We start from the raw sequence: 245,065 nt of genomic DNA, 5'->3' as shown, positions 1-245,065 counted from the left end.
GACTTCAATACCACCTGGAGACCTGAGAGACAGAAAAACGATGAGGGGAGGGAGGAGAGTGTTAGCAGGGCTTGGTCTAATTTTTGCAAATGCCTGCTTCAAAGGATCATAGGATTTATTGCACCTTGGGTCTTACTTGTGTTGTTTCTATCAGTTATGATAACACTGAACGCACATAAATTATTGCTTGGATCTAGTAACACAACAGCATCACTACAATGAAGTTGAAGTTGGTCTGCAAACAGCGATGGATCTCTACTATCTGATTAACTGATTGTTTATGTTTTTCTCTCAATGTTACATCTTTTTTGAAAATTAAAGAAAAGCCTAATCTGTTATAAACCGTGTCTTCCTGAGTAACAAATATATTCTTTCTTATGTGGCTGCAGTATTCTCCATATATCACTTAGGCCAAATTCTGTGCATGCTTTCCTAAGGAGATATACATTTTTCTGCTCTATGTATTTTGGCATTAGATGAGTCTAGTTTTGGGTTCAATACTAAATCTAGGTCTCCCCTCTGCTATCATGACTCCTTTGCTTTTAGTTGTTATCAAATCAATCAGCTGTGACATACGTTCTGGACCCGTGTCTGGTGGTTAGTATACATTTATAAAGCAGATCTCTGTACAATCTATATTTCTCCTCTTTCCAGCTACCATGACATATCTTCATTCTTTATCGATACTGCAGGTTTCCTTTATAAAGTCAACACGTGATTTAAAAATCATAGCCACCCCAAGTTGAGCTGAGCTACACGAACTGTAACATACCTGGCCTTTGGTTATTTTCTTTACTTTCTCATGTTCTTGTCTTTTTAAATGAGTTTCCTGCAGAAATATTACATCCCCTTTATCTCTTTTCATCTGAAGCGAAATCTTTTTCTTTTTAACCTTGTTATTTAGCCCATTAGCATTCAATGATATAATAATTAGGTCAACCATGAGACAGTTGAAAAGTCCATGGTCCTGCTGTCAAAGTTTATATTTCCAAGTTGGCACGCTTTGTTCTTGAATTTATCCATTGTAGACAGGTATAGTAAAAGAAAAATAGTATAATAGTAAAAAAAAAAAAAGTTTTTCTCCCCATCTAACTTATAGTAATAGATGTCTGCCTTACTTAAAGGTGCTGTATGAAAGAATGTGGCCAAAACGGTTACTGCACTCAACTTCAAACTAGTGCCACGAGTCGTGTCCGCCCCCCCTCCCCTACAGATTTGAGGTTGCTGGACAGCGGCACGCTGGAGACCGATTTGTTTGCCCACGGGCGGCTGCCGTGGCAGGGCCGCGTCGCCGCGTCCTTGATCTTCGGTTTTCCACCGGACCGTTCAAGCAAGTCCGGCTTCTCTGCTGCTAACGCTGCTGCTAACACTGCTGCCGGGATACAGCTGAGGACGAGCCGGCAGCTAATGCTATGTACTAGGACACTGCTAATGCTGCTTGCCGTGCTGCTGTAGCTCAGTCGTAACTGTAACTGATGCTGAGACTCTACTGACTGCGTGACTGGTAGACGGCGGTGGGTGGCGCAACAGGCCAAAACACAAATTCAAAACATAAACATGATTTGCGGACTGTAAAAATGTTTTTTAAATGCGAATATTCTGGCTGTACTATTGTTGTCAGTGAGATCAGTATGTTATATGAACATTATTCCTTAGTCTCTGTGACATATTAGGAGGATTTTACGACTACTTGGTTTAGATTTCTTACATATAGCTCCTTTAAATATAATGGAACTAGATGGCACTCAGCTTGTAGTACTCGAAGTACCTGACAAATAAATTTGACAAAGTCTCTTTTCAGTAAACACTACTCAGTTACTCGAGATAATCCACAGACCTTGTTGTGATCAGTTTCACGTAGGAACTATTTTCTTTCTACTGAACAACACCCACTACTTGTATCATGATGCAGAAGAAACGTGCATCTACTCATGGATAAGATGCTCGTGCTTGAGACAGCACGAGATGTAAACATTGATGGCATCCTCCGTGGCTGAGCTGTAACATTAGCTAGCTCAGTGTTGCTATGTGAGCTAGCAGTAGTTCAGTAAGGAGAAAACAGTTCCTACATGAAACCACTCACAACAAGGTCTGTGGATTATATTGAGCAACCAGGTCATGATTTCTGGAAAGAGAGATTACAGACATCTCTATGGTTGATATCTCCGACACTCGACACTGTAGCACTACAGGTAAGAAAAAAAAGTATGTATTTTTGATTTTGGGGTAACTGTCTCTTTAATCTCTCCCAGATCTCAGCAAATAAACTGGTGAGTACAATGTCATTATAACCCATGGAAATGATGGTCCGTTTCAAGTTGTAATAAACACAAATCATCCTTTTACCATGGAATTCAAGCCTTAAATGAAAGTGATCCGTGCATCAATAAAAGTTAGTCTTTCATATTTTAAAGGTAAAATGAGAACTTAAGACAGTCAAAGGCCAGTTTACTACATTTACATGTGTACTTGTAGGACAGAGAAGTAAAAAATATAAGAACATATCATAGCAAAAGACAAAAACAAAAGGATGGAAAAATTATTCTGATGTAATCCTTCCCTTTTATCTCAATGTTCAGATCACAGCGATACCATTTCCTGAAGTTTGTACTGAGTCATTTTGTCCATCTTGAAATTATAATATCTTCAAATGTTGAGTGACTTACTTGGGATTCCTGACACGAGTTTTAGGGGTCTCAGCACTCTCACCGCTCGCAGTGTTCGCAGGTCAAAGTCCGAACCCACCGTGGCCAAGATTCTGTATATACACACACAGACACAAACAGAACGGACGGTTGAAATCTCTGCAGTGTGGCACTGTATTTCATTATAGCATTAATACACACATCATAGAGATGCAGCTTACAATTTTATGTTTAATTTGTTTTTGTTTTTCTCCAATAAACAAACTTGTTGTGATATCTATTAAATGTCAGAGAATAATGAAAAAATGCAAATTACAGCGAAGTCTTCAAATTTTGTCTGCAATCCAAATATATTGAATTTACAAAGATATGAAACAGAGAAAAGCATTTCAAGATGTATACAAATAATATCTCTGCCTTCTACCACACACCAAAACACATTCACAAACACACACACAGCCTATAGCTTGATCACGTGTGTGTCTGATTACATCATGTGCTCTTTATGTCTGCTTTTACCTACAAGCAGAGGAACGGCATACTGTGGCAGGTCCTGTGTGTGTGTGTGCGTGTGTGTGTGTGTGTGTGTGTGTGTGTGTGTGTGCGTGTGTGTGCATGCATTTGCCACTGAGCCACAGCTGGCAGCCCTCATTACAGGCTATACACAGAGGGGGAGACTTAAGTGCTCCACTGAAACACACAGAAAAAAAAATATGCTCTGGGCAAAGGAGAGAGACAGAAAGAGAGGGGGGGGTGGGGTTAACAAGTAAAGAGAGGAGGAGGAGGAGGAACATAAAATTAAGAATGACTGTAAAGAGATAAAGGGTAAGTGAACTGCAGCCTGGAATAATAATAATAATTTGATCTGGAATCTAGGAGGAGGGAAACATTCCCACATATTCCTTACTTTGGGGACCTTGTTTCATAGGTGTACAATTACATAGGGATGACATGGAGTCACATAGCAGCTTTCAAGGAAGCTAAAATGTCCTCACTCACATTTTGACTTTAAAACCAAGATAACTGACAGAATAAATGTTGGAATTGTATGTTTCTGCATGTAGCAGATATGTTGAATTTATGTATAACTTTTCTTTACAATGTATCAATGTTGTGGTTAGCGTATGGTTATGTTCAGGCACAAAAGCCTGAAAATACAAGTCCAATATCTGTGCATTATTTTATTTTATTTTATTTTTTCTGTGCATTATTTTATCTGTGCATTGTCTATTTATCTATGGTGGTCATCTATTTATTACCTTAACCTATTTATGCCCTTTTTATGCTGACTTTTGGTGCTGCAAACGAAATTTCGTTGTGTTTTTTATATGCAATGGCAATAAATATCTATCTAAAAAACAGTTGGTTGTGGTCAGGAAAAAAAATCACGTTTTAGGACCCACAGTCACCGCTGGAAATGCAGATGTCATGTTAATAAACAACTGGATTTGGTGGCCCAGTTGCTGCTGAAAATGAAGCTGATGTATTGATAAAAAACAGCCAATTTTGGTGGACAATCACTGCTGAAAATGTCTTGCTAATAACAAAGAAGATATACTTTATTAATCCCCAAGGGGGAATTAAAATTTTTCACTTGTTGTCATATACACACAGTCCTGAAATACACACACACGTGTAACAGGACCTATACATGCATTAAACGAAGGAGATGTCAGAATGAAGGGGTTGCGTTATGGGCACCACGCCAGTGCCCAGGAGGTGAGCTGACACCTTTCCAGTTACCAGCCCACACTCCATGCTTAGTCCAGACAGGGACTTAAACCGACGACCCTCTGGTTCCCAACCTTAGTCCCTATAGACTGACCCACTGCCACCCCAAAACCAAACAAACCGCCCGAAACAGCTGGTTTTGGTGGCACAATCACAACTGGAAATGTCGCCTATGTCTCACTTAAAGACATTCAGTTTTAGTGGTGCAGTTGCTGCTAGACATATTGAAGATGTCTCACTAAAAAATTGCCGGCTTGATGGCACAAATGCTGCTGAAAAGCCATTGATGTCTCACTAAAAAACAGATGGTTTTGTTGCTGGTTTCCAACAGCGTTTTGCAGCTTGGCAGTCATCTTGCCTAGGTGTCACGCTATCTGCCATCACCTTAACGTCTCAATGAGCAGCTCAAATACATGTGATCGGAACTAGGTCACTTTAGAAATATTGATATGATACGTATGAAAAGTACAAATGCAAACATACAATGCCAACATTTTCTTCTTGACTGGGCTGTTGAAACACAAGGGTGAAACAGATTTTCATTTTGTTTCAGTCCAGTCCGCACTGTTGTGTGGCTGCAGACACACTCCATGGTGCAAGGTCATTATGCGTAGACAGAGTTACTCAATATGACTTTGTCTGTAATATCACTTTCTATTCTGTGTCACTTCCTTGTTAGCAAATCTGACCAACAATGGTGGAGACAGAATGATGAGTTGAGAAAAGTCTGCCTCAGTTTGCTGAGAGAAATGATAATCAGACTGAACTGCTGCGAAGCTTCCCCTCTACTGAAAAACACAGAGATGATTCATGAAGCATTTTTTTAAACACATTTGAGAATAAATGATATTATTTATAACATCCCAAATGGCTTTGTTTTTTAAACCTCTCAGTTAAGTACCGTCGGGAGCCCCAAAGCAGGCAGAAAATCCTCAAGGGTACAATAGCTTTTATACGGAGGGTAGAATACACTCATGACTGACTGAAAGGAATTCTCACACACACACACAGAGAAAAAAGTAGAAAACAAGAAAGGTCGCTTATCGCTCCCTGGTTACCAGTTGGCATGGTAACCGATAAAGCACATCTGTGCTTTATGGGAATTATCATGATGGGTGAAATCAGTCTGCTGGGATGAAAGTGCCTGCTTGCTGTGTAATATAGAATATATTATATTATACATATTTCACGCAGAGTCTTTGCAGTTCATCAAATTCTCAGACAGTGATGGATTTCCAAATGCTCTTTTATAATTTTTTCATTACCTCGCCACATGCAAATTGTGGTTTTTATTTACTGTTTTATGATTTTCAGCTTCACATGGGAGGCTAGGTTTAGATATAAGCAGTGGGGGGGGGGGGGGGGGGAGAGAGTTGTCTCTCTCCGAGGTGCTGAACATCTAAACCCACTCTATCTGTGTCTCTCTCTGTTGTACTAAAACAGTCACACACAGCTGCTCAGTTCAGGGCTGTCCAAAAGCTACATATTAGTCATAATGGATCTATATGAAAGGCTCCTCCAGATGCAGCTGAGCAACACCAGCCCTGTTGCCAGAAGTAAATGTTGGCATTGTATGTTTCTGCAAAGACTCTGTCATCGGAAGGTGAGGAGGTGGAGACACCAGTTGTTTTTTCGCTGCATTTCCAGCATCTTTTGTGCCACCAAACGCGGTGGTTTCAAGCCAAAACACAATCTTTTCCTCACTATAACCAAGTGGTTTTTGTGTCTAAACATAACCACATATCATCCACAGCATTGTTAGAACATATCCACTACATAATAAAGTACAAAAGTAACATATATGGTTTGAAACGTACAGTACAATGCTAACATTTATTCTGGTGGTTGGGTTGGACATACAGCCTTCCTTTGCCTCGAATTAAAGAGCAAAACTTGTGTCTTCTGCAGCACTCATTCAGTCGGCCCTTATCACCACTGAAGTCCAGATGTCAGGATGATATGGGCGTTCCGGTTAGGAGCAAATACAATTAACAGAAACAGCAAAGCCGTGTAGGTTGTTGTGCCAACACACAAACATGACACACAGCGTATTAAGACGGAGATGAGCTTCTAATGACCAGAACTGGAAACATGTTTACAGGTTGGTTTTGTTTCCAGTTCTAGTTAAAATCTGTACTTTTTCTCTGTCACTTGGAAAAAAAACTATGTGGAAGATCAGGGTGAAAATGTGGGGACGCTTAATGTCATAGTCAACAGTACCCTGACTGCTGTTAGGTACCGGGATGAAACCCTCAAAGCGGCGGTCAGACCTTACGCTGGGCCCAGGTGCAGGACAATGCCCGGCCTCATGTGGCCAGAGTGTGTAGGCAGCTCCTGGATGACGAAGACATTGATGTCATTGACTGGCCCTCTCGTTCCCCTGACCTAAATCCAGCTGAGCACCTATGGGTCATTATGTATCAGTGCATCCGACACCGCCAAGTACCACCACAGACTGTCCAGGAGCTCACTGATGCCCTGATCCAGGTCTGGGAGGAGATCCCCCAGGACGCCATCCACTGACTCATCAGGAGCATGCCAAGATGTTGTTAGGAGTGCATACACCACACTACACATGAATCCATGAATTTTGAATCCAGCCCTCATTTTGGTTTCCACTGACTGTTGTTACGTCATTTTGTGCTCAACATATTACACAACGTACATCAGTAACGATTTTCAATTTGAAAAATTTGTTCATCAAGATCTGATGTAGGATTTAATTTTTTGAGCAGTGTGTTATGCACTAATTCAGTTGGCATAGTTAGAGTTCAAATAATTTGCACATTGCCCTGGAAAACTTCAAATTTAAGTCAAACCTCAAATGTCCGTGTCCTGCTTATGTCGTTGATGGCCAAATGAGAAGCAAGCAAGAATAGTCTTTTCAAAGCCGCAGCGACCCAAGAAACAGAATGAAAAGAGGATATAAAAACATGAATCATCCCTCTGTGCTGTTTTTATATCCTCCACAATCAGTAACTCACTTTGTTCTGCTAAGTGTGCACATGTATGTGTGTCTGCGCGTGTGCACATTTGCCTGTGAAGGGATGATTTGATGACTGTGTAGACAGACAGTCGGGCAGGGAGCAGGCTGAAGAAGGAGCTATGAGTTTTAATATCCCTTTATCATCACCACAATATATCCATGTGGGCGCCAGACACTGGCACAGGAAATATGAGGGTGATGCTATCGTCTGTCACTCGCTCATGCACACACACACACACACACACACACACACGTGGAGCCACATGGCACTTTCCTCCATATCATCACACACAGGTACAAACAGTAAAGCATGTTTGAGCAGGTAGATGTTTGCTCATCTGCAGGGTCGGACCACTCGCATAAAAACAAAACAAACTGACATTTACAAAGACACATATTCATACAAAAGCAAAAAATAAAAAATAAATCTGTGTGGTTCATCAAATATATATCTAGATTCTGTGATTCAGCCTTTCTTGCTGGAGTAAATATAGAACCTGAACTAACTGAACCTTGAAGAAACAATGGAAGAACAAAACAGAGAGATAGAAGAGTGATTCATGCTGCCCATCAAAATCTGTAGGAAGGAACATTCACTTCACTTCACTTGGTTGTCTATTAATTTTAGTTCTTCATGCAAAAATAAAACAAAGCAACAAAAACAAAAGAGAAAGGCAAAAATGTTGATGTTCACCTCCTCCCTCAGTTTGTTAGATGAGCTTTCGCAAACATGACTGGAAGTGAGTGCTGACATGCTCACGAGGAGAAAATATTTGACCACTGCAAGGCAAGTTTATTTATATATCATATTTAGCAACAAGGCAATTCACATTGCTCCACTTGAAACGTCACAAACATCAAGGATGTATGGAGTAGTCAATTAAACATTGCCAACCTTGCTAGGTAATAGCTGGCTAAATTTTCATTCCTACTTACTTGAAAGGCAAAACATTTTTAGCGTAAATCAACATGTCAACATGTTCGGGTGAAAGGTGCGACCTCAGATGATCAACAATAAGCCCAGCAGCTGAAAAAACGCTTTCAGCTGGCACACAGAGATAGCAACTTGCAAGCCAGTATAGTTTTGGAAAGCGTCAGCTCTTCTCCTATCAACTTTGTGAGTGAGTTTTTGTCATGTATTGCAGGATGATATGCAACATTTATAATGCATGATGCAAAGTGCCACACATTTCAGCTGCACTTAAAATACAATTTGTTTACTAAAAAATGTAATTAACGATTTCAAATGGCTCTTACCAGAAACAAAATATGTTTTTCTGACAATATTTAAATTAGATTGTGCTCAGTTTTGACTGTTTTCTTACTTTTGGACAAGTCGACTAGGCTAAGTTTAAACTCTTGTTTTAAAGTCAGGATAATTTGTTATTAGGAACATCCCTAATCGAGACAAAGTGAAAAAGAAACAAAATATAAACCAACATTTATGGAAAATTTAAAACAGTCCTTAAAGTGCAAAAGAACAGAAAACACAAACAAGCTAAATTAGAATAAGACAGGTATAAAATACAAGAATAAAAGTTACAGGTAGTATAATAAACAAATAATTGTTTGATTTAATAAAAGGCAGTGACTACCTGTCTGTGGACTTACAGAATTGGATGTGTAAATACGGTAGGCAACTGTCTGCAAACAAGTTAGCTACACCAATTTTTAAAAGCAAAGACATGGCTGTTTGTTTGGCAGCTTGCTTTGGGGCTTTAAAAAAATATTAACTAAACTTTGAAAGAATAGTTTGATATTTTGGGAAATGCTCTCCAAGTTGAGTAGATTTATACCACTCTCACAACACACCTGTACGATAGCCTGAGGTCCCAACCAAAGTGTTTTTTTCCCTAGCTGAAAACACCAGGCACCCCTCTGGAAACGTACAACCTGGAGCACTTTGAGGAGCTTTGGAGGCACAGCGTTTTTTAAGCTGAGGTGCTTTGGTTGTGTTTGGTTGCTATAAAATGGAATAATCGCAGGAATACAAAGGAGGACGGACCCGCTGGTCTATGTAGGATCATAAGTGGAAACATATTTTAATCTATATATTGTGATGTCATGAGAGGTAGTGTCACTGAGGGGAGATAGATTCCCCCCCGGTGGATGCAGCAAGGACTACAAACCATCATGGCATCCAGGAAAGGACTACAAAACCTGTTTAGCAAGCAAGCAAGGCAGTCAGAACAAAGGTTGCTGCCCAGCTGAAACAGATAAGCTGATAGCTCTAGTAATGGAACTGAAAGGGAGGGGAAACAGTGCATGTAGGGGAGACACTGAGAAGAACAGAGCTTTAGTTGTATTATCAACAAGACAGTAAATTGGATGTTTGATATAAATATCTGTTTTTGTTTTGTTTACTGTCTGTCTGCAAGAATTAAGTTGAGCTGTTGAAGTAGACTGAATTTAAGTTGGAAAGCAACACTTTACTGTCGTCATCTCCTGCACCCACACCTTCAAAGCTCCAAGAGAAAAGCTCCCGACCTCTCAAGACATCACAATATACAGTATATTAACACATTTCTCCTTTTATGTCGTCCAGCACTTGTACGTGTGAGATGTGACGGTTGGTCTTTGTGGTAAAAAAAGCTACAGTCAGCAGCCAGTTAGTTTAGCTTAGCATAAAGAGTGCAAGCAGCAAGCAGCAAACAGCAAACAGCGTGCCTAGCTCTGTCCGATGGTTAAAAAAAATCTGCCTGCCAACAGGTCAATAAGCTATATCTCTTTTCTTTAATCTGTATAAAAACTGAAGTGCAAAAACAACATGATGTAGATTTGTGTGAGACTAAGAGGTGGTGATGGGTGGTTGTTGTTTTTCTAACTTAAGAAAGAGCCAATCATACCCCAAATGTTTAACTATTCCTTTAAGGGAAGCGAGAGGAAACAGTCAAAAGGAAAAAAGAAACACAGAGGTGGAAAGATGTATCTGAGAAACAGAGAGGCAAATGGAGAAACACACCCTTCTCGTGAGGCTGAGTGATGTAGTTTAATTACTGCGACCCTGCCCAGCTGGGGGCTGGGGGCTGTGATTGAGTTCTTCACACGTCCCGGTAAGAGGAGACGGAGGCTCCCAGAGGACACACAAGAGAATATGATGCTGAAAACCTGACAGAAGAACTGCCTGCCTGTCTGTCTGAACATTAGCAGCTGCTCACAGACTGTCTGTCTCTCTGATTGCTCTCTGCCTCACATTTGAACAGAGCCAGCTAGTGAATATTTTAATTCAATACCTGTTTGTTGAGCTGGTGCTGCCTGTCTGCCATTTCAGCTCAGGGGTGAGAGTTATCCCTGAACCAGTCACAATCTATGCCAGGGGTCTACTTACTGTAAGCAATAAGCCACGAGAGGCTGTGGGTTACAGTGATTTTAGAACAGCTAAGAGGCGTTTTTCAGGCACGACGCAGAGCAGAGTGGGAGGGAAAGCCACTAGAGGGGGATTTTTAACTGAGGAAAAAAGACACAATTCAGATGCACATATCAAGATATTATGTCAGGACCCATCACCAGTCTAGGCAGTAGGCAGCACATTAGGGCCAGGGATGGATTACTGAAGGGGACTAGCAGGAACACGCCCAGGGGTCCAGAGTATCAGGTGACCCGTGGCCTCCACCTGCAAAATCTCACTCAAGTTAACAAGTACTTATCGGGAAAAGACTCAAAATGACCACAAAGAGATGCAACGGGACTGTGAGGAGACATAAAATAACTGTAAATAGAGGCAAAATATCACGAAGAGACACAAAACGACTGTGCCCAGGGTCCCATTGTCTCATAATCCGCTCGTAATTAGGGCAATCACTGTATAATATATGATTTGTATGATGAGTTTCCTGCTGCTCTGGAAAGGTAGTATAGGCAAGACAAAAATATCTGTCTGCCTAATGACTTGTCAAACTGCATATGTTTTTTGTCTGTACAAATATCTGTCTGTGTCTATTGGATTACTATCAACATTATGTCAAATGTTATTGATCCGCTGTAAACCTCAGACCAAAAGAACTCAATTGTTTTGCACTTCAGTTGGCGGGCTTGTCCATCTCTTATTGACAACTTCCACCCAAAATCCTATTGATTTTGGTGTGGGCATCTATGTTTCCCAGAGGATAACTCCTAATGATTCTGGTAAAAGTCAGACCTTATTGTCAAACACCACAACCAATCAATATTCCCTCTCATTTCTATGTCATTTCCATGACACATATTTCACGAGTGACCTGTCAATGATTTTATTTCACAATCTATACCATGGTATCCATCTCTTTGACATCTCTGCTAGGTTTAGGCCATTGCTGGCTAAGTTGCAATTCAGTGAGAAGGTCCATCCATCCATCCATCCTTTTTCAACCCCTTATCCGAAGCCGGGTTGCAGGGACAGCAGGCCCCAGCAACACTTTCCAGCTCCTCCTGGGGGACCCTGTGGTGTTCCCAGTCCAGATGAGATATGTAATCCCTCCAGCATGTTCTGGGTCTGCCCCGGGGCCTCCTACCAGTTAGACATGCCCGGACACCTCCAACGGAAGGCGCCCAGGAGGCATCCTGATCAGATGCCCGAATCACCTCAACCGACCCCTTCTGGCGCCAAGGAGCAGTGGCTCTACTCCGAGCTCTTTCAGATGTCCGAGCTCCTCACACTATCTCTAAGGCTGAGCCCAGCCACCCTTCTGAGAAACTCATTTCGGCCGCTTGTATCTGAGAGCTCGCTCTTTTGGTCATGACCCAGAGCTCATGACCATAGGTGAGGGTTGGGACGTAGATGGACCAGTAAATTGAAAGCTTTGCCTTCCAGCTCAGCTCCCTCTTCACCACGACGGAGCGGGGCACCACCCGCATCATTGCCAGTCCATCTCACTCTCCATTCTACCCTCACTCTTGAACAAGACCCCGAGGTACTTAACTCCTCACTTGGGGCAGTAACCCACTCCCCAACTTGAGGGGCAATCCACTGTTTTCCGGCAGAGAACCATGGCCTCAGACTTGGAGGTGCTGACTTTCATCCGACTGCTTCACACTCGGCTGCAAACCACCCCAGTGCATGCTGGAGGTCATGGTGTGATGAAACAGAACCACATCATCTGCAAAAGCAGAGATGAGATTCTAAGCGGGATCGCTTTATTGCAATACTCAAATCACAGCATTTTTTTTTTTACTGAATGGTAAATGGTAATGGGAAGGGATTTAGCTCACTGGATTGGCAAAAACATCTGGTACAAACTATGCCTCAAATTATCTCCAAAGACAACACTACATCACAGTATATATATGTAAATGGTGATATAAAATTACAGGGACAAGATAGGTGACTGTATCTGCACTGCCAAAACCTAAAATCCATTCAGTGTGACCTACTTGTCTGTATTTTTTATCTCTCAGTTTATGTCTCAGAACTTTGGTGTCACAGCTTTGCATCCTATAAACACAATCATGTCTAAAATGTCTCTTCTATTTCAGTTACAGGGGAGCATGAATGAGCAGGCAGACGCACACCAACAACACACAATGTAGGAAACAGACCTCATCATTAGACACAGACCATTTCTTGCCAATTAGACCTCGTTTCTACCGTCTCATCTAATAGGAAACGAGCCAACCAATCATGAGACGGGCCTCAGTATGTCATATCCAGTTTGTGAACAAAAGTGGAAAGTGTGTGCGCATGTGTGTGAATGGTGGTGGGCTGTATCGCCGTGACGTTATATGATATGAGTGGACAGCTGTGACAGAGTCAGGAGAGCAAGCATTTCCCACAATGCACATGAGGACAGAAGGGGGTACTCATGAAGTCATCGTGGCTGCCAGAGCCGCTCGCCATCAAATATGGCTGCTGTTGTAGTGCTGTGGTTCTAAATTAACACTGCATGCATGCGCATACGTGCATGCACACAAACACACATTCACTTCCTCCTTATTAGACTCATAAACAACTCGGAGGCAACAGACTAAAACAAGCTTGCTCACATCCTCAGGCGGGGATGTAACTTAGCTCTGATTTTCCTGATCACGCTCGATCAGCTCTGGCCTGACAACCTCCTATTTCCTTTACATCCAACATAAATGGAAAAAGAAAGACAATGGACATATTTTTAACAGTAAATTGTGTCAGATCTTGGGGAAGTTGTTGGTCTTGTCCTAGAGGTGGAATCAAACCTTTTACAATTTTAATCCAAAGCATAAATAGTGGGCCACGTACTGGAAGTTAGCAGAATAAACTAACATGACTTAAGTAATTACATGAAAGGAGCAGTAATGAGTGACATTACATCATATACCACCAAAGGGAAAAAGCTATCTGACATAAAACAAACAATTAACACTGACATATGATTGATATAATGGATGCTGGGTCCATCCATCCGTCCATTTTCAACCACTTATCTGAAGCCGGGTCACGGGGCAGCAAGCCGAGCAAAGTATTCCATACATTCCTCTCCCCGGCAGCTCTTTCCAGCTCTTCCTGGGGACCCTGGGGCGTACCCAGGAGAGACGAGATATGTAATTCCGCCATGTTATGGATGTTGGGTGTTTTGCAATAAAAAGCTTTTCTCATAATGCGCTCTGCATCTTTGCCAATGATGAATTCAATCTACTTTTCTTGCTAGCTGACGTAACAGCAATAGTGGTAACCCTGTATGCTTTCTTATAGCTTACATAATAAATACAAAAGCAGGTTTAATGAACACCATGCAGGATAGTCTAAAAAATCATATATAGACTTGTACAAAAGCAGTCCTTCAAAATCATCACTCACGACTCACTAGAAGTATTTTATTATTTTGTTATTCATTTTCACTGCGGCTGCTTCTCTGTCCTGCCATGCTATTGTGAGGAAGGTGGCTATAATTCCCACATATGGCCTACACCTTGCTCCGTGTGAGTCTTTCCACCACAGTCCCCACTGAATCCATGCTCCTGCGAAGCACTGATCCAGCCTTCTTAATCAGCTTGTCCAGCTGTTTCTTGTTCTTGTCTGGGGTTGTTCATCATGGTTTTCCTTTCCTGTATCAACAAGACAATACCGTCCTGTGCACAACAGCCTAGTTTCACTAGGTCTTCAAAAAAACAGCACTACAAATGCACAATGCACCCTTTAAGGTATTTTTCAAATGCTGAAGGCTTTCAACAAACTCCAATGTAAACTCATGGACGTCATAATTGCAGTCAGAGCAATGGACGTAGTATAAATAGTAAGAAAATCTGCTTAGCACAGGTGGGAGGACAGGTGGACGGGTGCAACAAGCACAGGACTTTGACCTGGGAGACCGGTGTTCATGTCCTGTGTGAAACTAAATATCACCCTTTAATTATTTTCTCAAATCAAACGTTAATCACATGAGTCGACTAACGTGGCAAACGTCAACCACAATCTTTTTCTTACCCTAATTAAGTGGGTTTGTTGCCTTAACCTAACCAACAAACACTGCGCCACGATACAACGCATCAAGCGTCAAAATATGACAAGTAGGGATGAGATCACGCTGTAGTCTGGTGTTGTTTGTCACGGTTTTTCTTTCCTTTTTTCAACATGAATACATCGCCCTGTGCACAACAGCCCGGTTTCAATCCAAGGTTTTAAAAAACAACACTACAAATGCACAACACACCCTTTACCGTCTGTTTGAGATGCTGAGGGCTTTCAACAAACTCCAGTGTAAACCCATCAACATCATTATTAGACAGTCAGAGCAATGGACGTAGTATATAGAGTAAGACAGTCTGCTTGGCTCAGGTGATAGGGGTGGTGGATGGGTGCAACAAGCATAGGACTTTGACCCAGGAAACCAGTGTTCGTGTCCTGTGTGAGACTAAATATCATCATTGAATCATTTTGACAAATAGTCATAGTCATGACTGATGTGACTAATGGCAACCACAATCTTTTCCTTACCCTGACTATGTAGTTTTGTTGCCTTAACCCAATCGCCAAACCCCTGTGTCAGGATACGATGCATTAAGCATCAAAATATGGCAAGTAGGGATGAGATCACGCTGTGCACAAAGACACTTCCATAAGAAATTATTTTCTCACGTTGATGTGGAAGAACTTGTCTGGTTTGCGACAGAGCTCTGACCTCAACCCTATCAAACACCTTTGGGATGAGCTGGAAAACCAACTGAGAGCCTTATTGCTCATCGCCTTATAAGATTGGGCATGAAGTACACTATAGACTGTATATCAGTGGCAAGGTTAGATGATGTTACAATAAGTATAAAAATATATAAAGCGGTTGCACTCAGTGTGTCAGTATTTATGTTGTAAGTATATCTCTGGACAAATGCCAACCAAACACATTACTGTGGGTGATTCAAAGCTAGTAAATAGAGCTTAAAAGACTCAAAAGAAAAACGCTACATCACATTCTGCAGGTGTGTTCACTTTTGTATCAGATCAGTTTGTGCACGGCTCAGGTGGAGGTCTGAGATGTGTTATTGAGCTCCTCACTCACTCCTGCCTCAGTAAACAAAAACAACACAGCCAAAGAGCCGGTGTTCACCCCTTTACCCTCCCCTCTCTACTTCCTCTCCTCATTCTCCCTCCGTCTCCTGCTACATCTGACTGTTAATTAACCCCAGTAATGAATCCCAAGTTGTCAAAACATAACACACAGGTTGCTCCTCAGCGCCACGGCCAGATTGGTTACCCATGGTCGTTTTTCTCACACATAGCAGCCTGAAGTAAGTGATGACAGAAACAGGAAGAGAAAGAGGGAGGGAGGAAAATAAAGAAAGGCTGCTGCAGCGGTGTGCACAGAGGGAGTGACGGGGTCCCTCCGGATCAGCCATGTGTATCTGGACGTCCCGTTTTTAATTTTCGTCAGTGCCCCTTAGAGAGTGTGTGCATGCCACTAGGTAACCTTACCTGAGTCTCACCCAGTGATTAATGACCACAGGAAACACATTTGCAAAGCTTCCCTCTATCACCGCAACATTATTATCACACTCAAAACAAACATGAGCTGTGTCCCAACATGATGCTGCATGCTAATTCTTCGTATCTTAAAATGACACATAATTAGCATAGTGAGTACACAAAGACGTGATCTGAAAGGGACACCAGGACAGTCACACCCGGTCTGAATAAACCTGTGCACAGTTACTCCAAATCCAAAATGTGGTGGATCCAAACTGACCCAAATAGACAGAGAACACTGACACTAGCAGCAGCTCAATGTCCGCCAATTAATGAGCATCTGTGAGCAGCAATACTTCCCATTTTTCAGTTTCAGTTCTCTCTGCCTCAAAAAGAATATTTTCTTCAGTGATGATGGACTGAATATAATTCAAGTTACTAACTGAGTAGACCCATGAAGAGTTCATTAAGTGGCTCTGTAACTGTGAGAGCCCTCGTTAGAATTGGCATGGATGTGGTAAGGAAGTTTTCCTAAAATCATGAAACTTTTAAAGGGCTAACCTGAATCTTTCACTACAGACGGGATCTTATAAATTATTTAGTCAGTGTTGGAATGAAAGTATTTCATGTTTTTCATCGAGGGTACAATTTTCTTTCCTCCATCAATGTGGTCAGTGTACTGCATACTAATTCTAGGTGGGACTTTAATATAAGCGTCTAACACGTGTAAGTGTTTACGCAGGAAAAATGACAAAATGAAAGGTAGCTTATTTGTGGCCACTAGCAGCACTGGAAAGCAATACTTTTATGATGGGGTCAGCATAAGTTTGCAGAGGACATGGGTGACATGATGCATGCTAGGCGATAGGACAAATATATCATGACTGGCTGAGGACATTTACAGTTATTTTTGGGTGACGGCGGGGGAAAAAAGTGTGTGTAAAGCCAGCATGTTTTCACATGTAACTCAGCGAATTAGGGGTTTATTTCAATCCAATCTCACTCCGAAGCTTTCGAAATCCAGCATTTGGGCAATGACTTGCGGCGTCAAACACCGACGAAAAAAGCTGTCCTTTAACGTCGGCATGATACACGGCTGGTCGCTGTTATAGTTTAACGGTGCCTGGCGGATTCTGGGGGAAACACAGCAGGACAAGAGCAGCAGGCAGACGGGAGGGGTGGTGGATGGGTCCAGTAGACACCGACCTTCACCCAGGAGAGCGGTGTTCACGTCCCCTAAGATTAGACAGCCAAAACCTGTTTTTATTGCCTAAACCAAACCACATGCATTTGTTGATGAAGGATTAAAAAATGTCAATTGGTGGTGTTGTACCAATGTAGTGCATTTATTTTGAAAGAGACTGCATGTAAACAGAAGTGTATTTTGAAGGAAGACAATGCATGTCACAGGCAGAGCTTCACACAGCGTCCCAGAACGTCAACAACCAATGCACTTACTAGACTAAGAAAGCGAAGGACTGAAACTTCTTGACAGTACACACCTGCACAAATACGATTGTTGGGCTGACAGTGGCGGGCTTGAAAAATTTAACATATTGCCCAACCTTAATGCAGATTCCTGACCATAGTTTCACACTATTCCACTAACATACAGGTGGTTAAAAGCAGCTATGAGCCAGCAAAGGCAGGGAAGAAGAAGACTGCTACCATGTAAACATGAATATAAACAATGCAGGTTTCAAACTTTAACAAATGCTTCATGAAGAGGGAAATGCATTCAACATATTTTTAGACCTCAAGGATACACACAATGTATTTTGGTGAGTAATGAATGTAGAGAGACACTTTGTTTACGAGAAAACCTAACTTGGTACCTTAAAAGCTGGAATAACTGATTTGTTGGACACTAGAGAGCTGCGGAAACAAGTTTTTAACACAATACAAACAGTGCTATGAGACAGTAAAGTTGCGTGCCTGACAGCTAAATAAGAGAATGAGGAGTTGCTTAAAGCAAAGAAACAAATTGTGGAGGATGCTGTGACAGAAGATCTAAGAAAACAGAGAATGAAGTATTTACCAGTATTACCAGTAATAGTATTTTACAGTTTGATGTTTGTCATCAGAAGTTTTGAATCTTGTCTTTTTAAGCCAAACTAAATCACTTCTTTGTATGCTGATTCCAAAAACAGGACACTGTGAACTTTTGCATACAGTCCATTCTGCATGGTATTACATGCAGAATGGGACTGGGACAAAGCTTTAGTCCTGCTTGGTGTCCCAGGTGATTGGATTGTGTTTGGAAAATTGGAAGGTCCAGTGTGTAGGATTTAGGGGGATATATATATTTTTAATATATGTTAACCTGAAATTAAGAATCTTTGTGTTTTTGTTACCTTAGAATGACCAGTTTATATCTACACAGGGAGCGGGTCCCCGTCTATGGTGAATGCCATGTTACACAGCCATGTTTTTACAGTAGCCCAGAACTGACAAACCAAATACTGGCTCTAGAAAGGGCCATTCATGTTTTTGGGTTTGCGTTTTCGCGTTGGTTACTGTAGTTAGCAGCCCCTCCAGACAAGAGCATCAGAAAAATATGGATTTTTTTCACCAGGTTCGTTTGAATTTGAGAGGAACAGACCTCTGTAGATACTTCAGCTCCCGATAAAATCCTTCTGAACGATGAACACTGAAGGAATTTTAACCAGAAGTTTCAGCTGGTTGCAATCTGCAATCCTCACCACTAGATGCCACTAAATCCCCCTAAATCTTACACACTGGACATTTAATAAGTCCAATAAAAGCTCAGCAGATCAGATAAAACATCATCACACATGGATTTATGGTATTGATATAAGTGGTAGTTGAGGCATAACAGGAGTACCGCATGTACATACAGTAACCCAGGCATTGAGTAACACTGAGGACCATATTTTCACTGTATGAGCGTTATTGTTAAAGAACCCCCCCAAGGAGTCATCCTGACAAGATGTGCAGTGATTTATGTGTGGGAATGCACTCAGCATCAGCCTCCACAGTTGAATCCTTTCTGGAAAGCTGCACAGACGTGACATTATGGCACACATTCACAGAAAGGGTAGACACTCATTGTATAGGCCATGAGGTACATCACTGAGATTGTAGCCTCATGGGATTTGATGTATCTGAGCCTTCATATAAAACAATGTTTCCTGCGTGACTCCCCTCTGTCTGTATGTTATATAAGTATAGTATATTTCAGATAGGAAAAGCTTTACCAGGGTGCTTACCAAAGAAGCTAATAAAGAACAACAGTGAAAGAAAGAAGAGCAGACACAAACACACACAGAAACTTTAATAAAAAGTTAGATTAATATAAAGCCAGGCAATAAAGCTATTGTTTGAAATATTTGACAGAATGTGTTTGTCGCAGACAGAGAAAGGACTGTAACTGATGAAATATAAATTTAATGGGCCAGTTCACCCCCAAATTAAAAATACATTAGATGCACTTATGTAGCTCAAATTACATGCAACATTCGCCGATTCAACATATTCTCATCCCCAACTCATCAAATACGGATGCTTGGTCAGTGTCTACACGTCATAATATAATGCTCCTGGTACGTCTCCACTGTCAGTTTTGACCACTGAGGGACAGCATTTCAGTTTACGCTTGTTATGTGCAGTGTGTCTTGTCAAAATAAACTTAGAACATTGGTAAAAATCTTCAGTCAGGACCACTTTTGTCAAAGAAAAACTTTATTTCCATTTGCAGTATCATATTTGGCAGTGTGGCTGTGTTCTGCGCCTCTCTGCCTTTCCTCAGGCCTACGCAGAAAGCCTAAGGTGAAAAGAGCACACCTCTCCACCCTTTCATACGCCTACGTGGAAAGCCTAATGTGGAGAGAGCAAACCTCCCTGCCCTTCCATGCGCCTACATGGAAAGCCTAAGGCAGGAAGAACAGCAGCAAAGACCCCACAGGAACAGAACAGGGCAGCATCAGTGACAAACAGAAATGACATTGATAAGTCAGACACAACATGAAAAGAAGGAGCTGGGGTGGAGGCGGGTTGCAAAGCAGCTTGCAGAGGAAGCAGCAACAGTAGGCAGGCCAGAGCAGTTTAAATAGGGTGCCCTGAATGGAATTCACCAACTGGTTGCATAGAAAGGAATCATGTGATCTATCAGCTGAGTCCCTTTCATCAATCAGCTGCTCCATCAGTTGACTGGCTGTTTGAGATCAGCTGATGTAGCTGGGATGTGAGCTGAGCTTGACATTGTGTCATGTCTGAACTAACGCTATGCTCAATTTTTTAAATAATGTCACCTCATGATACGTTACTAGAGTTTGATGGTATGTATTATAGCATACTACGTTGTTATTAAAATAACTCGATGGACACAAACAGTGGTTTCCCGGGTGAAAGTTTGTTTCTCGCTCTTTATACCACAGCAACTGCTCGAATTGCCAAAACATGCTGCCGCCCTGTGTGTCTCATACTGCTGCTAAAGGGTGCCTCTGTGCATTGGTTTCTGATGAAGAGGACTAATGACCAAGTGCCGGTATTTAATGAGTTGGGAGTGAGACCGGGTTGTTCACATACACATTCAAACCCTGGGGGCCAAGGCTATACTACCATACTACTACTAACCATCAGCATAAATCTTCACACACAGTAACACAGAGATGGTACAGCACTTTAGAGTTCAGTATTTTGCCCAAGAATACCTTGACATATGGACTGGAGGAGCCAGGGATTGAATATTCGATTTCTGGACGAGCCACAGCCACCCATATTTCATCAAATTTGTCTTGTGCATCATCAAAGTTCTGTGGTTTCCAAAAATGGTCTGCAGCACAGCATGAGTTTGTCATGGCTGACTCACTGGTGAGTTTGTGGGGATTAAGAGGTTAATTAAACTTGAGTCCTTGTCTTGATTAACAGTAATAAACCCGGATTTCATTCAGTCACTTACAACAACTTTATCATATATGTACTTTTTTAATGTGAGACCAACTGTATGAATTGTGGAACTAAAATACCAGAAATTATGTAGACCAATCTATGTACATTTAACAATAATTCAACTGAAAGCCAGTATTTGCTGTAGGATTTGTATCCCGCTGTAAGTGGATTCAGTTATGAATGCACAGAAATTATAAAACAATGATAGAGTAAGACAAAATATATTTTGCATGATTCTAAAATTGACCCTATTAATTGAAATATTGCCTAATACAGAATGACTAACTCATTTTGATTGAGGTCTCTGCTGTGATACAGATGAAACTTGAGATTCTTATTTTATTTCTGAAAGTTACGTTTGCTATATTGATATATCTGGACTCAATTTTTTCAACTTAATTTCTTCTTGGACTTGATTTGTTTTTCCTCACTCGCTGGCCCCTGTGGTTACTTCCTGCCACAAGTTTCATCACATCAGTTATCATCATCTGTCTCAGCAAAATAACTGGCCAAGACATTAAAACTTCATGCTGCACCCTCAGATTATAGCAGCATCAGCTCAAATGCTTACAGTCCAAATGTTTTAATCACCATCTTTAATTTTCAGCGTGAACAAATCGCCCTTAATTCTTATGTCTTTGTCACAGATTTAGATGCCTTTGGTGGTGAAAAGAAATTCCGGGCGAGCCATCATGCTAACAGCCAGGCTGTCACTCACAGAAGTGTAATCAGTGGGGAAATCTGAGGTTTTTTTTTTTTTTTTTTTGGGAAGACAAGCTCCCTAATGTGCAGCCACTTCTGGCTGAATTTGGATCACTGTCAGACTCTGTCAAAAAACAGATTCCCAGACTCTCTTTCTTTAAAAATTTATACTAAACAACAGCAGTTTGACAAGACAGCACCAGTACTGTACTTTATACTTCAAAACTATGTCCCATCATAATATCAGCTATTCAAAATTTATATCTTACTCATAACAAATGCTGATCATTAAAGGGATCAGTTTGGAGGTAACAGGATTAAAGCTCATCAAAAACCGAGACCGATAATTGTAAATATTTAGGTTCTTTAGTCACACAGCTGGCAAGGTGAGCAACAAATTAGACACAGACAAATAAATAGTGGCTGCCACTGAGCATGACAACATAAATTAGAACAATTATGCCATACATTATTAATGTTTTTAGCACAACAGCTGGGTGCATTAAAAACAAATGATTGATTTTATAATGAAAGCAAGCAAAATATATTAATAGTAAATATGAAAAATGTCCAAGATGAGAAAGGATAGTTCTTTATTAATGTGGTTGGTGCAGATGTTGTGTAGGGACCTTGAAGTAGAGACGGAATAGTGGATATCTGAGGGATTGCTTAAAACATTCGGTTATGTAAAGACATGTTTAACTAAATGAAGGTGAGGTGTAGACAAATCCAATCCACAGCTCAGATACTTAACACGGCACCTACTAACTCTTTATTTTAACTGGTGTTAAAATAAAGTGCTTGCAGAGAAGAAAACAGATGTTGATAATATAAATGCAGGAGTTTAAAAAGGGGCCACAACCTTCAGCAGGATGGGCCCTGAACTAAAAGAGGAAGCATGACTCAGAGATAACAGACTTTATTTTTCCTCGGCTAACAGAGATATGGTGTATGTACACTGTTGTGTTTGCGTGTTTGGGTTGTACAGTACAGCTGTGGTTCAACTACCCGGCCTCTCTGCGCATGTAATCATGTTCACTTTGAGTTGAACTAAGAGAAACACGTTTATGACAGATGAAAATCTATTCACAAACACCATGGCTTAAAAGTTGGAAGCTTAGAAATGAAGTTAGAAATGAAGAACATATCCTTTCTTTTGCATCCTGTCTTTAGGGCATATAAGCAGGACAGGAGTTGTGCAAATTTGCAGGAAAGCCCGATCAGCCTTTTATTAGCATTGGCAGTATAAAAACAAAATCGGGGAGTGTGGCAAAATGCCACCTGCCTACTTTTGTTGATACAGAATGTGCCTTTTTCGGGGCAGTGGGGGGCGTGAGCAAGTAACAAAACGTGTAGCTCAGCGTGTGACGTAAACAGTGACGTGGGAGGGAAGCCGCGGCTGCACAGTCCTTCGGCAATTCTCTCGTAAATCGGCCCATTCTTCACCGTCCCCGTCATCTGACGGTTAATGGCCTCTTCATTTGCGAGGGCAAGGAGGGCGCGCAATTCCTTGTTTACCCAGTTGCTCATCTTTACAGTGTCTGTCAGGTTTGCGTTTCCCTCTTGCTACTAGCTGCTCACTAATTCCTGCTATCAGCTGTTTCCTGTTTATAAATCGCCAGCTCTTCCCACAAGTCATCAACAGCCCCTCCCATTGCGGAAGGCCGCCTCGGTCTTTTTAAACTAAAAGGGTTGCGCCAATAGGTCTACCCTACAAGGCGGAAAACTGGGCACCTCGGATCAGCTCGCAGCTTGCTGGCAAAACGGCCCAACATTCGCGGAAAATCTGGCAGTGTAAAAGGGGCTATCCCACACCTTTGTAACTCTCTCCCACAAGACATTTGCAATTCTAATCTAAGGATGAATCTCCATCCACCTTCAAACCCCTCTAAAAATACACCTTTTCAAGATAGCAAATTTGGTCTGATCTTGATACAGATCGTTTCACCTACATTAAGATTTGCACTGATGATGACAGTTTTATACTTTGTGTTTATAATTGTGATTTTTGCCTACTTATTTCATGAACGTATTACTGTATAGTACTGCTTTGCTTGGCTTTATGATGCATTGATACATTGCTGCTTGTTTTTTAATTGTGTCTTGTAAGGTGCCCTTGGGTGCTTTGAAATGTGCCTTAAATAAAATGATTTACTATAAACATTATTATTAAATATTGTGGGAATATCGCATTAAAAACATAGCATGAACACAAGTAATCTGGGCTACAACATGCTGTCACCAAAACATATTTTGCCAATACAAAACAGAGACAAGGTAATCACTCTGATAAAGAATCCTTTCAAACACAGGTCTATGGCGTCATGGTCCCAGCTGTCATTCTAGTTTTTCCTTTATGTTTCCATGTGTGTTCCTGTCTGTCTCTGTGTCTGTGTGTATTCAGGCCATGCCCGGTGTTGTGCATGAATGCGCTAAAGAAGCACCTTCACTGAATGACGTTTGTTTTAAGCAGGGTTTCAGGATTTCTGTAATGTTTATTTGTTCACTTTTACGAGTAGGCTACTGACCCCCTATAGACTTCAATTGTATTTGCTAAGCTAAGCCGCAATGCTAACTGCTGAGACCCAGCCACTGGACGAACAGACACAAAAAAAGATATTGATCATGTTGTCTCAATATGAAAATGATAGAGAAAGGGCATAACTCCCAAATCATCGGCGTATTCCTTTAAGGCCAGTGAAGGCCAGTTTTCATACGGGATCTCATCTTTGAACATAAACAGCTGCGAGGTTCAGTAACTGATCATCTCTGTTTACACAGTCACCAGGGGGCCTCAGAAATTCATGTTTCCTGGTAACCAGACGTTAGACGAACTCAGTCTCAATGGGATCTGACTGAGAAAAGAGAATTAAGTGGAGCGAAGCTAAATGAAATCTGCTGTGCTGCAGGCGCCCCGGGGTTTTTATGGGTGACAGAGGATCTAATCTATGCTAATCAATTTACTCTCTGTTGACAATTAAATTTTTAAGCAAACATAACAATCAGAGCATCACGGCAAAGCACAGAAGATATAAAAGTAATAAAAGCTGTCCGCAAGTAAGATAATATTAAATACTTTGCAAAACCATTATACTGTTTATATTACAAAAGAATATTGTGTTACACAAACAACCAATAACTGATATATAACTTTTTCAGAAGCAGATTTTTACTTGTAAATGCAGGAAAAGCACATGTGAAGGTCTCACCTTCAATTTATAAAAATGGAACTCATGTAGTGCTATTTATCAATCAAAAGTGTTCTGGTGTGAGTTGCTGAGTGTTGAAGATATGGATGTCTGCCTTCTCTGGATATAATGGAACTTGATGGCACTCAGCTTGTGGTGCTAAAAGCGCCAAAGAAAAACATTTGAAAACTGAATGGCAATGTCTCTTTGCACAAATTATGACCTGGTCTCACTCCCAACTCGTCAAGTACAGACACTTAATTTTTTAAACCAAATCATGTACTTTTGTTGCCTGCACCTGATAAAGAGCTGAAACTGTACATTTTCTCTGAGAACATAAGTTGATTTTGAAAAGACACAATGCATGTAACAAGTGTAAATTGACACGCCATCCCTGTGCATCCAAAAAGAAGGGGTACCTCGCGCGTCATATTTTGACGTGTAGGGCCGCTTACCAAGCAGTATTTAAGCTGTTGGGAGAATCCAAGACAAATTTCTCTCTGGGGACAAAAAAGTATCTAATATCATATCGTACCGTATCGACCGTACCGTACTGTATTGTACCGTATCATATCATATCGTATCGTATCGTATCAAATGTGCTGACTCAAGATAATGTGCAGACCTTGAACAGTTTCATGTACGAACTATTTTCTGAACTATACTCGCCAACAGTATCACTGTGCAGAGGCGCGCATCTACTCATGGACGAGAGGCTTTTGATTGTGACAGCATGAGATGTAAACATAAAGGGCATCCTCCTTGGCTGAGCTGTGAAGTTAGCTAGCTTGGTGGTGCTAGGTAAGCTAGGAATAGATGCACGCTTCCTTCTGCACAGTGACACGGTTGGTGGGTGTAGCTTGGTAGACAGAAAATAGCTCTTACATGATATGTAGGATATTGTATGATATTGAGTAACTGGGTCATAATTTCTGACATCTCTACAGCAAATATTTGCAACACTCAGCAACTCTAAACAATCTAGACAACTAACACCACAGGTAAGAGGTAACATATGCACCTTTGATTTTGGGGTGAACTGTCCCTTTAATGGTTTGTTTAGAAGAGAAAACACCATTAAGTCAGATCATCTGCGCACATAAATCCAGGCCCAGCTTACTTCCGTCTTCTTTCACTTTCACTCATCACTTTTCTGACATTAACTAAATCACTTGCATCTATTTGTGTCGCTGTTAACAGCTGATCTGTTAACTTCATCACTCACTCACAGTAACATCACCCAGAACAAATAATGAGTCCTCTTTTTATTTGCAGGAAATGAGTTGCACACAAAGAGCCAACTAAACACATCATGTCAGTGCTTTACTAATCAGCTGACATGCTTTGGGCTGCTGAATTCATGTCTGACCTCCTTCAGGGTGTTTATTATAACAAACATCTATTATCTAAGAAAACTGACAACTAATGTGTCGTGTAAAGTAAGAGTCAGTAAAAGATTAAAAAATCATCTCCTCATTAAAACATGCAGTTGTGGAGTGTCTGTGGTCTGCATGCCTGAGCTCTGCCGTACATGTGCAGCCCTTTATTGCTCCTATTAAACCTCTCTCACAAGACAAAGGAAGATTAAAATCATTGAATTATTGACTTCATGAAAGGCCAGTTCACTGTTCAGGGTCTGCTGCATATTACCCATTAACAATCACATCTGGATGAGGTAGATTATCAATTTTGCCATCCAGTGTTGGATGAGAGAGGTGAGAATAAGGATTCTTAAAATCCAATTTCTGTCTCTTAATGAAAGATAAAGATGGTTAATGTTATTTTAAAAGGATAATTTGACCCAGTTTCAAGGGGATGTTTCATTCTCATCATACCATCTGATTTTGGCCAGTGTTATTTACTTGTATGTCCTCCATGGTGCCATGTAATACCTGTGGACAGTCAAAAGTAAATGCACACTTTCTACCACAAATGCCACTTGTTGGTAAAATTATGTAACTGCTGATCTGCGCACTGTCTTGCCTGGTGCTAAAGATATGGGGAGAGTTTTCAGGACAAACTGGAAAAACAGATTTTACTTGCTAATTTCAGCAGCTTGTCATATTTTGACACTTGGCAAGAAGCTTCCAGCATCATTATATTGATGCTGAGTGCAGATTTTTGCGTTGTATCATGATGCCAGGGGCCAGTGGTTAAGTTGAGGCAACAAAACTACCTGATTAGGGTTAGGAAAAGGTTGTGGTTGATGGTTGACATGTCAGTCGACTCATGTGACTAAATGACTTAAGCCTGATTTATCGTAGAGCATTTAACACTTTTGATGATGTATTTTCCATGGCAAAAAGTGTCACTCAACACTTTCCTTTCATGTCCCCTAACTGGAGAATTTTGTTATGTTGCAGACACCATGTACTGGAGTTTTGTGTGTCCCAGAGTGGGCAACACAGGGCCAGCTGGATTGGGTTAACCAAATCATCAACACAGTTGGAAGATAACCAAAAATACAGAAAGTGCATCTCCTTGTCCATGTCCCACATTGGTTGGACCTAAAATATATTCACCCTGTAGCTCCCTGTTTGGTTCAAAGGACACACTGACCACCTCCTTTTCTTGCGCTTCTGTTGACGTCTCAGTAAAAGTAAGTTGAAAATCGATTCCTTTTCAATTAACTCACTGATTTCATCAAATTGCTTTACTGCCAAAAGGACACAAAGTAGCACAAATATAGATACAAAACAAACTGAACAAGCCAGCTTGAGTACAGCGTCTGGTTACCATAGAGACGACTAAACCATGGAGATGGCTTAACCTTTCACCATTGAAGTGGTAAATGTAAATTGGACTGCACTTGTATAGCACTTTTCTGGTCTTCCAACCACTCACAGCGCCTTTACACTACATGTCACATTCACCCATTCACACACTGGTGGCCGAGGCTACCATACATGGTGCCACCTGCTACTCAGTAACCATTCACACGCACTGACACACCGATGAAACAGCCATTGGGAGCAATTTGGGAATCATTATCTTGCTCAAGGATACCTCAACATGTGGATTGGAGGAGCCAGGGATCCAATTAGTGGACGACCCGCTCTCCCTCCTGACTAACAAATAATGTGAGAAAATAACTCAACGTTGACTTTTACTTTTACACGGGGCATAAATACTGGTCTCCTGGGTCAAAGTCCTGTGCATATTGGATATTTGTTGTGAACACTGAACGTTCATTGTTCACATCATAATATTAGTTATTATTAGTATCTTCTTATATTCATGTTCTTATAGTTATATTACAGCTGCAGGAAAGATGGTGGCCAGCAAATAATGAAAAACTCAGGACAGGATACACAACATTTAACCAAAACTGTAATCTTTCACCATACCTAACCAAAGTGTTTTAGTAGCCTAAACCTAATAACATATTGGATGCAGGATGTGAACCCCAGAATCCCTACAGGAGACAAAGTCCTGATCTTGGTTTACTCAAGTGTCGACCCCTACCTCCACCCTACCACTTCTCTGCAGTTTAAGAACAACACACTTCCTGGGTTGGACCTTGTGGAAATTACATACAATACTACTGTATACATATACTGTGTACACACACACACACAAACACACACAACGAGAGGGCAAAATAAAGTTATGCTTGCAGGCTATAGCTAATCAATATTGAAAACGAACCTGTGCGGCCAGTCCTGTTCTGAACGCCATCACTCATAAATCACATTGTCTATACAAGGCCATTACTGAGAGCTATTAACTACACAATAATCAGCCTTCAACTCATTAGCAACAAGAAGATAAATCAACACAGCGGCTGTTGCATAATGGAGGCCTTATCACAGGAACTCCAGTCAGTGACAGAGGCAGGGGAAGGCGTTACAGAGCTAACAATGACACAAACAATAGTAACGGAAATAAATTCAGAAAATTATCTCAAGCAGTTTTCGACCAACTGAATATTATAATATAATATATAATTATAATACATGTGAATGTCAAAAAAATTTCACTAAAACAAAACAAAATTTTAAATGGATTCAGAGAGGGGTTCTTAAATCTATATAGCATCAGGCACAGCTGTACTGATACATTTTATTTAAGACCAAACAATAACGGATATATACTGTGTACTGTAATGACTGAAAATACATGTTTCATATCTTTATCTCATACTTTTGTGCACTGCAACAGCACATCCCTGAAGTCAGGGGGTTGAGTAGAACATTACAGTTTAACCATATGAAGTTGCAGCTTTTAGTAACAGGTTATGGTAATATTGATATGATGTTTCTACTGTGAAAAGTTGTGGATGGTACCAATGGAACCGTTCTGTACCGTCCCCATTTTTGGTCCCCCCTCTTTTGGGATACCTAGCATACAGATCTGGTACTAAAGGTGGAGCTGTGAACGACAACACTAAACCCCTGAGCCTGCCTTGGAAGGACTAAATGCACAAACCCATGGTTTAAATATTCCAAGGAGAGAGACTCTCACTGCCACCTGTTATATTTTGTTCTGAAAATGTTGGCATGCAGCCTCATTCTGTGGACGATAAAGGAGGTGCAGACTTCCATCTTTGTCACCGGTGATGAGGAAATACAGCGAGTGCTGGACAGAGCAGCGAGCCCACATTTAAGAGTACTGTTTGCAGTGGAAACACTAGGGTCTAGGTCCCATGTCTGAAGGGTTACTGTTGGTTCCAAAGGTACCATAAAGAATGTGTGATGGCTTAAGACATCAGATGCACATGTAATATTACATGTGAAAAATTCTCATTCAGAAATGTGAAAAGATTTGAATTTAGGCTTCTCAAAATTAACCAACAATGGTCCTATAACCAAAACATTCACTGACAAATTTCACACTGTTTGTCATGCAATAAAGTCATTCCAAGACAAATGTGGGTTTTGGATATTTCCCATATGAAATTTAATAATTAAAGTTTACTTGTAGCTCAGTGATACATGATATGATATATGATTTATAGTTGGATATGTGCTGAGAAATAAAAACAAGCTAAGCCTCAGAGATGCAACTTTTTCTTTTTTTTTCTCACCGTAAAGCAACACTGCAAAACTGAAAAAAGACCCCTACTTTCTTTACTTTGAATCTTTTTTTTAAAAAAAAAAGGAGAGAAAAAATGGATTAAAAAAAAACACTTTTGCATTCTCTCGAGAAGCTTTAGTGTCTCCTGAGAAATATCCTGAGTGTTGCTTTGCACCTCCTGCAGTAGAGAAACACGCAAAGAGCGTGTGGTGATTATTAATGCTCTCTATCAATCTATCTATTTTTTTTTTCTTTCAGGACGTTCGCTTTACTCAGAGGCATAATACACAACTTGAGATTTCCAGCTGACTTGATCACTCGGTGGTTTGTAGTTCTGTGCCGCAGTAATATTTCTCAGGAGAAAGTAAAAGGTTTGTGAGAGAACACAAACATTTCTCAGGAGAACGCAAAAGTATTTATCTTTTTTTTCACCCATTATTTTTTTTTCTCCCCCATGTCCCATTAGGGGCTCCGTACTATGTGTTTATGCCTCTGCTGCCTTGAAAACACTATTTATTTCTTCTTCTTTTTTTTTTGCATCTACATCAACAGTCAAAATAAAAATCCCTGTTGCAGTTTAACTATAATGTTATATGTGAGGTAATGAAAAGAGAGAAGTAGGTCCAGGCAGCATCAGGAGAGTTCTGGATTGAGGTTGTGATAAATGAGTTGGAAAATGAGCAGGTTATGTTTGGAGGAGTCCTGGGAATTTACCACCTGTGCCTCATCTGTGCTCAACCTACAGGTCCATACAGATGGTGCCAAGCCAGGGGCCTGGGGACCAGCCACAGGAGCCACACACACACAGTGACTGCTGCATGTCATAATGTTTCCTGTACAATCTTACTGAGGTCCCTTCATGATTAATTATAGTCAATATCTCTCTATTATTTACACACCAGCGGCAGTGCTGTAGCAATACATCATCCATCTTCAGATAGCCCTGAGCGCTTCGAGTCATAAAACAGTGAAGGAGGCGCCCCAGAGGACAACATGCATACATGAGCATATGATGTAAAAACATTACCCACACGTGCACAAAAACAACTTGTCAGTAACTGCATCTTGTCTCCTTTTGCAAACCAACCCTCCCCCTCTTACACTCTTCATGTCTCGCTATTATGTCGGTGAATTGGAGCTGAAGAGAAAGCAGGAAGCCTTGACACAGAGCTACTAATGCAGAGCAGCTACACTAACACGTCGTGTGCACAGTCGGGGGCACATCTGAAGTACAGGAGAGTGAGAGATAGACGGCACTGACACTGCATTCAACACCTACTTTAATCCCCCCGAGTGGCCTCACCAACACAACAGTATGATGCAAACTCAAACACAACACTATGCAGCATCTGGGGTCTATTTACTAGTGACATTTATGAAGAATATCTAATGAAAACCAAAGTGTTTAAGCCACATTAATTATGAAATATGAAAACTTTGATTATGCTCCTCTCAACAATATTTTTTGTGTGGTGGAGACCAAATCAGAGTTACAAAGAGAGACAATCTTGCACTTATAAGCTATTCAATGCTGCTGTATGTTGTTCTGTTGTACAAAAATAATGGCCTTAGTGACCGTGATGTCACCCAATGATTTGTTGATATCGTTTTCATAACCCTACCAATACCTGCTAGCTTGGTTAGCATGGTGCATGCATTTACAGTCATGGTTAATTGTGATAACGCTAACGCTATTTTTCAATCGCGAAAAGTAGGCTTAAATCTATTAAAACAAAATTTTGGCAACTCAAATCATAACCTTAATCTGTAGTCATGAGCTCTGTGTAGTGACCGAAAGAATGAAATCACGCATACAAGCAGCCAAAATGAGTTTCCTCCGTGGGACGCCTTAGAGATAGGGTAAGGAGCTCAGACATCCAGAAAGAGCTCAGAGTAGAGCTGCTGCTCCTTCGTGTCAAAAGGGGTCAGCTGAGGTGGTTCGGGCATCTGATCAGGATGCCTCCTGGGCGCCTCCCGCTGGAGGTGTTTCTGGCACATACACTGGTAGGAGGCCCCGGGGCAGACCCAGAACACACTGGAGGGATTACATGACTCATCTGGCCTGGGAACGTCTTGGGGTCCCCCAGGAGGAGCTGGAAAGCGTTGCTGGGGAGAGGGACGTCTGGGGTGTTTTGCCTGGCCTGCTGCCACCACAACCCAGCTTTGGATAAGTGGTTGAAAATGGATGGATGGATTGGGAAAAATATGAACGTACCACTCCTTAGAGGGTCTTTTAGTGCAACCAAATGCCAAACTTTTTGAAGACTTTTTTAGGCAACCAAAAATGTAACAGTTAACCAAACTTTCGTGAACTGAAAACACACTGAAATAGTGACAGCTATGGCTACGTCTAGACTTTGTGAATCTAGGGTTACGTCACAGTTACGTTACCAGCCAGCGCCTGCCTAACTCACCTCTCACTCACAGCAGCCACGCCCTTGACTATGCACAACTTTAACCCTAAATAACACTGGTGAGTTATCTAAATATTCACCCCCTGTATAGTAGTCATGAATGAAAAAATTTGCCATGGAGACTAAAACCAATTCTTGTACTAGGCTGTAAACATGTTTACTGCAGTAAAGTTGGGCATTTTACCATAGGGTGAGGATTGAACTGCAGTTTTTGCTACTTCCACATTGGCTTCATTTTTTTGTAGCCTCAGGGGTTGCTGCTCGGAAATAGGCAGCTGTTTGCTAACATATCAAATCAATACTATGTCAGGTGTCATAGTCGCAGGTTGTCATTTATTATTTTAATTGGTTGTCAAACTTTAAGTCATCTAATAGAAGCCAAGGGCAGCTTTAAATTAGTATCGCAGATAAATATTGCATTCACATTCTACATTGCTAGAAAATCAAACCATGGAGACAATCAAACTTTTCTTGGTACTTGGGCATATTTGGCTGGTGGCTAAATGTTTGTCCACTTTATACACACTACAGGGATAGAGCAGCAGTCTAGGTCATGTGAAGGTCATGTGAGTTCTGATGTCTGTGTATTACCAGGTGAACGATCCAACAAGGTGCAGGTAAGAATAAGGGCATGGTATAGCTTTATAGCCATATATTTATGGAGCCTGTAGCTACAATCCGCTCACATGTACTTTCATGTCATCATACTGCTCTCTGGATACATTATTTTAAGTGCCATAGTTGAAGTTCTGAGGCCACTCAGCCCACTTACTTTTGGCTCATGTTCCATTTACTGTAAATAAGTCCAACTTTCTCATTACTTTAACAAGTACAGTCATGAGTTACGGGGCAGGGAAACATCCAAGGAGGCTTCATTTGAAGTGTTGTTGATTACAAAATGTTATTTCATCAAAGATACATTCCAGACCAGACCACTCTTTGTTGGTATAGTGAAAGTGCTGTCAGTAGGTGAATTGTTAATTTTTAAAAGGAAGGGCAATCAGTTAAAGGTCTGGGTCTGGATAAGATGGCATCTGGGTCTGCACTCGGACCGTGGTCCCTCTTATTGGGGGGGACTGAGAGGGATGCTGCCCCTTGTCCTCCCTCAAATCGTCTACTGAGTGCCAAACAGCACTTTGGCTCTAGCACTATAAACTTCTACAGCATACATTACATCTGACATCAAGCCAGACAATTTACCAAATTAAAATATATAATCTTATTCAATTTTGTTTCCATTTAAATTCTTATTTCATTTGTTCCTGTCTAAAATGATTTGGAACCACTAACTGGAGTCTACTGTGATCAAAGGAGGGTGAGAGATATATGAAGAGGGAGGCGAGAAGAGGTAGACATGATGAGAAGGTAACAGACAGAGTCAGAGACAAAGGTGAAGGAAGAACAATATTTTAAACACAGAAAGAAACAGAGACAGGACATGAGTTCACTGAAATGAATCAAATCAATCAGCTGGACCTGTTTACCGGCTGGCACTGAGCCTAGAGCCGATGTGAGTGCTTGTTTCAGTCTGTTTGCCAGGCAGTGTTGCGTCACGCTGTTTGATAACACAAAATGTATCGTCCATAATCTATACTTTTACAAACCTGAAACCTGATCCAGACTTCTCAACAATGAATATTGATTAAAAAAAAACAACAAACTTTTAATTACTTGGAAGTAAACTCCTTATATCTGCAGTGATATGTATTGTATTGTTGTAAAAATACTATCTCTGAGCATATTTCTTATACCAGATATCCTTTTCTCATTTCCATATGAGCATTTTGCCCGACACCTGATTTCCCTGTGGAGTTGTAAAGCAAACAGACGGCTGTGGTGTGGCATCAAAAAGGCTTTTTGTGGGAAAAGCACTCGCCACCTTCATGGTCACATCGAGTCGTGATCTACAACACTATGCTATAAATCAGATTAAGTGTGTTTTTCAGAGTGAATCACAAGAGTTACAGGAAGACACATTCAATTTTAAAAAACACCATTGTCCTCCACTTGTGTACGCACACTGTTTTGTGATTGTGAAAAAATCTGATGTGTTTACATCACAAAACTAAAATGTGATTAAGGTGAGAGTAGCCAGAAACAAAAGAGTTGGTGTGACGCACATGTTGTCTGAACATGTCTGAGGGCAAAAGCGTTTTCAGCCGTTCCGAACGGCCACACTTGCAGGCTGACTAAAAAGCTTGTCGTCAGAGTGAGGGGCAAGCCATGATGAATCATATAAATATGGGTAACAGCACACGTTTTCAGACACTCTCTGCTCAGAGGCATTCAGGTGTTGCACTTGGTTGTGCACATGAAAAGTGACATGTGAATGTTGAAGAAGGGGTTTTATATATATGTGTTTGACAATGCAACAAGCACTTCATTTAAAACATACTGACCCTTTTACAGGTAAAAGAAAGACTTACTGTTTATCCATACGCATAAATATATCTAGTTTTGGGTGGGTGTTCTGCAGGTGCATTGGACTGTATGTAATGGGTGTAGACCATGACTAATGAAGCTCTAGTGAAAGTTCAGTCAGGAAGACAATACTAATCATGCTCAGGCTGTAAGTTTCTTTCTCAACCTGCCATTCACTCCTTGCACACATGCTCACTCACTATCTCTAGGTGTCATTGTCTGGGTCTGTCAATTGAGTCATCAGCTGAGTTACAACTAACCAATAACACAGCGATACACCCTTCACCACCAGCCTATCATCTTACTGCTCCTCATTTTAAACATGGTTCTTTCTTGCTGTAGTCATGCGTGCTCTCCACCTCCCAATCACCACCTAGTCTTTACGAATCATCAGCCTCATATGCCTCAGCAGTCATCAGCCTCAGAGTCATCAGCCACCACCACCAGTGTCTGGACTCTATGGGGGGATTTATCTTGCTGCCGCTCAGATGTCCCTCAATCACGAAATATCTCCCAAATATCTATTAAATCTTAATCAGTATAAATCATTTGTTAATATGTACACTCATATTCCGTATTAAATATTACCATACCTCATTCTTCTGTCTCTCCTGATTGAAATAAAGTATTTTTAGAATTTAGAGTTTTAGTTAAGGTGTATTGATGAAAAAGCATTGTAAGACTGTTAGTAAAACAGCCTGATGACCAAATGTGACACACTTCAACAAGTCATTTTCACTACTTTCTTGTGAAGTACTACACTTATTTGAATGAAAAGGAACAGGCTGCATTTGTCCTTCAATCATCTATCACCATGTGTACCATGTACTCAATACTGTAGGCCTACTTAAGTAAAATTTTGAGGTACTTTCCATACTATACACTACGTATACATACTATTTTTACTCCACTACATTTATTTGACCACATTACATTAGTTATTTTGCAGATTCAGACAATTCATACAAAATATAAATCAACTAGTGGCTATCTATCTATCTATCTATCTTCTGAACGTTGCAGAATGGCACGTTGCAAGTAGTTGCATATTTCAACTCATCTCATTGCGAATCTTTGGTCTGAACTGGGCGTTTAGAGTATTTTTTTATACTTCTTCCACCATTGGTATTCTGATTGTGGCCTTTTTAAGACTCACTCAGATAGAAGGAGCATCACAGCTTACCACCACCTCTCTTGCCAACTATTTTCCCTTGGATGTGTCCAATTAAAACAACTGCAACAAAAGCAGAAGAAATGGTGTGTACTCACAAAACTAGGCCAATGGTCACATTTTTATTAGAACTGAATTCAGCACAAACATTTCTTCTAGGGATAGACCGATATGGATTTTTTAGGGCCGATGCCGATAACAATTTTTTTCCATTACCCTTAGCCGATGACCGATTATGGACTGCCGATTTTCTTGAGCCGATATTTGGGGCCGATACTGCTTTTGCGCCCTCAATTTACATCAAAAAAATGACACAATGATAAAAAATATTACAGGTCTCAAGTTTAAAATAAGAAACATTTATTGAACAGTAAAAAATACTAAAACAAGATGGAAAGTTGAGGTAGAACAGGTAGAATATTATTATTATTATTATTATTATTATTATTATTATTATTATACATTCAAATAAAAAAAACAGTTCAGTGCTCTTAAATCTTCCAGTAATGTCTTTATAAAATAAACAAATATTTAAGCTGAAGCATAAATAAAACAACAACTACTGTACACAGTAGGATTCGCTGCATGTGTGCTGCAGGGTCTTCCGGCAACACAGAGCTGCCCGTGGATGCCTGTCTGTAAATCATGCCAGGGAAAAATAAATCCGCGAACCCACATGCGTATCAGCCGATGCCGATACAAGTAAAAAACTCAAATATAGGCCTGATATATCGGCCGGCCGATGTATCGGTCTATCCTTAATTTCTTCAGTGTGCCATGTACTGAAGACAGATTCATTCTAATGTAGTACACTGAACAAGGTTAGAGTCTCTAATGTGGACCAGTTTTATCAGCACGACTTTTATTAAAATGGCACATTTAGAGGTTTGGTGGAGGCATGTGCTCTCTGACTGCTCTCTGGTTTGCATAAACTCCTGTGCCTTCACAGAACTCATGTTATATTTATGATTCGCTGTAAGTAACATTCATATCCTCCCATCTACAAACACATCTGTTCTTTGGTAGATCAAGTGGATGATGCATCAGTGTACTAGCCGTGTCTGTGATGACTAAAGAGTGCATGCCTAAGCACATGTAATTTATCATGGTGTGCTGCGTCGACAGGCTCTGTCGGAGGCTTTGTGGATGTGTTTGTGTTTACACGCTTGCATGGTGGTATATACACATGTGCAAAGTGTGTGCTGGTGCCAATCATGTCCACTCGCAGCTGCCTGAGGTTCAGTACCAGCTGCAGGAGTGACAGCTTCACATGCTCCAAAGTCATTTCACAGCTTTCTGTCTGGGCGGGAGAGCAGGTGTGTGTTCGGCTCTTACCTCCAGCTAAAGAGACGCTTGTTTGGATGTGACATCCTATATGGCATGTTTGTAATGGGCAGAGAGAGAGGGAAAGAGAGACCCCAGATATGAGGGAAATAAGATCTGAAATCCTGCAGACTTGAATTTCAAAATTTTGAGCTCCCAGAAAAACAGCACACATTAAGGCAACTTCAACGTTTAAATAGGATCCAAAAAGACCAATGGAATTCTATAAACACATAAAGCCAGAGACCCTGGCTCCTACTGTTACAGCTCTTTACTGAAAACGAGATAAGATGGAGAGAGTTGCAGTCAGTTGGTCCTGAGGTACAGCCCTCACACAAACTGAACCAACCAAATTAAAGCCGGAGAAAAGGGATAAGTACATTAACTACAGGACATCTACAAAAAAACAAAAAAATGGATGCTTCACACACATCTTCCCTTCAACAGCACAGAAGATCTAAACAATCAGTACTTTAGTCCAAGTGGACGTTTGTGTCCAATTTGAAGATATTCCCTTTAGCTGTTTTGGAGATATCTCATTCACGAGAATGAGACCAATGCAAGGTCACAGTGACCTTGACCTTTGACCATCAAAATCTAAACAGTTCATTGTTGAGTCCAGGGGAATGTCTCTGCCAAATTTGAAGAAATGTCCTCAAGGTGTTCTCGAGATATTGTGTTCACAGTAATAAGACAGACAAAGTCACAGTGACCTTGACCTTTGACTACTGAAATCTAATCAGTGCATCCTTGAGTCTAAGAGGAAGTTTGTGCCAAATTTGAAGAAATTCATTCTTGAGAAAGAAGACAAGCAACCTGAAAACCTAATGCCCCCAGCTACAACCACTGCCGGAATGAAAGCATTAAAAAACACCAAGTGGCAGGTTATCTGGACACGGTGAATGACCAGAGACTCTGGCTGTGTATAGTTTGAAAAATTATGCTACCAGTGGTAACACCAGAACCCTTAGAGTAATATCAATACCAATAGAGGACTTTATTCTATACCTACAATGTGAATGGAGCAGCTTGTAGTATAGCCACACTTTCAAACATTTTGGTGGCATCTCGGCAAGTTGAACTAGGAACTGATAACAGTCAAATTCACTGTATGGGTTTCATTGTGTGGGTTGTGGCTGCTGCTGCAGGAGTGCAAGCTCCACACTAGAGAACGCTGTGACAGCGCTCACTGTTAGCATCACATGGTTAATACTACCCAACAGTTATTAATGGGTTTACCAACAGAGTCGAGCTGTTTCGGTGCCTCTGAGTTTGTCTGGACCTTTTCACGGCTCAGTGTTGAATGTTAGCCACTGCTGCTGCGCTAGCTTGTACTAACTGGCTGCAAAAAGGATTGTACTCAGGTAACGTTTGACTGGCTACGTTTTGATTCTACTTGAAACTGTGTTATTTCGGTCCATACCTTAAAGGTATCAAGTAGCAATACCCAGCCCTATCAGAAACTGAGGGTGCTTTCACACATAAGTTGTTTGGCTTGGTTAAAAGGCTGGTGTCAAAGCTATTTCCCATGGACCAGACCAAAGGAACCGAACTAAAGGTGTGAACACACCCTGAGAAAGACTAGATACAGAGAGGCTGACTATTGAACCCAGAGAAAACAGACTGTCTCAGTTATGCCACCATGAAGAGGTAGAGAAAAAGCAACACATCCTGCTACACTGTAAAATATCACAACATGTCAAAGCCTGAAGAAAAACAAGCAGAAACACTTGAAACTGAGCACATTCAAGGTCTGACTTCGCTTTTTGATTTTAATTTGATCTCTTTTCTTCTATGGTTCCCAAAGTCACCATTATATTTCATTGTTAACTGTATCTCATCTCCTTGCAGTATACAAGATCTGGCCAAAGCTGGCCCGCAACACAATTTCATGAAGCCTGGCAAGTCTGCAAAATCAGAGGTTAAAAACTGAACTAATATTCAAAGTGCTGCACCTAAGTGCACATCTGCACAACTAGGATTTAACATGTCATGATTTAAAGCTGAAAGAGAAGGTGACCTGCAGGACAAAGGGTGTGTTCTGAGAAGCAGATTTTAGAGGCAGCACAAGCAATTACACTGTCAATAAAAAAAATACAAATTGACAAATTTGCCCAGGGCTTCACAAATTGATTGCGAGTTGTTTCAACGTGGAGGAAAATTTGCGAAAATCCTGGGGCTTCATGAATTTAATTTAATAAACGTACAGAAAGGAGAGGAAAAAGGAAAGAGACTGGAGGGAAATAACAGAGAGTTTCTGGTGAGTTCAGTCAGAGTGAAGCTGAACACAGAGGAACATTCCCACAGATACAGTTGGCGTGTTACTGTCTCAGCTGCAGGTATAAACCTGCCATTCTCCAGGAATACAATCTCAAGCAGTCTAACTTCAGTAAGACATGGAAAAGACATGCTTGTATAGAGTTTACTGTTGCTGTGCATTCACCCCCTCAAACCTGGCCAGTTGCCCCCGGGTAATTTGAATTTGTCTTTCTGTCGTGTAATTTATGTGGTGTAGTGATGTGCAAAATGTTACCCTCTTAACGCTGTGGTAAGCAGTTTTATTTTGGCATCACTGGGCAAAAACACCCATAATAACCTTTGAGCATATTGGAATTCAAGTGGACTGAGATAACCCTAGACTTCTGCACCTCCTCTTGGCTCCGCATTCACGCTTTAGAAAAAGGGCATTCCAGTTGGCTGTTCTACAAATGCAGATGCGTGTGCACATCCCATTGATGAAAGCCTGATTCAATGGTGGAGAATCCTGCAGAGAAAGTTGCTATTCCAGCATTGGCAACAACTAGCTACACTGCAAAGAAACCCCAAAAAAGGCGGATTCGTCAAAAAGAGAGTCTAAACAAGAGTCTGACAATAAATTAAAGAAAACACATGTCAATATCAGCAAATCATTTCCGAGATGGGGAGAAAATATTGCTCACAGTTTAGCCTTCTGCTTAACGAAGCAATCAGCGGTCTTAGCAACCTGAATCCAACCAGCGCAAACTTCCTTCAGCTTCAAACCTGACAGCCCTGACTTCCTGCCAGATCAGCAAACTTTCTGTTGCTGCTGTTACGCTGGTTAGATCCAGCACTGCTACTGGCCACCGGCACACAGTGACATCCGGCACTAGGGTCTGCACTGGCCAAATTCAAGACGTTACAACCCCTGACGAAAGATCCATATCCTGAGCAGCGGGGCGGAGGAATCATGGGGTGGCTAGCTAGCTAGTTCTTGTCTTATTGGTGGTCTGATAGAGTGGACTGAGAGAGTGTGGGTGGATCAAGGAGGGGCTGAGCAAATGCACATTTGGCAACTGTACACAGAAATAAGATTAAATAAATCAATGTTTGGAAAACACTGGGTTACAGTATGAAGCGTGTGCATATGCCCATGGTCATCTGGTGGGAGGGGCTTATGACAGAAAGGGGAGAGCTGTGGGATGACGGTGAATTTTCAAATTCTGCTTCTTCTTTTTTTTTTCCAGATTTCCGCCACCTTTGACCCTCTTTATAGACCATTAATATTACTTAAATCATAAACCTTGTACAATCTGAACTGACATTACTGTACTTAATTATGGTATGTGTATATGTGTGTGTGTGTGTGTGTGTGTGTGTGAGAGAGAGAGAGGGATAGAGAGAGAGAGAGAGAGAGAGAAAGAGAGGGAGAGACAGAGACAGACAGAGAGGGGCATGGGGGGGTCAGCGCGCATACTGGATCCAAATGTCATTTATGAGAAAGTGGACATGCTTGAAAGTCACTGGGGCAAGTGAGGAGCGCTGAGGCGAGAGACTCGCTGGCGACAGATCGCACCTCGTCACCATAGAAACAGGAAGGCGACATGACAATGGCTCTATTGGGCTCGTGGAAGATACACAGCAGCAGTGGGGAGGGAGTACGAGAGTCAGAGTCAGAAAGTGATGTGGGTGGGAGGGAGAGAAAGGAGGCGGGGAGTCGGAGGAATGAATCACACAGTATCTCTGTTTGTTTTGCTAATTCGACTCCCTGCATATGGATTCATTTAATGACTCCAGTATGAGACATGTAAAAATAAATGACACTCCAGGGTGCTGTTTACATTTAGGCAGTCTCTGTCCAGATGCTGATTATAAAATTATAAGTGGGAGGGTTACATTATTTCAAATACAGAAAAGGGTTCAGTAATAAATTCTTCCTCATGTCTGCTGAAAGATCCACAGTGATACTAATAATAACATAAATGGGCAAAGAAACAGTGGAACATAAAGCACAGTGGACAATCACTGTACCCTGACCATGCTCGGACCTCAGTTTCTGGTCATTTTGAAGAGAACAAAAATAAAATAGAAAGTTTACTTTTAAGGTCTTTTCCCATAATATTACTGCAAATGTGCCTTGTATATTCTTTGAGCGACGTTTATCTATCAAAGTGGGGACCTCCATATACTGCAGTGAACTGTTCTACTGTCACTATCCCTAACCCCAAAGCCCAGTTTAGACCAAAGATTTATGACGAGATGAGTTGAAACAGGCAACTACTTGCAATTCACAGTTCTGCAACGTTCTGCTGGTTCACACCAATGCAACTACATGAGACTGTGTATCATCTCTATGCAACAACTGTCTGCACTTCTGTTCTGATTTCCAGCTTTTCACCTTATTTTGTGGCTTAATATTATTTGTAGCTTCTTAAAATATGAATGAGGATAGTGACAGTGACATACTGGCTACAGTTGCATTTGTAGTAGTGATGAAATGGTGAAAAACAGAAACAAAACGAGCATCAGATGGACTGTATTCATAATAAATACGCCATAATAATAAATAACCAACGCAAATTAATCAGTCAAGGACAGTGTGTGTGTGCGAGGGGGCATAAGCACCTACAGCGAGCAGCAGCAGTGACCCAGTGACCGACACTGTCACACCCTGAATATGGACACAGGAGATTCAGCGGGGACGGAGCACCTGCCGCAGCAAGCCAACACACCATCTGCGGCCATTTTGACTTAACCGATGGACTTTACTACAAGCTGATTGGCTGTTGAAACAGGTGGCATGCTTAACATTATAAAACCAGCTGCCAGTGATCTGACCAGCTGAGTTGCAGGTGACACCATCAGCAGGCTTGAGTCGAGCTCAGACAGCCAGTTCACACCGCTGCAACTTTCGTCTTGTCTTGAATCTTTGGTCTGAGCGGGGTTTAACTCTAACACGCACACGCACACGCACGCACACACACACACACACACACACACACACACACAGAAACTGAGGGGCCATTTTGCATCATGCTGAATGCAATCACAAACAAACCAGACTGACACCATGTTTTCTCCAATCAGACAAACTGTTCCGAATCAGCTGGTTTATATCCAGCATTTATCCCTCATTGTGATATAACTCAGAAACACACATACTCTCACTTTCTCTCAAAACCAACCACTGACGCTGCCATGGTTCCCGGTAATAGTGCGTGTTTACAGTGATGGAGCAGAAAAAGATAATCCTCTAATGAAAAGGGGAAAGGCAGAGAGAGACAGAAAGATGGAGAGAAACCAAGGACAAGAGTAGTTGGTGAAAAAAAAGCATGTCAGGTGGGGATGAGGCAATATATTATGTATAGAGAGTGGGATTTATATTTCATTTCATTTTATTCCTTTTTATTTAATGTAAAGGGATTCCCAGTAGCTCACATCACAGTGGCTGTATCCTGGGTTGACATCAAAAAGTCAGACATCTGAAATTTAAACTGTCTGCCTCATTTAAGATTTTATGATTTTATAGGTACAATGTGTTTAGTTAACTTAACTCATACATAAACTGAAATGTAAGAACAGCAATTTTAGGGAGAGTTATTGCTTGACAAACTAAAACAAAACTCTCTTCTCACCTACTGATGCAACAGGAAGCAGAAACACGTATAAATATCAGTAGCCTATATGAACACACAGAGACCATGACATAGGCCACAGAGGACAAGGTGGGAGGTGACATGGTGCATTGTGGGGGTTTGGGGAGATCTGAAGCGGCGTTAACATTTAAATGTCATTTGCAGGGACGGCAGGACTTGTTGGCAGACACATGACCTCGGGGTGATCGTCAAAGGAAAGAAATGAGGGAGAGAACAGATGAAAAGATAAAGAGAGCGACTGATGGAAATAACCAGAGATAAAGGAGAGCAGGCCGGAGAGAACGTCTTCAAGACAAACAACAGAGAGAAACTGATTTCATAACTTTCACTGATGGCAATGCTTTGTTGTTGTGTAGACGCTAATACAGTGACTCCCAAAGTCACACCAAAGAGTTTCATTACAACCATTGGCAGCCTACAGCCATGTTAGTGACTTTGTGGCTCTACCACGGCACAGTGGTGTTTTGAGCTAAATACTAACATCAGCAAGCTCATATACTCATACTAAACATAGGCTTTTAATGGCCTCCATCTTAGTTTAGCACGCTAACATCTGCTGACTAGCAATAAAGTCAAGCCTACTTTTGCAGGTAATCAGTTGCAAAGATGAACTATTTCAGTCTGGACCAAGGTGGGGAACCTTCCGACCAACACAGTCATCCCTACAGCTTGGGAAAAAATCGTTGGTATGTCAGTGTAACACATTCTCATTACCAACTCATTATCAACATCAAATATATATGTAGTATGTGTTTGTGTCTACCCTATGTGGTACAATATTTTATCCCATTGTTGTTCTTTTTAAAGGTTGCCTTGTACAAACTGGCAAAGGGACAATCGATGAAAACTAGCTTTTTAAGCTAATTCGAGTGCATTTACATGTGTGTTTTTTTGGTACACAATGTTTATTAATGTGCATTGTCCCTTTCAAATAAACTAAACTAAACTAAATACAGAAGTGGCCTTGGAAATGGCCCTACACATCAAACTATGAAGCTCTAGGTAGCCCTTTAGTGTCAGTTTTGGACCCTCAAGGATGGCATGTCAATTTATGGTTGTTGAATACAGTGTCTTTTCAAAATGAACTTCTGTTTTCCAAGTAAATCTTCATAATCTGCTCATTAAACACATACATTCATATTTTGGACACTGTGTGGATGTGTGTTCATAAGCTGTTGGTGGTGGGCCTCGACAACTGCCTTTATCCGTCTTTAATATCCCCATAACCTTGAGTAACAAACAAGAAAAAAAGAGACATTAAGTCATCTTTTGTATGGCAAGCTGTAATTTTTGGAAGACAAAATTAAGTAAAACTACACTTCAGACCTCACATCACTTGCACGCTGGATGCTTGTCGGGAATAATGGCCACTAGGCAAGAAGAAGCAGACACATCCCTCTGTGAACTTTTGGAGGCTATCCAGGAAACCAAAAACGCACACATTCTACTTTTAGAATAAACTTTGAATGTAGGTTTACTTAATTTTTAGGTTTATTTTCTAAGGTTTAGGCAACAAAAGTTGGTTTGGTTTAAAAAAACATCACTGCTTTGCTTAAAGTAAGAACTTTGTTACAAATGTACCGTAATGACATATGACATGACATACAAGCGTACTATGCTACGTTGTTATTAAAATAACTCGGTCGACTTTTGGTGTCAGACAGGAAATAGGCAGCAGTCTGCCAGGTGAAAGTCCAGAGTTTGTTTGACCCATTCACATTCCCTCCCTGCCGCCACACGCTGACTTTCTCACTTTTTATACTACAGTAGCTGCTCAGAGCATCAAAACATGATGCTGCCTGATGCGTCTCATACTGACTCTAAAGGGTGCCTAAGTGTGTCGGTATCTAACACCAAAGGCCACTGCCTAAGCATTGATATATGATGAGTCTGGAGTGAGATTGAGCTGGTAAGTAATTTGGCTGACACATCTGAAATCTGATTTAAACACCCCAATATGTCATTTGATAACGTTTGACCTGCCATATCTTGTTCCCACACCACCTCAGTGTTCAGGTAAATCCCAGCATGAAGAAAAGATCTGCAAAATAACAACCTCACTGATATTTTTAACATAAAATATGGCAACCTGTGGTAGTTTTTCAGTAAACACAAGCCAATGGTGTAGCTGCATACACCCCCCAAAAAAACATAGAAATTCTTAAATGTCATCGTCAAAACAAGTATAGTGAGACCTTCTTTCTTTGTATCAGTAAACAAGGCCAGGTAAAGGTACAAAGTTTTACTACTTTCTTGGAAATTCAAACATGATTGACTGAACCAATGAACAGAAATGTCATCATCACCTTCTCTTATTAACTATATTTTCAAAGTCAATCTGATTCAATATGGCTGCATGAGCAGCACAGAGTTTCTGCTGGTGAAAGGAATACAGACAGAAGCTGATGAGAGGAGAGAGTGAGAGGGTGTACTGTATGCAATCCAGCCGTTGAGTAAAATGGAAGACAATAACTTCAACGTAACAGAGCAATAAGGACTGATTCCCCACAGGAGCCATTCTGACAACATGTGCTGTGATTTATGGCCGAGAATGTAATCATGTTGGGCCAATAACGTCCTCAGCAGAAACATTTCTGCAAAGCTACATGGACATCACATTACAGCATTTATATATGATTTATATATGACACCTACTGTACTTGCAGCCTGCAAGAGTAATGGATGTAGACATCATGTTTCTGTTGTCATAAACATATCCATTAGGATGAAAAGAAATATTGCTGTTCATCTGTGTTGTGCTTATGCTTATAAACCTGCTTTGTTTTGTTAAGATTTTTACTTCTCTGCTATTTATCAAACAGCACACTCTTTCCTGCATAATTGTAGCTTTTTATATCGGGCTGTCAGTCTGCAAGAGTAGATGTCAGGTGGAGACGAAGTGCAATCAACTCTCGTCAATAAAGTGAAAGTGAATTTGATGCATGTCAAACTTAATTTGCAAGGCACACTCTTTGTTGTCAGCTGCCAGCTGTGAACTGGCAGCTTATCACTTCACCTTGACACAATTTGACTTTTTCTGAAGGTATTATAATATTTTCACATCGGTCTGATCACAGATTCTAATTTATGATGTAACACTGTTGTATGAATGTGTACATTATGTTTGTGATCGTGGTGCTCTGGGGTAAAAAGGTAAGATAAGGTAAAATTCTACCTCTAAACATATGGGTATGTCATGTTGCTTATGGACGGACTGGTATTCACAATCTAAAGAATTGTCAGTTTTTAAAAAGATGAATTTACTTCTAATATCTTACACTGATTTACTTTTTCCAACATAAATAAAAACACCGTCTCGCAACAGTTATTGAGAAATGTTTCCAGATACAACAGTGGACTAAAATTAAATAAAGAAATGTTAAAACAAATTAGCTTCCTTCCACACTGAGAGGTTCAGTTCACTTAAGAAGTAAAGGGAGACATTTTCTGATTCTTTATGCAAGTAAAAGTAGAAAAGATGAAGAATATTATCAGCAAAATAAGGTTTGCACAAGGTTAATGAGGTTTATACTTGTATTCAGGGTTTCAACCAGAGCATGACGTCATGCTTTAATAATCAAAAACACCTGTATTCACCCTCTGTCTGAGGAAGTCTGTTTTTGCACCTGTCTCTTTAAGCCCCTCTCCCAGAAAAGCCCAATCTGCTCAGAGTGGTCAACGTTTAAAGGTTTTTCGCATCTCAGCATCTCTGCACCGTCATTGCAGCTGAGTAATGACTGTAACAGAGCGGCACTACCATGAAAAATAACCAATTAAAGCTCTTAGAAAAACACCAGCAACCAAGATTATGTTACCCTGATGTTAGCATGTAGCTACATACAGCAGTACTTGCAGTTCGAGAATTACCGCGTAAAGTGGCACTTTCTCCCATTAAAAATCACCATTAAAAGATTCTAACATAACCAGACATGTTCCTGCAGAAATATGATGCAAAATCAGGGAAATTAACAACATCATCAACCAAGATTACATGTTTCCCTGACCACAGCATTTAAATACATGTAAGAATGTACTTGCAGCTGGGTAATAAAAGTCCGTTCCCATTCCAAAGTCATCAAATACTGCAGATTTGTCAGTGATTTTGACGCCAGACACCTGACACCAAAAGCCGCCTTTCGAGGCAGTACAGTATGACATGCAGCCCGGCGCCATTAGTTTGTAACGAGGCTGGACGAAACCTTTGCCAGTGTTATGATATACTGCTGGTTGACTGAATGGCACCTGCCACAAAAGTATGATACATGGACAGGCAGTGTCAGCTCATAATGTGGCAGACAGCACCTGTTGCAGTGGTATGATAAGTGACTGGATGGCCTCAGGTTGAAATGCTGCCGCTAACAACGCAACTTAAGGAGCAGGAAAGAGGGGCAGTGGATAGGTCCAACAAACACAGGACCTTCACCCGGGAGGTCAGTGTTTGTTTGCTTGCTGAATAAATGTAGAGCCAGACCATGATGTTTTTTCTAAACCTGACCACGTCTGTGTTGCCTAAACCTAACCATGTGCTTTTGTTGACAATCCCGGCATTGGTAGCCACATCCCGGAAAGTCAGCAGCAGATGCAGAAGGATACATAGCGCGTGATATGTAGACGTGAAAGGCCACTGACAAAGCCGCAACATGTGACAACTTGGGATGAGAATGCATTGGAAATGACTGTATTTGAGTATAGCAGCACTTTCTACCATGAAAAAATCTCCAATCAAAGCTTTTAAACATGATCCAACATGATGTTTCCCTGATGTTAGCAAGTAGCTTCATGTAGCAGGGTAATTTAAATGCTAGTAGCAGTAGCATGAAATCATGCAGTAGCTGTCCGGAGCAGATGACCATATAAAGAAGTCCACCTCAAGCTGATGTCATCTTGTGGCCAAAGTAGAAAAATGCCAAAAACAGAGTATTCAGGATGGTCTGAAGCCTGGAGCTTTTATTCACAGAGATTATTTTACATACATTTACCTCATTATTTCAAACTTTGACCATGTTTAATACGAACAGCTAACATTATAACACTATATATCAAAAAATAAGGAAAGGCATTAAAGGTCTTCTTTAAGTATCAACAGAAAAATTACTCATCGGGCAGAATCGACCTCATTTAGACCTGAGTAAAAAACTGCTCCTCAGTTACTACACCACTGTCTGATACAGTGTCAAAGAAATCACGATGCTGTGAACATAAACATCTTTATACAGACACCTCTATGTACACAATCAGTATTACAGCAGAGATTCACTGCGTGGATGTAAAAGCCCATCAGTAAGAATGAGTCTGTACTAAACCACACATCCTTTATACACGGAGTTCCGGTCTAGGCTATATCTGGCAGACCAGTCAGACTCATCTCCAGATCATTAGTGACCATTCTCCTCCCTCTATCTGCTGCTGATCACTGCCATAAGTGAAAATGATGCAAGGCTCTATTTGATTCACCCCTTCAGCTCCTCTCACACAGTGTCTGGATGTCTCCCTCATTACTGCCTTCCCCTTCTCCCATCTGTCTCTTTACGGCCTTTTCTAATGTAGCATGGGTACACAGCAGTAAATCAGTTGCGGTGGCTTAAAAGGCACCCCTATCTCTCAAATCTCAAATGGTATTCCTAAATATCCACATTCACACCGTAAGAGGCAGATACTGTGGTGAAGGAGTGGGAAGGGGAGGCAGTGGAGATAGATATTGATTAAAAGGCACACACAGTGTGGTCAGCAGCACGCTGTGTGTGCTCCTTTGTCTTCCAGGAAGCACTGCTTTAAAAAACAACAACACATTACTCAGGAGGTAAATAAAACATTATATTCACAGTTGTTGGCATGGAGATAAGGTAAATGCATCTCAATCATCATCATGCCCACAGCAGTCTGTCTGTCTGTCTGTCTCACTGTTTTGAGGGTGTTGTGCTCATCTATCCCAATTATAGCTGTACACTTCTGATATCACACTGGCTGTGGCGTGTAGAGGTTTTCATCTTTCTTTCACTTTATTCAAAAACTGCTATTTTAATGCTTGTTTTTCACAAGATCTAAGGATAAACACACTGAGAGAAAAAAGCCTCCTAGTCTTCAAAGTATGAGGAAGGCTTTCCCTCATTTACGATATTGAAAACATTCTTAGGTCTCGACCTTCTGCCTTAAGATTGCTGCACATGTCTACATGACTGATGGTGATGCTGACCTGGCTGCTTGTTTGAGACATCAGCCACAGAGATGTCTGCCTTCTCTCGGATATAATGGAACTAGATGGCACTCGGCTTGTGGTGCTCAAAGCAGAAAAAAAAAGAAGAAAAAAAAAAACATTTGAAAAACTCAACAGCAAACTCCATAAATCATGACCCAGTTACTCAAGACCTTGTTATGAGCAGTTTCATGTAGGAACTATTTTCTTTCTACCAAACTACACCTGCCAACCGTATCACTGCACAGAAGGAAGCGTGTGTCTACTCACGGACAAGAGGCTCGTGCTCATGACAGCGTGAAATGTAAATGTTAATAGCATCTTCCTCAGCTAAAATGTAATGTAGCAGTGGTTGCATGTGACCTTCTGTGCAGTGATACAGTTGGCAGGTGTAGCTGGGTAGAAAGAAAATAGTTGCTGCATGAAACTGCTCACAACTGCTGCATTGCTGTTGACTTTTTGATATTTTTTTTTTTACCTTTGAGCACCACGAACAGAGTGACATCAAGTTCCATTATATTGGAGAGAAGGCAGACATCTCTACGACTGATATTTCCAACAATGGCAACTCAAGGGATCACTTCTAATTATCAATCAGACCAATTCCTATTGTCTTTATCCCCATTTCCACCAACCAGTCTGGTACGGTTCAGTTCAGTTCGGTATGCCTTTTTTCTGTTTCCACTGTGAAAAGTTGTGGATGGTACCAATGGAACCGTTCCGTACCGTCCCCATTTTTGGTCCCCCCTCTGTTGGGGTACCTAGCATACAGATCTGGTACTAAAAGGTGGAGCTGTGAACACTGCAGTCTGTTGATTGGTCAATAGAGGACAGTCATTCTGCTCAGGGCTGAGTTGTGGCTGGTTTTGAGGCTCATGTAACCACTGTTCATACCGAGGAGAGTTTTATTAGTAAACTGTAACTATAAAATGAAAGGATGTTTTGCTGCCTCTCGCAGCAGCTGGAGTCAGAGAAAATACTTTAATACATTGGGCCGACTGCCGGCAATGCTTAAGGTGGAAATTTTACTTGTAATGTTACTCAGTGTATGAGTTGACGCCGTGAATCCATAGTACACCTTAAATTTCACTGTGACAACTTTGACCATTACTTTAGTTTTTATTGTATCTCCTGGATGACATACACTTTTGGTAATGAGTGGATCTTCAAGCGTTAAAAAAATATATATTAATTTTAACCAGATTAAGTGAACTGCATATATTCTAATCCTTGTATGGAGAGAAAAAAGTGTCACAAAGCATTGGTCCTGTGTGCTTCTGCAATGCTAAACTCCTGCTCTTGCCTGAGACGGACAAAATGCACAAACCTGCAATTTTTAAATATCCCATCGAGAGACTCTCACTGCAGCCTGTTCTATTTTGTTCTGAAAATGTTGGTCTGCCATCACGTTCTGTGGACGATAAATGAGGTGCAGACTTCCATCTGTGTCACCGGTAATGAGGAAATACAGTGAGTACTGGACAGAACAGTGAAACACAATGGAAACGCTAAGCGTACCTAGGGTCTAAGTATCATGTCTGAAGGGTTACTTTTGGTTCCAAAGGTACCATACCGAAAGTGTTTGGTTCCCTTTAATTTGTTTTGGTATATCAGGTTAGGACAAAACAGTCACTTAAAAGTAGAATCACCTTCAGTCCTGCAGACAGTTGTGCTGCTGGTTCTTCAGTGATGAGATTGAAAGACCTTGACTGAACATCATGAAGGACAAACATCCAGCTTGTCTTTGTAGGGGGAGGATGGGTTTCCTTTTCCATTCACACTCCAGTATTCGTGGGGCTCTCCAGAGATTGGCTGGGAGTCACGCAACACACAGCTCACCTACTTCTCTTGGGACATGCAGTCTCAAGACAAGACTCTCAACTAGTTTTCTTCTCCTATTCAACAGTCTATCTTTGGAACAAAGGGAGCACAGGTCAGGGATGGTGGGGATTGGGATAGAAAGGTGTGGGGATGGAAATATAACAGTTATCATCTTCTATGTGCCACTGTGTTAGCTTTTCTATTTTTTGACTGACCTATAGAATCAGTATATTTGTCCTGCTATCAGCAGGCTGTATCTAATCATATATGTGTGAGGATTCTTAATATGTTCTGACCAGACGTAGTCAAAGCCATGAGATGACCTTTGGACCTTTATGCAGTGCCAACATCAGTTTAAAAACTCCCTTTGACCAGTACTTTGTTCCATGATGGGGTATTATCACGGTCAGTTTATTATCTTGATTAGTTGCCAGTCTTCAAGAGAAGGGGGTCTTACCTTAGCATATTAGAGGGCAGAGACATTTGAGAGTAGAGGAGGGAGAGAGGAGAGTGTTGCTGATGGCGTGACCCTTTATTGAGACTGTGATGGACATTGAACAATAACCTCCATCACTATTATTTTCCCTGGTAATATCGTTTATGAGCTGAAACCAACAGAAACCGCATATAAAATATGTCAACTGCCTTTTTTGTCTTTGCTCATTAAAATAACATACAGCAACTCAAAACTATGTCGAACTGAAACAGGTGCTCAATGTAACAGTGTAAACCACCACAGCCAATAGCATAGAGTTATTGTGTGTGTGTGTTCGTTTGTGTGGACGGAGCCAGAGATACACATGCTCACAAACAATGTCATTCTGCTCGACTGCGTGCACCACCGCGTTGCTATGATGTCTGTTGTGTTTATGTTGGTGAACTTTGGTCGTCTTTCATGACGTGCATGATGCCATCAAATTATTCTTGTCCTATTTTTATTATTATTATTATTATTACTATTATTTCAGTCAATATAGCTGCTCATGTGTCAGCCGAAATGTTATTGTAGTAACATAAAAAGTGCCACCATATGGCAGGAGCTACATCTGAAGTGCTGCATGCAAACTACGCAAGTCACTGAGGCCTCCACAACAAGTTCCTGCAAATGTTTCACAATAAAAGCCTGTTTAGAAAATGAAGGGATTCTCTAAACCGAAGGTATAAGTGGTTTTTAACTTTATACAGATACAGGAAGTGTTGAGTTTGAAATGACGGCGCGATGCATTAACTTTAACAAGGCAAACGGGGGTGGATAAAAAGTATAAATATAAAAATACAAAGGGAATATTAAAACGCGGCCCGTTTATAATGTAGTCTGTTTCAAATGAAGCTGGTAGCCTCTGCAGTTGTGTAAGTAAAAGTCTTGTCACTATTTTTAAATTCATTACTTTCTATCCTCCATTATGAAGACATAACATTGTTTGTTAGCCCTATGCTAATGGCAGTACTGACCGGGTTGCTTAAGTGCCTCTTCTGTTTCACGCCATTTTCTGTTTTTACTCTGTTGTGGTAACATCCCTGGAGGAGATATATTAAAGGCTGGGGTGTTGTTGCCATACACTTAGCACAGCAAGAGATCACTCTGTGTTTCTACTGGTCAAGTGTTGAACGACAAAAAGGAAAGAAAATATGCTAGACTTTCTGTTGGGACGTCATGAGGCGTCCCAGACGTGGCGTTGGTTGTCATCTACTGTGACACACTATACGACATGAAACAATAGTTTATTGTATACTACACTCATTGTCATTCACAATCTGAGCCAACACCATAGGACGCTGTGTAGGGCTATAATCTGGCTGATATCATGTAGCGTGTGCCCGCCATTAGTGCAGAATAGACACTCACCTACTGCACCTAAGCTGCTGGTGTTTGAACCAAAGTGTAAATACATAGCCCTCCTGTGTCCTGTTGCAATGCTGACCTCAGAAGAGATGCTTTGATCTACACACCACACTACCAGGTAGAGCGCACTAAATACATTGTGGTTGATTTAGTTAATCTAAATAAAATGTGCAGCTCCCCCCAACCAATCAGTTGGTTGAGGAGTAGGAAGAATTTCAATCCACCAGGATATTCTTTGGTTGACTCCAGCCTGACGGTTTGTGTCGGGTTTGTTTTGTTAATGCAGCTAATTTGCTTTAGATGAGCATATTAACTGTGTGCGACAGGGAGAGGCACCCCTCAGTTGTATTCTGCTCATTAAAAAGGGCTCAGTGCAAAGTTTGGTTATTTATAAATGAACGCATTTAATGAAATTTCCATCACAACTTTGCCTCTGGGAATTCACAATCTTGGGATCCCAATTCTACCAGTCCTTTCATTATTTTCTTAAAACCATTCCAAACTGTAAGAGTGGTTGACGATGCCTGCCAAAGTCGAGTACAGATGGGAAGACTTCATCTTCAAAGGCAGGGGCTATCCTTTAATTGTGAACTGCCCCAAACAAGCTACTCCAGTCCTCTACTTTGATCACACAAAGAAGTAATGATGGTGATGGTTAGCAGTAAGTTCATAGAAAATCTGACAACTATTGCATAACAACATAGAAATGGTTGCAAATAGTGGTGTTGCGATATACCAGTGCTGACAATATCATATTTTAAAGGTGAAATACTGATATCATGTTTATAATACACATATAATAATACTGTGTAATTAATCTAGTGCCTCTGAATTAATTTCCAAGACACTCTGCCATAAGCCAAAAAAAGTTAATTGCCAGTGTGGGAGTTTTTTTGATTCCGTAAAAAAGGACAAGGTGTTGGTAGACACCCCAGTCTGCAGGAAGTGCTGAACAACAGTAACCGCAAAAGGGGGTGATACCATCAACATGTTCACACACCTTTGCCTCTATCATCCTGCAGATATTGCCAAGGTTGAGAGAGTAAGTTGCCCTGAGTTTGCTAGCCCTGATTCGAGAAATGTTGCATTAAGGTCTTAGTTGTGAGTTGTTAAACCTAAGTTATCATGGTGATGGACTTAACAGTATTTTCTGTCTCCTGGCTGTTTGTTAGGCAGCGTCAAAGTGAACGACAGCCAGGGGTTCAGATCAGTTAACGCTGTTTGAGTCAATGGAGAAAAAAGAAAAGCTGATATGGCTCGTGCATGTCAGGATAAGGCCATCACTAAATCACTGGCCTACTTGTGTAATTCATTTGCCAAAATAGAAACAAAACATACAATAAACAAAGTTAAAGATGAATTTGACTACTAGCATTATTTATTTATTTCAAATTTTCTATGGATATTGTAATGATTTTCCATCCATCCATCCATTTTCATCCGCTTATCCAGGGGCAGCAGGCAAAGCAAAGCACCCCAGACATCCCTCTCCCCAGCAACACTTTCCAGCTCGTCCTGGGGGACTCCAAGGCGTTCCCAGGCCAGATGAGTCATGTAATCCCTCCAGTGTGTTCTGGGTCTGCCCCGGGGCCTCCTACCAGTGTATGTGCCACAAACACCTCCAGCGCGAGGCACTCAGGAGGCATCCTGATCAGATGCCAAAACCATCTCAACTGACCCCTTTCAACACGAAGGAGCAGTGGCTCTACTCCGAGTTCCCTCTGGATGTCAATGCTCCTTCACCTATCTCTAAGGCCGAGCCCAGCCACCCTTTGGAGGAAACTCATATGGGCCGCTTGTATCCACGATCTCATTCTTTCGCTCATTACCCAGAGCTCATGACACAGGTGAGGGTTGGGATGTAGATGGACCAGTAAAATAAAAACTTTGCCTTCTGGCTCACGCTCTCACGCTCCATTCTATCCTCACTCAGGAACAAGATCAGGGTCTTTCTTCCTGAGTGAGGATAGAATGGAGCGTGAGAGCGTGAGCCGGAAGGCAAAGTTTTTTTAGCAGGAACAAGATCAGGGTCTTGTTCCTGAGTGAGGATAGAATGGAGCGATACTTGAACTTGAGGCAATCACTCCCAACCTGGAGGGGGCAATCCACCATTTTCCGGCAGAGAACCATGGCTTCAGACTTGGAAGGTGCTGACCCTCATGCCAACTTCTTCAAATGATAATCATGAAGTAAAAATCTAATATTATGCCAAAAAAAAGCCAGTCATTCAGGCAACACAATACAAAAAACATGAGTTAGATCTTAAAAAAGCCAGTTTTGGTGACCGACTGATTTGTCCTCCACACTTACATAAAATTAAACCTTTCTATTGTAAGATTTCCTCAGGCCAGAATATCAACTTTGTACACAGGTTATCATAATCTAAAGAGCAGACTTCCCATGAAACTTGCTGAGCATACTCAAAGGAATGAACCCTTTCAACTTTATTGACTCCATAGCCTTTCCTACAACACCACCCTCAAAGCAAACTGAATATTTTTAATCCAGTTTTTGGAAAGGCTCTTAAAATAGCAAAATCTTTGTGCTTGAGAATTTAAAAAGATTCATATTCTAAGATATACACATCATCCTAACAGCCATTCTTGGTGAAGAGCACAGTATTCTAGTGGTTCCAGCTCTGCGAGGCCTTGAACTGTGAAGGACAAACGAGGTCCGGGACCTGATCGATCCTTAACATCGCCGCTCTCAGAGTGTTAACAGACTTGTTCAGTCGCCCACACTGCTGAGTAGACATTTACCCCTAAGGCCCACCCAATCATATGGACCAATAAAGAGAAAGAGATGCTCACCCAGCAGATTACTCAAGAGATATCACCGATTCTGCACTCCCACCGGCTTTAACCCGGCCTCCTCATTCCTCTGGAGTCAATATTGACTAAATGTAAATTGGTCAGCTGTCAGATAACCACCCATGTTGTCAATGGGGCTGGGCTGCAGCGCCAAAAGGTTGTGTTTTGTGAAAAAAATACTAGCTTTCCTTGTTTGCTTAATTTGCTTGGATAAGAGATGGGATAATTATGGTGTTACAGAACATCGAATTAGCAGCAGGAAAACATTAGCACTCAAACTGCAATAATGGCTGTGCAAAGCTGAAAACGCCCACTGAATTAATGAGTCTGAGGAAGACATACTTGAGAAGATAATTTACAACGGTACCATCTGAAACAACATCTCTGCTTGTTAATGGAAACACTGCATAGAGGTTAGATTTTAATTATTTGAACAAAAAAAAGTGATGAAGCAAAAAATAGGAAAATCAAGCAAACTGGGCTACATGCAATATTTAAAAAAGTAATGTCCTATCCTCTGCCTGGTGGGTTAACAAACACACCTATGACGGTACATTTCTATGCTCATACAGCCGACAAAGCCAAAAGAAACTGAATATTTACACACACACCAAGCATCCCCAGAGTCAGTCATGTCCCTGAAGTATGGATAACAAGGATTCTTCAGAGGAACCACAAGCTGGTCATCATATCAATAGACTCCACTGCCACGATCAATAGCTCAAGAGCATAACAAGCCAATAGAGAAAGAGGGAGCAGAGGGCAGCAGACTCTCTCCACACACACTACACCTGTAACAGGTGCACAGACACAGACGCACAAACAGCCTGCACTCTAGAGGAAAGAGAGAGTTTGCAGCACTTCACAAAGAGACCAACTGTTGCAAGCTTCTTGGTGATATGCACCTCTGGGTGGTTATTAGTGTGGTAGTTAGGGCAGACTTTTCAGCAGGGAGGTTTGGTACCTCTGTGCCTGTACAGACTTCAGACCTCGACTAAAACCTGCACTCACCGACTGTCAGGCAGTCGGCACTGATCGATGAACTGCTGTTAATCAAGAAAAAGCTCACAAAGCCATGGTTTTGTTTGTGTGCAGATTAAACAAGTATAGGGATGGGACAATATAGGATTTTATCATGGATTGCAGTCAATAAATAAACACAGGCCGGTCGCTGTTATACTTAAACGGTGCTCGGTGCGTCCAAGAAACACCAACTTTCACCTGGGAAAGTGGTGTTCATATCTTGTAAGATTATATAACCAAACCCTGTTTTTTTCCCCTAAACCTAAACACGTGTTTTTGCTGCCTAAACCCAACCACATGCGTTAGTTGTTGGAGGAAAGAAAACGTCACTTTGTGTTGTTGTACTGACATAGTGCATTTATTTTGAAAGAGACTGTATGTAAAGGTTAAATTTCCTTTGAAAACACAAGTGTATTTTGAAAGAACACAATGCATGTAACAGGCAGAACGTGACACAGCGTCCCAGAACGTCAACAACCAACGCACCCAGGGTACCTTTAACACTGCATCTGGACATGGAAAGTCCATGACCAAACATCGATATGTGTGTCTGTACATGCTTCCAGTTTTTATGCTAAGCTAAGCTAACAATGTCCTGACTCCAGCTCCTTACTTAACGCACAAAATGTGTCCAAAGACAGTACATACAGTACAAACTTGCGACACATAGAGGGTACAGTACATTCTGTTCCCTGCCTGGACAGTAGACAAGAACAGTGTACAATGACGCTGTCGCTGTCGAGAGCTGTGTACTGAGTGACTTTTCAGTCCACTTTACTGTTTGATGGTTACACAGAGACACAGGAAATGGAAAATAAAAATGTAGAAACGATGCACACTGAGGCTCTAATGTAATACTGCCAGCAAAGAATGAAGTGCATGGGGTTATGTATACTGTTTATTGTGGTGTCTAATACTTAAGCACTTTGATCTCATCCTCTCTTATCTCCTTCATTTTGCCTCCTCTCTGTTGTGCCCTGTGCCTCTCTGTGTGTGACTCCGTCAGTTATTCCATAGCGACAGAGCTTACATGGGGGCCAGGAGAGGGTGAGCAAACAGAGCACCTCTCCACTGAGGCGAGACGGAGAGAAAGAAGAGGTGGCGAGGAGGCGGCGGCAGCGGCGAGCACTTCAGCAGTACCCTACTGGTAGATCTAATGAGACGGAGGGGAAGGAAAAACCGGAGGAGGAATGCTGTTTCTCTCACTGCACAGTGCAAACAAAACTCCCCACGCCCTCTGCTCGGTCCACAGCCGGAGGCAGCAGGTAGCGAGGAGGAGATGCTCTCTGTGCCAGAATTCGCTCCATTACGCAGATGTTTGGGAACAGGAGGGGAAACCGCAAAAAGCCACTTTCCAGCCCTTTTAGGTGGTGGCGATACAGCTCCGAAGAAAACAAGAGGAGCCAATGCATCCATTACATCGGCAATATGAGCAAGTGGGGCCCACTTTGTGGTGCAGCTGCTGCCCTCACAGGTGAACTCGCGGGAAATGAGGAGAGGGATGCCGAGCGCTGACTGGAGTGAGACTCAGTTAGATAATGCAATATTCACACTGGTTCAGTTTCATGTCATTTGGATATGAGCACCTGGGGGGTCAACACTGCAAAAGATACCAATAAAACTGCAACAGAAGGGCAGAAATCATATGGTCAAAGTAAAGAGAGAAAAAGCTCTGCCTGCCTGCCTGCTCTGCGGAAAGGAAAATTCTTTTGTGACTCAAGATGGAAAGCAGTGTAGTCTGGTAAAATGGAATATAACATCGGTGGAATGCACATGAACTCAACCCTAGTGTGTTAGTCTATTGCAGTGGTCTTTAGTTTAGTGTAGTCAACTTTTGGTGACTATAACTGATTCAAAACACTGGTGCCAGAGCAATGTTAGAGTACTCAAATTGCCTTTTTGAAGGTCTCAGTTTTGTCTCTGAATCAACCACATTTGTATTTGGTCTTGTTTTGGTCTCAGACAAAGAAGACTCTGGATTTTTTTTTTCCAAGACTGGTCAGGACCACAACTACATGGATGTCACTTAATTGCCTGTGCAATCTCTGATTTTCTTATTAACTGTGACTGGACATAAAACTGCTTAAAATGCAACCAACAAACAGAGTCCAAAAGACAACACACAGCAGTATGTAAATTCTGCAATGCAATGTTGACTGAGACGGCTGGGACCAAGTCAACTTTAAGATCATTTTGTCAAGTGAGGTTTGCATCTTTTATCATAAATGTGTTATGCAGTGTGGGAATCATTTGGTCTGGTCTTTGTCTTGACTTGGTCCCTCCCTGCCTTGGTCATGACTAGGTCTCAACCCTTCAAAGTCTTGCCCTCAGTCTCAAAACACCTTGGTCTTGGTCATGACATGGACTTGGTTTAGGTGGTCTTGACTACAACACTGCAGCAGAGTCAAATATTGTGACATCCCGTCCATTCTTAGATCGGGATATTAGTCTCTGGTGTAAGAATTTCAACATTTGGGGCGTCGGTGGCTTAGTGGATAGAGCAGGTGCTCCATGTACAAGGCCCGGGTTCAAGTCCAGCCTGTGGCCCTTTGCTGCATGTCACCCCCCCTCTCTCTCTCTCTCTCCCCCTTTCACACTTGGCTGTCCTATCCATTAGAGGCAAAATGCCCAAAAACATATCTTTAAAAAAAAAAAAAAAAGAAAAAGAATTTCAACATTTTATGTCTTGCCTATAAAATGTCACATAATCTTTTGGTCTCTGTGGTCCTAATTCATTTTCTCCTGCTCATTATCATAGTCTTTGTGTATTTTGCGTTGTTTCATTAACTGTTACTGTGTGTGTATATCTTTAATGGTCTTTTTTCTGTGAAACACATTCGGTATGTTTACATCATATTAGAGAAAACTGATCTATTGTGTTAGTCCGGCTAAAACCGCACTTTTAAAATACATGTCAACACTTTAGTCCAACTGAAATTCTGCTAAATTGAATTTCTCAAAGTTGGACAAACACACACAAATAATACCACTGAGAGTCAAATTCCTCCTGCATACAGTCAGTTGGACCCCAACTGGCCTAGGCATTCTGTGCATGCTCCATAGTATCTGCTCCGGGCTTTGACCCAGAAGTCGAACAGCATTAAATGCCTAACAGAAGAGAGGAAAAAGAAAAAGTAACCTGTGCAGCACTTATGCAATGCACAGAGCTGTAAAGTTGTCCACCATGGTACCAGTTTGCCGCAAGCCAACCATAGCTAACTTCTTTGTCGACTGTTTGGTCTGTGATGTAAGTGGTCAACCTGAAAAAGGTCCAATACTAACAAGCTGAAAGGGGGCACATCGCCACCTATCGTAGCGGAGTGGGACATATATTGGTCAATAAAACATTCCCCTCCTGTGCTTGTATACTAGGACAAGGACAGTTGTCCAATTAGATGGCCTAGTTGAGCTACAACCACAGCTCAGCCTTGTATCTCCCCTATCTTGACTGATCATAAACTCTAACTCTAGCCTGTCATAATTCAAAGAAATGGGCAAAGATACATACATCAGCAGCATCAGTTGTAGAACCTTCCTAACACACCACCTCGCTACAAGATGACCATCAAAATTGATGTTTCACCTCCTACAGAGACCAGAAGAACCTGTGGGGTTGGAGGAGGAAGTGCAGGAAGTGTTGGTGGAAACTTTTAAATATCACTCCAAAAGTGTTTTCCGCCCTGCTGAACATTCCTGAATTCAACACATTGATGCAGAAATAATTTAAATATAAAACAGTCATGGTTACTGATTGGCAACATTCCCCACAAAAGCCCTTACACACCCAGAAACATAAAAGATATATACCAATTTATATAAAAGTCTCATTCTCTGATGGAGTTAGAGTAGATATGCTTCTTCTAGTGTACCATGTTTTGTTTTTTTCTGATTCAGCATGACTAAAACTTGGTGAAATTGGTCTTTGATGTTACTAGCAAGTAAATAAAAACAGTATTACAACATACTGAATTAAACAAGATATACACAGTATCTATAAATGCCTAATTGTCTAAAGGTTGCAATACAAGACTGCAAGAAGACAGGCAAACATTTTTACCTCATCACAGAGGGGAAAAACAGGTCAAGCAGGATCCCTCATCACAATGAATAAGTGATGTAAACACTCACTTTACAGTGCTGACATTTAAAGCTTAATGATTTTATTCAAGGTTGTAGTTTCCCTGTAAATATTTTTCTTTCCTTCCTGAACCTGAGAATTCTGGCTGCAAAGCAGGGCAGCTTCTCCACTGAGTGATATTGCACTTAAGAAATATTCAGGATATGAAAGTAAGCTGTGAGTAGGTCTGTGTCACAGGTGCCAGTCAAGTAAACATCCCGCAGGCTGACTTTTCATTCTTGCTTCTTTGAGAACCGACAAGTTCAACATGATAACTGCTGACATTCTCCCTGGTGCTGCTGACAGCAAGCTTGATGATTCAAAGGTCTCTGTTATTTACCATGAGCTACGTGAGCCTTACTAACCCAGCGTTTAAAGCTTGGTATGGTTCTGCTCCTTGCACACATCTTGTTACCATTTATGAGATGTGACTTTTCTAACTTTTTCTTAAAGTTTTTCTACTTAAATAAAAGTCAAACTTTTTTCAAAGCCAGACTCCACTGAAAGAAACAATAATTTTACCTTGCTGAACACGGGAGCTGCTGGTCTGAATCCGAACTAACCCTTCAGAACACCAAGGTCACACAATAACACCAACAAACTAACTGATCAAGGCAGCAGTGGACCAGCAGCTCCCGTGTTCAGTGAGGTAAAATTATTGTTTTCATCACTGGAGTTTGGCTCTCAAGAAAGCAAATATAAGTTTTGCTTTTAGTTCAGTTACCTCATTGAAAAGGGCTGTCTGTTTGGGAAGTACGAAGCATTGGGTTCTTCATTCATCTGAGGCATGCGAGAAAAACTGTTTTCTATATGAATTCAATGCAACACTGGATGAGTAATTTGGGAGGTGACGTGTTCATTTAATGGTCCAGTGTTAGACTGTTCTCATGTACTGTATACATACGTATACCAACAAAAAGTAATGCACCAGAATTCACATATAAACCACATAATAATGAGCCAGTAATTCATGTATAACCTGTGTAATCCAGAAGGCTGGGATCATGTGACCAATGTGCTGATGGGAGTAAATAAGGAAACAGCGGTCCACAAGCTTAGCAACAGCACACTCGTATTCACACCACAACAGAACAGATGCATCACGCAGCGGCCGCTGCTGTCCCATCAAATACAAACTACACCCGAACAGTTGGTGATGGTAGTGCACCGTGTTTGCAAATCTCCAATAAGCCCCAAAGAAGAAGAAGAAGTGGAGTGACAGGTTTGCGCACCAGTGATTATTCCAATGCTTGGAGAATTAATATTTAGCACTACAAATGGGTAAGTTCACGAAACATGTGCCTGTCAGGTCTCGCCTGGTCAAGGCGGAGATGTCTGTGGTGGCTGAGAGAGGTCACAACACACGCAAACTTGTATTTTTTGGTGAATACCGCGACCATTCGCCCGCGACTCGCGCAACAAAATGGCGTCTCCTCTATTTTCGAGCTTGCTCGCGAAAGCAGCGCGATTCGAGCAGCGTGCAGAATGGATGCGGTGTGAATGCTCTAACCTGAACTGAAATTTCTTCTGGTTGTCAAGCATGTAGGAGAACTACGGTGGCTCAGTTGTCCATTCTGGGCCACTGTAGAAAAAACATGGTGAACTAAGTGGAGGAGGACCCGCTCTGTATCTAGATATAAATGGCTCATTCTAAGCTAACAAAAAGACAATTCTCATTTTCAGGTGATGATAAAACAAAAGTGTAGTTATTAAAATGAAATTCCATTTCTGCTGACAGATGACCCTAAATCTTACACACTGGACCTTCAAGCAGGTACTTTACAATGTTTACCATGTTCACCCTTTGTGCAATGTGAATGTTTGTACAAAATGTCAATGGCAATGTATTTAGTAACATCAAAATGGTGACCACTGCCATGACACCAACACCAGAGTTCACCTGCTTACCCTGATTTTAGCCAGTGAAATGTGACAATTTACCACTTTATTTTCTATCTTTTCGACTTTGAAAATGTTTGGTAAACAAAACGGGCAAACAGAATATGTCAATTTAGACATTTCTAAATTAAACAAATTAAAGATTAATCAAAAAAAGATTAATTCAGAATAAAAACAGCCATTAGTTGCAGCTTTAAAGATGCCTCTCATTTGTATTTACACAGTACGCTGTGTGACTGTGGGATTAAAAAAAATAAATAAATCCCATGACTGTCACTCTCTCTTTTTCTTTCTTTCCTGTAAAACGCAGCAGGATTACCTGTAAAATGACTGATGTTTGCCAGGAAACAACACATTGTTCGTAATTAGCTCTGAACTGAATCATGTGTAAAGAGGGAAACCTGTCAGTCTGCCACATCAGCTGCGGTGTAGTGCACTTCCTCTGCCTACAGGAAATGACAAGCATCACTTTCAGCCACGCTTGACTGGAACCTTGGCAGCCAAGCCAACAGAGACACAAAGTATGTGTATATGAATGTGTGTATATGTGAGTGTGTGTGTGTGTGTGTGTGTGTGTTTGTAAGAGAAAGAGTAAGTGAGCAATTACTTGCGGTTGTTTATTGTTTGTTTTTTGCATCTAGACATGTATAAGTGCGTGTGTGCTCCACTTACACACGTGTTTGCACATCAATTAGTCTGACAAATCAGTGATTAGTGTGTTCTCTGGTGTGTCTCTGCCAAGCTTCCACTCAGCAAAATGAAGTCACGTTATTCTTCGAAAGCTTCTATATCATGAGCCATGCCCTCCTACCAGGGGCTGTCTAACACAACTGAAGCAGATGATACAAAAATGTAACTGTCTCGCCAAGAACCTGCCATACACTATACATGTCATGATGATAATTGGTTGAGCCGCTGCATGTGAAGCCATCTAGCTAGCAGCCATTTCAGTCAACAGACACAAATAGGCACGATGGCAAAGGGACAGATGCAAGCTGGATTTGTTACATCCACGGTGTTACTCTGAGTCACCTTGGCTTACTGCTCTCATAAATATGCATGAACTGGGGCTTGCCTGCTGGTTGGCGTGAGCTGTGATTAGTCAGTTTGTCAAGTCAGTCATCATGTCTAAACATTCTCATGCTAATGTGACAAGTGTCACATCCACGTCAAAATAAAGGTTAGATTTAACAATGAGCCCTGGTGCTTTGGCATGGGCGCCGAGTTATGGTTAAAAGTGGGGGTGCAAGTGAAAGGCAAGGGTGTAGGTTTGATACCAACTTTGGGGATACACATATGGAGTGGGGGGTCTGTCGGCACACGGTCACGGACTTTCCACGTCCAGATACGACATGAAAGGTACCCTAGGTGCGTTGGTGGTGATGATCTAGGACACCATGTCAAGTTCTGCCTGTTACATGCATTGTTTCATCATTCACTCATTTTCAAAATACACTTTTTTCCACAGGAAATATATAATTTACATACAGTCTCTTTCAAAATAAACCCACTACATTGGTACAACGCCGCAAATTGACTTTTTTTTCCTTCAACAACAAATGCACCTGGTTGGGTTTAGGGAAAAAAACAGGATTTGGCTTTATAAGCTTTATAATCTTACAGGACCAACCCAACCTACTTGGACTTTTGCCGCCATAAATTTCATTCTTTTCCAGCTGCGTTTACCCCTGACGCTAACAGCCGCCGTTAAACTATAACGGTGACCGACCACTTGTACACTTGACACAACTTGCACGCAGTTGCTCTGCAGTTGCTATGTGTCTATCATAGTTCTGTGTCCTGTTGGTCTATGTCGCTAAGCAATTCCCCGCCAAAGCACTTAGGGTCGCAGTGTTCTTTTATATACCTACCTAGACTCTGTGACGTCTATGGTCGTTGCTCGTTCATTGTTTGTTTATTTTCCGGCTTTGCTCTAGTCACAGTGAAGATGGCGACTAAGAGAGAAAGACTGTTGCTGGAGCTCTAGATGATCAACACTGAACAACAAATGCTCTTATTACAAATGTTATGACGACGATGAAGAGAGAGGCGACTGCGCTGATGGTCTGTACGCCCATTGAATGTCTCGAGGCGGCGTTGTGGTACTGCAGCAGGAAGTGAAAACTTGCAAAATGCCGGCAATGATGTAGTTTGAAGGACCAATCATAGCTCTTGCGGTCTGCGTGGGGTCTGCTTTGCCTCGACCCATGGTTACAATTTTTTGGAGGTACGCGTCGCATCTCTGTGTCGGTCACAGAGGGACGCAACGCCTCCACAAAGCCCTTTGTGTCATAGGTATGCAGAAGCATAAACCTTGCTTTACACTGGATTGCAGACTTCATTTCCTGTATTCTGATGACATTTTTAGCACCAATCTATGGTGCTGTGTCTTCAATTATGCAAAATAAAACAAAAGTCTGGCGGCAGGTGACAATTCGAAATATAAAAATATAATGGAATAAAATGCAATAAGGCTCTTGGGCATTCTGTATTGCTTTCAAATATCTATCATCAACTTTTCTCATTTAAATTCATCCCTGCTAAGTCAACAGATATAAAGACATGATTTACGCTTCCTTCCTCTTCTGTGTCTCTTGTTTCAGGAAGCTCCCACTGTAAATTTACATGTGCCACCTGTTCATGTCAATGACACGTAAATTCTTTTGAATTCATTTATAAACCCCTTGAGCTTCAGCTCATGTGTGTTTTAGCAAGATGTCCATTTGAAACATATCCCACATCTCTAAGGTATAATTTTTGACAAACACATTTTAGTATTATGAGAATGAGGTCATAATCTGATGAGAAATATATCAAGAAAAAATCCACCTGCCCTATACTGTGCACTGGGTTATATCTTTGGTTTGGTTTGACCGCAGTATTGTTTTGACTGAGCCTGGATGCTCTGCAGTGAAGCTAGCACTAATGGGACAGAGGACTTCCTGTGATTTCTTATTAAATAAAAAGCTGTTTTAGTTCTGATGAACAGATTAAAAACGCACAATTTAAAGCACAACATGCTTTGTGCGTCATGTCCTGCCTCCTGCACGCCTCGCCTAAACCACAGGAAGTATTCCCAGTAAGTAAGAATGTGTCTGACATAGAAAATCTCCTGTTGTGTGCTACATGTGTGAAAGGGCATCTCAGCATGTCCTGACCTGATTCTTTGGACATTGTGCGGACTTCATTTGAGAAAATGGTCTTTGTTAGGACTGGAAATGTATTTTTAATACAAATACTACATGTGAAATTTCCTGATATAACTATTTTTGAAGAAAACTAGCTTTAATGTTTTTTAATAGTTGTATAATCAAAGAGTGGGGATGCAAAAACACGTTTGCTCCCTCAAACTAACAGTGGGGGTGCAGCTGCTTTGCTTGCTTCATTGCTTAGGCGCCTATGTGCCCTGGAGTTGTGGGGGTTAAGGTGCCAACACTGGGCCACAGCATTCACTGCCTGCTGTCATTCTTTATTGCATGTCATTCAGGACCTTTCTCCCCTATCATTTCCTGTCTCCTCGCTAATGTAAGCTACGTAATGTGTGCTAATTCCCTAACTTTGACTGCTGCTGGAGCAGGTAGGTAATAAATGAGACAAACATGATGTGATGGGTTTGATGGTCATGACTGGCAACTAATAAGCTAACAGGTTAGATTTGGTATAGGTTTGGTGTTGAACTGACTGACAGATGTCTTCTGGAGCTCTGTTGGAGGATTAAGAGCAGGGACGTCATCTCTCTGTGCCAGAGCCAAAAGAAGGCAACAGAAAATTGCCAGAAATCAAATGTTAATAAGATGGAGGCAGCTCAGTGCACAGGTTGTTTAAAGTCGACTAACAGGAATAACATACTGATCCGAATGGAAAGCCTTAACTGCTCCTAGAAACAGCTATTGCAGGTTCTGTTATCAGCATATTAAATGGCCGTTATCTGTGGTTATAGCCTCATGGATATGGGTTTTTGGCAGGTTCAGAAGGCTGTTATCAGCCCATTCAATGTCTGGTACCAATTTTATCTTTCACTTTCACTTTCTTTAGGGTTTAGGCACCGAAACAACTTGGCTGGGCTTAGAAAAACTAACATGATTTGGCGTAAATGTTGGTGTCATATAGGAATCATTTCATGGCCTGATAATGACCTTCTGGTAGGTGTGGCAGGCCCCTGCTAACCTATATCTATTACACCTATTACCACTGATAATTTAATGCCCTGATAACAGCCAAATCTGCTGCTACATAAAATGATGTCAATAGTGGGGTTTCAATCAATAGTTGAGTGTGTTGTTGTTTACAGTGGGCATAAGACGCTCTTTTGATGTCATCTCATGGCGCACTCTTCTTTTACGGGGGTGTTTTTATTTTGCTCATTTTTCACGAGAAGCGCCACCTACTGCTCTTCCTGTTGACTGCCAATAATCGCAAAACAATAACGAATGGAAACGGGCATAAATTTGCATTTTCTTGTGCACAATTTCACAAAATTCGCTCAAAAATTTCGATACATTTGGATGGAAACCCCACTAATGAGTTTACTAACACAGTGATGAAAGCCTGTTAATATGCTTTGCTTTCGCTTATATTTTATTCTCTTAAAACTGTCTTTACCTTTGCTGTAACTATAATCTTTCTATCTACTCATGATATATCTCATCCTTGTGTTTCGTCTGTCAAGTCCAAAGCTTTTATTCTGTAGTTAGGTGAATATTCAGTGTGCAGAAAGTTAATTCACAATTTTGATAATTGGTTATGTCATTATTGAAGCTAAAATGTAGTGTATGGTTCTCTGATTTGCTGGTTTTTCTTTTTATTACTTGACTTTGTGGACAAAAGAAGTTATTTAAAGTCACCTTGAGCTCTGAGATATTATGCAATAATAAATCCCAAAAACTGGCAACAGTTTGGTTAAAAATCTCAAATAATTGCTGGTTGCGGCTTCACTTCTGTGTTGTATTCCTGACCACATCAATGTGTGGGCGTGAGCAGGAAGAGAATAAGCTGACTGGGCTCCCTCCCCGCTGCTGGAGCTGTTGCACAGCCACCGACAGACAGAGCAGAGCTGGTATCAGTCTGCTTTAATGCGGACGACATGGCATCGGCATCAGCAACACTCAGCGGGCCTCACAGAGCACACTGTGTTCGCTGACTGAGGGGATCGCTAACTGGCTAGAAGACGTGAAGCAGAACAGCCTGTACCAAGAACACAAGCACTACACACACACACAAAAACCACTGACCACATCTGACAGTAGAGCAGATACTGAGCAAAGGATCAATAACATCAGTGAGAGGAAAGCTCTGTTGGTGATAATAACATTGTGTTACCAAGTTAATTAGTGAGATCTAGGTATGCAGCACATACTGTTTCTCAGTATTATAATTTTTGGCAGGTGCTCCAACCCTGCTGAGGTCAAATTTGGAACAGGAGGGTTCTGCCCTGTATCCTCACTCAGCTGCGTCCTGAGTGCAGGGTGTTAAGTAGTAACGAACAGACAATGACTATTCACATACACGCCCAGATTTCTCTCCTTTTCCTTAAGTAACTTTGAATCCAGAGGATAGTTTTCTCTGTTTAATCACCAACAGAATTTATGCCCATTTGCAAAAATATGACCAAATTTGTAATTACCCTGATAAATTCTAAGTCCAACAAATGTCTTTCTTTCTTTTTTATTAGCAAAGACCAATATACAAAATATTTAGGTAGTGATTTTGTAAAATAGAATTCCCTAAGCTCCTTTGTCTCATACTGTACCGTCTGTAACTGGTGACATTAAACAGCTGTGTGGAAACTCAAACTGAGATCCAGATGTTTACTGACTGACTGAACATGGCAGAGTGCTTATGCTGTTCCAGAGTGTGGGTACGCTCCACACAAGTAGATGAAAAGACTGCAAAATGCATCATCAAAGATTCCTTGCTCACAACATTTATCCAACACAAAAAGTCAAATAAAAGCAAAAGTGGTGTGGAGAAACATCACAGAGAACTAAAACAGGACTGACAGTATATAGCCATGATAGTGGCTCTGTGAGGTTGTACTTTTTCTCAATATGCCCATGATACTAAAGGTGGATTTATACTTGTGCGTCAGCTCTATGCAGAGCCTACACGTGGCCTACGCCATTATGAGCATTTATATTTGTGCAGTGGTGTGTCTGTGTCACTCTGCAGTTACACCTCCAAAACACTAGTCAGTGATGGGGTTTCTGTGAAGTGCTGTAAAGTTTGGTTGATTCAAAACACACCTAAAACACACATTAAACATGGCTTACTAGCAACAATTTCAAACACAAGTACACAAATCAGCTTCACTATAACTCGCAGCATTCACAGGTAAAGCATTTGTCTTTTGCTGGACACATTTTCCCCACAAATACAACATGCTAATGTTTTTAGCAGAAGTCTACGGCATTTTACATTGTATAAATTAGCCTAGTGGCTAGCAAACTTTTCCTCTACTCATATAAAACCAGGAACAACAGCAACATTTAACAAAGGTAACGTTACATAATTCAGCTCCATTACAACTCACAAAGTTCACCACCAAAACAACTGTCTTATACTAAACACATTTTCCAAACATATCTAACATGCTAACGTTATTAGCACAAGCCTATGGCATTTCTTCTCTTCATTTGAAGCCAGGGACAACAGCAACATTTAACAAAGGTAACATTACAAAATTCAGCTTCATTACAGCTCACAACATTCACCAACATAACAACTGGCTTATACTAAACACGTTTTCCAAACAAATACAACATGCTAATGTTTTTAGCACAAGCCTATGGCATTTTACATTGTATAAATTAGCCTAGTGACTAGCAGACTTTTCCTCTACTCATATGAAGCCAGGATAAATCACACACAAGACTTAAATGCTATTTTTGTGGAGACTTTATTGTCTTCACAATTTATTGTTTCTTATTTGTGAAATAAGGTAAATAAAAGCTTCGTTTCCACTTAGTTAAATGGTTTCAGCTTACAAAAATAGCAACATGTGTTTCTAAGGAGGTGCACGTCAGGCTACGACATGAGTTATGGCGAAGGCTCTGCGTCAATGCAGTAGCATAAATCCCGCTTAAGGCAATGTGATTGTCTGAGCTAAATGCTAACACTGGCATGCTAACATGTTCACAACAATGAATGTATATTAAGATGCACAACGCATCTCCACTGTACAAAAATTAAGCCAAATTATCCTGTATAGGGCTTCTGCCATCTTGCACTGGTGATGTCATTTGAAGACAGAAAAAAAAATCTGGGATCACCAGAGTCATTAGAATTCATTAGGACAGTGAATGCCTGTGCAAAATTCCATGGCAATCCATCCAGTAGTTGCTGAGATACTTCAGTTTGTGCTAATATTGTAGACTGACAGACTGTCACTGCCGTCCATAGAGCCATGCACAGCTTAAAATATTCAGAAACAGATTTGATACGGGATTCAAGACAAATGCAGCTTTTACAAGAGCAGATCTGCAGTGTAGTAATATATAACACACACAGTGTATAGTCACAGACACAAAGCCAGTCCATATCAAGCACACCTGTAACTTCAGCAAGGCCCGGACTGTCAGACCGAGCTGATGATCAGACAGCAGCATTTTGGCAGACCTTCAAAGGGAACATTTATTCATGCAACCGGGCGCAGGCATAAGCTAAAGTGACCCAACCTCTGTAGTGTCTGCGACTACACTTTGAGGTCTCCCATTGTGGTAGCCCCCGTCGCCCGAGAGGCACATGAAAGGAAATCAAAACTTTGAAGTCGACACAAGCGCCGACTCTTGCCCTGGCCACTTAGGGCTCGTAAATCAAACATACAGATAAATAAATAAAAACAACTGCCCTGGCTTTTGTTTCCCTGGAGATGACAGTGGGATTATTGTTCTTTGTGACTTCAGCCGGGAGTCGTAGATTGCGGTTGCCATAGTGTCTGCACGGGCAGTAAAAGGCCATTTGAGGCTTCGGTCAATAACAGCAATCAAAGGCCAGGAGGCAGAGGAGGTTAAAAGGACTGAGCCATTCAGATGTTACTCACAGACATTAACAACAAAACATTTAGACGTATATAAAGTGCACATATTACATTAGTAGCAGTACATTTATTCCAAACATTAAACACATCAATTCTGTATTGAGCTTGATGTAAATCCGGCTGTGTACCGTGCCTTTGGCCTCTTTTAATATCCTACCCAAATGACTGAGAATCTCTAAATGTCCTCTTTGTAAAAGCATATATGTACAGTAAGTGCATAAATGGCCTTGCTCCTGAGCGAATCTCTAAACTGATCATAGTGTTTAATGACAAAGGAGCAGCAGCCAGGCGAGCAATAAATGTAGCGTTCCACTGCACAATGCAAACACACGTCGCATCTGCCACTGCATACAGTTAAAACAAATAGAGACATGAATATACATATGCACACAGTGTGCTTTACCCTTAAAAGCCTTTAATACATTATATTACATCTGCTGCATTTCTCTTCCTCATGTAGCAGTGTGTACCTGCACTGCCCTTGTTAAATAATTACACATATAGAACAAATAAATAAAATGCAAATTGTTATTCCTTCACATGTGAGAAGCTTGGTAATAGCCAATTAGTAACACTACAGATGTGGATGTATCTACTGAGATTACTACAGCCATTTAGCATTGCATTTCAATGTCACAGTTTCAAAAATGTTCTTGTACATCATAAAGTCTAAGGGTCCTATTTATCTATAGCACATGGTCGAAAGCAGTGGTTCCCAACTGGTGGGTCTCGGTCCAAAAGTGGGTTACTGGTCCAACCTTAATGGACCAAAAGGGACTCACAAATGTGTCAAGTTTGTAAAAAATACTATTTATTTTTAAGTACAGTGAATTTCCAGCACAAAGCTTTTATTTTGAAGTGCCGTTTCCTGCTGTAGAGTGAGTGACTAACAGACAGCTACTTGACAGAGAAAAGCACGATGCTGAATATATTAAACTGTGTGGACCTTGAACTAATGACTAAGAAAAAATCTGGATGCCGTGGCTGGACCCGTTGGGAACCACTGATCTAAAGTGTATGGCATAAGTAAATTAAGGGCGTGTCCAACTCCATTTTGCTAGTTAAACAGTGCATAAAGTGAGGCACAAGGGGCAAATGGTCGTACTTAGTCCTTTAATTAATCATAGGTGTGTTTTGGGTGCAATATTATTTCAACCAATCAGAGTCTCATCTCCTTTTCCCTTTAAAACTCAGATACTTTTGCAAGGGGTGCACTGGAGAAGCTGAGAGTAATGCAGTGACAGCCCTAATGTCACTGCAACAAATAGCGTTAGGTATTTAAGAAGCAAAACTAATGGCTGTAGTTTTAAACTTGACAGAGGAAAGAGAACTAAACTTTTAGCTTCTGAAATAAAAAATGAAGTTAAGCTGCGTCTCGTGCGTAAATGGGCACATCGTCCCTCCTAATGGGGATGCATTGATGAAAAAATAAGCTGTAATTCTTATAGGCGTACTGAGATGTCAGAACAGCAGATGCTTTATTCAGTGAAACAAACAACAAAATGTCTCATCAATGTGATTGCTGCATATTCCTCCAACAGAACAAACAAAGGGCCGCCCTTTAAATGGCAAACAAATACTGCACCACTGACTTCAGACCAGGTTTTTGTTGGTCAATGGTGCAATTACCTTCTGTTGCGTCAAAAAAACAATACCTCAAAATATCCAACACGCCCATGGGCGCACAGATGGGCGCAAGATACTTAGACAACATAGAAGCTGGCTGTGACAATGACAACTATGTCAGTCTGAAACTTGCGGTGACAGTTGCGCTACGCCGTGCACCACTTTGCACCGGGTGTAAGACAGGGCTCTTAGTGTGATCAAAAACTCTGTATGTCACTTTGTTTATGACGTTTCATTCATCAAATCTTCATAAGGCAACTTCATCAGGACCAAAACATTGACGGACAATGTGCAGGATTCTTTGTTTCTTTGGGATTTGTGCGTCCATGACACTGGGGGTCAAGACACTTCCCACAATTCACCATGATAGTCCTTTCCTTAGACCCTGCCTCCTGTCTCTCTGGTTTGCACCTATCCTTCGTCCAACTCCATCCCCAACACTGTCACACAAGTTTCCTTATTTTGTTGTCTCCGAGCCCAAACTGAAATACCCAGGTGATGCCGCTTCAGTAGACTCCACAAAGCTTCTCCAGAGCCACAGACGATATTAAAATCTGCCAATCCCGATTGATTACTCTCCATGGCCATGGAAAGAAAGTGTTATTTATCACTTCCTTGGCTTTCTGAATATTAGCAACATTTCAAAATGTAAGAAACCACTTTTCTACACTCTCTAAAAAGTGTTAGCTGACGTGGTTCTCCCAGCTCCTGGCTGAGAAAACTTAAATTGACTCCTTTTGCATTTGCCCTCTGAAATTAGAACAAATGTGAGCATCATTGAATCCCTTTCTTCTTTAGACTTTTTAATTTAATTCTTAGCCACTGAGTCATGATTCATACCGGCAAACCTTAATGCTCCAGAAGAGAAAATGGTTTTCAAAGTATCACAGGCTTCTCAACCAGTCTCTTCATGTCACAGACGCTGTCGAGCTCAGCGGGTGATTGGACGTGTCTGGCTTCTCATCAGGGCGCAGTGTTCCTGGGCTGGCCCGCTCGGCGTTCTATTGATTAGGCCTTTGGCAACCCGAGCAGATTTATTCTGTTATTAGGGGCTCCTAATGTCTGATCAGGACAGATTAAAGGTCTGCCTCTGCCTCCAGCTACACTATCATTTAGATCCTTTCATTAGGATTGGATGGCTGTATCGACATAATTATCTTGAGGACTGAGCACTGGAATTATGCAACAGGCAAAGAACTAATACTGATTCTTAGCAAATTGGAAAAGAGGTAAGTTATGTTATTGACCTGAGTGATATAATAAAGCAGAACTGAATATGTTTTAATTTCAAACAAAGCAGCGTTATTTATTTCCCCTCTTGTAGCAGCCACAATCACATCTTCTCACAGTGTTTCCTAAATTAGATTTCTGACTGGCGGGATCAATAAAAACCCTCACCAGTCACTTTTGATTGATCACCCAGCATTTATAAAATAATTTTTTATCAATCATTCATGCATCAATCGATAACATCCAGCTGTCGTCGTGCTAACGTTCGCCTGTGGGTTTCTCGCCTCTTATTCTCTTGCTGCTCAAAGTATTTCCTCTGAGTTATCATTTCATCTTTTATACTTTACTTAACTCTAATCACGATCACTAACTCCTGCCTGCAGGCTGCTCGGTCTCTCTGTGGATGACACAGGACAGAGCAGACACAGATTTTAACACCCAGGTGTGCAGTAAAGTTTAATCCTCTTAACTTCACTAAGGGAGGCTGGAAATCTGAGGACATGCTTAAATGTTTCCTCCGTCTTTTATCACTTGTCATCAGGACGATTTCTCTAAGGATCAGATTTTGCCGCGACCCAGTGAGCCGGCCAGTACACCTTACGCCCCCTCCCACCCCTTCCAAATCCCGCAGGAGCATGTCGAGCACAAAGCAAACAGAGCGTCACACATACACACAGAAACCCCCGATCACGCGGAGGCACATTATCTGCTGCGGTTGCCTGGCAACCAAATGGAGACACACGTACACAACATAATGGTTAATTTGTATCCAGCTGTGTCAGCAATGGGTAGCCAAAACTGAAGAGCTATTTCTCCGGCTTCAGCTTCTGAAGAGAAGAAAAACTCAAACAAAAAGTGGATTTTAGATCCATGTCAGCCTGTAAATGATCAGATACAGCCTTTGGAATTCATCATCTGCTTAGATTATCTTAAATAAATACCTCAGTATGAATCAGAACATACTAACGATTAAAAAAATGAGCCAAAGTGCACAGCAAAATGCTAAGCAACAGTCTTGTATTGCAACTCGCGTGGCACTGAAAGCAGCTGGTGCGCCTCTCTGCATGAACATAGAGGAATTTGAGTGTTTGGCTCCGAGCAACGTGCCTCTGTGTGATCTCAGCCTTACATTTACAGAACGCCTTCTTTCATCTTCCACACATGAATTCTACCGCTGTGTAAGTATTGCAGGGGAACATTAAATCCAGTCACAGCTCCAAACACTAGTGTGAAAGAAGAAGAGAAAAGGCATCTGGCTGTGGCTCAAAACAGAAGAAGAAATGTTTTAAATGTGAACAGCAGCTTTCTGAGTGATGCATGAAGAGTAATATCAAGTTCTAATCTTTATTTACAAAGTAATTCAAAGGAACTGTGGTGATTTATCCCCATCTACCCTCTCCCCTCTCTTCATCTTGATCTGTCTGCTTTTCTCATCACATCAAACACTTGTGGTCACCACCTCTCTGCCATCTTTGTTCTGCTCCTCACTCAATATCCCTCTTGACTCATTTGTTTATTGACTTACTGAAACAGTCATTATTTACAGCACAAACCCAATCTGGATATCACACAGCACCAAGGCGGGACAATATCTCTCTGCTCATGAAGGTAGCAAAAGCAAGAGGGACAGTTATCAGCATCAAGTTAACATGGATGACACAGACACATTTCTCACGTGATATGAGTGACTCGCAAATTTTACAAGTGCAAGGCGCTCCACAAGGACATGCAGTGGGAAAAAGTAGCCAGCTAGGGGAAGTAGTCTGGAGGTATGTCCCCACCTAGTCTGAGTGGGCGGAAGTTCGCTGCATAGATCAGCCTCTCATTGGGCGGAACGAGCCACCACTGAAATCCCGCCCTACCACCTCCGGTTGTGTAGCAGTTTTCAACCGTTTTCAACACGTCCTTTACTAACTTTTGCGGTGTTTGATCTTGCAGGATGTAGCCATTTTTCTGCCATGGTTCGCGTCCTGTAGGCGATATTTTTGTGGGCGTGTTACACCAAAACCTGTTTCCCCCCGGCAATATTTTTGCAAGCGCACCATTGCTGTGGCACCGCCCAGAACGATTATGATTGATTGAAAGAAATACAAGCAGCCGGGGCGTTTTTTTTCTCCAATCTAAAAGTGAGAGTCGGCCCAGCCAGACCTTTCTTTTCTTGAGAAAGGTCTGGTGAGCAAGACTAGTCCCCACCCAAAGAAAAATGTTTGGCCATAAAATCTCAAATCTGTTGTCTCTGCTACACTCTAATACCACCTTTCCTTCATTCATCATTCATCATATACAGTGATTCTAATTATTGCAGAACTTAATGAGTTTGCCTACCTGATTGTAAACATGTTGTAAATTATTGTAAATGGGAATTTTAGCCCACACAGTCTGTAAATGCTATTAATATTTAAAACCACTCCTATTCCTGACTAAATCATTAGACCATATTGATTTTTTTTATTTCTTTATTTACGCCTTCACTGTAAGTTTTATCAGGACATGCAACAATGATGGTTAATGTATTGTTTGTATTGACTGTAGAAACATAAATGTACTTACAGCTGCACTATGTATTGTTTTTTATCATCATCACAATGTCAACTTGCTAAATAAACACATTGCATCGTAAAAGACTGTGATGTTGCACTCAGGGATTTTCTGAGTTAGTTGACAGAGAGTGTGAGTGTTCTTTTTATTGGTGCCTTTTGTGTCCACTTCAGTGTTCAATTTGTTTTATTAAAGAATATTGGAAAAAAAGTCCTGTCATTTTCTAAATTCAACAAGCAATCTATTGTATTTTAGCAGGATATTGAAAGCAACAGAAAGGCACAACTGAGTACACTTTAATGTTTGTTAATTTATCACAGATAATATTCTTATTGAGATATTTAACAATGTTATTGCATATTTTTCTCATATAATGCAGCCATAAAGACACTCTTATTCAGCGAAAATAAATACTTTTTAGGAGGAAACATGTTTTTAACCCATGTCTTATCTAGCCTGTGTGTGTTCTAAGGAATTTTAAACTGTAAAATGACAGTATGAGGCCGAGGCATAGCAAACATTTTCCTCATAAATCACATAGGTCTGTTACTTTGACAACAGTGCCTGTTTTAGTGTGTGTTTGTGATGCCTCTTGATGGCTCTGCAGTAAAAAGGAGAAATGTAAATAAAGAGAAATTCATTCAGTCATTTGTTCATTAATTCAGCCCATAAACATTTCTGTAGTGTATATGGAAAATGCAGTGGACTTTTTAATGCTTATTCATCAATACTCGTCAAGTTGCTGCCGCCAGTGTTTTCCGAAGTAGCAATTATTCTGCTAATATTTGTTGAACACTGGAGACGACTGTCCACTCTCTACGCAGCAGGACACAACCTCTCAGCTGACCTCACACACACATTCATAAGCCCCATTTCCACCAAACACTTTCGGTATGGTACCTTTGGAACCAAAAGTAACCCTTCAGACATGGTACCTAGACCCTAGGGTTTCCACCGCAAATGTGGGTGGGGCTGTTTCACTCAGTGCTCTGTCTAGCACTCACTGGCTACGGTTACATGATGGCTTCTCATTCAGAATGAAATAAATCTGAAAGAAATCATTCGGAATTAAAGTCTTTCCATGTAGTTTACATGGGACATATTCATTCCGAATGAGGGTTTACACGGGAGATCAGTTTAATCGCCTTTATTCAGGTCTGCGCAAGGTTTGGGGCAGGGAAGGTTTCTGATTGGATAGAGGGCGGGGCAGATGTTACATGTTTACGTTTACCGGAAGAAAACACTGTAGTCCTCGCTCCAGATAACAAGATGCTTGACGACGCCGTTCTTAGTGCCTTTATCGGGCTTGTTTTGCTTATATTCTTGAAGCAGCAGTACGACAACAACCTTGTTCTTCTAATGCTTCGTCTGTTGAGGAGGAGAAGATAGGTAGAAGGTCGAAGAAGGGAGACAGAAGACCGTGCTTTGGCGTATGGAAACCGGTGAGTGCAACGAGTCCGACTGCTCTATCTCAGCCTGTTGCTATGCGAGCTACATACGTCATCGCGTCAGAAGTGCAAGGAAACGAGCATGCGCAGAAAGACCGGAATGAACATAAAGAGGAATGAGCATATACATGCACACAAAATTCTTTCATTCGGAATGACAAACGGAATAAACCACCCCCTTTAATCGGATTTAATTTTCAATCGGAATGACCGTTTACATGACCAATTTTAATCGGAATGGCCTTTCATTCCAATTAAAAGTGGAATTAAACTGTCCATGTAAACGTCCTGACTGTATACCCTCATTACGGGTGACACAGATGGAATTCTGCACCTTCCCACTGGACTGCTCGGTGCACTAAAATGTACAGGCATGACGAATCACAACAGTTTGGATTAAACTTAACACAACACTCACATAAAACAAACTTAGCAAAACATCTGCGACAGGAAACTCATGATGACACACACACACGCACACACACGGATTCACAAGATGAAAACAATGTCAGCCCAGCTTTCACCGCTGGTAATACTGATGTAGCTGGCTGGATTTACAGGAGCAGTCAGCTGTTTGGCCAGCAGCCAGCCCTTAAAGAAAGCTCTACAAGTGGATTAATGGATTGCTTCTGCACTGTTGTACTTTTATCAAAGTAAAAATCAAACGTTTTATTAAGCAGTGGGAGTAAGTATTGAGTTGCTCAACACTTTCCAAGCTTCAGTGAGGAACCTTCTTAAGGTGTTGACTCTGGAAGAAGCCCTTCTTTGTACTGTTGCCCTCATTTACTTAAATGGGGCAATACACATTGGGTCTCATTCATGAAAAGTGAATAAATCTGTGTGTAGATTTGCACATAAAAGCCTACTCTACTAAAAACCTACTCCAGATTCAGGAACGCTGCGGGAAACTCAGATTTGATCGTAAACACGTGTGTATGATCATGAATGCCAATCCATCGTAAAGTGACAGCACGCTCCCGGTAATCAGCAATTAGCATAAATCCCCGCCCATGAATATCCAATGACCACCATATAAGGAGGTGTAGGTGCATCCGGTCGACCTTTCAGTCATGGCGCAAAAAAAGAAAGAGAGAGAAAGAAAAAAGAATTTTTCCGAAGCGGAGATCGAAATAATTTTGGGTGAAGTGGACTCAAGAAAAAACATTTTATTTTCTTCAGTTAGTAGTGGTGTGACAGGGACAGGCAAAGAGAAGGCCTGGAGGGAGGTAACACATGCTGTTAATGTTGTCTCCGTGGTACAAAGAACCATGTCAGAGGTGAAGCTAAGTGGTTTGATATGAAACTGGAGGCAAAGAAATGCATAAGCACACACAAAAAATACAGCGGTCACCAAACAAACAGAAGATTCATTTGTGGGGTTTTGAATGAAGTGGGAACGGGAACCCAGAGATGTTTTGTGCGTAATGGATAAACTCTAAATCAGTGAAGGCTGTTGGAATGTAGAGCTATTTAACATTTATTTTAACAAATGATATGGATAACATATAACCTACAGCAGTTTGTATGCATCGTCTTCAAATTACTTGAATCTTAATAGCCTAAAGCTCTGTTTAATACAACGTAAATTAAACATTTTTCAAATCAGATTTTTTCATTGGCGTGTGCTCCTTCGTGGCTCCACCACCTGCTGCTCCTGCTGAACCCAGGCACCGAGGCCGAAGAGGCTGTGATCCGGCTGTCCTTACGGATATTTTTATTATCATCATTCAACATGTAGAAAGAACATGTAATCTATTGAGTCGATTTACATAGATAAGTCACAATCATGAACCTAATCTGGATCTTAAAGCTGCTAATTACCAACTAATTTAACTAAATGTGTTATATTTTTAATATTTTTGTCATGTTTAGATTACGTGTTTCAAAGGCAACTGTGTATTGTGTACATAACAGAGTGCAATACGAATTAAAACTGTCATTTCCAATAGTGACAAGCAATATTTATGTGCTTTACTAAATTTACACAAGCACTACGAGTGGTCAGGAGCAGGAGTAGATTTTGTTAGTAGCTACGAAAAGATCAGAGTTACTAAAATATTGATGAATGCGGACATGCACGTAAATTTCCGTCTGTGAACAGTTTACACACAAATTCCTTCTGCTCACGTTTCATGAATGAGACCCATTGAGCTGTGAATCTACCAAGTGTCCCTATCGTGGGAAAAATACATTTCTAGAGACAACAGGGCAAAAATTAAGCAAGTGTCCCATCAGGATGCACCTTCAGATGAGGCAAGGGCACCGTGCTATTCAGCTGCCAACATGATGTGTCCTATTTGGACAGAAGCAATTTGTGTTGATTTATTGCTAAAAGGGCACTTTGGCACTGAAAATGAGATAAATTATCATCAAGTAGGACAGGGTCAACATGACAAGCCAATCAACATTTCACAATTGTCTGATAATCTCCGACCACGATGAATGTGCCAGCTTGTGTATTTTACACGACTCCACCGCACAGGTGGGTATGTTAATGATAATGGATGCCAGCTATAAGTAGCTCCACAGGACAACATGATTGCTGTCTCTTTAAGGAAAGAGGAAGGGAAAAAAGGATTCTTATGCTGAAGCCAGGAGCAGGAAACACATAAAATCTACAGTTAGAAGGAATTGAAACTGAAATAAAAACACACGAAACCTCTTGAAACACTCACTTGAAATAACTCTCCTTCTCCAACTTTCTGCTTACAACTTTCTGCTCTCCATCAACAGTTAAAAGCAGTGAAGTCACATCTCACTGCCTCCCAGACAAAGATTCAAGGCTGCCTAAATTGAAATCCCAGCGGTAATCCCGCGGAACAATCGGCCTGACCGTTGTTCTGTCATTGACTTTTCATGACTCCTTTCTGATAATAAGAAACACAGGCCATTACAAGTCTCTAAAGCCCCAGAGCCTGACAGCCTCCCTGCAGGGCAGCCACTCTTCTCTGAGCACCACTAACAGCTGCTCAAGAAGAACTATAAAAGCATCTGTCACACAACTCTGGGGTCCACTTAGCTAATAACTTGCACTGCCAACATGTACTTATTTCTGAGACACGTATATCAAATACAACACTTTATTGAAGTGTCCATTAGCTTTGCAGGAGCTTTTGAGTCGGTCTGGGCAATGTGACGCAAAAGTTTCTGTATTTCTTAAATTGTAAATTATCATCAACTGAATGCGGTCTTGCAATGTAAGGCCAAAAGCATGTGGACACCCTAACACCTAAACATGGTTTTAGAACATTCAAAAACTACAGTGTCTGTGCAGAATAGTCAAGTTTAACCACATCAAGCTGGAAAAACACTTCTTAAAAGGACCAAGGAACAGTTGCACAAAACACCTCAAGTTTTCCACTCAAGTATGACACTTAATGCCTAATTTCTGCTTAGCTTGGGGAACTACTTAAGGGTGTTGCACAAAATCCCTTAAAAGGTTTACTTAGTTAAGGAAAAACAGGCATTTACTGAACTGAAAGAGATTTTACAGTGGTAAATTTCTTCAGTTTCCATGGAGACTCTCAAGCTTGTGATACCTGTTATCACCTCACAAAGTTGGCCTATATATAATTTTGAAAAATGGCAAAAAGAAAAGAAGAAGACAAGAAAACCATATGGGTCAGAGGAGGAAAAGATTATACTTCTGGAGAACTACAATAAAAGGAGGCACATACCAAAAGGTATATTTGATGGCCAACAGCAAAAAGAAAACAACACATGTGGAAGGAAATTGCAACAGAAATTAATTTAAGTTAAATCTATAGTGTAAAAACAATTGCTCACCATTGAGCATATCTATTTGGTTCTCCCAGCTGCCATAAAGGCGGCCATGTTGCGACTAAGATAGGGTCAAAGGTACCTTATGTTTTTTTTCCCCTCACTTTGTTTGCTATGGTCTTTTGCACAGCAGTTAAGTGGGATTTATACTTGTGCATCAGCTCTATGCAGACCCTAGCCTGTGCACGTTGCCTACGCCATTGTGAGCATTTATACTCATGCGGTGGTGTGTCTGTTTCACTCTGCAGTTACACCTCCACAGCGCTAGTCGGCGGTGGGGTTTCTGTGAAGGCTGTAAAGTTTAGTTGATTCAAAACACACATTAAACATGGCTTAATAGCAACAATTTCAAACATAAGTACACAAATCAGCTTCACTATAACTCGCAGCATTCACAGACAAAGCGCTTGTCTTTATCTGGACACATTTTCACCACAAATACAACATGCTAATGTTTTTAGCACAAGCCTATGGCACTTTACATTGTATAAATTAGCATAGTGGCTAGCAAACTTTTCCTCTACTCATATGAAGCCAGGGACAACAGTAACATTTAACAAAGGTAACATTACATAATTTGGCTCCATTACAGCTCACAAAGTTCACCACCAAAACAACTGTCCTATACTAAACATGTTTCCAAACATAACACATGAACACATGTGGAGTTATGTACTTAACAAAAAAAGGTGAAATAACTGAAAACATGTTTTATATTCTAGTTTCTTCAAAATAGCCACCCTTTGCTCTGATTACTGCTTTGCACACTCTTGGCATTCTCTCCATGAGCTTCAAGAGGTAGTCACCTGAAATGGTTTTCCAACAGTCTTGAAGGAGTTCCCAGAGGCGTTTAGCACTTGTTGGCCCCTTTGCCTTCACTCTGCGGTCCAGCTCACCCCAAACCATCTCGATTGGGTTCAGGTCCGGTGACTGTGGAGGCCAGGTCATCTGCCGCAGCACTCCATCACTCTCCTTCTTGGTCAAATAGCCCTTACACAGCCTGGAGGTGTGTTTGGGGTCATTGTCCTGTTGAAAAATAAATGATCGTCCAACTAAACGCAAACCGGATGGGATGGCATGTCGCTGCAGGATGCTGCGGTAGCCATGCTGGTTCAGTGTGCCTTCAATTTTGAATAAATCCCCAACAGTGTCACCAGCAAAACACCCCCACACCATCACACCTCCTCCTCCATGCTTCACAGTGGGAACCAGGCATGTGGAATCCATCCGTTCACCTTTTCTGCGTCTCACAAAGACACGGCGGTTGGAACCAAAGATCTCAAATTTGGACTCATCAGACCAAAGCACAGATTTCCACTGGTCTAATGTCCATTCCTTGTGTTTCTTGGCCCAAACAAATCTCTTCTGCTTGTTGCCTCTCCTTAGCAGTGGTTTCCTAGCAGCTATTTGACCATGAAGGCCTGATTGGCGCAGTCTCCTCTTAACAGTTGTTCTAGAGATGGGTCTGCTGCTAGAACTCTGTGTGGCATTCATCTGGTCTCTGATCTGAGCTGCTGTTAACTTGCGATTTCTGAGGCTGGTGACTCGGATGAACTTATCCTCAGAAGCAGAGGTGACTCTTGGTCTTCCTTTCCTGGGTTGGTCCTCATGTGTGCCAGTTTCGTTGTAGCGCTTGATGGTTTTTGCGACTCCACTTGGGGACACATTTAAAGTTTTTGCAATTTTCCGGACTGACTGACCTTCATTTCTTAAAGTAATGATGGCCACTCGTTTGTCTTTAGTTAGCTGATTGGTTCTTGCCATAATATGAATTTTAACAGTTGTCCAATAGGGCTGTCGGCTGTGTATTAACCTGACTTCTGCACAACACAACTGATGGTCCCAACCCCATTGATAAAGCAAGAAATTCCACTAATTAACCCTGATAAGGCACACCTGTGAAGTGGAAACCATTTCAGGTGACTACCTCTTGAAGCTCATCGAGAGAATGCCAAGAGTGTGCAAAGCAGTAATCAGAGCAAAGGGTGGCTATTTTGAAGAAACTAGAATATAAAACATGTTTTCAGTTATTTCACCTTTTTTTGTTAAGTACATAACTCCACATGTGTTCATTCATAGTTCTGATGCCTTCAGTGAGAATCTACAATGTAAATAGTCATGAAAATAAAGAAAATGCATTGAATGAGAAGGTGTGTCCAAACTTTTGGCCTGTACTGTATATAACATGCTAACGTTATTAGCACAAGCCTATGGCATTTTACATTGTATACACCAGCCTAGCAACTAGCAGAGATTTCCTCTACTCATATGAAGCCAGGATAAATCACACACAAGACTTAAAATGCTATTTTGGAGGGGCTATACTGTCTTCACAATTTATTGTTTCTCATCTGTGAAATAAAAGTAAATAAAAGCTTCATTTCGTTGACGGAAATGGTTTCAGCCTCCAAAAACAGGCAGGAGGTCTGCATCGCCGTGAGGTGTAGTTACATTTTTAGGGAGGTGCATGTCAGGCTACGATGTAGGGTACGGGCACTTAAGTATGAGACTAAGATAAGGAGAAAACCTTAGAAAGTTAACATTTTATGGAAACCCTGAGGCAGAGACTTAAGGGTGTTTTGTGCAACTAATTTTCTTTTAAGGAAACCCTAACTTTGACTTTATGGTAAATCTTAACTTAAGTCATTTTGTGCATCCAGCCCCGGGCTGTGTGCACTGAGGCACAGAAAGGGCCTCCCTTAAACTGTCACCACAAAGTTGGAAGCCACAAAGTATGTGGATAGCATGTCCATGTAGTGTAGTCCAGTGACAGTGTTGAAACTAAGGACAAGTGGAAAGGCCAAAACAACAAATGTTCACTGTGACACTCTTTCACATCTTGTACAGGCTTGTGTTACTTGTTGAATAATGACAAATGCTCGTAGGCAGACGCTCTAACTGCAAGAAGGTGATTCCACTACACTCCCTCTCAAGGCGCTCACAGATACACACAAAAGAAACCACTCTCTCACTGATGACTTCCATCTGCAGCTGACACCCAGCGGGCGAGGGACTCACCCGGTGAGGACGACCACGAAGTCCATTACATTCCAGCCGTTGCGGAGGTAGGAGCCTTTGTGAAATGCGAAGCCCAGGGCGATGATCTTAATGGCAGCCTCGAAACAGAATATTCCAATAAAGTAGGGCTCTGTGTCGTCCTACGGAGAGACAGAGAGAATCACAGTGGGGATGAGAGTGACAGAGGAAGCTCTTTTTGTTGGAGGTCAGAGAGTGGTTAATGAAGCGTTCAGTGAAAGAGAGAGAGGGGGTAAGTAAAAGAAAGAAAGAAAGAAAGATGGCTCCTTTCACTTCTTGCAGGAACATGAACAGAAGTGCGGGGAGTGGAGCCCTCTTCTTTAGATGAAAAGAGAGTAAATACAGTGAAAACAAATATTCACACACACAGCATGATCTTAAGGGCAATGGTGGAGCCTCAGGCCTCAAACATCTAAAATAAACCAACTTCAATTTATGGTAGCACATTTTAGGCAGGGGTTAGGGTTTATTTGTGCGTCATTGTTACACCAGAGAAGTTGATACAAGTGGGACTAGGGCTTCGCAAAAGCAGAGGGGCTCTCTGGCTAAATACTGGGGCAACTAAGCCAACCAGAGGGGCGCTTGGATATTTGGGCCAAATAGTGGGGTACCTGGGTCAAACAAAGTTACCACTGGGCCAAGGAGAGGTGTACTTGAGCTAACCTGAGGGGAACTGGGTCAAAAGAACAGGAGTGCTTGAGCTGATATGTGGGGTATTTGTGACAGCAACAAAGGCACTTGCACTTCTCTTGCATGACGTCAGGGTACAATGAAGCATGGAAGTGGAAGGGACTTGGAGCAAAAAGAAGGTCATGTGGGGGCTTTTGGGGCCAACCAGAAGTGCATGGGCACTGGCTGGCCACTTGGGCACAAGAGGGGAATTGGGCCTCCTAGGTTAGAATTTGGGCCAACCAAGAGGGAACTTGAGCAAATATAAAGCATGGAAGTGGGAGGTACTTAGGGACAACAGGGGCCAATCAGAAGGAAAACTGGGCCAACTTAAATGGGTACTTTGGCCTCTTTTTTGCTCCGTGGCTAATTTCTTTGACCCAGGTACCCCACTGGTTGGCCCAAACAGTGTGATCTCATTCCCAGGTTGTCAGATACTTACGCTTTGTCACGCCCCTTGGCTGTGATACCAGCGCCCTTTGGTATGTCTATGAGACACACCAGACTTTGAACTAAATCCAATGTAAACCCATCTGGGGGAATATTTGGTGCCCATATGAAACCATGTGAAACCATGGCTGTAGCCTATCCCAGCTGACATTGGGTGAGAGGCGGGGTACACCCTGGAATAGACTGCCAGACTATTACAGGGCTGACATATAGAGACAAACAACCATTCATGCTCACATTTACACATTTACATTTGCTCCTATGGGCAATTTAGAACCACCAATTAACCTAACCAGCATGTCTTTGGACTGTGGAGGGAAGCTGGAGTACCTGGAGAGGGTCCACTCTGACAAGGGACGAGCATGCCAACTCTGCGCACCCTGGGGTTCAAGCCTCCCACCCTGGATTCGAACCAGGAACCGTCTTGCTCAGAGGGAACAATGCTCGCCAAGTACCACCATGCCATCGGTATCAGGACATGTTGGCCCAAATATCCAAGCACTTGTTGACTCAAGTATCCCACTGGTTGGCTTGGTTCCCCCGTGCTCTGGCAGAGAACACCTCTGCTCTCTTCTGCAAGGTTCTAGCCAACCTCTCTGAACCCTAACCCTACCTAAAATTTACTCTAATCAATTGAAGTTAATTACTTTATTTGATATTTTTGAATGAATTAAATGAGCAGGCTTGAGACTCCACTGAACCAGATATTAACCATGCCAGAAATACAGCATGGAATCGGCGGACACTTGAAGCAACCATAAGGGCACTTGGGGGCCTCTTGGTCCAACAATAGGGGTAAAAATAATAGCAGTTAAGGTAACAGGAAGGGCATGTGTACAGAACAAAGGGGCACCTGAGCCATTCAAGTGCCCCTCTGGTGTGACATTAGGGCAAACATGAAGCATTGATGGTGGAATTGGGCGGTACCTGGTGTAAAAGTGCTGCTCAAGTGTGAAATTAGGGCAAATCAAACGCACAACATTATCCCAGTAGGACAAAGACATTCCTGTTTGAAAGAGCACTTTGGCACTGAGAGCATACGCACAACACACATGACTGCACATGATTGATTTCAACGCTCTGCATCATTCCCTAAAAGTGTCAAACAATCAACAGTGTGTCATAGTTTGATCATTTGCACTGTGAGGGCAGCTTAACCCTGGGCCTCATTGTGAGTAAGGGAGCTGAATCAGGCGTGTATGACATGACACTTTTTCCTTTGCCTCCATTAGTATCTGCAAGAGCTTGGGGCAATGTACGGGGCATGAGCAGAAGATATCTCACGCCTACTCTAACCTCTCTCCCCCTTGATTTTTTTCTCCCTCGCTCCCAGCATACTACAACCTGACAGACAGTGTCCCCAACCCCCACCATCACCCAGCCTACAACATAAATAATCACATAAAAGCAGTGTGACAGGCCTGAGCACTATCAGAAATGTGACCTTTTCTATAACACTGGCTGACTACAGTGAACATCCAGAGATAATGTATGTTGGACAAGAGTCGGTGTATCAAGCGCGGAGGCTGCAGTGGGAAAATAATGACAGTTTTTTTTGTTGTTGTTGAGAAGCAGATAAGCTGTTCCAAGAAGAGAAGCCGTAGGAGCCTGCAACATTTCAACGACAGGCATTCAATGTGTCATACAGTATATTCATTTTGGCATGCAATACAAAGATTCAACAAAAAGAAAACAATTGAATGTGTTACATAATGATGGAGCCAGAGGACTGCCTGGATAAATGTCTGTACTAGTATTGTGTTAACATCTATTATACATACATCTAAAATACTCCTGAATTATAAATACACTTTCGGAAAACAGCTAGAGAAATCCCCAAGGATCATCGCACTAAAGACCAGCGATGGATCTGAAATATTCTTACTAAACAGCTTCTATCATCGCCTCCACTTACAGCACGCCTCCTACTCTGTTGACAGAGCTTCATAAATAATAGCTGATCCCTTGTTCTAATTAAAAGGCTTCTTGTTGTATTACATCCTCGAGGTGGAGGAGAGGATGCTTGTTTTCTCCTTTGTGTAGCCACTCTAATCACTTTCTCAGGTGCTACCTTTTTGTTTCCCTAGCTGTAACATCTTCGCCGATGAATTTGCATCGTGGCCGCCGAGATCATTCAAAACAGGAGCAGGTGGCTGAATATGAGAGGAATTCATTGACTGTTTCCACATCAAGCTGTTGCTCTTTGTAACACTCTCTGGCTCTCTATTTAAAGGCAAACTCCCCTGAGCTACAACACCCTCCAGAAGAAGAAGAGCAAAGTGCTGAACCATGAAGCTACATGCTACTGAGTTTGTTTTTTTTTCTCCCTGGTACACAGGGCGGGAAGTGCCACCTGACCTCCCCATGCAGCAGTCTCTTTGGCTTTTCTCTGATACTGTTTAGCTATGCGACATGACTGTCGCAGTTCAAATGTTGGTTTAAACTGAGAAGCTGGGGGAGCAGCATGGCTCAATGAGAGTTTCTGCTTACTTACAAGATACAAGATGGAGGAAAAGAAAACAAAGGCAAACACTATTAAAGGGACAGTTCACCCCACACATCAAAAATACATATTTTTCCTCTTATCTGTAGTGCTGTATATCAGTCTACATTGTTTTAGTGTGAGTTGCCAAGTGTTGGAGATATCAGCTGTAGAGATGTCTGCCTTCTCTCCAATATAATGCAACTAGATGGCACTTGGTTTGTGGTGCTCAAAGCGCCAAAAAAATCAGGCTGTTCTCATGCACTGTTCGTCTATTTATCTATGAAAAGTAATACACAATAATTTGTATATACCTCACACAATGATGGGGCAGTACTGCACTTATAGGTTAACCCATGTAATTAGGAAGACTGCCATTACATATTAAATGTACTGATGGGAAAAGTAGTATTAAGATCAAAAGTCCATGTAAGGAGGTAAGTTAAGGTGGTGGATTGGTCAAACAAGACAGGACTTTCCCCCAGGAAACCGGTGTTGGAAACCAAGTGAACTCTTGAGTTATTTTAAGGTAACTACGTCCTCACCATGTTTCTTTTCCTAAACCTACTCTTAGTAACTTTACTTGCCTAAATCTAACCTATGTGACTTTACATTAAGAGTAACATAATTTTTTTCTCCTAGGAAATGTCAAAGATTTGAAACTAAATCACAACTCTACGAAATTTATCGATATACATGGACATACATGGACATCAGAAATTATTATTTGTATGCCCCTAGAGATCACGTACGTCCTGAAAAACAGATATGATGCCTTTTTAAAGATTTGGCAACCTTTCATTAGATATATATAGAAACACTGCTTTTATCAACCGTGGACTCACTGTAAATTCTGTACTGGCTCCATTGTAAACTAAAAGTAACGTCCAGATACAATGGTTGAGATATCTTAGTGACAAGAGAGTCACAAAATAGATAGATTCTTTTTGTTTTTTTGTTTGTTTTTTGGTTGGTTTTTAGAAGGGAATAGGTTGTGATGTTCATGCTAAATTGAAAAACTTAAAATATAAAGAATAAGGTAATTCATGGGGCACTGATTCAGTAGATATCATATAAACCATTGTATGATAAGTTAAAAAAACAGCAACGTCTCTTTTCAGAAATCATGACCCAGTTACTCAAGATAACCCACAGACCTTGTTGTGAGCAGTTTCATGTAGGAACTATCTTCTTTCTACCGAACCACACCCACCAACTGTATCACTTAGCAGAAAAAAGCGTGCATCTACTGCTAGCTCATCTAGCGCCAATGAGCTAGCTACTAGCTACACCTCAGCCAAAGAGGACGCCATTAATGTTTACATCTCACGCACAAGCACAAGCCTCTCATCCATGAGTAGATGCACACTTCTACAGGTTGAAAAGGTTGGCAGGTGTAGTTTGGTAGAGAGAAAATAGTTCCTACATGAAACTGCTCACAACAAGGTCTGTGGATTATCTTGAGTAACCAGGTCATGACTTCTGGAAACAGACATCGCTGTTGGGTTTTCCAAATGTATTTTTTTGCCGTTTTGAGCACCACAATCTGAGTGCTATCTAGTTCCATTATACTGGAGAGAAGGCAGACATCTTTACAGCTGATATCTCAACACTAAGCAATTCACACCAAAACAATCTAGACTGATAAACAGCTCCACAGGTGAGAGGAAAAATAAGCATATTTGATTTTAAGGTCAACTGTCCCTTTAACTTGAGGGGGAGGGCACCTTTGATTACTCCCCTATCTGTCTGACAGGCTGTTAAAAGCTCTGTGTCTACAAGAAGTGACGTCAAAGAAAGATAGATGCACGTTGAAGCACTTACCAGGCGTTCTGACATGGGCGTCTTGTCGCTGGCAGGCAGATGCTGCTCCAGGGCCAAAACGATGCAGTTGGCGATAATTGTAGCTAGGATCATGTACTCAAATGGAGTGTGAGGGTTAAGGAGCCGTTGGAAAAGAGACAGTAGCATTCATTTCATTTCACAGCTAAATCATAGATTATATGTCCTTATGGGATGTTTAAAGACCTACTCTTCAATCAGTATGAATGTATTTGTGACTAATCACAGCAGACAACATTAAATTGTACAGAAAACAAATTATCCTGCAGGTTGCTGTATGAAAAATGCCCCTAAACATAAATTTGGACGTCTTCTATCCACTAAAGCATGAAACTTCCATCAGGCTGTGGTTGAAGGCTTTCCAGAAAGAAAGCATCCTATACATGCGCTCATGATCCTTCCAGATGGTTGACCATTTCCAACCATTTTCAATGGTTGGCTCATTCTGCAATCCATTTTCACTGGGTCATTGCCCGTGGGTCAGTGCCTATTGAAGGCCTATGAATCGCGAGGGAGTAGGGACCTTATGACCATTAAGGCAAAGATGTAGAATCATTACCCATAAGACACCCTGATTATGCAACCGGAACGCTGTTTTCATAGCAGTGCATTTTAAAAGGAAACGGGCGTAACGGCTACTTTTACTGCTCCAGCTGTGATTTGCAGTGTTCAGCGTGTTTGCGTGTTTTCATTTGGTCCTGTGGAGTGGCAAGTTCAGCTTGGATCAGCTCATAGGCGGCCGCTGTTATTCGATTAGAGCTAATGTTGTTCTCACGGTCATTCATGGTGCGGATCAAGCGTTCTCCCCTGGGTTTGTCACATGATCACAGGCTTTCAAGCCTTAGCTATTTCACTGCTAAAAGATATTTATTTTAACGTGTCATTTAAGCTTGTTTCTCATTAAAATTTTACCTGTTTCAAGACTTAAACTGCAGGACCAGCTTTTAAGCTTTTGTGATTCCACTGCAAAAACATGCACTGACTGGATTTTAAGATTATATACAGGGCTTTTAGAGATGAGATAATTACTGGAGTGACTCGGAGGAATTGTCTTTTTTAATGCACAAATGAGTCTCAAAAACATGCTTCCATTTTTAGATTATTTACTAGTTTTCAGAGTCATCACAGGGTTCAAGATTTTTCTTTTAGGCTCTTAAACGTCACAATAATGTTGATTTAACCTCACTTCAAGATTGTGACACTTTCCCCATCTTGCAACAGATGAAACCTGCTCAATAATGTCCCCCTTTCAATTATCTTACGAGAGAAAACACCAACATTTGAAGGGTGACCATGACTTGCTGAAGTGGGCATTTTTTTGCAGCGTTGAAAGAGTTGCGTGGAGCGGTGCGCGTGGGCGACTTCAGCACCATGGAGAGGGCTCCTAACTAAGACAACGAGGCGGTGCTGCTGCTGCTGCTGCTGCAACCCTGGACTAGTCTCTTCTCTTTTTCTTTAAACCAGAACAAACTGCCTTTCCTTGAGAATTACATGACTAGAAAAAGATGGGGAGTGGAGGTCAGTGAGTCTGTTTACGTAGCCACATCACTGCCCTTTTACGCACGCAGTTTTTTTATTGACTTCCAGTTGCGTCAATCGATGGCGATGTTTGATTGTTATTAACTAACGCTGGGATCGCCCGGTGGACAGTTTACAGCTGGCATTTTGACAAAAGAACTTATCAGTCGAAGCGCCTGAAGGCTCTAAACTGAGCCGGCAGTAGGAAAAGGCAACACAATAGGTGGGTGTGAAGTCTTTTCACTGCCCGCACCTACTGAGGAAACATCTTTGTGTCGTGTTAAAACCAGATAAGGAGCGGGAGCGACAGGTGCAGCCAGCGTTGCGCGGAGAGGAATAAAGACAGTGTAGTACTCCACGGTGTGAAAATAACCGCTCATTCAACAAGCGAGCTAAACTGAAAGCGCAGGATATTATCAACATCAGCACGCAACAGCTTGACAAATAGGCCCTACAGGCGGTGGTGTGTTTCTGCTTTTTCTACCATCTGTGTGTGGTTGCCAAGCGAGGACGGGCATGCACCTGCTCTGTGCGCGGTGCTGCCGGTTATAAGAAGGATATGGCCACTCTGTTATCCGCTTTGCGTACTTCCTGATGAGGTTGTCCTCGCGGAAGATGAAGAGGGAGCGGTTGACAGTGAGGCAGTTTTGTTTGACGGGGTTGGGGTTGTAAATGGCCATTGTCCGGGCTCTCTGGGCCATCGACTGCTTGTACACCCTCTGGCCGCCCGGAGCGCCACCACCCCGGGCTCCCCCTCTCCCGGCGCCCGGTCCACCTCTCCCTCCGCCGCCTGCGCCTCCTCCTCCATAGCGGGTGGGTAGATCTTCTGCGAAGCGAGCCATTCTGGAAACGCACAGATCCAAAAGGGTAAATCCAAACTGGTGTCAGTGGAAATGGAGGGGAGACGCATCACAACAAACACACTTCATCCAAACCACAGCTTAGCGTGAGGAGTGCACAGGGAAGCGCTGCGTTTGGGAAATTAAAAAACAAGGTGGCCTCATAGAAAACCATGCCGTCTTGATCCTCCCCATTCATTCATCCTCAGAGAAATTTAAAAAGTTTAAAAGCAAAACAAAAAAAAAGCACTTCAGCTACGAAATGATTCACTTGGCTGAGACTGTTGCATCCATACCAGCCGGGTCTGAGTGGGAGAAAAAAAATCACGCTTAAACAAAACCAGTTGAGCCTGTCTCTGTCCAAAATCCCGACAGCATTGTGTCAGCATCCAAACACCAGTTGAAACGGTCAGGATGTCAGTCAAAATGCGCAGGAGCGTCAGGAAACACTGAAATCCCTCTGTTTTCTCTCCCCCGGCTGAAAGCAACAAGAAGACAATCCAGCCCGAGCAGTTGTCCTGTGCTTTCTGTTTGATCGCTCCCTGTATGGGGGCTGAGGGCTATATAGCGAGTCCTCGGTGGAATAAGGAAGAGCGCATGTGACCAGGATGAGCCTATCGGAGAGCGGAGCGCACAGACGCGCACACTGTCTGTTGGCTGCTTACAAGAGACTGTCAAACTAATGAAGTTCACTGAAGCCCTGCGGGTCAGAGCACGAGCGGTGATCAATCTTTGTTTCAGCGGCAACAAGAGAAAACACATTTCCTTCAGACAAGATAAGAGCTCATAAAGAGCGCCTTGTTTTCTCTGGTTTTATTTACCTTATTCATCATCGAGCATCGAGAGCTGCAAACTGAAGCTACTGTTATTAAGATATTCTATTCTACTCTATTCTACCCTATATTATTCTATTCTACTCTACACTGCTCTATCCTATTCTACTCTATCTTGCACTTTTCTATTCTGCTCTATTCTCTTATTCTAATCTATGCTATTTTATTCTATCTTACTCTATTCTGTTCTACTCTATTTTATTCTATATACTCTATTTTATTCTTACTCTACTTTGTTCTATCTTACAGCTCTACTGTCTTACTCTATTCTATTCTACTCAGCTCTACTCTCTTACTCTACTTTATTCTATCTTAATCTATTCTATTCTACTCTACTCTATTTTATTCTATATACTCTATTCTATTATCTTACTCTACTTTATTCTATCTTACTCTATTGTATTCTACTTGGCTCTACTCTATCTTACTCTACTTTATTCTATCTTAGTCTATTCTGTTCTACTCTATTTTATTCTCTATACTCTATTCTATTATCTTACTCTATTCTATTCTACTCTACTCAGCTCTACTCTATCTTACTCTACTTTATTCTATCTTACTCTATTCTGTTCTACTTGGCTCTACTCCATCTTACTCTACTTTATTTTATTCTGTTACCTTATTCTAATCTATGCTATGCTAGATACTTTATTCTACTCTACCCCAGTATATATCTTACCCTATTCTGTTCTACCCTACTGTACTCTATTTTATTCTATCCTACTCTATTCAATTCTTATTCAAATCTATGCTATTTTACTCTTTTCTACTCTACTCTGCTCTTCTCTATCTTACTTTACTTTATTCTAACTTACACTTTTATGTTCTACTCTATTCTATTCTTATTCTAATCTATGCTATTTTACTTTATTCTACTCTCTTACTCTGCTCTATCCTACGTCTATTCTCTTATTCTAATCCATGCTATCTTATTTTATTCCACTCTACTCTCTTACTCTGCTCTATCCTACGTCTATTCTCTTATTCTAATCTATGCTATTTTACATATATTTTTAAAATGACAGTTCAACCCAAAATCAAAAATACATATATTTCCTCTTACCTGTAGAGCTGTTTATCAGTCAAGACTGTTTTGGTGTGAGTTGCTGAGTGTTGGAGATATTGGTCGTAGAGAGTCTGCCTTCCCTCTGACATAAATATGGATCTAGATCACACTCGGTCTGTGGTGCTCAAAGTGTCAAAAAAGCAGCACATTGTCACTCCAACCTCATCACATATCAACATTTGGTCATGGACTTTCCACGTCCAGATACGATGTGAAAGGTACCCTGGGTGCATAGTATTGGACACCCTGGGACATCATGTCAAGTGCTGCCCGTTACATGCATTGTCTTCTTTCAAAATACACTTCTGTTTTCACAGGAAATTTACTTTTACATACAGTCTCTTTCAAAATAAATGCACTACATCAGTACAACAACACAAATTGATGTTTTTTTTTCCTTCAACAACAAATTGACGTTATAATCTCATGGGACACAAGCACAACTCTCCCGGGTGAAAGTCGTTTTTTATTGGACCTATCCATCACCCCTTCCACCAACCTGGGACTTTCACTGCCTTATTTTCGTTCTTGTCTCGCCACGTTTCTCTGTGACGCCGGCAGGCACCGTTAAACTATAACAGCGACCGGCTGCTATCATGCAGACATTAAAGGACGGCTCTTTTCGTGGGTGTCTGACGCCGCAAGTCATTGCCCAAGCGCCAGATTTCGGAGTGAGACCAGGTTGCAAAAAATACATTTCTAAAACTCAACAGATCTATGATTCATGACCCAGTTACTCAAGATAATCTACAGCCCTTGTTGTCAAGAGTTTTATGTAGGAACTATTTTCTTTCTACACCCGCCATATGTATCACCGTGCAGAAGGAAGAGTGCATCTACTCATGGACAAGAGACTCGTGGTTGTAACAGTGTGTCATGTAAACATTAATGGCGTCCTTCTCAACTGTGTTTTTTTTTTTTTTTTTTTTTACCTATTTTTTATTTTCAAAACTCAGGACCACATATTAAAACATACGTACACTGTCATACACACTATCGTACTGTGCTCTCCAGTGCTACCACGGGATCCCTGGGCAAGTCAGTACCAAAAACATCCCGGAGCATTACATATATGTTGTCCCAATAAGTCTTAAGCTTTTGACATGCCCAGAATGTATGAACATAGTTAGCCGACATATCGCCGCATGCCCTCCAGCAAGCACCAGATGCATAAGTATCAAATTTACATATTATATGAGGTGTTCTTAAGAGGCGTCTCAGCTGAGCTTTAACTGAGTTAGCTCAGTGGTGCTAGGTGAGCTGGCAGTAGATGCACGCTTCAGTTGGCAGGTGTCATTCGGCTGAAAGAAAATAGTTCCATTACAATAGAGAGAAGCCAGACATCCCTAAGGCCCATATTTCCAACACTTGGCAACTCACACCTAAACAATTTAGACTGATAAATAACACTACAGGTAAAAAGAGAAATATGTATCTTGGATTTGGAGGTGAACTGTGTCTTTAACTCTGTGAGGATTTTTTTTTTTAAATCAGCTTTACTTCCTTATTGTTTGGTGTCCTACAGAGTCCACTGCTGAATGTGCAGCAAAATAGATGTAAAATTTATGAAAAGTCAGCCAAATTTTTCTCATCACTTTGTTAAAACCCAACATGTAGAAAAGGTGACAAAATATGGAAATGACCGTAAAGCACTGTAATTCTACCAAATAATAATATTACGTATTTTATGTTTTATATGTGCAATAGGGGTGTAAATCACCAGCTTCATCACGATACGATATTATATCGATTTGTTTGGATGACGATATGATGTTTGCCGATATCACAAAGTCTGTCACGATACGATTTTGATTCGATTCAATTCAGGAGCCTGCAATCGATATGACGCAATATCATATGCACATCTAATACAATCAGTTACATCAACTCACAAAAACAACTAGAATATGCTCAGAAATGGTGACACAGACATGCTATGTGAATTTCAAAATAAATGTGTATCTTTAAGATGACGATATGGATCAATGTTTTCATTTTGCATCGATATAATCGGATCGTTAATCAATGAATTGATGTATTGATGTGGATCGATGTATTGTTACACCCCTAATGTGCAATGCATGAATACATTCATTTGTTAGCCACAGGTCATTCACAGACTAATGTGCGTATTTATCCTACATGATGACATTATGTTTAATCAGTTAAATTTCAGAGAGGTCCGACTTCCTGTTCAGTCAAATACCTCAGTGTCCATATTGCTACAGTATAGTAGTGCTGTGCTCACAAAATATTTACTGAATGAGATTTTTGACTTGATTATCATCAGTAATGTGGATGTAATGACTAAGTGGGTAAAGGCAAACAATAGAACAGCTAGAACAGTCTGGTGAGTTTCGAAAATTACGTCACTTTACTGTAATGCAGCCTTTAAAACCAGGAAAAGACAACACTTACGATATAACGATATCCAGAATATCCAGAGGATATGGTCTCATATTGTAATATCAATATAGTATTGATATACTGCCCAGCTCTACTCCCCGTTAGACTCCTTATTAACCAACTGTACAGAAATCCAGATACACATTTTAGAGGGACAGTGCTGTATCCTTCCATTGTGCAGACTCCATTGTATTTAACCATGTTAAATAAGATTCAAAATCATGTTCATAACCTGACAAATCAGGAAATGTCAAGAAGTTTCAAGGTGATCGAAACATTTTTAGTCCGTTTTTTGAGTCGTTATAGATGGCCAGGCTCTCCAGGACCTCAGACAGCACACTGGGGTTGTTATTGACTTTCCAACAGCAGCTCTGCACAGAACAGTGTGTTTCTGAGAAACTCCTAATTAAGCACAGAGCTCCTCAGAGTTGTTTCACCTCCTCTGTAAGTTTCTGTAAGTCTACTGAGGTAACGACACCAGACAAAGCTATGGTTCATACACATATGCAGATGCTGCAGATGCTTTTGATGGCCTGGACCATTTGACCGCTCTCAAGACTTGATGTAGGCAAAGGGAAGAAACACTATGCGACATAATTATCATCCTATGTTTTCCACATTTTAGAGGCTAAACATGGCTTTTGGCAGCAATGAAAACACATACAGTAGTTGTTCCATTGCTGGCTCAATTTCAATTTGTTTGTCTACTTAATTCTGTATTTTATTACTCAGACTATTCATTCTGTCATTGTTGCTGTCATGTGCTCCCTGTGTATGTTTTATTAAACTATTCCATTCTGTATATGTTAGTCATTTATCATAGGGAGGAAATAAACAAGCCATGTTTATGGTGGCTACAGGGATTCACAGACCGCTATAAATTTAGCTAATAGCCTGCTGAGAAGAACGTTAATTACCGTTGGGAACATTTTGTGTGTGGCGTTTACCGGAGATGATGGTTATGCTTTTGAAATTAGATTTAGAAAATGAATTAAAATGTGACATCAAAACTTTTTTCACTTGGTCACTTAGATTTAAGGCTTGTATTGGTTTTCACTCAGCAGTTTCCATTTCCTGTCCGAGAGATATAAAAATAGTCTGAAAGCGGTGTGCTTACTGCAACTTGAGCTTGAGATGATTTATAGATCAACAATTATCAGATAATGGTCTGCTTTTATCCTCTTTTTATGTTTTGTTTTTAGTCATTCAATTCATATAAAGTGTATGCTCAGTGGTGGATGTACAAACACTACACCTTAAGTAAACAAAGGTGCACAAAGGTATGTGAGCTGGTGTCTACACACTTTTGGCCAGACAGTGTAAGCTCTGATGCTCTTTCAGACTGATCATGTTTCAATTTGGGGAAACCACATGCCATTTATTCAAGAACCTATCTAATGTGTGTGTGACTACCTACAGCACAACATCTGACCAACCTTTACAACATCAGACTTTGGTTATGCCTTTATTTTAATGCATTTGTTGTTTGGTCTGTGTTCAATCCATTTAACCAGCAGCACACCAGACCAGTCTAGTTTTGAACTTATCCACATTCAGAGCCCGTTTATAAATGGGCTCAGTCGTTTCCTGTATTGCTCATTATTAATTTAGCATTTAAACATCAAATTCATCTCTCTGTTAACATCATCTGCAGCCCAATCATTGACACAAAGACTCTATGCACGGCTGAGGAGCCCTCTAGTGGCTGAGCTAGTGTACTGCAAACAGAATACAGAAGACTCACTGTATTATCTGTCAAATCTCAACACAATAATGTTCCCTTCGTAATAAATTAATTTATCCAGAGAACTGGAGTTGGTTATGTGATACTTTTGTAACCAGTATAAACGAATTTACCAAAAAAATTCTTATCTAAGAGGCTTAATTACGAGCTGGACAACTTCCCCAGGGCCCCCCAAGAGAACTCCTTGGGCCCCTAGAAGCTGTGAAAGCTTACTTTGCCACTGTCGACTGGTTTGTGTTAATTTAATTGAAAGTATGTTTGATAATATACACCACTAAAGCACATTACATAATGACTGTGGTTTCTGACTGGCTTTATTTTCCTAACAGTGACAGAACATGGGCCTTTAGGGAGTTCCTGCTTTGTTAACTTATTTTGAGGTCCTGTCGTAAGGAGGCTACCTGTGTCAAAATCTAGTTTAATTGCTTTCCTTGTTTCCATTTTTGCGTATATATTAAGTATTCCTAAATTACTGTGTCGATTCAGATTACTACACAGCAAATATGTGGCCATGTAGGGGAGACTGGGGACAGTTGTATCATTTTTGGCCATTTTCCCAATAAATCAAAAACCATTTAACTGGAAAAGCTAATTTGCTATATTATAAACTTCACTGTTTTAACTACTGAAACTATTGCTGTATCTGCAGTTTCTTTTTTTTTCTTTTTTCTTCCCTCAGGGGGACGTTTAGTGTGGCAGCAGCATTCATAGTAAACATTTTGATTGGGAAATACACATGTGGACCATCGCAAACCCTAAATTGGAGTACGAATTGAACCACATAAACATCAGCACGACCGGTACAAGTCTGCGGACATGGACCACGGAAATATCCAAGTCTTTACAGGACCAGCTGGAGCCAGACCTCCTTTGACCTGGAATAGCTTTGCAAGAACACAATGCAGAATTAGTCTTCATCAAAGGAGTCTGGAATTTTCTGATCCTTGATAAGTTTCAGGGGGGTTCTCGTTGCTTAAATTTATTTCTCTCTTAGCTTTAGAACTTCTTTTCCAATTAAAGTGTGCAAAAGTGTGCAAATGATTATCATTAGCATGTAGTTTAGTTTATGTAGGGCTTTAGGGGGCATACACCAAACTGACAGTCAGCTGTCGGTTGTTGTTGGGCCGTCGCTGAGTGTCTGTTGCTCTAGGTTTTGCTGTGTGTCCCGCAATGTGGGCACTTGTCAGCTTTTTCTCCGGTTGCTAAGCCCATTGGTGAATGAAATCACTCTGACTTGCAGTTCAGCTTAGTGCGCAAGAAGCGAAACAGTAGTAAGGAAAGTGAACAAACAGCTCGAATTGTCTCGAATCTGTGCTGTCTGTCTTCAGGTTTCCCTTTGTAAATGACGAATACAGACTACTGTCCCCTCCTGGTGTGGAGGAGCATGCAGGTGCAGAATGTACGTGCTAGTTGACCACTGGCTATAGTCTTTGTGGTGTGTGCACAAGTGCAACTTTTTGACCGAGACACGGGCGACACGAGCCAGTCGGCCTTCATGACGGTCCTTTGATGTCAGTTTAGTATGTCCTGGCCTTTAAAATATAAATAAAAAGCACTTGGTTCAGGGATGGTTGTAAACAGGTGTTACAATTGTTTCTGTATTACCTGCCACTTTTCACCTCACGCCAAACCAATGACTGCTTGTTCGACACGTTAGTAATTTCTGTTTTTAGCCTACAATACAGTGGTTTTGATAATACCTGTTTGGATTCCTAGACATTTGATTTCAGGAGGGTGTCAAAAATCTCACAGAGAAGTTTATGATTTTACCTTCAAAATAAAAAAAACACTTTTGTTGCTAATTTTCTCTGGGGGGTTTCAAATGTGGCTCATTTTTTGTAAGCAAGAAGACAATCTGAGCATGCTACAACTGTCCCTGGTCTCCCCTATTACTCTATCACTGCACATTGTAGAGACAGAAGAAGGAAATGGGCTAATATGGGCCTTGCAGTCTTTGCAGTTTGGTACATATAATCAAGTGATATTGATTTTAATCTTACCAAGATTTTCAGCATCTACACTCACAGACAACTTTATTAGGTACACCTAGCTAGTACCAGGTTGGACACACTTTTGCCTTCAGAACTGCCTTTATTCTTGGTGGCACAGATTCAACAAGGTGCTGGAAACATTCTTCAGAGATTTTGATCCATATTGACATGATAGCATCACACAGTTGCTGCAGATTTGTTGGCTGCACATCCATGATGTGAATCTCCCGTTCCACCACATCCCAAAGGTGCTCTATTGGATTGAGATCTGGTGACTGTGGAGGCCATTGGAGTACAGTGAACTCATTGTCATGTTCAAGAAACCAGTTTGAGATGATCTGAGCTTTGTGACATGGTGTGTTATCCTGCTGGAAGTAGCCATCAGAAGATGGGTACACTGTGGTCATAAAGGGATGGACACGGTCAGCAACAATACTCAGGTAGGCTGTGGTGTTTAAACCATGCTCAGTTGGTACTAAGGGGCCCAAAGTGTGCCAAGAAAATATCCCCCACACCATTACACCACCACCAGCAGCCTGAACCGTTGATACAAGGCAGGATGGATCCATGCTTTCATGTTGTTCACACCAAATTCTGACCCTACCATCTGAATGTGGCAGCAGAAATCCAGACTCATCAGACCAGGCAACGTTTTTCCAGTCTTCTATTGTCCAGTTTTGGTGAGCCTGTGTGAACTGTAACCTCAGTTTCCTGTTGTTAGCTGACAGGAGTGGCACCTGGTGTGGTCTTCTGCTGCTTTAGCCCATCTGCTTCAAATTTGGACAAGGTGTTGTTGGTTCAGAGATGGTCTTCTGCAGACCTTGGTTGTAACCAGTGGTTATTTGAGTTACTGTTGCCTTTCTATCATCTTGAACCAGTCTGGCCATTCTCCTCTGACCTCTGGCATCAACAAGGCATTTTCACCCAGAGAACTGCTGCAGTGCTGACTGGATATTTTCTGTTTTCCGTCCTCTGTAAACCCTAGAGATGGTTGTGCTTTAGAAGTTTCCGAAATACTCAGACCAGCCCGTCTGTCACCAACAACCATGCCACGTTCAAACTCCTTTAAATCACCTTTCTTCCCCATTCTGATGCTCAGTTTGAACTTCAGCAGGTCGTCTTGACCATGTCTACATGCCTATATGTATTGAGTTGCTGCCACGTGATTGGCTTATTAGCTATTTGCTTAGGAGCAGTTGAACAGGTGTACCTAATAAAGTGGCCGGTGAGTGTATATGGAAATGCTTCAGCCTACATGTTATTTCTCCTAAAGAGGATTTAAATGCAGGAGTTTTACTTGTTAACATTTAGTTTGAAGCTTTGTGTGTCTCACCCGCGAGGCCATTTCACGCTGTTCAGGGTCTCGTGCTTCCGGATGACGTGACGCACACCGTCTCTCCTTCCCGCCCTGCTCAACCCGTCCAGATGTAAAACTGCGTCATACTCGTGCTCGGTGTCGGTGTGGGAACTTCTCCATGGCGACTCCTCCGGGTCTTCAGTGCAGGTGTCGTCCCCCTCCACAGGCTCCGGCTCCGCCTCTGACCGCTGACCGGCACGGCCCTTCCTGTCAGGTGACGGAGCCCAGGTGTCCTCGTACTCTGCCCCCAGGGTGAGCATCCTCCAGGAGCCCAGCGTGGCTGCGCGGACCGCTGGTAGGGGGGAAGTGATTAAGGGGAAAGTTTAAGGCATGGTTCCATTTCTGGTTTGTTCACACGTTTATATGTCGTGTAATGAAATTAGGTCAATGCCAAACTTTCTTAAATTGATTGATTGAAACAGATCATTTTTAAAAAATAACAGACATTTTTAGGGGAAAAAGACATCATTACACTTAATACAGTTACACACACAGCTGTTGGGCACTTTTCTTGCCACAAATATTTCATCTTGCTGTATTTTTATCTGGCACAAACATATATACATACACATAGGCTACTGAAACTGTTTGGAAATGATGCAGCCACACGCTTTTTATTAATATAACTTCACCACTGATGATTTTTTTATGACTTGCAATTTTTATTTTACAATATTCAAATCAGTCACATCATATTTTCTGCTAATACAGTCCATCACAACAACAAAACGTGCCCCTACACCCATCCCACCCATTACCACGAGGGGTCAAGGTGTAGGTAAGCTAGAAAGAATATCCGGAGAAAAAATAATTAAATAAAAGAAAAGACAGTAAGTAATAAAGTCACATGCCCATCATATCTCAAACCTGTTCATCACAAACAGTGCTCCTCCACTTGTTCTTCACACTGCTACATATATAGTGTCCAGATACATGTCCCAGTTCAGGAGCAGTGATGGACTCAGGATGTTTGAAGGGCAGGGGCGAAAAGGAAAAAAGGGCACCTACTGCATGGCATGGGGACAAGAGGGCAGCCAAAAGGACACATCGTCTTGTTTGAATCACTCAAGAGGGCAGCCTCTATCTTCTATACAATATCCTTTCATATACTGCTACTTTGCCTAATTCAGTCACCCATCCCTGAAAAGGAGGTTCTAGCAACAATATAACATTAGCTGACATATAGATGGACTTTTTTCTGTTAAATTGAGTTGTAATCTACTGTAATGCTAATGCCAACTAATGCCAGTTACCTGCCATCAAGCCACCGAGGCCCTCAGCAATTGGTGTTTGCTGCTCAACACACTGGTGAGGCTACATTTAAACATGATTCGTATGTCAGGTGGAGACAAACGGGGTCATTCCTATGTTCCCAGGGTCCTGTGTTTTCCAGATTTATATAAGTTATGGGAACAAGACAAAGGGTCCTATGTTCCCAGAGTCCAGTGTTTCCCAGATTTATATAAGTTATGGGAACAAGACAAAGGGTCCTATGTTCCCAGGGTTCTACTTGATATGGCACATACTGGGAACATGACCAGGGTCCTATATTCCTCAGATTTATATTCTTAATGGGAACATGGAAAGGGGTCCTGTGTTGCCAAGGTTCTATGTTCCCAGGGTTCTATGCTCCAAGGGTCTGATGTTCCCAGGGTCCGATGTTCCCAGGTTTCTATTTCCCCCAGTTTTATATGGCACATACTGGGAACATGACCAGGGTCCTATATTCCTCAGATTTATATTCATAATGGGAACATGGAAAGGGGTCCTATGTTCCCAGGGTTCTATGTTCCTAGGGTCCGATGTTCCCAGGGTCAGATATTCCCAGAGTCTTATGTTCCCCAAATGTATATACATAATGGGAATATGACAAGGGGTCCCGTGTTCCCAGGGTCCTATGCTGCGAGAGTCATATATTTCTCAGATTTATATGCATGATGGAAACTTGGGAACGGGTCCGTTGTTCCCAGGGTCTTATGTTCCCTAGATTTTTATATATAATGGGAACATGACAAAGGGTCCTATGTTCCCAGGGTTCCATTTTCCCCAGATTTATATGGCATATACTGGGAACATGACCAGGGTCCTATATTCCTCAGATTTATCTTCATAACGGGAACTTGACAAGGGGTCCTTTGTTCCCAGGGTCAGATGTTCCCAGAGTCTTATGTTCCCCAAATGTGTATACATAATGGGAATATGACAAAGGGTCCTATCTTCCCAGGGTCCTATGCTGCCAGAGTCCTATGTTTCTCAGATTTATATGCATGATGGGAACTTGACAAGGGGTCTGTTGTTCCCAGGGTCTTATGTTCCCCAGATTTTTATATATAATGGGAACATGACAAATGGTCCTATGTTCCCAGGGTCAGCTGTTCCCAGAGTCCTATGTTCCTCAGATATACATAATGGGAACATGACAAAGTGTACTATGTTCTGAGGGTCCTTTATTCCTTGGATCTATATACATAATGGGAACATGACAAAGGGTCCTATGCTCCGAGGGTCTGATGTTCCCCAGATTTATATGGCACAAAATGGGAACCCAGCAAAGACGTTCATCAGCTCTGGTTCCACTTAATATGACATGGGTTAGGTTAGGGGACTAAGTTCATGACTCAGAGTAATGAAATTGTACTGGAAAAGGTCTGTCAGGAGAACAGTCCCCAAATTAATTGCAGCTCAATATATTAAAAAACTGTTGTAAGAAGTAAAAAAAATAACACCCAACCAATTACGAAAGGGAAAAAAGAGGTCTATGGCCAAGTCTAATTCCCATTTTTAAACAGGTTACGGGTAGTAAAGACGTCAAAGGTCACGTTAGGGCGAGATGTACAACACCTAACTATTCCTATCTCAGAACAGGTTATGGTTAGGAAAGGGGGGTCCACAACTGCAGTCTTACTTGTCAATTTTAATCTTACATTTTAATCTATTTATGGCTCTTGGTCTGATGTATTGATATGCAGAGTCAACCAAAGCTTCAAGTACAATATGCATTCGTCTTCTTCACTTTAGGCAAAGAGCACAATAGGCTTTTATTCATAGACATCTTCTCATGTCACAGCAGGAAAAGCACAAGTGGAATTAATCAAATTAATGATGGCCGAATTCCATTTGGTTTCAGTCTCCTGGTATTGTGCATGCTGGCTCACTGTCACACTGTCATGACTTATTGGAACACTTGAACAGGACAGAACCATCGCTGATGTTATTAGTAACACCTGTGCTTCTCCTGCTGGGACAAGTCAAGATGTCTGCTGTGAAACGGGCTTTGCGGTCCTTTATACCCAGAGTAAACTATCCACATCAAGTAAAGACCAGTGCAAAGTGCATTTGTGAACTTTGAACTAATAGTGACTCTGATGTGAAGGCATTGCATTAAAAAACAAGAACTAAGAAGTCAACACAAACCTTCAAACTAATAGAACGACTTGAATCTTTGGTTTATAGTTTCCACCTCTGTGATTCACATGAAAAGAGCTCAAGATAGAATAAATTTTGTATCGCAGAAATGTATGTCTTCTGCTTTTCTATCCTGTTAATCATCTCGAAACCTCTGAGGAGAGGCCCTGCCAGTCACCCAGGAGCCTTCACTCAGGATTTACTACCCCGATGGTTGTTATTATGATAAAGAAAGTTAATTAATGCATTTAAATAAAAGGTAGGAACCAGAATGAACATACCATAAACCACAGTGGATCGTCTCTCTGCCCATCTGGAGTTGTAAGGAAGTGTCCTCCTCATAACTGCTCTCCAGGGTTACTGAAATAAATCCAACTCACTAGTGGACTGTTGAGCAGCTATTTGACCCTCACGCAGTTCATGTGTGTCTGCCTTGCAGGAGGCACCGAGGCAGGGGCACCAGAGACAACAAAAAGTTTCTCCCACCTTGGAATGCGGAAAGGCTGCTTCCTGTCCTGCCAGTTAAGAACCTTGTTATCAGGCCGACCGTCTTCAATGCTCAAGGAGAAATATCTCTGATTCAATTATCGGCTCTGTTTTTCGCCGTCCGCCCTGGTAACCAGGAAGGGAGCAATCATCGGCCAGTTTATGAGACCTAAAAGGCCTGCAGATGTTTCGCTTCCTGCTGATTCGTTTTCACATCAGTGCTACAGGGGGACATTTTGAATCAAGATCCAGCGGGTGTTTGTTGCTCCAACAGCTGATTAGATTTATGTTTTTACAGGTTTCTCCATTGACTGAGTTTAGTTGCAGGAGTGGGAAGGAACTAAGTGTATTTACTCAGGTACTGTACTTACAATGTTACGTACCTAAGATTTTAAGACTGTGATACATCAGTTTTCAGGCACTCTAAGTAACTGCATTTAAACTCCACTTACAGCATGGTTCTAGAGATGGTATTGTCAGGACGACTTTGGTCTACACAGAAAAATCAAACAAAAACTGGACGGATTGCAGTGAGATTTTGGTACAGGGATTCAATTCATGACCAACTATCTGAAAAACAAATGGCATGCCCATCTGTCTCAGCTGTACTCTGTAATTAGTGCTAAGTAGCAAATGGTACCATGCAATAAACAAGACATTACTTGCAGCATGTTAAAGGGACAGTTCATCCCAAAATCAAAAATACATATTTGTCCTCTTACCTGTAGTGCTATTTATCAATCTAGATTGTTTTGGTGTGAGTAGCAGAGTGTTGGAGATATCGGCCATAGAGATGTCTGCCTTCTCTTCAGTGTTATGGAACTAGATGGCACTCGGCTTGTGGTGCTCAAAGCTCCAAATAATACATTTGAAAAACTCAACAGCAATGTCTCTTTCCAGAAATCATGACCTGGTTACTCAAGATAATCCACAGACCTTGTTGTGAGCAGTTTCATGCAGGAACTATTTTCTTTCTACTGAACTACACCCACCAACTGTATAACAACACAAAAGGAAGTGTGCATCTACTCATGGACAAGCGACTTGATTTTAGGTTCCTGCATGGTTGCTCACTATCACCCTCACTGATAACTTAAGCAGAACAGAATCATTGTTACTGTCATCAGCAACACCTGCGATTTTCCTGCTTTGACAAAACAAAATGTCTGCTGTGAAAAGGGCTTTGCGGTTCTTTCTACCCACAGTAAAGAGGCTTGGATACAGGATTATCAAGGCACATCCTTTCTTATAGACCCCAAAGAAAGGAGGATATTATCTTAAACCAGTGTAGACTTTTCCAGCTAATCTCTCTTGATAATCACAATAAATTTTTCCCGCCACTTACCCTACATAAAATAAATAATAGGCTATGCTCAGCCTAGACACAATCTTACGTGTGACAAGTCAAAATGTCTACTGCGAAAATGTCCTATTATAAGTTATCCCTCCTTAAAGGGAAATTTCGGTTTATTTCAACCTGTCTCCTATCGTCCTAAATTTGTTTCAAGTGACTAGTGACATAAAAATAATAGTTAGCATGTTAGCCGTTAGCCTAGATACAGCCGGGGTGCATAGTAGCGTCAGACCTGTTAAAACGAAAGTGAACGGGCAACCTTCAAGTGCAAAGTTAGTCAGCTAAACAAGCTTTTTTTCCACAAAGACCGCCTCATATCGTTAGGATAAATGTCAGAGAACATATAGAAAACGACATGTAAAAGTGTTGTCTTACTTTACAGGTGTGCTGCCATGTTTGTTTATCATCTAGCTCTGCTTTCCAAAGCGCGACCGAAATATATTTCGAAAGCTCTAGATAAAGCCCAGCTGGATACTACTCCAGGTGGAGGTGTCTCGTCCTCGGTCACATCCAGACCTTGAAAATAAGGCTGCAACCGGTCCCATTCTTTGCAACAGAGGCATTCCTCTTCTGTGGGCACTGGGGTACAGCATTCACAGGTACACCACCAATCTCCAGAGCTACGCAGCCTTGCAGCAGCCATTCCTCCTCTCTCATCCTCTACCTGTTGCCTCTCTCTCTCTCTCCTCCTCCGTTCTTCAATTTCACGAAGCTCTTCGTCAGTGTATTCTGGCTCAAATAAATAAGGTTGGCCATCAAACTCTGCAAAATCAAATTCCTCCTCCACAAAGTCAAAGTCTGGCAAAAAGTCAGCCATTATTCTATAAATCTTTCATAAAATAAATGAATGAACGTTTCAGGCTACTGTCCGGTTCTGCCTTCCAGCTGTTGCTGCTTGTCCTCGCGAGATTTCAGGAACGGTATGAGATCGCTGTTTGTTCTCGCGATATTTTGGCCGCGCTTTGGAAAGCAGAGCTAAATGGTAAACAAACATGGCAGCACACCGGTAAGGTAAGACAACACGTTTACATGTCGTTTTCTATATGTTCTCTGACATTTATCCTAACGATATGATTTTTTTTTTCCCCACGGTCTTCGTGGGGAAAAAAAAGCTTGTTTAGTGGACTAACTTTGCACTTGAAGGTTGCCTGTTCACTTACGTTTTAACAGGTCTGACGCTACTATGCGCCCCGGCTGTATCTAGGCTAACGGCTAACATGCTAACTATTATTTTTATGTCACTAGTCACTTGAAACAAATTTAGGACAATAGGAGACAGGTTGAAATAAACCGAAATTTCCCTTTAACAGGTGCAGATGTCCTTCAAGCATGTTTTGTACATGTCTTCACAGTCCTGAAATAAGGTTGAATCAGGCAAATAAGTGAGAACAAATGTGTGGGAGGACCATAGTAGTGCAGTTGGGCTACACGTTGTTTTTTTTAAATCGTCACCGTGATGTCAACTTGTCTGATAAATACATTGTGAAAGACGGCAATATCACACTCTGGGAGATTTTGAGAATGTTGAAAGACACTATCAGTACAAGACTGGACTTAAAAGAAAAACTTTGCCCACCCCAAATGACCATTTGTATAACAGTTACTTAACCCATATTTTATGTTGAATTTTTGAGGAAATTTTGTTTTTCTCGCATGCTCCCATGGTGAACGAAGAATCTAAAAACTGGGAAAAATCTTCATGAATTAAAGTCATAAGCAACTGCGTTTCACAACAGCAAAACTGTATCAAAACAAATGTTTCCAAACTCTCACACACAACTCGTGCAGTATAATCCAAGTCTCACTGATCCAGTCGTATGCTCAGTACTTCCTGAACAGACAGGTCTTTCCAATGGGGAACTGAACTAAAGATCAGACTTACCCATGCTCTTTTTAAAGCCAGACTCCATTTACAAAAACAGTAATTTTACCTCACTGAACACAGGAGCTGCTGGTCTAAAATTACTGTTTATTGCCTATGGTGTCATTCCATCAAGAAATTTCTCCATATTTTGGATTCTCCCTCCACTGGAAGCATGCGAGGAAAACATTTTTTTGTCAACAATTTAACAGCACTGGGCGAGAAATTGAAATACAAGTGGTCATTTGAGTCCAAAACATTCCTTTAAAATGTATCTACCATCTTTAGTCCATCAATAGTAATATCATCGCAATATTCAACTTTGTCACATCTTTCCTCATCCTGCAGTCCCTGTGTGTCGGACCTTTAACATGGACTACCTTTATTTGTGTTTCTCATTATCTTTAAGAGCTCTCTAGATGAAATGTGGTTTGTAAATAAACTTGCTTTGGCATTTTATACTTTCTCCTGTAATGGAGTCGTTCTGTTGTGCCATTACTACTATCTCCACCACTGGTAAGCTGAAGCTTCTAACAGTTTGAAATGAGCTCTTCAGCAGCACGGCACAATCTGAAGGCTTTGAAAATCAAAACTCATTAAAGCAAACAGAGTGTGGGAAGTGTCAGCAGCTCCGATGCCACAGCTGCTCCAATATTTCAGCGCCGGGCCCTGGGCCCGTCTGTCAAAACTGAGCTGCTGCTCGGTTCGTGCTGGGTCAAACTGACTGCAGGCTTCAGTTTGAAGATCTTTCAGTAACGTGTTTGTGGTTGACAAGATAAGGAGCTAAAAAGCAAACTCTCCCTGGACCTGAAGGGAAAGTGACAGAGCTGCAAAGTGACAGAGCTGCAGAAAGAGGCAGTGTGGTGGCAACATTTTCAGGTAGCGCTGCAGCAAACAGGCTCGCCTTCCAAGAGAAAGTAACAAGTAGAGCGTCTCAGAATAAATGCATTAGTAGTAAATTTATTGAAAAAGATACAACCAATTAGATGGATGGTTCACGGTCCAGAAATATGTAACAGAACGTTATGGAAGTGCATTTTTATAACCTTTTTTTTTTTTTTTTTTCATTTATGCCTTTCAAGACTTTGCACAACAGTCACTGCTTTACTAACAACATTTAAAAAGACGGGTTGGCTCTGTCGGCAAAATCATGAAACAAAATTAAAAATAGCTACAGTAACTACAATTAGAAAACTTGAGTTAAAATTAAACATAAAAAACTTAAAACGTTCTCTTATTTTACAAACTATGTTCACTGGGGTAATAAAAATGAAAACAAAAGTAAAAACTTTTGTCAGCACCATTTTCTTGTTTTTCAAACTCTGTTTCAATTTAATCAATTCTTCCACAGCTGTGGCAAAATGTCCGACACACTAAGATCACCTTAAACATGACAATAAAAAGGTCAGCCAATTTATTCAAACTAGAAACACCTCATTTTTGAGGAATGGTACAGCGTCTTTCTTTCAATCTAGATGCGCTGTAGTAGCAAATTAAAAAACAGTCCACTTTCTGCACCATGTCCGTGTCTGTCCCATCATTACAGTTAATCCAGCAATTCATAATCAACTATGGTGGCAAATGTTGGACATGTCTCTTCAAACACCGCAACAAAGATGGAGTGACACAAAGAGGTGGCAACATGGTTCAATATTTATCAGCTAATTTTGCTGGAATGGTTTATGATAAATGACCACAAAGGTCAAACGAGTTAAACCCAGCTGTACGCTGAGGTTGTCTTTCCAAAAGACAACGATACCCTCACCCCCGACCCTAAAGTTCCTTGATCATGACTCTATAAGAAAAGCCATTTAACAATTTCAACCAATCATCTTAAAAAAAAGGACAAAAAAGACTAAATGCACAGTTCTCCTTCCCAGTAAAGTTATGTATGAAATGTAAAGACTTTTTTTATTGTCCCTGTGACATTTGATTGCTGTGCGTGATGTCGCTGCCCCCTGCTGTTCAAGTTACACAAGGTGGAATAAAGGAGCAGTGGGTTGTTCCAGGATTTGATTGTGCATCTGGGTTTGTGTGACAACGTTTTTACGGCTTCTCGCGAAGGTCGATGGTCCATGGTTTTAATCAGAAGTGGAGATACAGTAAAAGTTCTCTGATAAAAGTTCAAGGAGGATGGAGGCAGGCATCCTTGAGTGTCCGTCAGTCACATGTACATGTAGCTGGAGCTTAGTGTGAGGAGGGTTTTAGGAAGGGCTGGAGGGAGTGTTGGAAGAGCTGGTGTCAGGTGACGCACTGGGCTGCTGCTGGTCCTCCGGTGTGCTGTCCGCCTGCAGCGACGCCATGGCCGCCGACGAGTACTTGCACTTTGAAGAGCCGCATTCGCAGCTGAACAGCTTGCTTTTGACTTCCCAGAAGTGGTCGCCGTAGTTAAATCTGAGAGGGGAGGATGACAAAGCAGATGGTTTTAGAAAAGTATTGCCTTTTAGGGTTGAAATAACAACTTTTATTGCACGGTCACAGGTCTAATAAAATCTTGGTTACAATCAGGCTGTGTTTGGACGGCAAGGCTCTGATTTGGCCATCAGTGGACGTGGCTCACAGTGTTGAATTGGTGGCCAAAGATTTCACCAAGACTCTGTCACAATTTGCGCCTGAGAGAGCCCTAAATCACACTGTACCAGGGTCTTTACTCAACACCACAAAAGCAAAGTGGTTTATGTTTTGTTTTTAAAGCAACATTGGCCATTGTCTTTATAGTGTCAGGACTGTGAGTCCTTTAGCTCTGGTTATTTCTCACCCTCAACAATTAGAGGAGTCGAGCTGCCACAGGAGCAGAGAAGAGGAGCTGCTGCAGGAGCTGGTATATGCAAGCAGAGAGCCAGTGAGGGAAAAATGCATTTAGTCCCGGGGGTGGTGAGGCTGGAAATGGGACAGTGGCTTAAAGTGCTGTGGGGCGGAGCATCCAGGAGCACTGACACACTGTCACAATCTTTCCTAAATAACATTAGCAGGGATGTACACTCTGCCGTTGGATTGGCGTCGTTTTCACTACAGCTTGTGTCAGGCCAGTATAAACAGTCTGCAACCGTGTATTTGTCTGTTAGTTCACTCTTGTCCGGCCTCATGCTCGGTCACTCTCTTTTTCTGTTATTGCTTTGTCAATGTCCTCTTCGGTCTCTTTGCCTCTGTTATGATGTCCAGACTGAGAATACCACAAGTCCCACAAATAACTAAAAATAATAGATTTAGAAAATATATATTTAAAAAAAAAAAAAAAAAAAAAAAAAAAAAAAAAAAAAAAAACTCGGGGAAAAAAGAAAAAAGCTAGGGAAAAACTACATTTGTAATTATTATTATTACATATTTAAAATTATGGTACATAATTATTATAATTAATTATTATAATTTTATTTTAAGTATTTTTTTCGCAGGTAATTTCCTAATTTATTTTTACTAATTTTCTTGTTTTGAATTTTCTCTTTTTACTAATTTCTTGCAATAATTTTGTGTCATTTCTTCTTTTGTTGCTCATAATCTTCTTCCCATGTCTTCAAAAGAAATCAAGCCATTTTGCTCAGGTTTCAAAGGTTTAAATGAAAACATTGGAATCACGTTTACAGTTGAAGAATAGAGAAGTCAAAATTAAAAGCAGTGCCAAACAGCCGAGCTAGCTGGTGCTGTAAAGCGTTACACTTTAGCGACCCAACGGTGACCCTCACCAAAGCCACATAGTGTAAGAACAAGCATTCAGGGTGCTGAGTGGGAATGAAAGAGACATCATTCGTCTTATTACAAGTCAGTGTACCAGACTGTTATTTTAAGCTACAAAAAAGTTGCATAAAGTTGCTTTAAATACTAATTAGGCCTCCAACTGTGTCAGCTCTCAAACTTAACAGAGCCTTGGCCACTAAACTACATCATTTTGCCATCATCACTGGAATCAAATATTTGTCTGGCGCCAACTCAAAAATTCAGTGTCTGTGTCTAAAAGACATCATGTCTTAAACTGGTTAAAAAAAAAAAGTTACCCAAGCTCCTCTCCAGCCTTGATGTTTTCACTGGCAAAGAAGGCAATGTGTGGGAAACGAAGGTCCTGGTGCGTCGTGAACACTCGACAGGCAAACAAGTTGGGCTCGCACATGTGATTGAGGAAGCGGCTGATGTTTCCATAGAAACGGGCATCGATGCAGTATAGATCCTCGGGCTGTGAGGGAAGGTAAATCAAAGACTCAAACCAAAAGACAAGCTGCAAGCTGAAAGAAGTATTCTGCATTGAGGAAATCTCAAAGTAAGAAGTTAAAGAGAACATTGTGTTTAAGGGATAGTTCAGGTATTTTGGGGTTGTATGGGGTTCTTAGTCATAGTCAGTGTATTACAACATCATCATCTACATCACTTCAAAAAGATCCAAACTATTCCTCCAAAGTAGAAACTACGAAATTATGGTTTTCATTATTTTCTTTCCATTGACACCTTCATCCATTTCAGAACATGTTCTCAGTGTATTAATGAGTCGGTTCTTTACCTTATCATCCAGGCTGAACAGGTAAGTGTCATTCTGCCTCATCTCTGCTTCTGCTTCGGAGATGATCTCACCCACGTACCTGTTCAAAAGCAGGCGGCGCGTCAGTAGCTGCAGAAATCACTGATGCTGTTTACAACATATCAAGATTTTTATGAACGTGGAATTAGAAGGTTTTATTCAGGAAGACTGCAGTTCTGAGATACTGAGCTTCAAGATTTTACATCTGTGCTGGTAAACCTGTGATGTGTTTTCAAATATCAAAATATTCAACTCAAAGATTATTTTTAATCAAATAAATAACATCAAATAGACACTATTCAGCACTAAAAGATCATGAGTAAGTGGATGACTCAAACTCAAAGTTATCAACTTCATCACATTCTGTTTAATCAAGTCATAAATCAACCTTAATAATTTAGTTTTCCCCTGAGTCCTTATAATGAGCAGTGAAAAAGTTAGCCTGTGTATGTTGTCACCGCTGTTGTTCCTTATACACACACAGCACAAAATAAAATGTCTTTATTTCTATGTAACTGGTTCTGCTTCAAAACTTGACTTATATCCATTCGGCACTGACCAGCTATGCAACCAACCAAACAAAAAAGTTAAGAAAACAAAATGGCACACAAACCAACAGTGTAGTAAACATCAGGGACCGTAAACGCACATTTTCAACATGACCTTACAGCTAAATGCAGTCTGGAGTGTGCCAACAGCATAGCTGTAGCTTTTTAAGTAATCATCATTAAAAAGATATTTTAAAAGTGTGTTTAAATGGTGCATTGAAAAACAGCTCTGTTGGTTGCTCTTGATTCAATTTCAATTTCAATTCAATGACAGGACAGCCCGAAGCGTGAAAGGGAGAAAGACAGGACCCAGCAAGCATTTTTTGGTTTAAAAAACATCTAATAACCGTCTACATGAAGACCTGACGTTTAGGCTAAATCACAGCTAAATTTGGGCTGTCAGTGAAAATTTGGTAGACGTCTAACCATAGCAAAAGTGTAGATGTCATCAATTATACGGCTATGTAGAGACCATGTCCAAAAAATGCAGATAAACATATTTTAATTACTGTTGACTCTCCATACGTGATTGAATATCATACCGCACGCCATCTGCAATGGCGAAAATTACATTTAATCAATTTCACAATTAAATCGGCTAGATTTGGGTTACATGTAGTTAGACTAAATCGGAGCTAAATGTAGCCAATACATTTAAATCACGACTATTGCTTGCTGGGGGGACAACATGCAGCAAAGGGCCACAAGCCGGAACCAAACCCTTGCCACTGCCATAGTTTACTCAAAGTTCGTAAAAGAGGTTTTGATATAGTTTTGCTGTTATTACAAGCAGTCGCCTATGATTTCAAATCATCAAGAATTTTCTCCGTTGTTGGATTCTCTGGTCTTTGTTCTCTTTGTCTGTTGGTTTGGTAATCTCAGCCCTAAAAACAAGACCAAGTTGGAAAAAGTGGTCAAGTTGTGCTGTAAAATCACTGGTGTTACTTTTAATAACCTGCAGCATCTGTATGAGGCGAGGGTCACCTCTAAAGCTCTGTCTATTGTCTCAGACTCCCAACATCCCCTCCATGTTGAGTTTCAGATGGTTCCATAAGGGCGGAGGTTTTGCCTCCCTAAATGTAGCACTACAGATCGTCCTTTATTCTGTCTGCTATCGCTTATCTTAACCAGCAGTGACTAATTGTCAATGATTCATCCCTGACAGTGTGTGATTCTGGATTCTGTGCATTCGGTATTGTACTGTCTGTTTTGTTTTAATTATTTAATTGTTTAACTACTCTCTGTATCCCACATTGCCCCCAGGAACATAAACGTTTTACCTTACCTACATGTAGAGGCATGCAAGAAAAACATTTCCTTCACAAATCAACATAACATGGGGTAAGTAATTAATATACAGATGGTAATTCGGGGGCTGAAGAATTGCTGTAAGTGACACTTCTTACATGTCACTTGATCACAGATGCGAATTGAAAATATTACAGCGGAGATAAAGAAATATTGTTTGTCATATTATCATTGGTGTTAAATAAGTGCCTGCAGCATTAAGAAATAGAATTAGTAATTGTCAAATTTAATTTATCTATCTATTCTATGTATTCAATGCAAACCAACTTTAAACAATTAGAATTTTATTGTGTCTGTGTATCCAAAGCCTGATGTATCTGACTGCTCTGTGCCACAGAGCCACACTGTCGCACTGGGTGACATGTTCCTGATTACCATGATCACATATGCTGTAGTTTATTTTGAGTCAGTCCCACGTACACCATCCTGCCGCCAGAACAGAACTCACGAAAGCATCAGATGTGTATTAATCCGCTACTGAAAATAGTCCCCAACATATTTCCTCCTGTTTGAGTCACGTTAATTAAAACTGCAGTGACCAGGTGTTTCAGGAAATGACTGAACCTTCTGTAAAAATGACACTATTTATTTTTGGGAGGTTTTAAAGATTTACGTGGTATAACTGGGACTGAAAGCCACAGACAGAGTGGTGTACAGAATGTAAATCCCCTTGAGGCAATTAGTGGTTGTGATTTGGGCTTTATAAATACTGTTTACTTGACTTATCTTTAAGGTCACTCTACTTTCATTAACAACAAAAGTTCATATAATAGAGGTCCACTGTGTCGCCATTTTATTAAACCAACAACATTTAGATCAGCAACGTGTTTCTTAAAATAACTGCCAAAGAAAATTGAGGGTTTTTGTGTTTTTCTGATATGGCACACAGAGTTGTGATTAGAAAAAACACTAGCAGTCAAAAATAGTTACAATACATTAGCAGGATAGTGACTGGCACATCAGCACAACACCTCAGTGACACTGACAGCACTTGTGAGTGTGAAAAAGCAGAACGCTTAACTATATCTGAGCTGCTACCGTCTGGCAGGAGGTGCAGAAACTGCATGTGTGAGAGTAGCAGGTTTTGCCTGATCTGCTCAGATTACTAAATACATGAATAATCACTCACAGATCGGCAAGGACACAAGCTGAGGCTGCACTGTACTATGGGCTTAGTGGCTCCAGAATGAAAGGTGAAGTGCAAATATAAAGAATGCTTTATTTGTAAATGGGACTTACTCGCATACAAAGGTCCCCTGTGGTATGTCTTGTACTGCACGGACACCCCAGCCCTTCTTAGCGGTCCTGAAGAGCTGAAGCCTGGTCCTGGAAGATACACAGCATCTTTAGGTTTACCTTTACACACCTCACTGTCTTAATGATGTTAGCCTGTTACAATTAGATGTTTAACAGTGCTCCCTCACACAGCTACAGAAGTTGTAAAGTTGCAAAACCTTCAGAGACAAAAACAGGGATCACTTGACAGAAGATGAGAATTATCTAAGTACCTGAGTCCATTTTGCACGACACGATTCTTGCAGGTCCTCCAACAGGAGCACGCATGGTTACACTCAAAGATGAGAGGAGGTTCTTCACGGCAGAATTCAGGTAGAAGACAACCTCTCTGAACACAACAAAAAATTAGAATTACCACCTTGCAGTTGTACGTCTTCATGCACCAGTCAGGTTGCAGCGACAGTTTAAATACACATCTGAGAAATAGGGCTGCAGAGATATACCAGTTTCAAGGTATACTGTCATATAAAAGTTGACGGTTATACAGTGTATGTTTGCTTATCTAAAATACTTAATAAAAATGCAACAGGATGGATAATCTCCCCTTTACTTCAGTTAAAAAAATGCTTCTTGATTGAAAATGATAGTGAATGGATCTGCAAGGTGCTGAAATAAAAACTTCCCAACTGAAATGTCCACAGAAAGAAACCCTGATTGCAAACGATTAACTTAAATGGTGTAATGATACTTTATTTCAAACTTTAATATTTTTAATTGGTGACTAACTAACTTTCTGAATCATCTTGTTAAAAGACGACAGTGCGGTCTGTCCGTGCAGACATTTATTCTTACCTTATCGTACCAGCAGCGCAGACTGAGCTGTCCACACATGCAGATGCTCGCTGAACAATCTTCCTTACAAACACAGTACTGGATACACAGAGAAAATAATACTGGTCATTTCACAATGTCAATCGCAGTTTAAAATATATATGATGAAGAGGTTTCTAACTCACCTGTAGGTGTGTTATGTTCCTATCGATGTTCATGGGGGAGGTGACACAGTTTTCAGAGATGTATTTGTAGTCGTCTGGGTAAGGTTCACTGTCGACAGCGTTGACACAGGGCAGGGGGACACTCTCCTGCCCCAGAGATATGTCACTGTGAACAGAGCAGATGCTGGTTAGAGGCAAAGTTTTCAAAGTCAGGGAGAACTGGTGCAGAGGTCGTGACTAAAAAATGCTGGGGTCCAAGCTGCAGTGTTTCACAATCTGATACGCTGTTAAAGGGCAAACTGTTTTTTAATTAATCTGGATTCTTTCTCTTTTTCATGTTTTTGTTTTAAAGTGACTAATGGAGACTACATTAGGTCCAGTAATGAGCGAGAATGCTGCAGCTGCCAGCTGCAAAACAGGCCGCAATGTAACCACTCGGGGCATTTGGGCACCGTCACTTTACATCCACTAAGGCCCCGATCACACAGAAAGCGTTTGGCAGGATGCAAAAGGACACTGCCTTTTTTTTTAAAATTGAATGCCACTAGTAAAATTATTGCCAGGTTTTTGATTTGAGAGGCGGGCCTTCTGTGGTGGTCATGACAAGTTTACAGCTGGTAAACAATGGAGGAGAAACTGGTGGTAGCAGTCGATGGATACCCAGAGCTATACGGCCTGGCAACCACCCCATCATGTCGCTGCGCTAACCTTTGCCTGTAATCAATCAACTGTTTACTGTTTATTTTTCCCTAGTAATTAGTATCTAGTTCCTAAAATGTTGAGGCAGAGGGTACTTGCTGTAGCTCTGGTTGAGGGTGAGAGGCTGTCAGGAAATACTTTGTTGGTCACAGGGAAACAGAGATCTATGTGGGTACATGAGACCCTAAAAAAGAGGGTGGGTCACAGGGAGTACCACCAGTTGGTCCAGGAGCTTCGCCTCCACGATGGCTGTTTCCAGGCATATTTTAAGATGACTCGGGGGCAGTTTGACAACCTGCTGTCTATCGTCAGCTACCACCAGTTTCTCCTCCATTGTTTATCAACTGTAAACTTGTTGTCGTGACCACCACAGAAGACCCGCCTCTCAAATTATCCAAATGGACAATGGGAAGAAAGGTGACGTTTTTCTGCTCTAAATTTTTTCAGCTCGAGGAGTTCAGAGCGCTCCGGCAAAAATGCCAGGCACCTAGAGTGCAGAAACACAAGGTGCGTCGCAACACAAAAACTGCAAGCAAAAAGCTTCATTCTCATTAAAAACAATTACAAAAAGCTGCCGCCAGCTGCTACAATGCTTTCTGTGTGATCAGGGCCTAAAAGTGCTGTTTTTTTGCCACTGACAGGCTCAGATTATTATTCTAAGTGTCTGGCAACATTATGGAAAGGATCCTACCGAGATAGACCTTTTTATTTAGGAGCAAGATCATTTTTGTTTAAACAAAAACAGCCACAAAATCACCACCAGACTCCATTAAGATAAACAGTAACTTAAGCATGAAAAGAGCCAGCATATTTCACATCTAACTGGGCGAGTTGTGGGTTTATTTCAACTAAACCAGAGTTGGTGATTGTCAGACGAGTAGAAAGATGAACCAACACAGATTTTGTGATTTTGTTTAATTTATGTTGACTTTGAATTAAGTGTCTTTTACACAATGATAAAATTACTGATTATTTAAATGGAGTCTGGTGGGTTTGGTAATAGCAATTTTCGGCTGTTTCTGGTTAAACAAAAAGGATCTTACTCTTTAACAAAAAGATCTATCTCTTTAGGGATCCTTTTCATAACGTTATCAGACACATAAAATGATATTGTGATCATGTCAGTGTTAAAAAAAGGCCTTTCAATAGACATAAACTGACGCTGAACGATTTCCCATTAATTATTATAACCTATTTTGTGGCTGCAGGCTGCAGCAGTCTTGCTCAATACTGGACCAGTTTCAAAAACTGTTGTTCCCATTAATCACTCAAAACATTCAAAAACATGGGACAATTGGGTCCAGGCTGAAAATTACCAAGTTTACCCTTTCACTCATAGATCTATTACTCAACCTGACCTTTCTAAAAATATTTCCTCCTGTATCTGTGGCCACATGTCCACCCCAACTAATCCCTCCCAGTGAGAGGCAAAGCACGGTATCACTCCAACCTGTGGAGGACTTTCTCCTCTGTCCGTGCATGCCTGCTGTTCCTGGCGTCCCTTTCCCTCCTGTTGGCCTGCAGGGCCGCCCAGGCCTTTGAGTTGTGGCTGCAGCAGTCTGGGGGAGTCTCTCCCTCGCGGTTCTTCAGGAACACATCTGCTCCTCGACTCAGGAAAAGCCTGAGGAGACCACATTGTGATGATGAACAGCAGACCATTCCTGAACAACTTCTGAGTCAAAGCTCTTGTTTTTAACTGCAGTTTAAAAAAGCAGGTTATTTGTTTTTCTCCCTGATGGAAATAACTCACGTGACACAATCCAGACGATTCTCCCGAGCAGCAATGTGAAGAGGGGAGTCTCCGTGGATGTTGACAGCCTGCAGGTCGCAGTGGGCGTTCAGGAGCAGCTCAGCGATCTCCACACTGCCCGAGAACGCTGCCCAGTGAAGGCAGATGTTCTCTTCCTGGAGAACCGAACAACACAAACCAACAATCACATCATATTTGATCCCTCTGTGACGTTTATGAAACACCAAGTGGACAGACTCCTCAGCCAACCTTGTCCCTGATGCTGATGTCAGCGCCTTTGCACAGGAGCAGCTTCACCTGGTCCGCATGCTTGTACTCTGTCGCCCAGATCATGGCTGTCCAACCTCCATCATCCTGAGGGAACAAAACAAGACACTGACGATTTTCAGAAACACAAACACATCATCTACTTGGTGCAAAAGTTCATCCAAGGAGAGACTGTGTCATTACATCACAGCTGCCCTAATGGCTACCTTCTTGCAGCAAGGACAGACATTTCAAACAACAGCACATCAGACGCAGTGCAGTCCTCTCTCTGAGCTCTGCATGAGTCCTACAGCCATCTATTTCTAATTTACTGGCATCAAAGTGCATTTGAAAAAAGCATACAGTCCATATTTAACACTTACTCATACAGCTTTAAAAAACACAAAAAAGGTGCTTCACTCTGCTATCAAATTAAAAGGATCTGATTGAAGTCCATCTTGTTACTGTACTTTGGACCGTTTGCTTTAACTTCAAATATTGCAGGACTGTCCATACACACAGGCTATACTCCCTAATATATACTCTATGCAGGCATCATACCCTTGCTGAGGCACTACTGACTATCAGCTGTACGTTTTCAGCTACCGAATCAGACATGTGCTTCTGTGTATGGTCAGACAGTTAGAGAAGAAAGTGATTGGACAGCAGCATCAAATGCAACTGAATAATGACGACTGGTAACGAAGACATCCCTGAGAAAAAACACACACACAATACATAATTTTAAAGCCCTAAAGTGAACCTGAAATCAGAGATGATAAAAGCGACTGAAAAGAAATGTGCAGCTGCACCGACCTGACAGTTGATGTTGATGAGTCCTGTTGTCAGAAGGTGCTCAACAATGTTGTAATGGCCAGACTTGGCCGCTAGGTGGAGACACGTGAACCCTTCAACATCCTGAAAGCAGCAAAGAATCCAATCACTGACAGATGTCAAGTCTCAAGACAAACTCAAAAAACATATTTAGGCAGGTGATTAAATAACGAACCTGTTTGACAAGAAACCACTTTAAAGGGATAATTCAGATTTTTTGAAGTGAGGTTGTATGCAGTATAGTTAGTGTGATACATACAGGAGATGTTGATCAGCACACCCCCAGTTTGGAGAAGCAGGCAGGAGTACAGACATGGAAGCTAAACAATGTACTGCTGTGGACAGTGGCTGCAACAAAACGCATTTTAGCCACCTTCAAAAAAAAGTCCCACCTGAAAACATCAGTAACAGTTTAAGTGTACGCTACATTTAGAATATTTTCACTGCTTTACCTGAAGTAGCTCTGTTGCTGTCGACAAAGCCAGACTCCATTGAGAAAAACAGTAATTTAATATCGTTAAACACAGGAGCTGCTGGTCTACCGCTGCCTCGATCAGATGGTTTGTTGTGGTATGGTGTGACTTAAGTGTTTAACAGGCTTAGTTCAGATTCACCGAAGTCATCCAATAACTCAAACAAACCAACTGATCTATGGAGAGGTAGACCAGCAGCTCCTGTGTTCAGTGAGCTAAAATGACTGTTTTTCTCAATGGAGTCTGGTTGCTTTGATGAGAGCATAGAGGAGGTGGGAACTAAAGCCTTAACGGCTTCCTCGTCAGCAAGGGCTGTCTGCATCAAGGTAAAGCGCTGAAAATATTCTCAATATAGCGTACACTTAGACTGTTACTGATTTCTGTGAGTGGGATTTTTTTTTTAGGTGGCTTAAATACATTTTGTTGCTGACCCCTCCACAGCAGTATATTGTCTACCTTCCATAGCAGTACACCTGAGTGACATTTACTAAATGCTATAAACTGACTATGCATAAGCACCTCATACAACCAACTTCAAAGATCCAAACTAGATCCTTTTACATCAAAGATCCTTTAACATCTTGAATCAAAAAGTCATCTTTGGTTTCTCTTTTATTTGGATAAAAACAACACAACTCGAGCACCAGTATCACAGCTGCTGAAAAATTGAAAGGTCAAATTATGTTCTGATCATCACTGTAGCTGGCTGATGAAAAGCTCTGATATCCCAGAGAAACTAGCTGCAGGTTTACCTTGTGCGTGGCGCTGGCTCCAGCTTGCAGCAGGTACTGGACCGTCTCCATATAGTTGTTCTCACAGGCCTCCATCAGTGGCGTCCGCTGATCTTCGTCACACATGTCCAAGTTTGCTCCAGCCTGAAGTGGCACACAACAGACAGCCAATGCAAAATTCTGTCATTAAAGAACTACGAGAAACAGTCGGTTTTTCACTCTAAAACACAAGATTAAGGATCTTAACCAACTTTATTCATCACCACAGGAGTGAGCACAGGGCAGGACTGAAAGATATCAGTATAAGAGTCTAACCTGTACGAGCATGTGGCAGATGTCTGTGTATCCTCCCTCAGCTGCAGCGTGGAGCGGAGTACGCTTGTTATGAGATTCCATCTTAAAGTTTGGGTCAATCCCGTCCACTGGAGGGTAAATGAGAAGGAAACAATTTCATTACATTACAAAAGCATTTTAATAGAAGCAAACATGAGATAAACGGCACAGGAGGGGTTAACATACCCAACATGAGCAAGACCTTCTTGAGCTCTCCCTGTTTGGCCGAGAGGTAAAGTTGTTTGGGGTGAAATCGCAGCTTCTTGGGCCTGATCAAATCACAGACAAAGGAAAAAAGAAATGTGAGTGGTTGTCTCAGATTGTCTCAAGGGTCCAGGCTTTCGGTCGTACAGATAAATCAATCTGATTACTTCTCTGTGTCGAGAGCAACCAGGATGCTCTCTAGAGTCTCTCTGGATGGTCCTTGAGAAACTGACGGTGCTGACGTTGTTCCAGCCAGCAGTGCTGCCGTCCTTGATGACCCAGGAACAGCAGAGGCGTCGAGTCCGTGAGCAGAGCGCATGGACAGCGAGCTGTCTGCCCTGCCGCTGACCTCACCCCCAATAGCCAGACGAGAAGAGCTGGGAAACAAAAGGGGGATCGTATATTAGCTGTGTAGTGCATGGATTACTTTTGATTGGGGCTATAAAGAGGACATTTGTCTAAAAATCTTATGTAAAGGAAACTACAAAAAAACGGGAGGCCACTGAGAGTGACCTTCTCTTGACATGAACATCATACACCCTTCAATAATCACAACTTCCCGCCTATCCTGACACCACAGTTGGTGCTTTACCTGCCAGTGGTGGTGTCTGCTCGGCCCTCGGGGACCCCAGGCGTGGCAGGTCCGTGTGCAAGCGCGGAGGGCACTGTGGAGGTAGTGTCAGCCTTGGCGATGGTGACCTCCTTGGCCTTGCTGGCCTCCTCTCCACAGTGGGGACAGAAGCTTTGACCTTTCAGCACAGAGGCACAAGCACGGTGGAAACGGTGAGAGATGCTAAGGTCTGGTTGGCACTCCATGAAGGTCCCCTGTGCATTGAAAAGAAAAAAATATTTCCATAAGCAAAACACATTAAGGCAGGAAATCAGACAACACCTCATTGTGCTGCAATAGTCTGGTTTCTCTAAAGCCCACTTTATGGATGTATTAATGATACATTACACAGTGGATCAAATCAAACTTTTGACAGCCTACTAGAATAGAATAAAAAATTGCTTTGACAGTCCACCAGATTAATTTCGCTGCAAGAAAAATTACCAAAGTGAGATGAACAGACTGATGACAAAGTTTTGAGGACATAATTTACAGTTGAAAAAAGGTAATATATTGCAATATATTATATCACATTACTCAGCATATCTTAAGGTATTTAAAATCGCAATAATATTGTATCGTGACATCAGTATCGTGATAATATTGTATTGTGGATCTTCTGCTGATTCCCACCCCCAACACTGAATTCAGGTCAGGGTCGGTGTCGACTGAAACACTACCAAAAACAGTGCACAACAAAATATGACGTTGTCTGTGACCAAAAAAAAAATTCCCCAGATCAGCAACATGAAAGGAAAGTGTCAATCGACACTTCACTCTGTTGGATATGCGTAATTTTTGTTAAGCATCCATCCATTTTCATCCGCTTATCCAGGGCCGGGTCGTGGGAGCAGCAGGCTGAGCAAAGCACCCCAGACGTCCCTCTCCCCAGCAACGCTTTCCAGCTCCTCCTGGGGGACCCCAAAGCGTTCCCAGGCCTGATGAGATATGTAATCCCTTCAGTGTGTTCTGGGTCTGCCCCGGGGCCTCCTACCAGTGGGACGTGCCTGAAACACCTCCCGTGGGAGGCACCTGAGATGTTTTGGGCGGTTGTCAAGCACCTCATTAAAACAGGGTGTCTACAGGTATCAGACAGTTAATTTGAAGGCTTTTTAAGACCCTTTCAAGATACTTTTTAAGCAAATTTAAGACAGATTTTTGGGCAAATCATGTTTTACTTATTTAAAGGGCCAGTGTGTAAAATGGGTTGAAAACAGTGACATCAGTGGTCAAAATCTAGATTGCAGGACTCGTTGGGAGGGGTGAGCCCTACGAGGCCTACGGTGGCCTCGTAGGGACAAAAAGCCTTGCGCACGAGTTTTTCAGGAGTAGGTCTATCTAGCGACGAGGTGAATATTTATTTAGAAATCTAAACCATGTTACGATATTGTAATGAATCCCTCACGAGCAGGAGACCAGAGGAGCGTTCGGGAAAAAGGCCAGTTTATTTGAGCACTCCAAAAACTCTGGTAACACTCCAGGGGGTAAAAGACTCCGTCCCAAACTCTGACTCTTCTAGCGTATCAGACACACTTCATACCCACATACTCGTTTACCATACTGAGTGGGGACCCCCTCCCACCTCTGCTCCACCAATCTCCAGCCCGCACATTGACTGACAGCGTAGCCGGTAAACAGAGCTCAGCTGTTTATTTAGCCTAGCAATATCTCCGGACTATAGTAGCTGCAATGGACGACTTTGATAGTGACTTTGAAGAGTTTCTTGTAGCGGACACAGATCCAGAGCCATACCTGTTTGAGCCGGAGCATACAGATGAGGAACTCCATGTGTTTGATGCTGAGCGGGCGAGAAGAGAGGCTGAATGCACAGAATGGGATTAGGTGCTACTGCTACCATCGTTGGGGAGATATATCACCAGGAGGAAAAGCGCCGCAGAGAGTGCATCACAAGGAGTGAAGTTGCGTCTTCTTTTCCTCACAGATGATGGTTCGGGTTCATTCTCTCCTGTTGCGTGGTAAGTGTGGTCCATTCGCAAACTTTATAACTAAAAAAACTTTTCACTACTGTCTATCGACGAACTACTAACACTCTGCTGTTTCCTCCTCCTTCTTCCTTCCTCCCACTGTCTTCGTTGGTTTATTTATACACGTGAAACGCGTTCTCTGGCTGGCTGGATTGTCCGCTCGGTCTGCCATACCGCTCGGTCTGTACATACATGGCGGCGCAAGATGGCGAACTCTCTTAAGCAAGGCCCTTGCTATATATATATATATATATATATATATATATATATATATATATATATATATATATATATATATATATATATATATATATATATATATAAATAAGCATAATTATAAGGCTACGAAAACCAAACGAGTTTTATTTTATAGCGATGATACACTTGTATAAACATATTAATGGGTAGAATATTCAGATTCAGATTCAGATTGACAATAAACCATGCCAAATATTACACACTGGCCCTTTAAGCATTATTGCAGGCATGTACTATATATGTGGTCTTGTGCAGAGGTAAGGGTTATGTAGGAATATGGTAATTTGAGTGAATTACATCAATCTACATTTTGCCAACAGGTCAGTGCAAGTGTGACATTGTAACATTAGAAATCTCGACTTTAACATAAAAACTGGATAAATGAAATTACATAAAATATTTGTAGTAGTTAAGACCTCACAAATTCAAATTTAAGACTATTTAATGACTTTTAAGGCCTATTGTTGTAACACTGAATTTAAGACATTTTCAGACTTTTTAAGGACCTGTAGACACCCTGCAAAGTGTTCAGTGCCCTACCATTGATCAGGCATATCTCAGACACCTACTTACACTGTGGGCCGTGTTTGTGTGATGCCATAGCAACCTACAACACAAGGCTGTGTTTTTGCCGTTAATAATCTTATCTGCATCTCATTAGAAACACTCATACTGTCCTGGGTTTTTCCGAGAAAAATCACAAAACTCACCAGTGACTTTTAGTTGTCATCTGATGTTTTCAGTAACATCAATTTCTTTCAACAGAACATCACATTTGTACATACAGATATGGAAGAAACACGATTCTAAATCAAGTTTTTCTAACTCCTGGTCAAAGGTTCAATATCTAAGGGCACTTATTTGCTGACAGCTGAAGAATACATGATGTGAATGTATTGCCCTGTTTGCCACGAAGCAATTCATGTACATCATTCAACTTAACTCTACATTTAAATGTATTATATAAACTGTTCTACATCCCCAGTTAATCCACACCCAGTGAGACAATGATTAAAGTGCAGCTGAAGATGTCTACTCACAGCCCTGCAGAAGAAGCCACAGCCGGGGCAGCACTGGTGCTTCACCATGCCGTTGCGGTGGTCCTCACACAGAACCAGCAGCTGAACAGAGTTGGAGGGACGCATCATTTCATGTTTCAGTATGGCACCCTGGCAGCGGGTCAGCTGCCCGTCAACGCTCTCCGTGGCCATGCACTTCCTGTCTGCCAGGGTGAGAATCTCTCGACTCTTGGGCGTCTCCATGCGGCAGCTGCAGAGCGGAAGCTCCTGAGCCTCCTCCATCGCTGACCCTGAAGTGTCTGCAGAGACAAAACGTCTGACTTAACCAACACTGATCTCAATATCAATTGTGATTTGTGACCATAGTGGGTTGCACACATGGGATGGGTAATTATGATCAAGCTTAATAAGTTTCTATCTTTTTCTAAGCCCACCTTTGTTCTGTGAGCGAGCCGCCGGCTCTTGGGGCTTGTTGAGGTTGACAGACCCAGGTGAGAAAACCTGTGTGCACTCCTTCCCATCGCCTGCCTGGGCCTGAGCTGAAGCCTGAGGCTGATCCACCGCATCCAGTTCTGAGCAGAACAACAGCGAGCGGAAAAAAAATGCTAAATGTTTACGATCGAATTCATTCAAGTCACAAAAAAACAGAAAGACACCTGCAGGAATACAGCTGCAATAACCTAATTCAGTCTCATGTGAATAACTGTAATACACATTGACATGTGAAAGAAAAACCTGTCTGCCAAAGCAATGAAGAAATACAGAAATCTATAATCTATGCTCTCATCAAACCCAGAAGGTCATTTTGACCTTGCGGACCACAGGAGCAGCTGGTCTACCACTGCATCGATCGGTACTTTGTTTTTGTGCAACATTGCTGAATCCAAACAAACCCTTTAAAACACCAGAGTCACACAAAACACACCCACACACACAAAATAAACTGAGTGAGGCAGTAGCAGACCAGCAGCTAACATGGCTTTGAAGAGAGCATTGATTAATTTCACTGTCTGTTCAGTTCCCCATCTGAAACTGCTGTCTGGGAAGTACTGAGCATACGATGTGTGAACATTAAAACCACTGGCAGGTCAAATGAGTAACATTGATCATCTTGTTACAGTGCATTGTTCTCCTGGGAAACTTTAGGCACTTGAGATGCAGCACCCACCCAAACACGGCTGTGGATCTAGTACACCCCCCAATGGCAACAATGCCCCTTGATGGCAGTGGCCCCCCAAGCAGAACAATGCGCCATGCCTCGATGCAAAAACTGGTCAAGAGTGGCCCAAAGAACGTGAAAGAGAGCTCAATGCATCGACCTGGCCTCCAATTTCCCTAGATCCCAACCTGATTGAGCATTCATGGGACGTGCCGGTACCCCAGAGGTACCCCCCGATCCACAGTGGGGCCTTTTTGGATCGGACTTGCCTCTGACATGTCAAGGCATGGACACAGGACCTCTGGAGGACTGGGATCCTTTGAGACCTGTCGGTTGTGAGGTGGGGTACTGGCACGTCCCGCGGATGCTCAATCAGACTGGGATCTGGGGATTTGGAGGCCAGGTTGATGCCTTGCACTCTTTGTCATGTTCCTCGGGCAGTTTCTGAGCATTGTTTGTGGTGAGGCATGGTGCATGTTCTCCTGGAGGGAAAGACACTGCCATCAAGGAGTGTTATTGCCATGAGGGGGGGGGCTTGGTCCGGAGCGGTGTGTGGACAAGTGAAGTATTTCAAGTGGCATCGAAGTGAACGCCAGGACCAAAGGTTTCCCAGCAGAGCAGAACACTAGTGTGTGTACAGTACAGGCCAAAAGTTTGGACACACCTTCTCATTCAATGCGTTTGCTTTATTTTCATGACTATTTACATTGTAGATTCTCACTGAAGGCATCAAAACTATGAATGAACACATGTGGAGTTATGTACTTAACAAAAAAAGGTGAAATAACTGAAAACATGTTTATATTCTAGTTTCTTCAAAATAGCCACCCTTTGCTCTGATTACTGCTTTGCACGCTCTTGGCATTCTCTCCATGAGCTTCAAGAGGTAGTCACCTGAAATGGTTTCCACTTCACAGGTGTGCCTTATCAGGGTTAATTAGTGGAATTTCTTGCTTTATCAATGGGGTTGGGACCATCAGTTGTGTTGTGCAGAAGTCAGGTTAATACACAGCCGACAGCCCTATTGGACAACTGTTAAAATTCATATTATGGCAAGAACCAATCAGCTAACTAAAGAAAAACGAGTGGCCATCATTACTTTAAGAAATGAAGGTCAGTCAGTCCGGAAAATTGCAAAAACTTTAAATGTGTCCCCAAGTGGAGTCGCAAAAACCATCAAGCGCTACAACCAAACTGGCACACATGAGGACCGACCCAGGAAAGGAAGACCAAGAGTCACCTCTGCTTCTGAGGATAAGTTCATCCAAGTCACCAGCCTCAGAAATCGCAAGTTAACAGCAGCTCAGATCAGAGACCAGATGAATGCCACACAGAGTTCTAGCAGCAGACCCATCTCTAGAACAACTGTTAAGAGGAGACTGCGCCAATCAGGCCTTCATGGTCAAATAGCTGCTAGGAAACCACTGCTAAGGAGAGGCAACAAGCAGAAGAGATTTGTTTGGGCCAAGAAACACAAGGAATGGACATTAGACCAGTGGAAATCTGTGCTTTGGTCTGATGAGTCCAAATTTGAGATCTTTGGTTCCAACCGCCGTGTCTTTGTGAGACGCAGAAAAGGTGAACGGATGGATTCCACATGCCTGGTTCCCACTGTGAAGCATGGAGGAGGAGGTGTGATGGTGTGGGGGTGTTTTGCTGGTGACACTGTTGGAGATTTATTCAAAATTGAAGGCACACTGAACCAGCATGGCTACCACAGCATCCTGCAGCGACATGCCATCCCATCCGGTTTGCGTTTAGTTGGACGATCATTTATTTTTCAACAGGACAATGACCCCAAACACACCACCAGGCTGTGTAAGGGCTATTTGACCAAGAAGGAGAGTGATGGAGTGCTGCGGCAGATGACCTGGCCTCCACAGTCACCGGACCTGAACCCAATCGAGATGGTTTGGGGTGAGCTGGACCGCAGAGTGAAGGCAAAGGGGCCAACAAGTGCTAAACGCCTCTGGGAACTCCTTCAAGACTGTTGGAAAACCATTTCAGGTGACTACCTCTTGAAGCTCATGGAGAGAATGCCAAGAGTGTGCAAAGCAGTAATCAGAGCAAAGGGTGGCTATTTTGAAGAAACTAGAATATAAAACATGTTTTCAGTTATTTCACCTTTTTTTGTTAAGTACATAACTCCACACGTGTTCATTCATAGTTTTGATGCCTTCAGTAAGAATCTACAATGTAAATAGTCATGAAAATAAAGAAAACGCATTAAATGAGAAGGTGTGTCCAAACTTTTGGCCTGTACTGTACGTGAACTTTTGGGTCTATAAAATATACTTTTTTTCTTTAATTTTGTGATATAATTCATGTAAAAAGAGTAGCTGAAATAAGCTCAGGGTTCAGCCTCAAGGATATGTTTAGTAGTATAATGTGACTGTAAACTGCATTTTCTAACAAAATGATGCTGGCCTCTTGACACTCATCATATGGACCACAGTTGAGCGACTGGTTGACTCTGTACAGGTGTGAGTGTAACAGGAGCGGTGGTCACCTTTGGCCTTTATCCTCCTCTTCCGTTTCCTGGACGGCCTGAGCCACGCGCTGTCTCCCTTCATCTTCTTTTTCAGCTTCTTCTTCAGACTTGACTCTGTGCTCTGAGGCGGACAGATACAGCAGAAATTTCACAAATGGTGCCATCTTCAGTGACAAGACATGATGTGAGATGAAGTGGTTAGGTTGAGTAAAGATGGTCGTTCTTACCAAGTCAGACTCTGTGCCCTCCTCCTCTCCCTCTTCTTCTCCAGACTCCTCAGACTCCTGCTCATCCCCCACCTCCACCGGGAACAGAGTTCATCACAAGCATTTAACACACGATATATTGAAACAGGCTTTACTATAATACATTAGAGTCACAGTGATACCTGGATGAAAATACAACTGTTGTCTCCAATATTCTATCTGACAATAAGCTCACACAGGGAATTGGCTTTCCCACAGACAGCAAGTACACCTTTAGAATGAATGCTTGCACCTGAAATGTTTGTTATTCACGCCATCTTGTCAACACTGATACTTTTTAAGACCCTAATTAATCAGTAAGTGATTTATCACTCTTTCCCAAAGGGCCACCCAGCACAGTTGCTGCCTGACTTTCAATAAAAGATTAAAAAGCTCCTTCTAGTTCTGCACACAAAAAATAATTCCACAGCACTGCCAAAAACAGGCAGTTAAAGGGAAACGTCTGTGCTTTTTAACCTGGACCCCATTTTCCAATGTTTTTGTGTCTAAATGACTAATGCAGCCGATAAATTTTTGACACTGGTCGGTGTTAGCAAGAGTGCTGGAGACAGCAGCGGCATAACAGGCTGCAATGTATTGTCAGTGGGTACTATTTATGCATTTTCACTTTAAGTCCACTTAACGTGCTTGTATTTGCCACTGACAGGCTCAGATTGCGATTCAAAGTGTCTGACAACATTATGGTAAGGATCCCTACAGAGACAGACCTTTTTGTTAGCAAGGCCGTTGCACACTGAGTCAGTTTTTTGTCCCACATTGTCGCACATCTAAAAATAAATTCAACTTCATGTTGCGTCAATCACATTTGCACACGAAGTCCGAAACTTTTGTCCATCATTAAAATTTTCAGAATAGGTTTGACTTTCTGCGTTTTTCGCGTGTGTCATAAGCCTTCAAAGACCTGTTTGACCAAGAATCAGTGAAGAAAATGTGGGGGTGGAACACAGCTGCGACAAAGATGAACATGGCGCACAGAATCATTTCATAACTCAGATAGCTCACTTTCAAAGGGTCAGGTAGTAATATGGATGATGTTGACGAGGAGGAGGATGTGGACCGCTGACAGAATGTGGAGGACAGAGAGGGAGGACAGCTCCGCCCCTTCATGCAGCAGCAGTGCCAAATGACAGACAGAGGGGGAGTGGTGACAGTCAGATAGGAAACTCCAGTGGAGAGAGGCAAAAGAGGAAATGTGTCTTTTAATTTTGTCACATATTGCGAATTTTCACAATGATTAGAACAATAAAACGCATCAGAATCAGTGTGCAAGGTTTCTGTGCAGATTAAAGAAACGCATCTGTAAAAAACTGACTCAGTGTGCAAAGATCTTTTTTGTTTAACCAGAATAGGCCCAGAACTTAATATTGCCAAACCTAGCAGACTCCATTTAAAAGAACAGGATCTCACTCCTAAACAAAAGGGATATCTCCGCAGGGCTCCTTTCCAGAATGTTGTCAGACACTTCGAATCGCAATCTGAGCCTGTCAGTGGCAAAACAAGCACTTTTAGTTGATGTAAAGTGATGGTGCACAAATGCCCAGTTACAAAACTTGTCTTTATTATTCACTTCGACACAGAGGCATGTGAAAATAGGATCCAGGTTGAAAAGTACCAAATTTACCCTTCAAGTTCTGCTCTTTGCATGAAACAGAATATATCACATGTAATGTCAGAATAAAAATGGAAAGGATGAAAATCTGTTTCCTGTTCCAACCTGAGACATGGGCTCAGACGCTGCTTCCCGGACAGCACTGATGGGTTCTCCTGCTGACTGCTGACACTCCTCTTCCTCAGACTCCCCCTCCTCGGACTCTTCCTCCTCTGATGCATTTTCGATCTTCTCCCCATTTATGTTTGCCACCTCTTTCATCTGTGAGACAAGAAAGGACGAGAGATGATGATAACCATCTGCTGTAAAAAGGTTTCTGGTGAAACTGAAATGTATCAGAAATGGTCAAAATCTGGCTTCAAACATCTGAAACATTGCAGAACGGCACATTGCAAGTAGTCGCCTGTTTCAACTCGTCTCGTCGCAAATCTTTGGTCTGAACCGGTCTTTAGGGCTCTATAACTTGCCCATTTTATGACGAATTGGACAAAGTGCTGTGATATTGTCCACCGTTTTGTTCTACAGAAGGAGACGTGTTGAATCCTGCTGACAGCAATACTTCAGCTGTTCGACACCACCGCTAACATGACTAATGAGCAGTGACATGGTAACAAAATCTGAACACAAGTGGTCAGCTGGAGACACATGATAGACACAGGTGTGAACGGTGGTGTGTCTCAGCTGTCCACTTGTGTTTGGATCACCGAAACGCAAGTTAATATCTGGGTAAAAAGGCTCTTTGTCAGCCAGGTTTGTATTGTTTGTTATAATAAATGTGAGGAGCACTGACCTGTGGGCTCTTGGCAGACTGTTGTAGTTCCTTAAACATTTCCAGCACACTTCTCTGCCTCAGCACTTTGGTTTTCTTCTTGGGAACCAGACTGTATGTTCCCATCCTCCTCTTCTTCTTCCGGGATGACATACCCATTGAGTAAGAACCTAAAGCACGAGAAAAAAACACACATTTAAAGCAAAATTGTCAGCAGAGATGACGCTCTCTTCTGGTCCACTGGTTACTTTTTTCTAAACCAAATAAAGTCAGTTTTCGACAGCAGGTCAGTTTCTGTTCTGTGTTACTGGAGTCTGTCTGACCTATTTGTAGCTTGGCTGGAGCTGGAGGAGCTGGACGAGCCGGAGGAGCCACAGGAGCTGTAGAAGCTGGAGGAGCAGCAGAGGGTGGAGGAGTCTCAGGTGCTGGAGGAGCCTCAGGAGCCGGAGGTGTTGCAGGAGCTGCAGGAGGTGCTGGTGAAGCAGACGATGAAGCAGTTTGTGCTGAAGCTGGCGTATTCGGTGGACTCTGAGGTAGATGGTTCTGAGCGGGGGACTGCTGTGAGGATCTCTGAGCGTCAGCTGCGACAGGAGTCTCCTTCTTCTCCATTTTGGCACTTTTTGCTTCTCTTAATTCCCTGTTAAGAAGCTGCAGGAACAAGAAAAGCACTTATGATCGCAAGTATAGTCCAAAAGTCAGTTTGTTTTTATCAGCTGACACCACAAAACACCCTGAGGGAACAGATATATTTCATTTTCATCCAGATTTTATGTCCACATGATTGAGTGTCCTGCTGCAGAAGACACTGACCCCTGTGCTTTACAGTAAACAAGATTCAAAATTCAATTATTTATTGCCAGATCAAGCTTTACAGTCAATTTGGGATTCATTTCGGTGCGCTCTACAGCAACAAAACCATGTTATCACCAGCAGCAAGGTGTGTCCACAGAAACACACTGCCCCAGCTACAATACAGCAACAACACAACAAATACAACAGTGCAGCCATAAGGCTCAAGCCCTCAAAGTGACAAGTTAAAGTGCAAGCGCTTGTTCATAAAACCAGTGGAGCGTTTAGGATACAAATTGCTTGTTGCAGCTCAGAAAATCCTCCATTTATAGAAAGTCGTGCTGGTAAAACCTGCTCAACTGTATCAACACAGTGTGTTGTTGAACCAAATTATTCTTCTTCCTGAGCAGACAGTCATGAAACTTTTTAAACATTCAAAGTTTTGTCAGATTTTTTATGTGATTTTCCATTGACTCGTCTAAATGGCCAAAAGTATGTGGACACTTTGCTCTTTTGATCTGCGGCTGTTCCTCATGGTTTGGGCACCTCACTTCCAGTCGAAGGAAATCTTAATTAGGGTGTCTATATCTATCAGACACTTTTATTTAATGCTTTTTCACATATTCTGGTCATGTCTGAAACTATTTCATTTTTTGGGATTTAATATTTTAAGCTTTTTCAACAATGTTTGGATGGCTGGTTGTCCCATCTATGTCCATGGCAGACATTGTCTCTCTCTCTGCTCACCTCTGGCCACAGGGCTCATCCTGTGTAAACAGAAGGACTCTTCACCTCCAACATATGGACATTAGATTAAGGATGCTTTGTATTATTTACAATTGCAGAAAAGGTCCAACTGCATGCTGCTTCACCACCTAGCAACCATTATTAACTTTAGTGACAAATGTGGAAGCTGAAAATTTGTAATGAAACAAGCTATTCTCCCCTACTTATGTCATGCAAGTTCATTAATTTGTCGTCATTTCTCCTTTTTTATTTGTATTTTTTTCTATTATTATTCATTCATTTTTTTATTATTCTTTTTTATTTATTTACTTTTCTTTCATGCTCTCTCTGGTCGTTTCTGGGTTGATGGGTGGGTGGGACTGTCATGTCTTTTTGTCCTTATTGGTTCAGTGTTTGTTTATGAAAACTCTGTACAGAGACAGACAGACCATTCACACTCACGTTCACACCTACGGACAATTTAGAGTCACCAATTAACCTGCATGTCTTTGGACGGTGGGAGGAAGCAGAGGTACCAGGAGAACCCTCTTGCTGTGAGGAGACAATGCTAACTATTGCATCGCTGTGCCACCGGTGAGTAGACAGGTTAGTAATAAACATGTAGTCCTGTGCAGAGGCGGGTTTCATGTAGGACTATGGTTAGATTTAGTTAACCTATGTTTTTTCAGATCAAATGTTCGTGGCAATTAAGAACACACTAATTTAAATTTAAGACTATTTTATGACTTTCAAGGCCTAATGTTTACATAGCTGAATTTAAGGACCTGCAGTGACACTGTTAATGCTACAGGATACTATAATATTTTAGACAACAGGGTTTTTCCAGCTTTGTGGAAACAATTTGAAGAGGACATTTTGCTGTTTAAACATGACAGTGCCCCTGTGCACAAAGCCAGGTCCACAAAGAAATGGTTTTCCCAGTCTGATGTGAGAAAAGCCTGACTGGCCTGCACAGAGCCCTGACTTCAACCCAATCCAACACCTCTGGGCTGAACTGGAACACTGACTGAGAGCCTTTTCAGCCAGCATCAGTGCTGGACCTCTCTAATGCTCTTGTGGCTGAATGGGAGCAAATCCCTGCAGCCAGCTTCCAAAATCTGGTGGAAAGCTGTTAATGCCCATGGTTTGGAAGGAGATGTTGGGTTTACTGCGCATGTGTCTTCATACTTTGTTAGGATGTCCATCTGCTTTTTTCATGTAGTATATACTGATAATGGATAATGATAATCTTTGACTATACCCCTCTAAAAGAAAAAAATAAGAGGCAGAAAACATTAATGAGAGTCTGATGATGCACCAGATTCTGATGGCTTACCTTCTGTGCCGGGCTGACAGCAGGTCTGGACATGGTCTTGCGTGCTCTATGTATCGTGACGGGTGCTGGAGCAAGGGCGGGTGATGAGGCCGTGCCATTTTTAGTGTCTGGTGTCCCCTGTCCCGATGTTGTCCCTGTACTGGGATCAGTCCTTAATGCACCTGAACTCTGTGTGCACCCAGACGCCGAGGCCGGGGGAGATTTGGCTGTGTGTCCCCCTGTGGGTGAGCCCGAAGGCAACCAGTTAGTCCTGTGGGGGGAAACTCCCAAACCCGGCGTCGCTGCAGAGCCGCCTTCCTGCTGCTGCTTAGTGAGAATGAATCCATTGCTTCCAGTGACAGAACCGTGCGGTGGTTCTGTGTCTGGGATGCCGTTTTCATTTACCAACAGTAAAGTCTTGTTGTTGGCCGTAGCAGAGCCGTGTGTCGGGCTCTTGTGCCTCACGTCATCACATTCAGTGCCGTTTAGCATTGTCTCTGCTGGAGGGGAAGAGGCCAGTCGGGCTGCTATCTCTTTTTCTCCATCTATGGACGGACAAACAAAAAATCACAATCACAATGTAAGCAGGTCGTTTTCATTAATGAGGTGCTTTCAAGTTTAATTTTACCTGGCTTCTTCTCTCCGTTGCTCGCCGCATCGAGGTCCTCTTTCTTTGTGGAGGCACCTTTATCCACACTGCCTTTGGCCAGACCAGCGGGCTGATGAAACAAGAACACATACGTCAGGGGAAATCAAATTTGGAACTCCAGCTAAAAATTATTTGATCTTCATTGTAATCTAATCACTGGGTTAACTTTTTCAATTAACTGGTTGGTCTATAAATGTTAAAAATTCCCATTTCAGCTCAGGGTAGCCTCTTTAAAGTCCCTGTTTGTCTGATCAACAGTCCAAAGATATTCAATTTACAATATCAGAGCAGAAGCAATTACAATTGTCAATTGATTATTTGACTAGTTGGGAAAATAGATTATAGTAATAAACATAACTGCTGCAATCCTGACGGATATAAAAAGGAGAAAAGCAGCAGAATGTCTGGCATTTTTGCTCGATTATCAAGCCTGCTGTTGATATATTTTCTATCGACTCACAAATCAATGAATTCACATATTTCTGAATCCAATTCCATGAGTATCTGAATAAAACCCATCTTCTCTTTGAGCCCTGACTGCTAAAACCTCCTTCTTTGTGTCTTCGTCGGAATCAAAGACTAGAGTAAGCCAAGAGAATGAGGGCGACCCCCATGCACTTTCATTGTCTCTCCTCTCTCTTTCTGCGCTACAGCCAACCAGAGGAGCAGTAGATGCACTACCGGAGCTTCAAAAGAAATCTCAACCACCCACAGACCGTCTTTACATCTCATAGGAGGAAGGAGTCACAGAGGCAACACCAGGAAATGTGAAACTCTCTTCCTACAGAGCAGACTGTCAACCTTGTGCTCACTCTGGGAAAAATGGGCCCAAAGGAGACAAAAGAGGCCCAGGAGGAAAACATCATGAATCTACACTTTTGCTTTCTCTTTGGGTCCTGCTTTGCTTGTTAAAGCCAGCTTGTTTGTTCCAAACAGTTCACACTTTATTTTTTGTCAAATATCAAAGCAAAGTGGCCCTAGGTCAATTTGTCCTTGAGGAGCAGCGTTCCTAGGGCTCCACAGGAAGCTTTACACTCTCCTCGACCTTTTGTGAGGCTCACACCAAGCAGAATAAAGGTAGACATACAAACACATGTGCTGCTTGGGGTAGGTTACTGTGAGCATTGTACCTGATTGTCTCAGGGAAGCAGAGGGAAGATTTTCTCCCCAAACTACCCAATCACAAGACCTGCAAGAGACACTGAAAGCTTCATTTTAGCAAGCTGATTCAAGCAGTTAAATTTTCCTCTCCATGGGCTCTGACAGACAAATCCTCAGATTTCAGCGACAGCATGTGTCCTGAAACCTGCACACAACCGAGACCCCAACTAAATGAGCCATCAGGACAGATTCCCCGAATCATTTCCCAAACACGTGCTCCTGAGTCCCTGAGCCGAACACGAACATGCACCTTGTCAAACAGCAACAAGGTCAGGCCAAGAGCCGAGCTGTGAGCACAATATCTGAGGGTGTTTCCCAATGAACATCTAGTCTGGGACAATCCTCTGTGGTGTATGGTCTCAAGGAATCTAGTGAGCACACGTGAGAGTGAAGAGAAGAAGGATCCTTCAGTTCCTTTTTTTCATGGATTGAAGAGAGCCAGTTACAAAAAAACAACACCAGCCTCATCCCTCCCCCTAGTGGTGGAAAGTGGAACCTACACACTGGAGACAGAAAGGAGAGGGGGGGAAGGGAAGCAGAGAAGCCTGTCTGCAGATCTCCGCCATTTCGCAACCAGATTGTTTACTGACAGAACGCGGCCATTGCAGCGGTTTTCCACTAGATGGGGAACGTAGGGGTCTGGAGGCTCATGGATGGGCATATGGGGGCGGCTGAAAGGAGCTCCAAATGTGAAGCCAAGGCTCTGAGTGCTGATCAAGAACCTTTAGAAGCACATTAAAAAATGGAGAGATGTTATAAGAGAGTAAAGCTTCAGCCATGGCTGCAAAAAATAAGGTTCCAGTGCTTCAGAGCTTACATTGCAGTTTGGACCTTTTTTTAAAAAAAGCTGCAAATAATCTTAATAATTATTAACAATAAGCCCCTAATGGATTATCTAATATTCAAATGTATCAATCATTCACGGTCCCTTCAACATAACGTGAACCTTACATGTGACACGGCCTGAATTATACACACTGATGTTATCATTAGGAGGCCTGAAAAACAAGTCAGGGCAAAACACATTACACAACCAGTTGTTACACTGCCAATGACATGCACATGGGCCAAAACCCAAATGAGATAAAATGATTTTCTACAAATGTACACCACCGTAATTTCAAACAGTCATAAACGAAGGACGAGTTGCCGTCCCAGAGATCCTTACATTTTTGTCATATGATCCCTTGACATGAGGCAGCATCTACTTCGACTATGGGCTGTGAGACCAAAGTGGGCAAAATTACCCTTCCTCTCTTTCATTTGAATCACTTTTAGAGGCCTGAAGAAGTGAAACTATACAGTATTTCACTTGCACTAAATAGCAATAGCAACAATTGCAGACAGGGTCAGGTAAATACTTGATTTTGTGGAGCTCTTTTCTTCCTCTGATTCATCTCTGAGCTCCTTCCTCTGACCCAGCATTAAAACTGGGAACCACCACTATCCTAAAAAAGAAAAGGCTACCTATTTTTGGTTCAGGATATCCTCAAAACAAAATGATAGATCTGACCAGACAATCTGATTGGTAAACCAGACATGTTCAAAATGAGAGCACACCTTTGTCATCACTAAATATATTTCCAGAGCTGCATCAATTTCCAATAGGCTACAATACTAATACAAAATCGTTTTGTTGTTCATTTTGATTTAAAATCAACCATTATTTACTGTTCTGCTAGACTGGTGCAAGACTGCCACGTTAGTAACTTAGAGGTGCATGCCTTCCTTGTGTGCAGCAAAACAGAGCGCAAATACTTTGTGACAACCGTGAAAATGTTGTTTTTAACAGGCTTAACGCCAGCAAATATGGACTGAAGCAAAATATTTTGTAAGACAAAGTTTGCTGAAAAAAGATAGATGTAATCATTTTCAAAATTCACAGCATTTTTCTGACTTTAGGACTTTACAACGCTCTGAAGTTAACAGTTATTGAAAATGTTTGGATCACATCAGCTCTGCCGGTGAGACTATACCACGACGAATCTAGGCTTCGCATCTAGCTCCTTTATTTATTTATTTTTTTAAAGATATTGATCTTAAAATAAAATAGAATATATCTTTATTGTCCACCATGGGTGTAAATTTGTCTTCGGCTGACCAAACACAAAAGACAACATTGTAAAAGCAGACAAATAGTAAGACAAGCAAGTAGAGTCATTACAAGACACTTAACACAAAAAAAAAAAAACCTGGATGTAAAGTTCGCGGACATAGCAGCTTAATCTGTCCGCAAGCGCTTCGGTCCTGCCAAACGTTGTCATACCAATAATAACAGTAAAACACATCCTCTCATGTAATATTGCTTAAATCAAAAACTATGCAGTGTTCTGGGGGTCTACTGATCTAACACGCTGACCATGCAGTTGCACTGATCCCAGTCTGCATCTGGGATCTGCATCTGCATATTTCCTCTCCCCCCATCATTTCCTGTCACCTCTCCACTGCTCATTATCTACAAAGAGGCAAAAATGCTCCAAAAATAAATCTTAAAAATTACTAAATATGTGTCTGTTTTGCATAAACTCTCAAATAAGCTCCAGGAATAAGCCAATAATTGACCTGTCCACTGATTAATTGTGCAAACTGACAGCTCAAGACATGCAAGGTCTGGCCCTCAGCCAGGAAGCTGCCCAGAAGATCAAAGCCGGTAAACATGGCAGCTCACACCGCAGCCTAACATGCACCCTTTAGGTTGATAAGCAGTCACTGCAGCCTTATGTTCCAGTATATTCCTGATAACATAGCCAAGGCGGCACATACATCCAGCCCCCTGGGATCTCATTATACACTGACCATGAGGGGATACACTGAGGGCAAAGAGGAGGCGTAAAAGAAGAGTATGACAAAAGGAGGCTGGGTTTAAGATTTAAAAATCAACTCTCAGGGTAGTTTCCAGAACCCCAGGAGATCAGATGGTCATTATAATGTATTGAGAGGTACATCAAATTTCCCGTGCTGTGATTGCTCTAAATACAGCTGTTGTGCTAATCCATGAGGAGCTCTCTCCAACAACATGATCCAGCACGCTACACTCACGTCTCCCTTTGATACAGCAGCACTGCCACCAAATCAAAAACACTGCTCCTCGAGATTAAGTCCTTGATTTGAGGAATCAAGAGCAGTCAGTTGATGATAAAGCAGCAGCAACAGTCTCGAGAAGCGAACCTTACAAACTGAGAAACCATCTCGACGAGAAGACAGCAATGAGCTCAGACCAACTGATTGTAACTTTTATAGAAAAGGAAACTGAGGAGCGAGAACTATGCATCTCCTCAGACCATTCAAAGCCAACCAAGGGTGAAGAGTATAAAGCTAACATATCTTTTCCCTAGTGTGCCTCCAGGAAGCATCATACCTGCTTTCTTCTCATGGCCTCCATTGAGAAGAAGAAGGCGTCAGAGAGAGTGTGTGTGAGGGAGAGAGTGAGTGGGTGAGGTGGAGAGAAGCAGAGAGAGAGAGACAGAGGGAAGGGGGGAGGACAGAGAGAGGGAGAGAGAGCAAGAATGTGTCGGACAGATTGTTCCTCGTTTCCTTTTCTTTCCCCGCATGCACATTCACCTCGCCGGTCATGTGACCTGGTGGCTCCCTCTGTCGGTCCTCCTCTTCAGAGGTTCTCCACAGAGCATGCTCAGTCAGCTCAAACTGTAACACCACTCCATTTCTTTAGACTGGAAGACCTCGTTGCCACTCAAGATATCCACTGGAGCAGACTCGCCATACAAATACAGCACATCCAATCAGAAATACATCCAACAATCCTGCATGACATATACCCTACTAATGTTTATACCTCACACATGCTAATTTATGCCAATAGTAGTTTATGAAACAAGAATCATTTGCTTTGTTTTCTTTCATTACTGCTGTCTTTATTATGTAAAATAGAAGTATATTTTGGTCAATCACATTTTGGAGAGATTGGGGGTTTTGTAGCCGATGGTGAGCCTGCAGAGTCACTTAAGGCACATTAACAAAAGAAAATGGAGGGAAACATGGTAGAGGTAAGAGAATAAGAGGCCCAGAAGCAAGCCGGATGTCACCGAGGAGCCTGATTAGACAAACATTTCCAACTGTGGACATCAGGCCACATCTGAACCTCTCAACAGGAGAGTCTATTGTCTCCCCTGAGCCTCAGGCCAGTGAGGGCAGCAAAACCTAACACTGCCAGGCCATGCAACAGATACTGGAGTCACAGAAATGAAGGAACAGACTGAGCAACAATCAAGGAAAGAGACACAAAAGGACCAGAACAGACAAACTAAAGAGGTCTGCTGTGCTCAGTACAACCTGAGTGAATATAAATGTATAATACCTATTTAGCACAATGCATCTGTACAAAGGCTTTATTGTTGCCAAGTCTTTGTTGTGCATTGTTTTCAGTACAATCATTTCTTAATTATGTTTCCATTTAGTCTACAATATGTCATTAAATAGTGACAACACCCATCAAAACTTCCCCAAACTGAGGCCTTGTACACATGTACTATATAAAAACATAGCCTATTCAGTACATTTTGGCCTTTACTCCACACAAAAACTGCTTTTTAGGTCACTGAAAACAGACTTTTCCTAAAACTCCATCCAGGCTGAAGATTTCCAGAAACTATGCATTGATGTGTTGACAGGAAAAACTGAGTTACTGGCTTGGGACATTGAAGTATCCGCCATTATCTTTTTGTGAGACAAGTCAAATGAGGGGATATTTCCTGTCCTGGCGGGCGTAATGCTGGCTCTGATCTTACTGACAAGACTTAGTACATGTTTACACAGAAATGTACAGTTACTCTTCCACTAAACCGGGGAACAGAGGTGTCAAAATGCAGTACAGGTAGCCTTCCAGTATAAGCTTTTTTCTGGCTTCTGATTGGCCAACATCTTCTTCGTCTTCTACCTCTTCTTTGCATGGCTTTAAGGTTAAGATAATGTCACCACCAGTTGGTTGATCGTGCTTTTGACAGCGTTTCAACTGTGTGCTTGTGTTTTAGTTTGGACAGAGATTTTTTTTTGCAATGTACTTGTGTAAACAGATTTTTTTTTGGAGAAAGGAGGGGTTTTCAAAAATATCCCGTGGACTTGGCCTACTGTGGTGTCTTCTAACTAGGGCTGTAGTCTCCTGGTCGACTAGTCGATTATTTGGTCGCTATGCTCTCGTCCGACCAAATTCTCATTGGTCAAATAATCGCCGTGTTACTTTCATAAAGAGAAAAGTGCTACATCAACAGCTCTCCAGGATTAATCCATTATTTCCTGCAGCGGGGGACACACACTAAGTTACCTGTGAAAATGTGTTGACAGAAAGTTGGACTCGCCCACCCCTCACACTCAGCGTCGCAATAGTCTCGCTCACCAGACCTTTCTCAAGAAAAGAAAGGTCTGGCTGCGCCGACTCTCAGGCCCTGTCCAAATACCCGCACTTGTGCCCTGAGGTCTTCCCTGAAGTGCACTTGCCAAAAGTGCAGTTAGGGGCGTAAGTGCGCAAGGGATCGACGCTGTTTAAAAAGGAGAATTGGGACAGTTGCGTACACGTCACTTCCGTTTGGGTCCAGCTGGTCCGTCTCCTAGGAGACGAAACATGGCGATAGAGGAAATAACGTTGTTCACAGCACTGCTGCTGCAAATGATAAATAGATACAATCAGCGAATGATGAGGAGGATTAGGAGCCGCAGGAGAAGGCGGCATCTACATCAGATCCAAGTATTGATGCTGATGCCCAACCAACAGGTAAATTTTTTAAATTAAATTTTACTCTTGAATTTACCTGTTAATAATGTGTATATTAGCTGTAACATCTTTTTTTAGCCTAGATTACCGTTATTACTATTAAAACGTTTTTTGCTTGGATAAATTGTGGTAAATTGTGATATAAAATAAACTATAAAGACATATGGTAATAAAATAATAATAATTAAAGACACAATCAAAACTGTAAAGTGATGTGGACTATCATACAAACCTCAGGTCAACTGTAAACTGTATATTATTTCATTATTAACACCCTGTCATGTATTATTAAGTCCACACAGCGTGTTGTTTGACGTTATGTTCCTCTAACGGTTGTTGTCAGTCGGAGTTAACGGCTCGCAGATACGTCAGTTACCGTTTGAAGATGGTGAGTTGTACCGGCCAGCTGTGCAGTGTTACGGCATCACGAAACTACAGAGGATTCTGGGTAAAATCCTTCAGCAAAGTGAGGTCTGATGCGCACTTTCGGAAGGGGTGCATTAAGGGCGCAGGTTTGCACCCCTTGATAACAACAGAAGACAATTTGGACACCCTACGCACTTGCGCCCCTTAGCGGGAGCGTGCAATTAAGGGACACAAGGGCGCAAGTGTGGGTATTTGGACAGGGCCTCACTTTAAGATTGGAGAAAAAAACGCCCCAGCTTTTTTTATTTCTTTCAACCAATCACAATTGTTCTTGGCGGTGCCACAGCAACGGTGCGCTTGCAAAAATATTGCCGGGGGGAAACAGGTTTTGTTGGTAACACGCCCACAAAAATATCGCCTACAGGACGCGAACCATGGCAGAAAAATGGCTACATCCCTGCAAGATCAAACACCGCAAAAGTTAGTAAAGGACGTTTGTCAACTATGACAACCGGAGGTGGTAGGGCGGGACTTCAGCAGGTGGCTCGTTCCGCCCAAAGAGAGGCTGATCTATGCAGCGAACTTCCGCCCACTCAGACTAGCGTCGTGGTGAAGCAGACCTCCTGTCTGTTTCTGTAAACTGAAACCATTTCCCAACCATTTCACAGTTTCCAAATTGTGAAGACAATAAAGCCTCCACTAAAATAGCATTTTAAGTCTTGTGTGTGATTTATCCTTCAGGGATTTATACTTCCGGATATATCCTGGCTTTATATGAGCAGAGGAAATCTCCGCTCGTCGCTAGGCAAATGTATACAATGTAAAATGCCATAGGCTGGCGCTAATAACGTTAGCATGTTGTATTTGCTTGGAAAACGTGATTAGTATAAGACAGTTGTTTTGTCAGTGAATGTTGTGAGTTGTAATGGAGCCAAATTATGTGCCGTTACCTTTGTTACATGTTGCTGTTGTCCCTGGTTTTATATGAGAAGAGGAAAAGATCGCTATGCGCTAGGCTAATTTATACAATGTAAAATGCCGTAGACTTGTGCTAATAACGTTAGCATGTTGTATTGGTGGGGGAAATGTGTCCAGACAAAGACAAGTGTTGTCAGTTCTGCGATTTATGGTGAAGCCAATTTGCGTACTTGTGTTTGAAATTGTCCCTATTAAGCCACATTTAATGTGTGTTTTCAATCAACTATATAAATAAAATTTGATTTGAACTAAACTTTACAGCACTTAACACAGTCCTCCACTGCCGACTAGTGTTTTGGATGTGTAACTGCAGATTGACACAGACACACCACCGCAGAAGTAAAAATAACATGCAGATTTTTTTTTCCCTGCGACTAATCGATTAGTTGAAGATTATGTGCAACTTTAGTCGGCCAAGATTTTCTTTGGTTGACTACAGCGCTACTTCTAACGACTTATTTTGTTCAACCAGGCCCACAGGAAGTGTGCTGCACTTTGAAGCCAATTTGATGTAGTGGCCTGACCGCATAACTACAAATTCCAGGTCAGTCACATGATGCCACTGGGTTCAAAAATACTGTCCCACAGTCTCGCATTGAGAAAGAGACAACTGTAAATCAGTGGGTCCATTTTTTTGAACGTCACAGCCCCACAAAATGACTTTTTTCACTGTCAGGATTTGATTCATTTGGTCCGATAACATTTCAAAGTCTAGAAGAGCTGCTCATTTAAAGAATTTTATCCATATTCAAGTTAGCGGCGTACTAAACTGGAAGTAGCCAGTTCAGCCAGCAGAAGTAAGCCACTTGTAGTGTGCTTGGTCTATGGGCCCAATGATGCAGAAGATTCGAGCAATTTTACACCCATTAAGTTGAACTTTTTTGGCTTCACGTGCTACTGAGCAACATTTGTAGGAATTAATGAGGCCCTGACTCCATGCTGTATCGTCTTTATACATCCATTTGTCCAAAAGTCCAAAAGCCAATGACACAAATAAGAGAAAGAGCAGCTAATCCTCACATTCATAATGGCTTCTGAAACAATTACCTAATCATCAGAATAGAAGCTTGTCACTTTGCCATGTGATATGTGTTTTCTTCTTCTTTTGGACACACTGAAATACAGATGTAGAGATGCTGGTGGCTTCTCCTGTTTCACAACTCAACAATGAATAACAACCCTGTCCTGACATACAGGCTCAGGTTTATATCAACTTTCAGGGCTCAATGAACACACAAAACAAGGGGAGATAAGTTCTTTCCTCGATCCATGGCAGAGGTGCAATAAAGTAAAAGAGGTGAGGTATCAGTAGAGATCAGACACTGTACAAAAGCAAAGTGAAAAGCCAGTGAACAGTTAATTCACTATGAGCTATGCAACACACCCAAGACACAAAGGAGGCCACCCATAAGCAAAGAACAACAGCTTTACTGCTGGGTGACACGACAAAGCCTCAAGCCTGACACAAGAACACCTCGGCCTAAAACGCTTAACGTGAAACTCATTTTAACTAAAGCCTAACAAATGTTTGTTACAGTGCGAAACTGTGAGTCATGATAGAGGCTCTGACGGGCACAAAGTTGATAATGATTGCAGAGATTTAAACTTACGCAATGAAAAGACGTACCAGATGTCTTACTTCATAGCAGTGGGCCCCAAAAGGGCAAAGCAGATGGCTGACCATGGTGAGGCCTGAAGCCAGCAGCCCTGCACACTTTAGCCCTTTTTACACGGAGATCATGCTATAGGGCCGCTGCGCTGTCTGTTCTTCATGTCGCCTTTGCTTTTTTACACAGAACCAAACAGCTGCAGCATCTTGCCACTCCTGTATGTGATTGACTGTATCCCAGTATCCCAGAATCAAAAGAGGCGTGATGGGCATGACATGAAACACAACGTGTCAGCTGTGCTTAATAAACAGCAACAATGGCATAACATGCCCATAACAACCTTTAACTGTCTCTATCATATGGCAGCTGATCTCTTCCTCTGTTTGGGGATTGCGCACATTTTCAAGTACATTTTCAGGTGCTGTTCTTCTCTGAGTTAGCTGCTAACTGCTCCCAGCTACTACGTAGTTATCTCCCACAGTGGGTCACACACATAACATGACATCAAAATGTCACACCCGTGCCGCCCATGATCCTGTGCTGCTGGCTGTCCCATCAGGGTATATGCAGGAATCCTGAGGTAAATTTCAATACCTTTTTAAGACTTTTTTAAGACCTCCCCAAAAAACCTTAAGACCGCATCGCCACTTCAAGCTGTCGTTAGCAGCAACGCATCTTTAACTTACTAAACAGTTGTAGTTTGCAATTAAATCTATGGAGCACAAACATACAGAACTCAGATAAGATGAGAAGGAATAAAGCTTGAAAGTAACTGAAATTACAATATTACACCAATATCAAAACTCAGGACATGTGCCTCAGTTCATGTGTCTTGCCTTCCATCAACTTGCATTTCCCCATTTTTATTGTCTTTGGCTCCTCTGTTTGGCGCCTGGACGTGCGCCGTCGCGTGATGTCACACAGGTACGCGCACGGCCCTGAGTGGCAGTCCGAGTGTGCCTACCTACACATCGTTGTTTGTAATAGTTGCGAGGAGGAAAATAAATCATACATTCATGGATACTTTCTGTCAAAGCTTATATGCCAAGAAAATGGAATACTTCATAAAATCGTGATTAAGACTTTTTAATACTTTTTAAGGGCCTTAATTTTCCGACATTTGATTTATCAACTTTTAATACTTTTTAAGATCCCGTGGACACCCTGTCCATTTATACAGACATCATTTTGGCCCTGTTATTACCTTTGTTCATGGGTGAGGCGAGACCACTCTGTCCCCCCAATTCTGCGACTGTAACGTATACACAGAAAGGTGAGACAATATAACCATATTCCTACCTTGAACAGGCTGTGTAAAAGGGGCTTTGGTACATTTTTTTCAGTCGTGCTACCAGCATAGCACAGGGAATGACAATGTCAGTCTATCTGTTCGTCCACTACTTTGGTCCAACCTGAAATATCTCAACTACTTGATGGATTGCCATGATATTTTGCTAAAGACAGTCATGGTCCCATATAGGAATGTCATCGGTTAAGCGTTAATCCGTTAACTGCTAAGAATATTTTTGACAGGTTATGCATGTTGGACTACAGGTTAACTCTACTCTTCAGTTTACTGCACTGTGCATCACTCAAGTCTGGTTGGGGGAAGCTAAAGTTAGCTAGTGGCGCCGCTCATTTGGCTATTACTGCTTGTAATGCCGTCCCAATCCAACAGCATTGCTGTGGAGGCATCAGACCCACTCTACTGGTCTACCACCAGGTCGCCCCCAATGCCTTTCAGCATTGATAATTACTGAAAGCTCTGCAACTCTGAGCCATTAACAATATCAGCACAGCTAGTGGTGCTGACATAGTTAACAATGCTAAAGCTCTTTTGTGGCTCAAAGCCACTTACTCACTGTGGCTACCTGGGGGGATGACCAGAGGGTGGCGACCATGTACCGCAGCAACGTCGGGCCATCGCAAGGATGGCGTTACTTGCTGCATTCGCCAAATGACAGTGCTGCTTAGGTACAGAATAAAGAGTGTCAAGAAAAATTAACCTAAACTGAAGATACAGCCCACTGATTTTTGTGATCTCCTGATTTTACCTCTAGTTCTACAACAAGGTTAACATTTTTAATTTGGAGTGAAATACCTTGAAAACGTTTGTGTGGATTGCCATGCAATTTTCTAGAGATAGCCTTTTTAATGTGCCCTGAGCACTGCACGTTTTTGCAGTGGTGTTTTTTCTGTTTACAGAGAGTTGGAAATGTTCAACTTTGGGTAAAATGCTGTGCATTTCACTGTTACTTTTTAACCAGCCGTCCAATCACAGTGGAGAAGGAGCACGACAATTACCACAAAGACCAACTGTCACACCCGTACAAATGCAGAACAGCAACAACAATAGAGGAGAAATTAATTCTGCTGACCGCAAACACCAGCAGGTCCTTCCTCTCTCGCTACGTGCTTCAGCCTTCATTCATCCAGGGTGAGGGCCTGAGCAAGTACTCCACTTTGTACCCACATTTTTACTTCCATGGATACACCATATCACAGCAACTTGATGCAACCAAAGTGTCTTGGCTGAAAAAGACTATGCCTCCAAAGCACTCTAGCACCCCCAGCTTGGCATTTACAGAATAGCTCCTGGCATTTTTAGCTGAGAAAAAAACACTTTGTTGGAGACAGGGCTTTATAAAAGTAACACCATTTTTGGTTTATCCAACCAATGAGAATTGGGTCAGACAAGAACTTTCCGACCAACCGACCAGAGAGTGTCAGCCCTAGTGGTTTGACATCTACGAGATGGACTGGCACAACAGTTTGTATTACATGTATGATTTCCAGACGATGTACTCCAATGACTTTGCTGATCCCCTTGATTTTCTCCCCTGCCACTGTAATCAGTGGGCACAATATTACTGAATCGCAGAACAAATCTCAAGCCCTTTTTGCACAGAGATCATGCTACAGGGCAGCTACGAAGTCCCTTCTTTATGCTGCCTTTGCATCTTTACCCAAAACCAAACAACGGCAGCATCATGCCGCTCCAGTGTGTGATTTTAGATCACATGCCAACATCACAGAATCAAAAGAGGCGTGATAGGTGTGATATGAAACACAACAGCACCGGCCTGGAGTGTGACATAAAACATATGCATTGGCAGCAGTTTATAAACAATAAAAATGGCATAATATGGCTACAATCATTTATTGTCCCTATGGTGGCTGATCTCTTCCTCTGCTCGGAGGGTAAGGAGCTCCCGGACCTCATTGTTTTCCCAATGTACGGGTATTATCGACTGCTGTTCTTCTTCTTCTAGTTAGTCGCTAACTGCTATCGGCTACTTTTTAAATCTCACATGGTGGGTCACATGCATATCACATCCTCAAAACGTTATAACGTCCATGATGTGGACAGCAATTCAGAGGTCTGGAACCTTGCTATACGATAGTTTCTGTAATGTAAGTGAAACGTTCAGAATTCTATGAAGGTTTAACATCCCCAAAGAACGAAACTTTATGTTTATGGTCATCCCATGACTTGGATAGTGAAAGCAACATCCATCAACAGAGGAAACGGAAAATGGAATAGGAGTACCCACACAAGAAGGATGAAAATCACAAAAGGTAGCGTATGTTTTTGATTGACACATCATGACTGATAAGATGCAAATGGGAAACGAAAGCAGGTATCTGTGTCCTGGTTTTCAAAAGTCTATGTTTCCACCGTCCACACTAAAATCCAACCCCTGAACTTTCAAACTAAAATGGTGTGTGTTTAAAGGGTTCAGAAACTCAGGACTAGTGTAGAAGCTAACAGTAGCAAAAGTTATGTTTCAAAACAAAAACGGATTAGTGTTAACGCAGTGTCAGCCTTGATGGTATGTGAATGTTTACCACTCTAAAGGGCTACTTGATGGGGATTTCATACCTTTAATCTTTCGTGCCAAGGTTGTCAACAGTGCAGTTGCTGAACAGGTTTTTTTGTTGTTGTTTTAAGACGAAGACCATGACACGAGTACAGTTACGAGTATTTGTTGGTTATGGGACACTTCCCTCATTCGACTCTATTGCCTATGTTCATGTTTTCATCAGTTTTGTGATGTCCCCAGTCCCAGTCTGAAGTCATTTAATATTAGGTATCTGCCAATGCCAATCCGATGCTTATATCTGGCACAGCTGTAGCCTACTTGAACCTTGTTTCTCACAACTTCCTTGATCCAAATAGCCCACTGAAGGTACTGGATGAAATCTATAGTCGATAAGGTGAAATCAGTCAGCGCCAATGTAAATGAGAGGCTACTACCTGATTTTTTTAACACAGACCATACCAGTATTTATGAATGTTTTGCTCATCCCCAGACTGTGATGCACTGCCTTCCATATCATTCACTCATGCTTTTTAGTCCACTGAATTGCAATACCAAAGAATAACTGGTAAGTGGTAAGCTAACTGGTCTCAATGAGAGTAATGACAGACACAGCACAGTGCTGATCTCTTATGATGAAATGAGCTATAGATTGGATTATTTTCTTTACCCAGTCACAGTTAACTGGTTGTTTTGTAGGGTTGTGCAGTGTGCATAGGTTGCATGCAAACCCCTGCCTCCATCAGAGATGAATTCTTGATACAAGTGCAGGACACCTCGTTATGCGGTGCCCTCTCAGCTCGGTAATGCCTTTTCCATCAATATAACAATGTGAAACTATAACCTTAACAGTGACATACAAATACTGATTTTTAGAAACTTTGAAAGAAACCTACATAGAAGATAACTAATGCAATTCTTATGTGAAATGAAGTTTTCCCCTAACCCTTCGGGATCAAGCAAACTGCATCATATCAATCATTCTTCATGCAGGGTTCTGCTTAATGAGCGGCACATGATCATCTACATGACAGTTTGCAATTACAGGAAAATATTTCTGATAGTTGTCGGTTTCTTTCAAGAAGTCACGTGTCAGTCAGCACCATCATACCCGTACAATACTCGGGAGACGCCTGAGAGGAAATGACATCAGATGAGTGGAATCTATCACAAGGCCAATAATGGCCATTTCACCTCAACTACAGGAGCCCAAAGCCCTACTTGCACATTCATCCAAGCCTCTTCTCGTGCTATGTTTCCTGTCTCAATGCACTCATGATCTGAATGCTGAATGAAACACACACACACACACACACACACACACACGCCGTACGGTACACTGAGGGACCAGGAAATGAAAAACACCTGTCCTACATAGTGCAAAACTTTAAAGAACCCTGCATATTCTTTAAGTTAAAATATGATAAGTATTAGTACGGCAAATTGCTTCATATGCATGGTAGAGTGTTGTCAAACATTAAAGATAGTACTGTAAATTTACTGTGAAAGAACTTGCTGTTAATGTGCTGCTAATCAGTCTCTGGGGAGCGGACTGCTATCTTTGTGGACAATGCAAATGAAGTCTGTTCAAACAGTCACACAGGAAAGCGTCTCTCACTTTCTTTGTAGTTTCAAGAAGTGAAATAAACACTTAAACCTCAGTGGCTAGCAAACATTTTAACTTTTGTGATGGCTGATTAAAATAAACAGCACACCTTGACACAAATTCTCTGCATCGAGCATTTGCCAGCAAGGGGCAGCAACGAAGTGAAGCATACTGCTCAAAGATAAGGCTGACATTGGTTCAGAGGCCTAATTGTATGCATGTATGCATTAAGAGGCAGGCAGACTGTTACAAGGGTAGATAGATAGATAGATAGATAGATAGATAGATAGATAGATAGATTAACATGCTGGGCAATTCATCCTCAGTCTACCAACTCATTAATTTACTGACCAATCAATTCAGCAGGACTCATCATCACACATTGTCAACAATCTGCATTGAGCTAATATTTTGGTAGTGAATAGTTCCAGTGAAAACTGATGACTGTGGGGTTTGTTTATTTCTGGGACAGGGTTACTAAGAACACATGTAGCTGCATTTTTTTAATGCTTCAGTGAAAATCTATTCGCCACCATTGTGGTGGTAGAAAGAGTCTTAAAACTGGGAAATGAGCTAGCATTTTCACACTTCCTGTTCCCTCATTTTGAAGTCAGTGGGTTCTTTTAATTAGTTGTTGGTCAAATAAGGTCTGCGGTTAACACAAGCTTGAGGGATTTTTACATTTTGTTCTATGACATGAAATGTGTCAGTAAATACTCCTTACAAACTGAGGATGGTGAGGTCTGTTTATTTCAGGGACAGGGTTTCTAAAAACGCATGATGCTTCAGTGAAAATCCATTCGCCTCCATTGTGGTGGTGGAATGAGTCCTACAACCGAGAAATGAGTTAGCATTTTCGCATTTCCTCTTGCCTTGTTTTGAAGTCAGTGGGTTCTTTGAATTAGTTATTGGTTAAATACGGTCTGCGGTTAACACAAGACCTACAAACATCAGTAAATATCCCACTCATGAATCTGAATCTTTAAGCAGTTGCTAATAAGTGGCTAAATGAGACTACAGAACATTGTCACGCCCAACACGGCTTCACAGCCTCCTTGTGGTTGTGATGTTGACGTCATACAACCATAGTGAAAGTCATTGATAGCCTAGTGTTAGCTTTTTTCTTCTGGCAATTGCATGTAGGCTTCAAAAAATCATAAAAGTGGTGTTGAAATGACAGTCTTCAATCATCTTAAATCCAATGGATCCATTGGCTTTTGGTCAAAGGAACCAGGGTGGTGTTAACTTCCGAGCTGGCCTACAAATTAACGCCATCCCTGCAGCACTGTATTATCTAAAAATATAAACAGATAAAACCAAGACTATCTACATGGCTAGAATACTACTAAAGGTATGGGGGAAATGTGCTTTTTAATTGGGTGAACTGACCCTTTAAAACTATTGCATCTATGTGCCAAAATCATCACCATATCAAACAAGGCAAAGTTGTGAATGCAAAAGGAAGTGGCTGCACAGCTTAGTGCCCCAGACCTTTTCTTTTTCACTCTACTACACTTCATGATACTCCCAGCACTGCTGAGCAGATAATCTCAACGCAGCTCGAGCGACCTCTGTCGACCAAGACCGGATGTTATCTCTCCAAAAGAAAAAAAAAGAAAAAGAAACAAAGACTGGAGGACTGATAGATTTGCACACTTGTGTGTCATTGTAGTCAAGTGATCAGTTTATCTACTCCATCTTTACTGATGAAACCTCCATAAAACAACAATGCAACTTGATACAGCCTGCTCTGGACTGCTTTATACCGACTGAAAGCCATGATCACAACTGCAGATAGCTAACAAAGACATGCCTGCACCAGAGGAATAATTCCTGTGAAAAGTTTAATGTGTAGCAATGATAATGCAAAGAGCATCAAATCCGGTTTGAGAGCTGGCGCCATATGTTTACAGTGGGAGGTTGTAGGCAGCAGTGCCACTGTTGCCTTCATTTGACTGCATCAGTTATCATGTAGCTAACAGACTGCACAGCATAAAGGAGGATAACACAATCTGCCAACCGCTTATACGTGTTGTTACAATTAAGATAAAGACCAGCCTCTGTCGTTGAAAGAAGATTTTACCCTCGGGAATCAGTTTTTGTGGGGATATGAGAAAGTGTGCCCTGTCTGCTAACTAGCACGGTTGCTAACAGCTAGCTAAACAGCAGTGTACAAATTAGCCGCCAGTGAGCCGGTGACAGACAATACGGCTACAAACACGAATAACACGAGCTTCAAAGGTATGCATTATCTATCTGCAGTTTATTTTGAACCGCTAAAGCTGGACAGAAGCAGGACACTGACGTGAGCCAGGACCATGGATAACTAAAGCCAGGGTTAAGGAGACAACGCGCCAGAACTCATCATTCAGGTTCCGGGGCGCAGCATCTTCCTGCACATTCAGTTGCCCTCCGGTCCAGCACAAAAGCAAGAGACTGCGGGCTGGCAGCGGGCACTTTACGACAAAACGACACCCCGGCACCGACAATCCGCCCGTTAACAAGCGGGTTTCTGGCTGCCGGGCCGGAACACATTTTCCAAGGCCCGGAAAACAATGTGAAAGTAAAAACAAGCCTGGCGTAGATAACGCTCACACACTCACCTCGGGTCCAACCGAAGCCATGGTGCCTGGACGTAAACTCCGCCCACCCGCGGTTACGTCACATATATTGATTTGCAGACGGTGTACTAATACCACACCTGGGATTGTCATTGTCAATAAAAATAACAATAATAACAACTCTCAGATAATAAGACTACAGATAAGAAAACAATGTGGTAAAAGCATCCAACACACTGAAAATGATGCATCTAAATATTAGATTTTAGCAATAAAACAAGTCAAAATGTCTGCTATTAACTCCCATTAATATAAATGCTAGCTGGGCTTTTCTGAGTTGGGACACACTTTTTAGTCTTTCACTTCTATTTTACCACAATTATTTTTCTTTACTAGTAACCAAGCTGTTACATTACACTCAAAACTGTGAAAAATATATAACTAATTGTGGGCTGTGAAAGTAAACAGTAAATCAGGAGTAAATCTGTTTTTATGTTTTTTTTAAAGGACAGATAAACTGTTTTAATCCCCATTAGCTGTGCCTTAAATGGTCCACCTTTGAAAACATACATTGAACTTAACAGCCCACACAAATGTTTGACAGCATACATTAAGTAGAGTCAACCCAGATTAACACATTGGAGATTATACATTAGATACACCTGTAAACGTAAGACATCTATTAGAAATACAAACTACTAATAGAATGTTGAGAAAGACGGAGGCAATGACAAAGACACCCAAACAAGAAAAGGAAAATCAAGACCAATTTGGAACTCAAAGTGCGTCTCCACAAAAACCAAACTCCATTTTCAATTCAAACGTCAAGTCCGTCTTGTTTTATGGGGCAGAAACATGGAGGACCACAAAAGTCACCACCAACAAATTGCAAGCCTTTCTTTCTTTTTCTTTTTCTTTTGATTTTTTTTTTTTCAGGAACAAAGTTACAGTTACCAACTGATAAGACAAAATCAAATCAAGAAAAAAGTAAAATTGAAATGGACACTATGTACAATGACAGGACAAGAGAAAGTGGAAAAGAAAATAATAATAATAATAATAATAAATGAATCAATAAAATACATAATGCAATAATCGGAGATACAGGGAGAGACAAAGGGTAGCATCAAAGCTCATAAATCATGCCAAGTCAAGCTCCAATGCAGGGAAATTAGTCAACCTGGTGTGCTGGGAGATTTTCCATATAAAATAAAAATGGTTGCCATATTTTGTAAAAAGTCTTTCTTCTATTCTGCATCCAGTAAGTTATTTTCTCAGTGGGCACACAGCTATTGATTTCACAAAGCCACATTGTAATTGGAAGGGGGGCGTCTGATTTCCACTTTATCGCAATACATTTCTTAGCAATTGTCAAAAGGATTCCTGTAAGTTTCTTAGCATAATTTGACTCAAGATTGGAATTAGTAAAGTTCCCTAGTAAATTTTATCAGCCTCCACCTGTAGCGTTTAAAGTAGAGGTGACCCCATCTCTGTACAAGTTCCTCCATAACTGCTCCTCAATACTTACAGTACAGGCCAAAAGTTTGGACACACCTTCTCATTCAATGCGTTTTCTTTATTTTCATGACTATTTACATTGTAGATTCTCACTGAAGGCATCAAAACTATGAATGAACACATGTGGAGTTATGTACTTAACAAAAAAAGGTGAAATAACTGAAAACATGTTTTATATTCTAGTTTCTTCAAAATAGCCACCCTTTGCTCTGATTACTGCTTTGCACACTCTTGGCATTCTCTCCATGAGCTTCAAGAGGTAGTCACCTGAAATGGTTTCCACTTCACAGGTGTGCCTTATCAGGGTTAATTAGTGGAATTTCTTGCTTTATCAATGGGGTTGGGACCATCAGTTGTGTTGTGCAGAAGTCAGGTTAATACACAGCCGACAGCCCTATTGGACAACTGTTAAAATTCATATTATGGCAAGAACCAATCAGCTAACTAAAGAAAAACGAGTGGCCATCATTACTTTAAGAAATGAAGGTCAGTCAGTCCGGAAAATTGCAAAAACTTTAAATGTGTCCCCAAGTGGAGTCGCAAAAACCATCAAGCGCTACAACCAAACTGGCACACATGAGGACCGACCCAGGAAAGGAAGACCAAGAGTCACCTCTGCTTCTGAGGATAAGTTCATCCGAGTCACCAGCCTCAGAAATCGCAAGTTAACAGCAGCTCAGATCAGAGACCAGATGAATGCCACACAGAGTTCTAGCAGCAGACCCATCTCTAGAACAACTGTTAAGAGGAGACTGCGCCAATCAGGCCTTCATGGTCAAATAGCTGCTAGGAAACCACTGCTAAGGAGAGGCAACAAGCAGAAGAGATTTGTTTGGGCCAAGAAACACAAGGAATGGACATTAGACCAGTGGAAATCTGTGCTTTGGTCTGATGAGTCCAAATTTGAGATCTTTGGTTCCAACCGCCGTGTCTTTGTGAGACGCAGAAAAGGTGAACGGATGGATTCCACATGCCTGGTTCCCACTGTGAAGCATGGAGGAGGAGGTGTGATGGTGTGGGGGTGTTTTGCTGGTGACACTGTTGGGGATTTATTCAAAATTGAAGGCACACTGAACCAGCATGGCTACCACAGCATCCTGCAGCGACATGCCATCCCATCCGGTTTGCGTTTAGTTGGACGATCATTTATTTTTCAACAGGACAATGACCCCAAACACACCTCCAGGCTGTGTAAGGGCTATTTGACCAAGAAGGAGAGTGATGGAGTGCTGCGGCAGATGACCTGGCCTCCACAGTCACCGGACCTGAACCCAATCGAGATGGTTTGGGGTGAGCTGGACCGCAGAGTGAAGGCAAAGGGGCCAACAAGTGCTAAACGCCTCTGGGAACTCCTTCAAGACTGTTGGAAAACCATTTCAGGTGACTACCTCTTGAAGCTCATGGAGAGAATGCCAAGAGTGTGCAAAGCAGTAATCAGAGCAAAGGGTGGCTATTTTGAAGAAACTAGAATATAAAACATGTTTTCAGTTATTTCACCTTTTTTTGTTAAGTACATAACTTCACATGTGTTCATTCATAGTTTTGATGCCTTCAGTGAGAATCTACAATGTAAATAGTCATGAAAATAAAAAAAACACATTGAATGAGAAGGTGTGTCCAAACTTTTGGCCTGTACTGTATTCCCAGGTCCTTCTCCCATTTAAGCCTTGATCTATCTATATCTGGTATTGATAAAGTCAACATAAGAGCTGTGTACACCCTTGAGATAGTTCTAAATAATGGTTGGCCAGCATGACACAGATGCTCAACTGGAGACATGGGAGGTAAATTCCGATCTCCTTTTTGATTGGCTCTAATAAAGTCATGTAACTGGAGTGTTCTAGGCGGCAAACACCTTTCTACTGCAAGCCTTTCTAAACAGATGCTTAAGACACATCCTGGGAATATACCTGCCAAATACAATAACAAATGAAGAGCTCTGGCAAACCACACAACAAGAACCACCTGAAGCACAAGTCAAACGCAGGAAATGGGGCTGGATTGGGCACACCTTGAGGAAACCTCCCTCCAACATGACCAGACAGTCCTTATCCTGGAACCCACGGGGGAAAAGAAAGCCGGGAAGACCAAAGAACACCTGGAGAAGGTCTGTCGAGGCAGAACTCAAGGACTCAAGAACATCCTGGAAGGAAGCAGAGAAGATCGCCCAACACTGAACAAGCTGGAGAAAGTTCATGAATGACCTATAGCCTAATTTGCAGACATTTTTCAGCTTTATTGCCCATTTAAAACATTAGTTAGAAACATTACTCGGATGCAGATACATTACTTACTGCATTTCAATTAATAGCCTGGGCTATTAATTGCTTAAATCACTGAAATCAACAGGCCTATATTGAGACAGGCGTCTATTTGGGACAGGCCTTTGATTCCTTTCACACAAATCAGGGAGAGTGACAGTTTTGACACTTGAGAATTTTGGCACGCTGCATACTGTCACAACACCACTTTATCCTGTTAAAACAATACTCACAACTTGAATTCATTTTTATTAAAAAATTTCATTTGATCCAAGGAACATTATCAATCTAAGAATATGAATAAGTTACAGGGTAAATTACTCATACTATGGACACATAATTTGAGTTAGTCAACAACCTGCTTTTATACATCGGGAGAACGTCTTTATACTTCTATGACGATAAAGATCTGAGCCCTGCGTTTTAATCACCCTCCATTGTTCACATGTAAACCAGTTGAACCTGAGCTACCAACTGGCCTGAGATGAACCAAGCTCGTCTATGGGACAGATTTCTATGGTAATTTAAGTCCGGTTTATCTAAATCTGCTTCATAGAATTGGATCTCTTGATAAAAGGCCTGACCTCATGAGGTCAATCAGGTTTAACTGGAAATCCTGCTCTCTGACGCTCTGCACTCTTTACCCAATGCTGCGTCACACCAACATGTGTCCTCCTTTAGCCTTCACCCAATAACTGTTACACTCTCAAGATGTGTGAATTCCTCTTTCTCACCTGTGGTTAGGCTTGATGACTGTTAATTCCCCTTTTTGTTCAAGTCTTCATGACTGGAGTGAAACTAACCTGGTCTTGTTTCTTTACATGTTTCAGTCCTTATCAATAGACAAATATTTCTTTATGTAGCAGCACACAGAAACTGTTCTGACAGATAGGTCAAACTTAAACACACAAAGTAGCCAACAGTATAACTCTAAATACTCAAATTAAATATAAAATATTAATTTGGACAAACTAGAAAGACAGAGGGAATAATTACACTGGCAGCAGTATAGATTAGAAATAACTAGGACATCTTGTGAAAAATCAAAAGTAAAAAAAATTATGGCTCAAGCTGATCCAGAGAAACTGTTTCATGCATTCATATCACCTAGGGGACTGTAAGTATTGCTAGAACATTTTGGCTATAATACTAATTTAGGCCTACTTTGACTGGTAAAGTTTGAAATACACATCTCAAGGCAATTGAATCGAATGCAAGTGGATTTAGTTTTGTCAAAACTAAGTAAACTAAAATTGCCTTGAGATAACTATGACCTGGATAAATGAGAATATCCACAGGCATTTGAAATACACAACTTTTTCTTGTTACATCGTGGTATACTTTATGCAAGTTAAGATGTTATGATTATGATAAGTTATTCTATGTGTTTGTCAGTGGATGTGATGTGATGCACATTTTACTTGTGATTTAATGTGTTTTATACAGTGGAGGGAAAGCACGTAAGCTACATTTACTCAAGTTCTCCACTTAAGTACAATTCTGAGGTATTTGTACCTTACTTAAGTGTTTCCATTTTGTTGCACTCAAACTCAACTAGTTCTAAGACAACATTGTCCTTTTTTTCTCTACACATATTTGCTTACTTAAGTGACGAGTTACTTTGAAGATTCAATATAAAATAAAATACAATCAACATATAAATCATAATAGAAAAACCTATGCAGTCTAATACAGTAAATCCAGGGGCATAAATATAGACAGTGCAGGCAGTGCGGTTGCACTGGGGCCCATGGGGTGGAGTGGCCCAACTGCCACCTGGAAATACGCCCGCGTTCAAAGAAGAACTCACATTAAAACGAAAATGGTTGTGGTGACAGCGAGGTTATGGACCCAAAATGCAGACAGACCGAGGGAAAAGGGTTTAACAGTTTTATTGAGCCAGAATGATGCAGAGAACAAAGGAGATCCGGAGTCCAGGTGCAGAGTGGGATAACCAGGTGAGAGTGTTGGGCTGTGGGCTGCTGTGAGGCACGGAGGGAGACACTGGAAAAAAGGTAGGAGAACGAGGGTTAACACTCGACGAGCAAAATACACAATCAAACTTGCAAGATTACTCAAATCACTGGAGGAATAGAGGAGCCGAGATACCACTGCGTGCAGTCGCAAATACTCTGGCACTGAGGCTAGAGTCGGTGGTAGTCTTAAAGCCCGGTGATTGCAGATGACTCTCAGGCGTGCACACTCAGCCTCAGTGCAGGGCGGGGGAGGGGAGAAGCCTCTGGAGACAGGTAAACACAGCAGCACACAACCCACACAGGAAGTAGACTCCGGAAATGTTCATAAAATAAAAGCCAAGAATCCATGCTCACCACAATGGTGCTATTTTCCATACATGCCCTAAATAAGGCAAACCCATCTCCATCATGGTTTTCTGGTTTTGTAAAACAGTGTCAATCTATAACAAATTATAAACTTATTCTACATAAACTATTTAAAAAACTATAATTTACCAATAAAAAACTATCAAGTTAAACTAATAATTTCCTATTTTCTTTTGTAGATTTGTCTTATACAGATATATGTAATGATGATTGCTGTATAATATGTCCAATATCAAGTATCTGCAAGTGGACATAACATAAAAGCAGCAGTAAGACAGACTGTTGCTAAAATATATATACACCTAAAACTGTGTGTGTTTGTGTGTGTGTGTGTGCTTCATAACTTGTAATTAGGGCGTAATATTGCCCCTCATAATAAGCGTGCACTGGGGCCTATTGTAACTACCTTACACCACTGAGTAAATCCCCCTCATGAGGACTCTAATGTTCAGTTTTATACTAACAGGTGTTTCAGTGATTTTGTTCACCCCAACAGGAACACCTCTCTGTGTATAGCAACACAATGCAACAGCACAACAAACTATTTTCCAAATTGACCATAAAGTTAAACCAATGCCTTTCAAAAAAACAGTTTAAAAACCTAAACATTAAAACCTCCATGATGGCAGGGTTTATTACTGTTGTATTAGAGAGCATTAGTAGAAGCCAGGGTGACGTCAGGTACCTCACAAGAAAACCACCAAAAATTTTGGAACTTCAAACACATCAAGAAGTGACATGTTCATCAATGTAACCTGGCCTATACTCACTACAAAAGGTCATCCAGCTTTTCTGCCGTGCTTTCCCTCTTCGTTTTGCTACCTGTTTCCTTGGTGCCATATTGTCTGCAATGGACAGCGCATGCATGTGCTTGCTTGTGTGTGGCTCACATGGACGTGCTGCATTATCTTTAATATTTTTTAAGTGACAAAATACTGAAAATGTCTTTTTTATATTACAGGGTGGCACACAATCACATAAGGCATAATCTTATGGCACCCGTAAGCCTAAAACATGCTGGATTTACTTTAATTTTAGCTTTATTATTTTTTGTCCAATTTTGTCTGAATATTGTGACAATAAATGTTGAAATGCAAGTTAATAAAACACAACATCCTACAACCATTTTTTATTGTTATACCCTTATTGTTTCAGCTGTAGGACTCTTACTACCAAATGGGCCAGAGTCAACATGCAAGTTCTGAGACCTGTGGACTTTTGAATCTTTGGTGCGCCCATACTAGTTATCTCAGACCAGTAAACGTCATTGTTACGTGTAAGCACATTTGTATTTACAATGCAGTGTCTGGTGACTTGCTGCTCATATTTAAACAGCCCAAGATGTAAAACCTTATTTGTCCCATTTTACCTGATGTCACAAATTACCTGACTTTACCTTACATGTACCTAATAACAAGCTACATCAGTAGTATTTAGTATCACCTTCATCAGCTGCATGTTAAAGTAATGTACACATAAATGCATCAATAACTGTAGTCTAATACTATAATTATTTATAAATGGGCCTATTTAAGGAGTGTGATTAGTTTTGGCACGTTTTGATTTGATGCTCATACATTTGTACTTTTACGTTAGTAATATTTTAAATGCATGACTTTTTGTATTTAGTATTTTATTTTTAGCATTGCTACTTTTACTAAAACGACAGTGGTTCCTCCACCAGTGGCTAAATAAAATAAAATAAAACAAAACAAAACAAAACAAAACAAAACAAAATAAAATAAAATAAAATAAAATAAAATAAATACCTCGCCTTTTTCAGTCTCGACCCGAGACACTTTACCAGAATATGTTCGGCAACGGTCAGAAGGGGACGTAAGCATAGCAAACTAGATGTGAAGCACCTTGATACAAAAGAAGAAGCAGCAAGTTTGCCCCGCCCTACTCTCACTCTGATTGGCTAGTCGTCATTGCATTCGTTAGTTGGATTGGTCAGGTTCAGACACAAGGAGTGCGATTTGTCAGGATTAGGAAAGAATATTACAGCGAGCCAATCAGAGGGGGAGTACGGCAGAGTAGGGCGGGTCATACCTTCGCCCTTCCCAAACTGTCCGTAACGTAACCGGTAGTATCTTGGTTCAGTTGTCCCGGGAACCCTGCTATGTGCAAGTACTTTGTTTAAACACTTTTCTGTGGAGAGGCGCTTATATCTGTACATGTTTGATCCCTGAGGCGTTGAGCTTAGCTAGACAGATGACAAGCTAGCCGGCCGCGAGTATTTAGATAACAAGTAACTAGCAACTAGCTATCTTAAGCGGTAAATTATCTAGCCGCGGTTGAAGCTTAGCAGGTCGGCGGACGTGAGTTAAAAATCCAACATGACCCAACAAGCTGCTGCTCTGCAGACCTACAACAATGAACTTGTCAAGTGTAAGTGATCTTTATTTTATCTTGTCAATAATCTGAGTGTATGAATTAGTGCTTATTGTAAATAGTGTAATGCAGGTAGTGATTAACTGCAGGTGACAGCGGCTGAGTTTGTAAAGGTCAGTATACGTCTGAATAGTCTCCCCTTAGACCACAAAGACTCACTGGGTAACTTAACTTAACCTACACTGTGATGTTACAAGTGTAGCTTCGCTTACTGTGATGTTACAGCTCTCCTTGAACTGTTACTGAAGCTGCTTTTACCGGCAGGCAGGATAGTACAGTACAATCTGATTAACTTGTACAGATTATGCTCTCCATCACCTGGAAATCAGCCTTTAACCCTCTGCAGACCATACTAGTGATGCTAATGGCAAACAGCTATCATTATTTAATACCTGGAGTAGGTTTGACAAATGTGTTGGTCGTTTCCCACCAACAAAATGACCATACCTGACAGCCAAAGTGATTTTTGCTTCTGAGAAGGAAACATGAACAAAGGAGCACTTGTCACCTGTCAGATATGTGTGTCTGGTCTGTGGCAGGTTGCCAGACTCCATCTGAAGGTTGAATTCTACTTTATGAATGATGTTCTTTTTAAAAAGCAATGAACCCTTGTGGTCATATATAAATATATGTACATAACATTGCGCAAAATATCAATCAGCAGCTTTAGTACAGGCATCTCTAGATAGAAGTATCAGACTTCTATCTAGAGATGCGGCTAACAATTATTTTCCCAATCAACTTATGTGCTGATTGTTATTTTGATTAACACTTTAAAACCTGGATCATTATCAGTTTTCTTGTGCAAATTGGTTTGAGCAGCTTTGCAAGAAATATTTTCTAGTATATGTTAAAAAAAATAGAATTATGTTACAGAAAAAAGCTGTTATTTAATTTAATTTTTACCATTTATTTACAGGTATTTCAAGGATTCTTTATTGTCGGTCCAGCCATGCAAAAACATAAAAAGAACGAGATGTAGAACTTGGTAATTATTAAATAATGAACATAATAATAAAACACTTAGTTAACAAATGAATAATTAACTAAATAAATACATAAATAAAGTGAACAGTGCTGTATGTAGTCAACAATAATATCATAAAAGATTGTTGCAGCATGTCCTGAGGAATATAAAAAATAAAATGTAATTAAAATTACAATAAAATAATTACTTTTTTTACTTTTCTTTTTTGCATGTTTTCAGGCAATTTGCTTGTTATTCTTTTTTTTATTTATTTATTTTTTTACCTTTTCTTTTTTGGTGCATTTTCAGGTAATTTCTTAGATACTAAAGTTACCACTTGTAACTTTTGACTAATAGTTTGGTAATTTTTGTGCTGTTATTTAAATGGCTCATTGTCTTCTCCCCGTGTTTTGGGAAAAAATCTAACCAATTTGCACAGGTTTCAGCGGGTTAAACAGGTAACCTATTAAATCAGTTTCCCAGAGCCCAAGGTGGCATCTATGTATTGCTTTTTTTTATACGACCAGCAGTCCAAAACCTCAAAGATATTCAGTTTACAATGATATTTAAGCGAGGAAGGCACTGAGTCGTCAAATTTTGGAAACTGGAACCACAAAATGTTTGGCATTTTTGCCAATAACTTCAAATGTTTAACCCACCATCCAGCTTGTTTTAGTTATAGACAAATCCATTATTCTGACTTATCGTTTTAGCACCAATTAAGTGATTTTATCTTCATGAGATGTAGAAATGTACATAAATACTTTTTCTTTTTTTAAAGTAAGAAATCCATCACCCCAGGCTCAGTATTATCCATCACTGACCTGAGCTGATCCAGTGTTGCTCCTTTGTAATAAACCTTTTTGTCTCCATCAGGTATTGAAGACCTGTGCTCCAAGCGGGAGGAGCTGAACCGACAGATCAAGCAGGAGGAAGAGGAGAAGGAACGGCTGCAGCATGACATCCGCATCCTCTCAGAGAAGCTGAGCAGAGTCAACGAGAGCCTGGCACAGAGACTCGCCGCCCGCGCCACTTTCGACCGCACCATCGCTGAGACCGAGGCTGCATACACCAAGGTGTGTGTCTTGTAATCGTTGAGCCACACTGAAATATGTCACTCACTGGACACTGAAGCTTTTGGGACCATTTTATAATTTATTTTATATTCTCTCAGTGTCATCTTGTAAATGAAAATCTGCTTGTTACCTGGTGACTCAATGACAGATAATTGTGTTGCATAGCTGTTAAAAGACAATAATGAGGTGAGAAGATAAACAGATTCAGCATTAGATGTGTTGTCATGTTTGATGAAGAACAAGTGTGAAGAAAGCTGCCGATTTCAGCTTCAAGGCTGGTTAGCTTTGCTTGGCTGTATTAATCAGATTGCTTAGCTGTGTAGGGTTGTGTTGAGTGTGTGGGTCCAGGTGAAGAGCGAGGTGACTCTGGGACACTACTGAGACACCAACATTCAAGTAGAAATTCTGACAACTGTATAGGCTATGTGCGTAGGCTCTGCTGCACAAGTATAAATCCCCCTTAAGCAAATGCAAAGTAGATAAAAGGCCAGGTCACACTACCAAGTGTCTGACAGCACAGTCTGATACTCACTACAGCCTCAGACATCATACATACTGGGTGTCCATAGCAATGCTCACACAACATTTGGCACATTTCACCATGTGTATTAATGGACTGACTCTGCTGCCTCTTGGTACACCAGTATTTCCTCTCTGTGGTTTGTACTTTAGTCAGTGGTGCATCATGTTGTCCTCCTGCAGCAGTTTCATCTCACACAGGCACGTCCCACTTACTGATGCTGAACTCCCTGAGCACCCCCACTAATCACTGCAAACACTCCAAAGCTGCTCTTATTAAAGAACAACAGTCAGCTGAGCCTGGTCCCCTTTTTAAATTACACTTACAGTACATACTGCACCGTCCGCTCTACGTCCTTTAGCTCATGTTTTTACTTCTTCTCTCATCACCTACAGATCTTGGAGAGTTCCCAGTCTCTTCTGAGTGTCCTGAAGCAGGAGGCAGGAAACCTCAGTAAAGCCACAGAGCCTCGGAGGAAGGATCACTAATGGCAGGGAGAGGTCACTGAACTCTTGTTTTGACCACAACGGCGCACTTGACTCTGCACTTTTAACTGTTTATACTCCATGCTGGACCAGTTATGATTGATTTATTGTGAGCTCCTTATTCTAATAAATGTGTTTCTAATCACTGCCATGACTCCTGCTTTTGGACACGACAGACAACAGTGTTGTAAATGACACATACAGTATTTACATTTGTTCAAGTCTTCTATTTATTGAGCTTTCATTTGTACAGGTATGACATCACTTTGTTTTTTTTTTGTTTGTTTTATTTGCCCCAATCATTGACAATAACTTTACAGTAAGCACATCTGCTGCGATGTAAGATTTACAGACGAGGGGGGGAAAGTAAAAGGGGGAACAAGATGGAGCTTCTACCACAGAGTCTCTACAGTGTGACCAACACAAACTGCTCACTTTGCAACAGGAGTAGGCAGATGGGAAAACACTGCGGCGAGAGACCGCGTGCATGCTTCAGAATTCGTCTGTTTTACGTCCCACTAGTTGCCATCAGAAAAGTTTTCGCTGGTGTCTTTTAAGACAATTTGTGAGGATTCCCACAATCCACTCTGCCTTTTTTTTTTGCTCCTTCAGTTCACAGAAAGACAGAGAGCTAACGATTCCCACAAAGAGTGAACGTCCTCTTTGGGGTTTTGGACGTTGAAGGCAGCGGTTACCACAGATGGATCCATGGGTGTGTCACGTGACTGTAGCCACAGCTTCACAGCAGGTCCAAGCCAGACTTCAATGGGCCAAATATAAGAAGCAAACCAGTGTGTTCTGGGACTTTTAGCTCTTTAATTGCAAATCATGTGCGCTTCAGGTTTTTTTCTGACTGTGTTGTTCCTACTGTGTCCAGCAGCCATTGGTTTCCATTCATTTCCTCATCATATGCTAACTCTGAGTCAGACCCTCCGGGTTGTTACAGCTGCAACAATTAACATGAATTCAATCAATCCCTATGAATTCTGCACAACCTATTGTAATTTCCTATAAGTTTCACTCAACATTTACCAACAGAAATTACTGCTAAAGACAGCACAAGGCCATTTCCTGATGTTACGCATGCATGCAGTGTTGTGGAGGAACACACACTAAAGTCATCAGCTGACAAACAGTTTTCTACCCCAGAACATGCTCAGAGAATGGCTGAAACGTGTTGACAACGCACAAGACAAATTACCACGACAAAGACAGTTGCAATCCAGATCTAATGCACGTGTAACGTTAGTGTTGTATCAGTCACAGACTCAGGACAGTGCAGTTTTATTCTCACTGGAACAAGTTCCCTTCAATTTTTAATGATTTTTTTTAAAAAAACAATTGCACCTATTTTTGCAATTTTCACCTGCTTCCACAATTTCGTTGCAAAAAATGTTACATGCGTCGCACTTTTATAGACAAGCTGCTGTGAAATCAGGCGTTGGGGCCTGAGCAATCAAAAAAGAAAAAAAAAAAGCCTGCATTCTGGAGGGACTGTGACTTGTATAATTCATCACAGTTAACGTCAACTCTTCACTTATTTTTGTTAGTTAACCTACGTCCTGATGATGTTTAGTAATATGGTTTACATGCAGCTTAAGGGCTAGATGTTACACATCAGCACTTTTTGGTACTGACCGAAATGTGTCTGTAGCGCCGACAACAGAGTATGGAAAGCTGGCTCAGTTTCATAGTCTTGTTAACCTTTGTTTAATTGGACGATTTAAACTAAAGTTTTGCCATTTTTTACAATATCTTAAGAAATTTAGTCTTAAAAAGGTGTTTTGTTAGGGATTATCAAGATTTTTCACTTTGGTATGGAAACACTAATTGTGATGATTGCCAGTCTGACTGCATGATGATGCAATGATAATTGGACCTTACACAAATCAAACGCGAGTCGTCTGGTAAGCACTGTTTCCGAAGACCAATCTGACTTCAAAATGTCAGCACACCACCTCAGAGTGTCATTCATTCATTTTCCGTATCCTCTTAGGGGTCATGCGGGGGCTGGAGCCTATCCCAGCTGACATTTGGGCGAGAGGCAGGGTACACCCCTAAGAGTCACTGATTAACCTGCATGTCTTTGGACTGTGGGAGGAAGCTGGAGTACCTGGAGGAAACCCACGCTGACACAGGGAGAACATGCAAGCTTCGCAGAGAAGGGCTCCCTGACCCTGGGTTCAAACCAGGAACACTCTTGCTGTGAGGCGACAGAGCTAACCACTGGTGAGTATCACTCAGACAATATCAGGACATTCAGATGTGGAATTTCAAAATAAAAGCCCATAAAATGTCATATATCAGCTGTGTTCTCTCCAAAATCAGATTAGACGTGGATTTTCATATCATATGAGATTAAGTGGAAACCAATGGACATCTGGAACTTCTCAACCACAGTAGCACAGTTTGAAAATGTGATTTGTACCAACACCAGCATAACCACTGATGCAGTCCTTCAAAAATAGTGTACATCACAGTGTGACACATCAGATCAACTGGCCAACAACGACAAAAACACAATGACTTTAAGGGGATTCAAAGATGAAGCCTGGGACCTGTGTGTGAAACTACACCTGGGCTACAGTTTGTGGTCACAGCGACAAGGCCGACAATTATAAGACTTTTGATGCAAGGCTGCGGCAGACAGAGTACAAAAAGTGGACATGGCATTCATCGGCAGTGCATTCATCATGTACGGCTGAAGAGTTCTGTTTCAAAAATGCTATTTTGTCATGTTGATTAAATACAAAAAAATCAATACCTGCAGTCTGAAAAACTCCTCTATGTCTACTGTATCTGACATACAATCAATGGTTGTTAACACCAGGTGTTAATAGTGGCTTCTGTTCAAAACAAAACTCTTCAATTTGTTCTTTTAAGAGCACATATCCTCCGTCGCCTACTCTGTTCCTTCTCATGAGGTGCAAAACAAAGCTAAAAGCAAAGACAGTGCAAAGACATTAAACATCCAAGACTCCAGACGAAACGGAGAACTCCTAAATTCATCAGACAAAGACGAAACGTCTCCTAACAGCAACCTGGACTGAACAAACTTCATTTGACTGGTGAAAGGAAAAGAAACTGACAGGAGTAAAAAACAGAATCGTCATACTTATGAAAAATATGGTGGAAACTGTACAACAATACTGGCCGAAGGGGTCGAGAGAATGAGTGTGAGGCTGTTACAGCAACACTTTAATCACTTGGCATTATGAGTTTAAAAAAAAAAAGGAATCATCTGGAAACGTGGTGCATCCTTGTATATAAGACAATCTGAATTAAAAAAATCACGACATATTCCTTCACACGCACAATCTTGCATTCGCTCTCACAAACACGCCATTTTATGGATGATCATAATCGTTGTTGCCATCGTCACGGCCGATGGACCGGCTTCCTTCTCTGTGGAATGTGAAAGTACATGAGGTCCGACTGGAAAACGACAACGACGACAAAGAAAAAAAAAAAGGTCGGGCAGGGCTGTGTGCACCCCACGCCAGCAAATTTGTCTTTACAAAAATGTTATTTTTTGTACATGAGCAGGTCTCAGACATGCAAACTTCAACTTTAAGCAGGAATAAATACACGAAACAAAAAGGTGTCAGGGAGGTCTAACAGCTTCTCATAAACGTGACACAGACACCTTGATAGGGAATATACAGAAACATTCTATTGTATGATGGTTCCTGTTTGTCACCAGCAATACGGACGTACAGACATTATTGGCCAAGGTCACTTTTTTCAAGCGTGTGATCAGAAATCTCGCTGCTGACTGACAGACATCGTCCCTGGGGTGCATATGTTCCCTCCCTTGTCACAAAGAAAGGGAAATGTGTTGAAGTTTGCTCGCCTCTACTTGAACGTCCAGCAGCTTCCGTACAGCATAGTTTGCCAGAAAACGTACAAAAACTAAAAGGCATACAGAAGCTTTACAGTAAAGGAACCAACCGAGCTGTTGGCCGAAATCAAAACATGCATACAAAAACAAAAAAAAAGGACAAAAAACTACAATTGTGGCACCCTTTTACCTTTTTTTTTTTTGTTTCCGTGTGTTTGACTGTGCCGGCGATTTACACAAGCAGACGCGTCCTCATGACACGTTTCCATGCTAACACTGAACTCTGTCACCGTGGCGTTACCTACACGTGGGCACTGGCGGCTTCCTGTTCGTTTTAAGGAGTTTGGTCACTCGCTTTCCTTCACTTGTCTCCCAAAAACCTGAAATGTCCAAGACGTTGGAAGCAGAGAATCACAGGTGGGATGTGACGCCAGCGGACGTCTAGCAGAGTCTGTAGAGGAAGGCAGACGTCTGTCTAGATTCTGACAATCGATATGAGGATGAGGAGGGAGGCTGACAGATCAACTGTCCCAAAATCGTCAGGGAAACACAGTCCAGCTGGTTTTGGATTAAAGAAGGAAGGTGGGATTCGAACACCCCGCCACCCAGCTGATCTGCTCTGATATGCGGTTGAAGACGTGGCGTGTGGTGGTTCCGTGGCAGGAAATCAGCCCCAAACACAAACAAAGACACAAACAAAATACTATGTTTCCTGCGTGATCAGGAAGATGTGCTTAGAGACGGCTGGAGTGTACAGTAGAGCTGGAGGCAGTTGAGGCCCAGGTGTGACGGACCGCGCTGGGCTCCGGCTGCAGGCTGGTCCCACAGGTGTGATGCTACTGTGCAGCTGATTGGTCCGACGGGTCAGAAGTAAAGAGCGGGCTCGCTGCTGTAGTCAGACAGGGAGGAGCTGTCTGCCGGTGTGAGCTGGGGAGAAAAGGCAAAGGTTAAATGTGCTCTGAAACGTGAAGGTGACGTCATTATGAAGCAGATTTCTTGTCTGTCGTGTCCCTTGATAATTGTTTTTGCAGTGTACTCTACGTTCTGCAGGTTAAACAGGAGAGTTTGTGCTTGAAATGATAAATGTGCTGCTTTTCTCTGCTGTATATCACTGTGAATTAACTGCACATGGTTTGGGCTGTTGATCTGACTTGTGAAGTTCAAATTAAAGGACACAGTGACTGATACTCGACTCTAAAACAGAAAGAATGTGAACATGATGCGTTTGAGGAACGCAGGAGTTCTCTCTCACCATAACTTCCTCTGTCATCTGTGTCTGCTGGGAAGTGGTGTCCTCCTGGTAAACGCTCTCATCGTGTTTGTGCTCTTGCCAGGCGCTGAAGTCCACAGAGTGCTTGGGAATGTAGCTGGAAAGGTCTGCAGGCGATAAAAAGACATAGGTGTTACTGAAATGTTAATAACCTTTTTAGTTTACAGCAGATGAGTGACGTAAATTCCTTTTCCCCCGTCATAGAAGTGTTTATTGGTAACATAAAGTAGGTTCAGACAGCGACAGCATGCTTATTAATACTGCATATGTTAAAATTTTATGCTCTGTTCAACAGCCAGCTACAGCTCACTGTGTGCATACATGAGCAAACTGCAGCATTCCTTCCATCGTGTTATTTAGCCTCCAGAATAATATCAATGTTTTAAAAAATGGCTGCTGTTCCCCTTTACACTGAGAGTTTCGCACAAAGACAGGAAGTTTCATCGATAAGGAGTTCATATACACAGACTCTGGCTTTGAGCTTCTTTGTCCTTCAGCATCCACAGAGGACTGTGTTTCCTTTATTCTTTTTGTTTCTTTCATACGTTTCTGTGTCTTTTAGGTGACTTTTTGTGTTTTTTTTATTCAGTTTGAAAATTTTAATCTGAACATATCCTGTTTTTTCTGTCTTAGAGTGTGTTTGGTTATTTTTTTAGTGACTCAGATATGTAGTGTTTAGGAACTTTTACAGTGTAAAAAAAAAAACCTGTCAGCTCTCTGGTTGACTAACTGTACTGGAGACTAAACTCTAAATGAGCTCACATGTATACTGATACTAAAATATCTGTGAGGTTTTTTTAATCCACCATTCAGTTGTTACCATTTGTGGGACACCAGGTATTTTGTCTGGGGTCACTTAGACTTAAATTTGTTTGCATGGTCTGTGTCTCTGTGCTTTTAAAAAATGCATAATCTATAAGCGTATTCAGTATATGAATTATTGGAAAAAAAGTAAATTAATTTATCAAAATTAAATGCTATCAATTATATCTTGTTATCATTAAATACATAAAAATTAAAATGACAGGTAATAACAGATTATGATGGAATTTTTACGACCCTGGCGTCAAAATGACGGAAAATGAGTAAGTCTAATGCAGCCTTTGGTTGCTACTGTTAAAGCTTCATTCTTTGAGTTAGTAACACAATATTTCCACTCTCAGATATGTGGGAACTAAGGTGATAAAACATCCATGCAGAGGAGGAGATATACACACCATGGTCCTTACACGTGAACTCTTCTAGATACATACATTGAGCACTTTGGCTCCTAAAGGTCTTAATGAGGAATTTGACATTAGATCATTATTGTAAGCCTGTAACTCTGTATTCTGTCATGTCTGACATGGTGCTCACATTAAACTGTCAGTTTGACTAACAGCATTTATATATATATACACTGTCTTTTCGTGTCTTTATAAACGGTGTCACATATCCACTATAAACTGTTTTTAAGGTTTGATTTGTATATTTGTATATATGTGCTTTTTCTTAATTTTTTCTTAATGTTTGACCTGTCTGCTTGTATATATGAGCACACTGTAATACGTTCTGCTGCTGATTAGCAGCAATAGTGACATGTCAGGATGTGTTTTTTGACGTATGTATGACAGCCACTTATCTAGATATGTGGGATATAAATGTGTACATGCTGGTATTTTCCCCTTATATATTGTTCAAAAGTAGCTCTAGTACGATATTAGGGTATACAGGTACATGTGGGCTACATGTGTGGCATGTCACTTGACTGGCCCAGGCAGTACTAAGGGTATTTAACATGGAGACTTTCTGTCACGTATCAGAAGTCTGAGGAAGAGCTGCGTGGCCCAAACGTCACTCTGCATTACAATCCTTCTAAACGGGAGCTGAGATGAGACATTATTTACTCATGTTTCAATAGCATGCAAGACCAAGCAATCATTTATAAATCACTACTTTTCTGAATGTTACAAGTAGCAATAAGTGAGCTGAGGACGTCAAAATGGAAACAAACTGCAGAGTGCATCACATTTTGTTAGATGTAGTTCACGCTTCGTCCAGTAGAGGTCTCTGTCATCATACTTAATGCTGTCTGTCTGTGTTACACTGGCACCATGCACCTGAAGGTACTAATGTTGATATATAGTGATGAAGCCATGACCTGAGGAAACCTTGTTTAGCTTTAATCAATAATTTCTTCCCTTCTTTCCCTCTCTATTACTCTCCTCATTTTCTGAGCAACATTTTCTACGCTTCATTTGTTTCATGACATCTAATCATCTCCTTATAAATTCCTTTCAGGCAAATGTTTTGTCAGATTATGTTTTATGTCCCTTTACATCCAGAACCATATTATTCAAATAGGACATTACACAGGCCCTTTATATTTAGTCTAACACCAACTGTTGTAGATCAGCTTTAAGGAGGGAGTTTTATGTGCATTTTCTATGGCTGTCCAACACAAAGCAGCAGAGAGGAGCAATAGCTCAACACTGCAGCTCAATAAAAAGGCTTCCACTGATTAGAAATTAATACAGTTAGATAGTCGTCCTCTCTTATCTCTGCTTCCTTCCTCCAAGATAAAGCGTCTACTGTAAAAACAATTTAGGAGCGGTGTCATTTACACCAAAATGGAGTCAAAACTTTTTCCACTCTCTCACTAATCTTTTTATTCGCTCATCATTGTGGAAAGTGCTGCAATGCAGAGTGAGATCTTCTCTTCATCCCCCAAAGATATGGAGGATGTCTTTCTTGAGATATACAGACGATACCACTGGAGGCAAATCAATACTTCTTTGCATGTATGTTTTATAAACACAGTATGTGCATCGCTGCTCTTGCCCAAATAAAGTCCACTGTATGATGCTGTTTTGCTTTTTTCTTACATCAAGTTATTTCTTTTGATCCTGCTCTCTATTAACATTTTGTTTATTTATTAACATCACTGCATGATATTGCCCTCCTTTTAATGTTTGTTTTTTCATGCTAATGCTTCTGATTTTATTCCCTTATTAGGCTTCCTGCTAACTCTGCTTTTACATAAGCGCTACACAAGTACACTTAATTACACACTTTGTACATATTTCCATGCAAAAAGGAAAACTAATAGGGGGTCCAAAATAGAAAGGGTTCATCCTCTGAGGAGCATGAACATGCTCAGTCAGAAAATCATGATATTTCTGGTACTAAAAGTAGAAAAGTTGATCTAATGGTTGCTTCAGAGCGAAGTTCAGAGGGTCACCAGCCAAAACCATTATAAGGGATTCACCCTCTGGGGAGCATGATTATCAAAAGGGACATAACAAAGACACTGGGCCGTTTGATTTCAAGATACAGTACCTTGTTGTGGATAGGACATTTTTGTTTTGATTTATGCCTCAGAGGAAAGCTCAAAGGACCAAAAACATGATTTGGGATCATCCTTTGGGGACCAAGAATATCTGCAGAAAATGTGACAGCAATGTGGCCAATAGCTCTTGAGATATATCGACCAAAGCGTGGGACAGAGAACAGACATTTTAATGGTGCTACAGGGGTTCAAACTGGACATCTAACCTGCATGTTCACCACAAAACCACAAAATAAACCGTGTATCTCCCCTCTGTTACATTCCATGTTGTCTCACCGTTACTGTTGGTCGTGTGTGTGGGCGAGCTGTTGAAACTGGGTCGAGGGATGTGGATGCGTCCCACCATGCTTGGCTGTTCGTCCGCCACCTTCCCGTCTTGTTTCTCCTCCTCATCCTCCTCCCCGCTGTCCCACACGCTGCTCTCTGACGGATACTCGTACGTACTGTGGAGGCTGGACTCGTTGAATGAGATCTTGAGCTGCAAAAGACACAGAGACAGAAAATTTGAAATGACAGTGACAATACTGTTTTGTTTTTCTGTCCTGATAAAGTGTTTTTACTAATTAAATAACTATAAAAAGAAAAAAACACAAAAAAACAAATAAAAACAACAACAGTACCAGTGAGTAAATTACATCATTATTTTCATACGTATTGTAGATACCTAGTGACACCGATTTCCCCTGCCTCCATATTTTATCTCCACTCCACTGGCACCCTGATAAAGAAAATACAACCAGTCACCTGCCAAACTAAATTTGGGCTGGTGCCTGTTCACGATTTGAAGCGAGTATTTGATTTGTTTTTTTCTTTAATGTATCTGGCTGAAAAACAAGAAAAAATAAAATAAGGTACAGTTTTTCCTCATAGGAAATATTGTTTTTACAAAATTTATTTCACCCCCAAAGGTCACTGTTCAACCACAGCCACCATGGTCAGTTTAATCAGGGTTGGCTCAAGCATTTTTGGGGCCCCATGACCCTCCCTCTACTCGACCACAGTGTGCATAGCAACATTGAACTGAAAACTATCCCTTCAAATGCCCAAACTTGGTACACTGACTCCAAAATCCGCCTCAAAAGTATCTGTTTGACATAATAATCTTAAGTCTTTCTCAGTTTTCTTGCGCTTTCAGTAGTTTTCAACCACATCTTAATGGCTCGGTTGTACATTCAGTACATATAACTATAGATACACTAATTTGTACCCATGTAAAAGCAACTGTTATCACATGATGACAACTGAGTAAACTCCTTCAGCTGATGAAGGCCATAAAATGCAGTCGAAAACCCAAGAAAAGCTTGAAGGTAGGGCTGCACCATGTATCAGTTCAGCATTCACACTGCGACATGCGCAACAGTCGCAATCGCAAGACGTGCACTGTCAAGTAAGGCAAATTAACTCAAACACGTAAGGTTCTTATTTTCCAAGATTTTCTGAAGCTGCTGTCGTCAGAGGAAAGTGTCTCGATTAAACTCAGGTTCCAATATAATGACTCTAAAAAGGGCTGTGTTTGTGTTTGCTGCATAGACAAAATAAAGCATCTGTTTAATGAAACATCATTACGACGTCTCCCAATCATTCCTCACTACAGAGTTGCCGGACTGTAAAAGCCAGTTATTTGCTATGAGTCAGGCTAAAGCTACCGAGTTAGCCTGAGTTCTCCAAACTTCGGGTCAGAGCCGCAAGGCTGAAAAGGACGACGTTAACACTAATGTTCATCTAAAAGACAAGTCTGTCTGATAAACAACCAAAGCATGTCTACCACTAGAAATGAGCTAGTACGCTGTTGTCTGTATCTGTATTTGTAACTGTTTAACTAACAAAATTATCTGTATCTCTATCTGTACTCTGAATGGGCGGAAGCGAGCCGAGCCTATGTAAATGGAAATGGGAGGAGCCTAACCTGAAGTTGTTGTTTTAAGCCTGAAATTGATGTGGGTTCATCAGAAGTTGCCATATTCATCATACTACACAGAAACAACTCCAAGTACAGATATTGACAAATTTTTCTCAGGTGATGCTCGTAAAAAGTACCAGATACTTGTTTCATCCAAGTATTCAGCTCAACCCTATCAACCACAACCTGGAAGCCGCCTTATTTTAGGGACAGCAATGCGCATTGACTTTAGCCTTGATGAAAAGAAGAGTTTTATATGAATACAGTGGTGTCATGGTGAGTCAGCCAGTGTATTAAACAACTTAACTTCACCTTCCTCTCCCTTCATAAATGTCCTCAGAGTAAAAAGTCATTTTTCTGCTTTCATTATTTTCATTTTCTATGCAGATGCACCCTCCTAAAAAAACCACACCAATTATTCTAGACTGATAAATTATGTAATTACGTAGCAAACTTAAAGCCTATATATGACAAGGAACAAAGCATGAAATCCAATTCCAATCCCCCCATTCCACTAACCCCAAATAACAGCCGGAATATTGCCAATAGGATGGTTCTCCATCTTCTGAATAGTACAGAAAACAGACAGATGATCTGAAAGTCAGGCCATACATATATATACATCATCCTCTTTGGTGGTACCAAAGAGGGCAACCAGAAGGTTAGGATGCAGGTCAGAGTTGAAGATTGATGACCATCTCGCAATTTATATCGCAAAAAAATAAATAAATAAATTGCAATGTTCGTTTTTTTCCAATATCGTCCAGCTCTACTTGCAGGTGGATTTTAATGTATCATTTCACAATCAGCCCAGGTAAGTTTTTAAAAAAAAATTAAATCCCAAAATTTGTTATTGTGCCACTATAGTGCATCCCACAGTGCCCCTCATTTCCATGTTCTGGTGTTTAGGAGCACTGAAATAAAAACAAAGCATCCACCTTTAAATGTGTAAATGATATGTATCATTCTTAATTACAGAAAAATAACTGCAAAGGTAAAGAGGCCAAACTTCATCAGATACCTTCACGTTCCAAACCACAGCTTCTAGCACATCGCTGACATCACCCTTCTCTGCATTTTATGAGCTCAGTAATCATTAACAGGGTACTTCCTTATTGCTCTGTAATTAAACCATCTATACTGAACGTTATCACGTGTCTCAGCCCTTTGCTCGCACTGCAGCCTCGACATCAACCGACTACCTCATCACTTATTCAACAGGGCTTTTTATTGGGATTCTTGGAGCCAGGTGCAGTTTGTTTAGGCACGTCTGCGGCTGCATGTACTGTACTTTACGTGTCCTCTAAGTGGGACAGGTGGCAGCCTTGCAGGAGCCTGGGGCCTGTGATTGATCGTCTCGGAGCGTTCGCTGTAAGACATGTCTATTTGGCAATGCTTCAGTGGTCTGCAAACATGGATCCGCAGGGCGAGACCGCCCCTCGCACTTTGCTGCACCGTGTAATCCAACATGAATGGCAACTCAGTCACCAGAGACTTCAGTGGTTTTAGCTGTCAGCGAGCACAGCGACTGGCGTTTATTCTCAAAGGAGACATCTCGTCCCTTTAGAGGAAGAATGTGACGGGTTCTCTGAGAAGTTACTGCTGCGATAACATTTTCAGGATATCATTTAAATTGCTGTTGTAACATTCAAAGGGAATTAATGCTATTTGAAATCCTGATTAATCAACATCTGTCAGTTTGTACAAAACTCATTCTGCACATCAGATAACAGGCAATGCACACACATATAACAGCATGTTTGTCCATGTCTTCCACCACGACTGTCAGCTGACTGCTCTTAATGTATTGTACCTGGCTCCATCTACTCTGCAGGCCATGATCTAAATCTGCCCTAATCTCCATCACAAGGCCACGAGCCAGCAACGCCTCCTCCAACTCGAAACCAGTCAGGGTTCCCACTCAACCTCAATTTCAAGCTGTCATGCTTGTTTCGTATCCTTTATGACTTCTTAATGGCCTGTCTCTGTGAGTGTGGTGAGGTCGGTGATGGTGGAGAAATAGTTTTTTTGCAACGCAGTATGTGTCAATGAGTCTGCACGTAAAAGAGATGTGAGAACACATGGAAGCGCAATTTTTTACCCAATACTTCCTACTCTGTAACCTGGGAATTAAACACATAAACTCACTTCTACAGACGTCATAGAGACCCTCTGACGTCCTCAAAACTTGCATAAAGTACAGGTACTGTTCAAGTCGTATCACTGGGGTAGCAACTGACACAACACCTACTGCAACAGCAATTTTCTGGTATCTAAGTGTAGCAGAAGTAGATTTAGGACGAGGGTCTATAGATTCAGAACACAGTCTGTAGATATAAAACAAGCATCTACAGATTTAGGACAAAAGTCTATAAATTGAAGACGATGGTCATAGTTTGAGGACGAGAATTTATAGATTGACGATGAGATTCTCAAGATTTAGAATCTATAATCATCCGCAAGAGGATGTAGAGCATAGGATAAGGGTGTAGAGATCATGGACAAGGGTCTCTAGATTACAAATGAGGGTCTACAGGTTCCACATGCAAATCTATAGACTAAATACAAAGGTCTATAGACTCAAAATGAGACATAAGGTCTGCAGACTAAAACAAGGTCTACAGATTCAGTTGAGGGTCTAGAAAAAAAGTCTATAGGTTCAGACAATGACCCATAGATTTAGGAAGATGGTCTATACATTGAGCTGCAGGTTTATAGATTCAGGATGACAGTCTATAGATTTAAGATGATGGTCTATAGCCTTTTGATTCAGGACAAGGATACTTAGGTTCAGGACTAGGGATGTCACGAGAACCAAGATCTTTGGTGCCAAGTTGATGCCAGAATTCTAATAAAAATGACTGCACTTGATTTGCTCCAGTACTGTAGGTACGAGGGATGCAATTCTTCCGAACCTGATGGGGCAACATATACACCTACAAGTGTTCTAGTCTGTTGTTCAATGCCAAAGGAAGAAGAACGCCTACCAGCACACAGAACAACAACATTCATTGGAAGATGGTGACAAGTGCAGCTGCAGCAACAATGCCACCTCAACTCATCAAAATAAAAGTTGTTTTTTTTTTAAGGTCAGCATATTTTTTAATTCTTTGCGATGGGAGCACCATGTACTTACACTATGCTACGAACGCCAGCAGCGTGACAAGGCGCTGAGCGTCTATTCTGAGCTGAGTTGTGTAGGTTTGGCTTTTTTCCTGGTCGCTGAGAGTTGGAAAATTGTTCAACTTTAGCTAAATTGCTGCTCTTGTCACTGTCACTTCTTACCCTGCTGTTGAATTACAGTGGAGAAAGGGGCGGGACAAATAGCCTACCACAAAGACTGACTGTCCAATCTTACATGGATAAGTGTTGAACAACAACAGCAATGGAGGAGAAACATGTTAATATACTGTAGGCTTCTTATCAATAAATGTTTACTTGTCCACAAATTCTCATGAACCCATATAGACTAGTTCTTTGCATTTGAGGCGGATCAACAGGGATTCATATTTAGACTAATAATAAAATTGAAATTAGATTAAATTTATTTTTTTTAGATAGGGAATATATGTTTACATACATGGGATTCATTGTTTTGTATCTGTTTTTTTACAGTGGTATCGAATAGGCTAATGAAAAATCACAGAGTTTTACTGGTATTGTTATTGACTAATACATTTCTGGTATTGTGATGTGCCTATTCAGGACTATACATTAAGGAAAAGGGTTCATAGACGACTGATTACGGATCTAAAGATTGAAGACAAACACCCATAGATTCAGGACAAGGATCTATGCAACAACCTTTGATCAATCACACATTTCTCTCCTTACACCAGCTGGAACATTTGAGGTTTCATGACAAGATACCTTTCCTCCACTTCTCTCCCCTGGAGCCTCCTAATCATGTTTTGATTATTTAATAGTTGCTGATATCTGATTAAGGCAAATAAAGACGTGCATAATAATAACAACATCTGTTGAGATAATGATATCAGTAAGGAGGCCCTATGGTTTTGCTTTCACACTGGTCGTCATGTCATGTCAGGATGGTGATAACTGCACAGCACATCACCAGGACAGAGCTACCATCCATGGCAGACCTCTACACCCGGCGACGCAGGAAGAAGGCCAACAGGATTATCAGAGACCCCCGCCACAAACTGTTCTGCCTGCTGCCGTGTGGCATCAAGTCCTGCACCACCATCCCACAGGCCATGACACTGTTGGACCCCTGAGTCAACACTGTCACTTTACCTTTATATACTTTTACTTGCTGCTTTTACATCTGTGTATGTATATAGGTGTATTTATTACCTCATACAGTGCCCTCCAAAAGTATTGGAACAGTGAGTCTAATTCGTTTACTTTTGTTGTAGACTGAAAACATTTGGGTTTGACATCAAAAGATGAATATGAGACAAGAGATCAACATTTCAGCTTTTATTTCCAGGTATTTACATCTGGATCTGATACACAACTTAGAAGATAGTATTATTTGTAATGGAACACAAAATTTTTAGGTGAGCAAAAGTATTGGAACATATAAACTTAAAATAGATTAAAGTGAATGAGACTTAATATTTAGTTGCAAATCCTTTGCTTTCAATAACTGCATCAAGCCTGTGACCCACTGACATCACCAAACTTTTGCATTCTTCTTTTGTGATGCTTTTCCAGGCTTTCACCGCAGCCTCTTTCAGTTGTTGTTTGTTTTGGGGGGTTACTCCCTTCAGTCTCCTCTTCAGCAGGTAAAATGCATGCTCTATTGGGTTTAAGTCTGGAGACTGACTTGGCCAGTCTAAAACCTTCCACTTCTTGCCCCTGATGAACTCCTTTGTTGTTTTGGCAGTGTGTTTTGGGTCGTTATCTTGCTGCATGATGAAGGATCTCCCAATCAGTTTGGTTGCATCTTTCTTTAAATTAGCAGACAAAATGTTTCTGTAGACTTCTGAGTTCATTTTGCTGCTGCCATCATGTGTTACATCATCAATGAAGATGAAAGAGCCCGTCCCAGAAGAAGCCATGCAAGCCCAAGCCATGACATTACCTCCGCCGTGTTTCACAGATGAGCTTGTATGTTTGGGATCATGAGCAGATCCTTTCTTTCTCCAAACTTTCGCCTTTCCATCACTTTGGAAAAAGTTAATCTTTGTCTCATCAGTCCATAAAACTTTTTCCCAGAATTTTTGAGGCTCATCTCTGTACCTTTTGGCAAATTCCAGCCTGGCCTTCCTATTCTTCTTGCTAATGAGTGGTTTGCATCATCTGGTGTAGCCTCTGTACTTTTGTTCATGAAGTCTTCTGCGAACAGTAGATTGTGATACCTTCACTCCTGTCCTCTGGAGGTTGTTGCTGATGTCACTAACAGTTGTTTTAGGGTCTTTCTTTACAGCTCTCACAATGTTTCTGTCATCAACTGCTGATGTTTTCCTTGGTCTACCTGTTTGACGTCTGTTGCTTAGTACACCAGTGGTTTCTTTCTTCTTCAGGACATTCCAAATGGTTGTACTGGCTATGGCCAATGTTTGTGCAATGGCTCTGATTGATTGTCCATCTTCTCTCAGATTCACAATTGCTTCTTTTTCACCCATAGACAGTTCTCTGGTTTTCATGTTGGTTCCACCTCTAAATGCAGTCTGCACAGGCGAAACCTATCGTACCCAATCTGAAACTGAGCTCAGACATTCAGTGCTATTTATTGTTTGAATAATCAATGTAATTGGGAGACACCTGGGCAACAAAACACACCTGTCAGTCACATGTTCCAATACTTTTGCTCTCATGAAAAATGGGTGGGTTCAAACAAAAGGTGCTATCTTCTAAGTTGTGTATCAGATCCAGATGTAAATACCTGGAAATAAAAGCTGAAATGTTGATCTCTTGTCCCATATTCATCTTTTGATGTCAAACCCAAATATTTTCAGTCTACAACAAAAATAAAGGAATTGGCCTCACTGTTCCAATACTTTTGGAGGGCACTGTACCTGTTTACTACATCCCTGTTTATGTTACAGTTTATTCATTTTGCAATTATTGGGCATATTTAATCCTTATATTTTACCTTTTTTTTTTTTTTTGATTTTTTTCTAGATGTATTTAATGAGTCTTGTTGAAGGGAGCCTGTATTTCAGTGTTTCTCTAATTATTTTACATATGACAATAAATAAGTTGACTCTTGAGGAGGCAGTGTGGAGCAGGACGAGGGTTCAGAGAACAGTCTGTGAACCCTGTGAACTTAACAAGGAGCCTTTACAACTGTCACCTTTCAACCAATTACTCACTAATGCTACCTGTTGATAAGTACTTTAAAGGGATAGTTTGGATGTTTTGGAGTGGAGTTGTAAGGGATAACTCATCCATAGTCAGTGTATTACATACAGTAAGAGGTGGTTGAGGCTAAGCTATGTACTGCTGCGGACAAGATCAGCAAGAAATTGTATTTTAGACAACTAAAAAATTAATTTCAGTTTAAGTGTACACTATATTTAGAATATTTTCACCACTATACCTTGACGTCAGACAGCCCTTTCTGACGCCAGAAAGGGCCATTAACAGCTTCAGTTCCTCCATCTATGCTCTCGTCAAAGCCGCCAGACTCCATAGACAAAATCAGTAATTTAAGCTCGCTGAACATAGGAGTTGCTGGTCTACTGCTGCCCCAAATAAGTTAGTTTGTTTGTGTTATTGGGTGATTTTGGTGAATCCGAACTAACTGCTTTAAACCCCAAGTCACACAATAACACAAACAAACCAACTGATTGAGGCAGTGACGGACCAACAGCTCCTTTGATCAGTGATGTTAAATTACTGTTTTTCTCAATGGAGTCTGGCTTTGAAGATAGCGATATAGCGTCAATAGTTCCCCATACAAAATCTCTGTCCTACGGCAAGGTAAAGCGGTGAAAATATCCCAAATATAGCATACACAATACTGTCACAGTACATTGCTTAACTTCCAAGTCAGTAGTTAAGTCAGTACTCCTGCCTGCTTCTCCAATCTGGGAGCATGCCAACTGACATCTAAAGTAGGTAATACACTGACTATGGATAAGAACCTCATACATCCCCATTTCAAAAGATCTGAACTACGCAATTTATGTTTACTCAGTGATTTCTGGGTTTTTACCCACCTTGCACATGTTCAGATTCATCAGTTGTTTTCTGCATTAAGTTTCTTAATGTTTCAAGGTGAGATATTTTAAAAAATACTGTCAATCTCTTCTGCTAGTCGGAAAATTAAGATGGCAGACATATAAAAGTTCAGATATAAAGGCTTGTTCTACGAGAGGTTAAAAAGGGAAGATAAATGTGATGGTTTTGGGACAGAAGCTATCAAAGTTCCCTCCGTTCACTTTTATTTTCATTAAAAAATATTCAAGGTAAGTATGACCCCTGAGCTTTTGGTAATGGCCAAACTAAAAGTAATAACAATTCTGCTTCACGCTGACTGATATCACTTCTCACTCTCTGGATGCTCAACAAAACAAAAGCCTCCTTTCTTTCCCTTTCCCTCCCGACAGCCAGACAAGTTTTCTCCATTAGTATTCAGCCACAGCAACAGTACAATCCACAAAACAAATCAAATACTGTGTATAGATATAGACACTACATTACCATCTCTAAAAGGACCCTCAGTCCCAGGCGTCATCTATTTTTAGCCCCCAAAACCTCCTTTTTTAGTTCCTTCCACCACAAAAAGTGTTTCCTTGCTAAACTGGCATCCTGTCTTAGAGGAAGTCTCCGGATGCCACATGCGAGTCTATCAATAAGTCAGGCTAGCCGCTGGGCTCGCTTCCTCTTTCACTGTCTTTCACTTTCCTTTTTGTCTGGTCTACGAGCACTCTTCTCACATGAGACTCCTGTTAGATGAGACTCCTCTCTCTGCAATGCCGCCGTCGATTGTCCTCTCTCTGACTTTACGTTTTAGCTGCAGCATTGATGCAACTTAGAGGAAAAGAAAGAGGAATAAAAAATTGGGGGTAACAGACGAGCGATCTCTGCATATCCCAGCCTGCTGCTGCTCCTGTCTGAGCTTCGGTTGTGGGTGTTTTTCATCTCTGTGATAAAAGCTGGCATCATGGAGGCAGAAGTGATTCGTCTTCTGTCCTCAGGCTGTGGGACGAGCCAACAGGGGCCCGACTCAGTCCTGCTGTCCTTCTCATTCACCACGGGGTGCTCAGACAGGACGCTGCGGCTTTGACAGAGCACCAACAACTGACTAATTATTCTGGTTTTGTTTTGTATGTATCAAAGACTGACTATGTATCACAGTAAGGATCTGATGCTTTGTGTCAGCTTGTGTTAAAATAAAGTTACTTTTTTCTAGTGCAACTTGTAAATGCAAATCCCATTTAGGAGACAACTTCCAACTCCTTAAAGATAAAGCCTGTATTTTCTTCTTTTCTTCTTATGCTGCCGTGTTCGGGATGTTCTTGGGCATATGGTGCAGGTGAGGTTGGGAACCAGACCATAAGCAGCAGGCATCCAAGAGCAGATACAGCGCCAAAGAAATGCAGACATACCAGAGCAAAACACCAAGTGGACAAACCTTGTTCCAAACTGAGAATTAATCTGCAGTTAGGTCCCCCTTTCACTTTTGCGGGAGGGCATGTTAACAAACAATAACCACAACTCCTGCAAAGTATACCTTTAACCTTTAGGAAAAACCTTACTTCATTAGACACTGCATTGTTTTTGCACGTTATTTTTACATTGGTGTTATAATTAAAACTGTTTATTTAATGTAGCGTATCTTCCACTATGACCAATATTTAAAATTGTGTCTTGCAAATATGGCTATGGATTTAGTTTAAAGGTCCATTGTGCAAGATTTAGGGGGATTTAGTGGCATCTAGTGGTGGATATTGCAGATTGCAACCAGCTGAAACTCTAAACTCCTGGTTAGAATTTCTTGTGTTTACAGTTCAGGAGGTTTTTACCTTGAGCCAAGTTATCCACTGAGGTCTCTTCCTCTCCAAAACAAACAATCCCTGTGATTATATCCAGCAGAAAACACTGAATAAAGCAGTTTCAAACAGTTTTTGTCAGAAACTAGCCGCTAGCTCAGCACTAGCTAATATGTCTTCACCATTTTCTGCTGAGGACTGCTGAGGCCGTATGTAATAATGTGGCCAAAACGGTTACTGCACTCAAATTCAAAATACTGCCGTGAGTCGTGTCCACCCACCCTTCCCTACATATTTGAGGTTGCTGCACAGCGGCACGCTGGAAACTGATTTGTTTGGCCACGGGCGGCTGCTGTGGCAGGGCCGCGTCGCCGCGTCCTTGATCTTCGGTTTTCCAGCGGACCGTTCGAGCAAGTCCGGCTTCTCTGCTGCTAATGCTGCTGCTAACGCTGCTGCCAGGATACAGCAGAGGAGGAGCCGGCTGCTAATGCTATGTACCGGGACACTGCTAACGCTGCTGCCGGGATACAGCTGAGGAGGAGCTGGCTGCTAACGCTGCGTACCGGGACACTGCTAATGCTGCTTGCCGTGCTGCTAACATTTGTTATTCAAAAACATCAGTCGGGTCGATGACCCACCTGCACATGGGCTACAATGTATGATCGAAAATGAGTAATAGTTGAAAGTATTCGAAATGTCCATCCCCGTCTAGCTATGATGCTAGTTAGCCAACTGTGGCTAAAGCTTACCTGTCGAGGAGAAGAGTAGCCACTTCGACATCCGATTTCAAATTCTTCTCCGCTCTAAACTGTCTCCACCGTTCAAAGGCATCTCCTATATAGACCCTTGCTTTGCCTAGAGTTTTGTCGTGGTGTTTTTGGGAATCACAACGAGGTCGTTTGGGTTTAGTCGCACCGTCAGCCATTGTAGCTCAGTCGTAACTGTAACTGATGCTGAGACTCTACTGACTGCGTGACTGGTAGACAGCGGTGGGTGGCGCAACAGGCCAAAACACAAATTCAAAACATAAACATGATTTGCGTACCCTAAAATTTCTTTTTAAATGCGAATATTCTGGCTGTACTATTGTTGTCGGTGAGATCAGTATGTTATATGAACATTATTCCTTAGTCTCTGTGACATATTAGGAGGATTTTATGACTATTTGCTTTAGATTTCTTACATATAGCTCCTTTAAGATGCAGAGGTTCAGAGTTGTTTTCTGGGAGACAAATTATCCACAGAGGTCTTTTCCTCTCCAAAACAAACAGACCCGTTGATTTACACAGTGTAAATACACCAAATAAAGCCGTTTCATGTTTCAAATCAGTGTTTCTCTCTGACACTGTTTATCCTATCGGAGCCAGGCCTCAGGCTGTTAGCCTAGCACCTGCTAATGTGTGCGCACCTTTGTTCTCTGATAACTTAGGATTCAGACGTTCAGCAGGTTTTTACCAGGAGCGGAGTGATTTGCAGAGGTATTTTCCTCTCCAAAACAAACAGACCAGGTGATTTAAACCGGAAAAAACACCAAATAAAGCAACTTCATGTTACAAAATTCACTGTTTTTCCGACACTCGTCACAAGGGGCTGCTTAGTACCGTGGCCGCCTTGAAAAACACTATCTAGGTTTGTATGAACTGGTCTGCTGTAGAAACATGGCAATGCAACATGGCAATCTCCACGTAAGAGGACCCAACCCCAGTGTAGATGTAAATGTCTCATATTAGGGTAATTAAAACACAACTATTCTTATTTTCAGGTGATTATACACTAAAGAAGCTGCATACTTGTTATATTCCATTTCTGCCAGTATATCCTTCTTAATCCTACACTGGACCTTGAAATAAACAGAGAACAACTTCATCTGCAACACATCACTCATCATTTCAATATACAGTACAGGCCAAAAGTTTGGACGCACCTTCTCATTCAATGTGTTTTCTTTATTTTCATGACTATTTACATTGTAGATTCTCACTGAAGGCATCAAAACTATGAATGAACACATGTGGAGTTATGTACTTAACAAAAAAAGGTGAAATAACTGAAAACATGTTTTATATTCTAGTTTCTTCAAAATAGCCACCCTTTGCTCTGATTACTGCTTTGCACACTCTTGGCATTCTCTCCATGAGCTTCAAGAGGTAGTCACCTGAAATGGTTTTCCAACAGTCTTGAAGGAGTTCCCAGAGGTGTTTAGCACTTGTTGGCCCCTTTGCCTTCACTCTGCGGTCCAGCTCACCCCAAACCATCTCGATTAGGTTCAGGTCCGGTGACTGTGGAGGCCAGGTCATCTGCCGCAGCACTCCATCGCTCTCCTTCTTGGTCAAATAGCCCTTACACAGCCTGGAGGTGTGTTTGGGGTCATTGTCCTGTTGAAAAATAAATGATCGTCCAACTAAACGCAAACCGGATGGGATGGCATGTCGCTGCAGGATGCTGTGGTAGCCATGCTGGTTCAGTGTGCCTTCAATTTTGAATAAATCCCCAACAGTGTCACCAGCAAAACACCCCCACACCATCACACCTCCTCCTCCATGCTTCACAGTGGGAACCAGGCATGTGGAATCCATCCGTTCACCTTTTCTGCGTCTCACAAAGACACGGCGGTTGGAACCAAAGATCTCAAATTTGGACTCATCAGACCAAAGAACAGATTTCCACTGGTCTAATGTCCATTCCTTGTGTTTCTTGGCCCAAACAAATCTCTTCTGCTTGTTGCCTCTCCTTAGCAGTGGTTTCCTAGCAGCTATTTGACCATGAAGGCCTGATTGGCGCAGTCTTCTCTTAACAGTTGTTCTAGAGATGGGTCTGCTGCTAGAACTCTGTGTGGCATTCATCTGGTCTCTGATCTGAGCTGCTGTTAACTTGCGATTTCTGAGGCTGGTGACTCGGATGAACTTATCCTCAGAAGCAGAGGTGACTCTTGGTCTTCCTTTCCTGGGTTGGTCCTCATGTGTGCCAGTTTCGTTGTAGCGCTTGATGGTTTTTGCGACTCCACTTGGGGACACATTTAAAGTTTTTGCAATTTTCCGGACTGACTGACCTTCATTTCTTAAAGTAATGATGGCCACTCGTTTTTCTTTAGTTAGCTGATTGGTTCTTGCCATAATATGAATTTTAACAGTTGTCCAATAGGGCTGTCGGCTGTGTATTAACCTGACTTCTGCACAACACAACTGATGGTCCCAACCCCATTGATAAAGCAAGAAATTCCACTAATTAACCCTGATAAGGCACACCTGTGAAGTGGAAACCATTTCAGGTGACTACCTCTTGAAGCTCATCGAGAGAATGCCAAGAGTGTGCAAAGCAGTAATCAGAGCAAAGGGTGGCTATTTTGAAGAAACTAGAATATAAAACATGTTTTCAGTTATTTCACCTTTTTTTGTTAAGTACATAACTCCACATGTGTTCATTCATAGTTTTGATGCCTTCAGTGAGAATCTACAATGTAAATAGTCATGAAAATAAAGAAAACGCATTGAATGAGAAGGTGTGTCCAAACTTTTGGCCTGTACTGTATGTATTTGTGATTTGTGTGTGTTGTCACATGAGTAAAGAAAATCTTGTGTCTATAATAAAAGAGTTTTGCACAGAGGTGATTAATAAAGTACAAGAAATCTTGACTGTTAATTTTCCCTGAATCTGAGGTACGTCTCTTCACTTAAAGCCTCCAGATCCTAAGCTGAGAGCAAAGAGTTCATGACGTATAGACTGCATGCAAAGTTACTCAGTGAAACAAACTAAAAATAAAAGCATTACATTGGTGTCAGGGTTAAAATTACTTTTCAAATGTAGTTTCTATATCGTACATAATGCATAAAACCCCAAGTTCCAAAAAAGGGAGAAATGAAGGAAATGAAAGAAATTCTTGCGACATATTTAAACAGTTCAGGAAGCTGGTAGAATCATTTCAGCTCTGTGGTAGATATTTCTGCTTGCTCTGAAAAACAAGCGGGGTTTTGAAGCTGAATAGAAAATGAAAAGGACTTGTTAAGACTGTGGTTGTCTGCAGAGTCAGGAGCCGCTGCAGCAGACTGAGACAAGACGCCGAGCTGAGCAAATAATATTTATCCCATCGGTTCCTTTTTCACCAAAGTTTCATCAGCTCTGTTTTTGCTGTTTGTATGTTGTGTTTGAGGCACAAAGGCACACGGGGAGAAGAGACAAAAGAAGAAGTGAGGGAGAGAGGAAGAAGAGAGTCGGCAGATGAGATTATGTCTTCATGAATGTGCCTCGGCCAATAGGCGAGATGGGAGCGGTGCCAGGAAATTTTTCCAGGCCACCCAGCATGGCGTGTCCTCGTTTGGCGAAAAGTGGTTCCTACTGAATGGACACACACACACACACACTAACACAGAGGGCGAGATCCCTGGCAGCGCCCTGATGGGGTTGGACTCTAAAGCTGCTGAGTTACAGTAGAGCTGCAACACAATAGCGCAGCTCTTTCTAACAGCTGAGGGTGCAGCAGTGTGTTGCGTTTAGTACATGATGTGAGTCTGAGTGGGTGTGCATCTTTTCAAAATGTGTTTCTATATTTATCTCGGTGTGGCCAGGTGGTGAAGGGCGTGGTGTGGACGGTCATGTCAGGGTTGGGTGTGCACCTGCTCATATACAGGAAATAGCACTGGATGCCTCTGGTGCATTCAAAAACTCCAACACTACAACATAATAAGGCAAGTTCAAGTCCTCTGAAAGGACTACTGGCGAGTTACTCCTCGGAGAAGACTGACCAGGTGATTAGAGCTAATCTCCAGCCAGGTAGATAATATTAGAACAGCACCACAATGAACTGGCTGAAGAGTTTAGCTGCAGCTGCATTAGTGCCTGAAGAGAGGGATAATAGAGCCTACACGTACTCAAACAAAGCCTGCGGTGTACCTCTCCACTGTGCTGGCAAACTCGGATTAACTAGTGTGAGCCAGAGGACCTCATTTGTGGAGACAAAGTGGCAGGCGCATCATTAATGATCATGCGGAGGAGAAATTCACGTCACTTTTCAAAAGTCTGTTCTTTTATCCATTTTTTATTTTGCCCTACATTTAAGACATGAGGAGAAACTCTTCCACCAAAGTACTTAGATATGTTGGGTGATATGTGACTGTATGCTTTCTTACTAAGAGTTCGAATAGGCCCAACATGTGTCTAGCCTAGCTTAGCATAAACACAGCAAACAAAGGGGAAACTGCTCAAGTAGTAGTAGTAGTAGTAGTATCATCAGAGATGCCTTCCAACAACGCCAAATAATCAATGACTTATTGTGGTTTAATGTGTTTTACCATGTATGAGGCTGATGTCAGCAGAAGTGTTTCTGAGTCACTACCACTGAGCTAATAGTTGTCGCATTACAGAAGAAAAGCATGCTATCACACGGAGCTTCAAATGGATGATATAATCAAGTCAGAGGCTTTTGCTATTGTGGTTGGCGATGTAAAAAAAGAGATGAAGGACTGATGTCATCCAGTGTTCCAGTCCCTTCAAATGCACCAATCATAGAGCACCACGTGTTTCTCATCACCCTTTCACACATGCACACACTCTGAGGGGAGGAAAGACTGATCTGACACATCACAACAAGAAGACCCAGTCCCATTAATACATAATGACCAGGGGTCATAACACATGTTGACATCTTACTACTATTTATGTCGTCACCCCAAAAACAACAGAGCCCTGAGTAATGTATGTAGATATTCCTTTCAGGCTGCGTACAACCCCAGCCTTCACTGAAGGCTGAATCCAAATGTCCACCCTCTGGGCCCGCAGACTGAGCCATGGCAGACTTCAGTTGTACGTACTGTGATGAGTTCACTGTCATCACTTTATGACAGCCTATGTAGCCTTTATATTTGGCATCACCCTGCACAACCTATGTGTAGGATGCAATAATACAATGCATTTGATTCCCCTCTACAGCCTACTGGAAAAAAAAACTACGCCAAGTCTGTATTGCTGAAAGTCTGCTTTAGGCCCCTTGTCGACTGGAAGAACTGTGGAGTTGGACAACCCTCAGCACTTGCAGACTTCCCAAGAACGCACCTGCAAAGTCCACAAGTCTGCAAGAGCAGTGAAGTCCAGACTTTTGGGGCCTGTCCCATTTCTAGCCCTTAAATCTTCCACTTGGTATTGAGTGCCCTCGTTTGCCAGATAACCCTTGACGAGGGAAGTGAGAAATATTAAGGTAGAGGTCTTTCCCTAAGAAATGGGACACCACTTCACACAAATCGGCATGGCTGACGTGCAGGCATACGTCACTTGCTTGTGTTGTGGCGTGTGCTACGTTTATTCTTCTCAATCTGATGAATCAACGGAGAAGAAATGCTGAAAACAGGAGGCGCCTACGACGCCTTCCAGTTCTGATTGATTTTGTTCGGGTAAGTCGATTAGTTTAAATATTTTGATGCTGTGTTAAACCGATTCGCTGGTGAGTTTACGCTAATTCAACCATCTGTCGTTTGTATAGCCTACATTCCGATCGTACAGTAACAAATTGTTTTCCAAAACTTGCCGAAGTTGCTGACTTCGCAAGGCGTTCTGGGAAATTTCATTTCATTTCGTTGAAAGTGTGGGTCGGGGCTCCCTTGGAATCTAGAGCGGGTTTTAAGTGTTGGAAACCACTTCCACTACCTCAATTCTGTTTTGGGACACCACTAGCCTAAACGTGAACGCGCACAACCAAGTGCAAGTGGGTATTTCTAGGGGAAGTAGGCCCTTGGATTCAGCCTTGGATTCACCCAGTAAGGTAAAGAAGCCTGTCTGCAAGCTGAAAGATGAACCCAAGTGTACAATACCCCCCAAGAAACAAAAAAAGGATCAAGTACTTGCTGCACTTACTGCTGCTGCTTGTTAAGCTTATTGCTCAGAGTTCATGATTATAACCGAGGGCGAGTCAGATAAGAGGGCTCCTCTCTTGTCTCATCTGGACTATGATGGCAGGACAGTAAGAAAACATGGTTCAGAGAGACTTGAATTAGACAATCATCCTGAACCAATAACACTTGGGTGTACAAAGGGGGACATGTAGAGGCAGAAATCTCAGACACAGAAATCTCAGAACTTGGACACTATTGAAACTATCTACTTGGCACTTTAAATACGGACCAAGAAGAGAGAGGCCTGGATATATATGAGGAAAAAAGTCACCTCTGTGAAGCACCTTTAAGTCGTAAAACACAATCATGCATCACCACAAACAGCCTGTCACTGACACATGATGTTTCAACAAACTTTGAAGTTCCTGTCCACTTGTAATGATTGAGATACTTGTGCGATGCAGCGACACCAACAGCAACTTATAGCCCCATAAAATGTGTTTTTCGTTGTTATGAACTGTGGACGATAATATAATAACTATCAACACTACAACCACACATGATTTAAAAATAAACCTCTCCTGTTGTATATGAGAGGAATGAAGTTCTGCCTGCCAGATTATTTTTAAACCACTCTCTTCTGTTGGTTGTAACACAGCGATCACACCTGTAAGCACATTCTTTACAGTCATTATGAGTAATTTGCTGAGTGTCGACAGCAACCACACGTTCGCAGCAGATTGCCTTCAGTGAGCTCACAACAGAGACAGCAAACAAAATAAATGAGTGGATGGAAGAGTCAATCCTGCGATGACCAGCTCCAACCCAAATATCAGACCTTCAGGCTATTGGTGACCCAAAATGTTTCAGTGAAAGGTCAGGAGCTAAACCCACAGTACACCTACTGAAACCCCTGCAGCTACAATCCATGCAGTGGATTCAGGTCACAAGCGTACACGCTCCTGTGTAGGTGTTGCCTCTCATCGCATATGAGGTTAAATCGCTTCAACGTTCCTGTGGAAATGCTTCAACCATCAACGATCACAACGCTGACAGAACTGTGGAAACTCTGGTGTAGGTGGTTGCTGCGCAGCGTGGGCCGCATGCAGAGCAAAATGTGAAAATCTGTGTTTACACTGCCGTGTCTCAAGACTGCGTGAGTCACTGCTGTAATAGTATGCCCTTTGTAGCCGCGTGCCGCTGCCAGTGTGTGTGTTTAAGTCTCCCCGTGCTATCAGGGCTGGATTATCTGACTGATAACAAATAGACGGGAGAAGAGACACATTTTCAAAACTTGTTTGTATCAACGAGCCCCCAAACAGATCTGCTTCAGACTAGTGGAGCTGATTTCACAATATTTTATCCCACCTAAGAATATTTCTGCTGATAAGACGAAGCTGGCACGGACCAATATGCACACACTGTAAGGCGATACCAGCAGGGCGGAGATCGAAACCTATCAGCAATCCACACGCTGTCATTGTGGGAGCGTTTAGGGCGTTTAATAAAGAAAAGCTCACTTCTGGACTGCTGAATAAAAGTGTAGATAGTCGGGCGTGTCTGAAAAGCCACAATCAAGACAAAGGACGGGACAGGATCCCACACTGGATCAGGATTAGGGATATTCTCTGGGGTCTGTGATCTATGTTGGATCAGACCTTCATTGTTAACATAACAATTTTTCCATTAATTTCTTTTTTATCGTCTATTTCTTAACCTTTAGGAAGTGAAAAGAGAATGGGTGTGCCGCACATCGCTCCTCAATTCAGCTGGTGAATGGCTGCACTGTCAATTGGATTTCTTGCAGTGATAAGGCCATTGTTTCAGTGAACTTTGGGATGGAGATGAGTCAATGATCAACACATTTTCAAGGCATCACATGGTGAAGATGTCGCATACCAAACAGGGTGGATTGTGAGCACATCCAGGAGAAAAGCAGCGTGAAGAAGCCCTCAGAATGCTGCAAGGGTAATGATTTTTTAGGGGGTGCTTTGCAATATTCACCATGTGAACTGTATCTCTTTTCCTTTGGGTGATATCACATGAACATCATCTTCTAGGAGTGAGGAATATGCACCTGTAGCTGCAGTTGCAATAGCTGCATTTTTTGTTTGCATTTTCATTTGGGGAAATACATGTTTGATGTTGTTCCAGGAGCAAGATAGGAGGAACAATGTAAGTTCTTTGAAAACCATTCAAGTATCCTCAAAAACGTTTGCGTTTGGCTATCTGCTAGCAGCCCTGGATAGCGAAGTAGGTGAGTCGATCCACCACTTTGGTTAGACTGAAATACTGAGAGCAAATGTTATTGGAACATGTGTGGATGGGGCACGAACAGATGACGGCACGAAAATGACGATTTACAGCATTTATTCAATCCTGCAGAAGACAATACGGCACATTAATTGCCTTCTACACCTATTTCTGCACCTCTGCTCCACCAGAAATTGGATGTTAAAAACTGCAGTGCTACATTGATCATGTGACACAAGGCGGCTCGCTGTATTACAAAAGGCGGTAAAAAGTTAAATGAAAAAAAAAAGTCTGCAAAACTTGTATTAGTGGTCAAAAAAACACAAAACAGCTGGCTAACGCAACAGTAAAAACAGTTAACGATATGCACCAAAGATTACACCATAAACTGCTCAATTTACAGAGTAAATATTAAAGTAGGGCAGCAGCATTTTTCAATGCGACTTGCCCCCAGCAATGCAAAGGGGCAGACAGGAGGAGCTACAGAAACCCAAAGGGAACGGCAGAGGCAACATGCAACAAGTTAGTTTCCACAGGATGCATTAGAAATAACAGTGAATAAAATAACTGAGATAAAATTCACAAATACTCAACAGAAATCTTAAATGATAACTAAAATTTACAAACAGCCTATAGTTTAGCAACAAGTATAATTAAGTGCACTTTTAACTGTGTAACACTAGCATGCTAACACAGTAAGCTAACACTGCGTTTTGTTAGAAGTTCCACCTCCTCTCAGCCCTTGGTATTATGTGACAGCATTTGTCCTATGGGGGCCACTTGGAAAGCAGAGGAGAAGCAGGTGGGGGAGGAGCGGGGAATATAAACTGAACACACCTACCCTTGTTCACTTCAGCCCAAACTATAATGGATCAACCGCCAGTTGTAGCCTTAGCGCTATACTGCATTTTACAAATCATCAGAAACACCTGCATGTTCATTTCAATGGGGCAAAGCTGTCCTCTGCGGATAATTACAATACATCAGCAGGAACTTAGTAATTAGCCATTTATTTATTCATTTTCTTTAACTGCTTATCTTCTTGAGGGTCGCAGAGGGGGGGCTGGAGCCTATCCCAGCTGACACTGGGCGAGAGGCGGGGTACACCCTGGACAGGTCGCCAGACTATCACAGGGCTGACACAGAGACAGACAACCATTCACACTCATATTCACACCTACCCACAATTTAGAGTCACCAATTAACCTGCATGTCTTTGGACTGTGGGAGGAAGCCGGAGTACCTGGAGAAAACCCACGCTGACACGGGGAAAACATGCAAACTCCGCACAGAAGGGCTCCCCCACCCTGGGGATTGAACCAGAAACCCTTTTGCTGTGAGGCTACAATGCTAACCAATCATGCTAACCCTGATCTGTATCACGATTATCATAAATATTATTGCAACAGGTTTATGATATCCTGCAGAACAGCAATTTCCCATGCGATTACAGATAATGTTGGAAATAAAGAAATCCTACAAGCTCAACAGTACAACAATCTTAGTAAATATTAACTGCAATTAATTATATACTATTTTTCAATAAAATATCAACTTATCAATGAGACGTTCTCGGGAAACTATCTGCTAACTAGTGACTATACACACATGTAAGTTCAAATACACAGACCTATAAGATATATTAGAAAAAGCAAAGAGCATTTCAGATAGGGAATTTATATTTTATTTCATTTATTTTCCAATATATTTATCTTCTGCTTTGGAGGTAAGCAACCAGTTTTATGCACATTACTGCAACCTAACTAGGGATGTATTTTCTTGCACCAAATGCATAACTACAATGCATTGTGGGTGATTTACACCTCTGGAGTGACCATCAGATGGATGATCTCAACATGTTGACTTTTTTCAGACAAATGGAACAACACTTGTGATGGCGGTGGGGATTACACCGTGGGCAAGTGCAGAGGGAAGGTCAACAAGGCCATGTTCAACAACATGCTGCCATGCTAGCATTAGCATTTAGCTTAGGTAATGCTGTCTGTGCTTAAGTACAGCCTTAAAGGATCACTTCAAAGACACTATGTGTTTATGTAAGAAAAACAGTCATACAGATTCAAATGTCCATATTGGTATCAATCTCATACATTCAGCATCTGTCAGGCTCTGATAAAAACATGCTAGACACAATATGATAGTACAAGTAAGTTAAGTTATGAAAACAGAAACATGTTCAGAGACTTTTTCCAACCCTGCACTGAAATAACTGACCTTGGCTTCACACTGGGCCTCATGAAAACACACCAGTCCTCTCTGAAACATCAGAGGGCACTTTGGGTCTCCACCCACATAAAGACTGTTTTAGGTTTGCTGATTACAGAACATGCTCACCAGGAAACCCATTCAAACATCTTCATTAGACTTCGATTTCATGTGGGTCCGCTCACAACACTCCTCATGACATCTACATATCCCCCAGTTACAAAACCTACAACATCAGCACTGATGTAACAACGTATGTGTGTGTCAGACAGAGACTGTGTGTCCTTATCCTGGAATCCTAATGACAGGATAGAATGGCCGCGACTCGTGTTGCCCCAGCGACAGGCGCCATGGATATGTGACAAAGGGAAACGGGAGAGTGGAGGTGGAGGCAGACAGTCAGAGAGAGGCAAATACGGCAGTAAGACAGACGGCTTCTGATCATGTAAACAGGAAAACAAATTATTAAAGGGCATCACACAATGACAGAGCGCGCAAATCAAAAACACAAGTATCATTTACATGTGGCGCATTTCAGGCCCGGGACGAGGACTTGTTAACCACCAATACAGTCGAGCACTGTAGATTACAGAGGGCCTCCATGGACAGAGTATTTGAATAAAATTTACATTACGCATAAAAAGCACCACATACGGCCCCAGATTCCCAACAGTGTTTTGCATTTCTAATTGAGGAGGGAGAACTGGATGTATTCTTCTGTCATCAAGGCAGCTGGGCTGGTTTCACTAAAGATTTTGCCTTTTAATTATCAATACAAACAAACTAATCAATCCAGGGAAGATGTGTGTCACAGCAGATGGTGGGGAACCAAAAAAAACCCCACACCACAGCTACTGAAACTCAGTGGCTTCTACCTGCCTCCGTCACTCACCCACTCTGTTTCTTTTTATAAACTTTGAAAAAGCCCCGTCTGTTAACATCCTCCGCTTTTAGTCTCTTCATCTTCTTACTCATGCACTCTAAAGACACACACACACACACACACACACACACACACACACACACACACTGAATTAAACATGACTATGATAGTGGGGCTTTGCTGGCTGAATTCTAATTACACTGACTTTGCAGGGTTTGCACATGAGCCTGAGGCCTGTGTGGGAAACCTGCGAGTGTGCATATGTACGGGGGTGTTTATGCAGAAATTAGGCATGGTTGTGCTTGTGTACATGTGCATGTGAGCGAGTGCGTCCACGTCCTGCAGCCACAGAGCCCTCAGAAGAAATAAGAGGAAACCATATTTGCTCCGCTCGTGATATCAGTCTTAAAAGAGAACCGGTACCTCTCTCCACACAAGAATGAAAGCAACTTTAACTTTAAACCACAAGAAGATCCAGGGCCTGTATAGGTAGCTTCTTGTGAGAAGAATGGTGCACGTGAAAAACATTTTGAGACTTGAAAAGCTGAATTTAGAGCTGCACTAATTGATCTTTTCAAATTACAAGTGGATGTGATGTGAGTGTAATGTGAAAGGGTTTTCTTGTAACAGACCAGCTCTGCTTTAAAGAGCGTTTTAGTGTCTTTTAGCTCTATGTGTTGGTTTTTCGGCTGCAACGTGACTGCTTTGGTTGAGTTTTTCTGCTCTCAGCAACTTTATTTTTAGCTGCAACAGCTAGCTGTTTTCAACAACAAAAGAAAAAGCTCTAATAAACCCACAGGAAACGACCTGCAGAGCACCAAATGTAGACAGACGAAAGCTCCTTTCAAACATGCATTGCAACCCTGAACATATCGAGACATTACCCAGAGGAGCTTGATGTGAGGACGCAAATGTCTGAATCAGTTCAACCGAACATTTAACGGAGCCCACTGTGAGCCCATATGTGAATACAGCAGGTAACTGTCCACAGTATTGAAGAGTGTTTTGATGATGTATCTATGATGCAACTGGTGTAAAACTGGAAGAATACAAACATCCAAGGGAGAAGAATAATTGTCATTTCACAAGAAGATGCTTTATAGCGAGATTCTGGAGCCTTTGTCTGAAAGGACCAACGCTGAATCATCAGACATGCTCAAGGAACAGCAAGAGACTTGGTTGTTTCTGACCAAATTATGAACCAGCTATGGAAGCAAAAAAAAATGCAATTTCTGTAGCGTACTTTTTGCGTCATCTCCTGCCTCCTGCACCCCTTGCCTAAACCAAAGAAAGTATTTCCAGTACATGAGAACCTTTCTGACACTGACAATCTCCTGTTGTGTGCTTCATGTATGAAATGGCAACTCCAGACAATGATTAGAGTTCATTTGGGAATGGCTAAAGCTAATGAGCAGCTGGTGAAACATAAGCCACATTTCCACCAAGAACTTTCGATATAGTACCTTTAAAACCAAAAGTAACTCCTATGGACATGTATCGAGACCCTGGTTCAGTTTAGTGTCTCCACCGCAGACAACACTCTTGAATGTGTGCTGGGTTGTTGTCACTCACTGCTCTGTCCAGCTTTCTCTGTATTTCCTTGTCACAGGTGATGCAAAGGGAAGTCTCCAATTTGTTTATCGTCCACAGAACGGGGTTGGCATGCCGACATTTTCATAACAAAAAAGAACAGGAGTGAGAGTCTCTCTCGATGGGATATTCAAAAATTGCGGGTTTGTGCATTTAGTCCTTCTCAGGCAACAGCAGCGGTTCAGTGCTGCCGGAGTGCACCAGAATGTTGCTCCATGATACGGGATGATGAGAATATATGCAGTTCAAATAATCTGGTCAAAATTAATATATAATTTTAAACGCCTGAAGATCCACTCATTACTAAAAGTGTATGTCATCCAAGAGAGACAATAGAAACAAATAAATGGTCAAAGTCACCATATTAAAAGTCAGGATGTGCTGATGGATGCATGGTGACCTTAAAAGTTGCCAGCAGTCGGCCCAGTGAATTAAACTATGTATGAAATAAAATAACAATGTATAAACAGTGGTTACATGAGCCTCAAAACCAGCCACAGCTCAGCCCTGAGCAGAGTGACCGTCCTCTATTGACCAATCAACAGACTGCAGTGTTCACAGCTCCACCTTTTAGTACCAGATCTGTGTGCTAGGTACCCCAACAGAGGGGGGACCAAAAATGGGGACGGTACGGAACGGTGCTAATGGTACCATCCACAATCTTTCACAATGGAAACCAAATTAAAGTGTACTGAACTGAATTGAAATGAGCCAGACTGCTTGATGGAAACTGCTATAGTAGATCCTTTAGCAGCTTAAAAGCTATATATTTCTGTCTGGAGTTGGTGAAGACCAAAACATAGTTAATAGGAGAGTAAATTTCATTCATCACTAAGTCAGAAACGCGACTACAGATGACAGCTAACTCTGGATGTCTAAATGGGAACCTGTTTCATAAGCCATAACTTGTTTATAAGGTGACACAATGTCAATGTTGTGTTTAAGACTTGTTCTGCTGCCAGGCTGTCAAATCAAACTGTAAAATCAATTAATGTAGCTTTAAGATATAAAATAATAAACTGAACTGTGTCCAAAACCAATTTAAGACACCATAAAGCTGTGTCAGGCGCCTGCAAAGTTAAAGAGCAACTTGTTCCTGCTTGAACACAGCTTTCAAACCCAGAATATGGTTTTCTTTACAAATCTCAGTCTTTGGACTCTCCATGTCACCAGGGAAGTTGATTTGTGTATTATATGTCTTGATTTGAGGGCGCTGTCCGGATGAAAATTAGCATGACGCTGCACTGGACTTTGAGAATGTGATGTACAAGGAAACAGCACAGATTTGTTTATATTATTGTAGTATAGTAAAACAGCTGTACATATAATTTACTAACTCAAAACAGCACAGTCATACTTTAAAAATGCACTGTCCCAAAAATGCATTTTTTAAAAAGTGAATATTTTGAAGATACAACTCATAGACACACTTCTAATCTGAAGTATGTCTCCTGTCATTTCACCTCAGCTACAATAAAGGGAAAAAAAGCACTCAGGATAGTGGGCGGCCCCTTGCTTTGGAAAAAAACTTTTTTAAAAAAGGCGAGGGGTGGGGTGAGTCAGGAAGTGTAAGGGAGGAGAGATGGGGAATGTCTGCCGGGTGGTAAATAATTAAACACAATGGACTTTCACACCTGTAGCTCAGGCGCACAATGTAAATGAAGGAGTGTGCCCTTTCATTGGCCTTCCTGTGTTACAGGGAGCTTTTAACCATTTAGGTTTGGGTATTTTTAACCTGCTGTGTGCATGACATTTCACCACAAGGAAAAATGTGACAGAGGAAGGTAATGTCCCTTCACATGCACTCACAATGTAGGAGTGCACTCAATGCCTCGACAACGTGACTTTGATATGACTGGGACAGAAGTATTATTTCACCATAAAGCACTTTTAAAAAATGTTCGCAGGTTTCATTCATACAGAAGCAGCTAGCTTCTAACTTACAGTGTACAGTATATTTTAAATATAATCTGCTGTCACACCTGTCACACTGACTTCCCACAGACAAACCAACATGAAGTTATATGACGTGCCGGGTTGTTCAATGATTGGGCAGCTTCTGTGACATCATCAGGGCTTCATGACCCACACGAGGAAATTCACTGAATTCCAGTGGCAGATTTTACTGTGTGTCATAAAGAGCTCAAAAAGTAATAAGATGATTATGAGCATTTTCAGAAGTTATTAGGGAAAATGCCTGCACCCATGTGCTGACACCTATTATGTGTTACCCTGGTTACCAAATAATCTTGAATAATAGAGTGGTGAAGGAATGAGTCCTCAAACCTGGGAATGAGCTAGCATTTTAACACTCCCTGTTCCCACATCTCAAAGTCAATGTGTTTTTTAAGCGTGTGTTTGGTCTGTGGTTCACACGAACTCAAGATACTTTCACATTTTGTTCTGGGACATAAAATAAGCCAGTAAATACCCTACTTGGAAATTCTGAAGCCTTTACGTGTCTTAAAAAAGACCAATGCTAACAAGTGGCTAAATGAGACAACAGAACGTCATCACACCGAGCACAGCTTTGAAGCCTCATTGTGGTGGTGACGTTGAAGTCATGCAACCGTGTTGTAGTTTGATTATAACCTAACGTTAGCTTTTTACCTCTGGCAATTGTATTTATGCTTCACAAATCATACAAATAGTATTCATTTGTGGACATTACCTTGCTGAACAAAACCTGTGAGAATCATAAACATCTGTTAGCCACAGAGCTTTTTGCAGCGATGATCCAAAATCCAAAAATCCCATTGGCTTTTTGTTGAGGGAACCAGGATGAGGCTAACTTCTGTGTTGGCCTGTACATAAACATCATCCCTGCACCAAACTATATAATAGTTATACCAGTGGTTCCCAAATGGTGGGTTGCGTTTCAAAAGTGGGTTGCAGATCCATTCTGAATGGACTGCAAGTAACTCGCAAAGATGTCAAGTTTGTAAAAATCACAACTTATTTCAAGTAAAGTGAATTTCCAGCACAGAGCTTTTATTTTGAAGTGTCATTTCCTACTATAGAGTGAGTGAATAATTAGCCCTTTTTAAAACAGGAATTGTGCAAATTTGCAGGAAAGCCCAATCAGTCTTTTTTTCAGCATTGGCAGTATAAAAACAAAATCGGGGAGTGCGGCGAAATGCCGCCTGCCTACTTTTGTTCATACAGAATGCACCTTTTTCGGGGCAATGGGGGGCGTGAGCAAGTAACAAAACGTGTAGCTCAGCGTGTGACGTAAACAGTGAAGTGGGAGGGAAGCCATGGCTGCTCAGTCCTTCAGAGATTCTCTTGTAAGTCGGCCCGTTCTTCACCGTTCCCGTCATCTGACGGTTAATGGCCTCTTCGTTTGCGAGGGCAAGGAGGGCGCGCAAAACTAAATGCTACTCTGACAAACTGTGACTTTCTTGACTTACAAAATTAACTTTTAAATTGACAAACATCATATGTGTAATTCACAACTCAATCAAACATGATTTGTCTCTCGTCATTGACTGCTGCACATATTTTGGGGGGACAACGGAGGAGTGTGAGGACTTTGCCTCTCTATGGTATTTCACTGTGAGAGAACACACTGGCTGTGGTGGGTCTTAGCAGAGAAACAAAAGAGATGGATGTTTAACCAAATCCCAAAGTGTATTAGACTAACAGCATCTGAATAAATATCCCTTTCAGTAACAATCGCACAATCCTCTTCACCCAACCTAATCATTAGCTCGACAGAATGGTCATAATTACACATAAATACACTGCAGCACTTTAAACAATTAGTCATCTGAGTGGTTTCTCTGTACGAACACACAGAAGCTGGAAAAAAGGCGGGTAAGCTCATAAAATCTCTTCCTCTCTCTCGCTCCGTCTCTCTGGATGTTGTGCTGACAAACACATGGGCCCGTCTCCCTTTTCCCATAATAACCGGTCAGAGGGAGCAGAGACTTCAAAAACAAACCACTCCACCCCCTCCCGTGTCTTGTTGCCAGCTGTATCTCTCCTTGACAGAGAGCGGCGGCGTCTAGCACGAGGAAACAAAATATTAAAAAAAAAGTCAAGAGAGCCCAGTCCAATCAAACTGCAGATGAAAAAACAGAGTCAATCCTGCCCTGTGTATTTCACTAGAAAGCCCGAGTCGATTTTATGCAAATGCAGGAGTGATGCAGTACAAGAAGCTGCACTTGACCTACATAGCTCTTCCACAATTCCTTCCCCAATAGAGAGGAGGAGATCACAGGAAGCTGGAAGCAAAGGGACAGGCCTTATTAACCACCACCGCACAGGAATAAAGCACTGCACTGTGGGTAGACGGGGAGAGAAAAACACAAAGCAGAGAGGTGCTTGTGGAGCGGTAAAGACAAGAGTACATGAGACTGTGCTGGATGTGGTCCAGCGCTCAGCACTCATACAAGTCTTGAGAGGGTTCACAAATCAGAACGTGCAGCAGGAGAGCGTGGAGAGAGTAAAATATTTTTGGAAAATCTAGAGGAAGAGTTGATGATCTGCTTCGGTGAAGTTCTCAAGTACTGACGTGCATGTGGAACATTCTTCTCCAGCCAAGTTCCTCGTTAAAAATGGTTTGGGTTAGCTGGAAAAAAGAGCTCTCTCTCTCTCTCTCTCTCTCAGAAAAAAAAAGCCAGATCCCCGACCAGAACGCTGAGCGGAGGCCATTCTCGGAGGCTGCTCTCACACAGAAGCGGCACTGAACAAAAAATTCCGCACAAATTATACAGGCCAGGCCAAGCCTCAATGCTTTTGTAATTGCCTGCGCGGCCCTGCCCAGAAAAGAAAAGAAGACAAAAAAAAAAAAATCTGGGCCTTGATGATGACCAAGAAGAGCAGACAGACGACAAAAGGAGAAAGTGTTTGGTTTGTGAGTGACAAGGACAAAAGACAGGATGTGCTCATGTCTCATGGCCACAGTCACTAGTAGCCTGCGTGCACAAGCAATAAAAACACACAGACCACAATCAGGTTGCGTGGGTTAGTCACACACGTCAGCAGCCTAAATATCTGTCATTATAAAGTCATGATCTGCAGGGGAAACCCACAGAACTTTATTTTAAATTCCTGTCATGATCCCAGAGTCTCCGCTGATACCAAAAATACAATGCTGAATTTGAAGGAAGTGTGAGTAAAAGACATCTACAGATTCCCTTTTAAAGTAATGGTGCAGCAATAAAAATGACGGCATTTGGAGTTAGAGTGTTTACTCAGTCCTGAGGCCGGGTACTGTTTGAAATGCTTTGATACATCTGCCATATGAAGGCGTTGTGTCTGTGATGTCTCCACTTAAGCCTTGCTAACATGTCCAGTTGCTTCGGCCACTTTGTCTGAAAGGTATCCCAGTTCTCTTCAGTTTCCATGAAGACCCAAAGGTCGCACATGAGCAGAGATGTTCTGATACCAATTCCAATTTCTAGACTTGCGTATCGACTCAGACCCTCCAAAAACATTACATTAGATAGGTATGTTCTTGAGAATAAATGCTTAAATTCTTATTGTTAACTTGCATTCTCTTAAAAATACACCTCCAAATCTTGAAGGTTTTCTTGGAGGGTATGTGTAGGATTGTCACGAAGCTGTCTTTAATGTTGCCTCTTTGTTCCTCTATTTCTATGTATAATGTTGATTGTTACCTTGTGTTTGGTGTTGATGTTGATTGTCCTACTGTACGTGGGTAATGTGACTGATTGCAAACTCACAGCCACTCCTTCCTAAGATGGCTTCTCTTTGATGAGGGTGTAGTCACCGTAACGTTGCAGCAGCATTAAAATCATTATTTTTGCAAGTTAGACAGTGCACGGGAGTCTTTTCTACAAGTTTTAAGGTTCACCTTAAACATGAAAATGCAAATACACAGAGAAAGAATGTCTGTCTTTAATTAATGAGTTTGACATCTTGCTACTGGCTGACACTATTTACCGGAAATCAAATTTTCTTTGCTGCTCTAAAACAGTAGTTACTGTTACTGCTGTGTGAATTTTTGGGAAAACTACTGTTTTATCTGGGTGCAAAACTGCTTTAAAGTTTCTGTGCACAGACTTGTGTACTCGCCAATACCTGATCCAGCATTTTAGGCAGTAACAGAGGCATTTCTGATACTGGTAGCAGTTTCTGAACTACTCTACACATGAGGCAGGGAAAACTTGAACAAGGTTTACCTAGGATGACAGGTACAACAGGTTAAGTCCTTTTAATTTGCATCTCATGCGGTCCACTCCCGACTCATTGTCCTGTTCCTGTGTGTTCTCACATATGCACGTTATTACATTCTATGTAATAACACAATCAAAAACGTATTCTGTTTCAAACCTACGCAGACTTCACATCGTCTTCCAAGCCCTAAATGGGCTAAGCTACATTGCTATGTACCTTGTTAACTATTTGCCTCCAAGAACACTGCGATCATCTGGTTTATTGGAGGTTCCCAGCAACAGCTGGAAGGAGATCAGGGATGCAGCCTTTGTCAGTTACGCCCCAAAGCTATGGAACACACTACCTATAGATATCAGGGAAGCTAGCTTGCTAAATATTTTAAAAAGAAAGCTAAAAACACATCTGTTCACGTTAGCCTTTGACGAGTTCTGACTCCCTGATACAGGTCTGAAACTCTTTCTTTTACACTTCATGCTGCTGCAACTCTTTGTTTTTATACTGCCCTTATTGTAAAGCACTTTACGTGGCATTTCGTGTGTGAAAGGTGTTATATAAATAAAGTTTGTCAATATATCATTATTATTATCATCATTATAATAAGCACCATGTTGTAGCAATATCTTTTTGCCATGTGCATGAAACGTCTGTACAGCACCATACCTGACTTAAGTTATTTATTCTGTACTCTAGCACAGAAATGATAGTAAATATAAACATAACCTTAGCATAGTACACTTCTATATGCTATTCAAAATATACATAAACTGTTGTGCGAACTTAAATAATATTTGAACCTATATAGGCTAATATGTCATACCACACAGACATTTGTACCAAACATAAATATAGGCTTAAGTGGTTCTGACATTTCCAGCCCCTAATTATAAGGCAGGAGGGAGTTTCAGGCGCAACACAAAACATTTCTGATACTTTACTTTGAGAAACTGCAACTGGCTTTTCTATCTTTCAAGCATCAGATGTTGCCTAAATAAAATTATAAAACTACCAAGACATACTGAAGTTCATTATCCAGTCCTGCACAGTACAAATGTGATATGCTTTCAATATTGTGACTGCAGACTCTCTGCACTTGCTAGTCACTGTTTCCACTTGATAAAATCTTGAGTAGCCTGAGTTTCATGCCCCAGTTGTAAGAGGTAGTTGGATTTACTTGGAGAGCGGAGGATTACAGCAGACCAGGTCAAGGAAACGGGCCTGCAGGCCAACGTCTGAGAGGCTGAGACACCGGCCTAGTTTGAAGAGCTGCCAAAGGGCTCAAAATATTTAGCATTAGAGGCGATGTGGTGCTTTGTGAATCACAAATAGAAGGGCTGTGATGTAACTGAATGCGCAAAACATTTCCTCTTTGGCAGACGGGAGTACGGTAGGGCTAAAGAGGAAGGGTGAGGGATGACATACGCCCTGGCTGTGCCCAAACCCAGGATGCTGTGGTTATAGTCCACACCCTGAGTATCTGAACCACAACGATGCTCCTAATGTGCTGTAATGTAAAACCAGGAGATCTCTGACTGTTAAGAGCAACATAAATACCACCATGCTGAAAACAATGCTCAACACTCAGGCTGATCCAGAGCAGAATGTGAAAGCAGCCTGCAGCGACTCTCAAAATTAATTAGAAACGTTCTCTGATATCTAATTAATCCCTAATACAGATGAAACAGAAGCAATTTGCAGCGAGACCTTCGCCAAGCAAACATCAGATATCTGATTATGATTGGAAGATAATGGTGATGCTCAAAACATAAACTTAGTTATCATTTAATTATAATTACGGACCAGGTCTCAGCTTTAGGCTAAAAAACACAGATGAATTCAGCTGTGAAAGAAGCAATAAATTTGTTCGTAAGAGTCTGGAACAGGTCAAAGCTGGCCCGAATCCCCAAGCCAAATCCTGAGAACTGAATACAGCCTTGATGAGATTGTTCAGTCAATAGGCTTGGAGGGCCACCTAACCCAATAATGCGCTCTGTGACAAATAACATGCCTTTGTGGGGCTGCGATCCGAAGGAAAAAGGCTCCGCGTGTTGTTCCAAGTGGCTGTGTAAACACACGCTTTTAATCCACTTAGGCATCAAGGCCTGAGAGCAGGTCAAGTGATGGGACATGGAGATTTTAGAGTGGCAGACTACACTTGCTCGACACAACACATGAAAATAAATGTGGGGATTAAACCAGGAGGAGGTTGGAGGAAATGCTGCTTGGATCCGTAAAGAGGCACACAGGTGACCGGGGTGCACTGGCTTGGTTACAGAACAATAAAATGACAGATGCACCGAGATAAAAAGATAACACACAAACAGAGCCTTTCCCGTGTGGCACTCGGCTACTAAATTTAGATCAGAGGAAACTTTCATGATCCTCCTGGGAAGATTTGGCACATGTGATGCATAAGATTGTAAGGACACAATAATATTCCTGTGCTTGGGTGCTGCAGTGTTTTCATTATTGACGAATCTGTCGAAATAAAATGCCAATTACAAACTCCCAGAGACTAAGGTTGTGTCTTTACTTGGCTTGTTTTGTCTGCTAAACAGTTGAAAACCCAAAGATGTTCAGTTAACAGCTACAAATCCTCACATATGTGAAGCTGAATCTGTTTTGTGTGCATCTTTGCTTGATAAAAAACATTAATTGATAATCAAAATGGTTGGCTGATCAATTGATCAACTGTCAACAAAGCCACAAAGTTTGTTCTCTCACCTTCTTCCCCATGGAGCCCGACTTGGAGAGGCAGGACTTAGCGAGGGACAGGTACCCACCGATGACCTCGATCTCCTCCACAGCTGGGTACCGTTTCTTCAGCAGGGAGCCCAGCTGAGCGTACGGGGCCTGTGGCGGCGTGGACCCCGGTGGAGCCTCACTTGGGGCTTCCTGCTGAGGCTCAGGTGAGCTCGGCTGGCCCTCGGGCTCCACCCTACGTTTGGGGACCACAGTGAAGGTGTTCCCCTTCCTCCTCCCCGCCACAGGGCTGGGAGCAGGGACACGCTGCTGAGGCTCCACCTCAATGTCATCTATGTTTGTTACTGGCAGCTGATCCACGGGAGGTTGCTCTGGAGCTGGGGAGGGGGTGGAAGGGACAGGAGACGGGGCTGGAGAGTCGGAGGGAACTGGAGAGAAGGAGGGTGAAGATGGGACAGCCGGAGAAGAGGGGGGTGAAGACAGAGCAGGTGGAGAGGAGGGAGCTGGGGTTAGAGCTGGAGGTGGAGACGAGGGTTCTGAGGTTGGAGGAGGCGCTGGAGTTGTGGCAACAGAAGGAGGTGGTTCAGGCTTGGATTGCCTCACCAGCCTCTCGACCTCCTTCTCCTCAATTCTCTTTGTCAAGGTGGGCGTAGGGGGGTGGGAGGTTGGCACTCCTGGAGTGGGCACCTCTGCCACTCTGTGGGAAGGGGAAGACCTGACTGGGCTGGATGGTGTTGGGCTGCCTGTTCCAGAGGAGGCACCAACACGCCGCTTGGGGATCACTGTGAAGGAGTTGCGGGACTGCAGGCGCAGGTTTGCAAGGGCCCGTGCCTGGGTGTCCGAGTCAGGAATTTGGGTGAGGTCTGGCTTTGGAGAGGGACGGATCTCGAAGTCGGATGAGGAGCGCGACACCTTGAATGACATGGGGCTTGAGGGGGACTCGGCACGGACACGACGGGTCTCTGGAGAGCATGGCACCTTGGGTTTGGGTGGCACCTCAGAGCCCTCCCAGTCTCTCTCTCGGACGGGCTTGGTTTGCCCCCTGTCTGGCTCATCTGCACCACGGCCTCCGCTCTCCTCAAACCGCTGACGGAAGGAAGACACAGGCTGAGGGGGCCCGGCAAGGCGCTGGGGGCTGCCCACCTCAGAGACAGCAGGCTGCGACTTTGGTTTGGAAGACAAGGGGCCCTGGAAGACAGGCGACGATGGCTGGCTGCTGCCCGGGCTGCTGACCGATGGGCCCGGCCTGGCCTTTGGCACCAGATCTGGCTGTGGCTTGGACCAGAGTCGTGGCCTGCTGCTGGCACTACAGTCCAGGTCCAGCAGGTTCTCTGTGCTGTGGGACTTCTTCTGCAGCTTCCCGTAGTTGCTGTCAAACTTCTGCAGCATCCGGCTCACCCTGCCCTGACCCTCACCTGTCTCATATGATGGGGCCTCATGATCAGGGCGGCCCAGGGTGCTCAAGTTCTCCTCACTCTTGCTTAACGTGGTGTCATAAATTACCACTTCCTTGGCTCTTATCTCGGTAACAGCACTCCCTCTCCGGTCCAGGAGGTCGTTCAGAGAGCTGTAACTACTGACACCGTTCTGCTGCCATTTGGACCCGCTTTTGAGCCCCCCAGCTTCCGGGAAATAATCCGGATCCGACTCAATTATGATAATATTCTCCGCGCGGATAGTCCGTATGCCGGGTACACTGCCATACAGCTCCAGGATGTGCTGGACCGGACGAGCGGCGTTTTCTCGGTCCTGTCGCCTCCTCCGCTCCTTCTCCAGCTTGATAAAGGGGTTCTCCTCCAGCGGGCCCAGGCTTTCCTGCAGCACCAGGCTCTCCTGTCCGTCGCCCTCCCTCGGTGTCGTCCTCTCCGCGTCCATCGGCCGTGGCTCTTTGTTGTTCGCGAAGTGTTGACTGGCTGTGGTGATGGTGTAGCTCCGCCCGGACCCGCCGCTCGGTCCGCTGTCTCTCTTGGGTCCGCCGCCGCTGCTGCTGCTGCCGCCGCTGCTGCCGTTCACATTTCCCGTCAGCTCTCCGTTAACCCGCTGCGACCCCGCACCGCCGGGGCTCGTCTCCGCGGAACCGGCTCCTCCAGACCCGCCGCCCTTCGCCTTCCTCCTCTCCAAGATCTCTCTCTTCCAGGCCGGCATCCTCGGGCTCTCTTGCCCGGGCTCTTGGCGGAGGACGCGTACCTCTCCTCCGCCCGACATCGCGGAGGGTCGTTATGAGGGGATGAGGAGGAGAGAGGCAGGCTCTGAGGCGGTTCTGCCGCGGTCCGGTGCGGCTGTAAGACCTGTATCCGGCTCTGACCGTACCTGCAGCACCGTTCACCGCGCACACACACACATCCCCACTGTCTGTTTTTTCTCTCTCCTCTCCTCTCTGCTCCCTCTGCTCTCTCACTGCCTCTCTACACAGCTCCTGAACGCGGCCCCGCCCATCCGCAGCAGCACGAGCGGCTTCGGCAGTCCCACGCGATTCGTGATTGGTCGTCATTGCTCGTAGTCACGCCCCCTCCTCAGAACGCCACACACTGACGTAAACCACTCCCGTTTCTATTGTTGACTGGGCAACGAAGGCCTGTCAATCAAAGTGTTGCGTTCAGGTTCAACCCGCCCCTCCCTTTTTTTGTTCTGTATTTAATAACATCAGAGGATTTATCTTTTGATTAATGATTAAATATAGATTTGTTGTCGATGTTTTTTGTATTATAATGCCTCAGTTAATGTTTTATTTATTTATTTATTTATTCAATTACAATCCTAACAATGCCATTTGACTTGCAAGAATATGGTTTATGTAGCGCCTTAGAAATGTAGGGGAGACTGGGGACAGTTGCAACATGTTAAAAATACATCAGATTTCATTTATTAACTTATAATTTTTACCTCAGTGACCACAGTTTGCTGAATATATGCATTGTTATACAATGATATTGCAGTATTATTAATTTATTTTGTATTAATTGTCAAATAACAGTCATTGAGTTTAGTATGTAGGGAGCCCCTCAGTTAGTGACCCTGTTCCTCACTCTTGGCATACTGAGAACATTCATTTCTGTGACTGTTTATCATGTTGGGTGTAGCAGGGGGGCTGGAGCCTATCCCAGCCGACATTGGGTGAGAGGCAGGGTACACCCTGGACAGGTCACCAGACTATCACAGGGCTGACACATAGAGACAGACGACCATACACACTCACATTCACACCTACGGACAATTTAGAGTCACCAATTAACCTGCATGTCTTTGGACTGTGGGAGGAAGCTGGAGCACTCAGGGAACATGCAAACTCCCCAGGCTCGAACCAGGAACGCTCTTGCTGTGAGGCGACAATGCCAACCACTGCACCACTTTGTGCTAAAAACATAAAAATTAAAAATTAGGCACAGTGCGCTCACTCATGAGTGCACCTTTAAGGCAGGGTGCTGCATCCTCAGTGTAAGTTATACTTAAATAAAGATTAGGACAGCGCTCCAATTTGAATTTTTAAAATTACCACATGGACGTTTCAGATAAGAAAGTGTGTATTCTGGCGATAACACAAACAATATACACAGGTAGGGTTAATTATAGCTGACCATGAATACAACAAATGCATCCCTGCAGTGGGAACCACTATATTTCATGGCACATAATCATAAAGTATAAAGCATCAAAATATGTAACAACACAAATATATTCACTACATAAAGAATTCAAATATATTCATAAAAACAAGCAAATAAAATCTCCTCATTTATACCATATGGGGATGAGGACATCAAGAAAATGGATGCTGACTTTATTACCACCTCTCCATGACATGAATAGAACACTTATGTTTACAGATCCTGGGCCTACATGAACATGTGCAATATGAGTATCATCACTGTAGCAGGTTTCTGATTAGAGGAATAGGGGCTGTTGCAACCATCCCCAGCCTCCCCTACTAAATATTTGTATTATTGCTTAGATCCTGTAAGAACTAAATTATATTCCATTGTATTAATGTAGCCTACTGAATAGTGACTTATTTAAGCTTTTTTTATTTCCTTATTTTACTTTACTACCTGTTGTTTCTCAATAATGTTCCAATGTCGTTATTTTTGTGGTCTTTGTGTAGTTTTCCTTTATAACAAGCAAAGAGTAGGCTGTTGCAGTGCAGCCCTCCATTGTTATTGTTCCTGTGTGATAAGTAGGGGATATCCAGTGCCGACTGTTCATTCAGCATTTGCCGGTGATGCCACCTGTCGATAATCCGGCTGCAGTAGTAGCCTGCTGCTCATGAATCAGCACTAAGAGGGCTATTCTTGGGTACTACAAGCGATCACTGTACCTCATCAAACATTTATCACAGAACCATAATTAAGAACAAGGATAAGAGAGCACAGGAGGAGAACATAATAAAAACGTACCATCGCATGCTCGTCAAAATGTACTTGACTGAGACTAAAGAACAGCTGGTGTAGCTAGAAGTCACACTTTTTTCACTCTATCACAGGTACGCTTTTTTTTCGCTTATTTTTTTATTATTATTATTATTACAGTTATTGGTCTGGTTATATTATTTCCTTCGGTCTGTTTTTTTAATTATATTTTTGACTATTTTAATGTCATATTACATAAGCAAGACAGGTTAAAATAACAATAAAAAATAAAAATAAATAAAAAAATCTGTATGGTTCTTTGCGTGGTGTACACGCCCATTTAAAAGGCCAGTAGCACCACCTTGTGGCCAGGGGGACCAAGGTCCAGTGACACACTAGATACATCTCTGCTCACACCCACTACTAGACTTCAACATTGATTAGACGACATTAGATAAATGTTGATGGTTTATTTACACGTATATACAGATGACAATAAGGGTGCCATACAACAACATAATATAAATAAGGTGAATTTCTTTCCAAAAATCAACATATACATAATACACAGAATTTCACATCTGGAATTACCTTAAAATGAGTCCATAAATACATGCAGCACATACATAAGGAAGGATCAAACTCAGATCAAATACATCACATATTGTACAAATAAACAGCGATATTCAGGGAAGATGTGTGCACACAACGGACTGCTTGTGGAAATCACATTCAGTTCTTCGGGGGGGGGGGGGGGGGGGGGGGGGCTGTGTGAGCAACACTCCCTGCAACAGGCAACAAAGTGAGACACATGATAATAAATCAAATCCTGTGGGCAAGCAATGTCTTTTTCTCCGGGAAAAAGCAACAGCACTGCAGCAGCTCCTTGAGCTCTGTTGCCCCTAAAAGGTGCCTGGGACATAACAGCTTTTCAGTTTCACCTGTTTATAACATTTACATGTGTTGTGTGTACATGTGCGTTAAAACACAACTCTGGTATACATTTTCCTCATGGCTCGTTCTCTGCCATTGATTGCACAATGTAAAGGCACTCCTTGTCCCAAATGCACATATACTTATCTGACTCTTTATTCCTAAAAGTACCAGTATATAAAACTTACAGCCATAATCCAAGCTGATGAAAAGGGGGCTCTGGACTACCAGGACAAACAATGAATTCATTGTCTAGTTACAATTACTTCCATTTGGTCTTCAGAATTAACTTTAGGTTTACTATAACAATGGGTGCCATAAAGTGTGTTCACACTACACTGCTATAAGTATGTGGTCACCCTGTTCTTATTCCAAAACCATGGTGCTGCTGTAAGAGCCTCCACGCTTTTGGGAAGAGAAATACTGCATTATAACATAAGCAAGCAATGAATTCTGTTAATTTTGAAGCTATTAGAAACATCAATGTATATAAATTCTACTCTGGACTTGGGAGCATGTCTATGAAAAACTGTCAGGGCTATTTCTCCTTGTTTAAAAAAGTAGCAAAGAGCCAAAAGAAAAATGACACCATTGTTATGTTTTAAATCTCTTATGGCAGATGAAGATTGCTCTCTGTTCCTGTGTTCTCAGTGATGTGAAAGCACAACCACAAACTGCCTCTCCTCAGTTGACGCGGCACGCTCGTATCATCAGCAGCTGCAGCAGGATGAACAGCGGGGAGACGATGAGGCCGTACCACAGGTCTCTGGCTTGCTCCTGCTCCGCCAGCTTCTGGCACAGCAGCACCTCGCACACCAGCTTCAGGCTGAGCACCGTCAGCACCCAGAGGAGCCGCAGCACTGCCAGGCGCTTCTCATTCTCCTGGTAAAGACGGATGGACACGATGGCCGTGAAGTAGGTGCTGAGGCCGTCAGCAGCGAACAGCGGGACGAACACCAGCCACCAGCTCAGCGTGGGGGTGAACATGTCAGCTCGCAGAGCCACCAGCATGCTGAAGACCAGCAAAGCTAGCAGGTGGAGGAAGAGTTCAAAGGTTGCAAAGCCCAGCCACTGGACCAGTTCCCTCAGGGAGAACAGCATAGCTGAGGACTGCAGGGTCTTCAACCAGGGACGGACTGACTGAGGATGGCCGAGTCACGCACTAGGCAGCCCTGGTAAGGGGCCAAAGTGCTCCACAGTTAGCTGGCAAAGGGTGGAGATAAGAGGTCACCAATTACGCCTGGGCACTGGCAGAAATGGTGACGTACTGCAGAGATAAACCACTTCACTCTTTGCTACATCTTCAAATCCACCCTGAGGTGGATGGTTGTGGAGGTGACTGCAGGAAGTGCTCCCAGTGTCTGGAAACCCCTCCTAATGTATGATAAAGAAAGCACAATATCAGAAAAGAGGGTACAGGGTGCTCCATCTGACAGAGCCGATGGAGAAATCAACAAGACACACACCCACAGACTCACTGTAACGTAGAGTAGTCAGGGCCCAAATCACATCTCACTAAATCAGTAAACAGCTAACGTTGGTAAAGATAGGCAGTGATTCCAGCTATCTATAATTTTATTACACTGTCAGCTCAATATTCAGACTGCTTAACCTCAGCTACACACCGGCTGATACTGGTAGACAGTTTAAATTGACACGTAGTATAACATTAACGTTACAGAGCAAGTCAAGCTGCAGTTACATCGATGATACAGACTATAGCCGATGCGAGCAGTACAATGTTAGCTAACCACAGACACTCAGAGATGATACAGACCGTCTAAATACCAGCACAACGCACGTATATGCTTATATAAAATGTTTTTTAATGTAACTACACATCAATTTACCTTAATAACACTCAGGTGTTTTCTCCTCCATCTAACTGGATGCGAAACTGTCAGTACACAAAGCTAACAGACGGTTAGCATCGCTGCTTTTTTTTCCTTCTCGTCGCCTTCTGTGAACTATCGCGAGAAGACTAAACCCGGATTGTACGGTGGCCGAAATAGCGTTTTTAAAAACAGGACATGATAAGTGAAATTAAGGACGCTTTCTTTGAAGGGACCTCCATATTATCCTGTACAGAGCACGAGTTGAAGTCCACTAAGTTTTTTTTGTTTGATCATTCTGTTATTACATTCTTTCCCCATCAAATTAATGTCACCAACTTTTAGAGAGGGCAAGAAAGGTGCTATGAGAGAAAACTGCATGCTGCTTTGTATCACAGCCTACTTTTCAGATTTGGTCACACCCTTTTGTTGAAACAGCAATGTCAAACTTTCTGGAAAAATCTCCAAAGGATAACAAGTTTCCATCTGAACTTACATACAAATGTTAAACCCTTGTTTTACCAATCAGTTTTAAAACTGATTTTATATGAAGGAAGCTTTATGGGAATTTTAGACAACTCAAAATCACATTAAGCAAGAACCTTGTTAAGTAATTTGTTCACATAGATTGAGGGTGAGAAATTCATTCTTTTAACCATTTGATTCTAAAAACCACATCTACAGATTCAAATCTCTTAAACCCCCGTTATCATAATCCCTAACTAAGTGTGATTTTCATAGGAAAAAGTTTTATTTTTCCATATGAACTCAAATATTATGGAGTTAGAATGACGCTTTTGGTGAAGTGTATAAAGAGGGGCAGAAAGAAATAAGTCTCGCATGAGCCAATTGTATAGTGATTTCTGTACAGCTTTCAGTCTAAGAAAAACATTCATTCTTTTCCACTATGCACATTTTTGATATTATTAAACCAAGGTGTTTTACCTCATCTGAGCAAATCTTCTGCCATTTTTGTTTCCGGTTTGTTTTCTGGAAAAGTCCACCTGTTATAATCACCCAACCCTATGATTTCTGTTATATGTTGATGTAATAAAAACACAATAATTTTCATTTGGGTGGTGTCTTTATATCAGTGATACTAAACTTTGAATTTTGAAATTGATTCATAGCGAGATTAATTCATTCATTCATTCATTCATCTTCTAACCACTTCATCCTCTTGAGGGTCACGGGGGGGCTGGAGCCTATCCCAGCTGACATCAGGCGAGAGGCAGGGTACACCCTGGACAGGTCGCCAGACTATCACAGGGCTGACACATAGAGACTAACAACCATTCACACTCACATTCACATCTACGGACAATTTAGAGTTATCAATTAACCTAGTCCCCAAACTGCATGTCTTTGGACTGTGGGAGGAAGCTGGAGTGCCCGGAGGGAACCCACGCTGACACTGGGGCCAACATGCAAACTCCACACAGAAGGGCTCCAATTCACACCAGTGGCTCCAACACCCGGGATCGAACCGGCAACCCTCTTGCTGTGAGGCGACAGTGCTAACAACCACACCACTGTGCCGCCTTCATACTGAGATTTTTTTTTTTTTATTTTTTATTTTGAATGTAAATAAGGTGCCACAGTGCATTAAAACCTATTAAAATAGAGCTTGCTTATAAAAAAAAAAGTACCAGGGGAGGATCTGGGGTCCAGCCTGAGTCCCAAATGTCTTAAAATCCTAGAATTACCCCTGCGTTCACCTGACCTGTTTGTGGCTGCTGAGACTGAATTTGCCTCATTTATTAATTTCAAATGATAAATATTATTAATGTTTGTTTATTAAATGGCCCTTGGCCTCCTATCATTTTGCAAAAGTGGCCCCAAGGCTAAGCAAGTTGAGTATCCCTGCTTTACAGCTAGCTTATTGTAAGAAAGCCTCTAGCCAGTAGGTGGCGGTAGTGCGCCATCACGTCGCCGCACGTCGCCCGCTAATCCTCGGATTCAACCGAAGAAGAAACACTGGCAGTTGACTGAAGTGTGGAGAAGTAGCAGACTCTCGTACTCACAGGTAAGTATGCTGTGTTCATGTAGCAGTTATGTGGTATTTATAGATATTTTCGGATTGTAATATCACAGATATGAGTCGTTAGTCGCCGTGGGTCGTGGCTTTAACAGTCTCTGTACATTTTATAGTTAGTATGAAGGTGTTTTCCCAGCCAAGGTGACAATGACATGTTATAATAGCAACTTAGCCTCTCCTTTAGTTTAATGGCACACGAACTGTCAAAAAACACACACGTGCCTGTTAAAAGGCAGCCACAGCGGCCACTAGTAGTGTGTGTTTTAGAGCTGACAGAAATGGCGTGACATGTTTAAGGTGCAGTTTGGCATTTCCATCTGCCACAGTGCTTCATATCCGAGGTCAGAAGGTAGTGGAAGGTACATTAATACAGCAAGAGTAAGATCAGATCATGTAAGCATTACCGTTTCTACAATCACAGCACGGAATAAATGCTGTTTGTGGTTATTGCTTATCTTTATGCCCCCTACGAGAAGTCCATTTGAAAGCCTGCAGCCTGCTCTCTCTGCAGTGAGACAGAGCCAAGCTGCTGTTTAGAGAAGCAGCATCACGCATGCCTGGTCAGTTTTACTGGTGACTGAGCTGAGATAAAGCACAGAGGTGTGAGAGCGCTTTTCTGACTCAAGTCCAAGCAGAACCTGACCTCCTCCCTGTGTCACGCTCTGTCTTCTATCACTAATGGTCTCTCTGTCTCAGGGTAAAGATGCAGACACCAGCGGAGTCCATCCTCCACAGCGGCTACTTCCACCCAACACTAAGATACTGGCAGACCTGTGCCACTGATTTAAGACCTGACAATCTCATCTACCCCATCTTCATCACGTAAGTGAGATTTAAATCACATGGAAGGGCAAAAAATATAAGTACAGGATACTGACTCCTTGATGTGACAGAGATCAGGGGTCGGCAACTATGAAATGACTTTGGACTTCAATAATTAGGTGTTTTCATCACGAGGAGTCAAGTGTAGTACAATATTTTTGACTTTAAGCTAAAATGGACTTGGTCTCAATCTTTGTTCTTTGTTCCTCTTTCCCACAGAGACAGTGCAGATGCAGTGGAGCCCATTGGCAGCCTGCCGGGTCAGGCCAGGTAAGAGTCATCGTGACAAATCCTATCACACTCATTCCATAACTGTGAACCATTAACATTAAAGCACCTGTTTTTCTCTGAGCAATTGCAAAAACACAGTTTTAATTGCCCTGTGTTGACTGGGGGGATTCAAGTGTCCATTTAAACAAAAACCGCATGACCTGCAGCTGTGCACCCACTGAGGGTGTTGTCTTCAGATAAAAGCAGTCAGGCAGGGTGGACCCAGAGCCAAACACTGGACCTGGACTAAGATAAGAAGAGAATCCGTTAGACCTCTATTGCCCACAACAAAACCAAAATGCAAACTGGCTCTTACATTTCATGTTCTTCTGAATTACAAGACACAGGGACTGAACTGCACTCAGTTGTTGTAGTTCCTGTTTGAAAAGGGAAATGTTTTGCCAATATTTGTAAAGATATCTAGTTTCTATTTTTTTTAATAAAACTTGATAAGGGTGATCATTGTTATTGCAATTTCAGGCATTGTGTGAAAGGCCCTTTTGTGTTTATGTTGCATGTTTTCCCATCCATAGATATGGGGTGAACAAGCTGGAGGGAATGTTGCGGCCGCTTGTGGAGAACGGTTTGAAGTGTGTGCTGATTTTTGGTGTCCCTGCAAAAATAGAAAAGGTATGTAAGACCAAAAGATGGGGAAAAAGACACAACAAAGGGACAACTCACCCCCAAATCAAAAATAAATATTTTTCCTCTTACCGAAATGCTTTTTATCAGTCTTAATTGTTTTGGTGTGATGTGCTGAGTGTTGGATATTAGCCGTAGAGATGGTTGCTTTATCTCAAATATGATGGAACTAGATGGCACTCAGATTGTGGTGCTCAAAGTGTCTCTTTTCTAGGAACTGTTTTCTTTCTACTGAACTACACTCATCAACTGTATCACTGCGCAGAAGGAAGTATGCATCTACTCATGGATAAGAGGCTTGTGTTCTAGCAGCGCAAGATTTAAGCATTATGGCCTCCTCCTGGGTTGAGCTGTAACGTTAGCTAGCTCAGTGGTGCTAGGTGAGCTAGCAGTAGTGATGTGGTCAGTGGGTGTTGTTCAGTAGAAAGGAAATAGTTCCTGCATGAAACTGTTCACAAAAAGGCCTGTGGATTAAAGTGAGTAACTAGGTCATGAATTTCTAGTTCCATTATATTGGAGGGAAGGCAGACATCTCTACGGCCAATATCTCCAACACTCAGCAAATCACACCATAACAATCTAGATTGATAAATAGCACTACAGGTAAGAGGAATAATATTTACTTTTGATTTGGGGGTGAACTGTTCCTTTAAAGGCAGAAGAGTGGAAACAGTTGCAGCATCAGGTTAATGCCCACAGTTGTTGAATGAAATGTTCTGAGTGGCAAACCTTTCGTGTTAGGACGACAGAGGTTCCGGTGCCGACACAGACGACACGCCGGCTGTACTGGCAGTGAAGAAGATCCGATCTCTGTTCCCGGAGCTGCTGGTGGCGTGCGATGTCTGCTTGTGTCCCTACACATCACATGGACACTGTGGTCAGTGTCCTCTCTTCATTTAACCTAAACAGCAGCATAAAGAGATCGTGCCCATGTTTTGGATTTCATTACTAGCGTTTTGTTTTGTTTTTTCAATTTTATTCCCCACAGGTATTCTGAACGATGACGGTACTCTGAACAATGACGCCAGCTGTCTGCGTTTGGCGGAAGTGGCGCTGGCCTATGCCCGAGCTGGTAAATCCTGTTTCCCGTTTTTCAAAGTTTTCCCACTTTAGAAAACAAACAACCTCTCAGTGAGCCTCTGTACTTGATTTGAATGATCTATGAAAGTTAGGGATGCATCAGTGTGTTCATTTATTTATTTATTTATTGAGCCTTTATCATAATATTTTCACCTGTTTCAGTTGTAGAGATGCTGAGAGGTCTACATCTGTCATTTTTCCTTACAAATGCTGTGCAAATGCAAGTGGAAAACAAGCTTTTCAAACATTCTTTCTGTAATAAATTGGATATTAAGAAGGAAAATATGCTGGTTTAATTGTATTGGCATTTGAAAGTTGTTTTCACGAACAGCCTCACAGAGCCAGGGCAACCATGTCGTTTGCATTCTGAGAGTTTGGGCAAGTTTCACAATTAGTTACATTCTACAGTAAAAGATCAATTTAAAAAAATTCTTTATTTTGAACTAAACTGACATAGCTTTTGTCATCCAGTAATGACAATGTGTTGTTGCATTCCTAATCATGTTGTCTTGGTGTTGCTCTGCAGGCTGTCACATCATCGCTCCCTCTGATATGATGGATGGAAGAGTCAGAGCCATCAAACAAGCCCTGATATCCAATGGTTTGGGGAACAAGGTAAAGGAATGAAAATCCCTGCAGTTTGAAGAAAGATAGATGTACAAAGTAAAATCAATCATAACCTCAAAGGAAGTTTTACAAAAGTTCACTTTATTCTCTATTTTTCTTTAAAGTCAATAAATCTCATCAAAAGACCAAAAGGTATTCAGTATTGTGATTTCGGGAATGATATATTTTATTGACATTTTAGATGTTTATTGAGTTTATATTGTGACTTTGCTGTTTTGATATTACTGGTGCTGCTCTAGAAACATTTAGTTAATAGTTAACATTCAGTTTTAGTCCTGGTATTGTATTGGAAATACCCCCAATCGAATCAATATCGAACTGAAAATCGAATCGAGTCGGGACCATGTGAATCGAAATCGAATCAGTTCAGGAAATCAGTGGTGATACCCAGCCATAATATTCCCATACTGTGTGCAGCAAACACGAACTCAAACAGGAATATATCAGCAGCGCAGCAGCATACGATGGTGCATGTGATTTATACAGTGAGTAATAACATGAAAGGCACAATGTTTTACAGCATCCTTCTAGTTTAGGCACTGGTCAGGTACATTCATAAAAAGCAGATCACTGTCATCCAGTTAGGGTAAAAAAAGTTGCTGAAAGCAAATGCTTCTTTGCTTGGAGGAAAAAGTGCATTTGTTGGACTTTTTCAACCGCAGATTAATTCATATTTGGTCCTCTGGTGGATATTTACGGCAGCAGGATGGTGTTTGAGGCATTGACTTGAAATGGTAATGAAGGAACATGTCACCCAGTTATACTGTGTGGATCACTGATGTATTGTTAATAGTTTTCGGACAAAAACAGAGCTCTCTGGCACAGAGGAATAAGATATCAGGGTTGGATACACACAGTACTTGTTAGCAGATTCAATTCCTTGTTGGTTTGGTCTTTTCATGGGGTTTGTTGACAGAAAGAAAATCATAAAGGACGCGACAAGATGTTTCAGAAAAGCAGTTTTTAGCATTTTCTTCTCTTTGCTCTCCTCCAGGTTTCAGTGCTGAGCTACAGTGCAAAGTTTGCCTCTTGTTATTATGGACCTTTCAGGTAAGCATGCACTTTAGGATGAGGTTTAAACAGACAAGTGAAATAGCACTTTGAAGTGAGAACAAACTTTCTGCTGTTTTAATGTACAGAGATGCTGCTCAGTCCAAACCTGCGTTTGGGGACAGACGCTGCTACCAGCTGCCTCCTGGAGCGAGAGGACTCGCCATTCGGGCTGTGGTAAGTTGATTTGTGTGTGTGTACATTTGGTTTACAGGTGTTATGATGAAGCAGTCACAGGAGATCTCACCATTGTTCTGTGCTGCAGGATCGAGATGTGAGAGAAGGAGCTGATATGCTGATGGTGAAACCAGGTCTGCCTTATCTGGACATCGTGAGAGAAGTCAAGGACAAGGTGTGTAACTGAATCATTGAATCATTGTATTTCAGAGAAATCCCAGAAGCATATTTAGAAAAATGTCAGAGATTTCCTTTAAAATATTTTGATATATCAGTGTGCCTTTTGGAGGAAGTGTCCACATTGTTATTAATCTTTCCTTTTCCTCATGTGCCTCTTCAGTTCCCCACTCACCCCCTGGCGGTGTACAACGTGTCGGGGGAGTTTGCCATGATGTGGCACGGAGCGCAGGCCGGAGCGTTTGACCTGCGAGCCGCTGTGATGGAGGCCATGACTGCATTCCGCAGGGCAGGTGAGAGGAGAGGACTTTATGTGACACGACGCTCAGACCCCCTAAACAAAGACCGTGTACATACTACATTGGCTAAATTTGTTAATGTATCTTTGGCCCTCCCTCCACACTGAGCCAATATTTTTATCACTCAGAAAGAGAGACTGTATTAATTAAAAAAAACAGGTTTTGTTTTCAGGTGTAACTGCTGTTGTAGTCTAAGGTTTCAGAGTGAAATGATGGACCTCCATTTCTCATGCGTCTTTGTCAGAAAGCTGTGTCACCAGTGTAGCTACATAGTCTAAAAGATCTGATTTGAGAAACAATGTAATTTCCCCGAAGTCTGAAAGTAGCCTTAAATGTTCTGTTTGTGACATTCAGAGCATTAATACAGCAGCAAACCACTGTCTGCTATGTAGAGATATAGTGGAGTAATGGTGTCCTGAGCAGAGACTGAAGTCACGCTCCCTCTGTGTGTGTGTTGTAAGCTGAGCTTCTCTGTGGTTTGTTGTGGTAAACTGGTCCGGCCGTCCTTGCATGTTAGTGCATGAGTGCGTCCAACTGGCTAGCTCATCACTGCCGATTTGCACTGAGCTCATACTGCGGTTACAGCTGATTTCGAGACAGCGTTGTTGCAGAAACTTAGCACTCATGCTCTGGTTCCCCTGTGGTTAGCAACATTAGCACTGTCAGCACTGTTGCCATTATTTAGCGCTGTTTATGGAGTTAGCATCGTTAGCTGCTAGCCGCCGGCTCCACCACCTCCATGTTGAGAACCATGTCCAGACACATACAATCTGAAGTAGGCATCGCGCCTCTTTAAAGGGAAATTTTGGTTTATTTCAACCTGTCTCCTATCGTCCTAAATTTGTTTCAAGTGACTAGTGACATAAAAATAATAATTAGCATGTTAGCCATTAGCCTAGATACAGCCAGGGCGCATAGTAGCATCTGTTAAAACGTAAGTGAACGGGCAACCTTCAAGTGCAAAGTTAGTCCACTAAACAAGCTTTTTTCCCACAAAGACCACCTCATATCATTAAGATAAATGTCAGAGAACATATAGAAAACGACATGTAAACATGTTGCCTTACCTTACCAGTGTGCTGCCATGTTTGTTTACCATTTAGCTCTGCTTTCCAAAGCGCGGCCGAAATATCGCGAGAACAAACAGCGATCTCATACCGTTCCTGAAATCTCGCAAGAACAAGCAGCAACAGCTGGAAGGCAGAACCGGACAGTAGCCTGAAAAGTTCATTCATTTTTTTTATGAAAGATTTATAGAATAATGGCTGACTTTTTGCCAGACTTTGACTTTGTGGAGGAGGAATTTGATTTTGCAGAGTTTGATGGCCACCCTTATTTATTTGAGCCAGAATACACTGACGAAGAGCTTCGTGAAATTGAAGAACGGAGGAGGAGGAGAGAGAGGCGCAACAGGTAGAGGACGAGAGAGGAGGAATGGCTGCTGCAAGGCTGCGTAGCTCTGGAGATTGGTGGTGTAACGTTACCTGTGAATGCTGTAACCCAGTGCCCACAGAAGAGGAATGCCTCTGTTGCAAGGAATGGGACCGGTTGCAGCCTTATTTTCAAGGTCTGGATGTGACCGAGGACGAGACACCTCCATCTGGAGTAGTATCCAGCTGGGCTTAATCTAGAGCTGGCGAGATTTCAGGCACGGTATGAGATCGCTGCTTGTTCTCGCGATATTTCGGCCGTGCTTTGGAAAGCAGAGCTAAATGGTAAACAAACATGGCAGCACACCGGTAAGGTAAGACAACACGTTTACATGTCGTTTTCTATATGTTCTCTGACATTTATCCTAACGATATGAGGCGGTCTTTGTGGGAAAAAAAGCTTTTTTAGTGGACTAACTTTGCACCTGAAGGTTGCCCGTTCACTTACGTTTTAACAGGTCTGACGCTACTATGCACCCCGGCTGTATCTAGGCTAACAGCTAACATGCTAACTATTATTTTTATGTCACTAGTCACTTGAAACAAATTTAGGATGATAGGAGACAGGTTGAAATAAACCAAAATTTCCCTTTAAGCCTCAGCTCTGCTTTCAGCATGGACATGAGCTGACGCAGAAAAGTTCGGATCTTTTATACTCCTTGCAGGTTTCTCCTCACGACAAACTGATATTCTCCCAAACTGCATGAGGCAGCGTATAGAAAAGTCACATCTACAGCATGATTTCTCACCCACACACGCTCACAGACGCGTCAATCATCAATCAAGCATTAGACAATCCAACAAGCACTGCCTTAGAAGCACACTGAAGCCCTCAGTGAGCGTACACGTACTGTGTGTGTTCATTATTTCCTCAAAAAAAAAAATGAATTAGCGTGTTTGTCTTGGTTCACATTTGCACATTGAATGTAATTGTCTGTGTATACTTGTATATGTATTAAAGTTCAAAATATGAATGTTGCTGTAACATAGATCTGTGTCAGTTCAGCTCTCGATGTCATCAGACTTGATGGTAATAGTATTTCCACACTCTGTGATGCAGGTGCTGACATCATCATCACCTATTACACACCGCAGCTGCTCACCTGGCTGAAGGAGTAAAAAGCCAAATATCTGAGGCCAAAGGATGCACGGACCTAGAGACGGACCTAGAGACGGACCAACAGGCAGACCCCTTTAAAAAGTGCAAACCTGCTGTTGACTCAATCTATTAAGAAACCAGTTTATTTTTAGACCTTTATTTTTCTGTTCAGCTTTGAGATAATATCAGGTCGATAGCAGCACTTATCATTTTTAAAGAGTTCTTTATCCAAGGTATATTTTTCTGTTGAAGCTTTAAAGGGCTAACAGGGAACTGAACACAGAATGTAAACGCTGACAATCTCGTTAGTTGTCGTCAAGCAGAAAGTGTCTCCTGTGTGTCACTGGGATCAGCATTAAATGAAGTTAGTCATCTCTTTTTACTAATGTGATTATGGTATGTATATTTGTATGAATCGTGGCCATAAAAATGTCTCATATCTATGTTACTGCTGCCTCGGCTTTAGCGCTGTTGTCCTCTAACAAGCTCTTATTGACCAGAGGGAATAAAACCATTTAATCAGAGCGACATGTGTTTTTCTTTTTAAAGATGATGCATTTTATTTATTTATTTGTTTATTTCGATGGGGTATTTTTAATTCTCTATGCTGCAGATCTCTGAACTTCTTCACTCCTGGAATATTTCCATGATGTCGACAGTAAAATGACTCATCACTAAACTAAAGAAGTTATAAGGTGGATCTTTTTGAAGTGTAAAGCCCTTGACTGTTGACATCTGAAACTTCTAGAAAAGCGCTAATAGGATGAGTCATTATTGTTGGGTAATTCAAGGTGCTGCTGTGTGGGCGGAGGCAATTACAGCTGGACAGGACAAAAACATGCATAAGCAGCAATCAGCACCATCCAGACCCATGGTGCTGTTTTAATTGGCCAGAATACTGCAGGATGTGTCCTTTCACAAACACACTTCAGTATCTTTTGCCAACAAGGATGAGTGTGATGTTTCAGCTGTCAAGTTACAGTCAGTTCAAACTTTAAAAGGGCAGCAGGAAGAGGTAATGGCAAACCAACCTCTGAGCTCCCTGAGGACATGCATGTGCACAGACCTGCTCACCAAAAATATAATTATCTTGTAATGTGCCACAGAAGTTAGATGATAAGTTAGTCTGTGGCTTGTTATCTCTGAAAATGAGGCATTGTCTACTTATGACCAGTCGTCACAGCCTTGACTTGAGAAATGTTTGCTTTGTCACATTTGAATAAGTTTTATTAGCAGCACAGTTCTAAGGATGGTAATGTTGGTAGGCTGGAAGCAGCAGAAGAATTGGAAGACATTTAGGAATCACGGAGCTAATTAGTCAGTGACAATTCATGTGTAGCTTCACAAATTGACTAAGCCAGACTTGCAGAAAAAAAAAAAGCAGATTTCAAACCATTGTAAAAAATTCATCAGTTATCGAAACAAAAATATATATATTGCATCTAGACAGCATGGAGATGTTGGTAATTTGTTTGTAACAATGATTGATTTGTTCCATAAGTGAAAAACTGATGAAATTGCCATTTTTACATTGACTCCAATTGATCACATTAGAGCAAAATTCAAAATGCTGTCAAAAATTCAGTTTTTGAGATAAAATTCTGAAATTTGCCACACATCATCTACCATGACTCTAGAATTTTGTCCTTTTTTTCCTGAACATTTAAGATTTATTTAGCAAGAATTTGCATGTATATGTTTACAGTACCGTTTACAGTCAAAGATTTTGATGCACTGTAGGCTCAATTTTTGATAAATCAAAAATCTGAGAAGCATAGTTTTTGTAGGACAGTCTGAAGATGCTCTGTAGCAAGTTTGGTGTCAATTGAGCGTGTGGCTGTTAATTTTGACTGGAGGTCTGCATTGCTCTTTGCGAGACCATCCAGTGAAGCCTCAGCAGTAGCTTTATCGTTTCTTAACGTCGACCAGTCTCTCATTACGTGAAGTCTTTCCTTCTTGTACTCAGCCATGTCCCTTTCCATCTTCTGAATTATTCTGTCCTTGCCTTTGACAGTCCCCTGTAAGTCGAATACCTCCTCTGTCAAATCCTTTTGACGACTGATAGTCCTCTTTAACTCCCAATTTTGGTCTTTCAGCTCCATGAGTTGATCTTTAATCCTCTTTTGTTCTGACCTCTCTGCTCTCAGTGCACTGACAAAGTCCTGTTTTTGTTCTTGAAGTTTTGCCTCTAGACTAGCCAGTTGTTGTTTGTAGTCGTTCACCTCAATGATATGACTATCACTGAGCTGTTTCACCTCAGCAGCGTGTGTTTCGTTATCTGTTCTTTGCTCCTTCTTTAGTGCAGCGACACTGTCATGGCTGTCGCTAAGCTCCTTTTCCAATGCCTCTACAGCACACTTGCAAATCCAGGATTCTTTTGTTGAGGTCAAAGGTTTCGACAGTTAGTTTTCCCTTTTTGATGTCACTCTCCTCGCATTGTCTTTGCAGGTCCTGGATTTTGACTTCGGCAGTTTTTAAATCTGCCTCAAGAGCCTGAAGTTGAAATGTTTTTTTCACATTCATTTCTATCACTTCATCTCTCTCAAATTCCAGGCGGTCTATTCGCCATTGTTCATTGCTGTTTGTCACTTTTTTAGCTGTTGACATTAACCAGGGAAGGTGTAGGGCTTGTGTGATACAGAGCTCGTTAAAGGGACCACCTAAAAAGTGTATTTCATCTGGATTGGCGTGGTTCTGCAGGATGTAGCAGGGTCATTATACGAAAACGTGCCATTTTGTGTCTCTCAAACAAAACTGTGCTGTAAATGTCAATAAACAATAAATACACTATAATCATTTTAGAATTTATTTTCCATGATATCTCTTGTAACATTAAAACAATGTAAAATTTTATTTATTTTGTTTTCAAAGAGTTTTAAACACCTTTTTGTATGAAGCATCATTCAAAAACTGTAAAAATGGCCTGTCGCTCAACATGATTGTTTTACTTTTACTAGCTATTAAGGCCCAAAAAAGTCAAACTATCATAAAAACATTAACTTATATATAAAGCCTCAAGTGTCCTTTCATTATTCATGAATGGGTTTTAATCCTAATATATGTAAAATGTTGTAAAAAAAACATCAATTTAGTCGGGTCACCAGGTAGTCGTCAACCCTGTTACTTTTAATGAAAACACCCCTTCTGAGATAATGGACTGCTCCGAAAGTTGCATCATCAGTGAGTGAAATCAGCTTCCGTTTGTGAACATGCTGGTGAAAAGACAAATAAGTGTCCTCTTCTTTTCATGATTTTTCTTAGAGTTATATAATGTTTGACAGAGGGGGACAAGCTTATTGTGTCAGCCCTGTTTCCACAAAAGGACACGTTAAAAAGATATTTGTTCGAAATAACAAATATCTAAAATATTCGAATTTTAATGTACATAAATAACATGATATAAGCCTCTAATGAATGCACACCATGTGGTCTCATGACCTTCACCACATGGCTAGTAATGGCTGCCAAGAACGTTTTTCGTCTGTGAAAGTGTCAATTGCAAATGAGCGTATTCATCCATGGATAAAACATAAACACCTCAATATTCCCACTGTACAAACACACTCAGTGTAACAAGGGGAGATTTATCCTTCAAAGTATATCAGATTTGTTGTAAATATGCATTTAAAACATTTTCAAACACTAATTGGTGTAACGTAACAGGGTTGACAAAACACACATATGCATGTTGATTAAATGTGGAAAAAAATAAAAAAATAAGATAGCCTGAGATGGCACAGCACCTATTTCTGATAGGTAAGGATCTATTTAATCCAAAAAGGGTCATAAATAGTTTTAAAACAGTACTTTGAAAATCAAACATTAAGAATGGGAAATGGCACGTTTTCATATAATGACCCTATTAGCTAGGTTAACTAGCTTCGGCAGGAGTACCCAAACTCCTTTAACGTTACCCAAATTAAAGTATCGACAACACAATCTAAAACGCATCACTCGGAAGTAAATGCGCAGCATATCACCGGTAAAAAAAGTATCTAAAAATTATAGGCATGAAAAAGAGTTTCTCCAGAGTGTTAACTTATTTATTACTGGCTCGTTAACTAACGTTAACGGTAGTAGACAGTTAGTGACTCTTGAACAGTGCCTCTTACTGTAACAACTTGGTGTTATTTGTGTTTAAACGCTGCTTCTGAAACTTCTGAAAGCAGCTAGAAGATAAATGTAGTGAACTGTAACAACAACACCTCCCTTTGAACAGTAAACAATATCTTATAATGTAGATACTGAGGTCAAGAGACAGTAAAAATACAGGTGTAGTTTATGTAACGTTACTTGGTGACATTTACTCTTGCCTGTGTAGAATCTCCACTTACATACTTTTATGTCCTACAAGGTGTTTGCAAGTCCTTACAGTTTTAAATATCAGGCTGTATAAGTCATTACATTGTCTTAAATAAGTTTTTACTCGTACTCGTACTCGTCGTCCTCCGCTTATCCGGGTCCGGGTCACGGGGGCAGCAGCCTCAGCAAAGAAGCAGGGGCTGCGTCCGAAAGGCATACTACTACTACGAACTACCACTAGATACTACTCATACCTACTGATTAGTATGTACAAGTAGAAAAGATATTTCTGTGTCCTGTGCTGGTTTAATTTCGCCAGGCTACAACTGTTTTTGTAAATTGTGTGTGTGGTTGGATAATTATAAAGTAATAAATCACTTCAATTAAAAAAATCCTGTTGTGTTTTCAGTTACTGTATTATATCACAAATATCCTTTAATTTTATTGAATTGTAAATGTATATGAATGATCAGTGGAATATCCCGAAATGAAATCCCTGAGAAATTACCTTCGCTTCTATATATAAAAAACAAAAAACAATTTTACAGTAGACTCTCATTGTCTATTCTGAACACTATGATACTTGAGATACACACAGAGCCTCATGAAAAACTACTGTGTGTATACACATCAAGTATGTATATTCAAGCACTAAAATCTAATTGATCACTATTTAAAATATGCAGTGTTGCTGTAGTGTTGTGACTACATATTTACTATATAAGCAAGTAGTAAAATCTCTACATAATCAGTATTTAAATGCCTGTGTAATGAAGCAGTAGTGTTTTAACAGCTCCTTCACTACTCTGCGTGGTTACTACTAGAAACACTACTGTTTTACTACAAAAATCTACTGGTGTGTCATAAGTAGTGTTGCTGTAGTGTTGTGACTACATATTCACTATATGAGCAAGTAGTAAAAACCTCTACTTGATCACTATGTAAAATATGTAGTGTTGCTGTAGTGTTGTGACTACACATTTACTATACAAGCAAGTAGTAAAATCTCTACATAATCACTATTTGAATGCCTGTGTAATGAAGCAGTAGTATTTTAACAGCCCCTTTCACTACTCTGCTTGGTTACTACTGGAAACACTGCTGTTTTACTACAAAACTCTACTGGTGTGTCATGAGTAGTGTATAAACTACAGATTTACTACACAATTACTACAGGGGCCGGTTGCACCAACTGGTCTTAAGCCTGGTCTTAAGCTAAGTCGGTGGTAACTTGGCGTTCTAAGTCCGACCTAATAGATACGCCGGTTGCACCAACAGGGCTTAAGCCTTCTTCTCACTAAGACCGGGCGTAAATCTTACACCTAGTCAAGAGCAGGTGTAAGGTCATTATCAAGCTGCGCTCATGCGCCCTAGAGCGCAGAGAGCACAACTTGATTATGGCACGTCTCATCCACCGTCTGTATAGGAGCGGGCATTTAGACGGGAGAGGGTAGGCTAATTAGGGACAGAAGCAACTGGACATAGCCTAATGACGAGGAGCTGATTGAGAGGTTTCAGTTCGGTAGGAGAGATCTGTTTGAACTTACTGAAGAGCTGTCACTGGATTTACAGTTTGTGTTAGGCTGCAACGCAGCACTACCACCAGCCTTCCCACCAGGCAGGGGAATCCTCCCCAAATACGTCAACAATGATGTCACTGTAAATTGAGGTTTTCGGGGAGGACCCCCGCCAGTTGGATGATTTTTTTTGGAGGAGATGTATTTTTTTGCCTTGCTGAGGAGATCTTTCCACTTCTTCCTCATGTCAGCCTCTGTATGAAGGCAGCCAGAGTCTGAACACGTATTGATGTGGCCCGTTATCTCTGCCCATACCGACTGTTTTTTCTTATTTGTTATACGTCCTTGTGCTCGCTGTACAGCTTGATTAATTTTCTAATTTCAGTGTCGGTAAAGTTTTTAGTTGATCCTTCATGTTTTCTTCAAATCTTAAACTGTAAATAAACTGTCAACACAGATGAGAGGGGCGGGGTGATTCAGTGGCACGTCATTTAACGTCACCGCGCTCCTCTAGGCAGGCCGCGTGGGGCATTCCGGGGGCATTCACATGGACGCGCACAGCTAAAACCAGCGTAGTTAAGACCAGGCGTAAGCCCTGTTGGTGCAACCGGCGTAAGTCCACTCCTTAAGACTGGTCTTAACAAAGACCGTCTTAGGACTTACGACCAGGCGTAGTAAAGACCAGTTGGTGCAACCGGCCCCAGGTGACTACACAGCCCCTACTACACGAATAGGTTTTGTGTAGTAATTTAATAGCAGTTTTTCATGAGGGAAACACGTTGGGTCCATTCGGTACTAAAAGATTGGTGGGAAAGCACCCCATCTGCTGGCTTGACTGAGATACTGCACCAAAATCTGAACGCACCTGTGATCATTGAAATTGCCCAAAAATGAAGCTGGCCACTCTTTACCCACCAGCAACATGTCTGCAAGATCTCTCATGCTTCTCAACATGCAAACTGCGAGGCGTAGGCGAGCTTTTGCACATAATTAATTCACTGCCACAGTAGGCAATGACATGACATGCCACACTCAAAAACTTAAACTTTGCACTTTGAAGATCCTTTATATTGTTTTTGAAATAATCCAACCTGTTATGGTGATGACAACCATCATCACTTCTCATAGGTGTCACAACGCTAACATCATGTGTCAATCAAGTGATTAGTTCATTGAATATCAATATCTAGATACAGCATTTCCACCAGCACATTCTGTCATGTGTGTAGGCTGAGTCACTTTGAACACCTGTCACCTCACACAGTACATTGACATCCAATAACACTGCTCTGCCATGATGTACTTTCATTATGCCAGACTTAATCATCATTTGTTTTAACAGTACTAGTATTTATTATTATCATTACTTATTTTATTATTGTTGTTTGTTGTTGTCTTTTGAATGTCAAACGAATGTGAATGTCCAATATCAAACTAACTTAATACCGGTATAAAACAGACCGCTTTGTTCATAATCATAATAGCAGAAATACATTTTTGACCAATGAAAACTGTGTGTTGATAATTGTATATTTGTGCAACTTAAATCTTTAGCTTGTTGCACATAATGAAGGAGGCGTACAGACCTGTGCAGCCACAACAATGCAACATTATACATGAAATGGTCAAACATATATATATATATATATATATATATATATATATATATATATATATATATATATATATATATATACATATATATATGCCGTTGCTCCGCCATGATGTTTTGAATCTTGCCCTCTGATGAGGGCGGTAACATGCCGTGCAACGTCTACAATGAAGAAGAGGACGAAGAAGGGGTGGGCGATATATATCGTTAACGATAATATCGTCATTGTTGTTTTAACGATGTGCAAATTTACGTTATCGAGTATGCAAATGACTTAACAAAAACAACTGAAAACACACGTTGAAAGGTTGAAACCCCACACATTCACCGAACAAGAGCTACGTAACTTGCGTGCAGCAGCACGCCGCAGTACGCCGAGGTGGTCACATGATCTCTCACTGGCACCTTGGTCAGCCTGCTGCCAAACAAACATTAGCGATACAACATGGCAACACCGCCCCACGGATGCTCCAGCAGCTTCGAAAGACGTGGGTCAACTGTAGTGACAGGTCCCAGCCTGTCAGGCTAAAGTTCGCAGTACCGGAAGACCGTCTACGGAGCTACCTAGCCTAGCCACAATTAGCTGAACGAAGCAACAACATGGCACAGTTTCAAGTCTCCCCGCCGGAAAAGTTCACCTTCAAGGCTTAAGACTGGCCTAAATGGATTAAACGCTTCGACAGATTCCGCATTGCTTCTGGATTGGAGACGCAAGCAGAAGAGAATCGCAGGAATGTGATCTTTGAGAGAGCAAAGTTTAATCAGCGGCTTCAAGAAACGGGCGAGACGGCCGACAGTTTCATTACGGCGTTGCGCTGCCGGGCAGAGCACTGCGGTTACGGGGTTCTACATGATAAGGTGGTGAGGGACAGGCTTGTGGTGAGTCTGCGTGACAAACGCCTATCTGAACAGTTGCAAATGGACCCGGAATTGACGCTACAAAAGGCCGTCACCAGAGTCAAACAGAGAGAGCAGGTAAAAAAGCAGCAAGAAATGTTAAGAACATTTTTCCATTAATATCATCCATGAGAAATAATTAATGAGCTATAACGCAGGTTGTTTAAAACACATGTTTAAAAGAATATTGTCTAATTATCGTTATCTTCAAAATCCCCAAAATATCGAGATATTATTTTTTGTCCATATCGCACACCCCTACGAAGAAGAAGGCCGTGGTGCATTTTGGGTAAGTAGTAGCCCTGCAGTATGCTTTGCCATCATACTACAATGTAGGCGTGTTTAGTAGGGGTGGTAGCATACTGCTCCTCCCGACTACGGTTTCGGACATACCACATATTAATTTGGTCTACTACAATCCATACTACTTGACCTTTCAGACGCAGCCCCGGACAGTCCTCTCCCCAGCCACTTCCGTCCGCGGGAACCCCGAGGTGTTCCTAGGCCAGCCGGGTGATGTAGTCCCTCCAGCGTGTCCTGGGGCGGCCCCGAGGTCTCCTCCCGGTTGGACATGCCCGAAACACCTCCCAAGGGAGGCGTCCGGAAGGCATCCTTATCAGATGCCCGAACCACCTCAACTGGCTCCTCTCGATGTGGAGGAGCAGCGGCTCTACTCCGAGTCCCTCCCGGCTCTACTCCGAGTCCCTCCCGGATGTCCGAGCTCCTCGCCCTATCCCTAAGGCTGAGCCCAGCCACCCTGCGGAGGAAACTCATTTCGGCTGCTTGTACTCGCAATCTCATTCTTTCGGTCACTACCCAAAACTCGTGACCATTATTATTTTTAATTCAAATTACATAATTCATCTGATTTCCTAAAGCCAACCTAACCTGATATCATTCATACTCTAAAGACACACACAAGCAGTGCCAACATATGCTACCTTGACCTAACATGCCAGAGGCTGTTCACCTTGGAGACCTGCTGCGGATATAAGTTAAAATTATTGCACATAAAATAAATAACTTAATAAAGTTATTGCACACGATGCAAGTATAAATATTAAATATTACCGGCTGTGTGATTTCAGTGCAGCGTTCAGTGTAGTAATGGCTTTGGGGTAAAAACTGTTCAACAGTCTGCTGATGCGTGTTTTGATTGTCCGATAACGTCTGCCTAAGGTCAGAAGGTCAAACAGATGGTGGGCAGGGTGAGATGAGTCCTTCAGGATGTTTATTTTCTGGAGGCAGCGGGAGGTGAAAAATGAAATAGATACTTTATGCTTAGGCAGCATTACCGCTCAGCTACTGAGTCTTCAAATACACCTGGAAATATGTGGAGTGTGTTAATCTCTTTAGAGCCCAGATTTATGATCACTTGTACGTTTGTCTTCCTCGTCTCCATTTCAATCTTAGACGCACGTTAGGATGGAGGCTAAATCCAAAAAACCCTTTTCTCCCAAAGGAGGAAAGAAGCTAACACAGAAAGGAAAAGGTAAGCTGCAGTCAACATTAACCAACTATGTACTCCATCACTTTAGACCAGGTTTGTCATCGTCATTTTTCACTCTTGTCCAGATTCCATAGGGACCAAACTTGGTGGAAAACCAGGCGGTAAGCCAGGTGGTAAGAAGCCCTTCAAACCGTACAACAACACAGAGAGGAAAGGCAGGCCGGGGAAAGGTGGAGATGGCGGCAAGGGAGAACACAAATTTGCTTTCTCCAAAGCTGGGAAAGGGCCACAGAAGAGGAAAATGCCGTTTAAAGGGAAAAATAAAGAAGAGGGTGGAGGTGAGATAAAATCTGCTTGCTGCAAAAGTCTCTTACTTCTCATTGCTTGTGAGCGTTCTGACCAGTTAGTGTTTTCACTCAGGTTCTTTTGTTAGCCCTCATCAAGTGCTGCATGTTACATGTCAATAAAATATTAGTAACATGTAACAAGTACAGTCAACATGCAGTACAAATGCACCACAAATACAGCTTGAAATATACTTTACATTTAAACAAAGGGGATATAAACATCATTAACATGTGCTTGTGTTTGGTTGCCTGTCTTGTCAAAGTGTCAAGACAAGTCATTTCTGTGTGTGTGTGTGTGTGTGTGTGTGTCAGGTCCGGAGGCCAAGAGGATGAAGAAAGGTGAGTTTAAGCCGAAGACGAAGGAGCTGACGGAGGAGGAGCTGAAGAAGAACAGGCAGCAGAGGAAGAAGGATCTGAAGAAGAGCAAACAGCAGGCGGAGAGGAAGGACATGTTCCAGATCATCTGTCAGTGCAAACAAGTGTGGGGGGACCTCAGGAGGTACACACGCACGCATGCACGCACGCACACACACACACCCACAGGCAGAAATTGAGAGTTGAGCCCCTTAACTCTGACCTTCTATTTTCACGTCTTCAGGTTGAACTGAAACGCTCCACTACAGATCACATACAGTATGTACAGTACAGCTAGCCCCCCATACATGCAAACTCATTAAAGGAATAACTTATAATGATAAACAGTGTCACAGAATATCTTGTTCTGAAGATGACGAGCATCTGAAAAATGCCAAGAGTCAGTTTATGCTCAGTCAGAAGTCGTTTGCATTGCATGTTGTTTCACCTTTTCTGAAATAAAGAATATATTTCTAGTTGTTCGAGTTTTTCTAGTTTTAGGTCACTAAAACAAAGACATGCCCTCTAAGGTGCAGATTTTTCAAAACTCAGGTTACTTTGAATTTGTGTGGACAAGGAAAAGGGAACATCTGGGGAACAATGACGCCATGTGCTATAAATAACAACAGTAATGCCGGGCTACTGGTTTCCCATAGTCGACCCATAGACTTTTTGACAAGAGAAACAGCGCGACACTAACTTCTGCATCGGCCTAAAGAAAAATGTCATCCCTGGAGCACTCTATAAATTCCCATGCTTGCTGCTTAGAGTAATCACAGTCCATGGCACAGTCTCTCCCCCTCTCAGGACACACGAGACGAGACACAGCTCGCTACAATATGGGAGTTTGGTTGTAGTGAGTCTCTGTTGTTACGATGATGTTTTTTGGATTGGACGCGAAAGAAAGCTCTCATTACGTTTAAAATGTTTTGTTGAGGATTTTATTATTGAATCAAATTTAGAAAAGTTGAATCCCAAATGACAAATACACTCATACTATTAAAAAACAACAACTAAAACTAATACAGAAACTAATAAAAACTAGACTTAAACGTTAAATTTTTAAGCAATAAAAACTAAACTTTAACCAAAACCCACTCTGAAAACTAACTGGTACATAACTGAATAAAATCAAAAATTTAAAATGAAATAAAATAAAATAAAAAACTACTGAAAAATACAAAACTCCTGGAACAAACATACTTCATTACTTCAATGAAAATAAATCAACTTTGTTCATATATCCAGTCAATAAATTCTTCTACAGGACTCAATCTTGTGTATCTTTTCATCTACATATTTACTTTACACACAGCAAATAGCAAAGTATGGCAAAAAAGAAAGAAAGAAAGAAATAATCTCCCTAGTGATGAATTAGAAAAATGATCAAAACTTAACTCTACTCTTCTGAATACTCTGACAATGTGAGAATAAACATGTAATCAACTAGTCAGCTGTGATTAAAAGAAGAAGACTTGCAGTGCTGCTCAGTGAAGCCCTAACAAACAAACAGGGCAGAAAATATGACAGCAACAATGCAAATATGGAAATTTAGCACAACTATATACACCAAACAAAAGGTCACATTTTCCAGTGGATGAATGTCCATTTTGAGCTGAGTCAACCTTTATCTAATTTGCAAAGCCCACTCTGTTTGCCGATCTAAACAACTGTTGTTTGGAGGGAAAACTCCCGCATCAACTCTTGCCTGCTTGACTTCCCAAAATTCAGCTGTAGATCCAAAATAGCAAACACCGAGTCCAGCGTAGAGAGGCTCAGTGAATGTGGTCTGGACTTTGTGGATTGGAGTGATAGTTTCAGAGACGCTGTAGAAGGACAGAATACCTGCCTTGTAATCTAGAAACACTCCTACTCTGGAGGACAGAGGTTTTGTGATGGTAGTTTTGTTACTGTTATGTTTGAAATCGTAAGTCGTATGCATACTTTTCTTCACACAGTCTAATGTCCAAGACTTGTCATTTTCTCCAAACCTACTTTCATCTCCTGTTCTGGCAATGGCCTTGTATGCGACTGCTACTGAAACTCCTAAACCACTCCACTCCACTTCCCAGTACTGACGTCCACCCGTCAGACTTTTTTTACACAGAACCTGAGACCTGCTCATAAATCTGTCTTGATGAACGGGATATGACTGTTCATCTCTCATCAGTGTTGCTTTTCGGTTCTCTTTAGATAATACCAGTTGCATGCTTGCTGTGTTTGGATCAAGTTCAAACCGATTCTTGTGAACTGCATATTGTGATAATTCAGCTCTCGTCTGGGGATTTTGAGGAAGTAAAACATCCACTTCAGTCACTGTCTTTGAGATCTTGTTCCATTCCTTGTTACAAGTGTCCTGTAGTTTTTTTCCGGCTTCTGACACAGCTGCAGTCACATCCTCAAAGTGTCGCACAGGATGGATTTTGATGCTGGATGACTCCTTAAAGTTGGTAAGGTTTGGCAGTGAGGGGTAGCTCCGCAGAAACTGGGTGTAATTCTGTGTTTGTACGAGCTTCTGCAGCTGATTGCCTTTTTGCCTCAGTTCAGTGATCTCCTGCTGCAGCTTCTCCTGAAGCTCTTTGACCCGACTGACTTCACTTTTCTGCCGGGATCTGATCCGTTGCTTCATATCTGTCCTTTTTTTCTCAATAAGTTGGACTAGCTCTGTGGACATCTTCTCACTGTCCCTCACTGCTTTATCAGCAGAGCGGTTGATAGCCTCCAGCTCCTGCTGAAGCACCGTCACATCTTTCTCTCTGTTCTGGATTCTCGGAGGGATGTGTTGCCATCTCACACTGAGCTGTTGCTGCTTTTTCCTCATTTCTGCTGCAGCTGAGACGGTGTCGTGGCCTTTACGTTCATCCAAGGAGCACAGATAACAGATACACTGCTGATCAGTGCGGCAGAAAATCTTAATCACCTCATTGTGACGAGTACAGATGTTCTCCTGAAGCTCCTTCGAGGGGTCGACCAGCTTGTGTTTCTTTAATGGAACAACTTCATAGTGAGGCTGGAGGTGCTGCTTACAGGCAGAAACCAGACACGGTAGACAGGACTTGACAGCTTTCCGCTTTCTCCCAGTGCAGAAATCACATCCTACATCTTCAGGTCTGGCATAGTGATCAGCTGGAGCAGCTTGGAGTCCTGTCGTCTTCTGTTCCTCCACTAAATCTGCTAACATGGTGTTTTTCACCAGAGCAGGCCTCGGTACAAAGGTCCGTCTGCACTGAGGACAGCTGTGGATTTGCCTCTGATCCTCTTTATCCCAGTGGCTTTTAATACAGCTCATACAGTAGTTGTCTCCACAGGCAATAGTCACCGGATCCTTCAGTAGATCCAGACAGATCGAATAGCAGAGTTTTCTCAGGCTAATCTGATCTCCTTGCTGTGCCATTTTACTTCTCACTGATAATGAATATTGTAGCGCTTGTGAACAAAGAGGGAGTGGTTTACTGCTTCATTCCTGAAAGAGGAGTGCTTAGAAACAACCTGTTTGTGTTCATCCCCTAAAGGATGAAAACACTATCTTGAGTTTTTAATTAATTCCTAAGAGAAGCAGTTTGAACTTTAGTTGTAATCCAGTTTCCTACATGAAGATCAGATGATACAAACTGGACAAGACAACCAAAATATTAAGTGCTCTAAACTGACCCTACCTGCAAAGATAATAAGAAACATGCCTTGCATTCCTTGGAAGTCCACAGCTGTCTTCTGTGTCCTGCTGACCAGATCATTTGGTTTTACAGACCTTTATTTTATTTTTTATAATTAATATTCACTACCCACAGCTCCTTTCTCAGTTTTTGCTTTCTTTTGAAATAAGATCTTTCCATGAAATGACTCTTCCAAATTTTTTTTGGCACGTCATCATTCTTATGAACAATCACAAACATGTTTGGGCAATCAAAATGATTAAGACCTGACTTGACTTCATTCATGAAACAAAGTTCTTATGGTATTTCACACACACACACACACACACACACACACACACACACACACACACACACACACACACACTTGGCCTCAGGGCATGATGAAAAACCGTTGTTGTAATGAACAGTGATTGAGCAATCCGAGGAGTGGTTTCTATTCAGTATTTTTAGGTCATCACAGAAGTCAACATTGCCTGGTTACCTGGACCAGTGGGATTTTCCTCTCGGGTTATTAGACTTTTGCAAAAAACATTGTGACGTTGGCCCTAAAAGGGTCTATAAGATGTCTCGGGTTTTGAGTAGCAATATCTCTGCCTCCCTTGTTGATAGGAGCTTAAATTCTGTCTGCATTTCAGTTGGGGTCAATGCATAATGTTTGTCTAGTTCAGCTATTGACTATAGTAGCTCTTGTTTTTTTCTCTCTTTATTTGTTAATAATTAAGCAGACAAGAGTTAAGCGGGATTTATACTTATGACACTATGCCGTAGCCTACGCACGCTGCCTACACTGTTGTGAGCATTTGTACTTGTGCGGTGGTGTGTCTGTGTCACTCTGCAGTTACACCTCCATAACACTAGTTGGCAGCGGGGGTTTCTGTGAAGTGCTGTAAAGTTTAGTTGACTCAAACACACATTAAACACACATTAAACATGACTTAATGGAGACAATTTCAAACACAAGTACACAAATCAGCTTCACTATAACTCGCAGCATTCACGTGTCTTTATCTGGACACATTTTCCCCACAAATACAACATGCTAATGTTTTTAGCACAAGCCTATGGCATTTTGCATTGAATAAATTAGCCTAGCAGCTAGCAGACCTTTCCTCTTCTCATATGAAGCTAGGGGCAACAGCAACATTTAACAAAGGTAACGTTACAAAATCCGGCTCCATTACAACTCACAAGTTTCACCGACAAAACAACTGTCTGATAATAAACATGTTTTCCAAACAAATACAGCATGCTAATGTTATTAGCACAAGCCTATAGCATTTTACATTGTATAAATTAGCCTAGCATTGAGCGAGGATTTCCTCTGCTCATATGAAGCCAGGGTAAATCACACACAAGACTTAAAATGCTAATTTGTGGAGGCTTTATTGTCTTTAACAATTTATTGTTTCTTATGTTCAAAATTAAAGTAAATTAAAGCTTTGTTTCCACTGAGGGAAATGGCTTCAGCTGACAAAAATAGACAGGTCTACTTTGCCAAAATGTTTCATTTATGGGGAGTTGCATGTCAGCCTACGGTGTAGGCTACGGTGTAGGCTCTACATTGATGCAGAGCCTACGCTGTAGGTATGGTGTCGATTCAACGCAGAAGTAAAAATTCCGCGTAAGTTTCTTGAGGCTGCTAGACATTTAACTAAAACCAAGAAAAGAGATCACATTGCTCCACATTTAGCATCTCTACATATGTTGACTGTTTCTTTTTAAGATCAGTTTTAAACTTGATGATGAGAGGAAAAGTGACGAGGAGGCTTCACACTTTACAGAGTTGCGTTCAGTAAAGACAAAATAAAAACACCCTCATCTTCTAAGGCTTTTAATTATGAACAAACACAGTAGTCAAAAACAGATGTATTTTTTAAACTTAAAAATAACAATAACTCCTGACGAAGTGCTATTAGTGAGCGTTACCTGTCACCTTACAGTAACTGTAGGTGTTTGTGGTCCCCGCCTAATTAGCTCCTGATCTGCCGGGTGAGTTTTGTGCTTTAAGCTGTTCGGATGGATACCCTGGTCCTTGTTTGCTGGTGTGGGTGTAGCCTGTAGGGGATGGCAGGGGGGGAGCGGGGGCAGTGGGGCCTGGCAGGGGGGCAGGACGTGGCCCCCTTTATGAGACAGGGTGCCAATTTCTCTCCTGAGGGCCTCAGCCTGCTGTGATTGTGTTTTCACCAGCTCCTGGAGCCTCTGAATCTCCTCCTGGTCCACACGTCTTCTGTAATCCTGGAACTGTCTGCCCTGGATACACAAACAGATATCTATAAAGGTAAGCAGTATACAGGTGGCCAGACACAAACAACTCACACATACAGTACAGGCCAAAAGTTTGGACACACCTTCTCATTCAATGCGTTTTCTTTATTTTCATGACTATTTACATTGTAGATTCTCACTGAAGGCATTAAAACTATGAATGAACACGTGGAGTTATGTGCTTAACAAAAAAAGGTGAAATAACTGAAAACATGTTTTATATTCTAGTTTCTTCAAAATAGCCACCCTTTGCTCTGATTACTGCTTTGCACACTCTTGGCATTCTCTCCATGAGCTTCAAGAGGTAGTCACCTGAAATGGTTTTCCAACAATCTTGAAGGAGTTCCCAGAGGTGTTTAGCACTTGTTGGCCCCTTTGCCTTCACTCTGCGGTCCAGCTCACCCCAAACCATCTCGATTGGGTTCAGGTCCGGTGACTGTGGAGGCCAGGTCATCTGCCGCAGCACTCCATCACTCTCCTTCTTGGTCAAATAGCCCTTACACAGCCTGGAGGTGTGTTTGGGGTCATTGTCCTGTTGAAAAATAAATGATCGTCCAACTAAACGCAAACCGGATGGGATGGCATGTCGCTGCAGGATGCTGTGGTAGCCATGCTGGTTCAGTGTGCCTTCAATTTTGAATAAATCCCCAACAGTGTCACCAGCAAAACACCCCCACACCATCACACCTCCTCCTCCATGCTTCACAGTGGGAACCAGGCATGTGGAATCCATCCGTTCACCTTTTCTGCATCTCACAAAGACACGGCGGTTGGAACCAAAGATCTCAAATTTGGACTCATCAGACCAAAGCACAGATTTCCACTGGTCTAATGTCCATTCCTTGTGTTTCTTGGCCCAAACAAATCTCTTCTGCTTGTTGCCTCTCCTTAGCAGTGGTTTCCTAGCAGCTATTTGACCATGAAGGCCTGATTGGCGCAGTCTCCTCTTAACAGTTGTTCTAGAGATGGGTCTGCTGCTAGAACTCTGTGTGGCATTCATCTGGTCTCTGATCTGAGCTGCTGTTAACTTGTGATTTCTGAGGCTGGTGACTCGGATGAACTTATCCTCAGAAGCAGAGGTGACTCTTGGTCTTCCTTTCCTGGGTCGGTCCTCATGTGTGCCAGTTTCGTTGTAGCGCTTGATGGTTTTTGCGACTCCACTTGGGGACACATTAAAGTTTTTGCAATTTTCCGGACTGACTGACCTTCATTTCTTAAAGTAATGATGGCCACTCGTTTTTCTTTAGTTAGCTGATTGGTTCTTGCCATAATATGAATTTTAACAGTTGTCCAATAGGGCTGTCGGCTGTGTATTAACCTGACTTCTGCACAACACAACTGATGGTCCCAACCCCATTGATAAAGCAAGAAATTCCACTAATTAACCCTGATAAGGCACACCTGTGAAGTGGAAACCATTTCAGGTGACTACCTCTTGAAGCTCATGGAGAGAATGCCAAGAGTGTGCAAAGCAGTAATCAGAGCAAAGGGTGGCTATTTTGAAGAAACTAGAATATAAAACATGTTTTCAGTTATTTCACCTTTTTTTGTCAAGTACATAACTCCACATGTGTTCATTCATAGTTTTGATGCCTTCAGTGAGAATCTACAATGTAAATAGTCATGAAAATGAAGAAAACGCATTGAATGAGAAGGTGTGTCCAAACTTTTGGCCTGTACTGTATGTCTGTTTTGCATAAAACCTGACTGACATGCGTCTATTATGGTATCTAGTACAGATTTCAGCCTGTTAGATAGTACAAGTGCAAAAATTTTGTAATCATTATTTAATAAGAATATTGGGCGCCAGTTATCTAATATGAGATGATCTTTCTTAGGTTTAGGAATGAGGGTGATAAGACCTTGACATAATGTAGGAGGGAGTGAACCTCTGTCTGTACTTTCTGCATATACTTCTTTTAGAAATGGGGCTAAACTTTCACAGAACTGCTTGTAAAATTCGGCCGTCAAGCCATCTGTTCCAGGTGATTTATTGACTTTTAAATGGTTTATAGTGTCAGTGATTTCATTTAATGTAATAGGGCGGTCGCAAAAAATACTATCTGCTTCACTCAGCTGATTAATATTAGGAATAGAATAAAAAAAGTCAGAGCTAGATTGATGGCAGTACTTGGAGGCAAAAATCTGACTATTAAAGGATCCAGCAGTAGGAAAAATAAAATCACAAGTTCCTGAGCTTCTAAGAAGCAGCAGTACACCCCTTGGTACAGCATCAAACACGACTGCATACTCTTTGGGTGGGACTGGAAACTGAAATTTATTCATAAATTCTTGGTAAGAGAGTAATTGTCCTCCATCATTAACAAGTTGTTTAACACATATAATCCCATGATCAAACCACTTCCTGTAAAATAACGATTTATTTTTATAGAGAATATTTTCATTGTTCCAGATGTAGAGATTAGTTGGTGAGAAGCTATGCTTATAAATCAGTTTCCAGGCAAGTAAAGCTCGTTTATGAAAGTTTGACAGTTTTACCGGTAGTTTTTCTATTTTGTAATTACATTTCAATAAAAAGTGGATTCCACCAACAGCATTAAACACAAATTTAGGAAAAATATTCCAGATGTTGTCTCTCTCTTTGATTAGGTTTGCTAACCACTGTACTTTGAAAGTATTGTTCAGCATTTCAAAACTTAACACCTCCATGCCTCCTTGACTTTTAGGGTTACATAAGATTTGTTGCTTTCTATAGTGACATCTGTTCCTCCAGGTAAAATTAAATACAGTCTGATCTGTTTTTTTGTAAATTGCTGGGGGCATTTCCAGAGACAGGAACACATATAGGCTATGGATCTGGATATACCTTCAGCTTTAGAAAGAAGAACTCTAGCCTACCACTCAGTGACAGGTCTCTCATCAGCCACATATTGGACCTCTTGGCTATTTGTTGTGTTATTGGGTTAAAATTTAACTTGCAGCGATTGTTTTTATCAACAACCACACCTAAATAAGTGACAGTGTTCTTAGCCTACAGAAAAACGTCATCCCTGTTGGTGCTTACCGACGTCACCGCGCAGTGCATTATGGGGCGGTTGATCCCTTTGCGTGTAATGTTTTTGTACTGAGAGGGAGTATAGGGAGTTTAGTGCCATCTAGTGGTGAGGTTGCAGTTTGCGTGTAGGAGTACCGACACGAAATGCAGCCACCTCTGTTTATGTTTGTCTGTTCAAGGCTACTGTAGAAACAAAATGGCGAACTTTGCAGAGCACCGCTCCTTACATAGATACACTAAGGTAACGAAAACACACCCATTTTTTTTTTCAGGTGATTATAAACTAATTAAAACATAGTTATTATGAATATTACATACAATTTCTGCTAATATATGCCATTAAATAATACACACTGGACCTTTAGGTGTGACATTTCATGGTCAGGTAACGGCTTGGCTAGTGGAAGCAGCTACTACAGAACACACCAGCATAAATTATATTCACACTTTTACTGTCTTTAATTAACTCATTAACTCTTTAAACACTTTGGAGTGACAACACTGAGTGATGTGTACACTAACTGACAGCTGTAGGTGTGACAAATGACGGCAGCGGCAGGAGTTAACATGAGACATGCTGCCTGATTAGATTCACCTGTGCTTAATTGAGGGGAGGTGTCACCTGTGTTGAAAGCACAGGTTTGTGAGCTGCTAATTAGTTCACACTGGAAGATGTTGAGACTTCAGAGACCACACTGCTCATAAAAATAAGGGAACACTTAATTGTCACAGTGAAACACCGAGTCACTTAAACTTCAGGGATATCAGTCTGTCCATTTAGGGAGCACAGGTGATTGTGAATCAGTTTCAGCTGCTTTGGTGCAAATGAAAGTGACAACAGGTGCAATGGAGAGGCAAAAGCCAACCTTCTAAAAGGTAATAGTTTTACATGTGGTGGCCACAGACAGTTGCTCTCTCCTTATCCTTCCTGACTGACTCTTCTCTAGTTTGGTGTTCTGCTACTGTCTTTGTCACTACTAGCAGCAGGAGGCAGTACCTGCAGCCTAATCAGGTTGCACAGGTAGTCCAGCTCCTCCAGGATGGCACATCCATATGGAAGGTTTGCTGTGTCTCTCAGCACAGTCTCAAGAGCATGGAGGAGATACCAGGACACTGGCCGTT

At 41.7% G+C, this 245,065-nt stretch overlaps 8 protein-coding genes across 13 annotated transcripts in view; 3 read left to right on the top strand and 5 right to left on the bottom strand.

The window, feature by feature from the left end:
* cacna1bb (calcium channel, voltage-dependent, N type, alpha 1B subunit, b) overlaps positions 1–90,175 on the bottom strand; it is a 250,495-nt gene extending 160,320 nt beyond the window's left edge. For all 5 annotated transcript variants that reach the window (XM_078162190.1, XM_033647132.2, XM_078162191.1 and 2 more), the window contains exons 1-4: positions 90,075–90,175; positions 84,632–84,771; positions 2,667–2,758; positions 1–22 (exon numbers count right to left, since the gene is read on the bottom strand). The exon at positions 1–22 is cut by the window's left edge and continues 131 nt beyond it. In XM_078162190.1, coding sequence (XP_078018316.1) covers positions 1–22; positions 2,667–2,758; positions 84,632–84,771; positions 90,075–90,167 — 347 coding nt within the window. In that variant the 5' untranslated portion in view covers positions 90,168–90,175. The remainder of the gene's footprint in view (positions 23–2,666; positions 2,759–84,631; positions 84,772–90,074) is intronic.
* Positions 90,176–110,684: 20,509 nt separating this feature from the next.
* ehmt1b (euchromatic histone-lysine N-methyltransferase 1b) lies at positions 110,685–154,367 on the bottom strand. Of its 2 annotated transcripts, none has more exons than XM_033646947.2 (26): positions 154,329–154,367; positions 136,438–136,528; positions 135,831–136,354; positions 133,303–133,627; positions 133,001–133,149; positions 132,316–132,471; positions 130,563–130,634; positions 130,354–130,456; positions 127,120–127,257; positions 126,707–126,984; positions 123,406–123,638; positions 122,981–123,190; positions 122,796–122,878; positions 122,592–122,698; positions 122,298–122,420; positions 121,055–121,156; positions 120,242–120,346; positions 119,993–120,147; positions 119,693–119,863; positions 117,565–117,709; positions 117,401–117,478; positions 116,821–116,936; positions 116,552–116,638; positions 113,439–113,517; positions 112,942–113,117; positions 110,685–111,346 (listed from the first exon to the last, which is right to left on the bottom strand). In XM_033646947.2, exons 1-26 carry the CDS (start codon positions 154,347–154,349, stop codon positions 111,157–111,159), a joined length of 4,017 nt encoding a protein of 1,338 aa, XP_033502838.2. In that variant the 5' UTR covers positions 154,350–154,367; the 3' UTR covers positions 110,685–111,156. The 2 variants fall into 2 exon arrangements, with proteins under 2 accessions (XP_033502838.2, XP_033502837.2); XM_033646946.2 differs by lacking the exon at positions 154,329–154,367 and adding an exon at positions 140,978–141,163.
* Positions 154,368–162,480: 8,113 nt separating this feature from the next.
* On the top strand, positions 162,481–165,994 carry ssna1 (Sjogren syndrome nuclear autoantigen 1). Its single transcript, XM_033647444.2, has 3 exons — positions 162,481–162,798; positions 164,645–164,844; positions 165,760–165,994. Exons 1-3 carry the CDS (start codon positions 162,747–162,749, stop codon positions 165,850–165,852), a joined length of 345 nt encoding a protein of 114 aa, XP_033503335.1. The 5' UTR covers positions 162,481–162,746; the 3' UTR covers positions 165,853–165,994.
* A 4,404-nt stretch (positions 165,995–170,398) lies between these two features.
* tprn (taperin) lies at positions 170,399–210,130 on the bottom strand. Its single transcript, XM_033647117.2, has 4 exons — positions 207,730–210,130; positions 174,565–174,766; positions 170,943–171,067; positions 170,399–170,617 (listed from the first exon to the last, which is right to left on the bottom strand). Exons 1-4 carry the CDS (start codon positions 209,911–209,913, stop codon positions 170,555–170,557), a joined length of 2,574 nt encoding a protein of 857 aa, XP_033503008.2. The 5' UTR covers positions 209,914–210,130; the 3' UTR covers positions 170,399–170,554.
* A 2,376-nt stretch (positions 210,131–212,506) lies between these two features.
* tmem203 (transmembrane protein 203) lies at positions 212,507–214,957 on the bottom strand. The gene is made up of 2 exons (XM_033646394.2): positions 214,835–214,957; positions 212,507–214,358 (listed from the first exon to the last, which is right to left on the bottom strand). Exon 2 carries the CDS (start codon positions 214,083–214,085, stop codon positions 213,669–213,671), a length of 417 nt encoding a protein of 138 aa, XP_033502285.2. The 5' UTR covers positions 214,086–214,358; positions 214,835–214,957; the 3' UTR covers positions 212,507–213,668.
* Positions 214,958–216,773: 1,816 nt separating this feature from the next.
* alad (aminolevulinate dehydratase) lies at positions 216,774–225,051 on the top strand. The gene is made up of 12 exons (XM_033646367.2): positions 216,774–216,842; positions 217,551–217,676; positions 217,896–217,946; positions 218,480–218,576; positions 219,330–219,465; positions 219,577–219,660; positions 220,195–220,283; positions 221,290–221,345; positions 221,435–221,522; positions 221,611–221,697; positions 221,863–221,992; positions 224,489–225,051. Exons 2-12 carry the CDS (start codon positions 217,558–217,560, stop codon positions 224,545–224,547), a joined length of 996 nt encoding a protein of 331 aa, XP_033502258.1. The 5' UTR covers positions 216,774–216,842; positions 217,551–217,557; the 3' UTR covers positions 224,548–225,051.
* Positions 225,052–234,274: 9,223 nt separating this feature from the next.
* LOC117270090 (pumilio homolog 3-like) lies at positions 234,275–235,317 on the top strand. Its single transcript, XM_078162130.1, has 4 exons — positions 234,275–234,347; positions 234,431–234,535; positions 234,590–234,643; positions 234,965–235,317. Exons 1-4 carry the CDS (start codon positions 234,281–234,283, stop codon positions 235,204–235,206), a joined length of 468 nt encoding a protein of 155 aa, XP_078018256.1. The 5' UTR covers positions 234,275–234,280; the 3' UTR covers positions 235,207–235,317.
* A 602-nt stretch (positions 235,318–235,919) lies between these two features.
* On the bottom strand, positions 235,920–238,415 carry LOC117269881 (tripartite motif-containing protein 16-like). Its single transcript, XM_078162129.1, has one exon. The coding sequence runs from the start codon at positions 238,398–238,400 to the stop codon at positions 236,634–236,636; it is 1,767 nt and encodes a 588-aa protein (XP_078018255.1). The 5' UTR covers positions 238,401–238,415; the 3' UTR covers positions 235,920–236,633.
* Between the last annotated feature and the right edge of the window lie 6,650 nt (positions 238,416–245,065).

Source organism: Epinephelus lanceolatus, chromosome 19, assembly GCF_041903045.1.
Source record: "Epinephelus lanceolatus isolate andai-2023 chromosome 19, ASM4190304v1, whole genome shotgun sequence".
Taxonomy (NCBI): Eukaryota; Metazoa; Chordata; class Actinopteri; order Perciformes; family Serranidae; genus Epinephelus; species Epinephelus lanceolatus.
Note: the sequence above shows the minus strand (reverse complement) of the source record. Positions and strands in the feature narration are given on the sequence as shown.

Excerpts from the sequence above, each read along its gene's own strand:
- alad (XM_033646367.2), top strand. The coding sequence starts at position 217,558 with ATGCAGACACCAGCGGAGTCCATCCTCCACAGCGGCTACTTCCACCCA. Across the intron at positions 220,284-221,289 it reads CCAATGGTTTGGGGAACAAG|GTTTCAGTGCTGAGCTACAG; the intron begins GTAAAGGAATGA and ends GCTCTCCTCCAG. Across the intron at positions 221,993-224,488 it reads GACTGCATTCCGCAGGGCAG|GTGCTGACATCATCATCACC; the intron begins GTGAGAGGAGAG and ends TCTGTGATGCAG.
- tprn (XM_033647117.2), bottom strand. The coding sequence starts at position 209,913 with ATGTCGGGCGGAGGAGAGGTACGCGTCCTCCGCCAAGAGCCCGGGCAA. Across the intron at positions 171,068-174,564 it reads ACACACGACCAACAGTAACG|ACCTTTCCAGCTACATTCCC; the intron begins GTGAGACAACAT and ends TATCGCCTGCAG. Across the intron at positions 170,618-170,942 it reads AGATGACAGAGGAAGTTATG|CTCACACCGGCAGACAGCTC; the intron begins GTGAGAGAGAAC and ends TTTTCTCCCCAG.
- ssna1 (XM_033647444.2), top strand. The coding sequence starts at position 162,747 with ATGACCCAACAAGCTGCTGCTCTGCAGACCTACAACAATGAACTTGTC. Across the intron at positions 162,799-164,644 it reads CAACAATGAACTTGTCAAGT|GTATTGAAGACCTGTGCTCC; the intron begins GTAAGTGATCTT and ends TGTCTCCATCAG. Across the intron at positions 164,845-165,759 it reads CCGAGGCTGCATACACCAAG|ATCTTGGAGAGTTCCCAGTC; the intron begins GTGTGTGTCTTG and ends CATCACCTACAG.
- LOC117270090 (XM_078162130.1), top strand. The coding sequence starts at position 234,281 with ATGGAGGCTAAATCCAAAAAACCCTTTTCTCCCAAAGGAGGAAAGAAG. Across the intron at positions 234,348-234,430 it reads GCTAACACAGAAAGGAAAAG|ATTCCATAGGGACCAAACTT; the intron begins GTAAGCTGCAGT and ends ACTCTTGTCCAG. Across the intron at positions 234,644-234,964 it reads AAATAAAGAAGAGGGTGGAG|GTCCGGAGGCCAAGAGGATG; the intron begins GTGAGATAAAAT and ends TGTGTGTGTCAG.
- ehmt1b (XM_033646946.2), bottom strand. The coding sequence starts at position 141,001 with ATGGAGGCCATGAGAAGAAAGCAG. Across the intron at positions 119,864-119,992 it reads AATCGTCTGGATTGTGTCAC|GCTTTTCCTGAGTCGAGGAG; the intron begins GTGAGTTATTTC and ends TGGTCTCCTCAG. Across the intron at positions 113,118-113,438 it reads TGTTCAGCCTGGATGATAAG|CCCGAGGATCTATACTGCAT; the intron begins GTAAAGAACCGA and ends CTTCCCTCACAG.
- tmem203 (XM_033646394.2), bottom strand. The coding sequence starts at position 214,085 with ATGCTGTTCTCCCTGAGGGAACTGGTCCAGTGGCTGGGCTTTGCAACC.
- LOC117269881 (XM_078162129.1), bottom strand. The coding sequence starts at position 238,400 with ATGGCACAGCAAGGAGATCAGATTAGCCTGAGAAAACTCTGCTATTCG.